The sequence below is a fragment of the Furipterus horrens genome, unplaced genomic scaffold, assembly GCF_987537825.1.
Source record: "Furipterus horrens unplaced genomic scaffold, mFurHor1.1.pri manual_scaffold_5, whole genome shotgun sequence".
In the NCBI taxonomy this organism is placed as follows: domain Eukaryota; kingdom Metazoa; phylum Chordata; class Mammalia; order Chiroptera; family Furipteridae; genus Furipterus; species Furipterus horrens.
In genome coordinates this window covers 200,176,284-200,461,621 of record NW_028327175.1, presented here as the reverse complement: position 1 = coordinate 200,461,621, position 285,338 = coordinate 200,176,284, and the positions used below count along the sequence as shown (strand labels likewise).

The 285,338-nt window shown below is 46.6% G+C and overlaps 6 protein-coding genes, 1 long non-coding RNA gene and 2 pseudogenes across 11 annotated transcripts; 6 read left to right on the top strand and 3 right to left on the bottom strand.

Moving 5' to 3' along the window:
• Positions 1-10,942: 10,942 nt before the first annotated feature.
• Positions 10,943-29,201, bottom strand: TIAL1 (TIA1 cytotoxic granule associated RNA binding protein like 1). Of its 2 annotated transcripts, none has more exons than XM_090278779.1 (12): positions 28,714-29,201; positions 22,705-22,801; positions 17,911-18,060; positions 17,621-17,675; positions 17,379-17,466; positions 15,394-15,469; positions 14,126-14,234; positions 13,724-13,819; positions 13,529-13,613; positions 12,900-13,023; positions 12,433-12,572; positions 10,943-11,323 (listed from the first exon to the last, which is right to left on the bottom strand). In XM_090278779.1, exons 1-12 carry the CDS (start codon positions 28,743-28,745, stop codon positions 11,194-11,196), a joined length of 1,182 nt encoding a protein of 393 aa, XP_090134905.1. In that variant the 5' UTR covers positions 28,746-29,201; the 3' UTR covers positions 10,943-11,193. The 2 variants fall into 2 exon arrangements, with proteins under 2 accessions (XP_090134905.1, XP_090134906.1); XM_090278780.1 differs by having other exon boundaries at positions 17,911-18,009; positions 28,714-29,200.
• A 33,461-nt stretch (positions 29,202-62,662) lies between these two features.
• BAG3 (BAG cochaperone 3) lies at positions 62,663-83,702 on the top strand. Of its 2 annotated transcripts, none has more exons than XM_090278776.1 (4): positions 62,663-63,220; positions 77,913-78,227; positions 79,540-79,944; positions 82,756-83,702. In XM_090278776.1, the coding sequence occupies exons 1-4, from the start codon at positions 63,035-63,037 to the stop codon at positions 83,563-83,565; spliced, it is 1,716 nt and encodes a 571-aa protein (XP_090134902.1). In that variant the 5' UTR covers positions 62,663-63,034; the 3' UTR covers positions 83,566-83,702. The 2 variants fall into 2 exon arrangements, with proteins under 2 accessions (XP_090134902.1, XP_090134903.1); XM_090278777.1 differs by having other exon boundaries at positions 62,900-63,220; positions 82,759-83,702.
• An 11,099-nt stretch (positions 83,703-94,801) lies between these two features.
• Positions 94,802-94,900, top strand: LOC150010780 (U6 spliceosomal RNA; annotated as a pseudogene).
• A 5,606-nt stretch (positions 94,901-100,506) lies between these two features.
• LOC150010779 (large ribosomal subunit protein eL29-like) lies at positions 100,507-101,403 on the top strand. Its single transcript, XM_090279587.1, has one exon. It carries the CDS (start codon positions 100,550-100,552, stop codon positions 101,282-101,284), a length of 735 nt encoding a protein of 244 aa, XP_090135713.1. The 5' UTR covers positions 100,507-100,549; the 3' UTR covers positions 101,285-101,403.
• A 6,229-nt stretch (positions 101,404-107,632) lies between these two features.
• Positions 107,633-118,376, bottom strand: LOC150010778 (uncharacterized). The gene is made up of 2 exons (XR_016511423.1): positions 118,236-118,376; positions 107,633-107,907 (listed from the first exon to the last, which is right to left on the bottom strand). It is a non-coding gene; the product is annotated as an uncharacterized LOC150010778 (long non-coding RNA).
• An 862-nt stretch (positions 118,377-119,238) lies between these two features.
• INPP5F (inositol polyphosphate-5-phosphatase F) lies at positions 119,239-189,589 on the top strand. Of its 3 annotated transcripts, XM_090278773.1 has the most exons (20): positions 119,250-119,392; positions 135,836-135,916; positions 147,932-148,068; positions 153,881-154,009; positions 154,210-154,377; positions 154,476-154,532; positions 156,577-156,775; positions 157,307-157,486; positions 158,341-158,408; positions 162,779-162,903; positions 163,670-163,747; positions 164,648-164,768; positions 166,479-166,607; positions 171,695-171,812; positions 175,377-175,575; positions 184,629-184,700; positions 185,719-185,792; positions 186,226-186,354; positions 186,904-186,991; positions 188,160-189,589. In XM_090278773.1, the coding sequence occupies exons 1-20, from the start codon at positions 119,296-119,298 to the stop codon at positions 189,316-189,318; spliced, it is 3,408 nt and encodes a 1,135-aa protein (XP_090134899.1). In that variant the 5' UTR covers positions 119,250-119,295; the 3' UTR covers positions 189,319-189,589. The 3 variants fall into 3 exon arrangements, with proteins under 3 accessions (XP_090134901.1, XP_090134899.1, XP_090134900.1); XM_090278775.1 differs by lacking the exon at positions 186,904-186,991 and having other exon boundaries at positions 119,239-119,392; positions 188,160-188,308; XM_090278774.1 differs by lacking the exon at positions 184,629-184,700.
• On the top strand, positions 182,637-183,037 carry LOC150010777 (vacuolar ATPase assembly integral membrane protein Vma21 pseudogene; annotated as a pseudogene).
• Positions 189,590-191,896: 2,307 nt separating the features above from the next.
• Positions 191,897-219,783, bottom strand: MCMBP (minichromosome maintenance complex binding protein). Its single transcript, XM_090278772.1, has 16 exons — positions 219,467-219,783; positions 209,215-209,300; positions 208,473-208,613; positions 208,304-208,345; positions 207,552-207,653; positions 204,056-204,200; positions 203,308-203,459; positions 201,848-201,948; positions 201,220-201,392; positions 200,829-200,952; positions 199,802-199,919; positions 198,506-198,671; positions 197,426-197,559; positions 196,079-196,243; positions 193,164-193,252; positions 191,897-192,780 (listed from the first exon to the last, which is right to left on the bottom strand). The coding sequence occupies exons 1-16, from the start codon at positions 219,522-219,524 to the stop codon at positions 192,654-192,656; spliced, it is 1,923 nt and encodes a 640-aa protein (XP_090134898.1). The 5' UTR covers positions 219,525-219,783; the 3' UTR covers positions 191,897-192,653.
• Positions 219,784-233,947: 14,164 nt separating this feature from the next.
• Positions 233,948-263,105, top strand: SEC23IP (SEC23 interacting protein). The gene is made up of 19 exons (XM_090278771.1): positions 233,948-234,196; positions 237,882-238,405; positions 239,239-239,461; positions 240,763-240,956; positions 241,854-241,943; positions 243,287-243,407; positions 244,551-244,640; positions 245,714-245,855; positions 247,072-247,280; positions 247,856-247,974; positions 248,290-248,442; positions 249,834-249,929; positions 254,063-254,260; positions 255,967-256,122; positions 256,510-256,612; positions 258,332-258,517; positions 259,181-259,343; positions 260,078-260,179; positions 262,967-263,105. The coding sequence occupies exons 1-18, from the start codon at positions 234,031-234,033 to the stop codon at positions 260,157-260,159; spliced, it is 3,015 nt and encodes a 1,004-aa protein (XP_090134897.1). The 5' UTR covers positions 233,948-234,030; the 3' UTR covers positions 260,160-260,179; positions 262,967-263,105.
• Positions 263,106-285,338: the final 22,233 nt, after the last annotated feature.

The window sequence follows — 285,338 nt, the reverse complement described above, 5'->3', positions numbered from 1 at the left end:
TCAAGGACCACAAAAAAGAGGGCAATAGAAGTCTAACTGGGGATGCCTAAGTTGGACGTGGGGATGAGGCAGTCAGGAAGACTTTGATGAAAATAATAGCATGGGAGATGGTGGCGAAAGAGCTCTCTAGATTAAGAAGGCACATGCAAGGGCCCTGAGGTGGGAAAGCACAGGCAAAATGTCTGGAGCCTGCTATCAAAGAGGGAGACGGGGAATAGGCTAGAGGTGGAGACGCACCCCCCGATGTGCAGAGCTATATAAAAGCCGTGTAAGACCCGGGGTTTTATGTTCAATGCCATGGGGCTACTGAGGCATTGGGGGGCAAGGTGTAAGGGAACACCCTCTCGGATCTATTAAGTGAATAAAGAAAGACACAGCGTGGTGTATATGACATGCTATCAGTTCTCAGAAAAAGGGAGGCTGTTCCCATATGAATGGGTATCTCTGGGAATATACAGGACACTGCTTAACGCTGATGCCTCTTCAGATGGAAAAAGACAGCGAGGGGAGATGAGTGGGAGGAACAACTGTTTTAATTGCATGTCTTTTTTATCTTTTGAATTACGCATCATGCTTAAGAATTACCTGTATACCAGCACATTAAAGCCCCTCTGGGTGTGGCACAGACAAGATTAGAAGGGTTGAGAGCCGAGGTAAGGCTTAGATAAGGGAAGAGTTAAATGACAGACTGACAATAGCTACTGCTGACAACGGGGGGTCCCTGGAGTTTTCATGAGCGGCATCCCAGGCGCGAATGACGCAGCTGTTCTGGGAAAGCGCTGGGCAGCCTCTGCGAAGGCTGATCAGGCACACGCCCTGTAACTGGGAATGGCATCCCGAGGCACACACTCCACAGAAAAGTGTATCTATGTTCCCCAAAACATTTCTAAAAATTCATTACAGCACTATACATACGTAACTCCCAGTGGAAACCCAAGCATTTAAGGAAGAGTAGAAAGGATGTATTTTGGCACATTCGCACAATATACTGCTGTTCAGAAACTTAGCTGTATGCAACAGGAAGCTCAGTTATCAGATACAAAGGAAGCTTGCCCCGGCTGGTGTGGCTCAGTGGGTTGAGTGCCAGCCTTCGAACCGAAAGGTTGTCTGTTCGATTCCCAGTCAGGGCACATGCCTGGGTTGCGGGCCATGTTCCCAGTTTGGGCATATGAGAGGCAACGGATCAATGTTTCTCTCCATTTCTTCCCTTCTCTCTAAAAATAAATAAATAAAACCTTAAAATATGTATATAAAACAACCAACTCCACTAAAAACAAAGAATATACAGGGGTGGGCAAAAATAGGTTTACATGGAAGTTTATTCTTGTATTACTTATTTGTATTAAAATTGTGGACTTACTTCTGCCCAGCCCTGTGTAATGCTGAATTCCACATTTATGTAGCTGAAACATACACAAACTAATCTAGGGTCATGGAAATCAGGCAAGTGGTTATCTTACAGGGAGACTGAAGGTTAGAGACTAGAAAAGGGCACGAAGCTCTCTGGGGTGCCAGCAATGTCCTGGTTCCCGATCTTGGTTCCACGGCATGAATGTGTCCCATTTTGTGCCGCTGTTAATGTAATGAGAACAGTTTGTGAGACATCCACGTAACCTTGGCAGCCAAGAAGAGTGGAGACTGGAATGCGCATGCACGAACAACGGCGACGTCACTGTACTAGTCAGCGGGGGCGGCAGATGCTGTTGAGTGAGTGTGTGTGCTGTGTGGCCGTCACATTCAAAACAACTGAGTGAGCAGAGCAAGAAATCTGCATCGGATTTTGCATTAAGCTTGAAACTACTCAGATGATGCAGAGGCCACAGCTGTGGGCACCTGGTGATCGGCAGCTCCATCATGACACGCTCACTCACGCGTCACGTCTCGTGCAACTTTTTGGCAAAATACCCAATCACCCAGGTGACTCAGCCCCCCTACAGCCCAGGCTTGGTGCCCTGCGACTTCTGGCTTCTCCCAAAAGTAAAATCAGCTTTGAAAGGGAAGAGATTTCAGACTGTCGATGAGATTCTGAAAATATGATGGAGCAGCTGATGGCAACTGGAACTGTGTGAGGTCCCAAGGCGCCTACTTGGAAGGGAACTGAGGCGTCATTGTCCTGTGTACCGTGTTTCTTGTATCTTCTTCAATGAATGTTTCTAGCTTTCATATTACATACCTTCTGCACAGACCTTGTATGTGTACTTTTCTGTGTCATGTTCTAAGTTTTTTAACTCTATGGACAGGTAGAAAGCTACTGCAATAGTACAGATGAAAGGTGGTAGTGCAAACCAGAGAAAGAACGGGGAGCAGGTGAAGACAAGAGCTACTAAGTGACATGTTTGGGGGTTTTGTTGTTTCTGCTTTTGCAGCCCAGTAAGTCGAATAAAGTCATCACAAAATTTAATATCAAAACAAGGCATTTGCTTGAAAGAGACAATCAAGGTTGAGTAAGGTTATAAATACCTAAGAGTAAATGCAAGTGATTTCCAGATACATTAGATTTAAAACCTTTGCATTTGACAAGGACAACACAACGAGGTTCAGGGTACACTTAAGATCCAACCAAACTAAGAATAAAGATCATAAGGCCTTCAGTCAACATTTACCATTTCACAGAAAGGCAAAGCGCACGTTAAGTAACACAGTTTTAATTGTGCACTCCCGTGGCAGAGACCATGCCATGAAAGACCAACAGTTCAAATGACCATCCAGGGCTACAAGTCTTTCCTAAGTTGTCTTATTCTCATCTAAACAACTAAGCAAGCTCCCTCTCTCCGCAGCAGTTTCAGTAAACATGCTGAAGCAGACCTCGGATGTCTGTGTGCTATAAATACACACGCCACTTCAGGAATCTGAACTGTCACTTCCCATGGCTATTTCCAAGCTGTCTGTTACACTCAGATGCTGCCTGTCCAGGAACCCAGTTCTGCCTTGCCAGTCGCTCCTCTTCCTAAAAATCAACCCTCCCCAAACTAGCCAGCACCACAGTCCACTATCACCCACATTCTTTTTAAAAAAAAAAAATTTTTTTTCTTTTACTTATTTTTAGAGAGAAGAGAAGGGAGGGAGAAAGAGGGAGAGAAACATCGATGTGTGGTTGCCTCTTGCACGCCCCCAACTGGGGACCTGGCCCGCAACCCAGGCCTGTGCCCCGACTGGGAATCGAACCGGCGACCCTTGGTTCGCAGGCCGGCGCTCAGTCCACTGAGCCACCCCAGCCAGGCACCCACATTCTTGAAGAGTACAGTGCAGGGCTCCCACGGTTCCTACGGTGTGCCCAGATACATCACCGCCTGGCGTAGGTCCTCATTCCCTCGGCAAGGTGCTTGACAAACTATACTGCGTAGCAGTTACAGAGACCGCGAACTCCAAAAAGCTCGCGTTTCAGGAAAATGTGTGACCACGGCCCTCAGGCTTGCCAAGAGCTAGAAGAGGGAGAAAGGAAGTCCTACCAATGAGCTTTATTTCAGGTTACCTTCGACCACAACGGAAGAGCCTCGGAATCTGCACTTTAACAAGCACGCAGTTGACTGTGATCAGATTCTACTCAAGCAGAGCAGCGACCGGTCTTGTTTCCCTGGGGAGACTAGGATACACACCTGCCTTTCCCTTTCTCAATCGCATTCAAGCATTCGACTCACTGATCAGATACAGTACACGTGCCAGGCACTGCTGACCCAAGCCCTAAGGTTTGTGGAGCTACCAAACCAAGTCCCTGCCCCATGGAGTTTACGTTCTGATGGAGGGAGACTGGCATAACCCAAGACATAAAGTAGTAAAGCAACCTGGGAATGAGGCCATCCATTAAAAAAAAACAAAACAGATCCCTGGTTTTTATAAACTAAATGTGGACTTTGACAGACACACTGATTGCACCATTTTACTGAAAATGCTCAAAGACAGTATTTTAAAAGAGCACCATTTGCCCAACATTCTAATACACAAGTAGATACACTAATAAAAACACACCTTAAGGAACCTGAATAAAAATGATCCAGGCCTAGTTGGGACAACTGTAATAGCATAATCAATAAATATAATTAAAAAATAAAATAAATAAAATTTTTTTAAGTGATCAGGGCCTGTAAGTAAGACAAAGATGTTGGTAATATTTTATTTTCAAAAACTCAGTAAGTCTCCTAGTCTTCCTGATAAAATGTACGGTCTTAACTAAGCCATATCCTAACATATATCCCAGCCAAAGGAAATTAGCTAAAAATCCTTCTGCAAAAAGAACTATAATTTATTAAGTGGGCAATCTCAATTTTGTTGAGACTTGAATTAACTTTATTTTTGTGAACAAAGGTAATCATATAAGTCATATTCAATTCATACATTGAACAATTCAATGCATAACCATGTAAATGAACTATAAAAATCTGAAATTTATAGACTTCCGGCCAAGATGAAGGTGTAGACAGACACGCTGTGTTTCCCTCCACAACTAAGAAGGAACACAACTACCTCAAAACTAGAGACAACCAGAAGTTCCAGAAAATCAAGTTGCATGGAAGTCCAACAAACAAAAATATAAAGAAAAAATACTCATCCAGACAGGCAGGAGGGGCGGAGAGGACCCGGTGTGGTGGCGGCAGCAGCGGCAGGTCAGCTGAAAGCAGTCACACGTTTTAAAAAGTCGGGAGGGACACCTGGGGAGTGTTCCCAGCTCCTCAACAGACCTCGCAGCTCACGGTCCCAGCGCCAGGGAAAATCAAGCCTCATTGCTTCTGACTGTGCAGACCAGTGGGAGTTGGGGTGGAGGCATAAACTGCCTGTCTCAGCAGAGTCTGCTTGTTTAAAGGGCCCTCACGGTCCTAGAACGTCCGCAGAGCCACCCACTCTGGGGACGATGGCCAGGGAAGCAGCTACAGAGGCGCCAGTCCGGTGCAGAAGTGGGAGAAGTGCCTGGAAAAGGGGCGAGTGCTGGGCAGGCGGCATTGTTCCCTCTCGGACCCTCCCCCACACACAGCGCCACAACGTGGTGAAACGGGTCGCCCTGTACTGACAAATACCTAAGGCTCCGCCCCTTACAACATAACAGGTGCGACAGCTCTACCTAAGACAGAGGCAAACACACACAGGAGCCTGTCAGATGAGGAGACAGAGAAGTATGGCCCAAAAGGGGGAACGGATCAGGGTTCCAGTGGGAGCACTAAGAGACGAGGAGACAGCCAACCTAACAGATGCAGAGTTCAAAACACGGGTGATAAAGATGCTCACAGACTTGACACCACGCTTGAGTACGGCAAACACATAAGGGAAGAAGTGAAGGCTATGCTAAGTGAAATGAAGGAAAACCCACACAAAACCAATGGTGAAGGGAAGGAAACCGGGGTTCAAATCAATGATTTGGAAACATAAGGAAGAAAAACACAGCCAACCAGTGCAGAATGAGGAAACAAGAATTGAAAAAACTGAGCAACACTTCCCAAATTTTGTGAAGGTCTGGGAAGCACGGAGGGTCCTGGGCGAGCTGAACCCAGAGGGGACCACACCAGGACGCATCATGACTGAGATGCCAAAGGTGAAAGGTAAAGAGAGTCCTGGGCCCCGGCTGGTATGGCTCAGGGGACTGAGCACTGGCCTACAAACCAAAGGGTCACCAGTTTGATTCCTGGTTGGGGCACAGGCCTGGGTTGTGGGCCAGGTCCCCAGTTTGGGGCGCTCTAGAGGCAACCACACACTGATGTTTCTCTTCCTTCCCCTCTAAAATAAACGAATGAATGAAAACCTTTAAAAAAAACAAAATAAAATACTATTTAAAAAAAAAGAGAGAGTGTCCTGGGTGCAGCAAGAGAGAGGCGGAGAGTTGCCTGCAGGGGGGTGCCTATCGGACTATCAGCTGACTTCTCAGAGAGCACTTTGCAGGCAGGAAGGGACTGGCAAGCAGTATTCAATGTGATGAAAGGCAACCTGCAACCAGGATTCCTCTATCCAGGAAGGCTATCATTTGGAATGGAAGGGCAGATGAAGTGCTTCCCAGACAAGGTAAAGCTAAAGGAGTTCATCATCACCAAGCCATTATTATATGAAATGTCAATGGGACTTAAGAAAAAGATCAAAACTATGAACACTAAAATGACAACAAACTCACAACTATCAACAACTGAATCTAAAAAATAAAAACAAAACCCAGCTAAGCAAACCAGAATAGGAACAGAATCATAGGTGTGGGGATCATTTGGAGGGTTATCAGCTGGGAGGGGGTAGGGGAGAAATGGGGAATGGTGCAGGGACTAAGAAGCATAATCGGTTGGTACAAAAGAGACAGGGGGAAGTTAAGAATAGTATAAAAAATAGAGAAGCCAAAGAACTTATATGCACGACTCGATATGAACTAAGGGGGGTGAAATTGCCGGAGGGAAGGGGGGTACTGGGCAGAGGGGGGGAAAGGGGGAAAATTGGAACTACTGTAACAATATAATCAATAAAATATACTTAAAAAAAAAAAATCTGTCCAGAAGGTCTTGGACTTCTCTTCATTGGTATAACAAAACCCAAGGGAAAAAAGATATAGAAACAGAAAGCAAACAAAAAATAATCACCGTTGGGCAAGTACGGGGTAGAGCAAAATGTGGTTTACCTTTAAAAACGCAATTCTGCAGGACCACCTGATAACCAGGCTCTCTGCAAACCCTCGTCAGATGCAAAGAATGAAGCCGAGTCAAAACAGGAGGTCCACCGGCAAGCTAAGCCCCGCTGCACAATCAGCCAGGGGACAGAGACTCCTTTTCAGCGTACAATCATCCTGGCTTTCCTGTAACACCCATCCAATCTGCTTGTTTTATTCATGTCTCGTGAACTGCCCAAGCTGATTTCAAGACACTGACATCAGATGTGGATCACTTTTCCAAAGGAACGTCTCAGAGAAGCAATGGTTAAATTAAAAGAAAAAAGGGGAAAAAATGAGCAATTAGGAATAAAGTTAAAATTTAGCTTATATATTACAACTGAGTTGGAATATGAAGGAAATCATTTATTCTTGTTTAAGAACCAAACTACGAATGCTGTGTGGATTAACCTCTCTTCCCTCGAACAAAAGCCGAACTTGACCAAAGGGTCAATTGCTTTTTGTGGCTCCTCCCTTTCTTTGCCTAAGATAAATACTATGTATTTTCCTCCTTCTCTATATCCTGAATAGAAATTAAACTTCCTTCACATTTAGGCAACTCTAAAATCAAGTCATTCTTGCCCCTAAGAAATATTTACACAAAGCACCTTGTGGATTAGTTTCCAACCTAACCGCATTGTCAAAACAGACCCAATCTCAGTAGCCCTGGTTCCATATTAACATGGCACTTAAATACCACACTAACACAATTGAGAATAATACTTTTAAAAAAGATTTTACTTACTTTTAGAGGGAAAGGGAGAAAAAGAGGGAGAGAAAAATCGATCAGTTGCCTCTCGCACTCCCCAACTGGGGATCTGGTGCACGACCCAAGCATGTGCCCTGACTGGGAATCGAACTGGTGATCTATCAGTTTGCAGGCTGGCACTCAATCTACTCAGCCACACAAGCAAGGGCAGGAATAATACATTTCTTAGTCACAATTACATTATTTCCTTGTTTAAAAATAGCATAAATAGCAATCTAATTCGTCTTAACCTATATAACCTATCTGAGCACAATTAAGTAGGACGCTTTATTACTTACAAGCGCAGAATTTCTATTTAATAAAACCTGCTCATTTGGTCCACTTAAGGCTCACGTAAACTAGGGAAGATCTAAGTCATTCTTTCATCTTCCCAATGCATACTAAAAATGCGAATTCAATGTTTAATATATTAAGTGGAAGACCAAATGCTAACTTTTAATTAATAGGTAAGATTTAATTTGGGCATACTTACCAGGGAAGTGTCTAGATGACTTACTGAATTCTTAAAAGGTTTCTGTTGAATGAAGTATTTACCCACTACCAAGGACCAACCGAGACGTGGTAAAATAATGGTTCCCATCATTTGTGGGCTCAATAAATTGAGATTTTTACTATATTAATATTCAACAAAGCACACATTTTCAGAATATAATTTTCTACTGCTCCATACCCAGAAATTAAATTGTACTTCAACAAAGCTAATGAACTTTATTTTTAAATACAGGTTTTATCGTTTCATTATTTTTAGAGAAGGGAAGGTGGGGGAGAGGGAGAGAGACCCTGGCCGCCTCACACACGTCGCCACCCAGCGACCTGGCCCCAAACCCAGTGCTTGACCAGAACCAAGCCTGCGACCTTTCACTCTATGGGTTGACACCCAACCCACTGAGCCACACTGGTCAGGGGCTAACTAAGCTCACGGGCTTGTGACACTTCTGTGGAACGCAGAAGGAGGTCCTGAGTTATGCGTACCCCACATACCTCCTAATGACACCGCTTATTTCATGGCAGCCGAGAAGGAACAATGACGTAAAAATGACAATCAGAAAAGGCCACTTATCATATAGTCTCGTCTTTATTGAAAGACTTCAACTATGTTTTACAGCTTTGGCTTACGCTGGCCAGTCATTTCAGCCCCTCCCTGCCAGCAGACATAAAAATCAAGTGGGAATGAGGGGGGGGGGGGGGGGACGACGACGACACACTAGTGGAGAGATGGCAGTCAAAAACGCATCCCCAAAACCAATCTCAAAATAATCACAAAATAAGACATTTCCTGCATGCCAGAGAGTCTCTGCCACTGTTTTTAATGTGTGGAAAAGGCAATGATTGCTGGGCTTACATCACATCAAGACAGCACTGACTTCACTTAGTCACGAGTCTGTTACCTTGACAGTTGTGTTCCAAACTGGGGCATTTCGGAAAGGAAAAAGGACTCACGGACGTGGACCAGTGTGGTGACTGCAGGGGGAGGGGGGTCTAGGGGACTAAATGGTAATGGAAAAAATGCAAAAATAAAAAGAAAGAAAGAAAGAAAGAAAGAAAATGGTGCATTTCGTTTGGATAAGTAGCTTTACATTTTTTAAAAAAACATTTACTAGGAAATAACCTCCATTAACGGATCATGAAATCTTGTTCTCTTTCAGGTTAAGACAAAGGACACTTCAATCATGTTTACTATGGCAATACAGTTAGTCCTTATAATTTTATTAATTCATAGAATATACAGCTAGGAAAACACTGTAGTTGTATTTAGCTGTTATTGCAATAAGCTACTTAATTTACTGACAGACCAAAAAAAGGCAAACTGAGAATTTAATAGGCTTTTATCAATATATTAAAAAAAGTCTTTAATTGTTCAAGTTTCACATATATTCAAGAAATTTTTAACTAGGAGGCATAATTGATATAATTTGAGTGTTCTCCTTATAAAATATAGCCTTCCCACAACATCCCCCAAAGACGCTCCCCATGACAAAAGCAATCAGGGTAAACTTGGTAACAGAAGAGTGTAACAGGTGCCTACTGCGATTAAAGCTCTGGCGCCATAAAAACTGGCCCAAAGGAGGACTTCAGACTTCGTTCATGTTTAGGTTTGATACCACTTGGCTATACTTCTAAACGGAAGAAGGAAAATACCAAAACTATCGTGGCTACCAATTTATAAAAACAGTCGTCATTTCAAAGCTAACTGTGAGATTTCAAATTCTAGTGTCTGTGGGCATTCGCTGCAACTTATCCCTTAACTGTAAGGTGTTTCTCATTTTGGAGCCCACGCCTCAAAACATGTCAAAGACACTGCCTACCCGATTGCACCCCCTGGCTGTCAGAACTCAAACACACAGCGTTTTCTTTTACATTCCTATTACGATAAAAATTTGAGGCCGATTTTATCCACAGAGCCTGAAAAATCCCTCGGAGGCAAAGCCCAGCCTCACCGACCCACCCACACCGCCCGGCCTCTGTGCGGGCTTGTCATCCCACGCACACTGCCCACGCAAGGTAACCATTTCATTAAAAATAAAAGTCACAACTCTGTGTACTAGTTAAGCAGAATATCCAATTATAAATTGGTACAATGAACGGTCTAATATTTTAGCAATCTTATTTAAAAAATTCTAGGGCAAAATATATCTAATTTTAAAAAACACCCCAAGATTTTTAAAAAACACTTGTATTATACAATTCATAGGAACCTTGAAATGGTTTACAAGGTTTTAATCAAGGTATTTACATACCAAGTGATGTAAAGCAAAGAAAAAAAAAAAATCAAAGAAAAAATCTAACTCTTCCAATGACATTTTAAAATGTACTAATACATCAAAGATTTGTATGAAATTAAAATTAAGGCTTTTTCTGTATAGTAATTTGTATAATTTTAATTTTACATAATAGCCAACCTTGGAAATGTCAGTCTTAAACATTCTTACCAATCCATTGCATTCAATGCAGTGGGTGTGTTGAGTGTTACTTAAAATAATTACATTGCTACTTCTATGTTGAAGCATGCTTTTTAAACACTGGAGTTAATATTTACAATGTATACCATTTAAACTTCATGTAAAAGCACAAGTATGAATGTCTGACTTCAATACAAACACCATACTTGGAATCTTCCCCCAAAATGAAATGTGATTTACTAGTTTTAATAATCAATACTTCTTAAAGTCTTAAAAATACGTTTTAATGTGGACCACCAATATTTGCCCAAGTAACTCAGACAATGCTGTTCTTTATTTAGGCGCAACATTTCTGTATCAGCCTCGCTTCCGTTTCTTTAAGCATAAAGGGTTTCCTCCAAAGCAACTCCAAAACCATGCATTTCTTCTTAACAGCATATTTTTTGTCTGCTGACGTCAAACGCGGTCCGCCTCAGGTAGGGGAGGGGAATACCAAGGTTCAGGATGAACTTATATGTGATTCCCAGTTGTTCACGATCCTCCCTTTTTTCGCTCTTTTAAAAACAGTGAGTTAAAATACTGACCAGCAAGATAAAAATGGAATTGTATCTATTAATCAAAATGTATCACCCATTTCTCCTATTATATCAAAATTTGTAGTCAGAATTGTCTTTATTGACTTTATTTTAGTTTTTGTACACAAAGAAAAATCATGTTCATATCCATCATGAACAAAAACTTAAAAAGGCAAAACTAGAAGACATGTGTCCTTCACCAAAGCAAAGCTGTGCTAAAGGTTCCAAACATTTCAATTTTTAAAATAAATACTTTCATGTTCCGATGTCTCCTTCCATGTCTTCAGAGTGTCACAGGAAACTGAAGCTACCGTGAATCACCATTCTGTTCAGAGTCCCAGCTCACTGTGTTTGGTAACTTGCCATTCCGTATCCAGCCTGGTTAGGAGGAGGTATTACGGGGGGGGGAGGGGCTTGTCCTTGGGGGGGCTGAGCACCGAATCCGCCCATCCAAGCAGCAGAAGGCGATTGACTTGGAAAGGAAAAAAAAAAACCTTCAGCAAACACAAAGGAAAAACTACCTATACATTTATACGAAAATCAGGCAGAGCCAAGTCGTAGAATAGACAAGATATCAACAAACCCACAACAAAGAGCAAAAAGAATGATACACAGTCGTGTATGGAGAATATACATTACAATATCAGTCCTAAATTTTTGTTAATAACAACTTAACACAATGAATTCTCTGAAGAGTATCTCAAAACTAATTTTTTAAAAATGACAAAATGATTCAACACATCATCTACTTATATACTGCAAACGGTATATAAAATTACAAGAAATTTTTAAAACACAGTTCCATGTTAGAAAAAGGAAGAAGAAACGAGTGAAAATAAAGGTCTGGGTTGGCCTAGAAGGGATAAAAGTACAAGGGACCAGCCCATTCTATCAAGAAAGAAAAAAAAAGCTATTTAAAAACTTATTTATTTATTTTTACAGAGAAGGGGGGGGAGAGAGAGAGAGAGAGAGAGAGAGAGAGAGAGAGAGAGAGAGAGAGAGAGAGAGAGAGAGAGAAGGGGAGACAGGGGGAGGGAGAGAGGGGGAGAGAGAGATCTATTTGTTGTTTCGCTTATTCATGCATCATTGGCTGATTCTTGTACGTGTCCTGTCTGGGCACCAAACCCGCAACCTCGGCGATATCGGGACGATGCTCTAACCAACTGAGCTACCTGCCAGGGAAGCAAGCTACTTTTTTTTTATCAGATAAATCTCTGAGACTTCTCACACAAGCCAAGAGACAAAATCACTGAATTTCTGAGCCCATCTAGACAAACATCTGTTCCATGCAAAAAGAAACAAGTAGATAAAACAGTACATTGGAGATGTAAATCAAATTCTACCAGCTGCTTAGTGAGGCAGGAGGACACACCAAATGCTACCCCAACCTCCCGTCTCACCTAGGTAATAAGAAATAAATTTTTAGTATCATAAATCAGTTCTCAGAAGGTTTCTAAAATGCTTATAATTCCAAATAGTTCAATGTATTTAAGTGAAATAGACTCTCCCTAGGAAAACACCCTCTTGTATCTCTCTTGCCAGAACCGTATCCGTTTCTACAGCGGAGACACCCGAACTTACTCTACTCCGAATCCCTGCTGGTTCCACGGCTGCCCGTAGACCCCGTAGGGCGGGACCTGCCACCCGTTGGCCATGTACTGTCCGTACTGCTGCGGGTTTCCATAAACCTGGCTCCACTGGCCCCACTGGCTGTAGTCGACCTAGGAACAAGCAGATTGCTGTTTCAGGGAACAAGCAAGAACACAGCATTTGAAGAAAGTGGGAGACAAGGAAGAGAAAAACTAAGTAAGCACCCTTATGTGAATAGGACTCTGTTATTTATCATTGTCTAAGTTTATTGGGGTGGTGACACCTGCGAAGAGAAAGTATTAAGATTCAGTTAATACCACAAAATAACACTTTTGAAATAGCATTAAAAAAATTAACTGAAAGCAGATATTTGCCTTATTTTTTTTGTTTCACAGTCTCTAAAGCCTTTATGTAGATATATAAGAAACCTTAAAAAGTGCTATGAAAAATCGAATTACCTGCTGGAAGTTTTTAGTCATATCAGGAGATTCTTTACCCCAATAGCATTTAACAACATGTCCTTCGATTGTAGTACCATTCACTGACACAATGGCATGGGCCGCACTTTCATGGGTTGAAAATCTAAGAGGGAAAAAAAAGAAAACACCTTTTTCCCCCCATTTCTTGGTAATGATTTTTTTTTAAAGATTTTATTTATTTATTATTTTGAGAGAGAGGGGAAGGGAGGGAGAAAGAGAAGGAGAGAAACATCACTGTGTGGTTGCCTCTCGCACACTCCCAGGTGGGGACCTGACTGAAGACCTGGCCCGCAACCCAGGCCTGTGCCCTGACTGGGAATTGAACTGGTGACCCTTTGGTTCACAGGCTGGCGCTCAACCCTCTGAGTCACTCCAGCTGGGGCTGTCTTTTTTTTTTTTTTAAGAACTTAACAGTAAATAATACAGACCCTCATTAGTTTACAAGCATCGCCTTGGTACTGGTACCCTAGCGCACAGTGTGTAGGTAGGTTACAATTCGACACTGCGAAGAAGTACTGTGACAAACTCTGATACCTGGGGGCTCAAGTAATATAACTGACGGGAACGGATCGGGTATTGGGACGACAACATTACAAGTAGAATTTTACCTGACAAATGAATAGCCCTTCTCTGGAAAAACTCTTATTTCCATGATTTGTCCAAATGGTGAGAACGTTTGTCTCATAAGCTGATCTGAAAACCAGAAGCATAGAAAAGACTGCTCAAGCCCCACGTTTATCACGGAACTGGCGCTAACGGTGACGAGGCCCCACAAAGCGGGGTGAGAAGACCGGGCACCGTACCTGTTAACCCGGAAGCGATCCCCCCGCAGTACACCGTACAGTTCTTTGGACTTGACTGGTTTACTACGTCTTCAAATCTCAACTGCTTAGTGTTATCTACATGCACAGAGAAAACAAAAATGTTGATAGCTGTAGTGTGTTATAAAACTAATACATTTTATTAAGGTATGCCCCATTTGGGGGGAAATCTAATTCTTTTTCCTGCTGCTATGATTTCCCTACAATATCAGCTGGTTCACAGCTCCAAGTACACTTATATCAAAGCCCAATCCTTTTCAGACAATTATATTCAAGATGAAATGAGCTGGCAATGCTAATAAAACTTTTAAGAAACTTCAGACTATACTAACGCATGATTTTGTGAAGTAGCCATAATTGTAATGTACAGTAGACATATCTTACTTTCTTGTGTACTTTTAGGGGCGGGTGGTTTGCGCGTGGCCCAGTTGGTTCTGATCTGACGCCCGCCCAACCACTGACCTCCCATATGCACAATTGCATTTTCTGCGTCCTAGGGAGGAAAAAAGAGAAAGAAAGAGCTCTTACAAACAGAAACTAGAGGTTTATAGCCCCAGTAAGATGAAACACAACGCTGGCACTGCTGGACCAGTAAGTCTTATCAGTAAATGAATTTACTAGGCATCCCACATAACTGAATAAGTATCACAAGAAAATTATTTAAATCAAGTGATTCATGAGAGCTATTATTATTTATAGATTTCAAAATACCAGGAGAGCGGTTAAGCGTCAAGGAAAGTTATCGTCAGTCAAATGTGCGAGAAAAAAAATCACAATCTCACTGATTACAAAACAAAAGGAACACAGAAATTCCTTTAAGAATTCTGTTTTTCAAATATCTTAATTTGATGGGTGATTTATAATATAACTTTTACTGAAGAACATATAAAAACTCTAATGTCATGGTCTAAATTACCTATCCCCAAAAATGTCCATTCTAGTGCAATGGCTTGTAACTATAATACAGATTAAAAGCTCATTTTAAAACAGAAGACTTCTACATTGCTGGAGAATGCTACACAATGGCTGCCAATAAAAAATGAGTTTAGATTCTCAGAATTTGAATTTTCAATAAATCTAAGCAAAGAAAAATGTACGACTCCTGCCCTTTATCTTACTGCTTCAATAAAATGCAAGTAATTGAAGTTGCTGAAACGGTTCTGAAATACTAATACCAAAGGCCTCTTTACTATCTGATGTTCTAGTTAGTGCAAATGCTTAGATATTTTGGTATCTCTCAAATACATGCGAAAAGCAAAACGAATTGCTTCAATTTTCATTTACGTAACGTGCTCCAGGCCTTAATATGCCAGCTACAAAAGTATGAATAATAATTAAAAGTTAAAACTGAGATTTTCACGGTTAAGGCTAAGTATAACTCCGTCCAAATTCTGAGACTGCCTCGTCTGCCCTGAGCTTTACTTCTGTCACGTCTTACCTCCACCAGTGCACAAACGCAGCTTTGATACCCTTCCTTATAACCAGCTAGTTATTTCCAAGCTTATGGGAAAAGAATGAATTATACTCTATTACTAAAACACAAAAAACTACATAAAAGCTGTGTTTGTAGTTAACATCTAAGAATATTCAAGTTTCAGGTTATTTAATGATTAAATTTTGTGTTCAATTTAAATTGAGTTGAAAGAACGTACCAGTTTGTTATAAAAAGATACAAAACCATAGCCTTTGGATTTTCCAGTTGCCATGTCTTTAACTACTCGGGCATCCCTGTGAAAAGAAGCACAGCTAAATGAGGGAAGTAAGAGTTATTCTCAAAATAAAAACTAAAAGGAACCACACACACTGTATTGTGAGCATTTTTTAAATAAAATTTCAGTTAGCCCTATTTAACTACAGCCATTCCTGAACTCTCCCTAACGCTTCTTTACCTGTTAGAAAAAAGCAGTAGGACAAAAACATGTAATAAACATGCAACCTAATCAAATAGCCTGTGCTTTCTAAACTAAATGCTCAAATCTGAAGATTAATAGGAACAATAGTTTCCTTTTCTAATACTCTACTGGCTAGTGTCCTCTAAGGTTTACTGATTCTATAAATTACTGTAACAATACTAACTACTTCACCATGCAATCTCTAAATAGTTAAATGTCTTCTGCCTAGTGATACAAAATATATGAAATATTAAAAAATTGAAAAAGAGGAAAAAATAGGAATTAAAAAGGCATACATGGCCTGTTAACAGATTTCTTTATTTTTCTTGGTCAATTCTCTATCATCATTTTGGAGTTTGGGCAGCTGTAAATTTTGAAAAATTGACATTTTCAGAAATTTAAGAAAGGAGAATAAAAAACTAACAACAATGCTAAGCACACCAGTACGAAAACAACAAATTTACACAGAAATTTTAGTGAGTAAGTTAAAATGATTGGAAATATAGAACTCCACTGAATATAGAATGTTAAAATGTAAATACTAAAATATGTATATATAAATAATGTATAATAAGAATAAATAGAAATGAGAAAAAAAATCTACAACTGAGTTCCAGTGTGCACAGTTCCTTGCAGTTAGCCTTCAAGATCCTGTCCATTCTTATGAGCAATTCTGCAAAATAACCAGAATGCTATTACTTTTAATTGTGACTTGGACTTTAAAAAAACTGCAGGTCTCAGGTATAAATAAAGATTGAAAAACAGCAACCTGTATTATTTTTTATATTGACTTTTAAAACAGTACTACTTACCACATTTAAAGATTAAAAAGCAAAGCAAATATCAAAACAGAAAATTAAGAATTAAATCTTTCAAATAAATTAAATCTATGGAACAACAAATTGTATACAGAAGAACATTGTTGTTCTTAGGTGAAATATAGTCCTGTGAAGTAATACTAGAACATTTAATTTACATCTACAGGAAATACATAAAATAAGCAGATCTTAATCAAAAAGGTAAATTAGAATAAACATTTTACAGAATTGTAACCACTTAATTTTCCAATATATCTGATCGAGTAGCATACAGTGAAATTTGAGCATAAATTTTGTTAAAAATCAAACCACATTTGGGCCCAAACTAGCAGAATAAAATATCACTTACAAAAAAAAAAAAAAAAAAAAAACCCCAGACACAAACTAGTAATTAATCCCAAATTTATGGCTCAGGCATTGAAACATTTTAATACTATATAGTACTACTTTTCAGCTAAAATAGTAAAACACATTTATCATTATAATTAAACATATACATTTCCAACTTAACCACAATATACCCAAGAATTTATCTACTCCCCGCAACTTATAAAAAGTTTAATACACAATATAAATCACATTTATTTTTGGTTAACCCATTATTTTTAACCACCAAATATTTGAAACATTTGACAAAAAGTTGGACTTCATAATAGGTTTTACCACCCAAACATCTGCTTTAAAGATAACAAACAGAATCACTTAAAAAATTTAAACATATTATTCAGAGGATTAGATAAAAACAAGACCCCAAAACAGTAAAATGACATTAACATTTTCAACAACATCTACTAATCAAAAATACCAAAACAAACAAACAAAAAAAAATCACACTAAGTAGGGAAAGAAAAACTTAATTCTGATACAAGTTAATCATGTACAATTTTGCCTATCACTATTGAGTTTAACATTAATTATGATACTTACGATATTTTACCGAAGGGGGCAAATGCTGATTTGATATCTTCTGTTGTAATTTCTGGACTCAAATCCCCAACAAACACATGGAAGTGATCTGAAATTAAAGCGTTCGGTAATGAAATCCTCAAGGAGTCAGCCGCTAACCCTGTAACAGGCAACGCTACGGGAAGGAAGACGCCGCTTAAGCTGTGGCGTTGCCACGGGAATTTCAGAACTCTCCCACAATAAAAGGCAGCAGGGGTACTTACTGGAAGTATCTTTTTTCTGGCTACTTGGTGTTGTTGCCCAGTTTACTTTGACCTCCTAAAATAAAGATTATATTTAGTGCAATTATTAGGCATGTCATTAAAACACACACACTTCCCACTTTAAATCATTTATCAAGCAGGACAATCTTTACAAGAGCACTAAGCTGGATAAAGCAAAGCCATCGCTCAGCAGAGCTGAGTATTCATTGAAAAACTCGCTAAGGAAGAATGCCAACTAATGTGACACGCAAACACACACACCCCTTAGGTGCCGCCACCCATGGTCTTACCTTTCCCAAAATTTTTCTCCCATTCATAGCAGCTAGTGCAGCAGCTGCATCTCTGTGCTCATAAAACTCCACAAAGCAATATGGGTCATTGCTTGTATGCTGCAAAACAGAAAATCCGACAGAAGAGTTGACCCTTCTGCTATCGGGCTGCTGAGAAGAAAACCCAGGAAAAAACATTACTGATAGCTAGGAATGTACAGATGAGATTGCATAAGCTCAAGAAAGCCTAACACTCTACAGGTAAGGTTCACGGCGAGGCCTGACTTTGCGTCTCAGGCTGCCGCTGCGCCCAACAGAACTACCAAAGCAGCACACAAGCGTGGCCATCAGTATTAAGTCAAAACACAGGGTTCTGGTGAAGTACGATAAATAGAAAATAGAAGTTTATATTACATCAAACAAAACCTCAGGTCCCGAGTTGATGGATGAGGACTACTTCCTTACCACTGCTCTTCTCTCCCAACATTATTTCCAAAAGGGTGAATTCTATTTATGCATCATAATCCTTCATTAATTGTAGGCCATGACTATAAAAAATACAGAAATGAACCAACTTTACAAACTTCACTCCTGACTAGCACTACATATGATGAGACAAGATCATGTATTTTTTATAGGTAAGAAAGGAATGAGAATAAAAATTGAAAAAGTTCAGATAACAAACTATTGAAATGAATTCCCTATCTTCCAAAATATTCTAATGTACTGAAGACTCTACATACTTTTGAATTAGGTCTTCAAAGACCAGGAAAACACACCAGCGATCAAGAAAAAAATTTCTAAAAATGTCTTTGAATAAAATATTTCAGGACAAAGCTACTATTTTATATCACAAAAACACTGCTAAGAAACCTTTATTAAATATATTCTACAACATTATGCGTGACAGCAATTGGCAAATATTTATAAAGACGATGAGAAAGCATGCTACCATTACGGCAACTCGATCACCTAAAAACCTAAGTGGAAGTGAATTTTATAAAACTGCAGCCTATATTAAAGAGCCACACAACGGTACAAATACGTATTTTTTACATAAGGTTAAAAACATTCATCGTGGTTCAGGTAAAATGCTCTAAAAAATACTTAAAATGTGAAATTCTAGTTGCAGTTACAAAAGATAAAAATACCAGATAAAATAAAGATCTTTTTAAACAACCACTGTTTTTCACTCCAGGAGAGTTTTAGAAGAAAAACCCAAACTAAGACGGATAAATGGAACGATAGTGGCGAAGCAGCCAGAGGCCTTGCCTTGAGGGGGAAGGAAAGCAGGACCCCTGGTACAGACAGGGAAGCCCCGGGCCCACCCAAAGTCTCCTGTCACACCCCACGGAGCGCTGTGCTTACTGACTTAGCGGAAGAAAAGGAGGGCGAGGCTCCAAGTAGAAGCTACACCTGCAGTCCTCTTGTAAAAAAGCTAATACTGACGAGTAACATTCACTGAAGAAAGGGTTTTCAAGGCAAATAACCTAAAGCTGGGCTAGGCAATCTTCCCTTTCTCCCTACCTTTTCTGCCTGCGCTCTCTAAGGAAAGCACTGATAATTACGGCAAACCCTGCGAGAGCCCCGGGTAGGTCGACAACACGACGCTTCGGGAACCCAGTCTGTTCGTGCACACCACCCCAAGTTTCTCCAAGCAGCAGCAGGCCAGACCCAACGGGACGCACGGGCACGCACGCCCGTCTGCAGAACGCACATCACATCGTGCGTCCCATCTGAGGCCCGCTGACCTGTCACACCCCAGCGGGCAGGCGTGTTAGAGTTTTAAATCTGCCTGAGACGGGATAATATACATTTATTACAGTATGCAGGGAAAAGCTAGAATCTAAAATAAACAACGCCTGAAGGAAAACCACCATAAAGTTCAGGGGAAGAAAGGTCTTTCGTGGGCTGAAACGAAACGCAGGACAGGAAAAGAGATGCCTGGACAGCCCTGCCGGGGTGCATGCCCCCGGGAGCTTCCCGCCTGCAGCGCCGCCAAGGGACACTGAAAGTCGCCCGCCCTTATTACTGCTTTCACCAATTTTTGTTGGATGACATAAAGGGCAGGACAGAGAAATATGAGACCTTACAAATAAATATGTACAAGTTCAGGTGTGGGAGCTGTAGAATATGGATAAATTTTGAAAATTCATTTCGAATGCCTCTACCCCTCAAATGGCTATACACGCAGGTTTTAAAAACACACACACGCACACATTCAATCTCTATGAAACGTTTCACAAAAAATTTCTGGCGACTCTCCCCGGTTTCTTACGCCCCTTCTCTCCTAAACTTACTCCAGTCCCAGTCGGCTTCCAACCCAATGAAGCCACTCACACTTCACGCTGGAGTCACCACCGACCTCTCTGCCACCTCTGTGACCCCTTTTCTGTCCCAGCAGAATTCACGCCAGTTCACAACTCCCCGACCCCCCTTAGATTCCAGTGCACGCTCTCGGTTTTGTGTCTCCTCCCGGGGGAGGCACCGAGGCTCCGGCCCCCCGCCCCGCCCAGCACCCCCTCTGATCTCCGAGCTGGCGGCCCTCTAGCCCGCGGCCTCACACGCCACTGCCGGCCGCTGTCCTCAGCACTGGCCTTCCGGCGTCCCCAGCGGCCTTAGCCCGCTGCCCACGGCAACGCGCACCCCGCGGTCCGCCGCACACCTTAAACTCAGCACCGCCACACCAAGCTCCTGACTCCACACTCCTCCCTCGGTCATGCCCGTTTTAGCAAACGAACAGCGTTACCACCCACCCAACTGCACAAACAAGAACCTTGGGGCCATTCCTGACGTCTTCTTCTCCACACGTCCCACAGCCGATCGAGTCCTATGGTTCCTACCTCCAAAACACATCCCGAGTCTGTAAAGCTCTGTTCCTAAGGCTGCCACTCTAGAGGACAAGGCCACACCGCCTCTTACTTAGGCTCGTGAGGCAAACCCTTCCTTCGGCTCCTGCCCGTACAATGCACTCTCCAGTCCTTCTTCAAACAGAGGAACTTAAAAACACAAAGCAGAACGCATTACCCTGCTTAAAACCCCACCGCAACCAGAGTAAAATCCAGCCTCTCTCAAGGACTGTACTGTCCTATGTCATTCCCAGCCCTGCCTGCCCACCTCTTTCGACTCAAGTCCCAACACCTGTCCCCACTCACCAGACTTCAGCTATTCTGGTTTTGATTCTAGCAACACATCAAGTTCATTACCGACTCAAGACTTTTGTATTTGCTGTGCCCTATGCTTCCAGCTCTTCCCATAGATGGTATCATTTCGTTATTCCTGTGTCAGCTCAAAGAGGTGACATCTCCCCTCGCCACCGGGGCCACACAGCACCAACCCCCCAATCACCATCACACAACTGCCTGATTCTCTTCAGAGTCCCAGCTTTGAATATTGCCCAGCACAAGACAAATTTTAGTTAATAAAAAAAACGAATGAATGCATCATCAGAGACAGGAAGGAGAGAAAAGGTAATATACCCGAACAGACGCACGATCACCATCAGGAAAGAAGGCCAGTGTGCTTTACAGGTTTCCAACACCTCCCCTCTGTCTCAGGATACAACACAGACTCCTCGGCACGGCTTCTGGCCCCACCAAAGACTCCTGTGTCATCTCCCACACCTCTATGACCACTCGATACCACTGGAAACTCCAAGCCTGCTATAATTTCTGTCCTCCCCACTCTCTCACGGGCATTTCCACTCTGTCTATCAGAACAGATCAACATTCCTCTCTACCTGGAATCCCTTCCTCCTCAAATTCCTTTCTAGAAAGCTTCTATTACAATCTTTTCAGTTTCAGCCTAGACACTGACTCCTCTAAAAAGCCCCTCCACACCTCAGACTGTACTGGGACCAATGGGCTCCCACAGCACTTGAATTTGCTTACATAGCATTTATTATCCTATATCATTAGTGCCTGCGAACTCCTCTGTCTCCCTCATTAGACTGTAAAACTCTGTGGGGCTAGAAACTGTCTTATTCACCACTGTATCCCTAGCACTTACCCTAATACTCAGCACACAGTAAATGGTCCAAAAAAATGTGTCAAATAAACAAAAAGGAAGACGGAATAAACTGAAACACAAGTCACTGGATACTGTCAGAGTCCTAACCACGAAAGTTTAAAAAGTCATTTTCTGCCCCGTCTGGTGTGGCTCGGTAGACAGAGTGCTGGCCTGCGAACCAAAGGGTCACCAGTTCGATTCCCAGTCAGGGCACATGCCTGGGTTGCAGGCCAGGTCCCTGGTTAGGGGTGCACGAAAGGCAATCAATCACACATTGATGTTTCTCTGCCTTTCTTTATCCCTCCTTTCCCCTCTCTCTAAAATTAAACAAATAAAATCTTTTTTTTTTTAAGTAGTTTTCTTTGGGAAAAAAGGGAAACAAAATTATTACACTAGCAATTTAAATTCCTATCTACAACAGGCTGCTCAGTCATTAGTATTTACTAAAAACGCACAAGATGGATAGAGTTGCACTGAGCATATACTAACCCAATGTTCTTTTATACACACCAATTCCTGAACTTCAAATGTATACTACCTGAATCGGTAACATTCTTGCTGAACTGTATGAAAAGTCATCTAGTTTTTCAACACTCTGAGATAAGATGTCCTCGCAAATAAAACTCCATTCCAAACCTAGTCTGTCAGCCAGATCAAAGCAGAAAGTCAACACAACAAACACAAATCTCTCCATCAGAATAACTTGAGGCTTAAAAAGTTATTTTAAAATGACACTAATCAACTTATGTATCTCAAAATGTTACACATCATGCCAACTGTCAGCACATGGAGCTGGGAAGATCTTACCTCTGTTATCATTTTACAGCTTTTACAGGGTCCAATCTGACTGAATAATTGAAGTATAAGGACTTCTGTCACATCTCTGGAGAGGTTACCTACGTATCTGGACAAGAAGAAGAAAAAAAAAATCAGCAATTTTCTTTCAGCTCTGGCTCTAATGTATTATCATTTAACTCATCACCTTTTAGTTCACTGTAACTTCCTCTGTCTTCAATAAAAGTTTTCCAATTAAGCCTGATCCTATGGACGTAAAATTCATCCTTACTTAGCCCACTAAATTATTCTTCGACCATGGAAGTCCCAGTTCAAAACACTTTATAAATAACAAATCAATGTAACCTTGCATACCAAAAACATACTATTTTCTCATCTTATTTTTTAGAAAAAACAAACAAAAATTTAAACCAGTCTCAACTGTAATTTCTAGGTGTTACACACAATTCAGAATAATGTAGCTCAAAAAAAATAAAAGTATAACACATACACACAAAACGATTCATCGAAAACACCAATTATTAGCTATAAAGGGCTATAACCTGAGTCTGCCTTAGACCTCCAACCAAAGTACATAAATAAAATTGTTACTGACGTTATGCCTGGTTTCAGAAGAGCAGGGTAAAGAAATAAAATTTCCTAGCCTAAAATACATCAGAATCAAAATACACATTTATGTAGATAAAGCAAATATAAAGACTTCTTTAAAACTCAGAAAATTTAAGACAAATAAAGGTATTTTTCTGACTATGCATATATAAAGAATTGAGATTGTTTTTTAAATTATAAATTGAACATATATATTTTGTATAAGAAATTCAAAACCCAGATACATTTTAAAAAGAGGGAGAAGGAGAAAAAAAAAGACCACCCAGAGATGACCGCCTTGGTTTCTTTTGTAGCATAGATGTATTTTAATTTAGCTTTCTTAATTCTCAGACTTATAATTTTTAAGTCTTAGGTACTTTGTATAATCCCTAAAATCTGCCTGTTATGAACCTCATCGAGCCAACAAATACTTGTAAAAATTAACAGTTTCTTCTGGAAAGTAAACGGACATAAATTTTTATTTTCCTAATATATAACATCTCGACACTTAGTACTGAGACCAAAATAAGCTTTGCATCATCTATTACCATATTAAATACATAACTGCTTTAAGACGAAACACTTTCAAAAAACAGACTGAGAAAAAGGTAAGGCTGTGTGTAATAAAAAACTTAAGTGATTAGGAATGAAGAGCAACTTCCCAGCTCAGCTAAGAATCTCAGTGCAACGGGCGCTGAGACTTCTCGTTTACGTGCTCCAGAGCGGACCCGCAGGCCCTACGCTACTTCAACAGCAGACTGAACTCGTGACGACTGCTTTGGGCCCGCCCGTGCCACCCTTCCTTTACAATTAGAGTGGAACGGACCCATCGGTGGGCCATGCAGTGACACACTTTTCCAGCAGCAGCGAACGGTTACAGGATGGTGAGCTAGCCAGACAACTGCCTGGCCCTTTTTAACTCACTGGGGTTTGTGAGCAAGGATGCATGGCATAATTTCTTTTTCATACAAGGTGGCCCTATCTGAGAGGACAACGAAGAAGGGACCCTGATCTCCTAAGTGTTACACTCATCTAACCTAAAGTGCCAGTTAGCTCATTTTTAAAAGAACTGACGTGGATAAAACTAATTTTCAGAAATTGACACTACCCAGTAACAAAGTTCAAGCAGAATGACCGTTATGATACAACAAATTTTAAATAGTCTTAAATTTGCATTACTGTTTAAAACATTGATCTGCTCAGGAAAAACTGCATGGGCATTAATTACTTTCCATACGTAACAGTCACAATTAAAGCTGTTGGTGTTTGATATGATTTTTATTTCAAGTCAACCTATTTCCAATCAGTTATAGATTCTGAAGAATTTCTAGAGGCACATTTAAATATATTAACTTACATTTCAAGTACCGATGCCAAAGAGCAAAACGTTAATCTGAGTTTAGAATGGTATGAAATGCTTATAGAAAAATCTAATTTTAAGGTTTCCTATTTTTCAAATATCTCTACTAAAAGTTCTGTGGTAAAGCAGCAAACTTCTTTCCGCTCTGCTTATGAAGCAGTCAACATATTCTACAGTTCCAAGTGTTTAAAAATAAAGTTTTGACTTGAAGAACATGTATAAAATAACAGAAAGCAAGTGGCTCAAAGTTTTGTATTGAGAGGTCAATTCAAAGAGCAAACATTTAGGAAATTCCGAAAAGATTTTTAACTCAAGGGAATAAAAAGAAGGCGTACCTTGGGTCTATTTTGTCTTCTAAGAGCAGGAACTGTAGGAACTAAAGCATTAGAAGTGGAAAATGATGCCTGCATCCCTAACATCAGGGTTAAAGCCCAACCCGAGACGAGACACTTGGCAGCCTCGCAGCAGACAAAGCTCACACTGCCAAACCCCTTCTTACGTCCCACTAGGCAGAATTTTAAGTTAAGGACATTGTGCCTTTCAGATAAAAGACAAATCGCACTTTTTCACTATTGAATGTGCTCTCATTCTGGAAAGAGTAGCCCTACCAGGGCTGAAATTACCAGCACTTTTACAAAACATATTACAGCCAAATTTCCATAAAAAGTAACACTTTTGTTTTTGTTCTTGACAGGTTCATATAGAGGAGATTTTGCAAAAACACCCTTCAGTGGGCCGCTAATGAATCAATCAATCTGTCAATATTTCATTTTAAGTAGGAGGCAAGGTGCAGGAGGGACAAGTGAACTGACCAACTAGATAAGGAATATATTTACACACATACACATACATTTTAAAGAAACAGAGAATTAGAATTAAGTTGAATGAAGAGCTTAATTGCAGCCACAATACAGCCAAATCTATGGTATAGTCAATTTTATAATGGGATTTAATAGTATTTTCTTCTGCTCTTGCCTTTAGCTATTTAGTTTATACTCTGAACCACTGGTTTATGTCCTCCTTTTGGCTGAGTTATCAGGCAGAACAGCCTCAAAGACGGCACTGCACAGCGTGGTATGATCCCAGGTCCACAGCTCCTACTCGTCTGGTGCATCAGAGAGATGAAGCAAGCAAGCTACAGCAGAACGCCATTGTAATGTCATGTTCTGTTATAGATTCGGAGGTGCCATGGCTCAAATCACTGCACTCAAAGCCACCCACGACACGTCTGAAACCTGGGTCCTACAAGGCAGGTGTCAGGCGGTCGGTCCACTTACATGGCATGACCTTTTGTGTTTGCTTTTCCAGATCGCAAGTTACCCAATACATAGTACCCCAATATAATGTCAAATAAAAATGGAGAGCATCAGAAAACAGACCTTTAAACAACTCTATGAAAAACTTTAGGCTCAACATCAAAGCAATTCTATACCACTTTAAATACCATCAAATAAATTAGTAATATGGTAGGAAATGAATATTTAAAGACCTACCTAGGCTATAAACACCATATTGTTTTCTGATGATAGAACCATATGTCTTAGCTTGTGTGTGTCTGCAGGAAAAAAACCTCACTAGTAACACACAGGCAGTTTAAGGAACAGTTTAAGATAAGCTTTGTTAAGAGTACATTCTTTTTAACACATACTAGCCACTTGAAATACTAATCCATAGTTCCAATGTAAAATAAAAGGAGCTCAATAAGTAATAAACAAAATAAAACCCTTACTAGGCATCAACCTCTAAGGTCACGTTCAAAGTTTTCATTAATTACTTGTATCTAATGAATTCTGAGAAATATGTAAAATAAACACTTAAAAAACTACTATGAATTATTTAATTAAAATCTGACCCCAAAAAATCCCAATTGTGAAAGATCTGCTTTTACCTCAAATTTTTACATTTGAAGGTTTTTAATATATATGCATATATATATAAATATATATATATATAATCAGTCATTTTTTTAAACTGGACTTAATGAAAAGCATAATCATGGTAAAATATTGGAATACCTCTTATTTTCCAGGCAGGGTAAGACCTAGGAAGATGGAGCAGCCTTTGTCTAAAAAGAACAGCCCTCCCCTGGGGAGAGGGGAGGAGGGAGCGGGCGGCAGAAGAGCGAGCGGGAGGGACACAGGTGCTCCAAGCCCAAGACGCGTCCCTTCTCAGGGGTACGCGCGCCACGCTCTCAGACAACTGTAAACACAGACAACTTAAGTGTGTTTCCGAAAAGACAGCAGGAAACTGGAGGTAGGAAATGAGTGTAGAAGTAACGGACCAAGAAGCTAGCCCGCCAGTTTGTTGGGGACCAAGGTGCGACGGAGAAGACAGGGCAGAAGCAAGGGGCAGCTGAGGTGTGTGAGGGACAAGTGCTGAAACAGCACGCACTCGGCGCGGCCGGAGCGAGACCTGTCCTCGCGGGACACGCGCCGCGCGCGCTTACCGTTACTCAGGAGCTACTATGATGCAATGACGATGTCACTTTCAGACACAATGTAATTGTAGCTTCTTTCGGTAACTTGTATCTCCGTTTGGTAACCTGTATCTTTTCTAAACGCACGCTGGCGGGGCCCTAACCGGCCTCCCCAGCCCCCACGCAGGTGCGCCTTGCTAACTAAATACCCAGCTTCGGCGTCGGACGTTAAAGCACAAATTTCAAGTCCGTCCCAATTCTCCTCTCTGGGAAAAGGAGGGCGAAATGGAAGACAGAACGAAGCAGATAAAAGTTTCACTAAGCAGGCTTTTCATTCAAGCAGCCGAAGGGCTTAAGTTGGCCTCCGAGTCTCAGAACGGGAGGGCAAATACCTCCGTGAAACAGAGCCGTGGGAATGAAAAAGGCCAAGCCCCCCGCCCCCCAACAAAACAGAACAAAACGAAACAAAGCAAAAACCCGGACCCATAGCGAACAGGTGCCCACTTCACTGAGCGGCCTCTCCCTTGGGAGCACCGAGGACAGGAGCGGCGAGCTGGCCAGGCTGCCCGGGTCCCCACCCTCCCGCATCTGTCCCCCCAAAGCCGCCTCCCCGGCCACCAGCAGCGCCGGACGGACTATGACCCCGACGCCGGGCAGAGGCCAGAGAAAACAGAGCGGAGAGGGGACGCCTCGTGCTGGGTGGAGGGGGATGAGCCGAGCTTCAAACGCCCGGTTAGAAGGAATCGCGGGCTGAAAACGAACCACCAGCGCAGGGAACAGGAGGGGCGCGCCGGGCGGCCGGGACAGGCCCGCGGGCGCCGCGTCCTCGCGCTTCCTTACGGAGGGAACTCGGTGAGCGGCCGGGGACGAGCCTCATTCATTCGACCGGGCTGCGGGGAAAAGGCCGCAGCGAAGCCCGAAGAGAAGGCGCCCCGAAGACACCCCGCGGGTCGTGGGCAGAAAGGCACCCCCTGACCCCGCTCTAACGGGCCCGACACGCGGCCGGAGTAGAAAGCGGGGCCCCGCAAGGGCAGAAGCGGTGTCATTACTGGTCAGCCCGGCGCGCGGGGCGGTCCGCGCGGGGACGGGGGCTCCCTCTGCACTTGGAAAGCAGCGGGCGCCGGGGCGCGCGTCGGACAGCGGGGCGGGGGCGCGCGGGGGCCCGAGCAGCGGGCCAGGGGCTCGCGCCGCCCCAGACCGTGCGGCTGCCCCGGGGAGCGAAGAGCCCGGAGCGGCTGCAGCGGGGGTCCGTCCCCCGGGGTTCGCGGGGGGGATGCGGCTCCGGCCCCACCCCCACCGGGCCCTGCCCCCGCGGGGACGGCTCCCGGCCCGGCCCGAGGCCCCCGGAGCAGAGCGGGACCTCTCCCGGGCCTGACAGCTCCGGCTGTGCAGACGCCCGGCCGAGGGACAGCGCGCAGGGAAGGGCGCGAGGGAAAAAGGCCGGAGCGAGCGCCGGGCCCCAGGAAGTGGCCGTGGGGGGTGGGGGGGCTTCCTTCCCGGGAAAACGGGGCACAGGAGGAATGCACTCCGCGTCCGCGCCGCCCCGGCCCCGGAGCCGCCGGAAGTCCCGGCCCGGCCCCGCTCTCCTGCGCCCTCCCGCAGCGTCCCGCGGCGCGCGGGCCGCTGGGCGCCGGGCACCCTCCTTTCGGGTACTCACAGAGTCCGGGGCTGCCCGTCGTCTTCCATCATGGTGGGTGCGACGGAGTGATCCCGGGACAAGGGGGAGAGGGCAGGGTTGGGGAGGGGAGGGGGCGGGGAGGAAGGGGAGGGGAGCTCCGGGCACCAGCCGGGCGCAGAGGAAAAGGCACCGAACCCTGCTCTCGGGCTCTCTCCCCCCAGCCTGCTCCGGACACTGCGCTCCAACCCGGAGGAGCAGGCGGAGGAGGAGGATGAACAAAATGGCTGCCGCCACCAGCCAGGCAGGAAACGGGGCAGGGCGCAGGCGCGGCCCGCCGGGTCACTGCTTCGGCTAGCCGACGGCCTACGGAGGGGGACAGCTTAATGAGAAGAAAAACGGGCCCCTGAGGAAACCCTGCATCCGGTTACGAGCGCTCACGTCGTCACTGTGCGCCTCCTGGCCGGCCGAAGCCGAGCCGGCTCGAGGAGAGAAACCAGACAACCCCCGGGCAGCTGAAGCCTGGGAATTGTGGTCCTGGAAATGAGGGACACGCTCCTCCACAAGCCTTCTGGGAACTGTAGTCCAAAGGAAGCGGCGGAGGTCCGCGCCCGGGGGCGCGAAGGAGAGACTTCTGGGTAGTGTAGTCCTGCGTGAGGACGTGCGGCGACCAGGAAGTCGGCGTGTTGGGAGGGGAGCCGAGGAATAAAGGCGATGCTAAAAGGCGCGGAAACGAGGTGGGAAGAAACGCTGTCCCGAACGGGAACTACGAAACCCAGAGTGCCTGCCGCTGGGGGCCGCCCGCGGCCTGCTGCGGGCATTGTAAGGCTCTTCAATTGGCTCAACCTGAGCTGCTGCTCCGCCTCCTTCCGGCCCGGAGAGCGGTTTCTTCAACTGCGGCTCGGGTGGCACTCTGGCTCCGCATGGCGTCCGAGCCGGCGGCTCTGCAGGGCCCTCTGTTGATCAGAACGCCTGGCCTGTGGTCCTCAACTGCCGCCCCGCGCGGCGGGCCGGGAACGAGCCCCTCGGGCTTCCGCAGGGCCGGCCGCAGGCTCTGGGCGCGCCTTCCTGCGAGCAGACGCTCCCCGCCGCGGGAGCTTGCTCTGTGGAGCGCCGTGCAGGCTCCAGGGCGTCCGCATCCATCCTCATCCCACTGGGGACGGGCGTAAGAAGAGCGTTAAAATGACTTAACGAGGCAGGGTGAGGGGCCGTGGTAGTACCCTCCTGCCCCCTTATTTAATTTTCAGAGTAAAAAAAAAGCCTCTGGGCAGAGGCGCGCGCAGACGCCGGGTCGTGTTCGTGCTGCCCTGTCGTGTGGCCGCAGTGAAGTGTCGCTGGAACACGTGGGAAGCCGGGTGCAGGCTGGCTCTGTGGCCGCGCGGAGTCCGATTTTCTCCGCGCGGTTCCCCGGACGCGCTGTCTCCGCCGCCCCCGCCGCACGCGTCTGTAGGAGAACGTTAGTGAGTTCGCAGCCGCGCGTGTAACCTAACGAGAGGCGGCGGTGAGGTCCGGCGTCTGGTCCCGGGCTTCGGGGCCGCTGTGCCGTCCGCGGTGCGCCCCTGGGCCCGCCGAACCTTAGTTCTGGAGGAGCCCACAGTGCGGCGAAAGCGTTGTGATGGCAGCACGGGGGGAGGGTGGGTTTCTGCATGGGAGGCTTCGAAGGGACCCTGGCAAGGGAGTGGAGCCCCGTTAAGTCAGTGGGAGCAACAGAGGGGCACAGAGGCCGAGACTCGTGGCTAAACTGTGATTTGTTTGTTTGTTTGTTCCCGGACGGAGGAGTGGGGGAGGCGTGCCGTAGGGGTCTTGAGAGCTAAGAGAGGAGGGCAGGGATTTGTGAAGGGTTTATATCGAGCTGGTGAGTTTGGGCTTTGCTGTACAGGCAATGAGGAGCTACTCAAAGGTTTTCGTTTTTGGTTTGTTTTTTTTTTGGACCTAGGTATAGAACTGCACTTATCATAATCCAATTTATCATCGGTCCATGCCTGCCTCAGTGTGTTAGTTTCCTATTGCTGCTACCACAAACTTAGTGACTTACAACAGCAGTGTATTATCTTACAGTTCTGGAGATCAGAAGTCTGAAGTCAGTTTCGCTGGGCTGAAGTCAAGGTGTTGGCAGGGCTGGTTCCTTCTGAAGTTTAGAACAAAATAGGTTCTTTGCCTCTTTCAGCTTCTAGAGGCGGCCTGCATGCCTTAGCATTTGGCTCCTTCCTCCATCTTCAAAAACAGCAGCATATTCTTTCCTCCCTGAGCTCTGCTTCTGGCCTTCCATCTCTTTCTGACGGATAATCCTGCCTCTTTGCCTTACAGGGAAGGACCGTTTATTTGTTTATTTATTTATGTGTTTTCTAAATGGATTTGTTGGAGTGACATTGCTTCACAAAACCATACAGGCTTTGGTTTTTTTTTTTTAAGGTTGCATTTATTTGTTTTTAGAGGGGAAAGGATGGAGAAAGAGGGAGAGAAACATCCATCGGTTGCCTCTCATACCCCCAAATGGGAACCTGGTCTGCAACCCAGGCGTGTGCCTGGACTGGGAATCAAACCGGTGACCTTTTGATTTGCAGGACTATGCCCAGCCCACTGAGCCACACAAGTCAGGGCTGCTTTTGCTTTATTTTTTTTTTTTATTTTTTTATTTTTAATTCATTGATTCTTGTATATGTCTTGACCAGGGATCGAACCCACAACCTTGCATTATCAGGGTGATGTTTTAATCAGCTGAGCTACTCAGCCAGGGCTGAATTGTTTTTGATGTAATAAAAAGAATATGCCCACTACACACCTATTAAAATGGCTAAAATCCAAAACAGTGACACCAAATGCTGGTGAGGATGTGAAGAAACGGGCGTTCATTCATTGCTGGTGGGAGTACAGAACGGTGCAGCTACTCTGGAAGCCATGTAGGCAGTTTCTTACAAAGCTACACATAGCTCTGATGTATTTACCCAAGTGAGTTAAAAACTTAGGTTCTCATGCAGACCTGCACATGAATTATTACAGCAGCTTTATTCATAAAAATTGGGAGCAACCAAGATATCTTTCCATAAGCGAACGGCTAAACTAGTACATCCAAACAACGGAATGGTATTCAGTGACAGGAAGAAATGAGCTGTCTAGCTACAAAAAGAGGCGGAGGGCTCTTAACTGCTACTGCTAAGTGGAAGAAGCTAGTCTCCAAAGGCTGCACACTGTGTGATTCCCACTGTGTGACCCTCGGGGAAGGCAAAGCTGTGGAGTAAAAAGATGACTGGTTGCCAGGGGCAGTAGGACGGCTGAGCAGCAGAAGCACAGGGCATTTCTTACAGTGATGAAACTATTCTGTATGATCCTATAATGGTGGGTCCTAATGTAAACTAGGGACTCTCATTAACAATATATGGCTGTTGGGTCATCAGCTGCAACAAGTGTAGCAGGTAAATGATACAGTAACAATGGGGGGGAAACTCTGCTGGTGGGGAGAATGTATATTGAAACTTTGTAATTTCTGCCCTCTTGTGTCAACCTAAAACTACTCTAAGACATAAAGTCTGTTACAAAGGGAAAATGTCTTTGTATCTTTTTTGAAACGTCTTTTTTTTTAACCTACTGTAACGAGGGTAACGATTCAGCCATATTTTATGTGTGTGATTCATTCACTTTCACTATTGTATGATACAATACTGCGTGAACATGGCAGACTTTGTCTGATTTCTCACTGATGGGCATTCAAGTTGCTTCCAAGTCTTTAGAACTGTGAACAGTGCTGCTGGGAAAGTTCTTGCTCGTGTCTCCTGTTAGAGATGCGTAAGAGCTTTCTTTGGTCCGCTTAGGTGCCTACCTAAAAGTAGAATTGTTCAGTCACAGGGTATGTGAATATCCAGTTTTAAAAGATAAGATCAAACATATTTTTCCAAAGTAGACACATGGATCTGCATTCCCATTAGCATTGTGTAGGAGGGCGTATGAAAGGATCCACATCCTCTTAAGCACGTGCTTTTGCCAGACATTATCAATCAAAGTGTTAGCTCAGTGTGGTCTTAATTTGTATTTACCTAATCAATAAGATTGAGCATTTCTTGCCCAGGCTGGTGTGGCTCAGTGGATTCAGTGCCAGCCTACAGACTGGGGGGTCGCCAGTTCGGTTCCAGGTCGGGGCACATGCCTGGGTTGCAGGCCGGGCCAGGCCTCCGGTCAGGGCATGTGAGAGGTGACCACACATTGATGTTTCTCTCCCTCTCTTCCTCTCTCCCTGCCCCCCTCTCTAAAAATATATAAATTTTTTTAATTGAGCATTTCTTCATATTTTACTAGCCATATGTGTTTCTTCTTCTAAAAAAAAAAATACCTTTTGCTTATTTTTCTATTAGGTTTTATGTGCTTGTAGATTCAAAGGAATTTTTAATGCTAGTCCTTTCTCAGGTATATTGCAAAAACCTCCTGTTTGTAACTTGTCTCTTTTTAAATGCCTTTAATGAACAAAAGTCTTAATTTCGAAGTGGTCAAATCCAGTGTGTGTGTGTGTGTGTGTGTCTTTAAGAACTGTTTTCCACCCTGGCTGCTGTGGCTCAGTGGATTGAGTGCTGCTGGCCTGAGAACCCAAAGGTCACCAGTTTGCTTCCCAGTCAGGGCACAGGCCTGGGTTGTGGGCCAGGTCCCCAGCTGGGGGCGTGCGAGAGGCAGCCAATCGGTGTGTGTCTCACACATCAGTATTTCTCCCCCTCTGTCCCTTCCTTCCCTTTTCTCTTAAAATAAATAAAGTCTTTTTTTAAAACAAAGAACAATTTTCCTTTCTCAAGATCTAAGTTACACACCCTAAGAGATACCCATAGAGTCTCCCAAAAGTTTTAAACCTTAGCATTTGACCTTGAACCCATTAATCTGCATGGAGTTAAATTTTGGATACGTGCAGAGTAGGGTTCCAATTTTATGTTTTTCGACACAGAGCCATTGTTTTTTAAGCTGTTTATTGAACCGCTCCACCCAACAGTTCCCAATTACTCTGACACGCTCCTGTCATTGTGCGGTTTGGCTCCTCTGGGAAGGTACCAACCAAGCTGGCATTGAAGGTGCACGGAGGAGAGAGGAGGAAGCAAGAATGCCCACAACACAGGCTGGTTGCTTGTGAACAGAGAGAAGGGAGGAAGGAAGATTTGCTAGGAATTGCCTCGGACTTGGGGCAGCGCCGAGAAAGCCTTGGTTAGGCCACTGGGGAGCCCCAGAGCAGAGACTGCCCCTGAAGGGGGTCCCACGTCAGGCAGAAATGGCCCCACTCTAGTGCCCCTGCGGTCTCGGTCGCTGCCTGGAAGCAACCCTGGGGGAGAGCGTGGTCTGCGAGAATGCGACAGTGGGTATAAAGTCGCCGTCTTCTGACCTGGAGAAGACCTGGAGGCTGTCCGGTCACTGTACCCCTTGTGCCGGTTCTCTCGGAGGGAGGTCTGATCAGGACACCGTTGTGGTCACCAGAGGCGCATACCGGAGTTTTATATCGGCACAGCTTTGTTTCGGGGCTCTCTATTCTATTCCACGGGCCAAATTTTCTGTCCCTGTGCCGGCTCAAAACTGGATCTTCGTAAGTGGGTCCTGGTAGGTTAGTCTCCTCCTTCCGGCTCTTCTTTAGACATGTCTTTATCTATTCCTGGTCCTTAACTCCCCCATACGTATTCGGAGGTTTTCAGCAGGGGAGTATATCAGAGCTGTATTGTGGCAGGCTTCCCCTGGCTGGTTTGGCTCAGTGGATTGAGCGTCGGCCTGCGAGCTAAGTGTCGCTGGTTCGATCTTCCAGTCAGGGCACATCAGAGAAGGAAAACTCTGACTCCAAAAAACCTCCGCTGCCTTGCGGCATACCTCTTCAGGGGAAAGGCTAAGGGAGTAAACCCCGACAGAAAATCCGGAGCCGGAGTCCCTAAGGCGGTTTGACGTTGTAGTCAACACCGGCAACTCCTGCGGCGCACCTGAAGCCAAGCTGTATTGACTCCGTCTTTCCCTTGGACCCTTCAGCTGCGAAGAGAGGGGGGGTCTGCTGCATGGGCAACAGCAGACCCTCCATATCACCCTGCCCAGGCTCTGTAGCTTCAGCTTCACTGGAGAGGACACTCCAGCGTCATTGCAAGATGTCGATTCAACACGGGAGGAGACAGATACCGTGTCACTCCCGAGTCGGACTAAACAGCCATTCTCGGCGATGCAGATAGACTCTTAAGAAGCTACACCATCGTCTCTCGAGACGGATGGCTGCCGACGATTGTAGCAGGCTTACTCAGGCAGTTGTATGGATTATCGCAGGAATGAAGGATTTAGAGCTCTGGGGCATAATTTCAATAGTCTGAGCAAGAGATAAGGACACACAGGTTGAGTGGATTTAGCCGGTAGCCACGGGGAAGACAGTTTGAATACAAAATCACAGGAAGGAAGCGGGGTGGGAGAAAGGGAAAACATAACTCCCAGGTTTATGGCTTGGTCTGCTCGGGCTGTGGGGCTTTTCACTGAGTTGGGAGATACAGGAAGAACAGGTTTGGTTTTTTGTTTTTAAGATTTTATTTATTTATTTTTAGAGAGAGGGGACGGGAGGAAGAAAAGGAGAGGAACATCTATCCGTTGCCTCTCGTATGCCCCCAACTGGGTACCTGGCCTGCAACCCAGGCATGTGCCTTGACTGGGAATCAAACCAGCGACCTTTCGGTTCTCGGTCCAGCACTCAATCCACTGAGCCACACCAGCCATGGCAGGAAAACCAGGTTTTAGGGAAAGTGAGTTTGGTTTTGTACTTGCAAATTCTCTTTCTTGGTAGATACATGTTGATATAGATGACATAGATGTCTGTATGCATGTGTGTATATGTCCTGCTGGGTCTGTTTCTCTGGAGGACTCTAGTACATTTCACAAATGTCCTTAAACTTCTGAATGGATAAACGAACAAGTACACCATCCGAACAATGGAAGAGCACTTAGCATTGAAACAGAATGGGGTAGGCATGCAACACAGGCATGAATCTCAAAGGCACTGTGCTAAGCGAGAGGAACCAGGCTCAGAAGGCTACAGACTGCATCGCTCCATCGATATAAAACTCTGAAAGAGGCAGAGCTATAGGGACAGAAGATAGCTCAGTGGTTGCTAAGGCTGAGGGCAGACTGTGTGCGGAGAACTGGTTTTGCTTGATCTTGTGAGGAACATGACTGTGTGCAAGCTATACCTTCCTAAAAGCATTCGAAAACATGACTAGGAGGCAACCATGTGAAGAAACTGTTATTGAAAAGAAACTGTATGGTAACACAAAAAGTGCCTACTTAAATATATTAATGAGACATAGAGATTGCGAGTAATTATGCAATTTAGTAAGGAATTTAATTAAGATATGTATCCTACATAAGTTAAACATGCTTTGATTTTTTAAATTTAAATATTATTATTTAAGACATTTTTATTAAAAAGCCCACCAATAAGTGAAGACTGATAAAAACAACCAAAAATCCATGTCGTTGCGTATGTCTGTAGTTGGTTTTTACTGCCGTATAATATTCCGTTACGTTACCATTGCAATTCCTTCTTTTATTAGCATGTATTTTATGCTGTGATGAATAGTGTTGCTATGAATATTAAATAAAGTATTATTCAACAAAGTAGTTGTCTTTTTCCTGAAAATCTTCCACTGTCCCCATTGCCTAAAGCATAAAACCAAATCTGCATCAGTAAATTGTCCTGGGCCCTGGCTTCCGTCCGGAGTTAGCCAATGTGGAGCGCTGGTTGGGTTTGCCGGATAAAATACAGAACACCCAGTTAACGTCTGACTGTCAGATAAACAGCAATGTTTTTCAGCCTAAGTATTTCCCATCTAACCTAGCAACCCTCACACCAGCAGGAAGGGAGGAAGGGAAAGAGGATCGTGTCCCCCCTCCCCCCGCGTCCTGCCTGCTGAGCGCCGCAGTGGGCTGGCAGCAAATGAGAACTGTGACAAGTGGGCCGCAGCCCACCTGGTTCTGGCCGCTGGCCCCTCTCCTCGCTCCATCGGGCCTAAAGGTGGTAGTTCGCCTCTCCCAGCTCGTGCTAGTACCAGGGTATGTACCAGCTCCTCGCTGTTAGTGAACCCTGCCCACACTTCTGTACACAGCTCCTTGATTCAGTTCTTTTCTGCTCTCCACTTGCTAGGCGTTGTCTGCGGCCTGCTGCCTGGAGATCAGGCTGTTCCCAGCCCGGGGACACAGAATACCTAGACCTTTCGTTTCTCGCCACACCCTCCGCAATTTGTGCGCTTACAGCTCCGGGGAGGGCCAGAGTGCAGGGCATCTCTCAGGCCCCACGTATGGGACCCGGTTAAGCCCCTCTGAGTCTTTCTCTCCTGCTAGCTGGGCAGGAAAACAAAAAACCACCTGTTCCCAGGACCTCATCCCTTCCTCTGCTTCGCACCTCTGGCGTGAGCTCCGTGCTCCGAACCCTCCAGATCCTGAGTCTCCGAGGCCCCAGGAAGCCTGTTCTTGCTCAGTAAGCCCAGCTCTCAAAATTGAAATGGGTGGCTGTCTTTGTGAACGTTTGAAAAGTCCGCCTAGAGCTCAGCGAACGTCTAGGACAGGCCTGGCCCCCGACGCACACACTGCCCCCATGGATGAGCGCTGACGGGCAGTCAGAAAATACAGGGACAGAATAAAATCTTAGTTACCTCCCAATTTTATCCCACTGCACGGCACCCAGTATAGTGAATTCAGTGCAATTCTGCTCAAAAACAGGAGCTAGTAGTAACAGAAAGGGATCCCTTATTGCACGTCTCGTCTGTGCCGAGCCCTGGGCAAACAGCGCTGGTCCTTAACAGGCCTGCCGGGCAGCGGCTGAGCTTTGGTTCCCGTTCCCACCTTCTGCTGTGCCGTGCCAGGACTCGGGGTCTGCAAGCCGCGTCTCTCCTTGGTCAGCTGCCCAACACGGGGCCTCTAGGGGGGATTTGGAAGGCAGAGGCGGAGAGAAGGGACTTGCTCCTTCCTACTTGTTTGCTGATCCCCTCAGAGTAGCACGTGGTTCCCGTTTCCAACCTCTTCGCGTTCCGGGCACAGCCGGGCGCCGCCCACTCTGCAGAGGTCCGAGCTCCATGAGCCCTCCTGTGAGCTCCCGGGAGCTGGCAGCCCCGCCCTCTAACCTTGGGCTTCCTGTGATTGATCTGATACACCAGTGGCCCTTGAACCAGGCACCATGAAGTCCGCGCCCTCGTGCAGCCGCCTCCACTGTGACTTGGGCTAGGCAGGTGACCTCCGATGGCCGAGAGGGCGTCGGCAAACAGGCAAGCAGCGGCTGGATGAGCACCTGTGCATTGGGACTTGCTCTCTTGGACAGTTGCTGCCACCACCCCCTGAGGGAGCCCGGGTTAGTTTGCTTGAGGACGAAAGGCTCAGAGAGAGAGGCCAACGCACCCAGATGCCGCAGCGGACCTTCCCGCTGTACTGCAGCGTGGAGGAGCCCAGGTGAGGGCAGCGGGCCACCTGCGCGGCCAGCCCAGAGGACGTTAAACCTCCATGCTTTGGGGTGACTTGTATTGCAGCAAGGAGACTGAGTTCTGATCATCCCAACCTCTTCCACCAAAAGGGTGGTAGCTGCCCATTTTATTCGTTCATTCCTCCGATGCGTGTTTAACCAACGTAATTTCTGTTTGCCTAAGTGGACCCTGGCTGTTACAGCATTATTATACCCGGTTTACAGATGAGAAGACTGAGGCTCACAGAGATTAACATTGCGAAGGTCACTAGTAATAAGGGCCCCAGGCTGACTCCAGAGCCCTTGCCATCCTTCATGTTCACATTACTAATCTAAAGCAGTAGCTAATTCCGCTATATAATAAACAGCGTGCTGTAGATTACGATGATGACAACACTTTGAAGTCGAAGGGGTTCAGAACGTTTAACATCCTGAAGGCTCCAGCTGGTGGGCCGGCAGGGGGAGCTCTGTCCCTAAGGAGCTGTCACCCCGCAGGGAATAAGGCTAACAATGACTGTCTTGATCAAAAAGGACTGGGCAAGCAAGCGCTCCATCATAGGAGACTGTAGTCTCCTTGAACAGAAGGGAAAGGAACCGATGTGACATGAATTAAGCCCCAGAAATTGTGTCAACTTAAATATTAGTAACGGGAAAGGCCCTGTTTGGAGCATATAGTCCACCAGGAGAAGGAATCCAGGATCCCTTCCTGCCCTCCTGCCACCCAAGCCTGATTCCGCCCTGATGTTAGCAGGACTTTCTCTGGAGGGGGCCACCTTTGCCAGTGGGCAGAGTCACTGGGTAAAAGGGACCTTGGGCCCTGGTGTGCCTCTCTTTCCTGCATCCCTTCCTGTAAAATGGGAACAGGAGGAAGAAAGGGCAGGCCTGCTCCCTGCATATTTGACCGCCTGCCTCTACCTCCTCCCTCCCTCTTCAGCCTGCACCAAGCCTTGCCCTTGGCTCTGGGTGCTTCCTCGCTCTTGTCCTCTGGGAGCATCCTGGCTTTCCCTCCCATCGCAGCAGCAAAACCTGAGATTCAAGGGTGAGCTCTGGGGTAGTAAATCCTAGACCTCAGAACCTGTATGCAGGTCTCCCAGTTCAACTATCACTGGGAAAAGGAGCAGCAGCGCCTGTCCAGCCCAGCCTGCCTCCTCTCCCGGCGCCAGCGTTGGGAGACAGCAGTCGGTGGTACGTTGGCCTCCCCGTTACGTGTCTTGGCCTCCTTGGAACTAGGTCCAGGAAGAAGTGATAGGCCAAAGGGAGAATCCGGGTATTCCTGACCTAAGAATTAGTGCATTGCCTACCCTGGGTATCCGTCTACGTGAGAGATCCTCCTTCAGAGGTCACTTTAACTGGGCTGTCTTTTATATTTCAAGTACTAATTTATCATAAGTGTATTTGTTCTTTACTTGCCCTGGCTGGTTTAGCTCAGTGGATTGAGCGTTGGCCTGCGAGCTAAGTGTCGCTGGTTCGATCTTCCAGTCAGGGCACATCAGAGAAGGAAAACTCTGACTCCAAAAAACCTCCGCTGCCTTGCGGCATACCTCTTCAGGGGAAAGGCTAAGGGAGTAAACCCCGACAGAAAATCCGGAGCCGGAGTCCCTAAGGCGGTTTGACGTTGTAGTCAACACCGGCAACTCCTGCGGCGCACCTGAACCCAAGCTGTATCGACTCCGTCTTTCCCTTGGACCCTTCAGCTGTGAAGAGAGGGGGGGTCTGCTGCATGGGCAACAGCAGACCCTCCATATTACCCTGCCCAGGCTCTGTAGCTTCAGCGTCATCGCAAGATGTCGATTCAACACGGGAGGAGACAGATACCATGTCACTCCCGAGTCGGACTGCACAGCCATTCTTGGCGGTGCAGATAGACTCTGAAGAAGCTACACCATCGTCTCTCGAGACGGACGGCTGCCGACGACGACGATTTGTTCTTTAATTATCGGGTTGGCCAAAAACTCTGGATGGTTTTTTCCATAAAATAGCACACTCATTTTCAATAACTTTAGTGATTTAGATATTTTGAGTATGTCGGCTATTTCTCAATGTCTCGATTTGATCGCTATCAACTTCAACTGGTCTATCAGACCATGGAGCATTGTCGAGCAAGAAATCTCCTGCACAAAACTTTGTGAACCACTTTTGACATGTTCTATCAGTCACAGCACCTTCATCATACGCTGCACAAACCTTTTGTTGCGTTTCAGTTGCGTGTTTACCTTTCTTGAAATAATAAAGCGTAATATGTCAAAATGTTGCATATTTTCTTCCATCTTCAATATTAAAATAGCTACACAAAAATTTACCAATTTTGATAAGTTTTTTTTAATCCACACTGATATGACAGTTGTCACAATACAATTTAACAAAATTGTTTGAATGAAATTAAAGACAGCTGAGCACTGTTAGAGCCATCTTATAGAAAAAAGCAGACGAACTTTTTGGTCAACCCAATAATACATTGACACTTTTTGATAATTCAGGCCCTCAACTTGGATTTGTCTTACTGTTTCCTCAAAATACATGCAGGCTAAATATTTTTGGTAGAAATACTGTACATAGGTGATGCTCTGTCCTCAATACATCCCGTCAGAAGCTACATGGTATTGGATTGTCCCATTATTGGTCATGTTAAGTGCGATCACTTGGTGAAACTGATGTCCACCAGATTTCTCCTCTGGAAAGATACCTTTTACCTTTTGTACTTAATAAGTAATCTATGAGATAATAATCTGAGTCATTGTAAATGTCCTTTTTCCCAACATTGCTTTACCAGTGGTTTTAGCACCTACTGATGATTCTTGCCCTTCTGCTCCCAGTATTGGATTTGCAGTAATACCCTTTTATTCCCAGTGATTAGCCATAAGGCAATCAAAAAGCTGGTTCTCATATTTCATCTTCATTCTTCAGTTTATTCTCAGCATCTTGAAGATACTGTCCATTCTTTTCCGGCTTCCATTATTGGTAATGAGAAGTCTCCTTTCCTACATTCCAAGGGGACCCAGAGCTTGGCAGAGAGCTGCCACTCCGGCCCAAACCAGCTCCCAACCATCCAGCCTACCATCAGAATTTAAATTGCCCCAGGAGCCAAAGGTAGTTGAAATGCACAGCTAGCAACAAGTGACCTCCATAAACTGGACTCCCTGTTGCTCATGGTATGAACTCTGGTTTCAGGCATTACCACTTCAATTAAGATTCACACACTTCAAAATACCTCTAAACAGCGGGACACTGGTTGAATTCAAGGTGCCAGGAAACCAAATAGAAAAATCATAGTAAAACCACTAGCCCTTCTATATTGTAGTAAAAGCTTGAACAAACAATTGTTACACCTTTAACATTCTGTTCTGTTCCAAATTAATCTGGAGTAAGTATAGTAACATGCTCTGTTTTTAACGGCTCCATTAGGGATGTATGTCCAGTCTGGTCCACAGTGCTCTTTTAAAAAAAATTTTTTTTAAATCTTTTCTTTTTATTTATTTTTTTAGAGAGCGGGGAAGGGAGGAAAGAGAGATACATCGACCTGGCAACTCTCGCATGCCCCCAGCTGGGGATCTGGCCCGCAACCCAGGCAAGTGCCCTGACCAAGAATCAAACTGGTGACCTTTCAGTTCTCAGGCCGGCGCTCAGTCCACTGAGTCACACCAGCCAGGGCTGTCATGCTCTTGATTTGAGGTTCTAATTTGCCTCTCAGCAGCGCTGTTGGTACACAATGAGGGTCAAGTTTATAAGCTTTGCGAATGTTGAAAAAGGTGTTTGAGATATTCAAATGGATGCATATATTTTTTAATGTAAAACCTCTGAACAAAAGTGTAATGATATGTTTTAAATGTCTCCTTTGGTCATATGATTGTGGTAAAGCATTCAATGAAAGACTGCCCCGTTATTGAAAAGCATGTGGGCGTCAGTATGCATTAATATGGAAACATCCGAGGTTATCGTTAACTGAAAACAGTAAGTTGCAGAGTATTAAGTATAGCATCTCTCTGTGTGCATGTGTGTGCGTGTGTGTATTTTCTTGTAAGCATGGAATATTTCTGGAGAAAGACTGTACGTCATCTCCGGAAGTAGAAGGGCTATGATGATAATCACTGACATGTCAGATGCTGCTCTATGCCCAGCGAGGGACCGAGCATTTTTCAAATGCCTTCATTTAATCTGCACAATCAGCCTTGGAGGAAGGTATTGTCTCTCGTGTACATACTAGGACGCTGAAGCCAGGAGAGAGAAAATAACTCAGCCTCAGGGTCCTGTATTATTTGAGATGTTTTGTTTTGTTTTTTAAACTTGAATCTGCATTACTTTTATCATAAGAAACAAACTTCATTCATAATTTAAAGTCATTCCCTCTTAGATTTGGAAACTGAGAGGGATGGTGGAAACGTTTAGCCCCAACCAGTGAATACAAACCCTGGTCGCATCCCTTCTAGCCAGGTGGCCTTTTTCTGTCAGCCTTGTGTGGAGAAGGGGGTCAGGAGCTGCCGGAGCCAGAAACAGAGCTCAGCAGAAGCAGGGGCGCAGGAAGGAGGAGAAGCTGATGGGAGGCGCTCCGGTTTCCTAAGCATGTGATTACCAATGAGCTGACCCCACTGCCCACCGTGGTGACGTTAAAGGAGGCTTTTCTTTTATTGTTTTAATATTTTATTTATTTTCAGAGAGAGGAGAATGGGAGGGAGAAAGCGGGAGAGAAACATCGGTTGGTTGCCTCTCACAAGCCCCCAACTGGGGGACTTGGCCTGCAACCCAGGCATATGACCTGACCAGGAACTGAACCAGTGACTTTTTGGTTCACAGGCCGGTGCTCAGTCTGCTGAGCCACACCAGCCAGGGCTAAAGGAGGCCTTTCAACGGAAGGGTAGCACTGTCCCACGAGGAGCGTGAATAATTCAAGATTAGCTACCGGCTGCAGCCTCTTACCCAGGCACCTGCATAAAACCCATTATAATTCAACACTCGTGCTGATGCCAGACCTCACGCTAACACGTCATCGGACACCCCCAATAGCCCGTGCGCACCATCATCACCATATGAACAGCAAAGAATCTGGCACTTTGTGAAAGTCAGTAACTGAAGTCCCACAGCAAACTGCAAAGTCGGGACTTGAACTCAGGTCTGTCTGCTCCTGTTAACTCCCGCACTGGCGTTCCCACGGGTGAGCTGATGGCAGCCAGGCATGCAGGTTTCACATGTTCGGCCCTCCCTTACCACACATCCTTCACCCAAACTGAGCACACAGACGAATGCAGAAGCGCCAGGCTCTGTCTGCTGCCCGTCCTCCGCCCTGAAGCGCCGTTGAGCCAAGGGAGTCTGCTATCAGATCGCCCTGTGGCCACCTGCCTAGTGGCCTCTGAAACTGCCCTGATTCCTGTTCCTGTGGCCCACAGCCCAGACCTTTCTGTACTGATTTCTGTGTCCTGAGGTTTCCCCCTCTTCCCTGGGCTCTGGGGCCTCAGACCAATGCCGAACCCTAATTCTAACACTTAGGCTCCATTGCACCCTAAAATAGAGCTTGAAAATGTGAGGGCCTGGCCTGGGCGCGTCTTGGGAGGGCGCATCACGGCCTCCATCTCCTGCCCTAGAAATCTGGTGTCTTGAAAACTTGTTCCTGGGTCAGTTCCTAGAGAACTTCCTGATGCTAAAAATGATAGTGATGGGCAAACGTGTACCCAGCTAGTCCCTGTCTTGCACTTGAATATGGGGGGCTGCCTGGAGTTGCATGCATGTGCGCGCACACACACACACACACACACACACACACTGTTTCAGACCTTGGGCCTCAGCTTGCTTCCGCCTGAAATGCCCTTCCCCCCGCTCCGTACACGGCTGACTGTTACTTAATCCTGGAGATTCAGCTCCGGTATCAATCACATCCTCCGCCCCAAGCGGGGCCAAAGCTTTCACGGCACCGGCCTATCTCATAGAAACGTGTCTCCCGCTTTGGACTGCGAGTCTTTAAGGGCAGGGCCCATGGTTGGGGCCCCTGGCGTCACTCAGAGTCTCACCTGATGCCCGGCGCGTCCACAGGTGCTCAGAGCAGGTGTGTTGCTTTCTAGTGTTTGTGTCACAACAAGGCCCCGCTGTGCGGGCTCGGCCCGTAGGTGCCAGGGCTTACAAGATTGCCACTTAGCTGAGGTTCATCTGCAAAAGGCTGTTACCGAAACAGCTTCCAGGAAGGAAAAAGTGCTTGTAGAATCTAATTTCTGAGCTTGTGGCCTGGATCCTTCCAGCTAATCACAGGAAGTGGTGGGAGCACTAATGCTCCCAGATGGGTCTGTTTGCCAGGCCGAGAAACTTTTAATTCCCTGTCTGGCCCCCGAATGGCATTCACTTTGGAGGAAAATAGAAAAATGGGCTAGTACTGCCAGCTAGACTCAATTGTATTTCTCTTAAAAATGTTTTGTTTTGTTTTGTTTTTCCTAACAATGGTGGAGGGGGTAGATGGGCCTGCCCATTGTAATCTGGCATTGTTGGTGGGTGGGGGGCTTTGCTGTTCAGGAGACAAGGTGCAACTGTCACTGATTTTAAAACTTCAGAAGAATTTTGAGTGGTCAGTCTTTAGCAGCGTCACACGGACCTGAGTGGCGGGAGCATTCAGGGAGGGAGGAGAGCTCTGAATTCGTCCTCTTCTGAGGGTAAAGATGGTGCATGTGGTCAAATGGCAGCAAGAAGAATAGCTCACATTTCCTGAGCCCCTGGCTTCTTGCCGAGTATTATGCTAAAAGCTTGATCTCCCTTCCGTCCTGGGATCCAGTGAGTCTTTAAGGTGGACATTAAAAGTATCCCCATTTACAGCTGAGGAAGGAACCAAGGTTCAAAGGGTGACTTGTCCACGGGGGGCAAGCCTCCTGCTGCTTTGCAAACACTTTCGCAACTTTAAACAAATTTGGGAACTCTGGGGCAATGCAACCAGCCCTGCCTCGGGGTGACCACCCTGTCCTATGTCCTGAGAGTTCAAGCGCCTCCGACTGGGGGCTCCCCAGGCCGTAGGGCAGAGGCCCCCGTTTGCCCCTCGTGCTCCAGAGAGAGCAAAGCACCAAACTCAGTAACTAAATGAGAGACCAGCCAGCCGCCTTCGGTTGTAAGTGCGGTGAGCAACCAGCGGGAGGACTAGAGCGCTCTGAAGCCCTGGGAATGGCCCTGGCATGGACGGGTTTCCGGGCCTGCAGGAGCACCTCCCCCACAAATGCTAGAGAGACTGCAAGGAGGGGAAGAGCCCCCCTCTGTCAATCAGGAACGCCAGCCCCTGATGCTGGCGCCAGGAGAGAGCCCCGGCCCCCTCCCGCCCCCGAGCTCAGCTGTGACTCATCCCCCGCCCCAGCCCCAGCCCGGCTTGTGCTGCATGTGGAGCTCCGTAATTAGTTAATGAACTATCTGAATGACATTTCTCTAGTCACTCGCCCAGCCTCATCCTCGGGGTGCTAATAGTATTTGAGGTTATTTAAAAACATTAATGTATCCAAATAGAGTTTACGTCAGCAGACAGCACGATTAGTAACCCTGCTACCCCCGGTGGAGCTCGGCGGCGGTGCTATAAGCCGCCTGGTGAGTCCTGCAAGACCGGTGCTGGACAGTGAACCCCCTCCCCCGACCTGGGCAGGCTTCTCTGCCAGGAACAACCAAACCTCCAAGAGGGGAGGTCGTGACAGCCACTCGTGGCCAGACTCCTGCTGACCTGGGTTCAGAACAGGCTGTTTTCAGAGGAGAGTCTTCTCCACTAACTGGATCAGCGCCGTCTGATGTGAACTACGTCTTTTTTGTCTTTACAAGAAAATACAGACACGAACCTTGGTCTGCCTTCCCTTACCGCCATTTCTGGAGATATTTGCAGGATACAGTTCCACGCACGGGTGTGGCTTACTGGACATCTCCAACCCCCCGTTTCCTTGTCTGTCAGTGGGGATCATTGTGGCAACAGTAACGAGAGGTGACATCTCGGTGCCCGCCATAGGCACTGCTCCAAGCGCTTTACCTGAATTGCTGCCAACGGTCTCAGGGAACGGTTGGAGCACACTGATGCTCTCCATGACACACCATTAGTCGGAACTGTAACGAGGTACTGTTATTCTTCTCTCTTCTCATGTCAGGAAACCGAGTCACAGAGAGGGTAACTGCTCTAAGATCACTTCCCCACCAGTAATGGCGCCAGGATCCAAATCCAGGAGACTGAGTCTAGAACCTACGCACTCACCGCGGTGCGCTCTGGTTTCTTCATAAGACTGTGCGGATTCAGTGAGGTGCCCTCAATAAGTATTTCCTGGGTGCCAAGTACTGCTCCAGGTGTTTGACTTAAGGACAAAGCCCTGCCCTCGTGGGTGTCCCATTCTAGAAGGAATATTATCCATTTACCGCCTTTAATACATCATTCAGGACAAGGCCAGAGCTCCGTTACAGTTGTCAGAGCTTTAGAAGTTTCTACGGAGTATTTTAGTTATTTATATGCATGGTTTGTTTGTTTTTAAGATTTTAATTATTTATTTTTAGAGAGAGGGGAAGGGAGGGAGAGAAACATAGATTGGTTGTGTCTCCCATGCCCCCAACTGGGGACCTGGCCTGCAACATAGGCACGTGCCTTGACAGGGAGGAGAATCGGGGATCTCTGGGTTCCTAAAGGCCTGTGCTCAATGCGCTGAGCCACACCTGCCAGGGCCTTGTGCATGTTTTAGCGCTCCTACTAGATTGTAAACTCCTGGAAGGCAAGATGAATTTCTCCTTCTTTTCGATGTCTTCTAACTCCTTATACACGGTAGGAAGTCAGTAAATACTTGTTGAATAAGAAAACCCATTGATCTTGTGTACATGAAAGAATTATTAAAAGTGCTTAATCCATGTGTCAATGCAGATGTTCTGAATGAAAGTCCATCTATAGCTGTAAGTATATCTGAGATACAGAATTGTGTGTCAGTTGCTAAGAGGATCACATGACATGTACATGAAAAGCTCTTTGGAAACTGTAACACATCAGACATATGCCATGTGTTATATGTTTTGCAGAGAGAGAGGGAGGTTCCCCCTCTTCTATGCTTCCAGTGGAGCAGATGTAATCCCAGGACATGAGCTGCCCCCCGTGTGGGAATGGAGACCCACCAACCACACAAGGCAGCAGTGAGTGAACAGCAGGTATTTTCACACAAGCCAACACGGGGGATTTTTATTGTAAAGGGACGAAAAGGTGTATTAGTCATCTATTGTGGCGTGACTTAGTACCCCAAAATTTAGCGGCTTAGAGCAGTAGAAAACATCATCCCACACAGTTTCCGTGGGTCAGGAAGGTGGGAGCAGCTTAGCTGGGTGGTTTTGGCCCAGTGTTTCATGCAGTCAACATGTCAGCCAGGTCTGCAGTCATCCGAAGTCTTGCCTGGGGCCCGAAGAGCCACACCGCAGGTGACTCACTCACAAGTTGGCTGGAGGGCTCCGCTCCTTCCCATACGGGCCTCTCCACGAGGCTGCTTGAGTGTCTTTCACAGCATGGTGATTGGCTGCCCACTCTGTGAGCCATTCAAGAGACAAAGCAGAATCTGCAACATCCTTTATGTTCTATCTTGGAAGTCATGCACCATCTCCTCTGCAAATCCTGTGAGTCGTATGAGTCAGCCTTACTCGGTGCGGGAGTGGGAGTACCCACATCACCCACACAGAGCGAGTAGCTGGAGGCGACGATCATGGGCCTTGGGGGCTGGCCACCCCAAAGGGGAACAGGGGCTCAGAAACCAAGAACAGTGGCCACAGTCCAGCCAGGCCTCTGAGAGGGTATTCTAGAGCCAAGGCAGTTCCGGGTGCTTAGGTGGCAGGCATTCTTAAGTCTTCATCCCTGTTCTGTCCTCTTCATGTGACTCAGCCACCTCCCTCCTGTCTTCTTCTGCCAGTTCTTTCTATGATTCTTACCTCATGTCCCCAAAGCAGAGCCTGATGGCTCCGTTCATTTTTTCCCCCAGGTCATCACAGGTCACATGCTGGCCTATGGGTTGGCTTCCTGGGATCCACTGCTAGCTCAGACATTGGGGGAGGCAAGGTTCACACGGTCTAAAACATCGATGCCCTAGCACAGGGCTATGGTCAGGACAGTCTTGCGAAGATGAGATAGTGGGCAGGACAGAACTCAAGGGCCGTAGCCCACCCAGCGTAGCTGCTGCTCACCAGATCTGTACTGGACTGAGGGCCACAGGTGGACAAAAGAAAGAAAAAAGAAGGCAAATAAGCTGATCCCTGGCCTTTCTGTTTAGAGAGAAAGACACCCAAAACCAAATAATTACAATTTATGTATAATAAGTCTATACTAGAAGCAGCTGGACGGCTGGGCAAAACTGCTTAAGAAGACTTCTACTAGGGTCTTGAAGAATGAGAGAGAGAGAGGACCTGGGTGGAGAGAAGGGACAATGACATTTCCAACAGGAAGGAACCCACCCTGGCTATCTGGGGGGAAGGGGTGGTGCTGTGGTGGGACAGGAGGGCAGGGTGGATGGGAGAAAAGCTGGCAAGGTTGCCTGGGGTGACGCCATGATGGTATTGGCAGGCTCAGTGAAGGACTTGGGCTCTTCGGAGAGCAGTGGATCTTAAACAGGAATGAGAACCCAGCCCAAAGGCAACCCTGGGAGGGGGGCCAAGTCCATCCTTCCCCTTCAGGTCCTAGTTCAAAGGGGCCATGTGATTAGAGGCAAGCTGTGTATGTAGTCTCTGTGACAGAAAGCCATCCATTCTTCTGAGGAATTAATGACTGCTCCTTCACTGTTTCCTTTCATAACAATCCCTACAAACAATTCCTCTGGCATCTAAATTAAGCAAAGCTTTATTCAGCAGCAAGAAGGCACATTTGCATAATGAAAGGATTTATTCATTATTTAAAATAAATATTTTAAAAAGTTATCCCAATTTTTCTACCTTTATCCCCTCTGCTGGGTACCACCATTCGCTCCAGCAATCCCTCTCTTAGTTCATGTCCATGGGTCGTGCATATAAGTTCAGCAACTCCATTTCCTATACTGTTCTTAACTTCCCCCTGTCTATTTTGTACCAACCGATTTGTGCTTCTTAGTCCCTGCGCCTTTTTCCCTGATTCTCCCCCTCCCCCCTCCTTGCTGATAACTCTGCATATGATCCCCATATCTATGATTCTGTTCCTGTTCTGGTTGTTTGCTTAGTTTGTTTTTTAGATTCAGTTGCTGATAGTTGTGAATTTCTTGCCATTTCATTGTTCATAGTTTTGATCTTCTTTTTCTTAAATAAGTCCCTTTAACATTTCATATAATAATGGCTTGGTGATAATGAGCTCCTTTAGCTTTACCTTGTCTGGGAAGCACTTCATCTGCCCTTCCATTCTAAATGATAGCTTTGCTGGACAGGGTAGTCTTAGTTATAGGTCCTTGCTTTTCATCACTTTAAATACTTCTTGCCAGTTCCTTCTAGCCTGCAAAACTTCTTTTCAGAAATCAGCTGATAGTCTTATGGAAACTTCTTTGTAGGTAACTCTTTTTTTCTCTTGCTGCTTTTTCTCTCTTTATCTTTATCCTTTGGCATTTTAATTATGATGTGTCATGGTGTGGTCCTCTTTGGGTCCAACTTGTTTGGGACTCTCTGTTCTTCTTGGACTTGTATGTCTATTTCCTTTGCCAAATTAAGGAAGTTTTCTTTCATTATTTCTTCAAATAAGTTTTCACTTTCTTGTTCTTCTCCTTCTGGCATCCCTATGATTCGGATGTTGGTACATTTGGAGATGTCCCAACTATCCTTGTTTTCTTTAATTCTTTTCCTTCTTGCTGTCCTGGTTGAATGCGTATTTCTTCCTTATGTTCCAAATTGTTGATCTGAATCTTGGCATCATCCCCTCCACTGTTGGTTCCCTGTAGATTTTTCTTTATTCCACTTAATGTAACCTTAATTTTTTCCTGGGTCTTTTTTATACTGTTGCCATACTTAATGAATTCTTTGAGCATCCTGATAACCAACATTTTGAACTCTGCACCTGTTAGGTGGTTATCTCCATTTCATTTAGTTCTTTTTCTGGGGTTTTGTTCTGTTCTTTCATTTGGGCCATATTTCTTTGTCACCTCAATTTGGCAGCCTCCCTGCGTTTGTTTCTGTGTGTTGGGTAGGGCTGCTCTGACTCCCTCTCTTAGTAGCGTGTCCTATTGTAGAAGAGGCACCTGTAGGTTGTGTGAGGCAGAGCCTTAGGTAATCACTGTGGTGGGGAAACCTGCTTCACCACTTTGTGGCTTTGTGTTGGGGGAGGGCTTGGAGAGGGGACAGTACTGCTGCCTGGCTTCTGGAGTTTTGTCTGGCACTTGCCCTGTTTCCAGTCACTTCACTTACTCTCCATATGTGACTGGTGCCCTTCCAGCTGTTGCCCTGGTGCTGAATCCCAGAGAGGGTGGGTCTGCGGAAGTTCTAAGTCAGTGCAGGCTCTTTAAGCGGAGTCTCCTGAAAATCTAGCAGTTTCTTCTGCCACCCAACTGCTACTGGTTTTTACAGCCAGAAGTTCCGGGGCTTCATCTTCCTGGTGCTGGAACCCGGGGCTGTGTGGTCTGGCCTGAGGCTGGGATCTTCCACTCCCGAGGTGTCCCTCCTGATTTTTAATCACCACACCTGAATGAGGGACTGCCCATTCTCCTACCCCTCCTACCCGTCTGCATGAATGCGGCTTCTTTAAATCCTTGGTCGTCAGACTTCCATACAGCTCGATTTTCGGACAGTTCTGGGTGTTATTTGTTTTGAGGTCTGGTTGTAATTTTTCTGTAGTTGTGCGAAGAGGCAAAGAGTGTTTACCTGTGCCTCCATCTTGACTAGAGGTTCGTATACTGAAAGGATTTATTTGGGAATCTAACAAAAGTTTCCCTCTGGCTTCCTCATCAAATAACCTATCCCCCTGCAAACAACCTCCCAACCAATTCAGAAAATAATGTCTGGACGAGAAACCTTTTTAGAAGTCCAGGCCTTACCAATAAACAACTCAAGATTCCTGCGTTCGTGAGCAAAACCCAGGTATGCTGGTTGCAGGTTTTGTTACTGAAATGTCCTAAGGCCGGTCGCATGTCCCACAGACTGCCTTTGCAGAGTGATTTAAGGGGCCAGACAAGCACCCGAGCTTTCCTTGAGAGAAACGGTTGCTTTGGTGAAGCCTGGCCTCGGGTAGGGGGACCACAATGTCGCAGAGACCCTGGAAGCTGCATGTTCTTCTGCAGCCAGCCCGCCTGGGCTCATCTCCGGGCTCTGACACTTCCAACTGTGTGTCCTTAGGTAAGTTCCTTGAGTTCTGTGTACCTTGGCTTCTTGTCCGTGAAATAGGGACTTAGTCTGTTCAGGCTGCTGTAATACAATCGTACAGGCTGGGTAGGTTATAATCAACAGAAATTTATTTCTCACGGATCTGGAGGCCAAAGTCCAAGATCAAGTTCTGGTGGAAGCCCCCTTCCTGTTTAAAGGCAGGTAACTTCTCACGTCCTTATAAGGTGGGAGGCATTAGGGGCCTCTCCAGAGCCTCCTTTATAAAGGCACTAATCCCACCCATGAGGGCTCCACCTTTGCGATTTGAGCACTTCCCAAAGGCACCACCTCCTAATACCATCACCTTGGGGCAGGGGAGTTTTCAACATATGAATTTGGGGTCGGAGGGAACGCAAACATTCAAACAGATCATAGCAGGGATAACACTAACATCTCCTTCTTAGAGTTCTTGTGATGATTAAGTGAATCAATCCTCATAGAAGATGAGGTAGAAAGCTCCATAGAAGTGTTTGCTGTTATTATTATTATTACTTTAGTGTCAATTAATTGATTTGTAACTTTTCTCTGACTGAGATGTACCTGCAACAGATTTTCATTTTGAGTTACTGGCCCCAATCATAATAAATGGACTACGCACCTCGTTGGACTGAGATCATGCAGGTGCATGCTTTTCCCGGCTTTCGAATGCACCTTTACCAGACCGGTGTCGTGGGCCCGGAATACTGTACGGATTCCCAGGGCCCAACAGGTTATAAACACGGTGAAGGCAAATACCACCTGTCCCAGTTTAGTCTTGGTATCTTGTAGCCAATCAACAGCATGACATGGCTATGGGTAATCAATAGGTTTTGAGTAAAATTAATCTGGGAAACAGAGGAACCTTGGAAAATCGTAACAGGTTTTTCCCACGTGCAAGTGGGTTAAACTGTAGCCTCTGCCCTGGAAGTACAGCCCTAAAGAAGGTGAAGGATGGCCAGATACAGACTCATTGGATGAAATGCTTGATTTACACGTGAGTTTAGAATTTTAAAACACATTTTCAAACAAGGGTATGTTTTATATGTTGTTTGTGTACTTCAAACTTATTAACTTAGAAATCTAAATCTGAACAAAGTGAAGGGTGCTAATTACTCCTCTTTATTTACCGAGAACAATGCTTCCTCTTGTTAGTGAAAAGTGAGGAAAACGAAACCAGTTTTGCCATCAGCATGAATAGCTGCTGCCCAGTTGAAGAATGTGATCTGTAAACGCAGACAACAGCCCCCCAAATCATTCGTCTAGGGTGGCCAAGTTTCCAGAAGGATCTGAGAAAAGAAGTGAAAAGGGCCCCTCAAATTTCACAGCCCATTTTGTATACGATGGAAATGGGTCCATAGACGCGCGCCGAGAGGCTTGTTTGCTACGGCCCTGGGAGGGGAAAGGAGGGTGTGTGTTCTAGCACCGCAGCAACCACGAAAGACCCCGCATCCAGCAGCCCAGGGGTGGCCCAGAGCCACAGAAGCTGAGAAAAGCTTTGAATACAGAAGACTTTCCCTAACCAGCTAGACACTCCAGAAAGCAAGGAAACCAAGTGTCTGTCTACCTGACCTTTGCATTTCGGTCCCTAACAGACAAGAAGTAAATGCTCAATAAATATGCTGGTTGAACAGCAAGGAACGATCTGGTCACGTGGCGTTGGTAATGTATTACATTTTCCAGTTGACAGTGATTTAACATTATTTTATTCACATCTGATCTCTGGGCAATGGGACTAAAGATATTCTGTTTTCTATTTTTCTGCATTGGCTGAATTGTTTATGAGCATTTTTTTTTTTTTTTTTTGAGATGCAGTGTAATAAAATTATTTCCCCTTGGGCAAAAAGTAATTCTCCTAACCATCATCATCAATTTCTTGACCCCTTTTGAAACAAGGTAGGGAATCAATTATGCCATAGATTACAGTTCCACAGGAGGAAGAAGTAGATTTAATCATCCCACAAATATTTATGAAACACTCACTTATCGCTCTAGGTAGGCATGAGGCATACATGCTCAAAAAATACCAGTTTGTGGCCTAAGAGGGAGACAGGCTTCGAACACATACTCCCACTAAGGAGTGTACAGTTGCAGCTGTGACAGCCACGTGGGAAGGCGACACACTTCATCCTGCTGTTTCCCCTCCCAGAGGCCTTTTCTCCTTACGCTGCCTGTTCATCATACCTGCCCTCGCTTCAGAATCCTGCTCAAGTCGCTAGTTCCTGCTTAAGGCCTCCCTGACTGCTGAGGCCCTCACTTCCTCCCTCCTTCCAGCATGTCCATCGCCCTGTGCTAAGTCACAGGCTGCCTTGGAGACCGTGCCGCTCACCGTAGCTGTTTTAGTCAGCGAGAGAGACAGATTAAGGAATTGCCTCATGCAGTTATGGAGGGGCAAGTCCAAAATCTGCCGGGTAGGCCAGCACGCTGGGGATCCAGGGAAGAGTTGCAGTCTGGGTCCAAAGGCAGTCTGCTGGTGAGAGCCCTCTTGCTCATGGGGTGCAGTCTTTGTTTTATTACGGCCTTCAGCTGATTGGATGAGGCCCACCCACATTAGGGAGGGCAATCTGCTGTACTCAAAGTCCTCCAATTTAAACCTTAATCTCGTTGGAAAAAGTCTTCACAGAAACATCTAGAACAGTGGTTCTCAACCTTCCTAATGCCGCGACCCTTTAATACGGCTCCTCATGCTGTGGCGACCCCCCAACCATAACATTATTTTCGTTGCTACTTCATAACTGTCATTTTGCTACTGTTATGAATCGTCATGTAAACATCTGATATGCGGGATGTATTTTCATTGTTACAAATTGAACATAATTAAAGCACAGTGATGAATCACAGAAACAGTATGTAATTATACATGTCTTTTCTGATGGTCTTGGGTGACCCCTGTGAAAGGGTCATTCGACCCCCAAAGGGGTTGCGCCCCACAGGGTAAGAACTGCTGATCCAGAATAAGGTTTCACTGAATATCTGAGCATCATGGCCAAGTTGACACAGAAAATTAACCCTCACAGGAGTCTTAACACCCTAATTAGGATCTACCATCTTGGAAGGCACAGGTCAGCTCTTCCACGTCTAAACCTTCCCACATGCTGAATTCAGGAATTATTGTCAGGAAGTGTTTAATAGATCCCCAAAAGAGTGGAGGAATAGAACAGCAGGACTCGACAGAGCCCCCCTGGAAGCCACCTCCGGAAGCAACAGAGGAGATGTGACCAACATCCGCCTAGTCCCCAGAGTGCCAGACACATGGCAGCAGAAACACCAAACGCGTAACCCTGATTCTTTCTCTTCCGCAAACAACTCTTCAGTCATACTCCGTCATACCATTCGGGGTAATCACAGGTTTAGACAGAAATGTCTGTGCATTTAGTTTGAATCCAGCACAGCCTTAGCCTGGGAAGAAAAGACAAAAGAACAACACGATTGCATGTTGTGGCCTAGGAAGGAATTTCTGCCCCCGGCCTGTAACCATCTTCTTATGACCTATACCCGTATGTATACCTGTTTCAACCTTTCTCTTCCTCCCAATGCCATTAATAATTCATGAAACAAGCTCTGCCCTCTTATCTGCCCCCTGCCCCCAATCAAGCGCCCAGGCTCAGAGGAGGGCCTTGGTGCTTTCTCAGCCAATCCACAGTCTCAAACCTGCAATTCTAAACCCAGAATCTAATTCCTAGGCTTCCCCTAAATTCCAAAGCAGGCTGTTGCTTAGGCAGGAGGATGAGGCAGGCGTGGGCCAGAAATCTCAAGCAACTGGAGAGGTGGTAGGTCCTGAGGCCATATTTCAGGGTCAGTCTCATCTGCAAGTGCCCCGCAATGATCGGGTACCCTCTTTGATTCCCTCTTCTGCAGCTGTGAAATCCTTGTCATTCTTCCTCCCTCAGCCCCAGTAGAAAAATGGGCGAGGGATAGGTACAGACTGTTCAAAACTGCGGAGTTCCAAATGTCTCTGAAGCCCATGAGAAGATGCTCAGTTATGCTCATCGTAGCAGGAATGCAAGTTCAAAGTACAAGGGGAATGTATCGGCTTGGCGAAGACCAGACGTTGGCTAACAGGAGGCCGGAGGGGCTGTGGGGAGGCGCGCCGGGAACACTGCTAGGGCGAGGCCAGCCTTCTCTGACCTCCTCCGGGAGCAATTTGGCAAAATCTCTCAGATGTTAAACTGCACTAGTTCAATGACCAAGCACTTCCCCGTCCAGGTATTAACAGAGGTACTCCTACATTCATGCAGAATGTCATGTGCCCGAGGATGTACATTGTGGTGTTGTTTGTAATAGCGTAAGACCAGACGGCTACTAACGGGGGACCAGTTAAATTTTGGACTCTTTCACAGCCACTCAAAGGAATAAGGAAGGTCTGTGTGGACTGACGTGGAAAATCTCACAGGGGTATTGTTCAGTGACAAGGGTCAGGAGGATGCCGGCGCATACGGTGTGCTAGCATCTGTGAGTGAAGAGTGAGCACATATATGTTGGCAAATGCATGGAGGAACCTGGAATCATGCCCAGTAACCTGGGGATGCTGGATGCCTCTAGAGCAGGGACCTGGGAGGCTTCCGAGCATCACAGGGGAGACTTATTTTTAACTGAGTACCTATTATGGGTTGAAGTATGACCCATAAAAATTCATATGTTGAAATCCTAACCCTCAACATCTCAGAATGGGACCTTAGTTGGAAATAGGGTCATTGCAGATGTAGTCAGTTAAGATGAGGTCACAGACGAGTATTGTGGGTCCCTGAACCATGATGACATGTCCCTTTATACCAAGGGGAATTGGGACACAGTGAGGACACTGTGTGAAGATGAAGGCAGAGATCGAAGTGATTCTCAGCAACCCACTAGAAGCAGGAGACAGGCACGGAGCACGTTTCCCCCTGGCAGTCCTTAGAAGGTACCAACCCCGCAGACACCTTGACCTTGAGACAGCAAATTCCTATTTCTCTAGACTAACCAGTTTCTGCTGTTTTAGTACAGCAGCCCTAGCAGATTGATCCAGCACCCTTTGGTGTCTTTTGAATTCTGTATTATGCACCTGCATTACCAATTAAAACATTTTTCAACTCACATGTCCAATCCTCCCTGAAGCTTTCCAGATTGAACAGGTTTGGTGGCTCTGATTCTGAGAACGTTTTATCTCTGCAACGGCTTTTACTAGGATGGAATATAATTTAACTCTTCACAGGGCTTTTGTCTCCACAAAAGGGGCCAAGCCACGTATATTTCCTTCATCCTTAGAGTCCTCAAGCCTCGCCCTCAGATTTTTGCTGGAGCAAATGAATATGGATTACTAACATTTTTTACTCCCTTCCTATAGTTCTATCACTACTTATTGATTTGGGGCTTACTAAGCTATCAGTTGATTTGTATTTAGTCTGAGTGGCATGACTGAAACCTGACCTTAAGATTTGGGGGATAGATGGAAGGAAAAAAGACATCATTTAAATACACATTTAAGAGTTTAATTTCAAATGAATTGAGTTGAGCATTTGGTACTTTACAGGGGAGATAGTTCCTTAAACAGAAAGAGGGTTGGTCTTCTGCCTGGTAAGGAGAGGAGGAATCAAGAAAGTCTTCTTCTCTGAGCTACTGTGCTTGATGAAGAATAAATGGAAGAATCTGTCAGTCATGCTCCAAAGGGTGGTTCCTGCTATGGATTATAGAAGTGACATTTGTGTTGGGCAATAAAGATGGATAGGCTGCTCTATTTTTTTCCAGGGCTGCCTTAACAAAGGACCACAAACTGGGGGTCTTAAAACATCAGGAATTTGTCTTCTCAAGTACTGGAGGCCAGAATTTGGAACTCAAGGCATCAGCAGGGCTGGGTTCTGCTGGGAGAACTTAGGAGAGGATCCATTCTGCTCTCTTCTATCTCCTGGTGTTTGCTGGCAACCCTTGGCTTGTAGACACATCAATCTCTGCCTCTGCCGTCACATGGCATTCTCCCGGTGTGTGTGACTCTGTGTCCAAATTTTCCTCTTCTCATAAGGACACCAGTCATTGGATTAGGACCCAACCTAATCTAGTCTGACATCATCTTAACGAGATTCCATCTGCAAAGTAAGGTCACATTCTGAGATTCCAGGTAGATATAAGTTTGGGAGGAATGTTATTCAACGCATTACTGTTGCTGAGCTGGAACTCACTGACGACTGAGAAGCAGCAAAGGGCAAGGGAGTACTTAACCCTGTAGTTAAGTACAGGCTGTGGAATCAGATAGACGTGGTTTCTAATCCTGGTTCTACCTGCTGGTCAGCCATGTGAACTTGGGCAAGTTACTCAACAGCTCCAAGCCTGTTTTCTCATCTGTGCAAAGGGCTTAATGCTGGGCTGAAATAAGCAAGATCAGGTCCTGACATACTTAGCCCAGGGCCTGCTTTATTTATTTTTATTTGATAGCTTTTCATGCTGTTGTTTCCAGAGGCGCAGGAGGCGGCTTCCAGAGGGTCCGTCGAGTCTTGCTATTCTATTCCTCCGCTCTTTCGGGGATTTATTAACATCTCCTGACAGTAATTCCCCATTACCACTGCACCTGCCATTTTTTCAGGAGAATGTAGGCAGTTAAATAGCAAAACTGGATAGTTTATGATTAAAGGCCCCGAGGTGTGGTACAAGATGTACCTGCCACAGGAGGTCAGAGAGCACAAGGTGGGTGGACTTCAACTTTTAATAATAAACAGATGCAAAGTTGGGGCTATACTCTGAAACTCTGCAGCTAAGCTGTATTCATTTCTGTCTCACCCCCCCCCCAGGGTGTGTTTCTAGAGTTTATCATTGAGGCTTCTATAGCATAACCAGACCAGATATCTCCTACTTCCCTCCCTGCTGTGACAGCCACTGCTAAGCCCGCTCTCTCCCAATGCACTTGACCATCAGGACATTAGAGAGAGGCCACAGGGTCCATTCAGGCGGACCTGGCCTCCCACTGTCTGGGCTGCCCGCAGTGGGAAGGTCCCCTCGGGAAGGCTTGGCTAGTGACGCTGTGCATGGCCATGTGTGTTGATCTCTGATGACATCCCGGAGACAAACCAGAACGACTTGGGCTGATCGTCCTTTTGCACAGGTCGGGGAGGACTGGCCGCTCTCCTACACCAGCCCACGTGTTCCACTAGAAATGGACCCAGTCATGCCCAGACTGCACTCTTTGGCGTGACATTCTCTTTGAGAGCTCACCATTGTCGCTGGGCCTGAGGCCCCTCCCTGTGACCTGCACTGGGGCAGCCAGGCCCGCCGACGTCACTGGGAGGGCTGACCGCCCCCTTCCGCAGGACCCGCAGCTGCGCTGTTTCCTAGACACTGAGAAAAATTACATGCACACAGCTTTGTTTCTGAGTTGTAGCTTTTTAAATGTTTCCCTTGGTGGCCAGTAGACTACGTCCATTGATTCACTTATTATATATACATACATACATTTTAGACAGGGAGGGGAAGGGAGGGAGGCAGGGAGGGGGAGAAACATCACTGTGAGAGAAAAAACACCCGTCGGTTGCCTCCTGCACACACCCCGACCAGGGAATGAATGAACCCGCAACCCAGGCATGTGCTGTGCCCGCAAGTCCAACCTGCAACCTTTCCCTTTGTGGCACGACGCCCAACCCGCCGAGCCACACCAGGCAGGGCGATTCATAGATTATGTTTACCGAGCGCCTGAATTCAAACCCCACCTCTACGAACCACGAGTTTTGGGACACTGAGCAAGTTACCGAACGGCTCTAGACCTGAATCGTTCCGTCTGTAAAGGGGGAAGTACACTAATTCCCACCCCTAAGGCTGCTGGCTAACGGGATCGTTCCAGGTCTGGGTCCTCGGGAAGCAGCGCGTGGGACAGGAGTGAGCAAGCAGGACTTTGGGAGGGAATTCTAACAGCGAAGCCAGCGAAAGGGAAAGGGGGGGCCAGAATGGGGAGAGCGGGGAGTCGCGAAGACACCAGCAGCCAACCCTAGAGGGCGCCCTGGAGCTGGGACAGCAAGGGACCCGCTTGCTCCCAGCGGGACCTAAAAGGCAGGGCCGTTGTGCCCCTCAGCAGGCGAGTCAGGGGTGCAGGTGGGCAGTGTTCTTCAACAGAGCCGACCCCCAAAGGCCGGCTGAGAGTCGTCTCCCCACAGCGCTTCCAGCGTCGGAGAGAACACGTCCTTCGTTGCTGGAAGGGGATCACAGCCTCCACCACGAAGATTAAATGAGATATTCCACACAAAGCCCATAACCCAGTCGTTGGCATGCAGGAAGTGCTTAATAAATGGTAGCCATTATGATTATTGTTGTTGTTATAACTTATTTTCCAGGCACTGTGCCAGAGGCTGGGGACACCGTGGCGATCAAGGTTCTTCTCCTGTCCTCAAGAGACTCTGTCTATAAGCTCATCAGACCTTCAAACGAGCAATTGCAAGGCCGTACACTGGATAGGGTGGCCCAGGATCTGTATGGAAGCATCAAGAACGGATAGATGACCCGGACTGGGAGGGTGAAGGAGAATAACGCTGAAGGCGATGCCCGGAGAGGAAGAGGAGGCAGCCAGGCCCAGGCAGTGGGCGGCGCGGCCGGGCAGCAGGGGGGGCGGGGGGGGGGCAGTGTGTGCAGAGAGAAAGCGGGGTGCTGCATTGTGGGAAACAAGCAGACAGTGACTCCCAAACCAGTACAAAAGCAGCAATAACCAAGGGCAGATGTAATTAAAGGGTCTCTGAGAGGGGAGTTGACAGCATTAGCATATCTACAAATCACAACAGGGGCATTTAGATGATCGCCTTAGATTGTAACACCGGAGTAACCAGTAATGGAGAAACGGGGGAGAAGGAGAGGGGAGGGGAGTGAGTCACCTTCACTTTAGGGCGGGGCACTTTACTATAAAACCAGCCATCTTTGTCTGCTCGGGGCGCACATTCTCCTGGCTGGCGGTGCGCCCGGCTCTGCAGACTCGTGAATAAACGCCTCGCTTTACTGCTCACGTCCTGTGTCCCGGTTTTTATTGTGAGCGTTTCTCACATGCATGATCCAGTTCAGCAGGCCCAGCACGGAGCATGTACCAGGGAGAGGGGAGGAAGGGTCTTGTGCACACCGGGCCAAGGACCGTGGACTTGGATATGGAGAGGGCAAGAGGGAGCCCTGAAAGCATTCTAACCAGCGAAAGGACAGTGCCCGTTTGTGCTTGAAAACATCACTCAGCTGCCCCGTCGGCAATGAATCGGACCCGGACAAGATTAGAGGCTGTTGCCAGGTCCAGATGAGAGATAAAGGTGACCTGGACAGGGCAGGAGGCACTGAAGGAAGAGAGAGCTCAGCGTCAAACAATATTGAGGGAGTGGAATCTACAGACGTGGTAGTCATCGGGTGGTACGAGGAAAACAAAGACCCAGGGTCGTGTTTAAGTTTCTGACCTGCGGAAAACGGACTTCAGAAGGCTGGTATCTTAGTCCAGTCAGGCTGCTGTAACAGTCCGATTGGGACAAGGAACAACAGAAATTTTCTTCTCACAGTCCTGGAGGCTGGGAAGTCCAGAGTCAAGGCCCCTGCGGATCTGGTGTCTTCAGAGGTCTCCACATGCCAGTTCATAGACGGCTGTCTTCTCACTCTGTCCTCACACAGTAGAAGCGGCAAGGCAGCTCTCCGAGGTCTTTTTTTATAGGGCCTTTGCTTCCATGACCTAATCACTTCCTAATAGCATCACATTGGGGAATGAATGGGTTTCAACATAGGAATTTTGAGGGGGCACAAACACGCAGTCTATTGCACTTGAGAAACGAGTGTCCTAAGAACGAGAGAGAGAAAGGGAAAAAAAACAAAACACCCCACTAGAGACGGACAGACATGCTCCTCCTTATTCAGCATGGCTCGGTGGAGCTTCTTCCAGCCAGCTCTCCAAGGCCTATGGCTACATGTTAGACACATTTGAAGCTCCTGGGGGAGTAGACTCTCAGAATCTCAGAAGCAGCTATATTAGTCCCAGAGGAACCTGCTTCCTCCCTGCTTTTGTCTGAGGCAACAGGGCGGGGGAACCCAGCAAAGAATGCTCTCAGTGTTGTAGTCTGATGGAAAGCAAAGAGGATAGAAATAAAATGTTCGCTTTGGATTCAATCTTTGGTAAACATCAGTATTTATTGAGTATGGATTCTGGGCCCAGCCCTGTGTTCAGGGATTTAGATTTAAGGAAGAACAAGATAGATACCCGTGAACTTGAGGGTCCACCTCCTTCAAGAGTAATACTCTTTATGGTAAAGTATTGCACTGGCATTTGGGTTTATACATCAGTCTCTTGTGGGTTTGGTGACCGGAGTCTGTCACTGGGGCTTGACCATCTGTGTACTTCTGCAAAACTGAGCTTTTGGACTTCAGAGCTGATGAACAGACCCGTGTAAGTGGGAATCATGCACTGGAAATGGCTGGCGGGCCTCTCTAGCATTTGCCCCAAAAGGAGTAATTTGCCGGCTGGGAGAGACAAGAGGTGCTGTCTCTGAGGCGTGCAGCGTAGTCTCCGGCTCTGAGTTAGAAAATTGAGCCCAATATCAGTCCAAGGCAACTTCTCAAAATATTTTTGGGGCCGGGCAGGAGTCTGCATGCCTAAGGATCGAAGATGGGATCTCCCAAACATTCTCCCTCGGAGGGCACATCCCCCTCCCCCAGAGGAAGCGGGCGCTTGGTTGAGGTTACAAATGCAACCACCGCTGAATCAACCAAACACAACATTTCATTTCAGTTTGGCCCTCACTTCCCAAATGCAGGGCAAGATTTAAGATAGCAAGAATCAACCTCTACCATAAAAAGGACCCAAACCCAAAAGAATGTGACTTCTCTTACAGTCGTTTGCTGCAACGATGTTTCTATATTTGAGATACAAGGTTCAGGTGTGTAAAACCACGTGCCCATGCAATGTTTCCATCTCTGTAGGTTTCTAAAGGAAAGCAGGTGAATTTCCATTCGCCCTCCCATTTTCTCCCTGGGACTTTAGCGTCAGATCCACGCTCCAGAGCCCGTAAGAAAAAAACAAGTGATGAAAACGTAACCGAGAGACGCCAGGACTCCGCGCATCAGCAGAAGAGGGAGCAGAAGGGAGTAGGGGCTGGGCGAAACTTTCGTTTCAACGCGGCGTCTTTAAAGGCTGACGACTTTGTTTTTACGCGAAGGAACCGCGGCGGGCCGCCCGCGCACGGACTCCGGTCCCGGGAATGCCCGCGCGGCTCCGGGAAGAGGAAGCGTCTGCACACCGAAACCGGCCTGGGGCGCACACACGACGCCCGCGACTGCAGGCCGGCCCCGCGGGTGCGCCCCCACCCCCGGCAGCCGCGGGGGGCGGGGGCAGGCGCGCGAGGGGGGAGGGGCGGCCCGGCCGAGGCCCCGCCCCGCCGGGCCACGATTATAGCCGATGACTCAGGGCGGAGCTGCGCTTCCAAAGCGCGCCGCCGCCAACTTCTCTGGATGGGACCAGAAGTTTCTAGCTGGCCAGTTGCTGCCTCCCTTTATCTCCTCCTTTCCCCGCTGGCAGCGCCGAGGCTATTTCCAGACGCTTCCACCCCTCTCGGGCCACGTCACCCCCTCCTTTAATTCATAAAGGTCCCCGGCGCCGGCTTCCCGGACACGTCGGCGGCGAGCTCGGCTCTTGGTCCTGCCGCGGCCCGCGAGCGACTCGGCGCCTTGAGGCCCCGCACCCCGTGACCCGGCACCCCGCGACCCCGCAGCCCGCCGGCCTCCCCTCCGGGCCGACTCCGACCCAGCATGAGCGCTGCCACCCACTCGCCCATGGTGCAGAGGGCGTCCGGCAACGGCGCCGGCGACCGCGACCCCCTGCCCCCCGGCTGGGAGATCAAGATCGACCCGCAGACCGGCTGGCCCTTCTTCGTGGATCACAACAGCCGCACCACGACGTGGAACGACCCGCGCGTGCCCTCCGAGGGCCCTAAGGTGAGCCACCCCCCCCACCTCGACGGCGACCGGCGGGGCAGGGCGCGGGGTGGGGGAGGCGCCGGACTGGGCCGGACTGGGCCGGGCTGCGGGGACGCGAGGCGCCGGGTGTCTGCAGCACCCCGCGCCCCAGCCCCGGAGGCCGGTGAAGGCCACCTGGGGCGCACGGACCTCCGGGCGGCGGCAGCTCCTGGGGGGTCGGCCTGCTGCGCCCCTACGAGACCCCTCCCCGGACCCGCCCTTGGCGAGTGGGAGGCACCGGGGATGGCTGGCCTCCCTGGGCCGCAGGGGGTTTCTGGAGGTCGGCCGGGAAGCGCGACCCGTGCGGTGGCGCCAGGTCCCATACACCGGGCCGGGTGGCCGGAGCTGGCCCGGCTCCGCGAGGGGCCGCCGGCCTGGTCAGCACCCGAGGCCCGGGCCAGGCCTTGTCGAAGCCCGGCTTCTCGGGGGCAGATCCGGCTTTCGCTCCGCGGAGCGCGCTGTGGCCGGCGGCAGGGGGCCCCTGGCGAGCTTGGGCGGGGGTCTCAGGAGTTTCCCCCCCACGGTTCCTCTGCTTGTTGGTTCAGGGGTACCTTGACTTGACTCTCCTGTCTCGGGCAGGGTGACTCGGGAGACTGATGCAAATACATTCCTTTTTTTTTCTTTCCTTATATTTGGAATTAAAAGTGTATTGTTTGAAACTGTTTCCAGTGGGAATCCATTCTAGCATGACTTGTTCAAAACAAGATGCCCTTCTCCCAGGCAATTTCTGAACCAAAGATGTGAGACCGTCTTATAGTTGGCTGTTGCCTTAAGACATTGCCTCACACTGGCGAGAGAGAGAAAATTTTTAAAATGGCATACATTCCCTTCCTTGTGATGGTGTTAAAACGTCTGGGATTTGTTTTTAATACGCAAATAACTGAGTAGTAATCCTTTTGTGGATACAGGAGAAGCGTGCTTCCTTTACGTAGATGTCGGGATATATACTTAACCCTTAGGGACATGAGATCTGCAAATAAAAATGTGGAATGAGTCCACTAATTTTAAAGATTATAAATAACTGTACGGTTACTGCAATTTCCCGTAGATTGGAGCTTTTTCAAAAGGAAGTCTACTTAAAGGTAGCTGTTAACGCTGTCCTGGCAAAATGAAAATAAAAGCTGGAAATAGGCCCTGGCCGGGTCGCTCAGTTGGTTAGAGCATCCTCCTCATACACCAAGGTTGCAGGGTTCCATCCCAGGTCAGGGCACACGCAAAAAGCAACTAATGAATGCATAAATAAATAACTGTTCTTTCTCTCTCTCAAATCAATTTTTTAAAAAGGCTGTAAAGAACAAGTAAATTGTTTTGGAAACATAAACAGTCATAAAATTAAAAATGGTTATTATTTTAGCCCTGGCTGTTGTGGCTCAGTGGATTGAATGCCGGCCTGCAAATCAAAGAGTCGTTGGTTTGATTCCCAGCCAGGACACATGCCTGGGTTGTGGGCCAGGTAACCAGTTAGGGGTGCACAAGGGGCAACCACATATTGATGTTTCCCTCTCTTTCTCCCTCCCTTCACCTCTCTCTAAAAATAAAATTTTTAAAAAATTTTAATGGTTATTATTTTAGAAGATTTATATTATCTACCTTTATTTTATGAACTTTTTTCTTTAAACTATTGATAAAACTCCGGTGCCCAGTGGTGAGACATTGAACATTCAGCAGCTTACATTTATAAGAAATTAATTGTATATTTCTGAAAATTAGTGCAAGCAGTTGTAATTAGTACGAGGCATAATTATACCTTTGTGTGTGTGTCTGTTCAGCCCATTAATGGGTGAAACTAATGCTCATTTCAAACCGCCCTGTTACTGTAATCTGTATGGATGTGGATCTTTAGTGTGGTTTAAAAAAAAAAAGCACAGAATCATTTTGAGGCTTCCTTCCTATAGAGACAGGGACGGTCAGAATCTGCGGGCACCTTTCGTTGTGCGCAAAGGTCAGGTCTGAACGTACCTACTGGGAGTGCGTTAAAAGACCCAGACTGCCAGCACTTTGTTTTCAATATGAAACTCACCCGGCAAGTTTAGATCTTTGTGCGCCCATCCTGTGGATGGGTGAGGTTGCAGTTTTATAAAGGTGGAAATAAATAGACTGAATTACTATTATTCTCAACAAATACAAAATAAGAACTACTAAGTCAGAAAGCCGACGCTGAAGAAGTTCACTTGAAAACTCAATTAGAGATCTTTTTGCTGAGCCTCTTCATTATACTGAGAAAGAAACTCAGAGTTTGTGTATTTCCAAAGGTCACTCAGCTAGTTGTAATAGCCAAGAGAGAACCACACCAGAAAGTCCTAAAAAGAGGCAGTCGTATCTGTTAAGAAGGTAGAAGCATCTTGTATGTTTATGAAACTGTGACGTGTGTGGGCTGGAATCCTTGATTCATTTTGTGCCCTCCCAGACACCAAGGATTGGGTGGCTGCTTTCTGTGCTGTGATTACTTGGATGGTGATGGCCGGTTGTGATCAGTCGAGAAAAGAGTTCTTGATAACAAATGAATTACTTGAGATTTGTCAGAGCGGCACCAACACAGGAGGCAGAATTAATGTTCAGTTCATTAGCTCTTTGGGCTTCATGGCTTTCACACCTGTGTTTTGATATACACAGTATCTGAGTGACTAATTCAGTTTCACTGACATGAATTACATCCGACTCTGGACTAAGTACAATGAAACAATCCTTCAGTAGGACGTTATATCAGAAACCAGTTTCTTAAAGGACTGTTTTGGAGGACCTGACCCCAGAGGACCCTCCAGGCATCCTTATCTTCAAAGGAGACGCTGTCAGTCAATAAAGAGCTATTCACTAAGCTGGAATAACAGAGGAAGCCCCCTATGGGGGAAGATAACCTCCAGATGTTTACAGTTTAACCTTGTTGGCAAAGGAATGGCTTTCATTTGGTCTTACACTCAAGTCTTCTCACAACTGCTCCTCCCACATCCCCCTGGGGTAGTTCCCCCAGTTTTACAGAGGGGGCAAGTGAAAGCAAGCGTCTTGCCCTTGGGTGCAGAAGCGGGACTGCTGGAGGCCAAGATGTCGGGCTTTGTCCAGCTCCACTCTTAAGTGAACCTCCCACTCGTCGTCTTCAGGATATTGATTTTCTGCACACGTGGGCCTCCCACTGATCTCCTGGCAAGTTCATACCAGCCCAGGCCCCTTCCCTGGCAGACAGGGCGGCCTCGCTCTGGACTCAGGAGATGCACAGTTCCCTTGCGCCACTCCTCTGGGTTCTCCTCACTGAATAAACAGAGGCCAGCCACTTTGGAGTCTGTCACTGTATTGCTCCATCACCAACCCCCCTGGGACCAGAGGGAGGCCTTCCTCTCTCCAGGAGCAGGGTTTTCCTAGCTCACCAGCGTGGATTCCAAGCTTGGCAATCTCCGGGGAAGCCTTTTAAGAACACAGACGGCCAGCTGGGTTACCGGCTACCCGCCCCCGCCATCCCCGCCGCATGTTGAATCCATAGTGCTCAGGGTAGGGTCAGGAAATCTGTAACCCCAAAAAACTTCCCTGATGATTGTTGCATCTGCCAGGTTGGCATTTGGGAGTCATTGAGTGAGTGGCCATGATCTCCTTTGAGGAGAGGAAGGGTGACAGTTTGGGACTTAGATTTCAGTATGTCTCCGCCTGCGTGTAGGCCCTGGAATCCCTCACGGGGCACCTGCTGACCCTCTGACCTGCAGAGGCTTTGTCCGAGCTTCCATTTTCCTTCTGGTGAAACTCCCCGGTGCCTGGCTTCTGGGAGTGTGAACGTGGGGGCTGGTGTGGGGAAGGGTCAGACTCAGGGAGGTCCCCGGACCCTGCTGCACCCCAGGAAACAGTGAGCCAGTGTTTCCTTCCTGTCTCGCCCTCCCAGCAGAAGCTGGCCTTAATAATTTGACAGAGTAGAGAAACATCCTTTCAGAGGAAATCGGAAATGTTTTGAGTTACGACTGAAGGAGAGACACCCATGGATCCTTCAGGTTCAGAAGAGCCTCCTGGTTTTTCTTGGAGATGAGATCATTTTGCTCATTGAAGATCGATTGCAAGCTCTTGTGCTTCTTAGAAGGATCAGAGCAGCCAGGAAATGAGTGGCCATTCTCCTGCACGTTGCATTTACCGGGGAGCAACTTCCTTTGCAATTTATTGAACAGGGATTTGTTGGGGGCGGGGGGGTGCTGCCATGGATAAAGAGCACGGCTACACGCCTTTGAAGTCCAACTCGTCCGAGCCTGCCTGTTTCCCTCCGGTGAACAATGTGTGCTCGGCTAATGCAAGGACTGAGCGTCACTTGCTCCCTGCTTCGTCAAGCAGATTTGCCCTTTACGAGGCTAGTGTCAGCGCACGGCGACTGTGGCGGCGGCCGTTGACGTTAGCCAGGGTCGGGAAGGCTTAGCGGCTTGGTGCTGCCGGGCTGGCTGCGAGTCAGAGGCCTCCTTCGCCCCGCCCGCGGGGCTCGGCGAGCGCTGTCCTCCTTTCTGGAATGACACACAGTTGCCTTATATAAACCACTCTGCATGTTTATTATGTCCCTATTGATGGTTTAAAGTGATCTGATGCTTATCATCAAAAATAGGAAACCGCGCACAGCCCCAACCTGCCCGTTCTCCTTTGCATTTTTGCTGGGTTAGCATTGCTTTGAAATGTTTACCACACCTTACAGAGGAAAACTGGGGGCCGGAGACAACGGCCTTGCTTTGTTCAGACCCTCTGAGGACCCTCTGGTGCTGATGAAACCCGCAGAAACCTCTGGCCTACCTGCCTGGAATTCTCTCCAGCCCCTCCCGGCTTTCCAGTGCTCCTGAATTAAGTCCGCAGCGCAGGTCCCGCCTCTGCCTCGGCTCCCAGGCTCACAGCTGGACATCTGCAGCTCAGCTCCGCATCCCCTCCTTGGGCAGATGTGGAAGTTAATCTCCAGCCCTCCCTTGGGTTGCGCAACTGTGAGAGATACCTGGGGCTATTAAGTCTTCCCATGCGACTGTGAAGATTTGGGTGGGGGACGGCTTGGCACCTTTCAGGGAGCCAGGCAGTTTGCAGAAGCTTAACCAGGGAGCTGCTTTAGGAAGAAACGATACATTTTCGTCTGTCAACATATTTACATATACGTGCCAGACACTGGCGGGTGCTTTTACAAACGTTACCTCCTTCAGTCCTCAAAGCAGCTCTAAAATAAAACCATTCAGGTGCACCTTCTCCAAGAGACAACAGACGTGGAGAGGCGTGGGGCCGGCCTGAGGCCTGTCAGCCGTGGCAAAACAGAAAGGCTCTTGTGGCCAGACATGGACTCCCACCGGCTGCGGCCAGCAAGGGGTGACGGGCAGATCTGCCCCTGGCGGGCCTTCCCCACGTCCTTCACACTCAACGCTCGCCAGGCGTGGCCCCAGCGACAAACAGCCCGAGTGCGTATCTGCGCAGCTGCTGAGGGGCGTTGGCTCCCTGGGTCTGAGCTTGGGAGGTGGCCCAGGTCCTTCCTCGTGCGTCCCACCGAAGCGTCCCGCATGCCTGCTCTCTCTCTGCCATGGTGTAAGTGCCATAGGGGACCCTGAGGCCCCCTTTAATGCCATTGCCCACGAAGCATTGCCTCCATCTCTCGGGTTAGGAGTCAGGCTGTCCCTGCTCTGGGCTCCACATTAATTTGACTCTTTCCTCCAAAAGGCTGCCCTTTCTGCTTGCCCTGCAGTCACGTCCCTGTGGGCTGACAGTCCCAGAGGCAGAGTCTGCGCGTGTGTCAGCTCTCTGCCCCTCGGTGCCTGGCAAGGCGTACAAGCTCAGTAAAAATCGAATGGTCCCGTGGGGAGAAGAATAGCACACAGGCCCGGGCTCCGGAGCGGGCGGACTGCTTAGAGAGAAGAGGCCCTTCCAGAAGGGCAGTCGGTGTGTGTCCCAGGAAGCCCTGTGTCGGCTCCCAACGCCACGGTGTTGTCCTGGGCTCCCAGATGTCCCCAAGGAGCCCGTTCCTTTTCATGTCATTTCTGAATGGCCTTTTCTCCCTGGAAGGCGGACATTAGTATTGATTCCCTAGATTCCTTCTCATCAGTCTGGAGAAAGTCGTCTTTTGTCCCCACCGATGACACAATGTCTTGGAGCAGACCTGCCGGACAGGCCGGTCGCTGACACCAGCCAGACTCGCTCGCCCACAGCTGCACAGAGAGCCTCTCGGCGCCGTGGCAGGAGGTGGTTTTTTTATTTCCCCTTGTGGCTGACAGCAAGATCACACCCCGCAGAGCGGGCTGCTCCTTCCCTGTCCGCTCAGAGAAGTCCAGGCTTGCGGACTGCTCCCTGTCTGGGTCCAGAGCCTGTAAACGGCTCAGCTGCCCAGGAGCCCCCCGCACGGCACTGCAGCCCGGGTGATGGAGACGAGACTTTCCACTGCGAATTCCTTCGTGCCCTGCTGAAGAGCAGGTGTTTCCTATTTCAAAACAACTTCCTCAGTGTTCCTAAGCAGAAGGGTCATTTTCCCCGTTACTTTAGCTGCTTCTTGGGCACCGAGTGAACAGAAGGCCATGCATGTGCAGAAGGGAAGGCGGCCCCTTCATGTTTTGAACCTCCCAGCTCCCTCCCACTGATCCTAGTGTCGTCAGCAAGAGCGGCTCCGCTGCCCGGGCAGAGCCGTGGTGACTCACAAAGGGGCCGAGTGCCACACTCTCGGCCTCGCCTCCGCCGGGCAGTGACTCAGCACCCACGCCGGCTGCCTGGCCCAGAGCGCACTCGGACTGAATGTTCCAGGTCTGAGCCTCGGCCCAGCTCGGCCAGGCAAAAGGAAGTGTTAGTTCTTCTGCCGCGTTTTACCCCGGATGGTGAAGGATTTGAAGATGTTAGCCACAAACAGGGGACGGGTGTGGCAGGGACAGTGAAAAAGGGACACATCCTGGCCTTGGCGTCAAGTTCTGGAAATCTCAGATAAATCACTCACCCTCCTAGAGCCTCAGTCTCCCCTTCTGTAAAATGGGCAGCCAGTAGCACCCATGCCACACGGGGGGGGGGCGGCACATGCAGGTGACGAGTCAGGGCCTGGCCGGCTGGGCGGGTGCCATCCGTGGAAAGCCTCACAGCTTCCACTGAGAGGTAAGGGGAGTCACGGGTGGGCGCTGGGCTTCTGCGCGCAGTATGTTCTGCTTGGGCATGGGTCTGTCGGTTCCCAGGTAGACCAGAAGTCTCGTTTCTCAGACACAAGGCCTTGTCTTATCCCCTTGGGTCACTTTAACTGACTGTCCTTCCACTGGTGCTCAGGTATCCTCAGCACCTTTTCTGGAATGTTCTTGTGCCCCTTGTGAGAGGGTAGGTTATAGCTGGGCAGTACCTCGGGGATGCAGCACAGGGGTCCCAGCCCCGTCAGCCTGTAGACTCATTCCTGAGTCCCATCTCTGCACAGACCTAAGGACAGTGCCAGGCAGGACCTGGGTCCCCGGGCGGTGTTGGGGGAAAGTGAGTCACATTAACCGGGGACCGGACATCTGCACAGCTGTGCCGGACCCAGCTCCTAAGAAGCAGAAATGTCACCGTGCAGAAGGAGAAGGAGGGGCTTTCTCATTGTCACTGCCCTTTGCGGGGAGTGTGACTGGTAGGGAGGAATGCTTTGAGCAGCTGCTGTGGGTGAGGCGGAGAGCGCCCACAGGAATTCCCTCCAAGGCCGCCACTGGCAGTCAGAGGGGTTCTCTGAGCCGTGGTTGATGAATTACAGATTTGTTCTTTTGGGAAGCTGTGTTCTATACACAATGCGTGTCCAGGGAAGCCCTGTACCCTGAGGCCACCGAACCTTTGCGTGACTGGCTTCTAGCTGGTGGAAGAGCCGGTGGACTGATTAGTATATAACAAGTGCTTGAGAAACCCGTGAAAATGTACCAGGAGGAAGTCGCTTGATCTAACTTTAGACAGTGTGCTTCCTGGTGTGGAAATTTCAGGTACTTTTCCATCTGTGATTCGGGCTTTAGATGATTAAAGAAGGTGCTCCTATTTTCTTCTTTGTTTTCTGAAGAGAGCAGGTCAGTAGTTTTTGATTTCCCTGTAGCCATGAGTTAGGAGCTGGTAGTTTCCTGACTGGAGTTCTTGGCCTAGTTCCGCAGTAACTTCCCATGTGACCTTGGGCCACATCTACATGGAATCCTGGAGGAGGACTCCGGGGGTGGGGGGTGGGGGGTGGGGGAGGTGCTGACTCTGAGCCCCAAGCACTCCCTCCAGCAGGGGAAAACGCAGCTGTAGGTGCTGGGGCCTGGCCTGGAAATCACTCCCCTGGTGGGAGATGCACCGAGGATTTGGGGGGAGGACATCAGCCGATGTTCTGCTCCCAGGCAGATCCTCCTGTGCCCTAGCCTGGCTTGGGTGGGCCTTGGGCATGTGTGCAAGGGACCACAGTCCCTGCACGTGGGGTGTGGATTCTCAGCGGTGAGTTTGTCGGGAGGGCAGACACGTTCAGAGCAGCGGGCTGGAGGGGAGTTTAGGGCTCCTGCCCCGAGAGCTGTTTGTGGTCTTGTTTACTTCCGGGGTGTGAAACTTTAGATCTGGTTCTCAACAGAGAAGATGGCTTCCTTGCTCATCAGCGCTCTTACGACTCATGTAGGTGCTCCAAACCCTTAGCAGGCTCATTACCAGCTTGATGAGACCACCTGGGAATTAGGCTCTGCAAACAATAGGCCAAGGCCAACTGGGCCCATCAGTAACTGTGGAACGGGGAACGAGATTGTGTAGGGCTTGGCCCAGCTCCGAGTTTACAGAGACCTCCCTGGGCCTTCTCTCCTTTCCATCTTGCAAAAGTCCCTGGCAGGTGTGGGGATTTTTACAGCTGGGGATACTGAGTCTTTGGTAGCGAGGAGTCCCGTCTGAGGGCACACAGCGGGTGAGCTGCAGGGACGGATTAGGGCCCGGGGTGACCGCTTGAACATCTGGGCTCACACTGGTTTGTCCTGCGTGTTGGACACAGTTGTGACGGGAAGCACTGTTGCATGTTCGAAAAGTTTCCCCCAGTTGAAACACACAGGGACATCCATCTCTAACCCTAGGACAAAATGCATGGATTTCAATCATACATATTAGCTAAACCCTGCAGTCAGCTGTGACTGGTCTTCTTACAGAGTCTGTGGTCAGCGCAGACTCTCGTCTTAGCAGGAGCGCGGTGAGTGGACTTCGGTAGATGTGGCCTTGGCTTTTTATTCCCAATTTGCCTGTCATGTGCCCCAAACAGGGCTGAGCCACAGGAGAGACTTATCACCATCCAGCAGGAACTGAAGGAACTTTGAGTTTGGCTGTGGGCATGCAGATGACTATATATCAAATGGGCAATAATACTTAATTCATTTCTCTGGTCCGTAACACTCCCATGGAACATTTCGGTGGGATGCTGAAGCTCAGCTCTGTCTGTACTTTAGAGGGAAGCGTGTCTTATGCTTTGTTTCCTGCTGGAGAGAGGTGAGCCAGGCCACTTGATTTTGATCTTGGTCCTAGATACATGGGGATTTCCAGGAGTCTTGTTTCCCTCCCTCTTTTCTTCTTTTTAGAAGCTTTGGAGTGTCATTAATAAAAGTCAGCACCTGAACGGTGTGGAGGCTCTTCTGGCCTAAAAACCCAGTTGTTAGAATCTGTGTCCTCCTTCCGATTCCAGAGCTGTCGGCCAACTCCGGGGCAGCCCCCAGGGTTCCCTGGTTGCTGTCACCTTTGTTCTGACCACACTGGTGGGAGCTATGGTGTGTGTACCTTGGAGCTGAGGTTGGGGGCTTATAGTGAGGCCCCTTTTTAGGGTTCAGCGGTCGCTCTTTGTGCAGGGAACCGATGGTGGCTGGGTTGAGGCTGTCCCCAAAGCAACTAAGACCGGGCATATAGACACCTCAGCACCACAGTTGGCATATGCCTTGCAAGCACTCAGGAACAGCCATTCCTGCCCTGATTCTAAGGCAGGGGCCCTTCTCGGGCAGGGAAGGGGAGGCAGCAGCTTCCCCCTCTTCCTTTGGTTGGTAGGGGCACCCAGAGTTGCGGCAGTTAGGAGTGGTACACTTTCCTTTGTTTTCTGAGCTTCATGTAGACACTTAGAGCTAGAAGGGACCTTGGAGATGGGAGGCCATTGAGTGTCAGAGCTGAAACTTCACTGAGGTCAGTTCTCAGTAGGGTCCCGGCTGGCTGTCCCACACTTCCGTTGAATCAGACTTTGTTGGGACCGGGCTTAGCATCTGCATTGTTTTTGCACTTTCTGGGTGCTCCTGAAGCCCCTAGAGCCCGAGAACCACTGCTTTACAGGACACCGGGGCCTCTCTTTCATTCCACAGCCGAGGAAAGTAAGGTCCAGCGAGGGGATGTGAGCTGCTTGCGTCGCAGAGCCGGGATTTGGACCGAGTACAGTCTCCTCTGGGTCTCCTAGCTGTGCACTAGCACCCATATTGTGATTAAAAACAAGTACTGACATTCAGGCATGTTGTTACTAAGCACACAAGACGTGTATAAACCCGAGGGCTCACCCAAGCTCCCTGCCTGACCCCAGGCTTCTGTCATAATAACGTCTTGGACTCAGTAGGGCAAATTCTGGCTCCTCGGGGGTAACTTTTTCTGCTTTTTATCCTGGCTGGCTGATGGGGCGGTTTGCCTCAGGGCATGCCTCGGAGGATTTTAATGTGTGTGCAAACGAGGAAGGAGAATGAACCGATTTGTTTTATAAACCAATGCAGTGAGGTAAGCGGTGAAGCCAGGGAGCTGGCTATTTCCAAGTTGGGTTTGTACGTGTGTCTTCTTGTCTTTGGCCAAAGATAAGGGCAGTGGGCTGAGCTGCACGAGACAGTAATTCCTGTGATGTCCTCATTGCTCTTTAGGAAGCTACGGGCAGGTCATGATGTCAGGGTCAGCCCTTGTCTGCTTCATCACTGTCCCTGTCACAGGATCGTGCCCAGTCTCCATCACGCGATTGTGCCCACTTCCAGTCACGTGATCAGAGAGAAGGCCCCCCAAGGAGATAAGGCCCCCACTGAAACCAGAATGGGGCAGATGGTGAGTCTTCTGTGAAAACTTCTCCTATGACCCGTAGACTTCTTCTGGACTTGTGCTTGAGCTTGAGAACCATTCTTACGGGACTGAAGAGACAAATTCTAGTCATATTTTAAAACTTAATTAATTTATTTTTTTTAGAAGATTTTATTTATTTTTAGAGAGAGGGGAAGAGAGGGAGAGAAACATCAGTATGTGGTTGCCTCTCACACGCCCCCAACCGGGGACCTGACCCACAGCCCAGGCCTGTGCCCTGACTGGGAATCGAAACAGTGACCCTTTAGTTCGCAGGCTAACACTTAATTCACTGAGCCACACCAGCCATGGTAAAAACTTTTTTTATTTAAAAAAAATTATATCTTTTTCTAACGTTGACCGGGCCCTAATGAGAGAGTAGAAACACGAGAAGTTCGGCATCCACGTTCTGGTATAGACCTTGTTGTAGGTGCGAGTTTCATTTTTGGTTTAAATTACTCATCCACGGAGAGGTGTTGAGTTGTCTGTTCTGTAAAACTGATGTGGTTTCTTAGCGTGCCTAAAGCAGCGTTTTTCTAAAGAGACCCCCGCCCGTGTGCCAGGGCTGCCGCTGCCCTTGGGACTGGCGGCCCCGGGACTGCAGGAGGCGCACCAGCACGAGCCCCTGCCCGCCCCCTTCCTCCTGGGCCACCCCGCCTGTCGTGCTCTTGTCCCCGGCTTTGCCCTCACTTCCTCACGCTCATCCCTGAGTTCTCTTGTTTCCGCACGTGTCCGGTTTCTCTTTTCGACTCTTCCCGCCTCGGGGAGGTGTCTTGTCAGCACCTCTCAGGAGAGTGGGCCCGGGGCCTCACTTGCAGCTCAGCCCTCGGGGCCCCCAGCCTTCTTCAGCTCAGCACTCACCCGCCTTCACCTCGCTCCTGCCTGCAGTGACCACAGGCTCTCCTGCAGGGACCCCGGGCCGAATGTTGGCTCCCGACGAAGTCTCTGCCGAGTTTCTCCCCCACCCCCGACCCCTTCTCCCTCTTCCTTCCCTTTTCTGCAGCACCGAGTACAAAGTACGTTCAGTGAGACGCACAAAACGCACACCCCTGGCAGGCCGGCGCCGGTGCCTTCAGGATCCAGCCCCGTCTCGGGTTTCCAGGCCCTGGAAGGGGCTGAGCTGGAGGCGCAGTGAACGGCTGGCTGCGTGGGGTTGGTCGGCGGGTGGCCCTCGTCTGTGAACACCGACGGCGTGGTGGGCTGTGGCAGGGCACAAGCAAGGCGGGGGTTCCAGAGGAGTTCCTGGTTGGGGGGATCTGTACCTCGGTGTGCGCCCATCTGCCCCTGCCCAGGAAAACATAGAGTCCGTTTCTAGTCCCTCAGAAGGTTCTTTATTTTATTTTATTTTTTTAATAATTTGTTTGTTTCTTTTTAGAGAGATGGGAAAGGAAAGAGAGGGAGAGAAACATCACTGTGTGGTTGCCTCTTGTGCACCCCCAACTGGGGACCTGACGTGCAACCTAGTCATGTGTCCTGACTGGGAATCAAACCGGCGACACTTGGCTCGCAGGCCGGCGCTCAATCCACTGAGCCACAGCAGCCAGGGTCATCAAAAGGTTCTTGTAAGACCCTTCCCCGTCCTTACAGTTTCCTCTGGGGCAGCCACTATTCTGACTCCAGTCACCATTGAGTAACTTGGTCCTTCAGTTTCAATCCCTTCCGCACTTTGGGGTCTGAGTAGCATGATCACGTGCTCATTCAGGGAGGAAACTCACGTGTGTTTCGGCCTCCTGGGCATCCCTCTTTACTGCGCTCATAAAAGCTCACAGCAGTCCTGTGACGGCGGGGCTACTGCTGGCTCCATTTTCTGGATGAGGGGCATGCGCTTAGCTCATGGAGGTAAAGAGAATTACCCCCGAATTGTTCCCAACGGAGGTCAGGATGCACCTGCAGCCTATCTAAGAGCCCTGTCCTGGCTGGGAAAGCCTGCGTGTTTCCCCACCTTCAGGGCCGCCCGCACTTCCCAGGCGGTTCCGCTTCCCATTTGTTGGACGCAGCCGTGAGCTGTCCTGTGGGAGCCCCTAGTTGGCAGGGATCGTGCCGGCTGGTTTGGTCACCCCGTCGTGCCCAGCATCTCAGTAGCAGGACGTCCACCGGGAGGCGGACGGTCAGTGGCTGAGAGCCGGCTCACGGTTCAGCTCCGTGGAGTGTTCAGATGGCGCGAGGCTTCTGCGGTGGCCTGGGGACAGCGTGCCCCTGGGCAGCCCACAGAGACCTCCCAGGACTTGTCCAGGCCCTGGTCTGAGCCTGGAGGAAGGGTGCCCGGTGCGTGGATAAAACGCCCCGGCGGCGTGTTGGGGGCGAGCTCCCTTCCGGTGCCCGTCTCCCAGCAGGAACTCGGGTTTGGATGTGAGGCCTGGACCTGCTCCCTGCTCTTGGGTGACCTGACAGTTGAGCAGCCTAAACGAATGCGACGGGCCTGGGCACGTGGGTGTTCTAATCTGAGCGCGCCTGTGAGCCGGTGTCCCCAAGGACGCAGCGACACCCTTGGCCCTCCCGCGTGCTGGAGGCCCTCTGGGCGGGGGCTCCGAGGAGGGAAGCGGGCGGTGGGGTTGAAAGGGCTAAATGCCAGGGTCAGCCACCTGGTGCACACAGATGTACAAGCGTGGCAAAATTCTAGTGGTCCGCCACCCAAAATAGCGTACAGTCAGCCCTCAGCTTCCCTGAGTGGCCACCGGGTTTGTCAGTGGGAATGAGTTACATGCCCCGCAAGCTCCTGGAGCCTTGGCTCTTGGTGTCTGTTCACAGTTCAGAGATGCCTCCTTAAGTAGAGACCACGTTCCTTAAGAGTTGATCCCCCAGAGGGGTGTAAGGGACACAAATCCACAGCCCCCTCCTGTGTGAAAGGCCCGTCTCCTGCTCCAAAAGCCTGGGGCTCCCTGGCTTCTGCTGCCCAGCCTGTGTTTGGTGAGAAATGACATTGCCCAGCGAGCGACTGGCCAGCCCTGTCATCTGAAACAAGATCTCTCTCTGTGGTACATCTGGAACTTGGCCTTCTCAAGGGTCCCAAAATAGCCAGGCTGCTGAAGGGAGAACTTCAAGAGGGGACATGGAGGGATCCCAGCGGCCCCTCGCCAAGCGGGCTCTGTGGGCATCGGAAACGCAGCACGTTCAGTCCTGGGTTTGGGTCTCATCCTGCGCTGCTGCTGTGTTCCGTCATTATCTCCCTTTATTGCAGCCAGTTCGGAAAATATTCCAGAGGAGGCAGCCTCTCCCTGCTGCCTCTTCTCTGTAGAGATTGGGGCGAGCATGCCTCTGGGTCATTGGGCAACAGGAGGACCTTTGAGGAGGCAGAGAAGTTGGCCGTAATTTCGCGAGTTGGAATTCACTCCTCCCATCTCCCGATCTGGGTTCCTGAAGGTCTGGGAGATGGGCAGTGGCTCTCCCACATACCATGCGGCCTGGTTGTCACCCAGAAAAGAAACCCGTCCTGCCGGGGTGGGAGGTGGAGCCCTCTCTGCTCAGCAGATACCTTGGCTCTTCTGGTTTCCCTTGGTAACCTCTCGTTAAATTGCTGGCCAGATAGCAGCCTGTGGCCAAAGTGGGCGCAGCGGTGTCCTCTCCGTTCCGCCGCGCTGGCTGACGCTGGGCGGGGGGTGCGGTCCTGTACCCCTTGGGAAGGTGGCGACACTCAGCACCATGCTTTTTCCTCTCCGGAGGTGTTTCCTTCCCCGTGTCTAACCCTTCTGTGTTTCTCTTTTTGTTTTAGGAAACTCCTTCCTCTGCAAATGGCCCTTCCCGGGAAGGCCCCAGGCCTCTGTCCGCAAGGGAAGGCCCCACCGTGTACCCCCAGCTCCGACCAGGCTACATTCCCATTCCCGTCGTCCACGAGGGCAGCGAGAGCCGGCAGCCGCACCTGCTCTTCGCCTCCGCTCAGCCCGGGCCGCCGCGGTTCCGCACGGAGGCAGCCCAGAGGTCCCAGTCGCCTCTGCAGGGCGTGGCGGAAGCCACCCAGCCGGACAAGCAGAGTGGGCCGGCGGTCGCTGCGGTGGCAGCCCCGCCCCCAGCCTCCCACAAGCCTGAGGTAAGGAGAGGCCTGGCCCCTGGTAAAATTCAGGGCATCGGGGGTCACCCGGCAAAGACAGAGTGACGGCCCACAGTGTCTGCCAGGCTTTCACAGGTGTGTTTTTCAGGCGGGCGGGGATCATGGGTTTCTTTCTTTTTTTTTTTTTTTTTTTTTTTTTTTTTTTGGAGTTAAGGGATTGCAGCATCGGAGGACGAAGAGCTTGGTCCCAATGCACGAAGGGGACGTGTCACTGCTGGGATGACAGCCTGGCCTTCTGGCTCCTAATCGGATGCTCCTTACTCCCACCAGGCTTTCTGGTTCAGAAATACAGCAACGCTCTGCGTTAGTTTGCTAAGTTCTGTGCTCCCGGATAAGTGTTAGCTGCTTGGAGCGGTACTGATGTAAAAGCAAGACAGCTCAGCTGCCCTCGCAGGGTCCTGGAGCTCGGAAAGAGGCATCAGGAGGCCGATGTTTCATTACAGGGTTTTCAGCCCAGTGCCAGTACTTCAGTGTACAAATGTCGAAAGAATAGTTCTTAACCCGGCTCTTAGCTGGGATTGGAGGGCCAGCGGATGCCCATAGGGTTCCTGAGCGGAAGGCCCTCTTGGTTCTCCTGTCTGCAGACCGGCCTGCTGTGTCCACCGGCACCGTCCGGAGCAGAAGTTCCCACTCGCTGCCTGTGCCCGGGCCTGGGATGCCCCCCTGTTACGTTCAGATGCCCGGCTTCACTGTCCGCTTGGGGCAGAAAGTCACAAGGCGGAACCGTGGGAGGCTCTTAGCACTTTTTATAGAAGCAGTACTTATACTTATAATGTTTTTGTTGTAAAAATCAAATATGACACATCAGTCAGAAAAATCTTAACACATTTGAGCTAGCGGGACCCTTGGAAGCCAGCTGGAGAAAGGGCCTGGCCTTCCTCGGGCCACACAGGAGCAGCTCCCTGTGCCCAGCTGAGGACTGTGAACTAGCAGGGAAAGGGGGAAGGAAGAAGGAAGGGAAGATACAGGATGTTGAGCACTTCTTGTCTGTGGCACTTGCGCTGAGGCGCATACAGGTTATTCCAACTGCAGGGCCGCCCGCCGAGGCAGAGGGTACCCTGACTTGTAACGCAGACAAGCTCGGGAAGCTGCTGAGTTGGTGAGAATGTGAGCCCAGGCCTCTTGCCTGCAGAGCTCCCAGTCCTAACACTGTAGTTGGACAACAGAAAGGCTTACAGATGGGAGGTCCTGTTAAACCTGCTGCCCTGATTGGGCGCATCATGGAGACGGGGTGGAGTGCCAGGCAGAGGGTCCTTCCTGCGGCCTCACTGCTACCCGTGGTGTCTTGCAGCGATCCCAGTCTCCGGCTGCCTCGGACTGCTCATCCTCGTCCTCCTCGGCCAGCCTGCCCTCCTCCTCCGGCAGGAGCAGCCTGGGCAGTCACCAGCTGCCCCGGGGCTACATCCCCATTCCCGTGATACACGAGCAGAACGTGACCCGGCCGGCAGCCCAGCCCTCCTTCCACCAAGCCCAGAAGACCCACTACCCGGCCCAGCAGGGGGAGTACCAGACCCACCAGCCCGTGTTCCACAAGATCCAGGGTGATGACTGGGAGCCCCGGCCCCTGCGGGCAGGATCCCCGTTCCTGTCCCCTGTCCGGGGCGCGTCCAGCCGGGAGAGCTCTCCGGGCAGAAGCAGCACACCAGTGCCCTCCCCGTCGCCCCAGCGCGTGCACACCGTGGTTGACCGGCCTCAGGTATGAGAGTTGGTGTCGCCGGTCCGACTGTGGCAGCATCTCTTCGGGAGCAAGCAGCTCTGTGCAGGTGCTCCGGGTCCCCCGTCAGCCCCCCCTAGAATATGACACGTGTAACTGGAGGAAAGGATTTCCTGGAAGTGGCTGGTCGTGAGCAGAAGCGCAGGCCTAGGGCCGGCTGTAAGCGCCCAGGACTTCCCCCAGCGTGTGCTCACTTTTCAGGGCGGCCGCGTTAGGGCCCGGCCCCAGCCACCGCGGTGGGAAACAGCCGGGCAGGGTGCAGCGTCGCCCGCACACCCGGGGCCCCAGGCGTCTCCGCACCCGCCTCGGGGGGCCGTTCACGCCCCCTGCACGCCCCGGCCGCGGCCTCGCCTCCCGGCTCACAGGCCCCTGGCACCTTCCTCCCTGACACCCCTTCCCCACGCCGGAAGCCCGTCCTGTCACGCCTGCCTCCCTGCCTTTGCTCACGCTGAGCCCGCCGCCTCCGATGCCTTCACAGTCCAGTTCTCCCTGTCCTGCGGGGGACAAACCAGTCCGGCCCCCGGGAAGCCCACCCGCCTTTCTCACGGCGCCTCTGAGTCCCTTACAGTTCAGCCTGCGATGACTCTGTGCGTCTCGTAAATGTTCATTTTATCTCTTCCGCTCGGCCCTGAGCTTGACAACAGGGACCGGACCTTACGCCTTTCTCCTCCTCCGCAGTGGAGGACCACGCGGCCTGGCTGATGAGCCGGGTCAGTGGACGGGAGGACACTCCGGTCTGGTGGGAGTCCCGGGCCTGGGCCTGCTCCTCCTTAGTCGGGGGCGGGGGCATGGCTTCCTGGGGGCAGAGATCACGGAGCTTCAGCAGCTCATAACCCGGCCGCAGAGCAGCCTGTGGCCCTAGGTCCGTCCCCTCTCTGGCTGCGGCTTGCGCAGCTGGAAGAATTCTCTGCCACAGTCCTTAGAAGGACGTGGCCCCGTGTAAACAGCTGCAGGGTGTCTTTACTGCAGCCGTGACACTGTCCAGAGCCCTGCAACAGAGCGCCCTCCTCGTATTTATTTATTTCTAAGCTTTGTTGTTTGTAAATTAATTTCGACCTTAACAGAGGAGTTTTAAGAATCATGCAAAAAGTCCATCACAGCCGTCACCCGTAGTCACTGCTAACATTCTGCTCTGCTTGCTCTGCTGTCACTTCTCCCCGTGTGTGTTACCTGTGTGTTTCAGTCGTTTGGGACTGAGGGGCAGATATCGTGTCCCTTCCCCCTGACGTCTGCAGTAACTATTTTCCCGAGTGAAAGACCTTCTCATTCATAACCACAGCAGGCTTAACCAGATTCAGGAAATTGAACATCCTTACAACATTGTTATCTAATATAGACAGTCCATTTTCAAATTTCCTTTACAGCCGTGTCCCCTGTCCCGGGATCTGATCTAGGGTCACGAACGCCGCACTGAGGCCTCGTTTCTCTCTGGTCCGCTGCAGTCTAACACGGTTCCTCGGCAGCCCTTCTTTGCTCTCGTGACCTTGGCATTAAAGAGCATAGCCAGAAAGCTGCCCCTTCTGAGGTGTCTCTAAAATCACTTCTTACCTAGCCATTGTTCTAAAACCCAAAGAGGGGCGTGGGGCTGGTCGTGAGTGGTAAGGGCCAAAGCGGAGGACGTCCGGGCTGGCAGAGGAGATCTGGTGGGAAAGGAGGTTGCTGGCCTTCAGACAGCGAAGTGTCCACCGGGTCCTCACTCGGGCTCAGGAATCCCTGGAAAGAGGGGCCCATTTGCAGAGCTGGAGCCTTTCCGCCTCCTGTCTTTCCCAGACGTTTCCCATCAACAGTGAAACAGTATTTAACCCTCTTTCCCCTTCCCTTAAACCTCGTTTGTGGACGGCCTCCCTTTAAAGCTTGTTCAAAGCGCCTTTTTTGGAGGCTTGCAAGGATTTGAGCTAACTGAACATTACAGTGGAATTTGATATTTTAGATCGGGAATACTTTAGAAATGCTATCGTCCAATTCTTATTTCCCCGTTGATGAAATTGGGGTGTGTGAGATTTTTTAGGGGCTTTAGATATTCACCTAAATGTGGAAGAGCCAAGATATTTTGGTTTTAAGCATAGATCACTTTAAAAAATCTATGGCTCTGACTTACAGTCACATTGAATTAAAGAGCAGCTCAGTCTGTGCAGCCAGAAGTCAGTGCAGAGATACGCAGCCTAGTGCTAGCTCCCGCACAGATGTGCCAGCAGGATTCGTGCAAGGTTTACTATTTTGGGCATCTTACTTATCCTTGAAAAATATATCGGTCTGGGCAAAAACCACTGGACTGTCATAGGTTTTAAAAACAAATGTATTCTTTTCTGAATCTGGAGATGGGAAGATCACACCCTGAACAGAGAGACGGTCCACGCGGGGTAAGGAAGGGGACAGGTGGCAGTTATCCCCCACAGCTGCATCACCAGAGAGTCTGAGTCACTCAGGACTTTGCTTGGAGCTAAACTAGCTCAGCAATCAGCTTGAGTTAGGAGTAGTTTCATTTTTGAAAATTATTTTGGTTTTCTTTTTATTGCCGTAAGAATCCAGGGAGAGGTGTTGGTGACAGACCGATAGACCAGTGTGATGGCAGAAGCATGACACATGGTTTGGTGACACACACGATTAATACATTTTAATTTTGTAGCAGCTGTGACTGACTTTGAAAATCTCTGTACTGTTAGACTTCTTTTTAAAAAGCCATTCTTCTGTCTCTCAGTTTTCCTTCTAATCAGTATTGTACTAGCGCTGAACAACACCCCGTGACTCCCAGCCAGTTACTAAAAATACCTTTGTGTCCTTGCCTCTCCTCAGCAGCCCATGACCCATCGGGAATCTTCGCTTGGTCCCCATCCTGAAAGCAAACCAGGCCCAGCTGGACCGGATCTGCCTCCCGGACACATCCCAATTCAAGTGATCCGAAAGGAGGTGGATTCGCAACCTGCTTCCCAGAAGCCCCCACCGCCCTCTGAGAAGGTGGAAGTGAAGGTTCCCTCTGCTCCGGCCCCCAGCCCCTCTCCCAGCCCTGCCCCTTCTGCTGCCCCCTTGGCCCCTAAGAATGTGGCTACAGAAGTGAGGGCAGCCCCCAGCCCTGCCCCAGCAGAAGCTACACCCGCAAAACCAGGAGAAGCAGAGGCACCCCCGAAACACCCAGGTGTGCTGAAAGTGGAAGCCATCCTGGAGAAGGTGCAGGGGCTGGAACAAGCTGTGGACAGCTTCGAAGGTAAGAAGACAGACAAAAAGTACCTGATGATAGAAGAGTATCTGACCAAAGAGCTGCTGGCCCTGGATTCGGTGGACCCTGAAGGACGAGCTGATGTCCGTCAGGCCAGGAGAGATGGCGTCCGGAAGGTTCAGACCATCCTAGAAAAACTTGAACAGAAAGCAATAGATGTCCCAGGTCAAGTCCAGGTATATGAACTCCAACCCAGCTCCCTTGAAAGCGATCAGCCGCTGCAGGAAATCATGGGAGCCATGGCGATAGAAGACAGTAAGAAAGGTGCCGGAAACGGAGAAGATCCCCAAACTGAACCCCAGCAGCCAGAAGCCAAAGCAGCGGCCGCCCCAAACCCCGGCAGCACGACAGACACGGCGGGGCCCTCGGCGACGGCCGCGTCTCAGTAAGGGGCGGTCTCGGAGACTGGGCACTGACCATGTGCACGAGGGGTTCTAAGTTGCATGCACTTCAGGGACTCGAAATCAGTTCATAGCGCTTGGTACGCAGTAACCCGGGTGGAGGCGAAACAGGAAAGGGGCTGAAAGGAAAGCGACGCCTCTCTTCAGTGTCCTTACTCTGTGCGATGAAGACGTCGCTTGTTTCAGAAGTTTAACAACATCGCTTGTTGTTTTGGGGCCCTCTCTGCATGGGCACCACGTGTTAGCCATGGTTGTGAGCTGTCTTTCTGTAGCTCTCTGGACTGGAGGTTTTGGGGGGGGTAGATGAGAAGTCGATTTCCCATCCCATAAACATGAAACCCGTTTTCCAGAAATGTTGCCATTTTAACGAGATGATTTTCTTCATCTCATAGCTAAAATACCTAACTTTAGATAGAGTAAAATATGTAAGGAGCCATAGGAATATCTATATGTTGGATGACTTTAATGCTACATTTTAAAAAAAGAAAATAAAGTAATAATATGACTCAGTGTTTTTTCTGTGGTTTGTAAAACTTTGAAGACCGTGGCAGCACCAAGATGCTCTCTCACTGGCTTCAGTAAAAATAAACGGCACACGTGGGTACAAGCCTCCTCTGGGACGCGTGCCGTCTCTGCTGGCCCAGCTCATGAGAAAATGAGTCTTGGGTGTTTTTCAGTCTCGGATTACGCCGCAGCCCGGGCACACCGGGGGCTGAGACCTCAGGTAAGGGGGACGTGCGTGCCACGCCTCTTCAGACTGTCCCGGCCGAGGGGCGCCTCGGGAGCATCTCTGCCCAGCTGGCCTTAGGCAGGCACCAGCAGGTCTCACCGAATTGCTGAGGGGGTTCGGATGTGCGGTTCTCAGGACTGGCCAAGGCTGGCCAGAGTGTTCCTTGGAGTCCAGGTTCCGGGGGTTGGGAATGTGAGTTCTATAGAGTCTTGGGGTGATCTTCCTCTGACACTTCTGAGTCACCAGACCGGTTCAGAACCAGGTTTACTTTCCCGCATTCGATTCTTAGAAGCCACTGAGGTTAAGGATCAGGTGCGCTTTGAAGCCACTGGCTGGAAGAAGATCCTTTCCGTGCCAGTGTCTTCTAATGTCTCCCAGAATGTGGAGAGGTGCTAGATTTTTTTCTTAACTGCTTACCAAGTAAACCTGAAAATGAAAAGGAAGAGAAAGACGGGCCTGAGATACTGGGACCCCTGGGGAGCACACTGACCAAGGAGCCTCCGAGCTGAAGGCCTCATGACCGTATTGAGTTGAATGTTGGTGCCCCACTGACGGAGCTGCAGTGAGGTGCACACTGGAGGTGTACTTGCCACTCTTAGCTCTCTGACAAAGGTTGAAGTTATTCTCAAGGGAATCTGCCAGCATCATCCCTGGGTGAACTCCTTTGGGGATTGCTAACCCCAACGGCTAAAGACACTCCACTGATTCCAGACACTCAATCCTGTAAGCCGGGAGGGCAAGCTTGCTGGACTTTCTAAAATGAATCAAAGATAAAGAATGTGACCGTTTTCTTTTTCTGACTTGGGCGTCTATTCTCAATGGACCTCAGCATTGAGGCTTCTTGAGTGTTTACTGAATTAGGCTGGTGTTATTTTTGTCTCTAAATATCAGCAGGTAGCCCTTTAATGTAGTTAGAATAATTTTAATCCAAGTTAGATGGTACGTGGGTATCAGGGCCTGTGTTGGTGGTCGCTGGGCCTTGCGTGGGGGCAACAGGCTGGGAGGAGAGCCGGCTGCCAGGCTTGTACTAACGTAACTGTCTTGGCCCCTGTGTGAGTCAGGGGACTGATATCCACTGAGGGTCTCTCAGCATTGGGGTTTCGGCTTATTTCATCATCCCAGCGCCCTTTATGAGAACTAGTTTGGAGCACAGACTTGACTCAGAACTCCTGGGTTCAAGCCGTAGTTACATGCCACAGCTCTGGGACAGTGGAGAAGTCACATGGCCTTTCCCTTCCTGGCTTCTTCGGTTGTAAAATTGGTGGTGGGGGGGATAACTGAATGGATTCAGATAAGAAGCTTTGACACAAGTGCCTGGCAGAGGCAGTGTTTGAATCCAGGCCCACGAGACATTGAAGCCTTGTTAGCCCCGTGTTTTTAGCACCACCTGGGCTGCGGTGGCCAAGAGGGAGCGGGCTGTCTCAGAACCACTCACCTCTCCCTCCGTCAGGGCATTTATTTGTTTTCTATGAGGTGTCCAAATCCTATGAGGTCATTTCTGTCTCCCAGCGACGTGGAACTAGTATGTAATGGTGTCTATGGTGAAAATCACTTGGAGCCCCGATGCGGGCGGCCCAGACCCCTGGGTTTGGCGTCCGAGGCTTTCCAGAGCAACTCTCCTTCCTCCCTCAGCGTCCGCGTCCCTCCTCCGTGCCCCTCCTGACTTCGATGTCTGCGCTTGCACTCTGTACCCCCTTTTCTGGGTCTGGCCCAGCTTTTTGTGAAACGTCCCCTACTTGGGCCGTACCCCCCTCGGACTTGCCTTTCCCAGAACTCGGGCCAGCCCTGGGTCTGTTTGCCGGGGCCCAGTTTTCCAGCTGTAACATCGTTTGTCATTTCCTAAACAAGACCGGAAGCGCCCTGAGGGTGGTCCGCCGTGACAGCTCTCACCCCCACACGGTCCGGACCTGGGCGCATAGGCGCCCTGGACGGCCGGGAGGCCCTTCACGTCCCCTTGACCTGAGATTTTAATGGTGCCCAGGCTCAACCGACGTGTGTTCACAAAGAAGTATCGATAGTAGCCAACCAGAGTTGCGGGCCAGCTCTCCCACCACCTTTTCCTTGTCATCCCCAGCTGTGTAAGCTTGGGCACGTGTTTCCTCTCTCTGGGCCTTTGTCTCCCCATCTCGGAGACGTGGGTGTTGCCCGCAGCCCCTCGGGGTGGCCTGGATGATTCCGGTGAGCCCGCACTTCTCCCCGTCGTGGTCTCTGCTCTCTCTGTTCCCAGCCCAGCCAGGCAGAAAGGTCTCCGTCCTGGGCCGTGCATTCCTGCAACTCCCATGTGAGCGTGGCCACTTCGCCCTCTGTTCTGTAACACTAGACAAATGTAATCACACGCCAGGGGACAGGATCCAGGGTGGCGGTTATTTTGGGATGTGCAGGAGCCTGTGGGAAAATGCTGGAACATGTCTGAGTCACTCAGGCAAATACCTCTCTTCCCGTGTTCCAGCATGTTTTCAACTCCGAGGCGGCCCAGAACAAAGCTCAGGCCGGCGCGCACGCCCTCTGGGTTGCAGCGTGCCCTTCCTGAGCTGCACTTCCCGTCCCTGGGCTGTGCCTCCACCTCCTCTGAGCTCCGCTCAGGGGCGACGGCCAGGGCTGGACTCGTCCCTTGGAGGCCCTAAGCATGGAAACAAGGGTGGTTCCTCCCCCCCGTATGTAATATGAAAACAATAGTAGGCCACAAGGGAAGTGTCCGGATGATCTGAGTTTGCCATGTTATGCCCTCCATTACGATGGAAACATTAAACATCACATTCCTCCCGTTGTGTGTGCTCGGGCGTGCCTCTGCATTCCTGGTGCCCACTCGGGACCAGAGGGGCCAGGAAGGGCTGCTTCAGTCCCGGGCACCGTGCTGCGCAGGGCGAGGAGGGGCCAGGACCGGCGGCGTGAGCAGGGGGAGAAGCCAGCCCTTGTGCCGTCGCCTCCGGTGGAAGGGAGCGGGAGGCGGCCCTGGGTCACCTGCGTGGGTCCTCGGCAGACTTGGAGCCCAGACAATGAGGGCAGAGTTCCAGGTGCAACTGGAAGCCAGCCTGAAGCAGGTGAGGAGGGGACTGGGAAAAGCATTCCGGGTGGAGGGGTCTTTTCTAGAACATTCCCTTTCCTGTCCTTGTCACTCTAGCCAGAGCTTGGCCACGGTGGCCTGGGTCGGCCTACACGGAGGCTGTGCTTTCTCCACAGCCCTGTTGCTGAGGACGAAGGCCGCCTTCTCTTATCCCAGGGAATCCCATCGCGGGCCCCTGCCTTGTTCCTTTCCGCTTCCTCCCTGTCGGCTAACTGGCTCCTTCCTTCTCCTTCGCCTGCTGAAGTGCAGGCCAGGAAGGAACCTTTCTTGCTTGCGCCTCAGTTTACCGGCTTTACTACCAAACACGCAAAGAGCCAGCTGATGTCAGCCCTGGCGTCCCATGCACCAACCACACTGCCCCCTGCAGTCTGCCCCCACTCCCGTGGGCAAGGGCTGCAGTCACGGCAGGGCTCCTCCCAGGGCCCCTCCCACCACAGCTGCCCGGCTCACCCCCCTGCCCGCAGACTCGGAAACCGTGAGGACCCCCGGCTCCCTTCCTCAGCCCACGGCTCTTATCGCTGCGTGGTCAACTCGGCTAGGTGATCGTACCCAGCTACGTAATCCAGCCCTAGTCTAGGGGTCGCTGTGGAGGTGTTTGGTGGATGTGGTTGACATCCGTAATCTGACTTCAAATAAAGGCGGTGACCCTCGATATTGTGGGGGGGCCTCATCCAATCAGCTGAAGGCCTCACGAGCAAAGCAGGTTTCTCTGCAAAGAAGACTGACTGCAGCATCAGCTCCTGCCTCAGTTTCCAGCCCTCTGGCCTGATCTATAGATTTGCAACTTGCCTGTCCCCACAATTGCGTGAGCTAATTCCTTAAATCTTTTAAAACTACACACACACGTTCCTGTGGAGAACCCTGACTGATACATACTGCTTGCTCTCCCACGGGGTCATGGGCTTCCACTCCCCAGACCTCGTCACCTGCGGGTCTGTGTTTCTGGGACCCTCTTTCTGCTGAACACACACCTTATGTGCGTTGTTGCCGAAGGGCACACCGGAAGGGAACGTTGGCCTGGTGTTCTTCAGGGACCCAGGATTCCAGTCCCAGGGTTCCTTCAGCACCACGTCACTGCCGCAGCCCAAGCCGTCCATGGGTGCACAGAGGCCAGCAGGTGGAGGAGTGGCAGAGCCAGCTGTCACCGTGGGGGCGGGGCGGGGGGCACGCAGCTGCCGCTCAGCCCCAGCCAGTGGTTGCCGGGCGGGGTCCTGGGTCCAATGTTATAAACACTTGCCGGTTTTCAAGAGAAGCCAGAAGTCTGTTTTTGTGAAATCTCTCAATTTTTAAATATTTTTAAATGTTTAAAAACCCCCAGCAGGCCCCACAAAACCCGTCTGCAGGCCGGATTCGGCCCTCGGCTGCCAGTTGGCAAGTTCCAAATCCCGCTGTGCCGCGAATACCTGATTCCGTCTCCAGCCCTTCTGCCCTCCCCTCGGCCCTGGGCCTGGGACAGCGACCGTGGCCGGGGGTTCTTCAGCCCAGCTGCCCCTCACGGGGAGAGAAGGGGCCGCAGGGAGAGGGCCCCGGGCTCCCTGCTCCTACCCCCTCCGCCTTGCTGAACCCCTTTTTCACCATCCCACCCCACCCAAGCCTTCCATGCTCCCACTCCAGGACTGCCAGCAGCCCCGGTGGCGTCCGGTTCAGAGCTGGCCCCCCTTCGAGCGGCCCTGTCCTGGGGCTGCCGCCAGGTCCCCTCACGCACACTGACCGTCGGGTCACTTCGCCCTACCGGCCTGCCCGGAGCACAGGCGTTTGAACAAGGGCAGCGGTCGGTGGCCATCTGCGCTGTTGTCGGGCGGGCGGAGCCCCAACCTCGGCTTCCTCACTCGGGAACTAACTGCGCTCAGGCAGGCTCTTACCCTTTCTGAGCCTCCGTTTCTCCCTCACCGGTGAGAATAAATGTACCTAATTCCACACCCAGTGACACGTTTAATCCTGAGGACAGCTTGCCCACCCGGAGCACTGTGCCTACCAGCGTTCGTGCCACCGGACGACAAGGACAGAGGGGCCAAGGGACAGGTCCGCGGTGTCGGTCCTGCTCTCCAACCGCGAGACGGCACCTGGGCCGAGTCTGGGGAGGGCAGTGGCCCATCGCTCAGTTCCCCTCTCCCCGCCATCCCTATGCGTCTGCTTCCTGCTGCTCACGTCTGGATGACATCTTTGTACAGTGCGTTCTAGGTAGGGACTTCACAGTTGCAAAGGACACGGAACACGGAGATCCCCTCCCCCACCCCGCCCCTCAAAGGATCTCAAGCAACAGGGTTTAGGGCAAATATCTCTGAGGCCTGGAACCCAGGAAACACCCAGGCCAGGCCTTGAGGGGAGCAGAACTGAAGGGCAGCGCAGGAGCAGAGGGACCGTGTCTGCCGTTGGACTACACTGCCAGCTCTGCCTGCGGTCGCTCCGATCTTCTCGCCCACCGGTGATGAGGACCCAGGAATCAGGGCAGGGGGTGCGCTCAGGGGGGCACCCAGTTGGCAGTCTCTGGCCATCCCAGGGAAAACGACCTCCACAAAGGGAGAGCCAGAAGCAGCATGGTGTTGGGAGACACAAAGGAATATAGATGTGGGGGCTGTGGGAGCACACTGACCTTAGTACCCTGGCAGTTGGTACCTAACTATGGCAGTCACCCGTCAGGGTCCCTCATCATGATGTATGTGGAAGGGTACTGATTAAGAGAGAGAGTCCAGCCCTGGCTGGTGAGGCTTGGCAGAGGAGTGCCAGCCTGTGAACAGAGGGGTTGCCGGTTTGGTTCCCCATGAGAACACGTGCCTGGGTTGTGGGCCAGGTACCCTGATGGGGCTGTGAGGAGGGGATTGATCGATGTGTCTCTTGCACTCAATGTTTCTCTCCCTTTCTCCCTCCCTTCCCCTCTCTCTAAAAATTAATAAATATATATATATATTTTAAAGAGAGAGACAGTTCAATTGCAAGCCAAGATACAAAAAGGACACCCCTTTATCCATTTCTAAACAAAACGTAAGCCAATTCAGTCCTAGGTGGTGGCCGTCGGTGCTAGACAGGACAGACCCGAGGTGAGTGCATGCTCAGCCTCACAAAACCACACACATCTGCATGCCATTCTCCCATCGGGACTAGAAGGGGGTGACAGAATAGACAAACCCCCAGCACAAAGGCCCAGGTTGGGAATCAGTCACACGGAAAATCGCAGTGGACAAGTCCCAGGAATAGCTATAACGTGGTTCTCTGTGAGCCATAGATACTATTTTTTTTAAAAGATTTTATTTATTGTTTAGAGAGAGGGGAAGAGAGGGAAAGAAACATCGATGTGTATGCGAGAGCTACATAGATCAGTTGCCTCCTGCAGGCCCCCAACCGGGGACCTGGCCCACAACCCAGGCCTGTGTCTTGACTGGGAATCAAACTGATGACCCTTTGGCTCACAGGCCGGCACCCAGTCCACTGAGCCCCACCTGCTGGGGCGGCCATAGATCCTCACTTCCGATGATCAGCGCGGTGTAGGGGTGAACAGTGGCGTGATCTCTCGGGTCTGAAGGCTTGGGAGCTGATCCCTTGCACCCTGAAGGACCGGATGGGCTGCTTCTGGCTCATAGCTATGTGAGGCCGGGCTCCAGGAAGTCATAGAAGAGTCTTCAGAAAGGGTGGCAATTACACTGGTAGCAGGAAAATGACATAGTTTTCAAAGACCTCATCACCTACCTCCTCCTTCAGCCCCTCCCTAGAGGTATGGCTTCTGTGTACTCCCCACTTTGGCTTCCACGGACTCTCCGTGGTCACGTGGTCTCTTTACACACGGTCTCATGTGAATCTTAGTTTCCTCTTCTGCTCTTCACTGTTGCATTCTCTACATGCCTGTTTTTTTTAAACTTCAGCCTTACTGATATATAATTCACATACCATACAATTGATCGATGTAAAGCGTATCATTTAATGATTTTGAGTATATTTACGGAGTTGTGCAACCATAATCGCAATCAGTTTTAGAACATTTTCATCATCCCTAAAAAGAAACCCCATACTCATTAGCATTTACTCCACATTTTTCCCTCGCCCTCCTGCACCCCCAGCCCTTGGAAACCACTAATTCACTTTGTCTCTCTATCTTTGCCTGTTCTGGGTATTTCATGTAAATGGAATCATATAATACACAGTCCTTTGTTGACTGGCTTCTTTTACTTCGTGTAATGTTTTCAAGGCTCATCCGTGTTGTTGCCTGTATCAGGGCTTCACTCCTGTTTATTGCTGAATACACATAGAGTGTGTATGTATCATATTTTATTTACCCACTTATCAGTGTATGACATTTGGGTTGTTTCTACTTTTTGACTATTGCTGCTATGAATATTTGTGTACAATTTTTTCATGTGGACATATGTTTTCACTTTACTTGGTTGTGTACCTAGCAGTGGAATTGCTGGATCATATGGTAACTCTGTTTAACTTTTTGAGGATCTGCCAGACTGTCTTCCAAAGTGCACACCATTTTAAATTTCTTTTTTTTAAAGAGTTTATTTTTTATTTACTTTTAGAGAGGGGGAAGGGAAGAAGAAAGAGAAGGAGAGGAACATTAATCAGTTGCCTCTTGCACGCTACCAGCTGGGGACCTGGCCCACAACCCACGCATGTGCCCTGACTGGGAATCAAACTGGCGACCTTTTGGTTCACAGACCAGTGCTCAATCCACTGAGTCATACCAGCCAGGGCACCAGTTTACATTCTTACCAGTAGGATAGAAAGATCCCAATTTCTCCATATTTCATTTTCTATATGTCTTAGTTAAAATGTTTACGACCATCAATTTAACTGAAGCTCATCTTTTAGCGCCTGGTGGCATAGTTCACTGACTAGCTCATGGACTATGTCTGCCTTGGGCCAGTTTCTCACCCCCGGTTCAATCAGCTGGGGCCAGAGTGATGAAGCTGAGTAATGTGATTCCACACGTGACTACAAAATGCTCATCCTTCAGCGGAGCCTCTGAGGAAGAGACGAGGTCCGAACGTGATTCCCTGAAGGCAGAGAACTTGAGGGTGATACCAGCTTCATCCCAGGGCCTTGTGCACAAAGAGGGCAACAGACCAAAGAAAGATAATGGCATTGAACTTGGGGACTATAAATGAGACGAATTAGGAGAGCTTGTACTTAGTTTGATCTGCTTCAACCACATGCGGTCAGGTCTCTAACTTTCCAACTCATTCCCTGGAGCACCTGCACACCTGTACGGACAAGAAATCCCATGTCTCCATTTCAAGGCCTCTCCCTTCCGCCCTGAAATGTCCAGGAGCCTCAGGGACGCACTCACCCGGGTCAGTGGGAGTCACTCTCGCTGCAGGCGCTGGTGCAGGGAACAGGAAAAGCAGCTGTTCACCGCTGCTTCGAGGCACCCTCAGCGTTGCTGTTGACCACGGCCTCTCCTTGTTGAACGGACACTTGCTCTTTTTGCAGAGGCCTGGCCTGGGTCCCTACGGCCACCGCCGGGCGCCGCCTTCCACGCTCTCAGTTCCAAGCTCCCTAGGACCATCCCGACATGTCCAGCAGTTGGGTCCCGAGCTTCCTCCTCAGCCACACCCTGTTCAGAAAACAGCACATGGTCCCCACGTAGACTCAGCAGAGGCCCAAGGCCCAGGAATGGTGAACGCGGACCTTCCCAGGTCATCGGGTTGCAAACTCACACACCTGTTAGTACAGAGACCAACGGTTTACGTAGCGTGAAGAATACGGCTGCTGAGAGGCCTAGCAGGAGGCTGGGCAAGACACATTCTGCGAACAGAGGCGCCTGCAAACCCACGGCCTTCGTCAGGCGGCAAAACCAGAAGGCGCCCCGAGGAGCCTTCCACTCCGCTGCGCGCTGCCCTGTGACGTTCCCTTCCAGGTGATGCGAGGAGGTGTTTATCGTTCTAACAGCGCTCTTCTGAACACTTTCGCCTGAACAATCTTTTTTTTTTTTTAACAAGGTTACTTTATTTTATTTTACTATTTTATTTTATTTTTATTTATCTGTTTTTAGAGTGAGGGGAAAGGAGAAAGAGAGGGAGAGAAACATCACTGTGTGGGTGCCTCTCACGCGCCCCCAACTGGGGACCTGACGTGCAACCGAGTCATGTGCCCTGACTGGGAATCGAACCAGCGACACTTGGCTCGCAGGCCGACGCTCAATCCACTGAGCCACAGCAGCCAGGGCCGCCTGAATGATCTTAGCCAACTTTAACAGAACAGAGCCGAATACAGTCCACTAGTTTTCACTTGTGGACATTCGCCCTTGAACCTCCAGGCATGTGCTCCCTTGAATCCTCACTAAGCTCCTTGACCCCTCCCCAACCCACCCTCACACCCCCGTACCCCCCCCCCCCCACTCCCGGGGTCTCCAGTTCAGATCTCTTTCACAGAATTTTTCCTCAGGGACTTCGGTATTCTTTTTTGCCAAAAGATCCTTCATCTATCCCAAAAGGTTTTCCTGTCTTTGAACCTCAAAGAGAGAGAGGGCGGGGACCTGGAAACTTGGCCCCAGGAGGTGGCCTGACTGTCAGACAAGTTTATACTCCTTCTGCTGGGCAACCATGCACATCAAGAGGTATTAAGGGAGGGGCAGCCTCTATTAACTCTTTAAAAAAGCTTTATGCCCCTTTCCACCCAGGGCCACAAGTGCCTGCTTGCCCTACATGTTCAAACCTAAAAGAACCCACTCAGAGAATAATGAAAATCCTAAGATGACTCTGGGTCCACCCTTGGACCTAGAAGCAGCTGGAATAATGTAGAAATTCCTCTCAATAGGTGAATAGTTATATCAAAACATTTTGAGATAATTTTGATGAATTATTGGGTCACAAAGTTCTTTCAGACAAAAAGATCATTATTTCAAATACATTTTAAACCCTCAGGAATAAAAAATAGTAAAAATACGGTAATTCATCCATTTTGTTCATTATATTTCACCCTAATGATCAAGATACCAGAGAAAACGTAGTTTAAACATAGAGACATTCCATAATCATTTCATGAACAGTTTTAAGGATAAAGTTTCTTAGACTGACAAGGAGGAGAGAGGGAAGGAGGAGGTGGAGGGAAGGGAGGCAGGCAGGGAAGGATTCAAGGAGGAAGATAGGAAGGGAGGGGGGGGGGAATGAGTGGCTGAAACGATTGATTTTCAATAAACGTGATATTTCTTATAACACATTGGAAAGTTAAGTTCAAGATATTTCTTAGGCGCTAAGGGTTCACCAAAGCTATGGGCAGGTCTGAAGCCCCCAGGGGGATTAGTTTATGAGGATAAGGTTAAGGCCAGCAGTCCTTGGCCTTGGTGGCCCTGAAATCCTGGCTCTCCATTGCAGCAGCGTCAGTAACGCACTGTGTGTTTTAGCAAACCGCTTCCCCTTGGCTTCGTGAAATCCAGCTTTTGTTTGATTGTTAATTGAGGACTCAATCCCTCAAATTATTAAAACCTGAGGCGAGTGCTTGCTTCGGCAGCACCTATACCATACTGAAATTGGAACGATATAGCGAAGATTAGCAGGGATGACACACAAATTCGTGAAGTGTTCCATATTTAAAATAAATAAAATAAAATAAAGTCTGAGATGAGGGATTTCACCTTATTGACCAAAAGGGGGCGACTCCTGACTGTGCCTTCCATTTTTACCCCCCCCATCCCCCCAGCCCCAAGAATTCTTTCCCTGCTTCCTCAGGAAGTCATTCCTGTGAATTACAGGACCCATTTCAGAATGAATTACTTCTTTTATTATTTCTTATTTCATATTATATTATTGATGCACTAACAAAAACTAAGGCCTTATTTGAAAACCAAATAAAGGAAGCAAATGCAGGAGGTAGTGCCATGGAAGAGAGCCATGAATTCATTCACTCATTCCATGAATAAATGCCACATCCCTGTTTTCTATCATTGGGGAGATATGTGTATCAGGAATAAACTAATTCACAATCTGATTAGAATTTCCTTCTAATTATGGAAATTAAGGGTCTCTGTCCAGAGCCTAACTGCCTGTCAGAAACAAAAAGAAATCTTACCATCATCCAGAGCTTCAAATTATATCTATATTTCATACATGATGTCTAGTACCTAATAAATAACAGAGCTTCAAAATAGATTACAAAACTGACAGAAATAAAAAGAAATAGACAAATTCATGAGAAAAATTGACATAGTGGAGACATTTAAATTTTTTGATTTTTAGAGAGAGAGGAAGGGGGAGAGAGAGAGAGAGAAACATCGATTTGTTGTTCCATTTATTTATGCATTCACTGGTTGATTCTTGTATGTGCCCTGACTGGGGATTGAACCTACAACTTTGGCATATCGGGATGACACTCCAACCAACAGGGCCATCAGTGGAGCCATTTTAAAATAGAGCCAGGGTGATACTATTGTAATAAATATCTGGTATCAGATGCGTACTAGATTTATTGGGGTGATTGCTTCATCAGTTATATAAATGTCTAATCACTGGGGTGTACACCTGAAATGAATGTAATATTGTATGTCAACTAATTGAAAAAGAAAATTTATTTTTGTAATAGTTTTCTTTTTCATTTTTAAGGATCTTATTTATTTTTAGAGAGAGGGGTAGGGAGGGAGAAAGAGTGGAACAGAAACATCAATGTGTGGTTCCCTCTTGCATGCCCCCAACTGGGGACCTGGCCCACAACCCAGGCCTGTGCCCTGACTGGGAATTTGAACCGGTGACCCTGTGGTCCACAGGCCAGCACTCAATCCACTGAGCCACACCAGCCAGGGCCAAAAAATTATTTTAGAAAAGAAAATAAAATAGATCCAGAGGGAATTGCTTGCTCATATTGCCCCTTGAACCTTTGGAATATTTCGACTGGGCAAAATAACCTTTGCACTGGGACAAAGTAACATGTCCGACAAACAACTATTCATAAAGCTAACAGGAAGGCAGACACCCTGACAACAAGGACGAACGATTATGGACGTTCTTTAGAATCAGTAACCAGCCATGGATATAACGAAAGAGTAACTGAACTGGTTCACGCCTGTAGAAAGTTCTGCTGGCCATGTAATTACCTCCCTTTTCCTGTAACTCCATAAAATGTACCCTCCTCAGCTCTTCCACTTTTCTGGCTGCGTCCTTCCAGTTGTCCTGAGGGCTCCTCTTCCTCCACCTCTCCTTTCAGAGCGGGCCTTCTTCTGGGTCCGGATTAGCTTTCCTTCTCCAGAGTTCTTCCTCCCTTTCTCGTTCCTTTCCAGGCGCTCATTGTCCCACGCGGCCCCAACCACCGGCTCTGTGCTCATAGGTTCCAACTTTATATTATAATCTGCCCGGCCTCCTTGCGGACCCCTTCATCGACGGGACAGCTCTGCCTGGGTGGCCCAGAGGGACCTCAGAGTCACTGTGTGTAAATTTGGACTCACTGTTTCCTCCCTTGAACTTGCTCCTCTTCTGATGTTTTTTACTTCAGCATAGGATGCCACCTGCCTCCCCAACCCAGAAACCGGGCCTCATACTCAGTGACCGTCCCTGTCAACCAAACACCAAACATAAAAGAATTGAAAATAATTTCTTTATATACCAAATACCCAGTGTTTCACTTTCCAAGTATCTCTTAATCTTTTCTTTTTCCCTCCTGCCATTATCATCATTCCTGGGGTCATTCAAACAAGCCCCCTGAGTGGGCTTTTCACCTTCGGTTTTCCAACCACCCCCTCCCCCGTTCCCAGGTGCTCTTTTTCTTCCTCCTCTTTGAAAGACACGTCGTTTTCGTACTTTTATTTGTGCACAAAGACTCACACCGCTATAAAAGTGGAGGCTGGACTGCTTTGATATAAATATAAACTTCTGTTACTTTTAAGCTTTTTTAGGCAAAATTTTGTACGTGCATTAAGGCAAACAGACTATTATAATGGCCCTGTGTTGCCGTCCTTCCGGCCCCAGCAATCATCCACGCAGGCCAGGCTTGCCGCATCCCTATTCCAATCTATACCCCATCACATGATATTTTGAAGCATATCTCATATATCCTATCATTTCATTCACAGATATTAGTATTTAAGTCTAAAAGATAGATTTTTAAAATATGCCTAAAACAAATTGAAAATGATTTCTTAATATTATTAAATATCTATTTTTCAGATTTCTAACTTCCTCATAAATATCATGAGTTTTTAAAATTTAGGATCTAAATAAGATCTATACATTGTGATTGGTTGCTACATCTTTAAATGTCTTTTAATTTATTGGTTCTCCTTCTATCTCTTTATTTTCCTTGCATTTATTTGCTGAAAGTGAAAAAGAAACACATCGCCTGTTCTGTAGTTTGCCACAGTCTGGCTTTTGCTGATTGCATGCCCATGGTGTCATTTAACTAGACCCTCACTCAGTCTTCTGTATTTCCCATGTACTGGCATGGACTTCGAGAATGTGTTAGTCAGGTTGGGTTGCCGTGACAAAATACCATAGACTGAGTGGTTTAAACAGCAGAAATTTATTTCTCACAGTTCCAGAGGCTGGGAAGTCCAAGATCAGTTGCCAGCTTGGCTACATTCTATGAGAAGCCTTTTCCTGGCTTCCGGACAACTGACTTATTGCTGTGTCTTCACATGGTGGACGGAGAGCTCTGGTCTCTTCCTCTTCTTACAAAGACACGAATGCCATGATGGGCCCCCACCCTCATGACTTCATCTTAACTTAAGTATCTCTCCAAGGCCCCACCTCCAAATACCATCACATTGGAGGTTAGGGCTGCCACACAGGATTCTGGGGTCATACACATTCAGCCCATAACAAAGAATATTGGATTTTTTAAAAAACAAGTTGAATCATTGTATGAGACTCTTAATATAATGGGTCTTAGGTTCATTGGTTTTCCTTATCAGTTTAAACTTTCTAGAAAAGTGTTTCTAAATCCAATTATATCCTCCCCCTACTTAAAACCCATCAGCAATTCCCTTATTTTTCTTAGGCTAAAGTTCAAAGGAGTTATCTTGCAATTATTTCCTGGCCACTGTGATTGGCCCTGGGGAGCATGTGGCCCAATCTGGGTCAGTTGGAGCCCTTTACCCGGTTTTTCTGCTGGAGTTGCTGGAATTTTCTTTTTTTTTTTTTTTTTGCTGTGGAATGAGCCTATGTGAGGCTCAGAGGCGTTTCTCTGGAAGTTCTCTTGTTTTCATGAAAGGACTTCTGCTAGCACAGCAGTTCTTGAACCTGGCTGCACAACCGGAGAGATTTCGAAACAACACACAAGCCCAACAGAGAAGCCAGACGCAAAAAGCCACGTACTGTATGGTTTTATTTATGTGAAATGTTCAGTGTAGGCAAATTCAGAGTAAATTGGTGGTTGCCAGGGGCTAGGGATAAAGAGGAATGGGGAGTGATTGCTGATGAGTCTCAGGTTTCTCTTGGGGGATGATGAAAATGAGCTGGAATTAGATGTTGTCATAGTTGCACGACTTTGTGACTATACTAAAACCACTAAATTGTACGTGTTAAAAAGGTGCATTTTATGGTACGTGAAGTACATCTCAATTAAAAAATATATTCTATCCCAGACTCCCTCCAGACCAATTAACTTAAAATCTCTGTGGCTGGGACCCAGGCACTGACAATTTTGCAGAACTCCCCAGGTTATCCTACTGAGCAGCCGGGCTTGAGAACCACTGCTGGAGTCACGTGACTGCCTGGATGCCTGGTCTCCAGAACCATGAGAACCTTTTCACTTCTCCCCAAGAAGTGGAGAAACTGGGGAGAGAGGTTTTGTGTGCGTGCTCAAGTGGGTCTCTGTCTCTCACCCATTCTATGTCTCTCTTCTCTTTCTAGGCCAGTTCATCAGGGAAGGTATTAAGAAGCCCAGTTAATGGACTGAAATCCAGACATTGAAGTCCTAACCCCCAATGTAACTAACTGTGTTTGGGCATAGGGCCTTAAAGAGATCATTCAGGTTAAGTGAGGTAATAAAAATGGGGTCCTGTCCTCACAAGAAGAGAAAGAGACACCAGGGATGTGCTCACACAGAGCAAAGGCCGTGTAGAGGGCACAGAGGGAAGGCCGTCCTCTGCAAGCCAAGGAGAGAGGCCACAGAGGGATCCAAACCTGCTGGCACCTTGGGCTTGGACGTCCGGTCTCCAGAACCATGAGAAAAAAAGTTCCCGTTGTTCAAACCACCAGCCTTTGATATTTGTTATGGAACCCGACTAACACAGTCTCCAATCCGGTTGTTTCTGCAGCAGAGCAAGAGGTGGACAATCACATTTATAAATCGTGACAATTTTGTCTTGGCTTTTCTAATTGTCATACCTCCTTTTTTTTTAACCGACAGACCTCATTTTATGGAGCTGCACTTTAATGCACTTCACAGATATTGCTCTTGTGACAAATTGAAGGCAAAAAGATTGACTCGCATTATTGAGAAATTCGCATTGGGACAGTGGTCTGGAATCGAACCTGCAGTATCTCTGAGGTATTTCTATATTGTGTTATTGCATTATCTAGAACCTCCAGAAAAACGCTGAATAATGTCAGGAATAACAGACTTCCTTGTCCTCTTTCTTGACTTAACGAGACTGCCTCTAGTATTTCATGGATAAATATGTTTGCTTTTCATTTCCGAGTTCTGTCTCAATCCACTCAGGCTGCTAAAACAAAACAGCACAGACTAGACAGCTGCTAATCAATAAAGATTTGTTCCTCGCAGTTCTAGAGGCTGGAGCTCAGAGTGCCAGCGCAGCGGGGTGCGATCTTTCTTGTGGGTTGCAGACTTCTTGCATATCCTCACAGGATGGAAAGGGCTAGAGAACTTTCTAGAGCCTCTTTTATAAGGGCACTAGTCCCACTTGGGAGGGCCCCACCCTCATGATTTAAGCACTTCCCCAAAGCCCCGCCTACTGATCCGTTACCTTTGGGGGTTAGGATTTCCACACATGAATTTCGGGAGGACACAAACATTCAGACTGCAGCAGACACCTTTCTTCAGAGTAGTCGGCCTTCACACACGATGCTGACCTAGGAGCCTCTCCGTGGTTTTCTCCACGCGCTCACTCCGCGATGAACAAAATGAGCTGCAGCCTCCTTTCCAGACTCGCCGTTCGTTCCCGCTCCACGCCTTTGCATACCATTTCTTCCTCCCAGCAATGCCCTCTCCACCCCTCAAATGTTGGCGGCTTAAAAGGAACCAGATGATCTCTTCCGGTCCCACGCGCTTCGGGACTCGCGGGCTTGGGTGCAGAGATGGCCAAGTCCAAGAACCACACCACGCATAACCAGTCCCGAAAATGGCACAGAAACGGCATCAAGAAGCCCCGATCACAAAGATATGAATCTCTTAAGGGGGTAGACCCCAAGTTCCTCAGGAACATGCGCTTCGCCAAGAAGCACAACAAGAAAGGCCTGAAGAAGATGCTGGCCAACAACGCCAAGGCCATGAGCGCACGTGCTGAGGCTATCAAGGCCCTGGTGAAGCCCAAGGAGGTCAAGCCCAATATCCCGAAGGGTGGCAGCCGCAAGCTCAGCCGACTTGCTTACATCGCTCACCCAAAGCTTGGGAAACGGGCTCATGCCCGCATCGCCAAGGGTCTCCGGCTCTGCCGGCCAAAGGCCACGGATCCAGCCAAACTCCAGGCTCCAACCAAGCCCCAGACTCAGGTCAAGTCCCAGGGTCAGGCCAAGGCCCTGGCTCAGGCCAAGACTAAGGCTCAGGCCAAGGCTAAGGCTCAGGCTCAGACCAAGTCCCAGGCTCAGGCCAAGTCCCAGGCTCAGGCCAAGGCTAAGGCTAAGGCTAAGGCTCAGGCCAAGCCCCAGGCTCAGGCCAAGCCCCAGGCTCAGGCCAAGTCCCAGGCTCAGGCCAAGCCGCAGGCTCAGGCCAAGCCCCAGGCTCAGGCCAAGCCCCAGGTTGCAGCCCCAGCTCGGGCTCCAGCTCAGTCTCAGGCTCCCAAAGGAGCCCCGGCCCCTGCGAAGGCTCCATAGTAGAGGCCTCTGTCTGCCAGTACGAGGACAGAAGGACTGGTGTGTCCCCCTGGGCTGCTGTCTGCATGGGGCTGGTGTCCTGTGGTGCTTGTGCAAATAAACCTGAGGCAGGAAAAAAAAAAAAAAAAAAAGGAACCAGATGAAATGTTAATTCCTCTTTAGACTTGAGATATAGGAAAGGCGAATCCTACCTCTCTTCGCATTCGGGAGAATGTCAGCGGAACCGAGCGCATTCCCCGTCTCCTCTTCCTTTAATCGCTCCCTTCCACGGAGGAGCCGGACGGTCTGCTTGACCGCTCTCACCAGTGGGTGGTGTGGTCAGAAAGGCAGGGTCTCAGGTCCCACCCTTCTTTCACTTCCCAAGTTCAGATTTGGGTGGTTAACACCCCCTTACGGGCCACCCTCCTGGAGGAGGGGTAAGCAGTGATCTGTTAATGCCTCCACCGTGACTGGATGGGTAGGTCCAGTGACCCTTGTCTTGTGGGTCCTGACCCACTCATTTCAGTGCAGAGAGAGGATGACCCCATCTCCCTTGGACCTAGGTGTGGCCCAGGTTCAAATCCAGCTTTTACTGGAGCTTTGCAGGAAGGTCGGTTTTTGGTTTCCCGTGTGACTGGAGATCCTTGGACATCTGTTGGTGTGCATCCTGGAGTGGGGGTGACTGTTACTGACTCACTGGGCGCTCTCATCAGATATTTGCCTGATAAATGGCTGAACTGATTGAGTACTCCAGCTTTTCCCTCTAGTTATCACTACTGGTTACTGAATACTTTCCGTGGGCCAGACACTATAATCTCACTGCATCTTCCCCAAAACCTTATCAAATATGTATCATTATTTCCATTTTACAGAAGAGGAAATCCTATATATCACTATCATATTAACGATCCCAAAGCAAGTCTCTGCTTTAACAAGTAGCAGCCCCCCATCCCTCTCAAAATCTGTCCCCAGTCTCCGGTCAGCCTGAAACCAGAAAAGCCAGCGTTCGTGCTGACTGTCACTACCAGAACCAATAAGCAGAGACAGGGATTGAATCTTTACGGGCACCTTATCCAGCTGGTTGATGATCAGAGAAGATGGGGCTGGGGTGGGGGGTTATGTACCCTAACAGACCATCTTAAATTCCATCTTAAAGTGACCCTTTTTATAAGGAGAAGAAAAGTGTGGGTAAGGGGTTTGAAATTCAGGGGAAAAGTCAATCAGATAAAAAGATGCAGCGTTCTTTCATCTGTGTCCTGGGCGGTGGTTTATCTGCGTCCTGGGCAGTAGTCTTTATCTATGTCCTGCATGGTTGACAGGTGGTCACCTCACCCTGAGGCACAGTGGCTCAGATGCCATCTTGATTGCTTGCCGTCCTCCTGAGGCACAAAGATGGGACTGCTTGTGGTCACTTAGAATCAAGGTGGGTCATACTGATGGGGGACTCAAATGTTGGAAAAGTTTTAGTTTCAGGTAATAGCTGATAAACTTAGTAATCAACATATGTAAAAAGCTATTGCTTCGGGAAGTGAAGTTAATTATAAAGTTATATATATATATATATATATATATATATATATATATATATATATATTGTTTTCAAAATATAAGCAATTATGCCCTGGTCAGGTGACTCAGTTGGTTGGAGTGTTGTCCTGTGCACTAAAAAGTTGTGGGTTCGATTCTCTCTTACACTGATCTCTCTCTCTCCCCACTTTCCTCTCTCTCTAAAATCCATAAGCATATCTTTGGATGAGGATTTAAAAAACTATATATCTGCAATTATGTGCATAGATTCCTCTCTCTCCCTATTCAATACTATATGAAATTTCTCCACCTTGCTTTTTAAATTTTCTTTTTTTTTTTATTATGGCAAAATATACATAACAAAGTTTACCATCTTAATCATTTTTTAAAACAGATTTTATTTATTTATTTTTAGAGAGAGAAGGGAGAGAGAAAGAGCAGGGAGAAGCATCACTGTGTGGTTGCCTCTGTTTCACCCCAAACCGGGGACCTGGCCCACAACCCAGGCCTGTGCCCTGACTGGGAATCGAACCAGCAATGTTCACAGGCCTGCACTCAGTCCATTGAGCCACACCAGCCATTTTAAGGGTACACCTCAGTAGCATTAAGAACATTCACAATGTTGTGCGACCATTATCCCCATTACCTCCAGAACGTCTTTCGTCTTCCCAAACTGAAACGCTGTTCCTGTTAAATCTATACTAACTTCTCATTCCCCCCTCCCCTCCAACCCTTGGCAACTACTCTTCTACCTTCCGGCTCTCTGAGTTTGACTAGTCTAAGTACTTCATCTAAGTGGAATCATACAATATATGTCTTTTTGTGGCTGACTTCTGTCATTTAGGGAGAGTCATTCGTAAATGCTTCAGCCCTGAAGCAACGCATGTTGTGGTCCACTGGCTAGATCTAGTCGCATGGCCCCGAGTGAATTGCAGAGGAGGCCGGGAAAATATAGAGGAGCACATGGAAAATTCCTGAGTTCCATGAAACACTGGGTCTCCACGAGACACAGCCATGTCACATGATACATTCTCTTTTTTGCTTAAGCTACCATATGTGAGTGCTGTTCCTTGTAACCGAAGAATTCAGATCATACCCTTTCTATACACACGTCTCAACATCTGCTCTATGGAGGAAGCTGAAAACTGGGAATATTTCTGTTCTGCTTTTCAAAGTTAGAACGACAGGGTGCTGGCCTTAAAAGAACCCTGAATCCAGAGTCGAGGCAATCTTGTCATTTAACTTTATGTAGACCACACATCTATTTCAATCAGCATTTAGGGGACAAAGTGCACCAGGCAGTAAGGATGCCTCAAAGGGGACTGTGGGGACACAGCATCGAATAAAATTTGGTCTCATTCTAGTTTATGGAGAACGTCTTTCCTCTGTTGATTATACTTACTTGTGTGACCTATGACCTAAATGTTGGTTATTATTAGATTGTGCTCATGAGGGAAATGTATGAGTAAACCATGAGTATGTTTTTGAGTGTATAATTTCACTTCCTTTTTCTTCACACTTTTACTATTGGTTATACTGCATCAAAATTTCCCCTTTTTTTTCCTTTTTCTCCCCCCTGTATTCTCTCTTTTTTTGTAAAGTTAAACAATAAGGAGGCCACATTTCTCAAACTTTTATGAAATCCTTTACCCAGGAATGACTCCTCAAAAATCTTAAGGACCAGAATAACTTTTCTAAATCTGCACTTGATGCTCCCAAGCCTATGATGTGACATTATGGCACAGCATAAGGGATCAGCAAGCTTTGTGGGGATATAAAAATATTTATATGAATGTAGACTTAGATACAAAAAGGGAATCAGTTCTATGTCTAGGTAATCAAGACACCTGGGATCTCGTGCTGGGTCCTCCCACAAATTAACTGCATCATTTTGAGCAAACTCCTTAAATTTCCTAGATTTTAGCCCAAAGATGGAGAAGGCAGTTTAAATAATCCAGAACAGTAATGGAGTAACATAAAACAAGGTGGAAGTGAGAAAATGGAAGGTTAAATGTTTTCTTGAAATTGCATGGCTAAATCACTTGAAATTTTATTTTTAAGCCTGAAGAGAAAAGAAGAAATCTGGTTATTTACATTTCTCTTGCATGAAGATGAAATCTTCAGGACCTAGTATGACTTGCCTCTCTAGGATTTAGCAATGCTGAGGGGAAAAAAAACAGCTGACATCTAGTAGTTACTTTGAGCTATCAGCTTGTTAAAGCTAGTACACAGTCGTTTCTGAGTAAATAAATGCTTTTTAGGGAGAAGGCGGACAAAAACATTGTAGGGTACAAGGAGACAATGCGGGGTCACCCATGAATGAATCACTCACGTTCATCAGTCCTTCCCCAGACTCAGAACGGATGACTGCATTTCATGATTTTCGATCAGCCTCCCAACAAAGTACTCTGCAGATAGGGAGAACAATGGGTAGCCCCGGGCCACCTGACTCTCATGACAACTGCCCCTTGTTGTAGGGTGATGTATGAATGGCTTATTCTGATTCAACATGGCACCCACAGAAAGAGCAGCCCTCAACAAACTATTGCTTGGTACGAGGGAAGAAAGGGAGGTTCTCTTCCAGGACTTTCCTGCCTCATTCTGTCTCCTCTCTCGTCCCAGATGTCTTGCTATTGGGGTCAGAAGCAGGGCACATCTCTCTGTAGCTTTAGCCTCTTAGGGCCTCTGAGACCTTGGCAAGTTCCTGCTCGCTGCCTCTCATCTTCCACATCCCTAATGGGGACGATCGGGTACATATATTAAGTAGACTGATGGCGCCTGCCACAGAATCTTAGGCAGAAGGGAAGCTCAAAAATGTTAACTATTCCTATTGCACATTCTTCTTTCTCTATAAAGTGGAATTATTTAGGGCAGACCGTTTCATTTTGGAAGACGTTTCCTCTGAAAAACAGTTACCGGCTTTACAGGTAGGAATATGAAAATTCTGTAATGGAAAAGTCACATACGATGTCATAGATAGATTCTGTGGAATAATAAGTTTCAAGTCATAGACTCTGGAATCTTAGAGATGGGAAAAGCTCCCGGAGGGCTTATTTAGAAAAAGGTCCTGGGCTAATTCACCAGTAACCATGGTGCTGTCTCCCTTTTCGCCTGTAGAGACGTGGCCCTTGGTGGTTTTGAGTACTTCTACCCCTAGGAAGCAGTCATCCTGTTCTTAACCAGATTGTTGTGAGTTGAACTGAACCCCTTCCAAAGATATGTTCAAGTCTTAACCCCCAGTAGCTGTGAATATGACCTTAATGGAAATAGGGTCTTTCCAGAGGTAGCCAAGTGAAGATGAGGTCGCACTGGAGCACCAATCCAATGGCCGGGGTCTTTGTAAGAGGAAGAAAGTCTGGGCACAGACGCAGAGGGAGGACACCGTGTGACACGGGAGGCGGACATTAGAGTGACGTTTCTACAAGCCAAGGAATGCCAAGCATTGCTAGCAACCAGCAGGAGCTGGAAGAGGCAAGGAAGGATTGTCCCTAGAGCCTTCAGAGTCAACATGGCCTTGTCAACATCTGGATTTTGGATTTCTAGCCTTCAGACCGCGAGAGAACAAATTTCTGCTGTTTTAAGCCACCGTGCGTGTGGTAATTTGTCGTGGCAGCCCTGGGAAACTAACGTGCTCACCAAATGACTGCATTTCTTTGTGCCCTCTGTTATTTAACCTGTAAAATAGGACTCATTCTTTCTCTTAACATCTTGGAGATCTCTGATGGAACTTTTAATATAATTATTAATATGCAGTATTTCTATATTCCAATAACCCCTACTTGGATTGGGGACGCTTTCTGGTGCTGAGTTTGTAAGCTCCTAGGAAAAGGTGGACACTTCCTCGCTGTGAGTCCTCTCCTGTGCTGCTCCGTCGGGGCCGGAGACCCTGCGGGGAAACCCGGGCACCTCGAGACCGTCTGTAAGTGCTGCAGACACTTCCTGCCGCCTCGGAACAAAGACGTGTCTTATGAGCTTTTTGAGCTTGATAGAGGCTGCTGTGGAAAATCAGAGGTGGCATTTTCTTCCCCTGCCCCCCACCGTTTTTTGTTTTTAAACTGACTTTCCCTTCCTCAGAACTTGTTATTCATATCTTTTAAGATATCATCTCCTTGGTACCTGACAATAATTCTTGTTCTGTTGTCACTGGTGAGTCCACACTGAGGCAAAGGTGACATTTTCCCAGCCTATCAGGAACTCAGCTACTTATTTCAATCCTTTCATAGACTTGTAGCACAGAAGGATATTTTGGTTGAATATAGTCCCTTAACTCATCAGATTAGAGATGCATCCCTGCCACTGTGGGTTTTATTTTTTTCTTTCTCTTCCTTCCTTTCTTTCTTTCTTTCTTTCTTTCTTTCTTTCTTTCTTTCTTTCTTTCTTTCTTTCTTTCTTCCTTCTTTCTTCCTTCCTTCCTTCCTTCTTTCTTTCTTCCTTCTTCCTTCCTTCCTTCCTTCCTTCCTTCTTTCTTTCTTCCTTCTTCCTTCCTTCCTTCCTTCCTTCCTTCCTTCCTTCTTTCTTTCTTCCTTCTTCCTTCCTTCCTTCCTTCCTTCCTTCTTTCTTCCTTCTTCCTTCCTTCCTTCCTTCCTTCCTTCCTTCCTTCCTTCCTTCCTTCTTTCCTTCTTTCTTTCTTTCTTCTTTCTTTCTGAAAGGGGTTAGGGGTAAGAGGGAAACTCCCGGTCCAACTCGAGGGCCCATAGGAGCAGGGGACGGGGGAGGGGGAGGGAGGGGGAATGTGGGGTGGAGACTCCCAGTCGCCCAGAAGGGCCCGTAGGAATTGCCTCCTCTGTTTTCTGTTTTTTTTTTAACTATATGAAATTGATATAAACTCTGTTGACCTCATGGTTTTGTTTTGGTTTTTTACTTCACTACTACAGTGAGTCACATCGAACTTGGAGCTGACATAAGCTGATGACCTGAAAAAGGACCCATCGCTTAATTACATCATCGTTAGTGATAAGCTCTCTGGTCTCATACTTTTTAACTCCAAAGAAGGTTCTGTTCTGCCTGTTGAATGAGGAATCCTCTGGCCTGGTGCTAGGGGTAGTTTTTCATGCTTCATTTCTGGCTTCAGTGTTGACTGTTCTCTAGAGCATCGCCAATGTTCTTTTTCCTCAAGCCTTAAAAAAAACAAAACAAAAGAATAACTATTTGGTTTTATATTTCTATAAACACAATGTTGTGGCTCTCATACTGTCTCTAAAACTTAGGCTTTTTTGTTGCCCATTTTTCACCTTTTTTCTGTGTTTTAAGAAGAAGACACTTTTTTTTTTCACATTAGATGTTGGTTGTTCTTAAGGTTTCTATGGTTTTTTTAAAAACCTGTGATTATTCTCAGTTATCTTGCTCATTCAGACTCATGGTGCTATTTTTAGCACATAGCATACCTCACACCTGTTGCTTTAGATTAGATTAATAATGGAACTAAATTTCCTGACTCTGTTTTTTCCATTTTCTCAGCTCACAAAATATTTGCAATGTCTCTAAAATGATCATTTTTAATAGGTACACTCATTTATCCAAGAGTTTTGTAGAGTATATCAATTACAGGTGGATTATTGCAAGTCTAGTTTATATGTGTCTATGTTATTTACTTATTTATTTAATCCCAGTGAAGGATAAGCTTAGAGAGAGGAAGGGAGATAGAAGGAGAGAGAGAGAGTGAGAGAGAGAGAGAGAGAGAGAGAGAGAGATCCATGGAAGAGAAACATCCATTGGTTGTGTTCTGTATGTGCCCAAACCAGGGATCGAACCTGCATCCTAGGTTTGTGCCCTGACCTGGAATTGAACCTGCAGTCTTTCGGTGTCTGGGCTTCAACCAACTGTGCCACTCAGACGGGGCTCTGTGTTATTTTATGTATTTCACATTGTGCTTAGCAAAAAGATTCCACATTTTGTAGGGTGATTGGATGGTCCCCAAGGATGGGTAGGGGATGATGGGAATGAGTGAGGAGAGCAGGCAAGCTGAAGATGAGACCTTTGGCGGTTGTTATGGGATGAAATGTATCTCCCCTAAGTTCTCATGTTGAAATCCTCAAACTGTGTCTATATCTAGAGATGAGGCCTTTAAAGAGGTAATTAATGGAAAATAAGGTCATGTGAGTGGTCCTGAGTCCCACGTGACTGGTGTTCTTATAAGGAGAGGAAATTAGGACACACACAGCACGTGACAGAGAGACAATCATGGGAGGGCACAGCAAGAAGGTAGCCAATTGCAAGCCAAGAAGGGAGGCCTCACAAGAAATCAACCCTGACGAGACCTTGATCTTGGGCTTCCAGCCTCCAGAACTGTGAGGAAATAAATTTCTGGTCAGTGGCACTTTGTTATGGCAGCTTGAGATGCTCCTTCAGCTGGGGATGGGCCACAAACCCTCACCTACTGTGGCGCTTGGCTTGAAGGGCAGTGGGAGGGGCATGGAGGAGAAGGAGTGGCAGAGCCATCGATTTGGACATCAGCTTGGTACCACTCTGAGTATGTCATCATGTATAGGCTGGCTGGCAGAGATGAAACCCTTTTTGAGTGTGGAGAAGAGGACGCAGTGCGGGGGTGACAACACACACTCCTTACACAGAGAGATGGCTGCAGATATTCACATGACAATTGCGTGGTTCCCATCATCCTTGATTCCCTGATGGCTGATGTACATTTCCTTAAGAGCAAATAAAACTCTTTAGAAACAGAATGAAACCAAACAATTAATTTGTATGGGCTTCTATTATTCTCTCTATGGCTTTTTATCTGAGTGGCATGAAGAATTGGTGCATTAAAAGGGGCTGTCCGTCTCTTCCCACCTTTACCAGGCCAAACACGTATAGAATTATAACAGGAGTTGTATTAGTTTCCTACGTGACTTAAAACAACACATTTTTGTTCTCTTATGCCTCTGGAGCTCAGAAGCCCAAAATCAGCCTCTCTGAGCCAAACAAAATCAAGGTGTCGGCAAGGCCCTGCTCCCCTCGGAGGCCTTGACAGGATCAATCCCTTGCCTCTTCCAGATTCTGGTGCCTGCTGGCATTCCTTGGCTTGTGGCCATGCCATTTCCATCTTCAAGGCCAGCATCTTCAAATCTTTCTCTGCTCTGTTTTCTCTATGTGTGTGAGATCTCCCTCAGCCTCCTTTATAAGGACACACACGATTGCGTTTAGAGCCCACCTAGGTTATCCAGGACAAGAAACTTAATCACATCTCAAGATCCCTAATTATATTTGCAAAGACTCCTTTCCCATATGTGGTAATATTTGCAAGTTCCAGGGATTAGGACCTGGTATCTCGGAAGGCTATCGCCCAGCTGGCTACAGGGTTTTAGACTGTGCTTTTATTGACATGTCAGATAATCACCCTAAAGCGGTCCGGTAACAGGGCTGGAAGCTTTGCCTTCCTCTGACTCTTCCTCATGCCATTCAGGGTGAGGGTAGGGTGGGGCCTTCAGAGAATGTTCTCAATGGACACTACCTGCTTCCTCAGTTTGATCTCTCTAGGTTTTGAATGTCTGTCTCCTGCCCCCCTGTAATCCCTGTCCCAGTCTGATGACTCCCAGTCCCTATTTTGAAAATCCCAACCCTTCCAACAGACTGGGACCCGTCCTTATCTCCCCAAGTGTTTACTACTCCAGGCTTCAGCCTGATGTTACTGAGATGGCTCTGGAGTGTGTGTGTGTGTGTGTGTGTGTGTGTGTGTGTGTGTGTGTGTGTGGTGAGAGTGAGCCTGGATTCCTACAAACTGGGGAGGACTGGGGTGCCTTTCTTGCTTCCCGGGCAAGCACACCTCACCACACGGAGCGTTACATTTCTTTCCAAGAAAACCTAGTCTAATAGTACATGATGAAAACACTCTTCCTATCAGTAGCACTTTTGAATCCACTCCGGAATAGCTATAACTCTAGCGTTATTGAATCAAAGAATTCCCCCTAGCTCCATGTTCGCTCTCAGGGCTCCAGACAGGGAGTCCTCTCTCTGAGTTATTTGGGATGAATGGGGTGCTCCTTGAACACACTGTTCCTGATCTCTGAATTTATCCCTCGATAGGAGTGAGTGTGTAGGGGGTGTGTGTGTGTGTGTGTGTGTGTGTGTGTATTCATCCAGCTATATGACTGTTAACTAATTAGAAAATTGGAGAGAAGCAGAAAGTATATCTGAGTTTAGAAAGAGGGAAGGGACTAAAATGATATGAGAGAATGATCAAGGAAGGAAGGACATATTAAGAGAAGACAAAGAGCAGGCCCCCAACCCCCCAATTCTCCTGGAATGTAGTACAGAACACTCTTTTATGCTAGTGTTGGGAGCAAGATTTGTGGCACCTGAAGCTTTTTAAAACATGGAGGGTCCCCTTTAGAACGAAGAATACAAAATAAGGAGCACAGAATGAAGTGTATGGCTTTGGATGAAATTGGAAAGTCCTGGGGCTTAATCTTCATTAGCTGCAGGGCAAATCCTCCATCAAGACTAACCTCCTCCTTCTAGCTGCATGATTAATATCTCTCATGCCTATCTCCCAGTGATGTGCTTCCAGGTCAAAACATTTGAATCATATATATGTTAGGAATCTAAAATATAGACCTGGCTGGTGTGGCTTAGTAGATTGAGCACTGGCCTGTGAACTGAAAGGCAGTGGTTCAATTCCCAGTCAGGGCATATGCCTGGGTTGCAGGCCAGGTCCCTGGCTGGGGGCGTGCGAGAGGCAACCACACAGTGATGTTTCTCTCCCTCTCATTCTCCCTCCCTTCCCCTCTCTCTGAAAGTAAATAAAATCTTAATATATATATATATATAAACTATTTAATGCCAGGAATCTATAATTATAATATATATAATGTTAGGAATTTAACCCTGGCTGGTTTGGCTCAGTGGATTGAGCGTCGGCCTGCAAGCTAAGTGTCGCTGGTTCGATCTTCCAGTCAGGGCACATCAGAGAAGGAAAACTCTGACTCCAAAAAACCTCCGCTGCCTTGCGGCATACCTCTTCAGGGGAAAGGCTAAGGGAGTAAACCCCGACAGAAAATCCGGAGCCGGAGTCCCTAAGGCGGTTTGACGCTGTAGTCAACACCGGCAACTCCTGCGGCGCACCTGAAACCAAGCTGTATTGACTCCGTCTTTCCCTTGGACCCTTCAGCTGCGAAGAGAGGGGGGGTCTGCTGCATGGGCCACAGCAAACCCTCCATATCACCCTGCCCAGGCTCTGTAGCTTCAGCTTCACTGGAGAGGACACTCCAGCGTCATCGCAAGATGTTGATTCAACACAGGAGGAGACAGATACCGTGTCACTCCCGAGTTGGACTGCACAGCCAGTGTCACTCCCGAGTTGGACTGCACAGCCATTCTCGGCGGGGCAGATAGACTCTTAAGAAGCTACACCATCGTCTCTCGAGACGGACGGCTGCCGACGAATGTTAGGAATTTGTTAACTAATCTGAAATCTAGAAAGGAAAACATCACACATAAAGCAGATTTAAAAAATCGTAAAATAACATTTCTATAACACTTTATAGTTCAAAACACCCTTGCAAAGTCTTAACTTCATTTAATCCTAACAAGAACCTTGTGAAGAAATTTTATATTTTATCCCCATTTTAGTTAAGGGAGACTAACTGTGGAGAGTTGAAAGATTTGCCCAAGCACGGAAGGCTTAGATTAAGACAGGAAGCGGGCGGGACCCAGGGTTTGACACTCGCCAGTGTCAACTGTGGGCAAACACATCTCCTTGCAAGGGGCGGGGCCGGGTCAGGCAGGGAGAACAAGAGGAGAGAGGTCACCCAAATTGCCTGTCTCTCCACATTGGCCCTTCCTACCCGTCTCTCTCCATCCCGTTGGATTTCTGGGCTCCTAGCCTGCCAGGCAGAACAGTCAGTAGTTTGCTCCAAATAGAACAGGTCAGTGGAAAACAAGGTACTTTTGTTGACACTTTGGGGAATGCCTACTGTTCGGTTTGTGCCCAGAGGAAGGGAGGAGTAGGTGGACCAGTTCAAAGCCTTTATTGAAGGATGCTCACGCAGGCGGGCTAAGTCCGAGCAGACTACAGCAGCCAGGGAAGGGGTGCGGGACTTTTAAGGGCACAGAACAGACCCCCAGCGGGGCTGAGTCACCCTGGTGGGCAGCTCCAGAGTCCCGGATGTAGGTGAAACAACAGTGCCCTCTGGTTAGGGATAGTTGCTGTGGGAACAGAAAGCCCAGATTTATGGCCCTTGCTCCTGGGAACTGCTCAGGGGGAGAGACGAGGTCTCAGCAGGGTGCTGGCAGCCATGCCTCAGTTGCCTCTGACAATAGGGACCTTCGTGATCGGGTACCTGACCGCTGACGGATCCCCCCTTTGTTTCAGCACAGGTGTTGGCTCAGGGCCTGTGAGACTGCAGGTCACGGGTCCCAAGAGCACAGTGACCACTGACCGTAGCCTGTTTTGCAAATCCTGACACGGGTGGCAGGTTTCGGGGTGGGCAACATGGGGTCCTCTGGTCCTAACCCCTACAGATCCAGAGCTGTCTCTTTCTGCAGGCGGTTACCTGTCCCCAGGCCAGACACTCAGATTCCAATCATGAAATCACGAGGGGAGAAAAGTCCAGACACTAGTCTGGGAACTTTGAATGTAAGGGCCTGAAATAAAATTGTTTACAAGCCACATTTTTTTCCCCACTCAAAATGAAAACAGTTCCACTGAGTTCCAGGGGAGAGATGAGGCCCCTACGGGAGCGCTGGGATGGACTTGTCCCCTTTCCTCCGCAGCTGGAGAGCTTGGTGGCTTACCCTCCTGCCCTTTCTCCCCTCCGCACCCCTGTTCCAAGGAAGGCCCGGCCTCCCCAGGGGAAGGAGCCCTAGAGGTCAGCTTTCACAGCGAAGAGTGGAAATAAAGAAAGGAGTCTGGGGAGCAGTTTGGCCAGGAGAGGCATGGGAGTCTACATACTGTCTGAGTGCAGTGGTGAGAAGAAATAAGATTAAAAGGAAAAACCAACAACAAAAATACACCTTCTGGAGGGCTTTGTAGTATTGGGAAAATACGCACAACGGGCCTTCCATTTTCTCAAATTATTTTTAATTGTATGGAGTGGATCTTTTAAACATTTCAGCGTTGCCCTAGACTGAACCCTTTGGGCTGCAGCTTTATAAGCACCTCCTCTACAACCTAGAACCCCTACCTGATTAAATCATAGAACAGCAATGAGAAAAACCAGGAGAAATGATGCATAATTTGCAGGCAATTTAAATTTTAGTATCTCAGTATCTCACTGTATTCAAGAAGCAGCAACAGCACCCCAATTCTAAAATTAGAGCGAGGGCGACATTTTAAAAATGTATTTGCCACTTTTGTAGCTGGTCTCTGGTTGCCCACCGTGAGCCTTATTAGAAACACTGTTTGGAGCCCTGGCTGGTGCGGCTCAGTGGACTGAGTGCCTGCCTGAGAACCAAAAGGTCCCTGGTTCGATTCCTAGCCAAGACAGATGCCTGGGTTGTGGGCCAGGTCCCCAGTTGGGGGCATAGGAGAGGCAACCCATCAATGTATCTCTCTAACGCACCGACATTTCCTCCACTCTTTCGCCCTTCCTTCCCTTCTCTCTGAAAATAAATAAATATATTTTAACAAACAAACAAACAAAACCCCCACCATGTGGAGACGGCAGATCACATCCCACTCTTCACCCTCTCCCACCTACGTTCCCCCACTCCCTTTGCGAATCCAAACACCCTTCCCCCAACACACACCCCTCGCCGTGCTTCCTTGGGTTCACTGAAGAGTTGCTGTAAAACTGAGAGAAAGGATGGAGCAGTGTTAGGAAAAACCTAACCCTATTTTTTCCTTGGAACTAAGGGCTCCTTTTGCAAAATGGTGAAACACTGCGGTTTTATTTTTCTTTCTTTCTTATTTATTTTTAAAAAATTTATTTCATTGTATTTTTTCCCATTACCACTTACACCCCTATACCCTCTTCTTTATTTTTCTTTAATCAGGAGAAGAAACAATGGGTTTAAAATCTGATTTTTCCAAGGAGGTAAATACCGAGTTCCTATAGGAGTACTTCTGTCCCTCTTGTTTTCTGGTGCAGCACAAAGCATTCCTTGAAAATTTTCTAATGTGGTTATCTAACAGGACGCATTTTGACCATTGTTATTGATTTGCGATGGTACAGACCCCAGAAGGCCATCAGCCGGAGAATTATAATTGGCAGAGGAAGAACAGGCCACAGCCAATCCTGCGGTTTAAAAAAGGTACTAAAGGAAACTCTCTCTCCCACACATTCCACTTAGAAGAGTACACAGTGCAGAAAGATGGCTTATGTGCGTACCTACACCTCACTCTGACGGCATTTCAGGGGTTAGGGTTTCCAGTCAAGATGGTGGCACGGGTAAACGTGGCTCACCTCCTTGCACAACTGCATCGAAACGACAACTAAACTCTAGAACAACCATCATTCAGAACCATCAGAAATCAAGCTGAATAGAAGTCCTACAGCTACAGAATTAAGGAAGAAACCATCATGAGACTGGTAAAAGGGGCAGAAATGCGGAATGCGTTGGTCCCAAACCCACGTGTGGTGAATAAAGATTGGGAGGAATATCTCAGGAGCGAGGGGTCCCACCCCCACACCAGGCCCCCCCAGCCCAGGGTTCCAGAGCCAGGAAGGTAAGTCCCCACAACTTCTGGCTGCAGCAACCAGCAGGGACTGAGGCTGTGAACGACAGAAAGTGCTGGAATCCGAGGCAGTTCCTCTTAAAGGGCCTGCACACAGACTTACTCAGACTTGCTCCCTCTGAGCTCCAGCATTGGGGCAGCAGACTGAAAGGCATCAGAGACGCACGGGAAGGAACTGAATTGTCTGTCCCCAGAGTGAGAGCTGTGGTTCCTCCCAGACAGAAGAGCTTATAGAGGCCTTTGCGTCTTTTATGAGTCCTCTCTGAACAGAGCCACAGAGCAGGGAGGTGGGTGCCATATATGAGACTCCATCAACCTATCACTGTTTGCCCCACCCTGGTGATTCCCTGAGGCCTGGCCCCACCCAACTTTTGGGCCCACCCAAGTTGTTTCCAGTGGCTTTTCCATACAAATGGCTTGTCATGGCCCAGGCTCCAGATTTTCTTAAATTCTCTCAAGCAAGCAGTATCAGGCTCCAGCAAGCCCTGTGCCTACCTGTCCCTAAGCTGCCCCAGGCTCAGCACGGGCGGCAGCAGCCTTGGTGCACAGCTGGGCCTCATCTGGGCACCTCCGAGCCCAGCACAAGCAGCCGCTGCCTACATACTGCTTTGTAGCTTATGCTGTGCGGCCCTGGACAGAGCGCAGGGGTGGCTGACCTTGCACATGCCAACAGCAATCAAGGCTCAACTTCAACAGGAGGGAGTACCCAGCTCACACAGTGGGTGCACCTTGAGTACCCAGCTTAGGTAACAGGGGAGGCTGGGCCACTGGACCCTACAGGACACCTGCTACATGAGGCCACACCACCAAGCCTGGGAAATATAGCAGCTCTACCTAATACATAGGAACAAACACAGGGAGGCTGCCAAAATGAGGAGACAGAGAAACATGGCCCAAATGAAAGAACAGAACAAAACTCCAAAAAAATAACTAAACAAGATGGAGACACGCAATCTACGAGATGCAGAGCTCTGACACTGGTTATAAGGATGTTCATTGAACTTAGTGAGGACCCCAACAGCATAAAAAAAAATCCAGTCGGAAATGAAGGATACAGTAATGGAAATAAAGAACAATTTATGGTAGGGTGGGTGAAACCGAGAGTCAAACCAACAATTTGGACTATAAGGAAGGAAAAAACAGCCAATCAGAACAGCAAGAAGAAAAAAGAATTAAAAAAAAATGAAGATAGTGTAAGGAGCCTCTGAGACAACTTCAAGCATACCAACATTCTCATCATGGGAGTGCTGGAAGGAGAACAGACAGAGCAAGAAATTGAAAACCTATTTGAAAAAATAATGACAGAAAACGTCCCTAACTTGGTGAAATAGACATACAAGTCCAAGAAGTGCAGGGAGTCCCAGACAAGATGGATGCGAAGAGGCCCACTCCAAGACACATCCTAATAAAAATGCCAAAGGTTAAAGAAAGAATCCTAAAAGCATCAAGAAAAAAGCAGTTAGTTACCTACAAGGGAGCTCCCATATAACTATCAGCTGATTTCTCAAAAGAAACTTTGCAGGCCTAAAGGGACTGGCAAGAAATATTTAAAGAGATGAAAAGCAAGGACCTACAGCCAAGATTACTCTACCCAGCAAAGCTAATATTTAGAAGCAAAGGACAGATAAGAGCTTCCCAGTCAAGAAGAAGCTAAAGGAGTTCATCACCACCAAACCAGTATTATATGAAATGTTAAAGGGTCTTCTTTAAGAAGAAGAAAAAAACAAAAATATGAACAATAATATGGCAATAAATACACATCTATCAATAATTGATTCTAAAAAACAAAATAAACAAGCAGAACAGAAACAAAATCACAGATACAGAGAATGTTCTGACGGCTGCCGGATGGGAGGGGGTCAGGGGTGGGTGGGTGAAAAGGTGAAGGGATTAAAAAGTACACATTGGTGGTTACAGAACAGCCGTGGGATGTGAAAGTACCGTATAGGAAATGCAGTAGCCAAAGAACATATATGCATGACCCATGGGTATGGACAATGACGCGGGCATTGCCTGAGGGAGTGTGCGTGGGGGGTCCAAGTGGAAGGGGACAAAGGGGAAAAAATTTGGACACCCATAATAGTATAAACAATAAGAATTTTTTAAAAAGGTGTTAGGAAATCTCAAAAATATTAAGCAATATATGAAGAATAAAAACAACTAGGCCTGGGACTCCTGGCTTGTCAAGGCAAGTTTCTAGATCCTTAGGTAATAAGTTACCTAAACATATCTTTTTGGTTGTAGTGGAAGAATGAGTTTTACACACACACACATACGCATGTGCAAGACTAGTATTTATTTAAATAAAACCGATTCCATGGCATTTACTGTCATCTGGTAATAACGTAAGGATGATCAAAGCACTATGAAGAGATGTTTAAGAACTATACCCCCCCAAAGGACACCTAAAAAACACAACCTGAGATGCCTTCTCAGCAATTCCTCCCTTCATTAGCCCTTTCTAGTTGGAGACACTTTGGAGCAGAATAATATTGTCTGACCCGGTTGTTTTCTTGACTTTGTTTTAGAATGAATCTCTTTTGCATCATCTAAGACTCATTTATAAAACTAGCAGTGGAATTAAAGGTCGTTTAATTCAACCACCATCTGAGCTCAAAAGACCCTCCCCAAAGCATCCAGGTAGACCACACCTGGCCCTCGGCCTGGCCCTGGGCCCGACTCAGCTCGGCTAAACGCAGGGCTTCCTCTTCGCGGGAGTTCTCCAGCTACCCTGCCTTGCCAGACTAGAGCCCCTCCGCGTCCTTAATTAACTCATTTGACGAAGTCTTCTCAGGCCCGTCCGACTCAGTTAGGGACCCGCTAGCTTCTGACCTTGGCTCCTTCCTGCCGGCCACTTGGAGCCCCGCGCTCCGGACAGTTGCGTGCGTTCTGCTGTCACATGTCGCGTGCTTTCCGCTGTCACCTGCGCCCCGCCGACCCGCGCTTACGGAGCGCCTGCTGCTGGCCGCGGCCCGCGGGCTCGAAGAGCAAACGGCACAGCGAGACAGCCCGGCGCCCGCAGAGCCTGGCGGGACCAGCCCCCACCCAGCCGCACCCCAGCCCCGAGGCTCGTCGGGTCGTGCGGGAAGCCGGGGCCTCTGGGACCAGTGGGTTTCGAGCCGGAGTTAGGAAGCCGGCCTGGCTTTTCTCGGGGCTGGTGAAAGGGACGAATAACACGCTGGCAAGGCGGGGAGGGAGGCCCATGGAGTGGGCTTCTGCTCCGAAGGCCACAAGGAGGGAAGGCGGCCAGCCCGGCTCAGCCGGGACCCGGTTCTGCCGGCGTCGCCACAGGCGGGAAGGCCAGCCGGCCCGGAGGGAGGAGCTGGGGGAAGAAATCCAGGGAAGGCTGGAGGAGACGAGGGCGGCGGGAACCGGCAGATGGGAGCGGAGACGGGAAAGAGGCGCGGGGCGGGAGAAGCCAGGCACGGGGAGGAGCCTGGGAGAAGTCGGGGGCGGGGCCATGCGGGGGAGGAGCCTGGGAGAAGTCGGGGCGGGGCCACTCGGGGGAGGAGCCTGGGGCGGTTGGGGGCGGGGCCATGCGAGGAGGAGCCTGAGAGAAGTCGGGGTGGCAGGGTCATTCGGGGGGAGGAGCCTGAGAGAAGTCGGGGGCGGGGCCATCCGGGGGAGGAGCCGAGGAAGGAGCCGGGCGGAGCCGGACCAGGGGAGGAGCCGAGGCGCGGGAGAGGCCTCTCAGGCCGCTGCTGCTGCTCGTCGCCGCCGGCCGCCGCCTCCGGGGCGCGTTCTCTCGCGGGTCCCGCCGCCCGGGCGCTCCCTCAGCCGCCGTTCCCGGGGGGCGCAGGCTCCGGCGGCCCCGGCTGACGAGAACGCTCCGCGCGCCGCCGCCGCGGCCCGGGCCCGGGGGCCGCCGCCTCCCTCAGCGCCCCGGGCCGGCATGGAGCTCTTCCAAGCCAAGGACCACTACATCCTGCAGCGGGGCGAGCGCGCGCTGTGGTGCAGCCGCCGCGATGGCGGCCTCCAGCTCCGACCCGGTGAGGCTGGCGGCGCGGGGTCACCCTGGGCCCGGCGCGGCGCGGAGGGGCGGGCGGCCGGCGCGGAGGGGGCGCACGGGGTGTCATAGTTCCCGGGCCGAGGGGCGCTCGCCTCGCCGCCGCCCCGGCGCGGGGACAAAGGGCCGACGGCCGCGCCGAGGCCGGCTCTGCTCCCCCGGCCCGGGCGGCCTCGTCCAGCCCAGCGGCCCCGGACGCGTGCCTCGCCGCGGGCTCCGGGTTCGAGTCCCGCGCTGGCCGGAGGCGCCCGGGCGCCCACACCTGTTTCGGGGCGCCCTGCGCGCCCGCGCCTAAAGCGCCTTTGCTCCGCTCGCAGGGTCCCGGCCGCACCGCGCCGGCGGGGGCGCCTCTCGCTGCTTCCGCGTGGCTCGGCGGGGGCCGGGGGCCGGGGGGCGGGGGGCGGCCCGCGGGCGGAAGTCGGCGGCGGGGGGGGAGGCCGCGGCCCCGGCCCGCGGAGCCCACGGTCCCCTTCGGGCCGAGGGCACAGCTCGGGGAGGAAACCGCGCCCCCCCGTTTCCGCGGCGGTCACCCCGACGGACGAGCTGCGAGGTGCGAGCGGACGAGGAGGAAAAGCCCGCAGGGCCCTCGCGTCCCGGCGGTCGCCGCCCCCAGGCCGGGCCCGAGCGGGGCGTTCCCGGTCCCGCCGCCGCGTCTTCCCGGGAGGGGCCGGCGCGCGGGGACAGAGCGGGGCGCCCGCGGCCGCGGAGGGGGCGGCGCTGGCCGCCCCGGGGGACCCGGAGCAGCGGGGGGCTAGTGGTTCCCGTCGCCGGGCGCGTGCTCTTGCCCTGACGTCCGACTCCCTGTCTTCGGTCGGGGGCGCCCGGGGGCGGCGCCGGGCGGTGCGGGGACAGAGGCGGCGGCGGACCGGCCGCTGGGGGCGCGTCCCCGCCGGTGCCTTTCTCCGCGCCGCCCGGCCCCCGCCCCCCGCCCCCCAGGTGCGGAGCCCCCCCTGCCCCGACCCGGGGGACAGGACGCCGGCCGGTGCCCCGTCGCCTCCGCTGTGAAACGGGGTCGCGCTGTGCAGTGAAAGGGGGTTCAAAGCCGCGCCCACGGGCCCGGCGCGCGTCCTGGAGGACGGGGGTCGCCCGGGCTTGTCCCCTGAAGCCCGCGGAGGGCGTCTGCGTCGTCGCCGTCCCCGGGGCGGGGAGCCCAGGCTGTGCGGGGCGGCCTGCGCTGCGCGGGCCCCTCGCCGCTCTCCCGGAGCCCCTAGACCCGACGGGGCGGGAGCAGGGCCCGGTCGCAGGGGTCCCCTGAGCAGGAGGGGGCTGGGGGGACCCCACCTCTGCGCGAGGGGCTCGGACGCCCACCGGCCTGCGGACCCTGCGCCCAGGCCACATCCGACGGCGCGTGGGAACCTCGTCTCCCCACAGGACGTGGCCGGAGTGCCGGCCTTCACATCTAGCTCCCCGGGGGTGTAGCCGGCGCAGGCCCGAGTGGCCCGAGAGCCGAGAGGGAGGAGCAGGCCGTTCTCCGTCGGAAGTGGCGGCCCGCTCTGGTCCTCGGGGTTCAGGCTGGGCCGCCCCGGGCAGCACCCCTGCGCCTTAGCGAGCGGCCCGCCCGGCGCGCACGCACTGCAGACCCGCTCCGAGGGGTGGCTGGTGACGGTGGCGTTTTAACGGGATAAGCTTCTGCGGTCGCCTTCCGTAGACTCTGTTACAACTCCCTTCGTTTTCAAAAGTATATTATTTCATTGATTATGCTGCTACGGCTGTCCCAGTTTTCCCCCTTTGCTCCCCTCCACCCAGCACCCCCTTCCCTCCAGCAATTCCCCCCTCAGTTCATGTCCTTGGGTCGTGCATGTAAGTTCTCTGGCTTCACCCTTCCCTATATTATTCTTAACTACCCCCCGTCTGTTCTGCACCAACTGATTATGCTCCTCAGTCCCTGCACCATTTCCCCATTTCTCCCCCCCCCCCCCCCAGCTGATAGCCCTCCAGGTGGTCCCCACACCTGTGATTCTGTTCTTCTTCTGGTTGTTTGCCCAGTGTGTTTTTGTTTTTGCTTCTATTTTTTAGATTCAGTTGTCGATCGTAGTGGAAAATTCTCGTCATTTTATCAGACCTTTTGTCTCTGCTTGTGGTCAGTTTTGCTCTTATTTCTAATGAAAGCATTTAAAATCTTTCCTTATTTCCAGTTGTCTATTCAGCTGAATAGGCTAGTGACCCAGTTCTTTTCTTTCCCAAAGGGCGGTGTTATAAGACCAAAAAGCCTGTGGGCATTGTGGTTATGTGTATAGTTACTGAACAACCTGAACGCAGACCTTCCTTTTTCTCAGAGGCATCAGAAGAATCAGCTTTGATATTAAAGGTTAAAGTGACCATTTCCTTATCCGGGAATGTTGGTTACTCTCAGCCTCTTTTCCTGCCGAGTTTATTCTGGAGGACCCAGCTCGGCTGTCACCCCCACCTGGGCCCGCCCTGACCGGCGTCCCTGGGCAGTATCATGGTCGCCATAAACGCATTCCTGTGTTTCGAGGTGCTTTATACACTTAGTACACACTCTGACTGTCGTCCTTCCTGAGTCTCATGGTAAGAGTTTCCGTACTTTTTCCTCGGGACAGTGCGTTTCCCAAGGTGAGGACTGGGCTTGACTCATTCATCTTGGTGTCTCAGGGCTCTGGAGGGCCTAGGACACAGAAGGCGTTTCCGGGTGAGCTGAGCTGAATTAAGTTTAAGTCCCAGTTTTCTCTCGGTAATATCATTGCCATAAAAATAGGATGGAGTGTTATGCCTATTACTCATTTTAGGCCTGTTTTGAACATCTCTTAATTGGGGTGGAAAATCTCTATACAGCAGTGTAAAGAAAGGTGCATTTCTCTGATTTCGCATCACCTTAAAAAACAAACAAACAAACGAAAACCCCCCACAAAACTTTGGTCCTGACCTGTGCGGCTCAGTTGGTTGGGGGTCATCCTGCAAAGCGAGATGTTGCTGCCGATTCAAATCCCTGCCAGGGAACATGCCTGGGTTGCAGGTTCGGTTCCTGGTCAGGGCATGTACAGGAGGAGGCAATCAATCAATGTTTCTCTCTCTCTCTCAAATCAGTTAAAAAAAAAAAAAAAATTAAGACCTGGGTGCTATGGCTCAGGACATTGAGTGCTGGCCTACGAACCAAAGTGTCACAGGTTCGATTCCCAGGCAGGGCACATGCCTGGGTTGTGGGCCACGTCCCCAGTTGGGGGTGCACAAGAGGCAACCACACATTGATGTTTCTCTCCCTCTCTTTGTCCCTCCCTTCCCCTCTCTCTCAAAATAAATAAACAAGATCTTTAAACAAAAATTTAAAAAGTCTTTTATATTCTTTATTCTTTAACATTATTCTTTTTCCTATTTTTTTCTTCTGGTTAAACAGCTGAGAGTATTGCTATTTTTCTAATGTTTTTATTTTTTTAAGTGTAGTGAGTAGTCTGTAGCATTGCTTTGTGATGGATGCTTATGTCTATTGCAAGGTGACCACTACAGGAAAATGTTTAGGTTGTTTTAATTTCTACCAGGGAAAATGTTAAAACACCGTGTGAACATTCAATAATCTCTTGAGAGTGGAGTTTTACTATCTGAGAGTAAGGATTGTACAATAATTTAAAGACTTTAAAAGGAATACAATATAGTGTTCTGTTGGGAAAGGGTAATATGGTCTTAGCTCTTCAGTTTTAAAACTATTTCTACCAGTCCTTGTGCATTTGTCTGATATAATGGCGTTTTATAATTTACTACTATTGTCTCATTGTTTGGAGACTGAGTGACCATGCAAATATGGTAAGGCATCTGACACACACATAACATTCATAAGCCTAGAAACTAGGGGGCAAGAGAGAGGATCCTCTAAATGATGAATACCAATGTTTTTTTGGAGGGGTACTAGCTATCAATTAGAATTCACAGAAACATAAAAAAGTGTTTCTATTCTTCTTAGAGTTATTTTTTGATAATGAAATTATTTTTAGTCTTATCATATGAAGTTAACTTTTTTTGAGTAAGAAATTATAGTTGTGGAATTGAAATTTACATAAAAAGTTTCTGTCTCTTCAGGATCTATTTTATGAAGTACATTCAGCATATTTAGAGTTTTGGTATTTACTTTGAAAAAAAAGATTTTGAACTTTAAAAAAAAAGTGTTTGCCAAAGAATCACAGATTACCATTACAAAATATAATAGGGCATTTTAATTTAAAAGTTAATTATTAAACATATTGTAAAAATCTTTGTCCTTGTCGTTGTTAACTAACCAGGTTTTTGTCTAGTGTATTTACCCTTCAGTTTCTTTAAAATGGCTTACCAATTTTTATACCCTGAACTAGTTTTTACCCCATATTTTATATTTCTAATAGGCTAGCGGTTGGATTGAACAGGTCTGTATGTTTATTTTTATAAATATTTATTTTTATGCATGCGTGGAAAGACTCATCTTTCCAAAGTTTTTTTCTTCCTGGGGAAAAAAAAAGAAAGGAAGGAAGGAAGAAAGATAGGGTCTTTCTAAGGGAACAGATGACACTTTTTGGAATCAGGTTTTATAGATTGAGGGAAGTTTTTGAACGTATTTTGTTGTCTACATTGTTAACTGAGATTCATAGCAGTTAATAACAACTTTTATTTATTGAGCATTTTTTGAACCAGACACTGTATTTTATCCCCATAAACCTCAGGGGGAGGGTTTTATTACTCTACTTATTTTACAGGTGAGGAGGCCGAGTCACAAAGAGGTAATTAATTTGTTCAAATTCACGGAATAAGAGGGAGAGAGACGGACTTCAATTCAATGTGTGACTCCAAAGCCATATTTCCCTCAATATTGACAAAAAATGTTTTATAAGCCTTTCTACCTTCTTGACTATGAAATTATAGGATTTATATTTTTATGGATAATACTGAAATGTATCTTTAGCTATTATAATCGTTATAGTATAGCCTAGATAGAGAAAAATAGCCTCTCCTGTGTCAAAAGCACACACACTGAGGGAGGACCTTTATAGAAGGAAAAGGCTGATAATGGGACCACTGGTTGGTTCTTTGACCCAACATCAAGCCTGACTTCTTGCAAAATTAGTTTATATAGCCACAGGGAATGTTGTTATGTAATAGATTGCCTAGTTGTTATTCCAGTTACGGTCAGTTTATCAGGTTTCTCTTCTTAAGTTTTTAGAACATCTGCAGTTTGGAAAGGGAATAGATACAGGGCAGATCTCCGTGCAGAAACACTGATACGTATGGGACGGGCCCTCTCTCAGCCTGTGGCGAGCAACCTGAAGCCTTCGGCAGCCCAGCTTTGCAGGAGCCCTGGGTCCCGTTTCACAGGCATCTTTCCAGAGCGTGTAAAGCAGGGAGGGAGTGGTTGAGAAAGTCTCCAGGGGACTGCCTTCAAAGAGGGGAAGGGCTTCTGTACAATCACTGGTTCCTAGACGCTGACAGCCTGGCCCTTCGGGAGCCCGGCTGCCTTGGTGCTGCTCGGGGATGCCCCGCAGGACGGCTGCCCCTGGCCCCACCTGCCCAGCCTGCCTCAGCCAGAGCAAGGAGGGGAAGGTGTAGACTCCTCGCCATGCCCCTCGCTCCCTGCCCGCAGCCGGCCTTCTGTAAGAGCTGTGTGGGATGAACTGAAGTAGCACTAGTCTCTGGTCGACCCTCTTCGAGCAGCAAAGAGGTTGTTGGGAGGCTTACATGGAGACTAGAACAGGCTAGAACGCTGCCTCTCTTGCTAAAAAAAAAATGTGCTCATTTCTCATTTTATTCAGGAAGGTGGGGAACCGAACTTCTAAGTCTGAGATTCAATGAATTTGCTCTCTTTTCAATGAAAGTAAATGAGACCCAGAGACATTTTAATTTTTCTTGAACTGGACCTTATGCAAAAGAGAAAAAAAAAGTTGTTTGTTGGTGATTTTGGTCCCTGTGATTTATGACAAAATGAGCTGTTGTATTTGCAGATGAATACTAGACTGTTGGAAAAATCAGTCTAGTTTGGCTGTGCTATTTATTGTTTTAGTGAATTCTCAAAGCCATAGTCTAACCTTCGTGGTTTTCTTTTTTAAGGTTTTATTTATTTTTTAGAGAGAGGGGAAGAGGGGAGAAAGAAAGGGAAAGAAACATCAATATGCAAGATACATTGGTTGCCTCTCCCACGCCCCCAACTGGGAAACCGGGACCTCAACGCAGGCCTGTGCCCTGATTGGGAATCAAACCAGTAAACTTCTTTGTTCGCAGGCTGGCGCTCAATCCACTGAGCCACACCGGCCAGGGGATTTAAATGTTAGATCTTTATAAGCTGTATTACTATCTCTCTGTGTATCTTTTTGTTAACTGCTCTATTCCTATTCATACACGTTTAAAAACACCACCTTTTAAAATCTAGCCTTGCAAACACAAATCTTGAGAAGTAGCAGCAATGTCATAGAACCTGTAACAAATAATTAATTACTCCTTAGCTGGTGTAAGTAATAATCATTGTGTGTCAACTGACCATAACGGAACTGAAAAGAACATTTGAACTAGATTATGTTTAACAAAATAGAGAAATTTTTAAAATTATTACTTGCTATTGAGAATCTTGAATAATTATGTATAAATAGTATTTTAAAAGTGAAGATAAACACTGAACATTTAGTATTGTAGTACTATGACAACACATACTGATAGTATCTTAATTAAACCCCATGCTCTGTTAGAATGACTCACTTTCTGGTTGCTGTGAGACCCTTAAAGGAACTGCCCATTCAGAAAAGGCATCCACTCCTGCCTGCTTTCCTTGGTCAGGCCGGCTGAATGAAACACAGATTGGTGTTCGGTCAGTGTTCCTTGGTGTTTTTTCTTTTAAGTTACATTTTAACTTCAGGTTCTTTCAAGTTAAACCTTGCATTTTTTCCACTTGACAGTGGGATATCTAAAAGTACATTGACTTTCTTTATAAATCTTATTCTTCGAATCAGCTTTTCATTTACAATGAACTCAAATTCCAGTTTCTGCAATGGTCAGTATATAAAATTGGAAGGCGTCATACCATCTAACTGAAATGTTAGGAAATTTTAACCATGCCATATGCTTTTACTTTTAGTAGTTTGCATGTATAATAACGATACTTCATGGTACCATTACACGTTGCTTTAATGGCAGATAGAAACGTTTTTCTCCCCTCCAGATAACAGCTGGGAAGGGCAGACCTGAGTTCAGCACAGTCATAGGGTGCCAGTCTCCCTCCCTCTGAGCAGTTGTGCTCTGGACAAAGGATTTGTCTCTCCTTCTCTAGTAGCTATTGCATTTATTCCCCTTTGCACCTTTCAAAAATTCCCCTTCTCAAAACAGCAGCCCCAGCTCCCTCCCCTTCTAACTAATTTAGTATTCTAGTTCTTTCTCCTTCCAAATATATTAAAGCTGAATTTCTGTGTAGTCATTTATTTATTCTTTGAGCAAACATTGAAGACCTGTCTGCTGGGCGTTGTGCCAAAGTGAAAGGTGGTTAAAGCACCGTCTGCCCTGCCAAGGATGTGGTCCAATAGGGAAAGACAGGCACCAGAGTCTGGAGTGACAGATACTGTGACAGAGCTAGAAGACAGAGTTCTCTGGGAGATCTGAACTGGGTCTTAAAGTTTGAGGTCTCAGTGGGTTTTTTTTTCCCCAAGATGGTAAAAGTCTATTTTTTTCCTCATAAAGAAAATGGGAAGAAAGGTGCTCTTTTATTTGATTCTGTGAAGTTTCTTCCAGTGTAAGTGGTCTGATTGTTTTTCTCTCTGAGTGGGAAGCCCTGGAAGAAACAGGCTCTATGCACTTGTGGGCTCTTATGGACTTTTTTTTTTTTTGTCTTGCCAGAAATAACTCTTTGTATACTCAGTGCCTTCATTTTAATTGGTACTCAAAACAGCAAAACAAAACAAGTTTCTGAGGATGAATAGTGCCTTACCGGCTAGACTGAAATAGTGCAGGCTCTTCCACTCTTGGTCCTTGTTTGATCCACCAGCAGTTCTTCATTTGATCTGACGGTGGGTTGGAAGGCGAAACTTCTTGTTGGTGAGGACGTACGGTGGCAGAAGGACTCTGCAGACAGTCCTAGATGGAAGAGAGTAAGTCAGTTGTGAACAAAGTTTTCGGGGAAAGCTAGGAAATTATTTAAGCACCAGCAGGGAGAAAGGTTGCACTTCTTTAATGATGGAAGAACCAATTTTATGTATCTTGGTTTAAGAGCTCTAAAATGATGAAAGGAAACTACCAATTATTAGCTCAGTTGTGCTCTGATTTGACTCTCAGAATCCTGTTTCTGAAAGCTCTATCAAAGGACGGTTCTGGGGAGAGCAGAACGGGGGAGAGATGTTTCAACACACTGCTGTTTCTTGAGCGGTGCATTATGAGTTTATTACCCAAAGATTTATCTAATCCTTGTTTTGAGCTGGTTATATTTTCAGCCTCTTTAGGTAATGCATTTGGAAAGTTGTGACTTAAGCTGTACTCCCCTTCACTTATTCTCAACCTATGTCTTTTAAACATGTGTCTCCTGTATTTTACATGTATCCATTAGGTTTTTCCAGGACCTAATAACATAATTTGACTTTTCATGAAAGCCTCTTCTTTAGTTGTCCTCTGTTCTTTTTTTGAGTTGCATTGGGTCTTTCTTGAAATGCGACTGTTACGACTTTCTACTTCAGATAGAGAATCAACAACTTTTAGTGTAGGGAGTTTAAAAACCAATTTCTGATATCCTTCATGATCATCATCAAAACTTTGTGACCTCTTTCCTGCTGTTATCAGATGCCTGATTTCATAGAAGAGTCAAGATATTCTTTTTAAAAGGATTTTATTTGTTTTTAGAGAGAAGGGAAGGGAGGGAGCAAAGCATTGATCAGCTGCCTCCCACACCTCCCCACGCAGGGACCTGGCCTGCAGCCCGTGCGTGGGCCCTGACTGGGAATGGAGCCGGCGACCCTTCGGTTTGCAGGCTGGGGTTCAGTGTACTCAGCCACACCAGCCAGGGGTAGATAGTCCTAAAATTCCCTTCCTAGATAGAATCTCTTATCTTTTAAGTATTTTAGGGTTATGTTTTGAAATATATTTCTTTATACGAGCTTAGACCAGTTTTTATACCAGCTCACTATATTATCAGATCTTTATGCAGTTTATGGTACTTTATTTATAAGAGTTTAAAGTTGTACACGGCACAGGTATCATCTTTGGGTCAAACTGATAGGATAAAGCTAACCCTACTCATGCAAGTCCCACCCGGTGACCTATAATCACTTAGACTAGTACATAGTTCGCCCTCAACCGAGGTTTCCCTTTCCTCAACTGCAGTTACTCGCAGTCAACTGAAGTCTGAAAATATTAAATAGAAAATTCCAAAAATAATTTCTGAGTTGTAAATTGTGCGCTGTTCTGAGTAGTGTGATGGACTCTCGCACTGCCCTGCCCCTCAGTCACTGAGTAGCTGTCTGTTGATCAGATGGACTGTCGGGAGCTCAGGCAGTGCTTACGCTTAAGTAAACCTTAGTTTACTCAGTAATGGCCGCCAGGCGCAGGGGTAGTGATGCTGGCCATTCAGATATGCCAAAGAGACTGTAAATTGCTTTCTTTAAGTGAAAAGGTAAAAAATTCTTTACTTAATAAGGAACAAAAAACTCACGCTGAGATTGCTAAGATCTATGATAAGAATGAATTTTCCACCCACGAAAATTCCAGATTTGTAAACTGAACTATCTGTATGTATGTACAGGAAAAAATGAAATATAGGGTTCTGTACGATCTGCAGTTTCAAGCATCCACTGCCCACCCCCCCACCAATAAGGGGAGACTACTATAATTCTCAGCCTGGCTGTACATTAGAGTCACCTGGAGGAGCTTTACAAAATACCTGTGTCAGGGCCCCACCCTGACCCACTGAGTCAGACTCTCTGGGTTGGGGGGGGGGGGCACAGGCATCAGTATTTTTTATAAAGCCCCCAGATGATGATCCTGAGCAGCCAGAATGAGCAGCCATTGAGTTGGTGTTCACGCTGGGAAATCACCAGCTGCTAGAACTTCTGAATTGGATTAGCTTTTTAACTTGCTGAATGCCAGAAAATCATCACCATGAGAGTGTTCCAAAAAACGTGTATCAAATTTTGCGTTTTTACGATGGCCCCTAAATCAGATTATTCCTTTCTCTGTTTTCCCAGCCTAATTGAATTCTGAGAGCTGAAGCATGGATTAGCTAACAATTGGAACTTTCAGTTCCTCATTTTAGAACCGTTTTCCTCATCTGTTTGGCTTTAGTGATTGTCTTTTCAGATCAGTAATATCCATTGTCTTTAGCAGGAAATGAAACTTGGGTCTGATTATTTATGTGTACCCTGGAACCCTTTTTTCTTTTTTTTTTTTTAAGACGAGTGAAACTGCCCATAAACTTCAGCAGCTGTGAAAAACCCAGGGTTGCTCTTGGGCTGAGGGAGTGTCGTCACTCTGGGCTCTTGGAATGAATGACTCATACTCTGCAGGCACACAGTATTTAATCACTTTCTGTGTACCAGGAAGAGGAGGGCATGTGAAAATAGAAGCCATGTACTGCCAAATGAATCTGGGAATGTTGACCTAATGGGTCAAACAATTGAGCTTATGACAAAATACTTATGTTTTTTGGCTTATGTTGCTTTAATTATTTCACTAATTAAAAATTGTCATTACTTGTAAAATGCTTTGTAATGTGTAAGCAACTCAACTCTTACTAGATAACTTTGATAATGCTAAATTTGAAAACCTATTTGCAAACTTCAAGTTTCTCTTTTGAGTTTGTATGCTACATTGGAATATACTTTTTGAAGGAAAGATTTGAAAGCAATATCCTTGTTGGAGCAAATGAATTACATGGCTGTTCTTTGTGGAAAACTAGTGTAAGCCCACTGGCCGTTTTCTTTGCCGTTCCCAGGCAGTCTGCCTCCAGAGTAGCCATGAATATTGGTGACAGAGTGTCTGTTACAGAGTGTGTTTAAGACATATGCTTAGGCTAATAACACTTCTACATCCTATACTGACCACTAAACCAACTCTTTCTACTTCCTGAATGAAGAGTAACAGATTAAAATACACGCACACATATTTGGAAGGGTCTGTCTGTTGTGTACCAGGCACTGTACTGGGCAGCAGAGTCACAGCAGTTCAGAAAGACACCCTGAGCCTTCTTGTGCCAGTTACGTTGCTTACTTAGGTCTGCCTCTGTTGTCTTGTGTCGCTTGTCTTTATATTGGTATGAGAAACCATGGGTACCAACTAGGGATTTTAAGATTGTTTCTTTGAATTTTTAGTTAAGTCTTTCATTGTGAGAAATCACATGCTCATCACTTAGTATATTTTTTGAAAGATAAATGCTTTTATTAAAAGTGCTTGTAGAATAAAGATTCCTGTTTTAGGGCTTCCTTTAAAAATGATAACAATTTAACGTGTTAGTCCTATTAAAAGCCAGTGAAGCCTCAGCTGGTGTGGCTCAGTGGATTGAACACTGGCCTGCGAATGGAAGGATTGTCAGTTCGATTCCCAGTTGGGGCACATGCCTGGGTTGTGGGCCAGGTCCTCAGCTGGAGGCGTGCGAGAGGCAACTGATTGATGTTTCCCTCACACATGGATGTTTGTCTCCCTCTTTTCGCAATAAATAAGACAAACAAAAAAGTCAACGAAAATAAGCAATTGGTAGGAGAAATACAACTTCCGATTTGTGCTTTTATGCTTACTTTTACTCATGTATTTATTCATTTGCCTCAATAACTATTGAATGAATGCCTGCTAGGCCACAGGTGTACAGTGGTAAACAAAATAGAAATAGAATTAAATGAATTGATAGAGGGGTTGAGACTTAAGTCTGTCTTTTAATTGGTTAGTTGAAACTTTGTATTTATTATAATTATTAATAAGAGTTATTTCTACCTTTTATTCTTGTTTTCCGTATATTGTGCTTTTGTTCGTTTATTTTTCTATCACCTTTTCCTGTCTTCCATTGAATATCTCCAATTTTTATCAGATTGCTGATTGAAAGTTACACACGCTAGTTATATTCTTCTGTGGTTCCTCAAGACTTAAAACCCAGTATTTATTTTCACACACATAACTAAAATTTACCAATATCCATGTCTTTTACCCAAGCATAATTTTACCTCCATTTTGCTTCTACTTCTAGATACTCTCTCTCCCCCTCCCCCGCTTCCTCCACCTCCCCTGGAGGGTTTAAAGGAGAAGAGGAAGCTGGCAGTCATGCTTGGTTTGCCATTTGGATCTGAACTGGGTTGCTGGGACTGAGACTGGATGTCTAGTTTTGAGCTCCATCAGAGCTGCAGATCTCTGTTTCATATTATGAGGAAACAATTTTAGGGACCTATCTAATACTGAGATTTTCATAAAACATTTATTACTCCGAGGAGGCTTTTAGGAATTATGGCCTTACTGTAAGACTTAATAAGTCAAAAACACCAAAGTTTTTTTTTTTTTTTTTTTTAAAGCCATGTGTAGATCCTTGAAATAAAACTATGAAGAGATTTACTGAGTGGTAGGAACCTGGAATTTTAAATGCAAATACATTTCCAAACTTGAGTTCAAAGTTATTGAACATTTAATAAAATTCTCTCATTTAACCTTAATAAAAACCCTATAAATGAGTGAAATTCCCACTCACAAAAGAGGGAACAGGAGCTGAGAGGTTCAGAGACTGGAGTAGAGCTAGGACTGTAGCTGGGACACCGGACGCAGGCTGCGCCCACATCACGCCCGCATCTCTAGACTCTGCTCAGGCTTCCAGGTCCTCAGTCAGCTCCCGGCTGCCCCTGTGCCCGCGCTTGTCTGGATGTCTGCTTCAGGCCTGCCCTCTCTTGTCCGTCCTCTACACATGGGCCCCGAGGTTCAATCTCAAACACAAATCTGCCGTGTCCGGAGGAGATAGCTCCTGAAGTCACCATATGTTGTCCTTCTGAGTTAGTCCCTGTGTAGTTCTTCTGCCTCGTTCTCGCAGCTCCCTGCCTTTTACCTTAGGGTGCCGCAGAACCCAGCTGTCTGGAGTCCTCATTGCATTAAGTACATATTTGAGTGCCTGCTGTGTGTTAAGTAGCCTGCTAGATATGGGCTGACAAGAGCTTCTTTAATGTTCGTGATGGAGCCCGATTGGGGGTGGGTAGGTCTTGACCCTGGGCAAGGATAGTGGCAGTGGCATGGAGAAGTGAAACATTCATCAGGTATTGAAGGGTTCAAATCAGTAGGACTGAGTGAATAAGAAGCATTTCGCTGGGCAGAGGAGGGCAAAGGGGGGAAAATCGGGACAACTATAATAGAATAAACAAGAAGAAAAGAGAAGCATCTTGGATGTTGTCCACGTCCTGCTTGTGCAGCTGGAATGATGGTGGTGAACTGAGAGTCCCATACAAAATAAAACGAGAGCATTATACTTGAGAACGTTTGGTGGGGAAATTGGTGGCGTCAGACGTTTGTTAGAAAGAGGCCTAGTCTGAGAGTGGGAAAGGCGTCTTTATTTTGACAAGCTGTGTAGTATCGGACAGACACTTTACCGCCGCCAGCACTGGCGTCTTTATTTGAAATAGATCAGATGACTTTGACTTTTCTACTCTATAAGTAGTAAACCCTTCTAACATGATTCACAGCAAATTTTCTGACTTCAACTTGCCTCTCCATTCTGTACCACACGTTCATTTGCCCACTCACTAGATCTGAACAAGCTTCCGGTTCTTGATGAGCTTCCTGCTCAGTCAGGGAGACAGCAAGTCAGTAATTAGGTGCATTAAGGCAAAATAAGGTGCTGTGCTGGAAATAGGTTCAGGGGGGGTCGCAAAAGCGGTCCTGATCAGGTGTGCTGGGTGGGGGCAGGGGTGAGCGTGTCGGGGAGCACCAGTGACCCTCGTTCTGAGTTTGGAATGAACAGCAGGCAGAAGTGGGAGGGGAGCAGCGTTCCATGCCCACCCTGTGCATTCTTCTGGGTGGCTGAAGGAAGACCAGGGTGCTGGGGGCGGGGCGTCAAGAGGGGCGTGGACAGGACCAGCCCATGCAGGGCCTCGGCCTCACAAGCCTGTCGAAGGAATTTGGACCTCATTTCTAAAGCTGTGGGGCGTAGAAGTAATAAAAGTGGATTAGCAAGTTTCACATTTCTCCCTTTTTATGCTTAATGTTTATTTCCTTTACAATATTAATGGTAGACAAGCTAGACTTTTTGGGGCAAAAAACATTATTTGAAATAAAGGCACTTATTATAACATCCTGATAAACAGAGCAGTTTACCAGGAAGATATAGTAATCTTGAATTTATATATGCCTAACAACATAGTTGTAAAAACATAAAGCAAAATTTAAGCAAAAATGGAAAAAACAAAGCATGAAATTAAAAAAAAAAACAAAAACACCCCACTGTCAAAATGTGTTAGGTTAAGCAGTCAAAAAAGTTAGCAAATACATAGAGGAGTTGAACAGAATAATCCACAGTGTTGATATAATGAGCCCTAGCCCGGCAGTTAGAGTGTGTTCAAGCGTCTGAGGCCTATAATAAGAAATACTATTACAGTCATGACTTGGTAAACAAGTATGTATGTACCAGAAACAAAAATTTCATGAAATGTTTACCCTTACATGGTACAATTTTTCTGTTTTTGTTTTGCTTTTTTCTTTTTCCCTGAAAACACTTAAGTTAACAATATACATGCTTTTGAAGCACACAAAGAACATTTACAAATTGACTTTCTGGATTCCCTTCACCACACCAAGCCTCTGCTGCCCCTCCGTTCTCCCTGTCCTTCCCCTCACTAAAGCAAAGATCTACTATTTTTACTGAGTCAAGGCCATCCAATACGTCCACTTGCTTCTCTTCTCCATTTCTATATTTAGCCTTTCATCTTTGCTTCCAACTTAGAAAAAAAGTGCTATCCTTCCATTTCAAAGGTTAACTTCTACACCTGTACTTCTAATATCATCTTCTGTTTTGTTTTTTCTCTCGTTTAATAGTTCTGGTTCTTACATTTGGACAGTTCTCTTTGATCATCACACCATGAATTCAGTCTTAATGGGTTTAACTGGTTCTCTTTCTGAACCTCAGAGATTATCAGTGACTACTATTTTTAGTCTTTATTCCACAAAACTTGGTTATCGTTCTTGTTTTTTCTAGTTTTCTTAAGTTAAAAATTTATTTTCTTGAATGGCTGATGTATTCACATGGTTCAGAATACCAAAGATGCAGAAGGGTCTTGAGTTAGAAGGTTCTTCCCCACCTTTTCTCCCCACTACTGTATTCCCGGTCCTTTCTGTGCCTTCTTGGTCTTCTCGTCATGCAGACCTGGCTTTGAATCTCAGCTCTGCCTTTGAGCTGTTGTATGATATGGCCATGCGACTTTTCTAAGGCTCCATTTCCCCATCTGTGAAATGGGACTTCTACTACTTAACTCACAGATTTGTCAGGATTCGAAATGATACTATCTATAAGAGCCTTCTAAAAAATCAGTTTCTTAGTTTACTGTAATTCTTGCAATAAAAACAGAAGTCAAGTTTTTTGCCTCTTATTGAATATATTATCAATAACAAAGATATTCAAGATACAATAGACAAAACTCAAAAGAATTTGGAGACTAAACAAAATCTATAATTACCCCTTATGTACAGATTGATTATAAATTTCACTGAAATATTTTAAAATTATTACCATTAGTTTTAATTTTCTTCCAGTAGAAATATTGTTTTCATTCTTTTCCAGTTATTGAACTACCATTAATGTTACCTTTATGCCTGTGTATATAACAGCCTCTTGTAACCTGGATTCCACAAGAGAATTAAGCCCCAATGTCCCCAGGCACCCACTGTGTGTAGTGGATTAACTTCTCTCTGCATCTAGAATGGCATCAGTCATGTGCCGTTCTCAGGGGAATTGAGAAAACAGCCACCCAGATCATTGCCTGTTCTGGGGCTGAGGTGAGGAGCCCTGATCGGGACGCCTGGCACACAGTAGTCACTCAGTAAATGGAAGCAGTTCCTATGACTTTTTACTCTAGAAGTCCCGTAAAAGAGCACCGGCTTTCCGGATTTCTTTGCTCGGTGCAAGCTTATTTGGGAAAGGACCTTTCCCAGACTGTGACCCAGCAAGTGGACATCCCTGTGGCGGTTGTGCAGGCCTTGACTTTGGAATCGGGACTGGCTCTGGCTGTCGGGCTGCAAACAGCTGCTGTCTTCGCGGGGTTGCGGCGCACCAGCCTCTTCCGTCCACTGCAGGGCGCCAGAGCACTGTCTGCCGTCTGGGCAGCGGTTCAGGACGGCGGTTCTCTCCCCGGACTGTCATGGCAGGAACCTTATCAGGCCTTGGGTTTAATGCTTTTTCAAAAATCGCTTGCCAGCAATGTATGCAGTTCTGGGTGTTTATAGCTACTCTGTTTGGACACTGCTCATTTTTTAATGTACTGTTTTAATTTGTTTTCTGATGAATATTTTCTTATGACTGCTTCTTATTTTATTTTAGCTACTGATCTACTTCTTGCCTGGAATCCCATTTGTTTGGGTTTGGTAGAAGGTGTTATTGGGAAAATCCAGCTTCATTCAGGTATGTTTCCGTGAATTCCTTAAACTTGTCAAATTTAATGTGGCGTTCTATGATGTTTTCTTCTTTGAGGATACATGTAGGTTCTGTTATGGCTCTGATTCCTTTGCCTTAATTATGGGTCTCACCAGAGTAGGTATATTTCCTTATAAGTTTCATGAAATAAAAATAAAACTTTAGAGAAAGAGAGGCATAATATTACAATCCTTTCTTCCTCTTTAAAAAAATATCAGATGCTACCATGTGTCAGGAATTATGCTAGTTGGTAGAACACAGTAGTGAGCAAAACCCGACCCTCGTGGATCGTACAGTTTGAGAGAAGACAGACATCAGTAAATAGTCACTGACATGAATGTATAATCATTTGATAAATGGTGGTAGGTGCTCTGGTGGAAAGGTATCCCAAGTGCACCGATTTCAAGGGAGAGGGTAGTGGGAATAAGGCTGGAGAGGTAGGCGGGTGGCAGACCACGCCTGCTGGCTTTGGGTCAGCTGCCCATTCCTGGTACAATCAACTCTGGGCAGGGAGGAGTATGGGTCTCTTAGTATGGAGGGTGGTCCTTTCCAGGAGCCCGATCGGGGGCATGCAAATTGACATAAGGTCTAGATCATTCACCAGACCCTGTCTTGGAAGGACAGGCACCTGTGCCCTGGGTTTCAAGATAATTTTGTTTGTGAGAAAATAGATGTTATATAGGCAGGTCCTAAAAAGTCCTGAAAAAGACTAAATGAAATAGTTTAAGCATTAAATTTAAGTAACTTTTTCCTGTGGTATCAATTTTAATATGAGTTATGAGCTATTGGAGGCTTTACCATTATTGCAGTGTAACTGTGAGTATAAAGTGTGCCCCTTTTTACTGTAAAATAAAATAATTGAGTATTTGCGAGCTAGGTTGATTTCTGGATACTATAAAGCACGTATTTTTGGAGGCAATCTAATTTTCCCTTGTTAGTTTTTTTGGTTGTTTTTTAAAATCTGTTTTTGTTATGAATTATATTTTAGGTACAAAAGCTGTTTATTACAGATATATGGTATAGGTTATTCTAAAACAAACACATATATCTACCACCAGCTTTAGAAATGAAACATGATCAGTGTCTTTAGAACCCTCACTGTGCCTTTCTCTAAGTATATCCTGCTTTCTTCCCTTCAAGAGAGTCTGCTGTTTAAAATTTTATATTTACTTCCTTGATTTTCATCATTGCTTTTATTACATATGTATCCCTAAACAGTATATTGCTAAGGATTGTAGTTGGGGGATTTTTTTACAGGTGATATTTTGCTGTTCATGTTCTTTCACTTTTTTTCCCTACTCAGCTTTATATTTTTTTAATTTACTCATGTTGGTGTATGAAACATCATTCCTTGTTTACAGTATTGTACGGATATATCATCAGCTGTCCTTTTTCCTGTCGCTGAGTGAGTGCTTTCTTTCCCTTTCTTTTCTCCTCCTTCTCCTTCCTCTCCTTCCTTTGTTATTAGAAATAATACTGTACAAGCATTGTTGTATATTCTACCTTTGATAGTTTTTAACATTCTTTCAGTACAGTGGAGAAAAACATTAAGACATTGTGTAACCATGGTAAGTATTTTAGTAACTCTCCTACCTGTCCACATTTACATACATATATTTTTAATTCATTTATATGCTGACAAGATAATTTCACAGCTGAGTGTTCTGAACTAAAATTCATTTTCTATTGTTTAAATGAAGTGTATGAAACTTTTGAGTTATTTTTCTTCAATTTGAGTCACATCTTGGAGCAGTGAATAAATCACTGAAATCAATCAAAAGACCTGGAGTCAAGCTTTATTTATTAGCTTTGAGATATAAGGGAAGTTACTTAACATCCTTTTTATGTATCCGTTGCTTTGTGACAAACCACCCCAAGAGTTAATGCCTTAAAATAACAGTTTATAATATCTCATGAGTCCATGGATTGACCAAGGCCCCTCTGCTCTCCCATCCTGTTGGCTGGGGTCATTACTATGGCAGCCTGGAGCTGGTCGCTCAGTTTTCCTTCCTTTGGTGTCTCCTTCCATGTTGTCTCATCTCACACGGGCCTTCTCTCTCCTGGATACCTGTCCTTCAGGGTGGTGGCTAGGGGACAAGTCCCAATGTAAAAGGGCTTATCAAGCATCTGCTTGTGTTTCTAGGTTTGCTAATATCCCATTGGCCGAAGGAAGTCACATGGCCAAGCCCAGAGTCACTGCGGGAGGGGATGTCACAAGGGACAGCTGGCTCATTGGGGCCACAATGTCCCTGAACTTCTACTTTGTAAGCAGTAAAACAAGAGTAAAAATAACTGCCCTCTTTTTTCCCTAAAATATTATCAGAGTCCAATGAGATAGCATACCTGAAGATGTTTAATAAATTATAAATCACTATTTTATCAAGATTCTTTTGGTTGCAAATACAAACCTGTCAGCTTATGCAAAACAAAGCGAAAAAAAAAGTAGTAAGGAACCCAAGGACCCAAAACCAGAAAGTGCGCATTGGAGGGTCCACGATCCCTTTTTTCTGGGTCAGGTGGTTTCTGGGCACCGCTTCTCCCTGCGCCTTGCCCCTTCCCACCTGGCTCTCTCCGCGCCTGCGCAGGCAGGACAGTCTTCGCCCTCAGACCAGCCGGCCCTGCGGTCCGTGTGGACCGATGAGCTGTCAGGGGCTGAGCCGTGGGTCTAGTTCAGGCCCCAGGACAGAGGCTCTTTGGCCCCTGGGCAAGGGCCTTCCCTGGTCACAGCGCTCAGACATCGTCCGGAAGTGCACTCCCCTGGGCAGGAGGGGCGGCCAGAGCCGCACGGCCTGCGCTTGGCGGACAAGCCACGAGTCGCCTCCTTCACGGGGTCCCTGGTGCTGTGAAAGCATGGCCGTCCCGGCGGTCCCCGGCTATGTGTCCCCTTCTCGCAGCACCTGCCTTTCTCTGGAACGGAAAACAAAAGCACGTGGTGGGTGGCCAGTCCGGTCCGTGCTGTGTAGCATAGTTGTAGAGGGGAGCTGAGGACTAGCGCGAACTGGGAAGAGGAAATATTTTAGACAGGAATGGTGGGCAGGGAAGTGTTCCAGTTTTTCCCGTTCCTAGTCTCTGCCTTTCTTTTTCTTGTCGCAGCAGCCTTATGGTTTGGCTGTTAACAGAGGGAGTGGGGAAGCAACCAAGGGAAACCTTTTCTGGGCCCCTGCTGCCCTCCATCCCCGGGGAGAGCCGCGGCCCCGCCGTGTGCGTGTGCGTGTGCGTGTGCATGTCTTCCCACCCCGGCGCCTCGCCTTCGAGCACTCATCTTCCTCTCCTTGCCTTCCCTGCCTTCGTTCCCTGGCCCCGGGGATGCCTCCTCCCTTCTCCGCACTCCGTTAAGGGTCTTGCTCTGGCCATACCGTCAGCTCGGCCATGGGCCGCGTGCTCCAGGTGTGCGTTGGAACCGAGGTGACCGCTGCAGCCATGTTTTCCCGTGGGGGCATCTTACCTGCTGGGGGTGTAGGAGGAGGCGAATGAAACATGTGTGCTTAAAACTTTTCACCCTCCTACTTACTCTCTACATATTAATGCATGATATTTTGTTCTTGCCTGATGAGATGGGAGCAGGAATTTATTTGAACAGATGTTACTGACAGTCTTAAAACGGTGTGGGCGAGCCATGCCGAGGTTCGTGACTGTCACCGAACTCTGAGCCCTGGGAGAGTAAGCGGGCATGACTTAGGAGCTGCATTCGTTGGCTCAGACTGCCATGGCAGAGTTCTGCAAAGTGGGAGGCTTGAACAACAGAAATTTGTTTTGTCCCAATTCTGGAGGCTTGAAGTCTGAGGTCAAGGTGTCATGAGGGTTGGTTTCTTCTGAGGCCTCTTCTTGGCTTGTAGATGACCATGCTCTCTCTGTGCCTTCACATTACATTATCTTCTCTCTGTGTCTGCATCAAAATTTCCTCTTAAAAGGACACTGGTCATAATTGATTAGGGTCTACTGTAATGATCTCATTTAAACTTAATTACCTCTTAAAGATCTTCTTTCTTTTTTCCAAATACAAGCAAAATTTAATTTTTATTTTATTGTATTCTCAGTTCCTTAATTTTTTTAAAGTATATTTTATTGCTTATGCTGTTACAGTTGTCCCAATTTTTCCCACTTTTCCCCCCTCTGCCTGGTACTCCCCTTCCCTCCAGGAACCCCCATCCCTTAGTTCATGTCCATCGGTCATGCATATAAGTTTTTTGGCTTCTTCATTTCCTATACTAGTTAACATCCCCATGTCTATTGTACCCACCAATTATACTTCTTAATCCTTGTACCATTTCCCCATTTCTCCCCCTTCCCCCTCCCAGCTGATAGGCCTCCAAATGATCCCCATACCTATGGTTCTGTTCCTGTTCTGGATGTTTACTTAGTTTGTTTTTGTTTTTATTTTTTAGATTCAGTTGTTGATAGTTGTGAGTTTCTTGTCATTTTAATGTTCATAGTTCTGATCCTCTTTTTCTCAAATAAGTCCCTTTAACATTTCATATAGTAATGGCTTGGTGATGATGGACTCCTTTAGCTTTACCTTGTCTGGGAAGCACTTCATCTGCCCTTCCATTTTAAATGATAGCTTCGCTGGATAGAGTAATCCTGGTTGTAGGTCCTTGCTTTTCATCACTTTGAATATTTCCTGCCATCCCCTTCTTGCCTGCAAAGTTTCTTTGAGAAATTAGCTGATAGTCTTATGGGATCTCCTTTGTAGTAATTCTCTTCTTCTTCTTCTTCTCCTTCTTCTCTCTTCTCTCACTCTTTTTTTTTGCTGCTTTTAGGATTCTCTCTTTATCTTTAACCTTTGGCCTTTTAATTATGATGTGTCTTGGTGTGGTCCTGTTTGGGTCCAACTTGTTTGGGACTTTCTGTGCTTCCTGGACTTGTATGTCTATTTCCTTCACCAAATTAGGGAGGCTTTCTTTCATAATTTTTTCAAATAACTTTTCAATTTCTTGCTCTTCCTCTTCTCCTTCTAGCATTCCTATGATTTGGATGTTGGCACTTTTGGTGATGTCCCAGAGTCTTCTTATTCTCTCTTCATTTTTTATGCATACTTATTTCTTCTTGCTGTCTTGGTTGAATGCGTATTTCTTCCTTATGTTCCAAATTGTTGATTTGAACCCCGGCTTCCTTTCCTTCACTGTTGGTTCCCTGTGGATTTTTCTTTATTTCAGTTAGTGTAGCCTTTATTTCTTCCCTTATGCTTTTGCTATATTCTATGAATTCTATGAGAATCCTAATCACCAGTGTTTTGAACTCTGCATCTGATAGGTTGGCTGTAGTTCTCTTTCTGGGGTTTTGTTCTGTTCTTTCATTTGGGCCATATTTCTTTGTCTCCTCAATTTGGCAGCAGCCTCCCTGTGTTTGTTTCTGTGTATTAGGCAGAGCTGCTTTGACTCACTGTCTTAGCGCATCTGTTACGTTGTATGGGGTGAAGCCTTAGGTATTAGCCAGGACGGGGCAACCCACTTCACCTCTTTGTGGCTCTGTATGTAGGGGAGGGGTTAGAGAGGGGACAGTGCTGCTGTCTGGCTGCTGGAGGCTTGCTTGGTCCCATTTCCAGTCACTTCACCCCTTGCCCGTACATGACTGGCACCCTTCTAGCTATTGTCCTGGTGGTGGTTCCTAGAGTGGGTGGGTTTACGTACATTCTAGGGCGGTGAGGATCGTTTAAACAGACTGTCCTGAGAAACTGGCAGTTACGTCTGCTGCTCCAGTCCCCACTGGTTTTTACAGTGAGAAATTATGGGGATTTATCTTCCCCGCGCTGGAACTGTGGGCTATCTCTGACAACTTGAATATGTCTGACTTTGGTTTGATCAGTTAGGATTTATTAATATGAGGGACAGGAAGTAGAAGGGACATGTAATGTGCTAACTAGATGAAAGAACATTAAAGCTTCATGAAAAATCAACATTGTTTTATTCCTGTGGTGTCCAGGAGGAAGTAAGAATGAAAGTCAAATTCTTACCACAATTGTAGTTACACATTTATTTTTTGTTTTCTTTTTTGTCTGTCTCCCTTTTGGAGGATGAGCTACAAGACTGGAGCTGTGTTTGTTTTGCTCACTGCTGTATCCCCCTGTACAGAGGCTATTCAGAAATACTCAGCAAATATTTAACAAGTGTTTATGGAGTGCCTACCATGAGCCAAGGCCTGCACTCAGTGCTGGGGCTGCAGAGTGAACAAAACTCAAAGCTTCCAGAATCACGGGCTTGAATGCAAGGGATAAACATGAGTTTCCTGACTACACAGTTCTATCATTAGACTTAAGCTGCTGAGGAGGAATGTGGGTGGTTGTGAGGCACATGGCAGAGGGGCCTGCCCGGCGGGGCTGGGGGTCCTGCATGGGAGGCATCCCTGAGGAAGTGATGTCTGGCAATTGAGGCCTGAAAAGTGAGTAAGACCCCCTTTGAGGGGCAGGGAGTGTGAGGAGACAGGAGTCTTGGCAGAGTAAGGAGCTGCGCACAAGGCCCACCTGACTGATGTGTTTCCTCTCTGTTTTCTGTGCAGTGTTGGGGAGATAGCTGTGTCTTCGCGCAGCTCTCCGTGAAAGATTGCTTTAGGCTGAGACTTTAAATGGATATCAAAAGCTCTTTATATTGAGATCAGTTTTGAAGATTGAGGCAAGCATAAGCTCTGTTGGGGTAAGAAATATCTGAATATAAAAAGCAAAAGTTTAGCCCCGGCTGGTGTGGCTCAGTGGATTGAATGCTGGCCTGCAAACCAAAGGTCACCGGTTCAATTCCCAGTCAGGGCACAGGCCTGGGTTGTGGGTCAGGTCCCCAGTTGGGGGCATGGGGGAGGCAACCACACATTGATGTTCCCCTCTCTCTCTTTCTCCCTCCCTTCCCCTCTCTCTAAAAATAAAAAAAAATAAAAAAATAAAAAGAAAGCAAAAGTTTATATTCCATGATATATTCAGAAATGGTTTGAAGAGAAAATTGTCAGGAATCTTGATTAATTTGGCAATAGAGGCTCTTGATTTAGAAATTAAGGGAATTACCACACGTCGCATTGAACAGCCACAGACACAGGTCACGCAGATGGCTCTCATTCATTAAAGCAGCGCTCGCCCTCTGCTGCTTTTCTCCGCTTTGGACGCGGGGACGAGGTCTCGGTCATTAAAGTGGTGAAGTGCACTATGCCCGAGGTGTAAGGGTGTGGCTTTAGCCTGCTGCTCTCTGCGGAGACCTTGCTATGACACTAGGGACGCGAACTATTTTATATAGTTCAGTGGTGAATGAATGGAGCGGCACTAACATTGCTTTATACTCTCCTAAACACGCACTAGGTAACCCCACCCCTCAAGGACACTGGCGGGAAGGGCCGAGGAGCCTGGCAGGGCCCCCGCAGCGCTCTTAGCCTCTGCTGGAGATGTGGTTCTTGGGGCATGCCTTTACATGTCGCTTCTGTTTACATACGAGCCTCATTGCCTGTGGACAGTTGCATCACAGCAGCAATAGATTGTTTTATTGTCCGCTGGCAACTCACATCAGTAATCACCTGTAAGGACTGTGACGGCAGTGCACGGCTCTCAGTCTCCTAAAGTCACTGAGTGCGCACTTACTTCCAACAGGTGGGTGTTACGGTACATGAAGTCGTCATGACATATGGTATGTGAAGCTATAGAAACATTTAAGTCAGAAGACAGCCTTTGTTGTGGCCTGTTGTCAATATTTCTGATTTTATCTTGAAATAATTAAATACATCTATGTTTTGGTAACTGATAGGTGATTTTTTAAAAATGTCTTATTGGTTATGCTGTTACGGTTGTCCCAATTTCTTTTCCCCTTGCTGCCCTCTGCCCAGCACCCCCGTCCCTCCAGCGGTCCCGCCCCCTCAGTCCATTTCCGTGGGTCGTAGGTATAAGTTTTCTCTACGCCTCCCTGTTTATTCTGCACCCTCCTACTGTGCTTCTTAGTCCCTGCACCATTTCCCTCCTCTTCCCTTCTTCCCCCTCCCAGCTGACACCCCTCCAAATGCTCCCCCTACCTATGACTCTGTTCCCACTCTGGCTGTCTGCTTAGTTTGTTTTTGTTTTTATTTTTTAGCTTCTGTTGTTGATAGTTGTGAGTTTGTTGTCATTTTAATGTTCATAGTTTCGATCTTCTTTTTCTTAAATAAGCCCCTTTAACATTGCGTAGCATAATGACTTGGTGGTGATGAACTCCTTCAGCTTTACCTTGTCTGGGAAGCACTTCATCTGCCCTTTCATTCTAAATGATAACTTTGCTGGATAGAGTGATCTTGGTTGTAGGGCCTTGCTTTTCATCACCTTGAATACTTCTTACCAGTCCCTTCTTGCCTGCAAAGGTTCTTTTGAGAAATCAGCTGATAGTCTTATAGGCACTTCTTTGTAGGTAACTCTCTGCTTTTCTCTTGCTGCTTTTAAGATTCTCTCTTTATCCTTAACCTTTGGCATTTTGATTATGATGTGTCATGGTGTGGTTCTCCCTGGGTCTAGTTTGTTTGGGACTCTCTGTGCTTCCTGGACTTGTATGTCTATTTCCTTCCCCAAATCAGGGAAGTTTTTCTTCATTATTTTTTTACATAATTTTTCAATTTTTTGCTCTTCCTCTTCTCCTTCTGGCACCCCTGTGGTTCAGATGTTGGCATGTTTAAACCTATCCCAGAGGCTTCTAAGCCTCTCCTTAGTTTTTAATATTCTTGTTTCCTCCTTCTTTACTGGTTGACTGTTTATTTCTTCCTTATGTTCCAACTCATTGATTTAAACCCTGGTTTCTTTTCCTTCACCATTGGTTTTGTGTGAATTTTCTTTCATTTCACTTAGTATAGCCTTCATTTCTTCTCTATCATGGTACATTTTTTTCTGTCAAGTCTGTGAGCATCTATATCACCAGAACTTTGAACTCTGCATCTGTTAGGTTGGCTATCTCCTCGTCACTTAGCTCTCCCACTGGAACCTTCATCTGTTCCCGTTTTTGGGCCGTACTTCTCTGTCTCCTCATCCTGACAGGCTCCTGTGTTTGTTTGCCTCTGTGCTTTAGGTAGAGCTATTGCACCTGTTACGTTGTAAGGGGCAGAGCCTTAGGGATTCGACAGTACAGGGTGACCCGTTTCACCACGTTGTGGCGTTGTGTTGTGGGGGAGGAGGGAGGAGTCTGAGAGGGAACAATGCCGCTTGCTCAGCACTTTCCCCTTTTCCAGGCACCTCTCCCACTTCGTATGGGACTGGCACCCCTCTAACTGTTGCCCTGGTTGTCGTTCCCAGAGTGGGTGAGTCTGCGGACGTTCTAGGCCCGTGGGGGCCCTTTAAACAAGCGGACTCTGCTGAGACTGGCAGTTTCTGCCTCCACCCCAACCCCCACTGGTCTGCACAGTCAGAAGCAATGAGGCTTGGTTTTCCCTGGTGCTGGGACCGTGAGTTGAGTTGTGCAGTCTGGTCAGGAGCTGGGAATGCTCCCCAGGTGTCCCTTCCTACTTTTTTTAATGTGTGACTGTAGTGTTGCTTATGATTTCAGATGCTGAAATAAATCCGGCAGGCAGGATTATTGGACTGTGGCTCGCTCTGACCATCAGCGGAGAGCGGGAAGCCTCATCCTCTTTTTATTAGGATTTCAAAAGCTACCAGAACAGGGGGTGTGACATTCCAGCCAACAACAGGAGAATTTTACAAGTGAAAGAATTCTTACAGTAGCATTAATATGTAAAATACAGCCAGGGTAACTCCTGGTTTAGCTAGCACCTATCAAGGAAGCAAGGCAGACACACTAATCCTCAAGGCCAGCTCCATTTTAAGACTTCATTAACAAGGAAGCAGATGGAGTACCCCACAGAACCTGTTTTACCCAGGATTCCAGACTCAGTGGCCTCGACAGCCTAAAGCTGAAGGCGGAGGAGACAAGAGTTGCTCATCATGTCCTGAGTCATGGGATGCCACCTGGGTGGAGGGGCATGAGAATGCCCCTACCCAGAGATCTGTCTTCCTGCAACATGTGACTGCACTTTCAGCTGACCTGCTGCTGCTGCCACCACCACACTGCGTCCTCTCCGCCCCGACTCCGCCCCTCCTTCCTGTGTGGATGAGCATTTCTTCTTTATATCTTTGTTTGCTGGACTTCCATGCAGTCTGATTTTCTGGAACTTCTGGTTGTCTCTAGTTTTGAGGTGGTTGTGTTCCTTCTTAGCTGTGGAGGGAGATGCAGCATGTCTGTGTTGGCCTCCATCTTGGCTGGAAGTCCTATTTCTTTTTTCTTTACCAACACATGTCCCTCCTCTGACATACCTGATGCAAGTGCAGTCGCCTTTGGGGGACCTCGAGGCATAATCTGCAGAAGCCCTTCAGGAATTTAAATATTTACATTTGAATATTACGTTACACAGGACTTTGGAGTGTATACTGTCCACCTCGTTTAGTATTTGTTGGCATGTGGATGTAATTATAAATCCGGTGCTGGCTTCTCCATTCGCAGTCGCCTCTGAGTGTGAGAGCAGCAGGTGCTCTCTCCCTCACCATTTCCCGGTTCCAGGAGAAGGGGGCCTGTGAGAGGTGAAGGGGGTGCTTTGTCGTCAGCAAATAGTCCGCAGTATGGGGCAGGCTGAAAGAGGTAACCAGATGAGAGTCATTAGCAAGCCAACCTTCTCTTTTTGTTTGTACCTTTGGTCATAACATGAATGTTTATAAAGAGGCACAGAGAAACTGCAAAGTGTCCAAAAGAGCAGTTGACTTTCAATATTGGCAATACCAGAGTTTTTGTGGGAAAGAGAGGCCTTTTGGTTTCCCTAGTGAACTTATATATGGGGTAAAACTTCTATTTGGAAGTTAATATATTTATATTTTGGTATTATATCATTAGATGGTTTATGGAAAGACATTTGTTACATTTGATTATGCACATTGTGTTTGTCATAGCTCTAATTTATTAAGACTACAATTCATGATAATATAAAATTAATTCAAAGTAATAAATTGCAGCAAGGAGGCTTAAACTTGGAAGAGGGCTCCTAATGTTGGTTTATTTGGTCAGCTGCCAACACTCTTAATTGTTCCATGCAAAATAGAAATTACTTCTGGGAGGTTAAGAGACCTGTGGTAAGGATTTCTTTTTATTCAACAGAATGCATTGACATTCAACAGTCTATTATGCTTCATGTGCTTTACTTATATGTGCTAGGTTTATTGTGTATTAGGTGCTTGGTAACCTTGATTCATGCCTTCCCAGTACATGATAGGTCCTCAGTTAATGTTTAATGATAATGAATAATGCAATGGCCTCTAAAAGCCTTGAAACTTTGGAGTAGATTTCCACCCTGCTTTATAAAGAATTATGAAACACATCCAGACTTTTGCATTTTATGGAAGGCCTAAAGCACATCTTCAAAACCCTATTCCTAAAATGAGAGTTAATTGATATTTGGAGGAAAAAGCAGGGGAAATTGAAATACTTTATTTTTCTACAATAAGAAATTCCTGAACCACTATTTTAATTATTTTTATTTTTGGTGTTAATTAGGTAGTACAGTACTTTTTTTTAAGTATATAACCTTATAAACTGAAAAATTGTTTTTGTGTGTGGTCTTTCATAGACTATTTCTCATTTAATTAAAAATCATTTGTGAGAAGTACAACATGCATTGGAAAGATAACTATTGGGTCCCTGGGTATTTTCTTCTTTCTCTCTTGTATTTATTAGAAATTTCTTGCCCTGGCTAGATGGTTCATTTGGTTTAAAGCATCAATACTCCTGTTACAGGGGAGACCTGAGTCAGGGTCCACCACCCTCCACCCAGCTTGTTCCTTGGTTCTTGTCTTGATTGCAAGACACAAATTCAAGCGAGGCACAGCGTGTGTAGTGGAAATGAGAGAGCAAGTTTATTTATGAAATATACAAGTACAAAGCTGCAGGCAGGTACCCGGCTAGTCTGAATGCCCACGATGGAGGAAATAAAGTTTGTTAGGAAGTTTATTAGTAAACTGGTAAACATTATTTACCTTCAGCTTCCCAGGACAGTAGCCCTTTATAGATACTAGACATTAATGTGACTCTTCTCTTTCAGATCTTCCATGGTGGCTTATTTTAATTCGGCAGAAAGCGCTGGTGGGCAAACTTCCAGGAGACCATGAAGTCTGTAAAGTTACTAAAATTGCTGTGCTATCACTTTCTGAAATGGAACCTCAGGATCTTGAACTAGAGGTAAGGTACCATCTGAGGAAATTTTATGGAAACTCGATATAAATGTAATAGTAATTACGAGGATTTGGTTTGACAGACTAGAATCACACAGTTTTAGAGATAGATAATATCTTTAAAATAATTTAATCTTATGGTTTTCAAACTTCGTTTTAGGAGTGGAACCTTAGTTTCAAAATCTGTGAAATCCAGTGTAGGAGGCACATGGAAGCAGAGGTGCTTTGGTTGAGGGGGAGATGGAGGAGTGGGGATCTGCTGTGAACATTAGTGTGCACGTTTTTGGTGGGCATTTCTTTCCTTTTCTCTTGGGTATATACCTAGGGATGAAATTACTGGGTCATATGGTAACTCTTATGTTTAATCTTTTGAGGAACTGCCACACTTTTTCAAAATAGTGTGCTATTAAAAAAAAAAGTTCTCTACAAGGGTATGAAGAATCCATGGGGTTCAAATAACTGAGAACATAGATATTCTTTCTTTTGGGAAAGAAAAAAACTCCTTTAAAGCTTTATAGGCTTATGTTTCATGTCTGCATATCGTATTTGCTGTATCTCATTGCCTTAATAGATAACTGCATCATTTTCCATGTTTAGTTTCCCATTAGGCATCGGTTTAAAATTTTAGCTCCAGATGGACATAGATAGATACCAACTTTTAAAGTAAAATCATTTATTTTTATTTCCTTAAACGGCAGCAGCCACATCAGCTCTTAATCTTGATTGTGAAATGTAAGTTGCTGGAATAATTGAAGAACCAGGGGAGCACCGTGGGGTCTGTGGTCGTGGTTTTCTCTTGGGGATCGTGCGTGTCAGCGCTGCGATAAGGGCCGGCGCACACCCTGCACAGAGCTGGCTGAGCCTCTGGAAAAGGGGAAGTGATCCCGCTGTCAGCACGACGTGTTGTAATCCCAGGAACTCTGTCTAAACAAAGCGTTTTAGGACTGAAAAGGATCCCAAGTAGTTTTCTCTGTCCATATTTTATGGTAGGACTTAATTTAATCTTTAAAAAAAGAGTGGTCTATACTTTCTTTTCTAAAGGTAACTGTATAGAAGATTCTCAAATAGTCATTGAAAATGTTTACGTTCAAAATAATTTTGAATTTCTATTAGAAAAATCAGTCTAAAAGGTAGAGATGGACCTCTGGAGAAGATGGTGTAGTGAGTTTGTGCTTTGCTGTATGCATCACAATGCTTCTCTGAAACCTTTGGGGCCATATTTGTCTTAGAATTCAAGTTTTTTCTGTGTGTGTGGGGGGGCTTATTGGGAAGGTTATTCCATGCATTTTATATATGCTCTGTGAGTCTAGGGTGTTACTCCACAATAAAACACATTAATATTTTTTAAAGAATCATATGGATATGCATGCTAAGGGAGGTAAATGATGACATTAACAGCCTCATATCAGTTTAGGGTACCTGTTGGCATATTGTAAGTGAGTTGTAACAAACTTAAAATATCAACTTTCCGATTTGAGAATTTTTTGGATTTTGGAGTTGTTGATAAGGAAGGAAGTTGGGGGGTATTGAGCATATATCAACTGTTCCAAACCCAGAAGAGGACAGATGAAAAAAAGAAAAAGGAAAACAAGACATTGCTAGGCCTGGAGAGAAGAAGTATCTTCATGGACCATAAACACCACAGTAGTTTGAACTGAGGCCATAGGCCTCCTGGGCCCTGGACCCAGAAGCAGGCAGTGGCAGGTGGAGGTTTGTCCCCTCCACAGTAAAGAGAACTAATGGGCTTCGTGTGGGGTGGAGGCCTGAAGCCACATTCAGTGCTCGAAGCCTGGTGCTGGAGTGGGACTCCCCAGCCCATGAAAGGAGGCTGTTAGGTCATCTGCACTAAGTGGGATAGTTGTCCCCAAAGAATTGTGTCTGTTAAGCCAGTATCACTTGTTTTGAGAAATACTGGTCTGGGCAAAAGGTAAGGACCTGAATTAACACAACAGCAGTCAGCGACAATTTGAGAAACAGATGTTGATCCGTTTTGGGGATGCTGAATTTGAGGGACTGGTGTGTCAATAGCAGGGAGATGTTATATATTTGGGTCTTGAGTGCAGAGCAAAAGATAGGAGTTAGACATCTGAAGTTCAACAGAGGGGTAGTTAAAATGAGCAGAGGATGAAATTTTCTAGATAGCTTGAAGAACAGGAAGAGGGCTAAAGATAGAACATGGGGAACCACCACCCTCTCTAGAGACGGAAAAGGATGCCAGCAAAGGAGACTGAGAAGAAACAGTCAGATGTGGGGAAGAACCCAGAGAGACTGGTGTCATGGGGACCAGAGGAAGAGATGGCAGGGAGGGACCATTCCTAGAGAAGAGGATTAGCCTTTTCAGACCAAAGAGGTCCTTGCTTCGCTCTGCCTGCGCAGGTGCCTTGGGCCTTCCCCCTGACCTAGCCCAGCAAGACCACAGGCCTCACAACTCCAGTGACTCTGACACTGTTTGCACCCTGCGGATTCACCAAGGCGGTTCCACGGTTGAGGAGTGGATTTTAGAAAGATTCTGGTGAACGTGAACAATGGTAAAAGCTGGTAGGAAGGGGGCTAATAGGTTGGGAAGAGTAGAAGGGCTGAATGACGGGGTGAGGGCCTGATCCTAGGGGGCAAACAGGGAAACTAGCCTTGGAAAAAACAACTCCCACCCTCCTCGGAGTGAGGAACGTGTGGGCGCAGCCTGGGTGTGCTGTTACAAGGTTATTGTAGGGTAGCTAGACCTTCAGAGTCGTCTTTGATACATCCCTAGGGGGCAATTTGCTGGCTTGAATGCTCTTTAAGGATAACTGTGTCTCACGAATGCATACTACCCTGCTTTAAGTATTACAATTACAATAATCTCTAGGTTTGGGGCATGTTTTTAAGTTTTTTTAAAGTGTTATGAATATAACTAGATAATTATTAACATTCTATTAAAAATTGCTGACCAGCAGTTGCTGTGCACCACAAGCAGCAGAGGCCGCAGTAGGGGACTAACAGGGAGAGTGAGTACCTTTTTATAACTGCTTCTGTGCCGCCCTGGTGAGCCTACACTGAGAAGGTGGGGGCATGTGTAGTATGTCCCCCGAGAAGGGGAGTGATCGTTTTCCCCAGACTACTTACATGTCCGTGTGTGAATCCGGAGGTTGCCACTTAGGTTTGTAGCAGCAAAGCCCATTCATTCATTTAACAAACACTCAACGGAGATCTCTTGTACCTGATACTGCTAAGACACTGAGTCACGTGTCTAAGAGATAGGAGTCCACAGAACAATGATTGCTGCAATTATGGGGCTTACATTACCAGGAGGGATCAGACAATAAACATCAGTATAATAATTACATTAGGTCATGTGTTTGAAGGTAGTGAACGGTATGGTAAATAAAAGGGGAGCACAGTGAGGACGGTGGGGGCAGTGCCCTGGGGCGGAGATGGGGGTGCGCCCTCCGGGCAGAGAGGACAGCTGAACTCGGTCCAGCGGTGGAAGCGTGCCTGACACCGTGAGGACAGCCGGAGGCCAGGCCGACGGCGTGGAGTACCTAAGCGAGGGGAGCGGACGGGACGGAGACCGGGGCCGTGGAGGGACGACGGGGGTCCAGTGCCGGCCGCGGTGAGCTCGAGACGGCCGGTGGGAGTCCAGGCGGAGCTGCCGGGAGCTGGGAGGCTAGAATTTGCGGAGAGAGCCGGGCTGGAAGCGTGCCTTCGGCGGGGAGGGACTGGGCTACAGATGCTGTCTGAGTCCACGCGACGGCATGAGACCCCTGAGTCAGTGCAGGTTAGAGGAGGGGGCTGACAGCTGAACCTTGGGTTGCCGAGACCTTAAAAAGTCAAAAGGGTGGAAAGGAGCCAGCAGGACATAGCGCGACCAGTGGGAGGCAAGTGAAGACAGTGCATCAGAGAGGGTGAGGGAGGAATGAGGTGTCAGAGCTCCTGGGGGGTAAGGGAAGGACTAAGAACCCACTGTTGGGTGTAGGCACATGGAGGTCCTTGGTCGCACTGAAGAGAGCAGCTTAGGCGGAAGGGGGGCGGGCAAAGCCAAGCTGGAACGGGCTGTGGGGAGAGAATGGGAGAAGGGGGATCGGAGGCACTGAGGGGTACAGAGGAACAGGACACTCGCTGGCGGAGGAGGAGACTTCACGTGACCGTGTCCGAGGGGAGAGGTACCGGTGTGTTTGCAGTTGGTGGGGACGACGCAGCAGAGAACGGGGCAGGAGAGAACGGACGTAGTGGGCGTCCTCTGAGTTCCCTCCTTCCCCATCAACTCAGGGTCTTGTTGGTGTTGCTTATTTGGAGGGAAGGAAAGTTAGCTCGGTGTTGGCAGTAGGACTATGAATCTTTTTAACATCTTTAGTTCCCTTGTCTTTTTATTTTATTTTATTTTATTTTATTTTTTATTTTTAGAGAGAGGAGAAGGGAGAGATGGGGTGGGGGAGAGAAACACCCCCACGTGAGAGAAACATGGGTCTGTTGCCTCTTGCACACCCCCAGCTGGGGGCCAGGCACCTGCTCTGACTGGGTTTCTAACTGAACTGGTGACCTTTGGGTCCTCGGCCTGCTGAGCCACACCGGCCAGGGCGGTGCCCTTGTCTGTAATAGTAGGCAGGAGCAGTGTAAAGTTGTAATCATGTCGTGAAAGCCATGTGAATAGAGGTGTTTGTTAGCTTTAATTTTGAAAAGGCGTAAAATCGATAAGCTTCCGTTACATCTGAAAACTTGGTCCAGTTATCAGTCTCCACTTCCAGTTTTTCTCCCAGCTTTATTTGGGTATAATTGACAAAATTGTTGACTTCCAAATTTGATACAACAGGGACCGTCCTCCTCTTTAAAAAATTATAATCAAAGCTTGAGCTAGCTTTTGTTCTCATGCTGCTTCTTTCATCCTGTGTATCTAGTAACAATTATTTTGTAATAAGCAGTAATAACTGTCAGTTCATAATAGGAGTCTACCACTTGGTGTAGGAATAAAACTAGTATGATAAAAAAAATGAAATTAGTCTCCATCTAGCTAATTGAATTCTTATGTACCTTTCTGAATATTTGCTTTGTATGCTGAGCCACAGTAATTATATGTAAAACACTTGACTGTAGCCAGGTAGCTGTCTTTAGAGCCTCTGTGCCCTTCTCTGGTCTTAGTACGTCCCCATCCTCTTCCTCACCTTTGCCAGGTGGCCCGCACAGAGCCTCTGTGCCCTTCTCTGGTCTTAGTACGTCCCCATCCTCTTCCTCACCTTTGCCAGGTGGCCCGCACATTTCTCTACTGCTTCTTCAAATTTAACTTCAGGACCCAAACAGCATGTTTGTTGTTGACTTTGTTAGTGTATGAGGGTAGGAGGAGAGGAAGTGGTTGAAATGCCCAGCTTTTAAGAGTCCCAGTGGAGCAGATTGTTGACGTCTTCTAAACCAGAACACTCAGTTAATGAGCGTGACCGAATATTTAGCACAGATAGCTGTCAGGCAATTCCCCTGACACACAGAAAATGTGTACTTCGCAATAGATTGAATTTTAGATGCCAACTTTTAAAGCATTAATTAACCTCAACTGGAACATTTTATTTTTCAGTTACATTAACTAATTATGATTCTAACCTGAATTTTCCACCCCTAAGTCCTAAGTATGTCCTGTCCTGTGTGCTTTGCTTATTGTCTACGGCAGCTTCATAGTCACTGAGAGCACAGCTGGGTTTTCTGGTATCAGTCGTCTACTTCGTCATTTTTATAACTCTCAGGGTTTACTTTTAACCACAGGGCATGAGCAGTGGCATCTACTTCTAAACATACTGGAACATTTAATAAGCAGGTTTTGATGATAACGCGTTCTTTCTCTCTCCCTAATTATTTAGCTCTGTAAGAAACATCATTTTGGACTTAACAAGCCAGAGAAGATCATGCCATCTCCTGATGACTCAAAGTTTCTACTGAAGACCTTTACACATATTAAATCCAATGTGTCTGCTCCTAATAAAAAGAAAGTAAGCATTTAATTGTTAAGAGCTTGGAGTTCATCTTTGATTCGTTTTAAATTGAAGGGTAATTTTCTTGCCAGTAAACTTATTTTCAAACCACTTGTCATATTCCAGCACTGTCTCTGCATGTCCTTAGGAAGGTGTGTTTTATCCACATAATGCTTTACACTTGATTCCTGCAGTGATAGTAGATTCACTTTTTACAGGTCAAGGAAAGTAAAGAAAAGGAGAGGTTGGAAAGAAGATTACTTGAGGAGTTGCTGAAAATGTTCATGGACTCGGAATCCTTTTATTATAGCTTGACCTATGACTTGACCAATTCAGTGCAGAGGCAAAGCACTGGGGAGAGGGACCCCCGGCCCCTTTGGCAGAAGGTACCTCTCACGGTTCAGAGCAATTTATGGACTCATTCAGCTTTATAGGAAAACTGAAACAACAGGTTTCTGAACTCCTTATTGTCTACCTTTTCCAGGTTGATGACCGCTTTTTTTGGAATAAATATATGATACAAGATCTTACTGAGATTGGTGTGAGTAGTTGTTTCTAAAATATTCAAAGATTGTTAAAGTTAAGCAAATATTTTAAAATTGTATTAAAATAAATATAACATCTCGCTGTAATGTTTTCCCCTATAGAATGGGAATTGTTTAACGAGGTAAAACCATTTGGTATTTTAAGGCAGTTTATAATTCCACTGCATAGCCATGGGCCTGTCTTAGCAGGTGCCCACAGGTTAGTAGTAATTTAAGGCCGGGGAACTAATGTCCTCAGAGCTCCTATGGAAGAGCATTTTGTTTACCCACTGGAAATGCTGAAGCCGAGTTGTGCTTGAATAATACCAAGTCATTTAACTTTACTATTTCTTCATCTGGGAATTATAGTAGACAAATCTCTACGGACATTCCATTACTGCCAGTGTTTGACTCAGGGAAGACAGGGACTATGATGAGGCTATTGCATGAGGGTCCTTCCGAGTGGTGATGACGTTCTTCCTTTACTCTGTCACATATGTTGGAGAATTAGGACTGTCCAAGGACAGCTAATTCATTTATTCAGTCAGTCTGGTGTTAGTGGAAGGCCTGCTGTGTGCCAGTTATTGTTTTGGACACAAAGTGGGCAAATAGTTGATTAGGGTCATGTATTGTCTTTTTCGTAAACTTTCAAAAATTTCACATCTTTTTTCTTCTGCTTGTCTCCTTTGGTGGGGATTAGTATAAATTGATTTTGACTCTCTAGCGGTGCCTGCACATCTATCATGTCCCATCAAGAATGAGGCATGAAAATGTTCTTACTTTTCTTTAGGACGCTGAAACTGCAGCCACCGAAACTCGGGCAGGGGATTAGCGAGAAGGGTGTCTGTAACGAGTATTTGTCCTGTTTGCCGACATACTGAGTTCTCTTATGTTTTACAGAGTTTGGGGCAGACATTTTGCATTACCATTTAAAACCGATGACTTGCAATAAAGGTGGCATTTGGCAACATACATTTCTCTGTTCCTGTCAAGAGTTTTGCATTCATTGCTAGATAAAAAAAAACAAAAACAAATAATGGGAATGGTGATAAGAATAATGAATGCAGGTAGATAGACCCTTCAGTATTTTCGATGACCTTTCTAAGGTCCTATCTGAAGGCTCCATAAAACAAAACTGAGCTAGGACCTGGAGTGTGTGGTCACGGAGGAAGAGGTGGACTGGAGAATGATGCCGAGTTACAGCTAGAGAGCATTACAGGGACAGGAAAGAGAGGGACTGAGAACAACTCTCCGAAGAGCTTTCTATTCTGTACTGTCCCTGCGTGCAGTCAGCTGAGAAATGTGAGTATTCTTAGTCCGAAGGACCTAGAGCAGGAAATCTAACTTTAATTGATACTCTCCTAATTATGTTAGATCACATTTTAAAATAAGATATTTATGGAAAGGAATTTTGGGTTTATTTACTATGTTTCACTTGGCAAAGCACGTTTTTATTCTGTACTGGAAAATAGAGTAGACCTGTGAGTGTCATAATAAAGTGATCAGAGCTGATTGTATTTTATTAAAGGCAAAATACAATTGGAAATTGAAAATCAGTCTTTAAGTTTAGTTTTCCTATACTAACAGGAATAATCATAATCTTGGCATTTGTTAAATAGTTACTATAAGCAGGCACTATGCCAAACACTTTTTACATTTTCCTCATTAATCTTCACAGCAGCCACAGTGTGGGGTAACAGTTTTCTTGTTTTTCAAAGCAGACCGTCCAGGCACTGGTGAGGTGCAGGGACTCACCTGGCTGCGTTAGTAAGTGGTGGAGCTTGAATGTGTACTCCGGCTGTCTGGCTTCTGTCCTCTGGTCCCTCTCAGGCAGCTCTTTTTCGAATTATCCTTATAAAAAAAAAAAATGAAAGGCTCTCTGCTCCACCCCTCTTCCTCCTTCCATTTCTTTGTGTTCTCCATTAAGCAGAGAATGTGATTAAAGACTAGAAGGTTTCGGCTTCTAATAAACTGATAAATATGTTTTGGCTACTGTTTGGGTTTAAGGAAGTGGCAGTGCTGGACAGCCCAGAAACAACATGATGTCCCTGTTGTTTCCAGACCCCAGAGGTGGACTTCTGGATTATCCCCATTATCCAAGGTTTTGTGCAGATTGAAGAACTTGTGGTTAATTACAGCGAATCATCTGATGATGAGAAAAGCAGCCCAGAGACCCCACCTCAGGAGTCCACCTGTGTAGATGACATTCACCCACGATTTCTAGTGGCTCTCATTTCGCGTCGCAGTCGGCACAGAGCGGGTGAGTGGCTGTAATAGTGTGCAAACCAAATCCAAGCAAGAATGGAAAATTTCTGCGGGTGTTGAAATGCTGGTGACAATATGGATTTGGAAACACAGTGGGTTTCAAAGTGCTCAGTGACTCTGATGTGATTAGGGACAAATTATTGGAGAGAGGCGAATGGGGGAGAGTTAACAAAAGGTGAAAGAAAGGAAATGTATTTAGAAAGAAGAAAGTCTCCTGGGATGTTCTAAAATATCATTGTTCCCACTGCCGGGCTGCATCACAGTAACAAATCCTGCCTGTGCGCCAGCTAACACCTCTGGGAAAAGCCTTCCTTCAGTGCGCAGGCCCCGCTGTCTTAGCTTCACCTGTAAGAAACAGTGGTGCATACAGGTAGGATTTGGGGTGAGCTGACACAGGTTTGCCTAGCAGTTGCACGGCAGAGCCTCAAGGCCACCTGAACGAGGTAGATTTGGTGAAGGAGCATAATCTAGTCAGACTAAGTTTTTAGAAAATGTTGCTGTTTTCTACTTTATTTATTTTTTTAAGGAATGCGCTATAAACGAAGAGGAGTGGATAAAAATGGAAATGTTGCAAATTATGTGGAGACTGAGCAGCTAATTCACGTCCATAACCATACCTTGTCGTTTATTCAAACACGAGGCTCTGTGCCTGTCTTTTGGAGCCAGGTTGGGTATCGTTATAATCCACGACCTCGGCTGGACAAGAGTAAGCATGTCAGTTGTTTGTTTTGCAAATGATGATTTCAGACAGATATTTTAAAAAGTATTAGATACTTTATAGATTTGGATTTGCTTTGCCAGATACTTCATTCAGAACAATAATTCGTGCAGTGAAATTTAGTAGAAAGTGATATAAACACAAGAATAATGATTGTTGACAATTTAAGTAATTTAACAATAAAAAATTCCCCCAAAATAGAGCAAAACAGCTTATTTCAAATTTTAAATTGTTTCTTTGAAGAATACTTTATTGGATGTTTAATTTTAGAAAAGGACAAAGGAAGCCACTATTTACAGCAGCAGGAAATATCTTAAGATGGCATCTATAAGATAAGATGCCTTTACTAAAATGCCTCCTATGAAATGTTTTAATTATTGAGTATTTAATTTCTTTCAGTATTTTAACTTTAACATTGGAATGGGTAAGTCATGTCAATCTAATTAGATTACTGAATGAGGTTAATTTTTTAAATTGTTTACAGAATATTTTTTTCTCAAAACTTTATATTCCTGAGAATTTGGTAAAACTTCGATTTTTAATATCCTTGACTTAGAGGAGTTTTTATTCTTTTATTATAAACCATATGAAACCTTTCCTGACAAGTAAGCTGGCTATACAAATAATATAATTTCACGGTTTGTACTTTATGTTTCGATTTAGTCTAATTGGAAAAAAATCTGAGATCTTCGGCTTAGCATTTCATTTTAAAATATTGGTTTTAGAAAATCTTAGTTACATTTGGGCTGTCAATAAATTATTTAAAAGTAAAGATGGAATAGAGACGAATTTCTGTCTTAAACATGGAAAGGAAAAATAGATTTTGTATCACTTCTTTGTAGGTGAAAACGAAACTGTTCCCTATTTCTGTGCCCACTTCGAAGAACAACTGAAAATTTACAAAAAACAGGTGGGCTTTGATCAGTAGTAGTAAATATTTCTTTATATTTAGAAATGATTGTGTATCTGTTTCTTCAAATTTCACAAAAATAACAATGTACTGTTCGTAATCAAGCAATGTGGCATTTTTGATGAAGTTGAAGAACGCATATAAGCTAAGAGTATTCTTGATATATTTTTAAGAAATATCATTGTCAGCTACTTTAGGCCATTTTTAGATAAGAGATCAGTCTACTGTCAATTAGGATGATTTAAGAAGTATCTAGAGTAAGACATAAAAGGCATCTTTCAGTACCACCCAACTTGTTCTGCTTCTTGGAGATAACAATTTGATATGTATCTTTCAGTATCTTTTTCTCTGCCTACTTTTCTCATATATTCTGCACTCCTGTAGGAATGTGACGTTTAAACCAAAATTAGATGAAAACTGTTAGGTGAAATACAAGTTTGATACGGTGACCAGATTTCAGATACAAGATTGAGCTACAATAGTCAGTAACTCTTATCCATTGACAGTGACCAGCCAGAATGTGTAATGCCATGAGATACATTTTTCTAACAGCAACAAAAATAAAATAGAAGAAATAACCTAAAATGTAATAAATGTACAAAAAAGGTATGGTGGGGGGGTGGTTGGGAGGAGTTACTGAAGAACGCAGAAAAAAATCTGAATAAATGGAGAGAAAATACCATGTTCCTAGAAGGAAAGACTTAATATTGAATAGATTTCAGTTCTTCTAAGATTAATATATAAATTTTGTGCAATCCCAAAGGAAGTCCCAGCAGGGAAATATAAAACAAACTCCCTGACTGAAAATAAACTATGAAGTTTGATAATAAGAGACGGAGGCAGACATAGGAGGAAATGAGAACCCTTACACATTGCTAGAGGGAGCATAAGTTGTTGGTGCAGCCATTTTGAATGGTATTATCAATCAAAATAAAGTATGCTGTTGTTAACCCAGTAAATTTGCTTCTGGTACCTATCCTACCTACCATATACAAAAATCAGTTCTATATGGGTATGGATTTAAATGTGTTAAGTTAAACAAAAACCTTTTCGAGGAAAATATAGAACATCTTTTTGACCTTGGGTCTTAAACTGAACTTAGAAAACCACTAAACCATTAATGAAAAAGATTGATAAAATTAACCTTACTAAATTTTAAATTTCTAGGAGATTTTTATTTCTTGAAACTTTATCATAAATATTAAATACTATTACAGATGGTATAAATATTACTTATTAAAACTTTATTAAAATGAAATAAGGCTTTAAAAGCACCAACTATAATGAAAAATTGATAAATTTGACTTTACTAAAATAACTTTTGATTATTAAAAGGTACCAACAAGAGAATGGAAATGAAATTCTCAGGGTGGGAGTATACTATCTAGAGTATATAAAAACTATAAATCCATAAAAAAGGTGTACAATCCAAAAGAAAATTAGACAAAAGATTTGAACGTACTCTTTACAGAAAAGGTTATCCAAAAGGCCATTAAACGTAGAAAAGGTGCTCCACTTCATTAATCGTCAGGGAAATGCAAACTAAAAGCACCATACAAATGTACCAGAATGGCTAAAATAAAAATGTTCGGAAATACCAAGTTTTGTCAAGGATGTGGAACGACCGGAATTCTAATACAAAATTTAAAAAATGTCCCTGAGAGAAATATGTGTTCAGCAGGGAGGCATGCATAAGAACATTGATTGGAGTACAGAACATCCTAATTGTTCATTAGGAAGTCAGTGGATAAATTATGACACATCTGTTCAATACAAATGCTTAATCATGAGAAGGTAGATGTGAGTAGTAATAACATGGAAGGATCTTAAAATCACATCCATCACAGAGTGGGAAAAGAAAACTGTAATAGCATATCGTATGTTACTTCTTAAAAAATTCCACAAAACAGAATCACGTTGTTTATATACATATGTACTTCTCTTACATATATGTACTCACACATATGGCATGCTTGTTTGTACAGAAGTGCATTTATGTGGATTGAAAGGGCACACCAAATATTAACAGGAGTTACCTCTAGGGAAGACTGTGGGACTGGGTTATGGTCAGAGGATTTGACTTTTATCTATGTTTCAGTTTTTACAATGTGAATTAATTCATGTATTAGCAATAGATTTAATTATAAGTAGCATTACAAAGAATAGATCACAATTTGCATCCCACACATATTCATAAAAATTGAAGCAATTCTGAGGTGTGTGAAGGAAGCAGAAGAAAAATTCCTCATCACCCTTGTTCCTGCTCCCTGTTGACTTTCAAGAGCTGTTCGTATACATCAGTTTTACAGGAATGTATATTGATCAGACTTCCTCATTTCTTTCTGTACCCCAACAATGTGTGCTTACCTACCCTCCTCCTTGGGTAATTGCTCTCTGGGAGGGGGGCCCACGGGGGGTCTGGCTCAGTCATGGTGGCACCCTGAGGGCCTGTGTCTCTCCGTTGGCAGTGAGGCTGGGTATGAGGGGCGGTCTGCTGGGAGCCTTCTGGGGAAGATCTCCTGCTCTCCTAGAAAGAGACACAGGAACCACCAGCCCTTCTGTGGTTGCTGTACCCGGATTTGCTGTGGTGCCGCATGAGGGACGGACCAGTGCGCTGCGGACGGCGGCGCACAAAGATGGGAAGAACTGGCATCTGTAACCACTGAATTAAGCAATTTTCGAACCACGCAGTCTCCAGACCTTTTGATCTGAGATTTGAGTCAGTGACTTGTCATTTGCAGCAAAACACATCTTGACACATCATGTGTACACATCCAAATTTAAGTCAAAAGCGGGTTGTACCACATACGCCTGTCTGCGGCTGTGCTCACTTAGCATCTCATGGCTGTGCGACCTCTTCTCCACTGATGGGCCTTTAAGGTGTAGCTCTTTGCTCTTATAAAAAAGTTCTCCAGACGACCTCTTTTATATATTCTGTATGTTTGATAGAATACATTCTAGAAGGGAAATGGCTGGGTCAAGCTGTCTGTAGGCATAGAGACCCACCACTCTGTGGCCCCCCGAAGGTCACACCAGTTTACGCGCTCAGCAGATGGAAGCCAGCGCTGGTTTCCCATCCATTTACATTGTTGTCTACGTTTAGCATTCAGGTTTTGCCTGTGGGTAGGAGAGACTAGTTTTCTGTTTTAGAATTTGTATTTCTCGGAGTATTAACAAAGTTGTAGTTTTGTGCTTATTGCCTATTTGTGTATTATCTCTTGTGAATATCCTCTGTATCCTTTACCCATTTTTTATTACTGAATTTATATTACTGGTTTTTGTGTTACAGGCATATTTCCCTAGGTAGTTCTTTTTGTTTTTGTTTTTTAATCTTTGGTTTTATTGTCATTTGTTATACAGAGGTTTTAAATTTTTATGTTGCCACATCTGTTCATCTTTTGCTTTATGCCCTCTGTTTTTATGTTATGCCTAGCAGGCCATGTTCTATATTACAGTTATGGAAACATCATCCCGAATCGTGTTTTAGATTTTTTTTTTTTATAACTTAAAGAAAAAATATTTAGGTCCTTAATATATCTAGAATTTATTTTGTGTCTAATGAGATGTAGGGAGCTAAAGTAAGTTTTTCCTCCCTATGTAGATAATTATCCCAGTACCATTTACAGAATAGCCCTTTTTTATTTTTTCAGAGGAATATTGTTATTATATCTTAGATTTCTCAATGTACATGAACTTGTTCCCAGGCCGTCTGTCCTATTCTGTTGAGTCACTTACTTCTGCCCTAGTACCTCAGTTTTAATTGCTATGAATTTAGAGTGTGTTTTGCTCTTCAATGGGACTAAGTCCTCCTTTATTATTATTTGATCAAATTTTTTTCACATATTTACTACTGCAGATAAACTTTCGAATTAACTTGTCAAGTCCATAGAAAGATCCTGATCGATTTTTGATTAGGATTGTTCAGTATATAGATTAATTTGGGGAAACCTGACATCTTTACAGTATTGCCATCTAGCACCATGGTATGTCTCTTCATTTATTCAGGCTTTGTTTTATGTATCTCAGCAAAGATATATAGCATCTAATATGTAGGTCTTGTATATTTCCTTCAGAAGTATTCTAGATACTTTAAAGATTCACTATTATGAAGGACTTTGTTTTCATTATGTATTCTCTAGTTGGTTATTGGAGATGTATAATGTATAAAAAACAGTTCATGCCATTGATGTAATCAGTTCTCTTAAACCTAGATGTAACAAACAAAAATTAATTTTAGAGGAAAAAATTGATGCTTGAGGGGTTTGATTCCTAAGCATAGCTATAAAATATTTCTAAAACATAATTCTAAATAAGTCACATTATGATTCTAACATCTGATTAAACTGAATTTTCCCCCCTTATTCTCATAGGTTATTATTAACTTGGTAGACCAGGCAGGAAGAGAGAAAATTATCGGGGATGCCTACCTAAAGCAGGTGTTGCTCTTTAACAACGCACAGCTTACTTATGTTTCGTTTGACTTCCATGAGCACTGGTAAGATGGCTTCCTGGGATGGGTTTGATCAGTTCCAGTGACGATGGTGGATGCTGCCACAGTTTCTCTTTATCGGGCAGAAAGGTTTCTTCTCATTGTTGGAAAGGGAAGGAGTATCATTTGATTACTTTGTTTTAATTTTCATATGGATTTTGTTTTGCCTCAAGTTTTAACTTAATTGTTTCTGAAATATTTATAGTCCTTCTGTTCCAGAATAACATGGAGACTTAGAGTTCCATTTTTCTTTATCATTCAAGTAAAGAATCTCTGGAGCTTTACTTTTCTGCTTGAGTTGCGGCCTGGCAGTAGTAATAGAGTCTCCTTACTTAACAAAAACCGTCCTGCTGGCTCATTTTTATACTCTATTAGTAACACTTCTTTCCCTATGGATAAAACTTCACTAGAATTTACTCCAGGAAATCAACCATTAGTGAACCATTTTGATGGTAACTTTAACTTGTATGTATTCTGAAAGCAAGGGTCTTTTTTCATGATCCTGGCTTTAACATGAGTTCATTTACCTAACTATTGAAAATTTGGTGGAGAGAGAATCTTTTGATATCTTTATGTTTCAGTATTTTTTTAAGTATATTGTCTTCCATAATGCAGATTAGCTATAAGCATTTATATAATTGCCTATATGATTTGTAATTGTGTTAACCTCATGTACTTATAGTAATAATTTTCCAATCTACCTTAAATATTATATCTTAAATTTAAAAAAACTGATATTAAAGATTTTTCTTTCTGTTGGCTTGCATTTTAGCCGAGGAATGAAGTTTGAGAATGTTCAAACACTGACAGATGCCATTTATGACATTATTCTCGACATGAAGTGGTGTTGGTACGTATTTCTTATTTCATAAGAAGTCAGTGTGACAAACTCTTGGTCTGTGAAATCATGTATATTTGTTTAGTCCCAGTAAGCATTAAAATAATAGCAGCAAGCTGAGAAAGCATTTTTGTTTTTCTTGTATTACTTCCCAATTCCTGTTCTTTTTAAGAAAGCATTAGTCATTAGGCATTGTTAGCTTAGAACACGGAGGGGGTGACTGGTTGGGCCAAGTAGAGTGAAATGCCCTGTGACTATTCTTTAATCTTTCTAATGCTTCATAGTCTAATTTTCTCTTTCTCTTCTTTCTTGCCATTCCTCACGTGGAAGGAAGGCTTAGAGGCATTTAAAATTATCAGAGGACAATGATTCTCAGACTAGAGGAGGGAGAGGCAGGAAGAAGAAACTGGCTTAAAGGACTGAAGAGAACTTTCGATTAGACTTGATGGTCGGGGGTGGCCAGAGAAATTAGATGAGCAAGGCACGCTGCATGACCACTCAGTGGGTGGTAAAGTGGGTGGGCCTTTCAAGCTCGTTCAGATGTATTTCTATCTGGAATCAAAAGGGAGGGACAGGGTAGTGGTTTAACGTGCCTTTTGGCTTTAGATACACAGGAAAACATCACTTGGGGTTGTGTGGTCTGCTTAGTAGTTGTGTGACCTGAGGCAAGGGACTCTTCCTGCACCTCATTTTTTTTTTTTCAAAATGGGGATAGTAATATCTCTCTTGTCGAATTATTGTGTGATTTAACAGTGTCTACAAAGAACTCGGTAATGCCTGCCATGTGATATTCCAAACAAACTGATAACCAGTACTACTGTTCTTGTTGTTACGCTTTAAAGAACTGTGGTTTTTGAAAGACATGTTAAAGGGTTTCATATTGTGACATAATCCCATACTGTTTCTGAAAAGGGTTGATGAAGCTGGGGTAATATGTAAACAAGACGGGATTTTCCGCGTTAATTGCATGGACTGCCTCGATCGCACCAACGTGGTCCAAGCGGCCATCGCACGAGCGGTCATGGAACAGCAGGTAACTTGGTGTCTGTTGGATTGTAAATATTCATTTTTAATGTTTTTCAGTTGTGAACAAATAACTAAAATCTTTGTTCATTAGAACATTTATGGCATACAAACATCCTTGTTGCATTAAACCTGGAAGGCACAATTTCCACTAGAAATAACTGGAATCCAGTGGCATTTTCTTAAGTGCTCATTTCAAAAATGTGAGGCCCTACATTTTAAAATTTATAGGGTGGTACCGTATTGTCATTTACCTTTTTTCTTATCCGTAAACCCTCCCTTCTGTATTTGGAGCTGGGTTTGTACATTTCATTCGTGCTCAGCTGGCCGGCTCTGGGTCAGGCCCTGCCAATGGCAGGACTAACAGAAGATCATGAGGCTAGAGGAGGAAAGAGAGACAAGCTTCATCACTTGCGTTAATTCCTGTGAGCGGTGCTGTCGCTGGGGCCGTTGGTTCCTTCGGCACCACAGAACCAGCCTCTTGCCTCTATGCCCCGGCAGGTGGCAACTGCTTCCTGTGCCCATGATGTCTATTACCCATGTTCCCTTTTAGATCCTTTGGCCCTCAACATCTGCGTAATGAATTCCCAAGGTGGGAATTCCTAGCATGGTTTCTAGGTGTTTTTTGTTTTTTGTTTTGGTGATAGAACCTAGTGACTATCCTCTGAGGATATGAGTCTGTTCCTTCTAATGTCTCATCGAAGCAGTCAGGCTTTTGAGTCTAAGCCCTGGCTCTTCCACATACTAGGTGTTGGCCCCACGCAAAGAACTTTACCTCTCCAGTCTTCTGTCTCCTTATCTTTAAAATGGACTCATAGGCATCCTGGCTGGGTGGCTCCATTGGTTGGAGTGTCATCCTGTACACCAAAAGGTTGCCGGTTTGAATCCCAGTCAGGGCACATACCTGGCTTATGGGTTCAGTCCCAGGTTGGGGCACATACAGAAGGCAACCAATCCATGTTGCTCTCTCACTCTCTTTCTCTCTCTCTAAAAAATCAATACACATATCATTGTGTGAGGATTAAAAAAAATTTTATAAAATAAAATAAAATGCAGTAATAAGCATATTGATTGCGTAGGATTGTTAGGATGCGTAAATGAGATAATACTTAAAAAATCTCTTGGAACCCTAGCCCTGGCACATAGTTAATATTTATTGGGCAATTAGTGTTCTGCTACTATTAATATTGCTGTTTCAGTGTCCTTAAAAAATATTTTATTTACTTTATTTTTAGAGAGAGGGGAAGGGAGGGAGAAAAGAGAGGGAGAGAAACATCAGTGTGCAAGAAAAACTCCAATTGGTTGCCTTTCACACGCACCCCAACTGGAGACCAGGCCACAACCCAGGCATGTGCTCTGACTGGGAATCGAACTGGTGACCTTTCCCTTTGTAGGACAACTGCCAATCAACTGAGCTGCACCAGACAGGGCTCAGTGTGCTTTTCCGATCAAATTTGAAACAAAGACAAAATATAATATGAGTATGACATTAAAAATTATAACAAAACACCATAAATATTTCATTCTATTTTTTCACCTGTAGCAATTCATTAAGTTATTTCTCATGTGGTGCTTTCTTTTGAAAAAGTCTGAAAACACCGTTTCTTGTATTTAAGGGTCCTAAATTGTACATGAACATTATTCCTTGTTCTGCAATGTAAATTTTATGCTATGGTGTCCTGGTTTATATGTAATTAATCCGCCAATATGTTAACTTTAGCTGAAAAAATTAGGCGTGATGCCCCCAGAGCAGCCACTGCCGGTGAAATGCAGTCGGATCTACCAGATAATGTGGGCCAACAACGGCGACTCCATTAGCAGGCAGTACGCGGGGACCGCCGCTCTCAAGGTAAAGACCTGCAGCGGGCACTGTGGGTCGTTCTGTGGGGCATGGAGTGTGCCTTCAAGCCGGCCTTGGTTCTGAGAGGAAGGCGTGTGTGCCACAGGTGGTAGCCGACTCCTTTCTGGGCTGTTTGGCTAAGGCCGGGGGCCAGGTGACTCAAGCAGGTCACCCATTAGATTAAAGGGACGGATGGGGTTGGGTGGATCCTGTTGTCTCAGGAGGGTGCTGGTCTGCTGCTGCTTTATGGGGGTGGAGGCCCAGTGTTGCTGGATCTTCCGACTTCTCAAGGGAGTTAGGAAATCTGGAATTGTATATGAACTACTTGGTTTTTAAATTTTATATAGGCAAAACAAAACATGTCTGTTGAGGGAGTTTGTCCCCAGTATGAGAAGTTGCCTCCTAAATTTGTATCCCAATTCTACCTCTTACTAACTGTTACCTTGGGCAAGTCACTTAACCTCTCTCTTAACAGGAGAATACATACCGTTCAGAAGTGCACATGGAACATTTCCCAGGATGGATCATATATTAAGCCATAAAACAAACCTCAACATGTTCAAGAAGACAGAAATTGTATCAGGGTTTGTTTTTTTTTCCCAACAGTGGTGTGAAATTAGAAATCAATAACAGGAAGAAAGTCGGGAAATTCACAAATATGTGGAAATGAAAGATAAAAGAAGAAGTCAAAAGGGAAATTAAAAATATCTTGAAATAGCCCTGGCTGATGTGGCTCAGTGGATTGAGCGCCAGCCTGCAGACCAAAAGGTTGCCGGTTCAATTCCCGGTCAGGGCACAGGCCTGGATTGCAGGCCAGGTCCCCAGTTGGGGGACATGTGAGAGGCAACTGATAATGTGAGAGGCAACCGATCGATGTTTCTTTTGCACATTATTGTTTCTCTCCTTCTCTTACTTCTCTTCTCCTTTCCCCTCTATCTAAAAATAAGTAAATAAAATCGTAAAAGAAGTGGAAGCACAATATAGTATACCAAAACTTATGGGATGCAGCAAAAGCAGTTCTAAGAGGAAAGTGTATAGCTAGAAATATACCTATATTAAGAAAAAACTCAGACAACCTAACACCTTAAATAACTAGGAAAAGAAGAAGAAACTAAGCCCAAAGTTAGCAGAAGGAAGGAAATAATAAATATTACAGCAGAAGTATGAAATAGTGAATAGTAAAACAAAAGATTAATAAAACTAAGTTTATTTTTTCTTTATAATCAACAAACCTTTAGGTAGGCTAACCAGGAAAAACAGAGAAGACTCAAAATTATAAATGCAAGAGACATTATAACTGATACCACAGAAATACATAGGACTGTGAGACTGTGTTGGCAATTATATGCCAACAAATTGGACAATTTAGAAGAAAAAGATAAATTCCTAGAAACAATGCAACCTACCAAGATTAAGTCATGAAGAAACAGAAAATCTGAGCAGACCAGTGAGTAAGAAGATTGAAATCATTAAGCAAAAACCTCTCAACAATGAAAGGCCCAGAACCACATGGTTCCACTAGTGAATTTCAACAAACATTTAAAGAATTACAGTATTCCCTCGCTTATCGTGGGTATTACGTTCCAGACCCCCCACGAAGTAGAAATCTTACATTTATTCTACACCCTTAAACCTATGTAACTTTAACAACACACGTATACAGCACCGCAAAATCCCGCGATATAGCAAAAAATCTGCGATAAATAATTAAATATAATATTTTTTAAAATTCCTCAATATAATAAGGCCACGATTAGTGAACCGCAGTATAGAGAGGGACTACTGTAATGCCAATGCTTCTCAAATTCTTCAAAAAATTAGAAGAGGATGGAACACTCCCAAACTCATTTTATGAGGTCCTGATACCAAAGCCAGATAAGAACAATACAAGGAAATAAAACTACAGGCCAATATCCCTGATGAATATGGATGCAAAAATTCTCAAAAAATATGAACAAACCAAATTTAACAGGATTACACACCATAATCAAGTGGCATTTATTTCTGGGATGCAAGGGTGGTTCAGCATATGCAAATCAATAAATGTGACATCCTACAGTAGTAGAATGAAAGATTAAAATAATATAATCATCTTGATGCAGAAAAAGCATTGACAAAATTCAGCATCTTTTTGTGATTAAAAACTCTCAACAAATTGGGAATGGAAGGAATGTACCTTAACATAATAGAGATCATATGTGACAAACTGACAGCTAACATTATATTCAATGGAGTTAAAAGCTTTTCTTTTAAGATCAGTAACAAGACCAGGGTGCCCACTCTCACCACTCCTATTCATCATAGTTGGTACTGGAAACTAGCCAGAAAAATCAGGAAGGGGAAATTTGTTTATAGATGACATGATGTTAGACATAGAAAAATCCTAAAAAGGTGCTTCACTGGAAAACTGTTAGAACTAATGAATGAGTCAGTAAAGTTGCAGAATACAAAATCAACATACAAAAAAATCAGTGGTGCTTCTCTACACTAACAACAAACTGTCTGATAAAAAGAAATAAAACAATCCCATTTATAATAGCATTGAAAACAATGAAGTTAACCCAGAAAGTGAAAGATCTGTACACTGAAAACCATAAGCCATTGATGAAAGAACTTGAGGGTCTTCTTTATTTTCCAAATAAATGGAAAGATATCATGATCATGTGTCAGAAAAATTAATATTGTTAAAATGTTTATACTACCTAAAGCCATCTATAGATTCAGTGCAATCCCTATTAAAGTTCTAGTGGCATTTTTCAAAGAAATAGAAGAAAGGGATCATAATGTTTGTACGGGACTATGAGACCCGTAATAGCAAAAGAGATTGAGAAAGAAGAACAGAGCTATAGTAACCAAACCATACTGCAAAGCCATAGTCATCAAAATAGTGTGGCACTGGCTTAAAAACAGACACATAGACCAATGGCATCAAACTAAAAGCTTAGGAATAAACCTACACATATGAGGGGGGACCCCCCAAAAAACAATTATCTTTTGGAGGGCGGGATCCTTATAGTTCAGACATCCCCCACTAGGTGAGTGTTTTAGGAACCCATCAGTATCAGTGAAACTAGCCAGCGTTGTCGCGAGAGGCTGCTTTTGGCTTCAGTGAATTTTGTTTTGAAGATTCAACGCATTTGCCATTTCATCATGAGTGACTTACGCTTGTACTTGCCCACACTGCACTGAGTGTTCAGCAGGTTTTGACCCAAAACAGCAAGACCCCCATGCCCCACCCTCCCTATTCACCCGATCTTGCCCTGAGCGACTTTGTTTTGTTTCCTCTTTCCTGGGATGAAAACAGTCTCAAAGGGAAACATTTTGTTGATGTGAAAGAGGTGAAACACAAAATGACAGAAGCATTAAAAGGCATCAAAACCAGGAGTTCAAAAACTGTTTTGAGCAGTGGAAGAAACATCTTGATAGGTGTATTAAATCAAATGGAGCATGCTTTGAGGGTGACTGAAATTTAAACATTTAAGAATAAATACACAGTTTTTTATAAATAAATTCTGGGGTTTTTTGAGTCCCCCTTCACATAAAGTCAACAACTGTTGTACAACTAGTAAAGTGTGTTATAAGATGAATAAATTCTGGGGATAATATTTGGCAAGGGAGTCAGCAATACTCAGTGGGGGAAGGATAGTCTATTCAATAAATAGTGCTGAGAAAATGGGATATCCACATGCAAAAGATTAAATTGCACCTGTCATACAAATTTAACTCAAAATGGGTTAAAGGCTTAAATGTAAGACCTGAAACTTTATAGTTTACTCCTATAATAAAACAGAGAAAATGCTCCATGACATTGGTCTTGGCAATGATTTTTTGGATGTGATTCCAAGAACATGAGCAAGAAAAGTAAAAGTAAGTGGTAAGGACTACATCAGACAAAAGTTTCTGCATAGCAAGAAAAAACAAACAAAAACCAAGTGAAAAGACAGCCTGTGATATAGGAATTGGAGAAAATGTTTGCAAACCATGTATCTGATAAGGAGTTAATAATATCTACAGTATATAAGAAACTCATACTACTCAAAAAATAATTTAAGGATAGGTAAAGGACCTAAACAGACATTTTTCCAATGAAAATATACAAATGGTCAACAGGTACATGCAGAAGTGCTCAACATCAGTAATCATCAGGGAAATGCACATCAAAATTACAGTGAGATGTCACTTCATACGTGTAAGAATGGCTGTTATCAAAAGGCAAGAGATAAATGTTCACAAGGATGTGGAGAAAAGGTAGCCCTTGTATTGGGTTGACCAAAAAGTCTGTGTGGTTTTTCCATAAAATAAGACTCCATTTTTCCTTTTCACCAATAACTTTATTGATTTGGATATTATGAGTATGTCGCCTATCTCCTGCATGGTGTAACGTTGGTTGTTCTCAATGTCTCGATTTGATTGCTGTCAATTTCAGCTGGTCTACACTACCATGAAGCATCATCCAGTGAAAAATATATATATATTTATACACATATATCAAGTGATCATGTGGTACACCTGGAATTTACATAATACTACTTGTCACTCCGATCTCAAAGCTGGGAAAAAAGAACTATTTTTTCTTGGAAATTCTTTGGACTCAGCATTCATGACTTTTCTGCAATAGATAACTTATTTAATTACTATTTCCAGTGAATGACTTAACTAATTGGCAAGATCTTCCAAAACTGTCAGGTTTAGGACAGGTCTGTGTCTGCGATTGCCTTAGATGGAAATCGTGGCGCTGAGATGGGGAAAAACAGACTCTGCTTTCCTTGCCCTAAGTTTAAGTCCCTGTTTCTCTAAGGACTTGCTCTGGCACCTTTGTTGTGAAGAGTTTTGACCAGTAAATTCTCAAAATTCTATATATTGCAAAGAATGACTTGACTTTAAAGCATTATCTAGTTGAAAACTTGCTACAAATAGCATGTTTAATTATTTGACATGCTTGGGTCAGAGCCAAATACTAGTAGATATTTTAATTTAACTACATTGTTTGGAAATTATAAAAGCCTAAAGAATTCCATCTTGAATTAAAAGCCCATATTGATGTTGGGAACATTCTTGTGTTTAAATAAATTGTCAGTATCACTTTTCCTTCACAGGGTGACTTCACAAGGACTGGAGAAAGGAAGTTAGCAGGAGTTATGAAAGATGGTGTTAACTCAGCAAATAGGTATTACCTGAACCGATTTAAGGATGCTTACAGGCAAGCCGTCATAGGTAAGGGATGTAAAAACCTTTCTTAATTAAGATTCCGTCTTCCTTCTGTGACTGTCTTACAGAAACCAATTTTATTAACATAGTTAACATGTTTTATAATATTCTTGAGATTTTCTATTAAGCATCTTAATGAATATAATTCAAAATTTTAGCACATTAGGATTTGACAAATTTTTTAGGCTGGAGCAACACATGAAACCACCAATTTTCATACATATTTGTCAGTTTTCTGTTCATGTAACAGAAGGCCGAGTTGAGACCCCTGGTGTATGGAATAGGGACCCTAAAACCTCATTAACTGAAAACTCCATATTCTATTTGTTTTCCATTAGTCAAGGCTGAGAGATGCAACAAGGTGATTTTCTTTCTTTCCATGATATTTATCATGTGTTCTTGCTGTAGACAAATACCATCCTTTCTTCCCATTGGTGTAATTTAACAGGATATTAGGGTATCTGATTTAGAGGTTATACTAACCAATTCTGTTTTTAAAAAATATATTATAGCTCTGGCTGACGTGGCTCAGTGGATTGAGCACTGGTCTGTGAGCCAAAGGGTGGCCAGTTCAATTCCCAGTCAGGGCATATGCCTGGGTTGCGGACCAGATTCCCAGTTGGGGACATGCGAGAGGCGACCACACATTGATGTTTCTTTCCCTCTATCTCCCTCCCTTCCCCTCTCTCTAAAATTAAATAATTTATATATATATATATATATATGTATTTTTTTTTAATTGCTTACGCAGTTATAGTTGTACCAATTTTTCCCCCATTGTCCCCCTCTGCCCGGTATATCCGTCCCCTCTAGCAATCCTCTCACACTTAGTTCATGTCCATGGGTCATGCATATAAGTTCTTTGGCATCTCCATTTCCTATACTGTTACTAACATCCCCGTGTCTATATTATACCTATCAATTATGCTTCTTAGTCCCTGCACCATTTCCCCATTTCTCCCCCTTCCTCCTCCCAGCTGATAACCCTCTAAAGGATCTCCATACCAATGATTCTGTTTCTGTTCTGGTTGTTTGCTTACTTTGTTGTTTTCTTTTCTTTTCTTTCTTTTTTTTTTTTTTTAGGTTTAGTTATTGATAGTTGTGCGTTTGTTGTCATTTTAATGTTCATAGTTACGATCTACCCTGGCTGGTTTGGCTCAGTGGATTGAGCGTCGGCCTGCGAGCTAAGTGTCGCTGGTTCGATCTTCCAGTCAGGGCACATCAGAGAAGGAAAACTCTGACTCCAAAAAACCTCCGCTGCCTTGCGGCATACCTCTTCAGGGGAAAGGCTAAGGGAGTAAACCCCGACAGAAAATCCGGAGCCGGAGTCCCTAAGGCGGTTTGACGTTGTAGTCAACACCGGCAACTCCTGCGGCGCACCTGAAGCCAAGCTGTATTGACTCCGTCTTTCCCTTGGACCCTTCAGCTGCGAAGAGAGGGGGGGTCTGCTGCATGGGCAACAGCAGACCCTCCATATCACCCTGCCCAGGCTCTGTAGCTTCAGCTTCACTGGAGAGGACACTCCAGCGTCATCGCAAGATGTCGATTCAACACGGGAGGAGACAGATACCATGTCACTCCCGAGTCGGACTGCACAGCCATTCTCGGCGGTGCAGATAGACTCTTAAGAAGCTACACCATCGTCTCTAGAGACGGACGGCTGCCGACGAGTTACGATCTTTTTTTTCTTAAATAAGCCCCTTTAAAATTTAATATACTAATGGCTTGGTGATAATGAACTCCTCTAGCTTTACTTTGTCTGGGAAGCACTTCGCCTGCTCTTCCATTCTAACTGGTAGTTTTGCTGGATAGAGTAGTCTTGGTTGTAGGTCCTTGCTTTTCATTACTTTGAATACTTCTTGCCAGCCCCTTCTTCCTGCAAAGTGTCTTTTGAGAAATCAGCTGATAGTCTTATAGGAACCCTTTTGGAGGTAACTCTGTACTTTTCTTTTGCTGCTTTTAAGATTCTCTATCTTTAACCTCTGGCCTTTTAATTATGATGGTGTCTTGGTGTGGTCCTGTTTGGGGTCAGACTTGTTTGGGACTCTCTGTGCTTGCTGGACTTGTATGTCTATTTCCTTCACCAGATTAGGGAAGTTTTCCCTCATTATTTTTCAAATAAGTTTTCAGTTTCTTGTTCTTCCTCTTCTCCTTCTGGCACCCTATGATTCAGATGTTGGTACGTTTAAAGTTGTCCCAGAGGTTCCTAAGCCCTTCCTTGTTTTTTTACATTCTTGTTTCTTGCTGTTCTGGTTGAATGTTTATTTCTTCCTTTTGTTCCAAATTGTTTATTTGAATCTCGCCTTACCCTCTCCACTGTTGGTTCCCTGTGTATTTTTTATTTCACTTAGTGTAGCCTTCATTTCTTTCCTTATGCTTTTGCTATACCCAGTGAGTTTTCTGAGCATCCATATCACCAGTGTTTTGAACTCTGCATCTGATAGGTTGGCTATCTCCATTTCATTTAGTTCTTTTTCTGGGTTTTGTTCTGTTTTATCATTTGGGTCATATTTCTTTGCCTCCTCGACTTGGCAGCCTCCCTGTGCTTAATTATTTTTTAGAAGAGCAAGTGAAGGCTAGATTGCCCGGTATAATTCATGCCTTGGCATGTTTTAAATTTAATTTTCATTAAAATATTACCTTATGGGATTAAAATAATATAGAATATTCTGGATTAGGTCCAGATGTAACACTTTATGCTATGGTGTCTGAGAATATTTTATAAATCCTACTTTTTAACCTAGTATTTATCATACATGAAATAGTAGGTCCTAGACACAGGCCAGTTGGGAATTTGAGAAGTCTGCTATAAGGAAATTTGGGTCACTTGCTGTGTGTGCTGCCTGGAAAACTGGATGTTAGCTATTTATTAAAGGAAAAATAAGATACCTTCTTTCTGTTGGTTGATCTAGTGACTCAGTTATGTCCTTGAGGACTCAGGTTCTGTCCCTGTCTGCGTTCCACCACCCATAGCATCAGCTTCTCCTAATCCTCAAGCCGGATCTCTTTAAGGCTGAGACAGAGAAGCCAGTAGCAGCTGGGCTATTGCTCCCCCTTGTAGGGCCCGTGGTGGCAGACCTCTCTCAGAAGCCCACTCCAGTCTCACTGTCCCTGACCCCTGAAGGAAATGGGGCTGTAGTGATTTGTTACAGCTGAGCCACATGCCACACTGGGGAGAAGTTAGCTTGTCTATTCAGAGCCTTTGCCCATTTTTAAATGGGCTTATTTGTCTTTTTACTGAGTTTTCGGAATTCTTTATATTCTGGGTATAAGTCTCTTATCAGGTGATTTGTAAATATTATTTCCAATTCTGTGGGTTGTTTTTTCACTATCATGTTATTAATTTTAATGATGTTCAATTTGTTTCTTTTCTCTTTTGTTGTTTGTGATTTTAGTGTCCTATTCAAAAAATAAAAAAGAAAGAAAACATGCCTCATCCAAGATCTCTAAAGATTTACACCTATGTCTTCTTATAAGAGTTCAATAATTTTAGGTCTTCATTATCTTTTGTTTTTTAAAAATGTATTAGTAAACTAAGATGATGATAGATATTAACATTTTCTACTCTAGACTTGATGCAAGGCATCCCAGTGACAGAAGACCTTTATTCCATATTTAACAAGGAGAAGGAGCATGAAGCTTTGCATAAGGAGAATCAGAGAGGCCACCAGGAACTTATCAGCCAGCTCTTACAAAGTTACATGAAGTTACTGCTGCCTGATAATGAAAAGTTCCACGGGGGCTGGGCCCTCATTGACTGCGACCCCAGGTGAGTTGGAGTGGTGTCCTGGTAACGAACATGCTTAAATTTCTGATGTTGTGAAGTTTCCACAATTAACAGAACTCCCCCCCAAAGCTGTGAGCATGGATGTGTCGTGCATGGCAGTTTTCTCCTGTGGAGCTGGGACTGAGGCAGCCTGAGGCACTCGCCTTCCTTCAGAATTAGGGGGCACTGAAAGCTCAGTAACAGGAAATATTTTAATGTACTATTTGATATAAAAAGTTGTGAAACTATGATTTGCAGCAGGCTGCATGGGTTTCCCTTCTCAGCATCTGGGTTTATTGTGTTAACGCACATAGTGCAGCAGGAGGTACAGTGATTCTAGTTACTTTGGTTGGTTGTGAAGTGGTCCTGGCCTTTCTTAAAATACATAGGCCACCTAACGCTTTTTTTTTCAAAAGCAAAACCATCCTATTATAATCTCCATTCTGTGAATTCGAGACATTTCAGGTAATTCTAGACCAAGCTCTGAGAATAAAAGGCTCTATTTAGATTTTTGTCTATTACATTTATTGTATGTTAAATAATAGTTTATTTATTTATTTATTTTTAGAGAAAGGGGGAGGGAGAAAGAGAGGGAGAGAAACATGAATGTGGGAGCGAGACATCGAGCGGTTGCCTCCAGCACGTGCCCCGACTGGCACAAGCCCGCAACCCAGGCCTGTGCCCTGACCGGGAATCCAACAGGCGACCCTTCTGCTTTGTAGCAAAACGCTCCTAAGCCACACCAGCCAGGGCTGCATTTATTGTATTTTTAATAAAAGGGACGTAAAACAAGCTAGAAAGAACAATTAAATGCCAAGTATTATTTACAAATATTAAAAAGAAATTTTAAATTATTGACTGTAGGTTCATAGGGAAACTTTCCGTAACTTTATGATTTCATGGATTATTTCATTTTGGTAGTCAGTACTGTATGTATGGATGCAATTTGCTGATTCTTAAAATAAGAGATGAGGTTTTTCTTACACACAATTTAGCAGACAATTTCTGTGCTCTTACAAGCCATTTGGTAAAAAAAAAATTTAATGCATGTACCTTGGTTTTTGTTTTTGTTTTTTCAAATAGCAGACCAACTGAGTCCAGCACCAAAAAACAGCAGATAATACTTTTAATTCCCATTCAGAAATAAGTGCAGATATCATGCCTGCATTTTGCTTATGTTTTAACTTTGCACTTCCATTTTTTAAAAGCGGTGTGATTGTCAATGCCATTTTCCTTAGATCAAGTATTTTTATTTCTACTTTGGAGATAAGTGAAATAGGGAAAGACCAAAATGGTTTCTGTCTAAAGCTGACCATTTTGTATGGTCACATTACATCTGACTTCATTTCCAGTTCTGTAAGTCATTCTTTTTTTAAGATTTTATTTATTTTCAGAGATGGAAGGGAGGGAGAAAGAGAGGGAGAGAAACATCACTGTGCGGTGGCCTCTCACATGCCCCCAACTGGGGACCGGGCCCACAACCCAGGCAGGTGCCTGACTGGGAATCGAACCGGCAACCCCTTGGTTCACAGGCCGGTGCTCAATCCACTGAGCCACCCCAGCCAGGGCTAGTTCTGTAATTCTTGTGTAAAGTTGGTACCCTGGGTTAGGAGTAGAAAAAATGTAAAGCTTATGTAGCTATGTTAAAGTTTACAACAAAATTTTAGTATGTACACTTGTTAAAAGTCAGTAGAGGTCTGGCATTTAAGAAAAAGATACATGAAAACACTCAAAACTTCTTTCTGGCAACCAGCCTCGCTGTCACAACAGAAATTAATGGTACTCTATTATATGAAAATAATGCTGAAACAGGCTAGGCTAGGATCAGGTGTTTCACGAAATCCGTGTTGGGTAGTTAGATTCCTAAACCTCATAATAATTCTCAGCTACCAAATGCCAACTTCAGTATTAAAATTGAGCTTCAGTTTCCTCTCGTTTTCATGAACTTGATGAAACACCCCCCGCCCCCATATTTCGACTTCCACCCCTCTCGTAATGCCCAGTAATTGCCCTCCTCAGTTCTCTTAATCTTAATAAAATTTGGCTTTCTGATAACAGGGAGCTACTGATTATCTTCTGATCATCTTTGGTTAAAGCTCCTGATGAAGAATAACATATCCATAACACGTGCTAGACAGGAAGTGTCACTCCGTCCTTCCCTTTGCTGGTTGGCTCTATCTGGGCTGTACGGTGATGAGCACATTTCAGAAAAGGAGAGCCCACTCCTCCTTCACCGCAAGTTAAGCTTTCAAATTCCAGTGCACTATCAGGGTTTCAGTCGGTGGTGCTACCCACATGTTACCAATGTCTCTTCCCAAATGGTCTCCCGTTTCATAATGGACATGAAACTGCTGCATGCTTCCGTTGCTGTGCCCTTGAGTTCATTTCGTCCTGTACCTCTTGTTGCCTTGTCTGTAGGTCTTAACTTGGCCCCAGAGCTTTTGTGTATCTAGTGGTCATACTGAGGAATGAGTGACCTCTGCATGCTCATTAAACACCAAGATCTGCATTGACCCGTGTGGCTCAGCTGGTTGGACGTTACCGCGCAAAGCAAAGGGTCTCCTGTTCAGTTCCTGGTCAGGGCACAGGCCTGGGTTGCGGATTCGGCCCCTGGTGGGGGATAGTGTGCAGCAACCAATCAATGTTTCTCACAGTGATGTTTCTCTCCCTCTCTTTCTCTCTCCCTTCCTCTCTCTCTCTAAGGCTAAATAAATAAAATTTAAAACAAAAATCAAGACCCTTAAAAATAGAGGACACTATTCCCTTTTTTAAAAAAGACAAAAAGCCACCAAGATCCTTCATGCATGTAGCTCTGCTACAGTGGGTCTCAGCCTGAGCTTTCTGCTGAGTTTCTCTTTTAGTTCCTTTTTTGCTTCTTGTTCTATTTCTTAAGTCTTTATTTAACAATATTTTTTAAAGTATATTTTATTGATTATGTTACAATTGTCCCGGTTTTTTCCCTTTGCTCCCCTCCGCCCAGTACCCCACTTCCCACCAGCAATCACAACCCCCCACCCTCCCGCCCCATGTAAGTTCTTTGGCCTCTCCGTGTCCTATACTATTCTTAGCATCCCTCTGGCTATTTTTTGTACCAACCAATTATGCATCTTAATCCCTGCACCATTTCCCCATTTCTCCCCCTTCCCCCTTCCAACTGATAACCCTCCAAATGATCCCCATATCTATGATTCAGTTCCTATGCTGTTTGTTTGCTTAGTTTTTTTTTTTTTTTTTTTTTTCCCCGATTCAGTTGTTGGGAGTTGGGAGTTTGTTATTTTAACGTTCATAGTTTTGATCTTCTTTTTCCTAAATAAGCCCCTTTAACATTTCATATAATAACTTAGTGATGGTGAACTCCCTTAGCTTTACCTTGTCTGGGAAGCACTTCATCTGCCCTTCCATTCCAAATGATAGCCTTGCTGGATAGGGTAATCTTGGATGTAAGTCCTTGCTTTTCATCACTTTGAATACTTCTTGCCAGCCCCTTCTTCCTGCAAAGTTTCTTTTGAGAAATCAACTGCCAGTCTTATAGGCACCCCTTTGTAGGAAACTCTCTGCTTTTCTCTTGCTGCTTTTAAGATTCTCTCTTTATCTTTCACCTTTGGCATTTTAATTATGACATGTCTTGGTGTGGTCCTCTTTGGGGTCAGACTTGTTTGGGACTCTGTGTGCTTGCTGGACTTGTATGTCTATTTCCTTCACCAGATTAGGGAAGTTTTCCCTCATTATTTTTTCACATAAGTTTTCAGTTTCTTGTTCTTCCTCTTCTCCTTCTGGCACCCTATGATTCAGATGTTGGTACGTTTAAAGTTGTCCCAGAGGTTCCTGAGCCTCTCCTCGTTTTCTTTAATTCTTGTTTCTTCTTGCTGTTCTGGTTGAATGTTTATTTCTTCCTTATATTCCAAACCATTGATTTGAACCCCAGCTTCCTTCCCTTCACCATTGGTTTTGTGTGGATTTTCCTTTGTTTCACTTAGCATAGCCTTCAATTCTTCCCTTATGTTTTTGTTGTACTCAAGCGTGGTGTCAAGTCTGTGAGCATCCTTATCACCAGTGTTTTGAACTCTGCAACTCTGTGTCTGTTAGGTTGGCTAACTCCTCATTGCTTAGTTCTCCCACTGGAACCTTGATCTATGCTCCTTCTTTTTGGCCACACTTCTCTGTCTCCTCAAGTTGACAGGCTCCTGTGTTTGCGTCTGTGTCTTAGGTAGAGCTGTTGCACCTGTTATATTGTAAGGGGCAGATCTTTAGGTGTTTGTCAGTTTGGGGCAACCTATTCAGCACCTTGTGGCAATGTATGTAGGGGAGGGGTCAGAGAGGGAACAATGCCACCTGCTCTGTGCTCGCCCCTTTTCCAGGCACTTCATCAGCTTCCCATATGGACTGGTGCCCTTCTAGCTGTTGCCCTGGTGGTGGGTGGGTTTGCAGGCATTCTATGACCATGGGGACCTCTAAAGAAATGGACTCTGCTGAATGTCTGGCAGTTTCCTCCATCGCTCCAGCCCTCACTGGTTTTTAGTCAGAAGCAATGAGGCTTTATTTTCCCCGGTGCTGGAGCTGTGAGTTGCGCAGCCTGGTCTGGGGCTGGGATCGCCTCCCAGGTGTCCCTCAGGACTTTTATAATGTGTGGCTGCCCTTTCTGATGGTGACCACAGCCACTGCCTTGCTGCTGCTGCCACCCCCACACCACGTTCTCTCTGCCCGGCTCCGCCCCTCCTTCCTGTCCAGATGAATATTGCTTCTTTATACCTTTGTTTGTTGGACTTCCATACAGCTCAATTTTCTGGTAGTTCTGGGTGTTTGTGGTTTTGAGGTAGATGTAATCCTTTTGGTTGCGGAAGGAGGTGAAGCGTGTCTCCCTATGCCTCCATCTCTTCCGTAAGCAAGATTCTTTGCTCTAAATCTTCGGTTGTGGCCTCTGGCAAAGTCTCGTCATTTCCAGTTTGTTGTTGGAGTTCTTGAACCTCTCTGCTTCAGATGTCACCGCAAGAAGTTTTTGTTTTCTAATTCATTCTTGAATGAGCTATTGCTACGTTTGGTTGTGAGAGCATCTCGCTGCCTATTTTACTTGCCAAAGCACTGTCACCGCTGCTGTTCTCATCCTCATCTTACTCCTTGTGGTCAGTGTTGGAAAAGTAGGCCTATAGAAGCAGAGTCAGAGATTCTGCAGATTGTCCCCTCGGCCCAGGTCTCATTGGCTGAGGTGCTGCCTTCCCTGTCTCGTTGGTGCTAACATGTAAGCCAGTGCCTGGTGGGGAGCAGTTCTCCGTGTCAGGGCTTCGGTGCAGACACTGACTTGGCCCCTAGGAGACATGGGCAGGGAGCTCCACGGCTTCCTGTGACGACAGGATTGCTAGAGGGAATGCTGGATTGCGGCCAGGGAGGCCTCCGCCTTGTGGGATTTGACTGTGCCTGCTCCTTGGTGACAGGTACATACAGACTGCTCAGGTCGGAGGCTCTCCACTCTGGTTTTGGGAGGGTGTCCTCTAAGCTTGGCCACACCGGAAGTGTGTCTGACAGTGGCTGACGTGTTAGCTGCTCGGGCATTTGGGTTGCTTTCACCTCTGCTGTGACTCGTGATGCCGTGAACACGTTTTTGTTTGAGCGCCTATTTTTCTTTTGGATATAAACCCAGGAGTGCAAATTGCTGCGTCATGCATAATTCTAGGTTTAACTTTTGAGAAACCACCGAACTGTTTTCCACAGTGGCTTCACCATTGTACATTCGCACTAGTAATGTACGAGGGTTTCAGTTCTTCGTGTCCTCACCATCACGTCTTATTTTCCATTTTTTAACGATCAAGTCTAGTGGGTGTGAAGTGGTATCATTGTGGTTTTGATGTGTTTCCATAGTGACAAATGATATTGAGACTTTTTTCTTCTGCTTTTGGCTACTTATTTTCCTTAGAAAAATTTGTTTAAATCCTTTTCCCATTTTAAAAATTGGGTTGTGTGTCTTGTTGTTTAGTTGGGCCATGTTTTCGTAAATTAAGTTTTACAGGGACCAGGGCTGGGATTTCGGGGGGGCAGGTGAGAAAGGGTTGTACAAGTGTAGTCAGATCCTGTCTTTCTAAAAAAAGTGTTGATGCTTTGTTCATCACATTTTTGCATTAGTTTATATATTTTTAAATATTGCATTAAAAACGGCCACGATGGCTGGGGGCGGGGTTTGCACCCCCTTAAATACTGCACCAGAGACCCGTGCCTCAGTCGCCCCGCTCTGGGCACGACCCCAGTTAAATATCTGCAGAAGTGACGGCAAGCTGTGGACGAATGGCCCGACGCCGGGCCGCAGGAACGGCTGCCGCTGCCTTTTCTGAACGCCCCGGCCCCCCCCCCCCCCCCCGGAGCTGCCCCCCTCGGGGCGCGCCCAGTGCCCGCTGCCGCCCCGGGCCCTGTGCTCTTCCAGCCCCGAGCACAGCCCGGACCCCGCAGCCCCGCCGCGGCCCCCGCCCGCCCCCCCCCCCCCCGACGCTCCCCCGTTGCGGCACGAAGAGCCGGCCTCGGCGACAGCCGATGGGCGCACCGCGGGCGGGAGGGGGCCTCCCACGGGAAAGGGGACCGGCCGGCCGCCCCCGTGTCCCGCGCAGGACCGCTCGTTATTCTGCCCAGCGCGTTCTCCACGCCGAGAGTCGGCGGCCCCCTCCCCTCCGCCGGGTGAAGTGGCGTGGCGGGGCCACGGGGCTCGTGGGCACGGGACACCGCGGGGGCCGGTGCCCGAGCCCGGTGACGCAGGCCGCCTGCCGCGTCCCTCCGAGCCGTGGGCGAGCCGCGCCCCGAGGCGCCCGTGACCTCTCGCGGGGTTGGGTGGGGGTGCAGGACCTGCGGCCCCTCGGCGCCCCGCCCCCCGCAGCTGGGCTCCGTGCCCCGGGGTCCCGGGGGGCCGGGGGCGGCCGCACCTGCGCACTGGCCTCGTGCCGCAGCGGAAGTGGGCGGCCCGTGACGTGGGCGGGCGGGGCCCGGCACTTGCCGCAGTCGCCGCGGCCGCCGCAGTTGCCGCAGTCGGTGCTGGCGCGAGCTTGGCTGCGGGCCGCTGCCGCGGAGCTCGACTCGGGGACGGACGGACGCACGGACGCAGGGACGGACGCGATGCCGCGCTCCCACAGGCCCCCGCCCAGCGCCCAGCGGGCCGCCGGCAAGGCCGCCGAGCCCAAGCCCGAGGGCTGCAGCCTGGCGACCACCTTAAAGATCTTCCTCCTCTTTGCGGGGCTCATGGTTAAGGTCCCCGTGGGGCTGTATTTCTCGTGTAAATTACTGCTTTTCCAGAGCCTGCTGCTGATGTCCCCCGACGACAGCGGCTTCTACGCGACCATTGTCGCGGTGGTCGGGCTGCACGTGGTGCTGTCCGTTTTCGTGTTCGTTGTGTGGAAGGAGGGCCTGACCGACTGGTGGGAGAGCAAGAACGAGTAGAGCGGCTCCCGGGGCTGCGGGCGCGGGGGGCGGGGGGTCCTTTTCTTTCTCGTGGGGCAGCGCTTTGTGTTCGTCTTCGGGGCGGGGCGGGAGGGAGACTCGGGGTCCGCCGCTGCTGAACCTTCAGTCAAATGTGGGTGGGGGGAGGGCTGCCTTTTCCTCGACTGCCTGTTACGTGGTGTGCCAAGTGTTCCGTGTTTTTTTTTAAGGACATGATGTTTTTTGACTGAGGATCACGTCTGACTGATGTAAATATTCACGCCAAAGTAGGGACTAGGCTTAGGTGACACTAATTAGTAGTAGAACATTTTTCATGCTGAGATAAGTGTTGTGACGCAGTTTTTGCGGCTTGACCCCAGCAACCGTCTGCACACGGCACGTGAGTACCGATGCGCCCCGGGGCCGTCCTGTCTCCGGGGGGCGGCCGGGCTGTTGGCTTCTGTCGGCTTCCCCTCCGTCGGTTAGTCAGTGCTCACGCTTCCTGGCATCTTACTCGTTGTATTTTGGGGTGTATTTCGTTAGGTGAAAACTGAGAATTTGTTATTTTAGATCAAGACTGTTGGAATACACTGCAGCGAGGTCTCGCTCATGTAAAATGCCGCAGTTTGAGCCTCTGGTAAAATTTTCTCTGCAGCGCCGGTTAAACAGTGACCTCATTCTGACGCAGACGAAATACGTGGCTCGAATTCAGTCTACAGATGATTTTGTCCCTACTGTTCCCCATTTGTTTTTCAGTAGCATTTTGATAGATCTTGGCAAATAGGTATGGAATTCTGAAGCAGAATTACCCATTCTTATGGTGGAATTTTGAGATTTATATAAGAATGCAGATTAATTTCTATCTTTTTGGAAAAGGTGTTAATGTTAGGTGAATATTAAAGGGTCTATTTGAGTACAGATTCTCCCTGTTAATCTATTATTTTTAGATTTTATACATTGACTATTTCCTTGTAATCTTAAAAAGATGGGTATTTTACTGTAGTTTTGGCTTGGTGATTTATCAACACTCATCTAGTGTCTAACCTTTATTTTGATATTTGATTTTAGAGTGGAGGTAAATATGGCCAAATGGACTTAGAATAAGGAAATGTTTGCTGTTCCTTGAAAGCCAAGTAAATTAATCTATGATAAAAAAATGCAGAGTAGCTTGGGCTTGGTTCCATTTTTGCACATGTTGTATTTATGTAAAGTTCTTTCAGAGGCTGCGCTCTACACGAGTGTAAGAAAACCCTTATGTGCAGTGTCATTTCAAAGCTTAGGTCATGTGAGATAATCTAAACTATATTTTCCTTCTCAACTTCATGTTTTTCTTTCTAATTCCCCCCTTTGCCACTGTCCAATCTCTCCCCCCCCCGCTGCCCCCAGTTATCCACACACCCCCCCCACCTCTGTGAGAAGGGACCTCTCTTCAGCTCTAGTTCTTCCTTCCACCCCATCCCCCAAACTGGATTCCTTCTTCTGTTCTTTAAATTTCCAGATGGATAGATGGTACACATTTAATTTCAGAGGTAGGACACGATGATTATTTGATTTTGATCCCCTGCCCCCCTGAATCTTTTATTATAAGTGGCTCTCCTTTAAAAATAAGCTTGGCAAAAATGTAGATGAAAATGAAATACTTAATTGCTTGTGTCACGTTTGTTTAGCCTCATTGATGCTACTCACAGAGATGTGGACGTGCTGTTACTGCTTTCTAACTCTGCCTACTACGTTGCCTAGTAAGTCGCTTATTGGTTTAAAAGCTTTTCATTGTGTTTTTAACTCTGAGTAAATTTTCATTTTAGGAAATTAAGAATCTGGATTTATTACATATTTTAAGAAATGGCATTGAACCCCTTTATCTTACATAACTGTTACTTCACTCAGACTTCCTTTAATTAATTTGAAAATGTTAATAGTTAATCAGTGTGTTTATGTATCCTCTTTTAGCATTCAGTATGATTTCCTACATGTCTCTCAAGGTTTGATGTGTAGCACATACTTTTTATTGTTAATGACCATGTAGCATTGTTTTTATTACTATGCCATAGTTACATGTTTCCCCGTTGTTAGGCATTAAAATAATTTTTTTTTTCTATTGTGAATGATACAGACAGCTGTCTTTGTGCAGATAATATTGCATGTGTATTTGTGTATGCACACACATGCACACATGGCACTTCATAGGTTATTTTGGTTACATCACTTGGTTACAGTAATGAGTGATGTGGTTTATTGCCAGAGAAGGCCACTAGCAAAAATACAAGTACTTCCTCTTAGCCTTGCCTTTCCCTAATATTTACTTTCTTCTCTGGCCTTGTGTAAAATGTCATTTTTTAGTCACTGGCCCACGTGCCAGTGGCATTGATCACATGGACTTTTCCTTCTTGACTTGGATGTGATTTATCTGCTGTATTATTCACAAATACATAGGTTCAGTATATATTTCTCTGTATTTTTTGCCTTTTTAGGTTTTTAGATTTGTTGGGTTTTGTTTTGTAAAAGTTTTTATAAAACTGAAATTATTTTTCCTGTGAATTGATCTCTTTTAATGTAAGATCTATAAACTGATTTTCCTTTAGCTATTAATTATGTATATGTTAATCTCATTCCTTCTAGTTTTTAAAATATTTATGTTTATAGGTATTGCACTATGGAAGACTTTAACTGCATAGTAGTTGCTACTATTATACCTCAGCTGACAAGACAAATATGCTTTTGATTTTAATCCTCTTTTTAATCTTTCCCTTTATCTAGTTACGATGATGAAGCTGACAAAGTAAGCCAGTATCAACGACTAAGTCTAGAAGACCTGGAAAAAATAGAAATAGGTAAATTTTAAGATACTGACCAAGTCGTAGAAAGCAAATACTGTTTCTCCCAAGAGTAGGTCACATTATTTATGCAACCGGTGTAACATCTTATTAAAACCAGAAGGGGGTCTTCCCAGTAGTCTGTTTTTTAGGACTCGCTTCTAGTCTTTAGAGATTAGTGATAGATATAATCGAATAATAACTTTATTATTACTTATCTTGTGAAGATTAACCCAGGGATCAAGAAAGTTTAAATATTTGAGACTGAAGAAGAGTTTTGATTTATAATCTCATCAAATTGTCACAATAAGTTGTATTTTGTATGTTTTTACTTAAGATTATGAAGAAAAATGTGCTAAATATCTAATGGATGAATGTGTTGGTCTTTTTAAGATTTAGGAGAAAGGAAACATTATGTGAGAGACTTACGCATTTTCATTTGGGTCCTCAGGTCTGGAACCCACTCTTTTTGGTAAGCCGAAGTTCTCCTGCATGCGGCTGCACTACCGGCACAAAGCGGCAGGGGGCTATTTCCACACGCTGAGAGCCGTGGTGCGCAGTCCGGAAGAGGACGGGAAAGGTAATGAGGGATGAAATTACTGGGTGATAGCTTTTTATCTGCTCTTATAAGCCCAAGTGGAATTGGGGGCAGTACATACCGTTACCAACTAAATGATCCAGAGAAATAGCTTTGTGATTTGAGAACTTTGTTCTCAGCAATGCACGGAGATTATTTGAACTGATGAGGTAATTTGGGGCAAGGGGATCAATAATGGGAATTGTATGTGTGTGGCCATATGGGTGCTGGGCTTCTCCCGCCACATATGCCTCACGTGACTAGTAGTAGTCAGGGACCGTGTCTGTCTGGTGCGCAGCTATCACCTCGGCATCCAGCACTTTAATTCCAACTGATCCAGTTCCTTTGCTCTTTAGTTACTCTTCTGTTAAAATTGGTTTTAGATTACTTAATTAGTGGGGGGCGTAACGAATCCGTAGCAGCTTTCTATAAATTGAAGCAAATAAATTTGTATTTAGAAGATCACAGATTTCACTTAGGGTTCTGAGTTAGAACTGCTATTCTTTAGTATGTTTTTGGAGAAAGTGGCAAGCAGCTCTATTTGGGTTTCAGATACCCTTCAGTGCATCGCAGAAATGCTGCAGATCACCAAACAAGCCATGGGATTAGACGTACCTATAATCGAGAAAAAACTGGAGAGGTGAGTATGCTACTTCGATTTTCTCTCAAGAATAAAGACATTATTATCCAAAGTCTTACTTCTTTAAAAATATGTGCACACATGTGGCGTATCACAATATGGTAATGAGTTGGTATTTAGAGAGGGAAATCTCAAATTTCTGTGGATCAAGAAGTAAAACTTTTTGTTAAAATTATGGCTGCAAGTGATATGTTTTTAAACTCAAAACATACTCAAGAGGGGGAGCACTCAAATTTAAGTAACTTTGTAGAGAAAATAGCCAGTATGTTTTAAACACTAGGTGTTTTTAATAGAATTGTTTCAGTAGTTTTTACTGTTGTAATTTTTATGAAATAGTCTCATGACCAGTGATCCTGCGTGGCCAGCAAGAGTCAAATGTCTGAGACACGTGTGGTGAACTGTATGTATAGCTGTTACGAGAGATGCTAAAGAAGGAACCACTTGGTTATATGTCCCAAATCCTTTAAAATAAGTTCAGATGATCCATAGGAAACATCAGGAAACAAAATTCTTCCTCCCCCACCTCCTCTTGAATTCAGCCCGTTTGGAGTGTGTTAGATAGCGTTGGTTATGGTGCCAGAGTCCTGTTTATAGTCGGACTTGCCTTTGCCAGTTTAGAGTGGATGTGCAGCCTTTCAAGTGTGATTAGCCTGAGTTTTGGGTGTGGGGTTTTTTGCTTTTGTTTTTTTGAGAAATATTTATTCTCAGAATATACAAAAACATGGGGTGAGGCATCTATGGGAGGCTTCCCTCACTTCCTCCTCTTCTCTGAACGCCTAGGAGAACACAGTTAAAGGGAATATGCCATAGCAAACAGTGATCAGCTCTGAAGACCAAAAGTTTGGTCCGAAAGAACTCTGTGAACACAATTAACCCAGTTACCAGGAAGTGTCACCGAGTTGGAGTAAGATATTGCAGACGTGGTAGTGTTCCCACAGGGTGGGCTCTTCGTGGCACCTGTGGCCTGTTTGAGGCAGATGAGGACAGAGCACATGTGGGAGATGTCTCTGGCCTGCTTGCTGGACTTAAGTCACACAGCCAGGCCACCTGTTCCCACTCAGTGCCTGGAGACAACTCACCAATGTCATTTACAAAGGCTTCTGCTGCCCTCTTGTAAAATGCTACCCATTAACTGTGCAATTAACTTCTTTTCTCGTCTAATCTGTAGGAAGAGCAGTAAACCTCATGAAGACATCATTGGCATCAGATCTCAAAACCAAGGCTCTCTGGCCCAGGGAAAAAAATTTTTAATGAGCAAATTTTCATCTCTGAATCAAAAAGTGAAACAGACCAAATCCAATGTAAATATTGGCAATCTACGAAGGCTAGGAAACTTTGCAAAACCTGAAATGAAAGTAAATTTTCTAAAACCAAACTTAAAGGTAAACCTTTGGAAATCAGATAGTAGTCTTGAAACCGTGGAAAACACAAGTGTGATGGATAATAAAGTCCAGGCCGAGTCTGATGGGGAGATGTCTTCAGATAATGACTCCTATCACTCTGATGAATTCCTTACAAATTCCAAGTCTGATGAAGACAGGCAGCTAGGTAATTCTCTAGAGAACATAGGCCCAATAGACTATGTTCTTCCCAGTTGCGGTATTATTGCTTCAGCACCTCGATTAGGCAGCCGCTCCCAGTCTATTAGCAGCACCGATATTAGCATTCATGCTCCTTCAGAGATTACCATCGCTGCTCACAGAAGTGAGCTTGGGAGAGGCTGGGAGTCTCCTTTGAAAAAAAGCCCTTCTGCTGATCATATACACACACTGACAGGCTTTGCCAAGCCTGTGGATATTTACTGCCACAGATTTGTACAAGACGCACAAAACAAAATGACCCAACTACTAGAAACCAGATCTGTTCCTCAGCAGGCTCGAGAGGAAGGAAATGGAACGACCAATCACGTTTCTAATGAGGAAACCCCATCTGCAGCAGCGGAACAGATACCTGCCCGACCGTCTCAGCTAGACGTGTCTTTCTCTGGAACAGGCCCCCAGTTTCTGTCTGTCGAACCAGCGCATTCGGTCGCATCTCAGAAGACCCCCGGCTCTGGGTCCAGCGTGCTTGAACTCGAGGCAGGGCTTCGCGTAACCCCGTCTCCCCCCGAGAGCAGCGGCAGCAGGGCAGTGTCTCCCTTCGCAAAGATCCGGAGCTCCATGGCCCAGGTGGCTAACATCACCCAAGCCGGGCTAACGCAGGGGATCAGCTTCGCGGTGGCAAGGGTTCAGAAGAGCCCTGCAGAGCCGGAAGTGCTTAATGAAGTCCAGCAGAATGAACTTAAAAATATGTTTACACAGTGCCAGACACGAATAATTCAGATTTAGTTTTTAGCCACAAAGGCTCCTGTGGCTTTTACTTAATCCTCACCCCCCCACGCCCACCCCCACGCCCCAGAAAGTTTCACATATTAGGCTGTTTTAACCTGCACTGACTTTGAATCTAGGGATCATAAATTCTGTCTGTTGGGAAAGGTTCTCCAAGGAGATCGCCAAATTTGAGTCAGGACAACGGAAGCGTGTCGTCCTACACTGTGCAGGCCTGAGTAGCGTATACACTACAGAGCAGTTCGTCTCTCGGAAGGGAATTCAGGAAGAGAGTACTCCGGGGCATAACCTGACTCTTCGGAGTGGGTGCAGTGGGGGGGTTGAGTGTGAGGCAGACACACAGGATGGTCATGGGTGCGCTTGGGGGATTAGCATTTTTTATAATCTGTTTTCCTTTGTTCATTTCTGTGTATTACCTCAAGTTAAATACATTTAGTTTTTAGTTGAAAAGTTACTAATATGGAGAAGCATTTGAATATTTTAAAAAAGCTGGTTTTGTTTTGATGGCTTAACCTTCTCTGTGAAGAATTGAGTGTTATTGGCATATAGTCAAGAAAGTCTGCCCATTTGATCCTAACTTCCCCATATTCTAGGCAAATTTTAAGTTTTCTGCCACCTTGTACACCCCAAAGTCTTGGAGCATTAAGACGTGTCAGTCAAAACCTGAGACATGAGATGTGAATACCAGCAGGTATTTGCTGTTTTCAGGTAAGAATGTACAGTTGCTGGATATTGGAAATTCTTAAAAGTCTTCAAAACTTTTTGTAGGGGCCGTTCCTTAACATTTTCACGTAGACTATTACACAGCGGGAACTTAGTTGGAGCGCAGTCGTGTGAAAAGTGGTTTTATGGCCCGAACCGTGAGCACATGGAAACGGCTCTGCTGTAAGCCCGTGTGCTAGGGAAGCTGCCCTCCTGATTCCAAACGAGGGTTGGTTTGTCTCGTGTCTTTAGAGCCTTACTCTGTTGCAGTGATTCTCAGCTAAACATTATGTCTGTTGTAACTTCGATAAGTATTTCTACTTTTGTTATTTATTAGTGGTATCTTTGTGTATGTGTGAAGTGTCAAACCTTGTGACTATTTAAAAATAAAGTACCATTGTAATTTAAAATGACAGTGTGAGTATTCCTTGGATAACATTTTAAAGATAAGGGTTTGATTTTTGAATCAGATTAAAGACTTCACAAGTAAGTTTCCTATAACGAAACACTTGGTGCCGGTCTTTCCAAGTATTTTACTTTTTGAAGTGTTCTCATGACTTTAAAAATGAAATGGGTCACAGACTATCAAATGTTAAAATCCAAACACAAAGTTTTATCCTGTTCTTTACCAACTTGTCTTGAAAATATTAACTGTCCCACAGTACGAGAAAACACAAAGTCGTGATAAAAGTGTGTTTTAAGTTCCACAGAAATGAGTTCCAAAGATTTTTGAAAACTAAAGTTAAGAAAGCGATGTTTAATTCCAATTCGGGTAACATGTATTCAGTTTGCTGGTGACTGAGGTAGCAGGAACATCACATTAGATCGACGACGTTAATGTCCACGTGTGAAGCCAGGGAGGAAAGGGTTTCTGAAGCCTGGATCTCTCTCTCCTCTTATGTCCTCGGGTGGGACTTGAGTACGAGGACAGTGTGCTGTGCCACCAACAGGCCACAGGGTCTCATCTACACAGATCCCATGGGATCAGTTTTTCTTTGAAAGAAGGGTGTTCCTTTCAAGGGAACTTTTCTGTAGGACCAAGCCACTTACGTCCTTCTCTTTGGTAAATTACAATTCACACTGGCACAGCAAACACACAGGAACTAATCTACTCTGTTGAAGTTTATTCCCACAAATAAAGTTGAGGTTTCACTGCTAAAAGTTTAAGGGAGGTCTAGTCTACCAGTTATAAAAATGAAAACCAGTCCAGAATACTAAATATAAATAATTATTTACATTAGTTTATAAAAAATATAATGGAGTTTTGGAAAAGTGAAATAACTAGTAATTTTCACGTTAGTTTGTTAGGCATAATAAGTTCCTTGATTGTCAAAGCTGACTGTTTCCTTGGTTAGCAGCGTCAGTTTAGGGCTGGTGGGGGTGGAATGGAAGGAACCATTTAACTGAACTCTCAGGTTTCCAACTAGGTAAGTTACTGACCGAAGGGAATGAATCTTTATATACACCCACTGACTGTTTCAGTGATGTTCTAACTTCCAAACATTCTGGATTCCATCATTACACTGCATTAATTCCCTTCCTAGCTACGAATGATATTTTTGTTCACTTAAAGACTTACATTAAAACTAACTGGGGAAAACCCTACTTACAGTTTTTATCAGGGCATTCTGGACTAGCAGAAGTTAGTTGATCCAGTAAAGTTCAAAATCTAATACAAGCATCAAAGCAACTAAATGACATTAGGAAAAGAATTTAATACCTTTTTACTAAAGAAGGCATTTTCAAAAGGTTAATTATTTTGCTCTCTTCATATTTGGGCAAAACACTTAATAGGGCACAATTTGCTTAAGTGAATCCCATAAAACGGTGGCCCTCAAAATGCACTGGGGTGACGAGAAAAATAAGGACAATGGAGTATTTTTTCAAAAAGCTAACATTTATTTCATTTAAAGGACTATCTCATTTTGAGATTTTCCTCTTATGAAAAAAATAATGGTGATAATACAATGATTTCTTTCAGGTAACTTGGCAAAATAAATTGGCAACCACGTCCATCTCAAAATTTTGGGAAACATCACTGGTCCGTGAACTCCAAAAGTATGGGAACCACGGCCACATTAAAGACAAGTTCTGCAGGTTAACAACTGTTAAGTAGAAAAAAGCTTGTGGTCAAATGTTTTGAAAATCGTGAAATTCTGTAGTATCGTTTCCCAAACATTTGACCACTAAACAACATTCAGATCCACTGTTAACTGGAAAGACGTAAAAATTTTAAGTAAACAATTCCTGACTTTGGAATTGCCACACAGTTTTCTTCAAACGAAGCTGATGCTAGCGTGTTAACAGAGTCTGGCCTGTGACTTAGCTGAAGCTAAGGAAATGGTATAATTAACAACATCTTATCAATATTAAACTTTTAATATCAAATACATTTTTGTACATTGTTACTAATTTATATAATTATAAAACAAACTCCAAAAGCTCCATAAAATCAGCAAGGTAAAAGCCCTTACTGAATATGATATAAACTTCAGATGTCACCAGGCTTGATTTCAGGAAAAGTCATTGGTTTTTGATACAAATTATCTACAAAACAATGTGGTATAAATGGCATTTGAGTTGTACAGTATGTGGCTACAGTTTGCCCGTCACACTCTCACGGGTGTCAGGTGTTACAGCTCATTCCCGTTCATGTACCTCAGCTGCTGGAGCCGCGTTCTTCTCAAAGACTCCAGCTGCTTGGCCCGCAGCCACCGCTCCCGTGACAGTGTTGTCTGACCAGCACTGAGAGACAGAAACCTGCGTTGACAGAGAGGAACGATTTAAGTCTGGACCTAGGATAATGCCTTGTTCCTTCGTTTTTAAAACCTAGGGACGCTGGCTTAGGAGACAAGAGCTCTCACCGGGACACAAAAGCAAAAGCGGGCTTCTGCAGAGGAGCCTTCCAAGGCACGTCTGGGGGGTGACCCGCTCGCGTTCAGCTTAGAGAGGAAGCAGCATGCCCGGGGTACCCCGACGCGATCACTGGCCAAACAGTCCCACTTCGATGAACCCCTTCATGAGGTGTTTTTAAAAGAAGATCCTTTCTATTTTTAGAAGTCTACCTCAGTTACTACGAAGTAAATCAGGCGCTTTACTCGCGCCGTGGCTGAATCGATCACGTGTGGACAGGTAATACTCACCGAGCTACAATGAGCAGCTGGTGAAGATCATCAGCGGTGATGCTCTGAGGGTCGTTCTTGCGCATTTCCACAAAGTCGTCTTCAACTGCCTTTATCAGAAGAGTAAATGGACTTTAAAACCAGTCCTTAAGAGGAAGTGACATTTGCATGTAAGACGGAAAAGGAAAAGAACCAAGTCCTTTGACTGATGTGAAGCGCGGACGTGAGCCCTGCTTCTCAGGCAAATGAGACGACGGGTGTGAGGGTTACCAGACTTTCTGTGTGTAAACGCTACTGGGGAGGGTGTGCCAAACAAAGTCAAACGGACTCATCTGAGAAGACCAGGCGAACAGGTGTCGGCAATACGCAGGGCCGAAGAACCACATCAGTAAAAACGTCAGAGCAAAGAGCTGAAAACCCTCTCTCCACCACTAAAGGGGATTTGACCACTAGTAAAAATGATCAGAATCAGCTTCTTCAAAACTGTAGAAATCAACCAGATGCTGGCAGCAATCTGAAGAGCATTTACTGAAGAAAGGCAGTGAGAACACTGAGCCTGGAGGAACTTAAACTTGCCCTGTTCCCCACCCCCACCCCACCTCCCGAGCAGCCCTGAAATCGGACAGCCTAGCACCCATCAAAGAAGACTGTGCGGCCAAGAGTTATTATTTGACTTGTCTGGTGGTTCCCTGAAAGAATCAATTTGCAAGGCTGTCTATTTAACCGGCCTTGGAGCTTGCCCAGTGTGCACAGCCTCTTCCCCCAGGGCATTTATGAAAAAAAAAAAAAAAAAAAAAAAAAACACATCAGAAGCACTTACCTTGGCTGCCTGCGGCACCAACCAGATAATATTGGGGCAAAGAGCAGGCTAACCGGAAGCCTTAAGAGGAAAAATAGGGAATGAGGTGTCCGTGTGTGTGTGTGTGTGTGTGAGAGAGAGAGAGAGAGAGAGAGAAAAATAAACTGCCGGGAACTCAGAAGGCTGCATGCAGGCACAGGCTCGTGGCGAGCCCTACGCTCTCCCCGTGGAAGAACCGTGAGACTCCGCAGGCAGGAAGTGAGGGACGAGGGCAGGGTTGTAAACTGCACGGCTGGGGGGTGAAGGCTTGCCCCAATGGGGTACAGGGCCCCTTGGCTTAGACAGGAGACGTTCTGCCTCCAGGCATTTAAGGAAATTACATTTCTATGCAGTCACTGATGACGAAGCTAACAGAGCGGAGACTTCACTGCCACATCCAACAAAGAACACAAAATATAGTTACTTCAGAAAAGTCATACAACAGCAAACCCTAGGGAGGGGGAACAATCTCAACAAAGTTGCCACATTATATTGTTTAAATTGTCTGGTTTTCAACACAAAAATTAGGAGACATACAGAGACAAGAATGTATAACCCATTCGCTGGACAACGAGAAGTCAATAGAAACTGACTTACTAGAGACAGACTTCCAATCAGCCATTCTAAGTATATTCAGAGGACTACGGGAAGCCATTGTAAGTAACTAAAAGACTACGTGAGGATGATGTTTCACCCAATAGAGAATATCAATAGATAGAAATTATTTTAAAAACAAACAGAAATTCTAAAGTTGAAAGTACAACTGAAATTTTAAAAAATCCACCAGGCATGCTAACAACAGGTCTGAGTCACCAGAAGGAAGTCAGCAAACTTCCAGTCAGGGCACCTGAGATGATCCAGTCTGTGGGACGGATGAGGAATGGAAACAGAAGCTCAGTCAGGCGTGCCAACCTACACGCAGGGGAGTGGCAGAGGGAAGGAGAGGAACAGGGGAGGAAACAATTTTAAAGCAGCAATGGCCAAAACTTACCAAATTTCTTGACAACTCCCCCAAAATGTGCATTAATCTGCACATCCAAGAAGTTCAATTCCAAGTCGGAAAACTCAACAGCAATCCATGCCTAGACACATCAGAGTTAAACCACCAAAAGCCAAAGAGAGAATCTTGAGAGGACAAAAGACTCGTGTACAAAAAAATCCCCTCATCAAAAACAATAGAGGCCAGAAGATGGTTGGAGGACATTTTTAAGACAAGATTTATTTTTAGAGAGAGGGAGAAAGAGGAGAGAAATAGCGATCAGCTGCCTCTCACACACCCCAACAGGGGACCTGGTCTGCAAGCCAGGCATGTGCCCTGACTGGGAATCGAACTGGCAACCTTTCGGTTTGCGGGATGATGCTCAACCCACTGAGCCACACGGGTGAGGAGGACTAGGAGGACAGTCTTGGCAAAGGTATATAGCCTTTTAAATCAAGACTTCTAGGTCCAGCAAAAAACTAGTCTTCAAAAGTGAAGGAGAAATTAAGACATTTCTGAATAAGCAAAACCTTAAGAAACTTTGTCACAAGCCGATCTGCCCTACAGGAAACACTGAAGAGAGTCCTTCAGGCTGGAACAAAGAACACTGCGACGTAACCGGGTCCGCACGGAGGTCGCCGGTAGAGGGAACTGCACACGTAATGGAAAAAGCAGCGTAAGTGTCTGTCTTTGTAACTTTTTTCCTCTGATTGAAAGACAGCTGTATAAAGCAATAATTACAAACGCTGATGGACACGCATGTATAAAGATGTAATCTGTATGACAGGAAAGCACAGAGGAAAGGAAGAGGAATGAAACTGTAAAGGGGCAAAGACTTTGGATACTATTGTGATTAAACTGACATTAACCCCAAATAGATGGTTATAGTTAAGATGGTTAATTGTAGCCCCAGGGCAAATACTTAGAAAAAAAATTATAAAAGACATAGAAATTACAACTATATATACAAAAATCTATTTCAAACAAGAGGAACAGAGGAATAAAAGTCCTAAGACAAAGAAAATGAATGGCAAAATCACCTTCTCGGCAACTGCCATGAATGTAAGTTGGTTAAACACTTCGCTGAGCCCCAGGAAACGCTCTGTCCGCCCCGCGTACCTTGGTGATCTCGTCGGAGATGCTGTAGTCCAGGAACCGCAGGAGCGTCAGGTACACGCGGAACTTGTCCAGCACGGAGGGCAGCACGGCCGACAGCAGGCTGCTCACGTGCTCCTCCATGTTGGGCGGGATGAGCTGGGGCTGCAGGTGGACCTGGCAGTCTGCCTGAGAAGAGGAAGCGGCCGGTGTTTGCCGGCGTCCCCGTCAGTCAGCTGCAGGCGGACGGGACTAATCGGACTATTGACTGTCGGGGGCGGTCACTGTTTCACATTAGTTTACGTGCGCTATGCCTGCGCCTCAGCTATAATTAGGAAACAGCCTTTTCTTGGTTACTTGGGTTGTCTCCACAGTATCAGCAAACACACAAAAGGGGAGCCAGCCTCGACACAGCGGCTCACTCGGATGTTCAGCCCTGGCTGGCGTGGCTCAGTGACCGCGTGCTGGGCTGCAGACGAAGGGTCGCCGGCTCGACTCCCGGTCAGGGCACAGGCCTGGGCTGCGGGCCGGGTCCCCGACTGGGGGTGCGCACACGATGCCGTTTCTCTCCCTCTCTCCCTTCCCCCCTCGCTAAAACTAATTAGGTTTTTTAAAAGATTTAAAGTGCTTTAGGTGTTTCCTTAACAGTGAAATATGCATTCTCTTATCTCATCACACTCCCCACAGAAAACTTACCAAACGGCCCTTTCATGCTCATCCCCAGTGTTCTCATGAAGGACAGGGGAGCCCTGCCGCACAGACACTCGGTGCCCGTTAAACAACTGAGCCTACTTCTCATCATTACAAGCTCTGTCAGCGCGGCGGGTGGCGCTCAGTGGGCTGAGCGCCGGCCTGGGAACCGGAAGGTCGCCGGTTGATCCCCTGTCAGGGCACAGGCCTGGGTTGCGGGCCAGGTCCCCATTTGGGGGCGTGCGAGAGGCAACCACACACTGATGATTCTCTCCTCTTTCTCCCTCCCTTCCCTTCTAAATATAAATGATAAAATCTTTAAAAAAAAAGGAATTGCCAGCCCTCCTGGTGATTGCAGCGATCATTTCCCCATAAAGCATAAAGATAATTATCAGGGCGTTTAGGAGCACTTTGAAAGGGTCTCTAAAATGGCTCTCACGTAAGACTGGCAGAAAACGGAACAGAGGCAGCAAGGACAAAGGTCCGGATGTGAAGCAATTACAGGCAACTTCCACCTCCTGTGCCCAGACGTGGGCGTTAATCCGTTCCCTTATTAATGATCAGCAGCTGGAGTTATGAAACCAGTTTCACTTGCTAATAAGCAGTAGCCAAGAGAAAAAACCAAAAGTACAGGTATCTTTCCCATATAACCTCCCTCCACTTAGAAAGGACTCATCGCACCGGCAGCAGCGACCTGCCCTCCGACGTGATCAGAACATTGATGTTGCAGGGGAATTCCATCTGGTGGTAACTGAAGTCATAGTCCACCTTCTGCCAGGTGATTAGGTTGTTCAGGGCCGTCACGTTATGGACACCTAGGAAAGCAAGAGGAGGACTTTTCAGTCGTCCCGTCGTAATCACCTGAACAAGTCAGATCTGCTGACACTGAGGATAAGACATGAGGTTTCTGCTTCTTTAAAACCGTGTGTGAGACACTGTCCAATTCACCACGCTAAGTGTTCGTTCAGCAATGGGCGCCCCGCACAGCATTTGTCAAGCCAGACAGATGTATTTGTGGGGCAAAGAGCCCCCGCCCCGCCCCAAATCTAGAGTAGTATCAGTATGCAATTGGGCAAAACCCAGGTTCCCAATTAAGCATGCTTACTCTCTACGGGGTGTGTTTAAGAGGACTAAAACAACATGGTAAAGCCCAAACTATTCATCCACGGAGACAAGGTTACCGAATTCCACTGAGATGCTACTCATTTTTCGCCAGGTGTGGCCCCGGGCCACTGTTTAATTGGGCCTTTTCCTCCTGAACGTGCCACCAGCGTGGTGTCCTCTCATTTGAGCACAGATGACGCTGCCTGCTTCCTTATAATTGTATAATGTTCCCTCAACTGGGATTAGTTCAGCCCATCGAATCTGCTTTGTTTTTCAGTCTTTGGGAAAAAAATTTTTTTAAATTTTTCACACAGAGTGGTAAAAAAGTGTTTTACTAGATCTTTTCTGCGCCTTCTTTTGAGGTAAGATATGACTAAAGGCAAAACCTTGTCCCTTTCCAGACTTAGAAAAGCTATGGCCCACTTCCTTCTCCTGTCCCCGCACCAGTGTGACGAGACTGTGACAGAGCGCCGATGCCCACAATCTGCAGCACACCGCGCTTTAACTGAAGCCGCACGCACGCCCTCGCCTCCAGTGTGTCTGAGGCGCGCATCTGTCCTCGCTCACAGGTACCCCGTGGGGGCCGTCAGCAGACCCGGCTCGGGCAGCAGCTCAGGAAGGGGGGGGGGGGGGGGGGCCTGGCAGCCGCGTGCGCACCTGGGGCGTCGAGTTGGCCCTGCTCCAGGAGTGTCTCGTCGATGACGAGCGACGTGTTGCTGGGCAGCTGCAGGAGCCCGCTGACCAGGCGGTTGGCCGCGTAGTCCTTGTGGGGGGTGAGCTTCAGACGGTTCATGTTCTCCACGGTCATCTGCAGGCGGAAGGACTGCAAAGGGACGTCCTTAGTGAGCAAGGGACCACGCTTCCTGTTCCAGGAAAACCTTCCCTTGGGACTAAATGCTGTGTTTCGTATGGGAAGATCTCGCTTCCTAGGAGAGTAGGCTCACGGCTTCTTGAGCTCTTTTAAGCAAAAACCCTATCTATTTCCTAAATCAGAATTTCACTGACATGAGCTGCTTTAGTCTCAACTGTCTATTCAGTATTTAAGAGTAACTGTTACCTTCCCAGTGGACGAGAAACAAACACCCAGAAGCTTAACTTCTTTAACTCACCACTGGGTAACAGAACAGAAACTAAAACGTTTATCTGCTCACCACGATGGGGAGAGAAACGCTTCACTGTCCCCTGCGCTCCCTGGATCTAAATCCTATCCACTCACCACAGGCCACTGCAGATCCCTGAGCACACTGTCCCAAGGAGACCCGAGGAGCAGAGCGCAGAGCCGTGGCTAGGCGCCCTGGCCTCAGAGCGCGCTCCCCACCCCCTCCCCCACTCCCCCCACCCCCCCACCCCCGGCCAGCCTTCACAGCACAATATCTGTGCAGCCCCCGTGTCCTTGACCCCTGCCCGGAGCCCGCCACCCCCGATGCCCCCGCTGTGCACTCCCCGCTCTAGCCTACACAGCAGTGCTGCGGGAACTGGGGTTGCTGAGATGTGCTGACAGAGAGACAAGGGACATTTTCAAAGTCAATGAAGATGGGAGGGGGCACATCACAGACACAGGCGCACCGCCCCCCAAGGAAGCAGAACCCGTCCAAGCCCCAGAGGGCTCCGAGCTCCGCATGAGCACGCCGCTCCTCTGCGTGGAAGCTACGTAAGGCCCTGAAGAGGCAGCTGCTCCGATGCACACACGCGAACCGGCACCAGCTGAGCGTACCGTTTTGTGAGAATAACTGTAATTGGGTTCGTTGTTACATTTACAGAAATTTCTGCTAAGGCGGCAGAAGTGCACGGTTCAGGGGTGTGTACATTTTAAATTACGGAGTTTGGCAGGCTCTGTTTCCCCGTAAAGACATCTATTAAATCTCAAAGTTAAATATTTGGGTTGACTGAAAAACACTTAGATGGACTTTAAAAGTGTGCTCAGCTTATAATACATATTTATATTGATCTTACTGCTGGAACAAGGTGCTGAATAATCCGATATAAGTGTTCTGTGAAGGTGCTGTTCCGTGGGCAGCCACTCAAGTTCACTGTAAATTTTCCTAGTGGAAGAATGTCTCTTCTTGTATATCTAGGGGGGAAAAAGGTAGCAACCAATAAGATACTCAGGTGACTTCCATTAGAAAACAAACATGGGAAAATCAACAGTGCCACTAAAACAGATTACTGCGATCAGCACTACAGTGTAGTGTAGGACAGAAAAACACTGGGGAAATCTAACCTTTAGAGAAATAGTACAGGTGTCTATAATAAAACACTGCGCAGCCACTGAAAAGTTCATCAAGAAGTAATCAACGCTGTGTCTGAACACAGCCTGACAGCGGTGTCCAATGAGCTCACAAAACCGAACACACAGAGGAAAAAAGAAACGCAGAACGATTTTCCTTACTAACCGGTGAATAATATTAACCAATAAATGTGAGCCAGGAGTTAAAAAAAAGCTCATCAAGACTTAGGGTGGCTATTAAGTACACAGTAAACGATAAGAGCACGCCATGCCCCTGCGCTCAGAGTAACAGACCCACACAGGAGCGTGCAGTGTCAGCGAAAGCGCCAGGAGCGTGACCTAGACGTGCTGACTGCGGTGACCCCTGGGCGGTGAGACCACGGACGGTCTCTCCTTTCCTCCCTGCGCCCCGGGAACCCACTGGAGGCGCCCCGTTCCTTTGCAAGCGGAACACACGGACCTGCAGCGCCGCGGAAGCAGGAGCGGCCACGCCGCCCGGCGGGCCCCGCTGCCGGGGAGACCGAGCGCCCGGGGGTGTGAGCAGGGAGCGCAGCAGGCAAAGGGGCGCCCGGCCCGTCTTACCCCTGGTCCTTTACCCCATGGTGGCGCCTCCGTTTAGAGACACCAAAACGCCCACTGTGAAGCTCGGAGGGGGTGTGGTCCGACCCCCGCTGCCCGAACGAAGGACCACGTGACGGGGAGCCCCGGCCCCATGGCCCGACCCCCCGGCCCCGGCGGGAAGGCGGCACTCACACGGTGGAGATGAGGTGCAGTATAAGGTACTCGGCGGCCAAGCTGTCCCCCAGCAGGGCGTGCGTGAGGAAGCCGAGGAGCTCTGCTCTCACTGGGGACAACTCCGACATGAAGCTTGAGACGACTGGAGAAGGAAGGGGAGACCAGGATGAACCCCCGTCCCTCTCACGCGTCTCAGGTCAGAAAGGTCACTGGGGGACAAGCGGGCCCGTGAGGCAGGGCACGACCAGTCGCGACTGGCCGAGGCCAGCCAACAGGAGGCCCCAACCTTACGAAGGAGAATTAACTGGAGGGCGACGGGCAGAGGAACAGTGACGACGCTGCCGGGCGGCTCCTGACACCCCGGGCCCCGCCACGACCCCGGCCGCGAGGCCGGCCCGCGCACACTCACAGGGCTTGCTCTCCTCGCGGCCGAGGCAGGCCGGCAGCAGGGGGTTGGTGTGCTGCAGCTTCTGGGCCAGAACCACGTGGATTCTGGGCACCAAGGACGCGGGGGGGCTGCGCACTCTGTGCTCCTCGGCTGCGTCTGCGCGCTCCATCGGGTCCAGGAGAAGACAGGCGTCCCTGCGGGGAGGGACAGGACTCCAGGTCACAGACGCGCCAGCCGTAGTGACGCGAAGAGTGTGCGTCTCTGAAAGAAGTGAAAACCCGAGCCGGGAACAGTTCTACCCGGACGGCTCCTTAAAAACCAGAACACAGCTCCTCCCGGGCCACCTCCCAGATGCAGGCCGGCTGGGTCACGGGACGCTATCACGTCCTTACTCCCTTCTTCCAGAAGAGTCACGATTTTATGCAGCGTGCTGTCACCGCGCTCACGGGGAGGCGGTGTGTCTATTTGTTAGGTTATTTCAAAACACAGAGACTCCTGAGCCATCAGCGGGGACAGCCGACATTACAGAATGTCTCAGAATCCTGGGTCTTTTCCACAGAAGCCCTCAGGTGTCTGCTTTCCAGTGTGCGGAAAATCCACGCATCTCTGTCCTCCTAACAGTTACCAAAGAAAGAGCCAGGAGACTCACCTTTCCTCATGGTTCAGCACGCTGAGCACAGGGTCCACGGAGAGGATGCCGTACAGCTCGAGGACGTCGTTCACTTTGAAGCAGTCCCAGTCTTCATACACCTAACAAGAGACCACGGGCCAACACGCTGTCAGGACTAAGGAACACCCAGAAAGCACACGACGTCAGTTTTGAAGCAAACGAATGACAATAATACCGCAGAATTTCAGATCAGGAAGTGGGCCTTAACACAGCTCCTTTATTTCATAAATCGAGACCAAGAGAGGTGAAGTGCCCGCTGAAGTCATGCTGCTGGGGAGCAAGTTAACAGCTGGGACGCAGGAGCCCTGACTCCAGCCCGACGTCCGGCACACGGCTCCCAGGACCAGGCTTTCCCCAAGTGCCGACAGTCAACTCAAACCAGAACAGGCACTACCTCAAAACCTATTAGACACACTAAGGGATGGGGAAACCCAGGACTGTTCACGTTGGACTTATTCACAAGCTATGCAACATTAAGAGGATAACACAAAACTGTAGACTGGCCGTGAGGTTTTTCACTGTAAAAACAAACTTTCAAAGCTGTCTGTCATGATGGTCTTTAATAAAGCCTCCTTGTATCAAGTGACACGCAGTGTAAGTGTGGCAGGAAAAATAATGGAATTCTGGTCTTCGCGTTACATGAAGTATCTCTTAAGTTAAAGCCACAGCAGATCAAAGCGGAAACTGTGAATGGTCATTTCTGAAACTTTATTACTTGTTCACCTACCATAATTAAAAAAGGAGGATAGCAAGATAAGAGAGCTAGTAATATTTTTTCTTGCATTTTAAATACAAACGAGAAACGGCTTTGGTAGAAGGAGGAGTGGGGAAGGTAGAGCAGGTATCGGAAACTTAGAAATAATACAGGGAGGGCGCAGGAACACGGACGTCCCCAGATGTCCACATCTTGACCCCTGGAATCTAAGAGTATGCTCCTTTATGAGCAGAAGTGACAGTGACCAGCAAAAACGAGGGCCCCAGAGGTAAGGAAATGGTCCTGGATTGTTTGGGTGGACGTCCCCCGATCACACTGGCCCTCAGAGCCGGAGCTTTTCTATCTCTGGAGGGAGAAGCGACTGAGGACAGCGGTCAGAGACGCACTGTCGCTGCTATGCAGCCGGAGGAAGGGGCCACAAGCCGAGCACAGTGGGTGCTTCCAGAGGCAGGAAAAGGCAAGACAAGCACCAACCCCCTCCCCTGGGGCCTTTGGAAGACATGCAGCCCCACTGACACCTTGGAGTCCCCCCAGGGAGATCCCCGTCAGACCGCGTGCGACCTGAAGCCTAGGAGGGGATGTGCTTTTGTCCTTTCAGCCACTGAGGCTGTGGTGACGTGTGAGAGCAGCCACAGGAAACTCACGCACACACGCTGAGTTTTCCGTTCTCGTCTCCGGGACACACGCGGCGCCCATGTCAGTGTCAGGGCGGCGCGCGGCTTACCTTCACAAGGCACGCGGGGCCCTTCTCGCCGGGCAGCGGGAAGTTCAGGTCGAAGGGCGAGGAGAGGTTCGGGGAGCTCAGCTGCTGCCCTGCGGAGGCTTCCGTCTCCAGCCGCTTCGGCTCGCCGCACCAGTGAAGGCCGCCAGCACACCCTGCATTCGAAGGAGAGCACTGTACTCGGCCACTTCCAAGGCCTTCTGGAGATGAAGAGCCTTCCCGAGAGGCCTTTCGAGTTTGCTCTAAATGCCTCTGGGCTCACACGCTTTGAAAGGCAATAACGCATCCTAGCAAAGCCCTCTGCCTGAGCCGGGTAGCCCAGTCGGTCAGAGCATGGCCCCCGTAGGCCAAGGGTGTGGGTTCGATCCCGGTCAGGGCCCATACAAGGAATGACCAATGATTGCATCTGTAAGTGGAACAACAAATCAACGTTTCTGTTTTCTTCTCCCCTCTCTCTACAATCAATCAGTAAATTTTTAAAAAATGGACCTAAAGAGAAAGGCCCCTTCCAGCCACGCACTGGAGACCCTTAAAAGCAGACAGCGGAGCAGCCCCTTCTCACCACATGACGCCTAAATGCGGAGGCCGACCGGAGAACGGCCAACCCTCTTGAAACTGCCTGTGAGGCTGATCACCGTGAGAGCAAGGCTGTCGCATCGCCACCAGCTCCCACATCCGAGCAACACCCCGCGACAGCGCGTTCCGACGGCACACCTAGCGCGCGCGCAGAGCGAGGCCGAAAGCAGCTCACCTGTCCGCCTGGCGCCCGCATGCTGCTCCTTCTGCTTGTGAGGCTGCAGGTCCATGTCCTCGTCGTCCTCGTAGCTCCTCTTGTGACGGCTGGGGGTGTATGACGTGGAGGGGCTGACCCGCGCCTGGTTGGCGTTCACATAGGCGTGCGACGGGGGGTTAAGGAAAGACCGCCACGAGCTAAGGGGCAGGCTGCTATGTTAACATACGACCAACAAATCACGGCTCGATCGTCAGCTTGCCTAAGATAAAAATGCGTTTTTACAAGAAGGCTGGACTCCCAGATTGGGTCACGAGAGGCCAACAGCTCAACCTCTGCCCCCGCCCTGCTGTAAAGAGCTATAGGGTGGACAGAAGACGGGGAGCAATGCCTTCCGGTCCCTGGACAACAGGGAGCATGAGGTTACGGTCCTCGAATGTGGAGCATTTCCCGGGTGAACCCCACTTCATCCCCAGCGCGCTTGGGGGCGTTTTCTAACCTGCAACCAAGGAGAAGTGAAGGCCCGACCCCTGCGGGGTAGAGGAACCACAGGGCACTGCCCAGGTCAACAGAAGCAACCAGAATTCGATGACGGCACTAGAGGGGAAGGAGCTCCCGCAGAAGACAGAAGAAGACCCAGAAATCCGCGCAGGTCCCATCTGGGTCTCTGGCAGAACACAAAGCTGTGGCAACTTAAGACAAGATTCCTTGAGGCCTCGCAGAGAGCAGTGGCCGGCCGGCCAGGTGCTCAGTGAGGTTCTGGAAGTCGTGCAACGCGGAGGACTCGGCCCTGCTGAGCATCCCCGGCCCTTAGGTGAGACCCAGAAACAGCGCATCGCATGGGTGAGAACTGTGTCCCAGACAGGGCTCCTCCAAACCCAGCTGACCAAACCCCAAACCAAGCCTTGAGAAGGTTACAGTGACCCATTTGAGTCACCTGCCCAGTAGGAGAAAATGCATCATTCCTGAAATGAAGACCAAACGGAAGTTACAATGTTTGCTACAATACTTACAATATTGTACCAGCATATAGTACTTCCAATACTGTATCAGCATATAATAACATAATATTAATTACATAGGAAGAAGCAGGAAAAGATGACCTATAACTAGGACTAAGAACAGTCAATAGAAAACAAACCCAGAGATGACCCAGATATTGGAATTAGCAAAGACATTAAAAAGCAATGATAAAATTTACCATTTTAAAAGAAGACAGATGAGTCATTCATGAGGCATCTTAGCACAGAAATGAAAGAGAACTAAATGAAAAATCTACAACTGAAAAATAAAATACCTGAAATGAGAAAACAAAAAACCAAAAAGGAACAGTCTCGGTCACCAGGAGGACAATAACAAGTAGTGGAATGATCATGTGACGGGTCCCAGAAAACAAGACAATGATAAGAAACTGTGACATAAAAATAGCTGAAGAAATAAAGACTGAAATCTGAGATAATGTCAACCCACAGATCCAAAAGCTCCAAAAACCCCAACAAGATAAAAACATGAAATCCACACCTGGGAACATCACAGTCAGCTGCTGAAAAGCACCGAGAGGCAGCGAGAGGAAAATCCATGCCCACACAGGGCAACAATGATAACATGAGGGCTAACCTTTCATCAAAAGACAATGGAACATATTCCATAAGACAATGGAATAAATAATACCATTTAAGTGCTGAAGAGGGAAAATACCTACCAATCAAGAATTCTATAGCCAATGAAAATATCCTTCAAAAGTAAAGGTAAACTAAAGAGATTTTTTAGTTAAACCAAAGCTAAGACAATTCATCACCAGATTCCAGATAAAAAACACGAGACAGAGAGAGCCGGAAATAGTAAATACGTACACAAAATATATGTATTTTTCTCATTTCTTAATTTATGTAAAAGACCACCGATTGTTCAAATCAACCATATAATATATCGTGGGCTCTCTTGTAAGGACAAGTGACTGTACTGCAACAATAGCACAAAGAACGGGAGGGGACGGGTCGACACAAAGTGTTAAGATCAAGGATCAAAGAAATCACAAGGGAAATCAGAAAATATCTTGAAATAAATGAGTGAAAAGAAATAAAACTTGCGGACTGCAACTAAAGCAGTGATTAGAGAGAAATTTATAGCCGTAAAAGCTAATGTTAGAAAAGGAGGAAGACTTGAAATTAATGATCTGAGAATCCACTTAGAGAAGCTGGAGAAAAGAACTAAAACCAAACTAGCAAGGGTAGAAATCAATGAAACAGAAAACAAAAATTAAAATGAAAAGCTAATTCTCTGACAAACGACGAGTAACACTGATCAAGAATAAAAGAGCCCTGGCCAGTGTCGCTCGGTTGGTTGGAATGTCATCCTGTAAGCTGAAAGGCCCTGGGTTCGACTCCCAATCAGGGCACAGACCTGGGTTGCCAGTTCAGTCCCCCCGCTGGGCCTCGTACAAGAGGCAACTGATCACCGCTTCTCTCCCCCCCTCTCCCCCCCTTCCCCTCCCTGTACAATCAATAAGCATATCCTTGGGTGAGGATAAAAATAAAAAAAGAATGAAGGAGAAAAGTCAGTTATACCATCGGAAATAAAAGAGATCACTGCTAGACATCCTCTGGGCATTAAAAAATATATATATGAAGAGCCCTCTGTTCTTCACAGACATTCAACAAGTACGATTGAAGGATTTTAAACAATTCCTAGAAAAATACAACTTATCCTAAGTGACACAAACAACTTTTTTAAAAGATGAATTGAAAATATTCTTACGAAGAAAATGCCAGGCCCTGAATGGGAAACCACCCAAATGCTCCCCAGTGGAGACAATCCATATAAACACACACCATCAGCAACAAAAGGAACGGACGACAGACAGACACGCACAGGGCGAAGCGCAGACGCGTTATGCTGAGCACACGACGTCAGACACAAGGCTCCGTCCTCTATGATTCCATTGACCTTCAAAAGCAAGTGAAACAAAGCTCGGGTGGAAACCCAGGACGGCGGCGGCGGGGGAGGGGCGCGGCGACCAGGGAAAGGTGAAGGGACTGCTCTGGCACGAGCCCTTCACTGTGACTGGGGTGTGAGCCGCCGAAGCGTGCCTCAAACCCCACGCGTTTCGGCATCTATAAACCACGCCTAAAAGTGCTGCCGACTGAAAAATTAAATTAGAAAATTAAACGGGGACGATGTTCCCACAACCCCTCTCAAAAGAACCAACATATTGCTCTCCCTTGAGAAAATCAGAGCTAGTTGTAATAAAAAACTCTTCTTACTTACTCATCACAGTGCTTTCTTTAAGTCTGCCTTAATCTTTGCGACAGGACTGCACTACCAGAATGTACCGTAATCCTGTAATTTCTCAGTGATGAACAGTGATTGCTTCACAGGTCTAATTTTCCCCCCCAGCTAGCTTCACTGGAGTAAAAACACTAAGTTTGTAAGAACTTAAAATCTAAATTATGGTCTTTTCAATTAAGAAGATAATCAGGAGCCATTTAACACATAAGAAGGTTCAGATAAAGGATATTTCTTTTACCCACACAGACTCTCCGGGCACTGGGACGCAATAGAAAGTCTGTCTCTCCAAAGTGGCAGTTCGTGGGGAGTTTAAATCCACTTCTTGCTGAGGCTGTGACACACACAAAATATTGTTTTTTAAATTTTGTTAAGAAAAAATTTTTTTTAATTAACCACATTTTCATGTTATTTAGAAAGCCATAGTAAATATTTCACATCAAGAGTTAACTGAATTAACAGGCAGCTACTAAACCCAAATTATCACTGTTTAGAAGAATACTAGCAGTTTTTAAAAATGCAGATACACCGTATTCTGCCTTCTTCCTTCTCCCATGTTGATGCGCACGAGAGCATCTATGGCTTCCTTTTATCAAAAAAGCTTAACTTTATTAAAACTTTTTTCTTCCCTGGAAAAGTGGGCAGATCTTGATCAAATTTAATTAAACAAGTGTCAAGCCCCAAGTTAATCTTCCACTTTCATTTTTAAAGAATTTACCATAATGTGTAATTTTTTTTAACCAAGTACATAGATCTCGGGAAAAGAAATAAATTATGTTGTCATTTATAATAGTCTACCTTCTAAGAGATTTTTAGAAGCCAAAAACATAACAGAAAGAAAATTAAGGCAAAAAATTTCACGTGACTTCTTAGAACTTATTTATACGCAAGATAAATGTTAGATCAATCAGAAGAAAGTAATAAATTCTCTGCTTAAGACAAAATTCTCATTAAAAACATTTTCTAGCTCTTCAGGATACATACCCCACACTCGGCTATATCTCTGTATTTTCCAAAATGAAGAACCTATAACCCAAACAAAGGAGAACAGTATTATAGCGATACATTTAATTCAAAACTACCATAACCCAAGAACAAAACTGATACCCCTGATTTATAAACAGAAAGTTCCACGGCAAAAAGCTACACATACACGTGCTCTTGTGTTCCGGTTAACCGTTTCATAGACTCCCATGTAATACTCAGGGTCGAACATGTCCTGAATCATGCAGCGGAACTTCACAAAACTGTTCGGTTTCAGATAATGAAGAGGAACCTCATTCAGTGACGGGACCTGGAAGGAAAACGAACACGTCAGTAGGTGTTCTGTCTATAAAACCTCAGGCTCACGCACACGCACAGACTTCAGACCCAGACCCGACCCGCAGCACACAGGCACGGAACTCAGCCCCGCCGGGAGCCGATGCTGCCAGGGGTCAACATAACTAACTGCGGGACCCACGTCCCTCCGAGCTCCTCCGAGGCTGTGCAACGACCGTAGGCTGCAATGGAAACAAAATGCTTCTCCTTCTGAGCACTTTCCCGGCAGCGGAAAGCCGCCGGCTGTGCTGAGCTCTTCTTTCGGAACGAGAACATGCCAATTCTTTTTAAATGAGTAATAATCGAAGCTCTCAGACACCGATTTGTTCTTAGACAGTGACACAGTCAGTTACTGCCACCTAGAGGCATCAACGCACAGACATTTAAGTGCTTGAACTTAAGCTTAAATCGCAAAAGAGACCAAAATCTTTTAGTGCATATCACTTAGAGCACTGAAGGCAGAAGGCAGTATACATTAACGTCTATGTTTTAAAATTACACGTGGATCACTACCCGCTGAAGGGGTGGGAAGGCAGCCTACCCCGCTCCCCCACGAAGGGCAATGATACACTCACCCATTTAGGAGCATTATTTTCCTTCAGCTTTTCCTTAAAATACTCGATCACCTTCTTCTCCCAGTCCGAATTAACTCCATTTTGGGCTGAAAGACAAACAGCCTTTTCAAAGGTAAAGCCACAGCACACGGCACCAGACCACCTCCAGGCGGGCGACAAGTCCCTGAGGCCGCGCACACCCACACGGCAACGAGCGCCCGCCCGCGGCGGCCCCCGCGGAACGGCAGGAGGCCCCCCCCACCCCTGCACAGCACCCCGCTCTTTGAGAACCCTGCCCCGTGGGCGCCTTTACCTTCACCACGACCCTGAGATGAAGAGCAGAGGTGCTTTTTCTTTAAAACTTTCCTTCGGAATAGCTTTTCCAAGAAGCCGCAGGCCCAGTGCGAAGAGCACCTGTGTCCCCGCCCCACGCGCTTTAGGACTTGCTCTCTGTCGCACGTGCTTTGCGGGGCCGTCTGTCATATACTTTGCACTCTAAGCACTGCGATGTGTTTCCTGACTGCAGGTTACCTCACACGGCCACAGCACCGTTCCCAACCTCGGGGTGCTAAAAAGTACTACGGTCTCCCGATTTAACCCGCTGCACCGTCCACGTCCCAACTTGTGCTCGCCGCGCTCCCCCGTCCGCCAGGGCCCTGCCCGCCACCTCGTGTTGCTCTCAGCCACCACGTACGTTTCCTGCGGACCGGTGCCTCGGTCTTCGTCTTTTCTGACATTCGTGCTCAGCATATCTATGGGCCCCAAAAGAAAGAGACGCTCCTCGCCTGGGGTGTGCCTGCGGCCTCCCTCGGGCGAACTGCAGACTCGTGTTATCGGCCAGATCGCTGGCGCACGCACCGCCGTGTTCCTGTAGCGTGTCATCCAGGGCCGAGGCGTCCGTCCTCCCCTCATGCGACGTTCAATGTGAGAACCCGGGCAAAGTGCTCCTGCTCGTCCGCTGTGTCGTTACAACTAAGGCGTCGGGGGGCGGCGGGGGAGGGGCGCTTCAAGACCAGGCAAGGGGTCTGCACAGATTTAGCACCCACGGGTGACACATGCACTGGCGACCGCAAAACGATGAGGAGGGTGTTTGTAACGTCACGTTACAGGTGAGAACACCACGGCCTGAGAAAGGAGGAGAACTGGCTACGGCCAGAGAGTAAGTGACAGAATGAGGAACACCTCTTATCGGCACCAGAGCCACCAAGCCGCAGGCTGGCCAGTCCTACCTCCGTTTGGATTTAAAGTCCTGCTACTACCACCCCCCGGGCAGGGCGGGCTTCCAGCCGCTTTTACTTAAAGGCCTACTTAAAGGCCGGTTCTAAAAAAGGGGTGTGTGGGGGGGGGTTGGTTCTGATTGCAACGAGTGTTAAATCTGCTGGTCTTTAACGCATGGTTCCCTGGCCCCTAGCATTAGCAGTCCGAGTAATTAAAAATGCATATTTCCAGCCCATCCCACACCTAGTGATTCATAAACTTCGGAGAACCACTGCCGCACTAGATGAGTGTCAATGCGTGATCACTGAGTGGGATTTTTTTAAAAAAAGGTAGGTATTTCTGCTTCTAGTCCAAATGGGTGTTTAAAGGAAAGACATATGCATGTGGCCCTGAGCGCCACGCTAACACAGCTGGGCGTGCACAAGCCACGTAACACGTGGTGAAGCGTCGTCAGAGTGGGAAGCGGTAAGCGACTTCTAAGTAACTAAATGGACACGAAACCAACATCCTTAGTGAAGGCCGGCTGCCCAGCATCTGACACTGCTGCGCAGTTAAAGGGCCGCCTGCGACAGTTCAAACAAACTAAAGATCACGCACACACCGACGGCCGTCCGTTATCTACGGAGCCTCCGTGTGCCGCACGCTCTGCCAGGCTCTCAAAGGACACTTAGAGTGGAAAGAACTTAAAGCAACGGTAAGTTCAAGTTTGGCGCTGGCTGGAAAAACAGCCAAAGGCAAAGGAAAACGGACGCAGGTCAGGCGTCTCCGAGAGGCCTCCGATGGAGGTGGCACTGAGCTGGGCCCCGGAAGGCGAGCGGGACAGGGACACGCCAATGCACACTCGGACCCGCGGCGTCCCGCCGGCGTGCTGTGAGTTTTTCTCTTTTAAAATGTGTCCGTGTGACATCATTCTTTTTAGTTCTTAAAGATTTTATTTATTTTTAGAGAGAGGGGAGGGAGAAGGAGAAGAAACAGCAGCTGGCTGCTTTCTCTTATGTGCCCTGAGAGGGGACCAAGCCCGCAGCCCAGGCCTGGGACCCGACTGGGAATCACACTGGGCCCTCTGGTTCGCAGGCCGGCGCTCAGTCCCCTGACCCACACCCGCCGGGGCTGGATACGAGTTGTGGACATTCGTCCAGAGCCTCAGAATGGACACCACCCAGAATGGACCCTAATGTAAACTACGAACTTGGGGTGATAATGATGTGTCAATGTAGGTTCATCGACCGCGACAAATGTACCGCTCTGGTGGGGGGGTGCTCATACTGGGGGAGGCTGTTCCTGTCGGGGGGCAGGGGGCGCGGTTATGTGGGAGACCTTCGTACCTTCTGCTCGTCTTTGCTGTCAACCTAAAACAGCTCCGAAACAGTAAGGTCTTCAAAGTCAGGGCAGGGGAACAGGGACAGAGGCTCAAACGGGGGTTAAATATATATATGTGTGTACATACGTATATTTTTTAGAATACTGGTTGTAAGTTATAACAAAGTAACATAGCAAATGTTTAATGAACTCTCAAGGCTCTGCCGGGCACTAGTCTAAGTACTTCAAATGCAGCATCTCATTTAATCCTTACGACAGGCCTATGACGTCTCCTATACCCATTTCACAGATAATAAAATTTTAATTCAAAAAAGATTAATTAAGTTGATATGTTTATACTCAGAAGTTAGAAGGAGGGGCCAAGCCGCGGCCCACTAACGAGGTGGTAGGAATGGTCTGCCCTAGCTGCTAGCAGTAAGGGGTGCATTTCCTGCAGAGAATTTAAAAATAATAAAGCCAAGGTAACACCATGTATCTGCAATTCTAAACCATGTCAGTGGCAAGACGCTCTTCCTTGGAAAGTCTTTGGTTGCTCTCAATCCTGAACAACTCCCTGTCGTTACTTCTGAGCTTTAACGCGTATGGAAGGCAACTCGGCACATTTTTACTGCTTCCTCTTTAACAAGCATCGCGTTCTGCGCCTGAGCTATCCCAGAGGATCATCCTCAGTGACGCCGCTGGGTCCCAACACAGACTCGGCTACGCGCGTCCGCTGGGACAGAAAAGCTCTCAGTGGTCCAGACGCTGGAAACTGGCTTGGGCACAGCTAGGGTTCCCCAACCCCTGGGGTACCCCCGAGCCCTAAATGTCCACTACACGTGTGCAGCCAACACCGCCACAGTGGTCGCAAAGGTGGAGAAACAGCTTGAGTTACATCGGTTCTGTATTTTATGAGACAACGTGGGAGCTTTGCATTTAATGTTTAAAAGAGCGAAATGCTGGAAAATTTTAGCTCCTATATGAAATAGTTTACTGAATTTCAATAGTAGCTTTAACAGCGAAATGCGTTCTTCTTAAACTGTTATCTGCTTTAAAACTAATCCAGAAAATGCGTCAGTAACATCAGTGGTACGATTTGATAAATGCCCGTGTCTTCTGCAGGTTTCCATTTTATTAGAATTCTCTTAGAAGTTACCAGATAATGCTTTACATAAAATATCATTATTTTGAACCATAACCAAAAGACCAAAACTCATACTATTAAGTCGTGATAAATATTACTGAGTAAAGAATTGCGCATTTTTGTCCAGCAGGTACTTGGGAGGTTATTCTTAATTCTAAGAATTAACTACAATTAAAACAAAATTACTCAAATCTGAAGTGTGATACCCACACCAATATGGAAGCACAGTGACACAGCAGAACTCAAATGACAAAAAACTCTGAACCGGGGGTGGGGTTGGGGGCGGTGATAAAGACAGCGAGGTCTGGGTTGATTCTGAAATAAGTAACTGCGTGTAGCTCCGATTCACGACCACTGCGGAAAATAACACAAGTCTGAAGCAGGAGGGTTACAAGTGTCCGGCCCAGGGCGCCAGGTGCCCGGGGAGGGCCCTGGAGTTAAGAAGTAGTCTGGCTCTAGGGTCTGTAACCTTCACTAGTCTCTATTATGAAAAGAACTTGATAAAAACACTACAGATTCAATGCAATCTGTATCAGAATGCTGTCTTTTTTGCTGAAATGGACAAATTCTAAATTCACATGGAAACGCAAGGGACTCCGAAGGGCCAGAACTACCCTGAAAAGGTACGAAGTTGGACTCATCCTTCCTCATTTCAAAACTTAACACAAAGCCCCAGTCATCAAGGCAACATGGTACCAGCAGAAGGCTAAGCATACACACCGATGGCATGGAATTGGGACTTCAGGAATCACAATACTTTTTTTAATCTACTGATTTTTGGGGGGTGGGGGGCAGAGGTGTCAAAACCATTCAGTGGGGCAGGAAGAGCCTCAGGGTGCTGCCGGGAACTTCTGAGTAGGTGAGCACTAGTGGGGAGCATGCCCCGGTGTCCTGAATGGACAAAAGGGGCCCTTCCAGACCCCGCCCTATGTGCTTCTTCATCTCGCTGGTTATCTGGATACTTCATGACACTTTTACCAAAGAACTATACACATGACCCACGGGCGTGAACAATGGTGGGGGCAGTTCCTGAGGGAGTGGGGGTCGCTGGGTGGGGGGGTGCAAAGGGGGAAAATCAGGGCAACTGGAATAACATAATCAGCAAAATATAATTTCAAGAAATGGTACTTTTGTAACAAACTGGTAAGTGTAAAAAATAAACCCCAAAGCAAACGGTGCCGAGACAACTGGATGTCCTGTGCAGAAGAACGAGTATGGACCCCTACCCCGTCCCAGGTACAGAAAGTAATCCAAAATGGACCAAAGACTCAAGTGCAAGAGCTAAAACTGCAAAAGTCTTAGGAAAAACACGGGCGTAAATCTTCTGCATCTGGCCTCTTGGCACGTCTTCGGCGTTTATCTGTGTCGCAGCGCGTATCGGCAGCGCCGGGCGCCTTTTCGTTACTTACGTACAGCAGCCTTCCACTCTTCGTCTAATACCGTCAGGTCTGCTGCGACCACGTGCAAGTTACTTAATGAGTGAAAAACTTATATGTACACACTACACCTTTTGCCCCGGCTGCCAATCTCTCCTTCTCTGAGAACGTGCCCCGCCCCCGCTGAGGCGTGGGCCTCAGTCACTAGTCAGGACCGTCACGCACAAGGGCAGGAGGGCACTGGGACTCCACGCAGGGCCAATCAGATTCTCCAGCCCTGGAATCGGGGACGAAACAGAAGGTGCTAACTGGTTGGGTGGAAACCAGGGGCAAATGAGCGTGGGAGCTGTGCGGAGCGGAGAGAAAGCTGCTCTGACTCCTGCTAGCTTTCCAGTTCCTGATCCGCTCAGTAGCCTCTCGAGATTCCAAGCCACCGACCCTCCTGCCTTTGGACTCTACGGCCTCAGAACAAATTCCTTTTTTTTCATGGCCTACCACGGACGAGATGGTAGGAGAAATCTAAGGCGGGCACTGACAGAAGGGGGCGAGTTGTCTGTTTAGGATCACGGTGACAATAAAAAATGCTGACTTTTAGTCAGTTTACTTTTTTCCTTCATTAAGATTTTATTTATTTTTAGAGAGAGGGAAAGAAACATCAATGTGTAGTTGCCTCTCATGCACCTGGCCCGCAACCCAGGCCTGTGCCCTGACTGGGAATGGAACTGGCGACTTTTTGGTTCACAGGCCAGCACTCAGTCCACTGAGCCCCACCCGCCAGGGGTAGTCAATTTTCTTACTGCTTTAAATTCTTTAAAGTACTAGGAAATACTTCCTGCTCGCCTCCACACACCAGTCTTTGTGCATGAGATACTCTAGTTCTAGTTCTGTTGGATACAACCAAAGTACCTTAAATATAACCAAAAATAATGATCTTGACCCAACCAACAATCTAAACAGAAAACAGTAAAAGAATCAGAGTTGATAAATATTCCTACTTCTGTAATTTACAGTGGTTATTAATTCAAGTTTTTAATTAATTCAAGAAAAGAACATTTCTTTTAAAGAAAAAATTATTTAAAAAAAAGAAATGTACAAGCCCTGGCTGCTGTGGCTCAGTGGATTGAGCATCGGCCTGCGAGCCAAGTGTCGCTGGTTTGATTCCCAGTCAGGGCACATTACTAGGTTGCATGCCAGGTCCCCAGTTGGGGGCATGAGTTAGAGGCAACCACACAGCGATAAAAAAAATAATAATAATAAAAAAATAAAATAAAATAAATGTACAGAACCATTTTCTTTTTTTTTAATTTAGGATTTCTGCCTTTGCTTAAGGAAAGCAGTTTAATATGGGTCACTAAATGAACCATCACTGGGGGACTGACTCATTAGCATTATGCAATGGAGTGCAATAGAGATCTGCTGAATGAAAGTATTCCTAAATCTTAAGCCTTCAACCTCAATGTCCTGCATATAAAATATTTTATATACATGAAATATTAAGGCACTTTATGAAGGCTTATAGAAAAAAACTCTATTGGGTGGGACAAAAAGTCAGGTTAGTCTTTTCTGTAGAATAAAGGACACATTTTCCATTTTCACCGATAACGACTGATTTGGAAATTTTGAGTATTGTCAGCTGTCTCCCACTATTGGTTTCCAGTGGGTAGAGGCCAGGGGGCTGCTAAATGTCTTCCAATGCATAACACAGCCCCACAGCAGAGAATCATTTGGCCAAAGTGACAACAGTACCAAGAAACTCAGCAAACCACTTTGGTCACGTTCAGTCAGTCACAGCACCTTCTCCATACGCTGCACAGATCTTGCGCATTTCAGGTGCATTTTTACCTTTCTTGAAATAGCAAAGCATAATACACTGAAAATGTGTATTTCCTTCCATCTTCAATATTAAAATGGCCATATAAAACTTCACCAATGTTGATAAGTTTTTTTTAAATGCACACTGATATGACAGCTGTCACAGTACAATCTAACAAAATGGTTTTATTTAAGACAACTAAGCACTACTGGAGCCATCACAGGGAAAAAACTAACTGAGATACTTGGCCAACCCAGTATATTAACAACTGCAACATGGCAGATACAAATTCAAAGTACAGATCAGCACACAAAGATCAATTATGACTCATCGTTAGGAGTGGCCATTTACAGAATTCCCAAGTTTCTTATCTGAGCCAAGAAGAATTAGGATCTGTAGTGAAAATAACTCATATGGGACATGATCACAAATTCTTTGAATCACTACAGGGTCTGCCAGAACCGTCCTAAGTTTGAGATTTGTGGTCACAAAACCATCCCAACTCATACCATTTATGATTTGGTTAACTAGTCTTTCCCACTGCTCCCAGTCAACAAATGTTACCAAGCGCTTTCGAAGCACAGGAGTATTATGGGCAATGAGGATATGCCTGTGAGTAAGGCAGCTACAGGCCAAGAATTCTCAGAGTCAAAATCCAGGTAAGGAACCCAAGAGACAAGTAATTTCGACAACGTGTTTTACGTGCTAATTTCCGGACACAGGATCCTGGAGCGACATGGAGCAGGGGTACTTAACTTAGGTTCCCAAAGGAAGAGTGGGAGTCAGCCAGGGAAGCGGAAGTGGGATGGGAAGGGGGCACCAGGCAAAGGAAACGTGCGATGCAGAATGCCTGGAGGCAAGATTCAAAGTCGGAGAAATGAAAGAGAGTTCAATGTGATGGGGTCTGAGCGCTAGATGGGATGGGACCAAGAAAGGCCTCATAACCCACAACAGTCGTGCGTTACTTTGGTATTGGGGGGGGGATTTAAAACAATTTCCTACTCAACTAAAGAGTCTAGAAGTTTAACACCTGACATACTTCTCACACAAACATACCCACAGAGCTGCTATTACAAAGGTATTCAATATATTCACAGTGACAGGAAAATATAGCAAAAATGTATATACTACACTTCAGAACAGCTTCTATAAAAAACCGTGACTACAAGACAATATTAGTTTCTTCTCTGTAAGGCACAACCTACATGGGAACAAGACATTCTTGGGGCAGGGGAAACGACATCAACAATTCACATTTTCTTTTCTTTTTTAAAAACATTTTATTTATTCATTTTTAAAGAGAGGAAGGGAGGGAGCGAGGAAGAGAAACATCCATAAACATGGGTGGTTGCCTCTCACATGCCCCCAACTGGGGACCTGGCCAGCAACCCAGGCATGTGCCCAGACTGGGAATCGAACTGGTGACCTTTCGGTTTGCAGCCACGCTCAATCCACTGAGTCACACCAGCCTGGGCTCTTTTCTTTTTTTTAAGGTTTGTTTTTTAGAGAGAAAGGGAAAGGGAGGGAGGAAGACAAGGAGAGAAATATCCACGTACAAGAAAAACATTGATCGATTGCCTCTCATTCGTGCCCCAACCGGGGACCTGGCCCACAACCCAGGCAGGTGCCCTGACCAGGAATCCCACCAGTGACCTTTCAGTTCCCAGGCTGGCGCTCAATCCACTGAGCCACGCCAGCCAGGCAGGGCAAGTCACAAAATTTTCAAACTACTGTAAAGCCAGTATTTTACATCCAAATTATAACCTTTCTGTACCCGGATGAAATGTGCCCCTTAGGGTCATCCACTTGGAAGACAAAACCTGACACAAATACATTCAAATCTCTATCAAATGCAAAGTCTTCTCATTTATCCAGCACACCTAGGGTATGGGGTTTTCTCACAAATAAAAATTTCTCAAGATCAGTAACTGGAACTTCACTCTTTAAGCACCAAAAGTTTATACTTTTGAAGGACTTTTTTCCCTACAAAGTATCTATGTATCTGCACCCTGGTAAAGCAAGTGTGCAATTTAATCTTCACAACGTATCATGGGGACATCAGTTACGGTTCCAGTATTCATTATAAATATCAGTTACTAGGATTTAGTGGTCAGATATTTGTCTCTTCCTCAAAGCACTTTTGGTGGGTATATAATGGTTTTTATTTTGGCTGGTTAAAAAAAAAACGTATATATATACAGGCCCCAGCTAGGTAGCTCAGGGGCTTGGAGCGTCGTCCCGATACACTGAGGCTGCAGGTTCAATCCCCGGTCAGCGCACACAGGAGAAACTAATGACCGCATCAACACGGGGAACAAATCAATGCACCGCTCTAAAATCAAGCAATAAAAATAAAATGAATTTAAACACACTCGCACAGTTTTTCATCTTTTCTTTATCGGGCTGTCCGTGTTCACCGGCTGCCACGGGGAAGCCTAATCGGCTCCTGTCGTTTCAGCCTGGGAACTCCCGTAACTGCACTCGCTCACATTACAGGGAAAAGGACTCAAGAGTTGCCGAGTCCTCCCTCCAAGGAAGAGCACGCACACCTCACGCCGTCAGTCTGGGCTCCTGGGGCCTCGACAGCCGCTCAGTGGGCGTCCCCACTAGCGATCGACGACGCCCTCCACGGGCCGAGGCCACCCCCCAGCTCCAAGCTGCTCGCCGGCGGGCCGGGCACGCCGGGGCAAACCCAGAGGCTCCCGGCCGACCGCGCCTGCCTCCGCTCCGACAGCTGCGGGGCCGTCGGGACGCCCCGCTAACCGCACACAAACGCACCCCGCTTCCCGGGCCCCCGCAGAGAAGTCGCACCAACGGCAACAGCCGCCGCGGAAACTGACGGAGCCGGCCTGCAGCCTCGCAAGCCCCTTCCAGGCAGGAGCCCGTCCGCGGAGTTCACCGCGCCGGGCTGCGCGGGCGCCCTCGCAGGGCAATCCGGCTGCTGCCCCGAGCCTCGGCCCGGGCGGCGGACGCGGGCAAGGGCGGCGCAGCCAACTTCTGCCCCGAGCCGGCCGCCGCTCCCCGGCGCACCGGAAGTTTTGAAATACCCTGCAGGCTCCCCAGGCGGAGCGCCTTCCCCGCGCCCGTCTCCGCGGGCCCGCCCCGGGGCTCGAGGACCGCTCCGGAGTCCCCGCGCGCGCGGGGCGCCGGCCCCCGGCGGAGCCAGGCAGGGGGCGCAGCCGTCAATCACGGCCGGCCGCCCGCTCCTCGCGGCGTAACCTTGGCCGCTCGCGGGTCGCGAATCCGGCAGGTGGGAGGCACCTGCGGCCCGGCCCGGGAAGGGGGTGTCCCCGCGCGGCCGGCGCAGGCCCCGGCGGGCCATCTGGGCCGCGGGAGCCCCCGGGAGAGCCCCGCGCGGGGCCCGGCGCCCCGGCTCCGCGAACTCGGCGGCCCGCCCGGCCCGCCCCCGGCGCCGCCGCTCACCGAAGAAGCCCTGCACGATCCCGAGCGGGTGGTTGAGCCAATCCTCCCCACACGGCATCTCGCCGCCCGGCGTCCCGCACCACGGCTCCTCCTCGGGGGCTCGGCCGCGCCGCGCCCGCGCCCTCCCACGCAGGGCGAGACTCGTGGCGCCGGCCGCCCAGCCTCCGGGAACTGCGGCAGCGGCCGCGGCAGCCCGGGAGGTGCGGGCGAGGGGAAGGCTGCGCGTACGGCTCCCCAGCCTCCACTTCGCACAATGGCGGGAAATAGGCGCCACCGACCGCGCTGCTTGCGACCTGGGTGGAGCTCGCGCGGGAGGGGCGGCGGGAGCGCGCGGCGCGGCCCCGTGCGCGAGGGGGCGGGGCGGACCGGCCGGCCCGGGGGCGGGGCGGGGCGGGGCCGCGCCGGCGCGGTACCGCGCCGCCATCTTGGAAGCGGGCAGAAGGACGGCATGTCGGCCTCGAGGCGGCTGTGGAGCGAGGAAGCTGGCGTCTCGGGCCGGGCATAACGCTGTGCTCTTTGACGCCGCATGCGAAAGGGAAGAAGAAACCCCCAAAGTCCGGTCTAGTCGTTCCTGGTGCGAGGTCTTGCTCAGGACGGAGGCCCCAGCAGCCCCAACGCACCGTCCCAACGGGACCTCAGAGTCATCTCGGGGCAGAAGCAAAGGGTGCGGCGACCTCTGGAGCCCGCCCCCTCCGCGTTCTTTTCTCCCGGTGGCGGCTTGTTTCCTGCGGCGCCGCGCCCGGGACCCTGTGCGGTGACTTCCTGAGCCGGATAGAGCCTCTCCCACTGCGGGAGGCCTGCATGTAGCGGGGGGGCCCTGGGAGCCCCAGGCAGCGGCACCAGACCCTCGTGGGGGGCCGGCTCCTGGCAGGGGAAGCGCGCGGGGCTGCGTCCGCCTGGCAGCGGGGGACAGCGGCTCCGGCGGGGCTCCTGCAGGCTGTGGGCACCAGGCCCGCCTCGGAGTGAAGGAGGCGGCGTCACACCCCAAAGAGCAAACCCGTGGGAACCCTTTAGTGAGGAGATCTGGGAAACCCCCAATTCAGTGTGTTTTTGCTAAGCCTGCAACGTGCCCGCGGAAACTCCGGCCTCATCGGCCGAGCGCAGAACACAGCGCGCGTGGGCAGGAGCGCCCGCGTGGCGGCCAGAGAGTGGGGAGAGGAAAGACGAGAGCGGAACTCGGAGTGGCGGCCGCCTTACGGCGAGGGGGCGGCGTCCTCTGTATTTCTCATTGCGGGTTAATTAATGGGCATCCCGGCGTAGACAGCACATTTGGCTCTCGGGAGTTTGGGGGAGCTGGGTTCTCGCTCATTCGTTTGTGTAGCAGAGGGCTGCCAAGTCCCTGGTGTTAAATGCAGAAATTCCCTGCTTTAGCTTCGTGGCCGGTAACAGGCAAATGACAGTTGGGGACCTCTGAGCAATGTGGGTTTGAACTGCTTGGGCCGCTTTGACTCGGACTTTTTTGTTTTTCCCCCAATCAATACCCAGTTGGCCCTCCGTATCCCTGGGTTTTGCATCCTCGTGTTCAGACAGCCGTGGATGGAGCTGACCCGGCAGGCAGGCAGAGAGGCAGGAGCAGAGGAGGAAGGAAAGCCAGGCCAGGTGTGGAAGGTCACCGGGGTGGAAAGCCCTGGCTACCGAGAAAGGGCGAAACTAGGCTGGGTCCTCGCCCACAGGGTGCCCTTTCCTTCCCTAGCATATCACTGGTCTTGGGGTTCAGACTCCCCCATGACCTTTCCTACTCCAGCATGTTGCTAGACACGCCCCACCCCCCACCCCCCGCCGTGGGGAACCCCCAGGAGGAACAAGGTGGCAGGGGAGTAGCCTTACACGACTCCCAACTCCCACGGCCACTCCATTAAGCACTGAGCTCTCAGGACAATGAGATTCCACGTGTAGCAACCTTAACAAATCCTCTGATGGGCTTTCCTCAGACCAGAGATGACACTTAGGCCCCAGTTGCGTTCCAGCTCTGGGCCCAGAAAAGCAGCAGAACCAGGAGCAAAGCCACGGCCGACACCAGGGCCAGATGTAATGACTAACGACCCCACCTCCTGTCCCCAGCACTCTATATACTCAGTAGAGGTCTTGACCCTGAAAGGGCGCGCCTGGAAAAGCTAATAAGTATTCTATTGAGATCCTCCCCGGGGAGCCCCCCACCCCTCTGACATCCTGCCTTTAGAGAGGAGATTAAGAACTCTCAGGACAAAGGATCTGGTTCACACTTCCCCTGGAGCATGTCTGTGCCTTTCCCTCCTCCTCCTCCTCCTCCCGCGGGCGCGTTTGCTCTGCCTTTCTTTCCCCTGCGCTCCCATGGCCCTCCATTTAGTTCTGTAACTTGTTTCCTGAGCCCACACAGCCCAGCTGGCTCATCTTTTCTACCTCTTACTTTCTAAATAACCTTCCTCTTATAACTTGAGTTCCTTGGCTCTGAATTCTTTCTTTGCTGAACTCAAGTTCCAAGGTTGCCGAACTGAAGTCTGGTAACAGCCTGGTGCCGTTTCACTGCTAACGGAACAGTGTTTTCAATCTGGTTGGAAATCTGCAATACCGAGGGCCAGCTGTATGCGCCGTTCTATGCCGTCTTACACGAGGGACTTGAGCACCTGTGGATTTTAGTGTGGTGTGCGTAGGGTCCAGGAACCAAGTCCCCACAGGTGCCGTGGGACAGCTGAAGTTTTAAGAGAATCAAAAATTATATGCAGCCCTGGCCTGGTAGCTCAGTTGGTTAGAGCATTGTCCCCTTACACCAAGGTTCGGGGTTTGATCCCCACTCAGGGCACATACAAGAATCAACCAATAACTCTGGCTGGTGTGGCTCAGTTGGTTGGAACACCATCCCATACACCAAAAGGCTGGGGCTCCCATCCCTGGTTGGGGTACATCTGGGAGGCAACCAATCAATATTTCTCACATTGATCTTTTTCTCTCCCTCTTTCTCTAAAGTCAATAAACAATTAAAATAATTAAAGAATCAACCAATGAATATACAAATAAGTGGAACAACAAATCAATGTTTTCTATTTCTCCCTCTCTAAGTCAATTTTTAAAAAAGTTATACACAGATTTTCAGCTGTGCGGCGATCGGCACCCCCTAATCCTCTCAATGTCCAAGAGTCAACTGTTAAAGTAGGACATGAAAATGTCTGCTTTTAAATCATAATTTCAGATTTGCTTTTGATAAATTACAGCTGGAACAAACTCAGCAGTGGGTGGGAACGCTTCATCTTTGGGTTTCTACCTCTGTAGAATATTTAGTGATTAATAAATAATGGTTTATAGAGTTGTACACTTCAAACCTGTATGGGTTTCTTGACCAATGTCACCCCAATAAATTAATTAAAAAGATAAAAATAAAAATAGTTGCCCAGGTTTCACTTAAAGAGACATTGTGATCCTTATGAAATATAATTATTTTATAATGTGACTAACGTCACCCTCTAATTTTTCTGGGGCAAAATGTTTTCGTATCACTAATAAGTAGTTATAAAAATCTAAAAGGCCAAGGGAGGGTGCAAGAGGTTACATCTCTTTGGCAAAGTTTTTTTTTTGCCCACCACTAGTAATCACACTTAGGCCTCCACCCCAAGTCTGCATTTTTATGGCTGGCCTTAAGTAACCCTGTTTACAAATAATTACCTAGGGTATTGGAAATACTGACGTGAATAAAAAAAGAGACCATCCTTGCCCTCATGGAATGTACAGTCCAGTGAGAGTCTTATTGATGGGGGACTCAAATGTTGAAAAGTTTTAGTTTCAGGTAACAGCTAATAAGCTTAGTAATTAATGGATCTAAAAAGCTATCATTTCAGGAACTGGAGGCAGGACCCACCCTGACTCCCAGAGACCATAAGCAGTCCCACCTGTGTGCTCAGGACTGTAAGGGATCTGAGCCATTGTACTCTGGGGTGAGATGACCGCGCCCCAGGACGCAAAGACCACAGCCCAGGGCACAAGGACCACCACCCAGATGAAAGAACGCTGCAGCTTTTATCTGATTAACCTTTTCCCTGAATTCCAAACTCCTTACCTACACTTTTCTTCTCCTTATAAAAAGGGCCCATTTATAATGGAATTTAAGACGGTCTGTTAGGGTACAAACCGGCTGTCATCTCAGATCCACGACCATTTGAATAAAGCGCCCATACAGATTCAATCCCTGTGTCTGCTTATTGGGTCTGGTAGCTATAAGGCAGCATGAACACCGGCTTTTCTGGTTTTATTATTACTAAATAATTATTCATTTATACCTATGACAGGTGCCAGGTGAGAAAAAGTGAAGTTCTGTCAGAGGGATGAACAGCTCCATCTACTCCTGTTGTCCCTGAATGCCTTCAAAAATTCGCTTCAAATGTCACTGCTGCCACCAAATCTGCTAAAGAACAAAAATGGAACTGAGTACATTTGATGATGCAGTTGTCTTTATTGAAAAATTCATGAACTGGGCAGTGTTCTCTTTAGTAAAGGGAGAGGTGCTCCCAGGAGCTGTATAAACGGAAGGTTTTTATGGGCAGGGGAATATGACAGGGAAGTCATTAGCAAAAGAAACAAGATTGTTTCAGGCAAGGTCACCTACCTTTTGGAAGAAGGCTGCAGGTCTTAGCAGGCAGATTACCTCGCTAGTGTTGACCGGGACATTCCAGACTGACTGTTTAAGGTCACATTCCTGAAAGGAGTGGAAATTGCAGCATTGTGACTCCACCTTGGGCCTGTTTCTTTTTTTTTTAACAAAAACATATTTTCTGTATCCCACAAAGGAAGACTCAGTTCATTCCTTTATTTTGGTGGGTCATCTCCTCCACAGGCTTTATTGGGTGATAAATAGCTTGGGAACTGAATTCCTTTCCATTGGACCTCTTTTTATCCTTTTGGAACTTTTAGGGATCATTTCCTCCCTTGGTCTGGGGCGTGTCTGTTTTCACTTACTGTGCTCGATACTCAACTCCTTTTTATTTTTAATCCTCACCCAAGGATATATTTATTGATTTTAGAGAGAAAGGAAGGAAGGGAAGGGGAGAGAGAAAGAGAGACAAAAACGTCCATCAGTTGCCTCCCCTGAGCAGCACAACCTTTTTGGTGGACAAGATGATATTTCAACCAACTGAGCCACCTGGCCTGGACTCAGATCTTTAAATCTGCAAACTTGTATCCTTCATTGCTGGAATTTTTGTTTTTTCCTTTGATGATTCCCTCCCCTGCATTTTCTCTGTCCCTATTCTTAGCAGAACTCTTAATATTCAGGTACGGGATTTCCTTACCTAGCGCTCTAATTGTCTTACGTTTGTCTCCTAGATTTCATGCTGGTCTTTTTGCTTTACTTTTTGGGAATTTTCTTATACTTACCTTTCTTTGATTATTCTTATATTTATCTTTTATTTTATTTTTTAAATAAATCTTATTCCCTTTATTCTCTTCCAACTAATCAGCAGGACCACTGGTGACACAGGACTGTCACTGACACACACCACCCACAGGTGAGACCTCCCCAGTCCGGGGGCTGTTGGGTAGGATAGGTCGGGAACTAAGGCAGGGAGGAGGTGGGAGACATGTCTCACCCATGAACTCGGCAGCCTTGAGCCTGGTCTCATAAGATTGCCAGGTGTTCTTGAAACCGGAAAAGCCGGTGTTCGCGCTTCCTGTCATCTACCAGGCCCAATGAGCAGAGACCCAGGGATTGAATCTTTATGGGCACCTTATTCAGATGGCCTGTGATCTGCAAAGACAGTGTGTTTCTACCCTAACAGACCGTCTCAGATTCCATTATATGATAAATGGGCCCTTTTTATAAGGAGAAGAAAAGTGCAGGTAAGGAGTTTGGAATTCAGGGAAAAGGTTAATCAGATAAAAGCGACAGCATTCTTTCTTCTGTGTCCTGGGCGGGGGTGGTCTTTGTGTTCCGGTCTTTGTGTCCCAGCCATTGTGTCCAGGTCATTGGTCTTTGTGTCCTGAGCAGTGGTCACCTCACCCTGGGGCACAGTGGCTCAGATACCATTCTGATTGCTTGCCGTCCTCCTGAGGCACAAAGATGGTTTCCTGGAGTCAAGGTGGGTCCTGCCTCCAGTTCCTGAAACAATAGCTTTTTACACACATTGATTACTGGGCTTATTAGCTCTTGCCTGAAACTAAAATTTTCCAACATTTGAGTCCCCCATCCTTCTGAAAAGCACAAGCAGGGATAGCGCAGGAGGAGGGGCGGGGTCCTTGAGACTGTGCTGGGAAAGGGGGCCTCTGACAATTTCACTAAGACCAAGAGCCTTACCTAGCTGAGAGAGAAAGAAAGGCTTGGTAGCTGTACCTCATTCCCAAGGTTTAGAAGGAGAAGAAGGAGGGGTACCTAGAAGCTGACTAAAATATATAACCCCTGAACCCCAATAGTTAGCACTTAGATTAGCTGAGTGCCCCCTTGCAGCCTTGGCTCAAGTGTAGAGAACAAACTTACTAACAACTGTATTTTCTCTGTACATGGGGCATTCAGACTAGCCGGGTGCCTGGTCGCAGCTTTGTGCTCCTATGTGTTTTGTAAATAAACTTGCTGTCTCATTTCCACTACATGTGTTGTCTCTCGCTTGAATTTGTCTCTTGCCAGCGAGGCAAGAACCTAGGAACAAGCCATGGGGGTGGGGGGCGAGCAGCCCCTGACTTGAGTCTTATAAGGTTTAAAGAAGCCAGTGACTCTCACACCAGCAGGAGATAATTAACAGATGAATCATGGAAAAGGGGCGAGGAAATGACATTTCGCAGCTTCTCACACAAACCTCTGGGATCAAAAGGAGGAAGATTGTCGTCACCAAACACAGAGAAATGGGAAGAGGTAGCTGGATAACTTTGCAAGTAAGTTGGAGATAGACCTATAACCAGATTACCCATAGTTAATCACACCCTGAGTTAATCGGGTTAGATTGTGGACCCAGATTAATCAGTGATGGAGAAATGAGGGAGAAGGAGAGGAAAAGGGAGCTAATTGCGTTAGGGAGGGGGAGCCATTCACATTCGTATAAAACCCGTTTTCTTTGTCTACTTCGTGCACGCATGCCCCTGGCTGGCGGTGCACCCGACTCTGCAGACCCGTGAATAAGCGCCTCGCTGAGTCCTGTGTCCCAGAGTTTATTGTGGGCATTTCTCACAGTCTCTCCTCAGTAACAGAGGTATTGACTTTAGTTTGTTACCTGAATTTCTTTTTTTTTTTTTTAATTTTTATTATACATTCACTTAATTCAGGAGGAATGGAGACAAAATTTTGTTTTAAGATTTTATTTATTTACTTTTGGCAAGAGGGGAAGGGAGGGAGAAAGGAAAGGAGAGAAACAGCAATGTGCAAGAGGTACTTTCATCCATTTCCTCTCATGCCCCCAACTGGGGACGCCCTGACTGGGAATCGAACCTGGGACCCTTTTGTTTGCAGGCCGGCACTCAATCCACTGAGCCATACCAGCCAGGGCTGAATTTCTGAATTTTTTTCTTAAGAATTTTTTTTTTTTTTTTGGTCTTCACCTGAGGACATGCTTGTAAATGATAGAGAAAGGGAGGTATGGTGGGGAGAGAGAGAGAGAGAGAGAAACACCGATGTGAGAGAGAAACATTGATCGGATTCTGGGAATTGAACTTTGACCTTTTGGTTTATGAGACAATGGAATGCTACCCCCGACTGAGCCACATTGGCCAGGGCTCTTTTCTTTTTTTAATGTACCCTGATGCTATTCTTGGTTGCTGATTCTCTTATCCCTCTGAAGGTATTATTCATAGATATTTTAATGTTTTGCTTTTATGTGTAGGGTGTTCTAAGTTGCCCTTTTCTGTTCCTTTGAGTGTCTTGTTTTCATCTCTTTCATGTTAGAAGATCCCAAATAAGTGGTGATCATATTTAAAATGTGGGGACAAAAAAGGTGATCGGGAGTTCAGAGCATATAAATAGGCCTTGGTGGGGTTTTGTTGTTTTTTATTTAGTTTATTGAGTTTATTGTCATACGAATATTTCATAGAAACAGAATGTAGCAAGCAAGGTCAGGGTAATGGGGAACAATTTTAAAACGTAGGTTTGACCCTGGTCGGGGAACTCCATTGGTTGGAGCATCATCCTGATATGTCAGGGTGGTGGGTTTGATCCCCCGTCAGGACACATACGGGAGACGACCAACAGATGCAGAAATAAACAGAGCAATGGCTCAATGTCTCTCTCTCTCTCAAATAAAAAAATAAAAAAATTAACACCAGTACAACATGTAGGTTTGCACAGGCTGCTCTGTTTACACGTGGGGACAGGCTTTTCCAACACCAGGCTCAGCAGCTGCACTGGTCTGACGCCCCTCTGCAGACTCAGCCCTGGTGTGCTTGGTGCGACACACGGGGCAGCAGAAGCAGCGGCTCTCTGGGGCAGGAAGTGCGTTTGTACTGTTTGCATTTTCAGGAGCAGAGCAAATAAAAGGGTAGGAGCCACCTAGAAGGAACATTTGGGGTTCACGCTGAGCTGAGGTGAGATCAGAGGTGCAAAGCAGCTGGTGAAGAAGGACCTGGGCTAGTGGAAGGCGTGTTCTGGCGTGTTGTGAGCCTAATTATGGGGTGATCTGGCTGGGCCGTCTTACTGGGAAACCCCGCTTTCTGTATCTCTTCTGGTCCCCTGACCCAAAGAAGATTCTTCTAATATCCTCCTGCCTAGAGGCGGAAGACCTGGCGACTTAGCGTTTTTGTAGAGAAGTTGGGCTGGGCGTGGGAGAAATTGTTTTATTGTTCAGAATGTACATATTTGCTTACTCTTCCTTTTGTTTTGCCCTCTCCAGAAGGGAAAATTTACAGTCTTCTTCCAAGAGGGGACTGGTTCGTATTCTAATTACTCAAATCAGGGAGGGACCTAGCTGCTTCTTAAATAGTTTTAACTAATCCTAATAATAGGACCTCTTTTCCCCTTCTACCACTTCCAGAAGCGCCTGAGGCTATCAGGTCCTAAACCTTTTGGTGATTCTGCGGCATCAGTAAAACTGCCTTTGAGCCCTGGCTGGTATGGCTTAGATTGAGTGCCAACCTATGAACCAAAAGGTTGCCAATTCGATTCCCAGTCAGATCACATGGCTGGGTTGCCAGCTAGGCCCCCGGTTGGGGGTGTGCAAGAGGCAACTGATCGGTGTATCTCTCGCACATCGATGTCTCTCTCCATCTCTTTCTCCCTCCCTTCCCCTCTCTCTAAAAATAAAGAAATAAAATATTTAAAAAAAATTGCCAACTTCTGGCCAAGATGGAGGTGTAGGTAAGACATGCTTCACCACCCTCCACAACAAGAAGAAGTACAACTACCTTAAAACTAAAAACAACCAAAACTACTAGAAAATTGAACTGCATGGAAGTCCGATAAAGAGATAAAGAAGAAATACGCATCCTGACAGGTAGGAGGGGCGGAGAAGGGGCGGAGAGGACGCGGTGTGGCAGTGGTGATGGTGGTGGTGGCAGCGGCAGCAGCAGCAAGGCAGTGGCTGTGGCCAGCCAGCAGAAAGCGCAGTCACACATTATAAAAGTCAAGAGGGACACCTGGGAGGTGATCCCAGGCCCAGACCAGGCCATGCAGCTCATAGCTCCAGTGCCGGGGGAAATAAAGTCTCATTGCTTCTGGCTGTGAAAACCAGTGGGGGTTGGGGTGGTGAAAGAAACTGCTGGACTCTCAGCAGAATCCACTTGTTTAAAGGGCCCCCACAGTCCTAGAACATCTGCAAACCCACCCACTCTGGGAACCACAACCAGGGCAACAGCTAGAGAGGCGCCAGTCCCCTACGGGAAGTGGGAGAAGTGGAAAAGGGGCAAGTGATGAGCAAGCAGCATTATTCCTTCTCAGGCCCCTCCCCCACATACAGCGCCACATCATGGTGCGATGGGTTGCCCAGCACTGATGAATACCTAAGGCTCTGCCCCTTACAATGTAACAGCTGCGACAGTTCTACCTAAGACACAGAGGCAAACACAGGAGGTGGTCAAGTTGAGGAGATAGAGAAGTATGACCCAAAAGAGGGAGCAGATCAAGGTTCCAGTGGGAGAACTAAGTGATGAAGAGTTAGCCAACCTAACAGGTGAAGAGCTCAAAACATTGGTGATAATGATGCTCATAGACTTGACAGACATGTTTGAATATGGCAAACACACAAAGGAAGAAGGAAGCCCATGCTAAGTGAAACAAAGGAAAATCCACATGAAACCAATGGTGAAGGGAAGGAAGCCAGGGTTCAAATCAATGAATTGGAACATATGGAAGAAAAAACAGTCACCCAGTACAGAATGAGGAAACAAGAATTGAAAAAAATTAGGAGAGGATTAGGAACCTCTGGGACAACTTTAAATATATCAACATCTGAAATATAGGGGTGCCAGAAGGAGAAGAGGAAGAGCAAGAAATCATAAACTGATGTGAAAAAATAGTGAAGGAAAACTTCCCTAATTTGGTCAAGGAAATAGACATAAAAGTCCAGCAAGTACAGAGAGTCCCAAACAAGCTAGACCCAAAGAGGACCACACCAAGACACATCATAATTAAAATGCCAAAGGATAAAGATAAAGAGAGAATCTTAAAAGAAGCAGGAGAAAAGTTACCTTCAAAGGGATTCCTATAACACTATCAGCTGATTTCTTAAAAGAAACTTTGCAGACAAGAAGGGATTGGCAAGAAGGATTCAATGTGATGAAAAGCAAGGACCTACAACCAGGATTACTCTATCCAGCAAAGCTATCATTTAGAATGGAAGGTCAGATGAAGTGCCTCCCAGACACGGTAAGGCTAAAGGAGTTCATCGTCACCAAGCCCTTATTATATGAAATGTTAAAGGGATTTCTTTAAGAAAAAGAATAAGATCAAAACTATGACATTAAAATGACAACAAACTTATAACTATCAACAACAGAGTCTAAAAAATAAAAACAAACTAAGTAAACAACCAGAATAGGAACAGAATCATAGGTGTGGGATCATTTGGAGGGCTATCAGCTGGGAGGGGGAGGGGAAGAAATGGGGAAATGGAGCAGGGACTAAGAAGCATAATTGGTAGGTACAAAACAAGACAGGGGGATATTAAGAATAGTAGAGGACAGAGAGGGCCAAAGAACATAAAGGCAGGAGCCATGGACATGAAGTAAGGAGGCTGGGACTGCTGGAGGGAGAGGGGATACTGGGTGGAGGGGAGCAAAGGGGAAAAAATTGGGACAGTTGTAACAGCATAATCAATAAAATATAATAATAAAAAAAGAGCTGCCCAAGCATCTATGGCAGGCTGTGCACTGTTTAGATATGAATCTAGAGAATCAATAATAAATAATAAATGCTAAAAAAATATTGCCTTTGAGCGTTCCCCATTACTGGTTTTCGAAATCACCTAGTACTTGTCCATTTTTTTGAGGCCTTCCAAAATGTTGCTGTAGCATCCTTTCCTATTCTCCTTATCCTTACGGGTTTATGCTTAAACTAAACAAACCCATTTGTGTTTCCTACAGTTTCAGGAGGAAGAAAATAAGGATACATCTATTCAATCTACTGACGCTCCCCGGGAAGCACTCCTATTTCTGTTCGTTCCTCCTGCCACTCTGGTCTGAGCCGCGGCCATTGCCCAGCCGGCCCAGCGCAGCAGCCGGCCAACCGCTCATCCTGCTCCCAGGTGTGCGCTTTTCTGTCTTTTACACTGAAGTCAGAGCGGACTTCCTACAAAGCCAATATTATCATCTCTCCGCCCTCCTCTACCCCCCTTTGGATTCCCTTCTCTTTTTAACAGTAAGGCCCTGCCTGTATCATCTGGCCTTGATCTGTTAGCGGTGAAGTGGCACCAGGATGCTACTGGCCACCGGGCCTCGGTTCGGCAACCTTGGTACTTGAGTTCTGGCGAAGAGGGAATTCAGAATCAAGACTGAAACACAGGCAAAGGTATATTTAGAAAGTCACGGAGGTAGAAAAAGTGAGCCAGCTGGGCTCCATGGGCTCAGGAAACGAGTTACAGAAGCAAAAGAAGAGACCCTTGGGACTTGGGAGGAAGAAAGCAGGTGCACAGGCGCCTGGCAGGAGGTTAGGGGGAAATGCTTGGGCGTGGGGAAAAGAGAAGGGGGAGGGGAGAGCGTGCTGGGTCCTCAGTCCTGAGGGTTTTATCCTCTCTAAAGGTGGGGCGCTTAGGGGCGGTCCCAGAGGAGGATCTTAATGGAACATTCATCAGCTTTCCGGCTGTGTCCTTTCAGGGTGGTGAGTGATCTCCACGGACTGGTCAGCGCCCTAGGGGGTCATCAGCCATCACACCTGGTCCTGATGTCCGCCATGGCGTCCTCTGTCTGTCCTTGCTGCTTTTCTGGGCCTGGAGCTTAAATGCAGCTGAGGCCTAGGTGTTAACTCTAGTTCAACCAAAACTCTGTCTCTGGGGTCGACAGAGCCGAGGCTTTGTTCCTAAGATTGTTTAATGCTGGTCAGAACCTCATTGTCTCCAGGGCTTAATGCTTAAGGGAGTGGTCGTGCCAGGGCTTGTATGGGACTCTATGAGGCTGTTCTCCGGCCAGCCTGTCCCTCCTCTAATGGGTCCAGCGACTAGCGACATGCCGAGGGAGGAAAAGTCAGACGAGGGTCAGAACTGCACAGCCAGTGCTATGCTAGGGGAGGAAAGGTCACCCCAGGGGCAAGGTCCAGCTCTATAATTGTCTGTTGCCAGGCACCCGGGGCTGTCCGCCCTGGTGACCTTCCGTACCTGGTCTATTGTTCCTCCTCTGCTCGGCCCTAACTGCCCCTACAGATCCACTTTCCGTCTCAGCGCCCAGCTTTCTCCCACCTGCTCCCTGAGCCCCAGCCATACTCTAACCTGATTTCTCTTAACACCCAAATGGGCGTCTCAGAGTATTTCTCAAGTACTATCTGTTACTGCTTCCTCCAAGCCCCCCTCTCCAAGCTTTTCCTGTTGATTTCTACTAATTGTCTTTAGGTGTCGACTTTGATTTTGCTTTTTCAGGGAAGCCTTTTATGTCACTCAAGACTAGGTAGGTCCTTTGTTGACAGTCTGATTCTCTGAAATATTTGTTATCGCTCCCCATTGAAGGGTTATACCTCCCTCTCTTGATGGGAAATTCTACACTATAACTTTCATCACACTTGAATTTATTGTTATTATGTGTATAGTTATTTTATTGTTAACTTATTAAGTGTCTGCCTTTCTGACAGACAAAACAGTCTCCAAGGAGGAAGAGTCCTGTCTTACACACGATGGTACCCCTAGGGTTCAGTGTACTGCCTTGCCCACCCGTACTGATGACAAAGACTCTCTCTTTGGCCCAACTCCAGCATGGCTTCCACCAGTTTAAGGCCATGTGCCTAAGCTGACCCGTTCCCTGTAAAATGCCTGCGTGAGAAAGCCGGACGCTGTGAGAATTGACGGCTTGTTCCAGCCAAAACCCGATGATAGGCATACAGCCCCCTGAACCCCTTATTAAAGCAGTTACTGTATAAAGCTTGCAATTACAAAGCCTCTCTCGTCCCCTTTGAGACACGACTCTTTCACCACCCAGAGCCTCCCAGGGACCAGAGCTGTGTCCGCCCAGCCCGGCGTGTGCCTCGCTCTGCCTTGCGCCACCGCCCGTCACACAGCGGGAGGCCCCTGCGCCCCGCAGACGAGCGCCCCTAACAAACGCCGGTGTCGCCCTGTCCGCCGTCACGCAGGCTCTCAGAAGCCGCCGGCCTTCTGTTGTGGGGACGTGTCGTCCACGACGTTCCTCTTCCCCGTTTCAGCAGTTAACCACGGAATGAAAGCGACCGTTGCTGCTCTCACCAGGGCCCGGCGTGGTGTTTCCGGCCGACAGGAAACACGCTAAGCGGTCGGTGGGTTAAGCGACGAACAGGCGCTGCGTGCGTGTGAACGGCTGAGGGGAGGTGCCATCATCTCAAAGCTGCGGCTGCTGTTTCCCCAAAGCTTCCTCTGAGGCCCCTTCATGTCCCTCTTCCACTCTTCGCGAAGCTGCTTGCCTGTTACTTTCTCTTCCACAATTTCTCTGAAAAAACAAAAAGACAATTAGCGCCATCATAATACCCATGGTGCATTTTGAGAATGAACTAGTCGGATAATCGTAGATACAGGGAGCTATTTAAAAAGCCCCACCCCTAATGTTTTTAATTACCTGGTTTCTCTTTCACACGGTTTTCTCCCCGATCCCGCGGGCTGCAGTCTGCCGCCGGCTCCTGCCCGCTTCCCTGTCGCTCCCAGATCCTCGTCAGTTACACGCTCCCGGCAGTCCCTTTAGAAAGCCCGGAGCGCCCCCTGCTCTCCGCGACCCTAAGCGTGAACCTGGGCCTCGATTCAGAAGCTGCAGGGCGGCGGCCCCAGCCGCCGAGCCCTCCTCCGGCCTAGCCTCTGCCGTGGAGGACGGTGTCACGTGCTCGGACTCGGGCCTGAAGCCGGCGCCGCCATATTAACTCATGGCGGCCCCCAGCTCCGGGCAGGAAGAGGGCCCCGGGCCCGCCGGCCGGACTTCCGGCCCTTGTGCGCAAGTGCGGAAGTGTGCTGGCCCCGACGGTGACTGGCTTCCGGCCGGGGGTGCCGTACCGGCTTCCCGGAGACGTGGACGGGCGGGGGGCCGCAGCCATGGCTGAGAGGAAACCTAACGGCGGGGGCGCCGCCTCCAGCGCCTCGGCGAGCACGAATTTACTCTTCTCGTCCTCGGCCACGGAGTTCAGCTTCCATGTGCCCTTCATCCCCGTCACCCAGGCCGCCGCCGCCGCCTCGGCCTCCCTGCTTCTGCCCGGCGGTGGTGAGGAGACGGGGGTCTGGGGGGGGCGGGGTGACGACGGTCGGACTGCAGGCGCTCCTGCCCCGTCCCGACCCTCGCGGTAGTGGCGGCGCGTCCGCGGCCACCTCGGGGCGGCCTGGAGGCGGGGTCCGGCCGCCAGGCTCGCTCTGCTCGGCGTTCAAGGACCCCGTCGGCGTGCGGGGCACCTCCGCGCCGGCACCGCCGGCCTCTGCCGAGCGCTTCCTGGGGCGCCCGGCGCTTCCAGGGCAGGCGGACGGCGAGGCAGGGCTCCCCCTGCCCGGGCGCAGCGGGGTGTCGCCTGGGGTAGGCGTGTCCTGTTGGCGAAGCGGGGCTTCCCCGTGCCGTCCTCTTTGCAGACGGGGCGCCGCTCCCGCCAGGGGTCCGCCCTGCGCCCGCAGGCCCCGCCGCTCTGCGCCCCGCACCTCCCCGCCCGGAGTTGCAGTTTCGCAGGGAGGTGGCTTTGTGCGGCCGCGCGGCGCAACCCGGGGGCGGTGTCGGGGGGCGCGCACCCCGCTCGGGGGCCTCGGTGCTGGGGTCCGTTTGCGGGCGGCCTGGGCGGGGCAGCGGGAAGTGGCTTCCTTTCCGTAAGGCCCGGAGCACGGGGCCTGCGCACAGTGTCGTGGACGTGCGTGCCGCCGGCCTTGCGCGGCCCTCCGGGCTGGGGCATCGTGAAGTTGGCTCTTAACTTGTTTACCTTTTATTAAAAAAGAACATTTTATTTACTTCTAGATAGCGGGGGAGGGAGGGAGAGAGGGGGAGCAGAGCATCCACGTGTGGTCGCCTCTCGCAGACCCCCGGCCGGGACCCGGCCCGCAGCCCCGGCACGTGCCCCGCCTGGGAGTCGAACCGGCGACCTTGCGGTCCGCACGCCGTCAGGCCACGGAGCCACACCAGCCGGGGCTTGTTACCTGTTCATTTCTGGGGCGTTTACCCCCCACTGCGTAGTTTACCGGGGCTGGGGACTGAGCAGGGCGGTTGGAGCGAAGGGCGGCCCGGGGCAGGCGGGCGCGCAGCCGGTGCTCGTCAATCAGCACGTGACCACCCGTGACCACTCGTGACGTGCGCGCGTGTTTGTCCGCCCCGTCCCTCTAGAACGTGGGCCCCGCGAGCGCAGGGTTCGTGCCTAGAACGCTACCTGGTGCGCTGGGGGCCGGTTCTCCGTAGGAAGGACGGGCGCCGGGAACAGTCCGGCTCGTTTTGACGGCGTGACTGGGGGGCCGCTCGGTCGGAGCAGATGCCGCGGGGGCTGCGGGGCTCGGGGAGGCCGCCCGCGGCCCTCGCGTCATCCCTGCCTCCCAGGCGTCTGGCTGCGCCCGCCTTCGTGCTGCGCAGTGTTTGCGGTGTGAGCGTGTCACGGCCCGTTAATGCCACATGTTTCCATTGTCGGGCGCGCGAGAACTGTCCCTGCTGTGAAAGCTGGTCTCTTGGGCATACCTTATTTAGTCGCGAGAAAGCCAGTATTTTTTTAGGGCTAAAATTCTGTACAAGTATTTTCCCGTCTCTGAAAAGGCTTTGATCGCCAGAAGCCCGTTCAGGAAATTTCCAGAGCCAGAGGAAGCAGCGGTCAATATCGTCTCGGGGAAGGAGGTCGCCCGTCCACAGGCAGCGATGTCATCCATTCCGCGTCGTGGGCGGAGCAGCTTCTGTGTGCCAGGCCCTTTCCCTCGGTCTGGGAGACAGCAGGCGGCATCGCCCCCCGCGGGTGCACCGTGTGCGTGTGCACGCGCCCCTGTGTGAGCAGCGTGGTGCGGGCGCGTAGGGCGAGAGCGGGACGGACAGGCTGCTGTGAGCGCCACGGGCGTCCCTGGGGCCTCGGGGCCTCCCAGAGGAGGGGTGCCTGAGCTCGGTGTAGGGGGTACAGGAGTTGGGGAGTCCGGAGAGCCGGGCGCTTTCTGAGATCGCTCGGGGGTAAGGCTGGCTGTCGCGGGGGCGGTCGCCTGGCAGCCACCGTGGCTCAGACAGAAGCGGATGGCCTGCTAGCCTGGTCAGACGCGCTGGGCAGGGAGAGGGGAACGGGGAGGTTTCAGGGTACACAGCTGTTGGGGCTTGGTGACTCACTGGTGGCCAGGCCGTGTACTCTGAGCACAGCGACGCCTTCTCCAAGCTCACTTGTGGCCTCCGGGTCTAGTTGCAGTGCCTGGCACTTCATGGGCATTTTGTACATGTTTCCCGAATGAGGGTCTGAGTGATTAAATGGCGGGTATGAGCGAGAAGGGGGTTCTGAGAGAGGAGGTGTCTGCTTTGAGTGGCTGGGTGGGTGTTGTGACTGTAAGATGGTAAGGGGACAGTGAGGGTGACAAGCTCGTTTCCGGCTCACTGAGCTGGAGTGGGGGTGGCCGAGCCTGCGCAGGTGTCGGAGAGGCAGCTGGAAAGCAGGTCTGGGACTGGAGGGGACAGCCTCGTCTGGGACAGGGGTGGGGGCGTCACAGGCGTGCGGGTAGGTGCCCATTGAAGTTGTGGGTCTTGATGTGAAGTGTGTCCACATGTATTCAGGAGGTGCCCCTGAGGGGCGGCTGGCTCACGCTGAGACCAGTATTTCCTGTGTAATTGGTGCTAATCCAGAAAAAAAGCTGCTTGGGTGAGTTTGATCCCCTGGCGGTGGTAAAGGATGAAAGACGCGCCACAGAGGCTCTCTTCCTTCTCTCCCGAGCTTGTAGTTGCTGAGGGACGGAAGGCAGGTGTTCGAGTGGGGTTACCTGGCCGGGAAGGCAGGGCGGGGACCGGAAATACATCAGGAAGGAAGAATGATACCGGCAGACAAAGGCCCTTGTGCAGGAGGCGCTGTTTTATTTTTAGTTACAAAGAAACAGCCTAGAAGCGTATTTTGAATACTAAGTTGATGAAACAGCGGGAGCAACCTAGAAGCTCAGGCCAGAATCTGCGAGCGCGGTGGCCTCCTTCAGCGGGCCTTGGCCGGGCCAAAGGCGGAGACTTGGCGGGCCCGTGTGCTGGTGCGGGCCCCTCTGCCATGCTCTGCGCCTTCGCGGGCTGGAAACGAGAGGGAAAAATGAGGGGGCGCGGAGTGCACGTGTCGGCAAGCCGGGGGCTCAGGAAGGTCCGGGAAGGAAGAGCGGGCTGGGCTTTGGAGGCCACGTCGAGGAGAAATGCTTTGCTTTTACAGCTTGGTAGCAGAGTAGAAGTTAAATAGTTTAGTGCTGACAATTCCCACAGCGAAGAAATAATATATAACTACTTATATTATCTAAAAAGTATGGAGAGGTATGGACCAAATAATTGTTAATGTGATTGTCTCTGGAAGGTGGGCTTAGGAAGTATAATTTTTCTTCTTTTTTATTTATTTTCTTTAAAATTTTTTTAAATTTATTTTTAGAGAGAGAAAGGAGACAGAGAGAGAGAGAGAAATAACGATTTGTTGTTCACTTATGTATACATTTATTGGTTGATTCTTGTATGGGCCCTGACTGGGGATTGAACCCGCAACCTTGGTGTATCGGGACGATATTCTAACCAACTGAGCTACCACGCCAGAGTGTTTTTGTTGTTTCTTATTGATATTTTTTAGTTTTTCATTTCAAGGAGAAGTTTTCAAAGAAAAAGAAAAGTTTCTCATGTTTTTCCTGTAATGCAGAAATGAAAGCTTGAGCAACCAAGTACGAGTTATAAGAGCCAGATCTCCAGAATGCTGTCATACCGTTGAAACCCTGTGCTCTCCTGTCCTTTGCAGAGGACTCCACAGATGTCGGGGAGGAGGACAGCTTCCTTGGTCAGACTGCTGCGCACACGTCCGCCCCGCAGACATTCAGCTACTTCCCTCAGGTGTCCAGCAGCAGCGACCCGTTCGGGAACATCGGACAGTCGCCGCTGATGACCGCAGCGGCCCCAGCTGGCCAGTCAGCGTTCCCCAGGCCCCCAGCTGCCGCTCCGTTTACCTCCGGGTCCCAGGAGGTGTTCCCGTCGTCCATTTCGAAGGCTCAGTATGGTGCTCCAGCTTCCTCACAGATGGGAGCAAACACTTATTTGCCTTCTCAGCCAGGTGGCCTCCCTCCTTCAAATTTTGGGAGCCCCCCCCACGGAGTGCCCCAACAAGGCTACAACCCCTATCGCCACACCCCTGTGAGCAGCAGAGCTAACCCGTACATTACGCCGCCGCAGCTGCAGCCGTGCCAGAGCCCAGGCCCTCCCACCCAGCCTCCGGCCTCCGGACCCCCCGTGCACATGTACCAGGCGCCCCCAGGGTCTTTGCCGCCGGTAGGAGACGTGTGTTCGCATGCGGATGAGTCATTTAACTTTTACCCTCTCTCAGCACAGTGCTTGTTATACTCAGTGTGATGACATTATTTTCAGCGGGTGTTCTTTGTAAGCTGTGTGCTTTGCTTTCTTACCGGGAAAAAAGAGCATTCAAAAGAACACCTGAAAAGAGTAGGTACAGGCTTTGTTTCTGTTTTTAAAAACTATGTGCAAACATATTTTAAAGGTGGCTCATTGAATGGTTCACATTTTAGTTTGTCTTATCTGTATTGATTTTAATGAGTTAATCTGTGCTAAAATTTCCAGATTTTAGTGGAAGATACCAATAACAAATGGGATTGAAAGACCAGTGAGAGTCAAAGCAATTATTATCTTAACAGACTGAAAACCTCTCAGTTTTTAATTATACAATTTAATCAAGATACTCAGGTACAGGGACTAAAATGTATTACTCCAGTGATTTCTTTTATTTATACTTGCGGAATTTGGATCTAGACAGTTAACTGTCTCAGAAGAGTAATGGAATAACATTTGCATTATGAATTTTATGTAATTCCCTTATGCTTTTTTCCCATCTGATATCCAGCTGGCTTCCAAAGGGAAATCAACTAAATCAAAAAAGGGGAAAAATTAAAAGAAAGAAGAACCCAACCCAGAGTGGCAGAGATAGCAGTATTATAACAGTGTAACCTAACTTGACTCTTTGGTATAAGGAATGGGTTTTATTTAATTTAAATCATACTGATACACAGACTCCTGATAATGGGTCTGAGGCACACACAAGACCGTTCCTTAGAGCAAGCCCGATGGTCTGAACTTTTCTGTCCCCTCAGATTCCTCCTTCAGCGCAGCCGGGGCTGTCCTCTCCAACACAGCAGCAGGCGCTGGCTAGACCTGCGGGTCCCACTGTGCAAGTGCCACCCCCTTTTGTACTGCAAAACCAGTATGAGCCTGTTCAGCCACACTGGTTTTACTGCAAGGAGATAGAATACAAGCAAGTGTGGATGCCTTTCAGCGTGTTTGACTCTCAGAACCTTGAAGAAGTCTATAACTCAGGTGAGCGCTCCCCACGCACCGTGGATCTGTCTGCCTGGTTTCAGGGAGGAAGGAGTGAAGGGTATTTATCCGTGGCTGGCTTTTGTGAGTGACTCGCTCCTGAGTCCCTGCAGGTCACACCACGCTTCGCGGTTTGCGGTGGGGATTTTGCTCTGAGTCCTGAGTTATTGGAGCACGTTACGGGGAGAAGAGTGTAGTGCAGGGATTTTAAGTCAGAAGTAGAGCAGTCCATGTAGTCTAGGTGTCCGTTTTCTTATTTCCCTTAGTCATTGGTAGCTGTAGGGTGTTTATAAAGCATTTTTCAGGGAAATTTTAGTTTTTAAGATACTGTGAAAAAGAAGTGTTCGTGGGGAGGTGAGTTTTGGAATGCCGTGACTGCATCTTTTGAAATAGTGCAGAGGGGTGTGCAAAGTCAGGCTCTTAGAAGTCTCGGAGAGCAGGAGTATGTTTCTTTGTGGATTCTGATGGCATTTTTCATGGAACTTATAAATGACCTAGTAATAGTCTTCAGAAATATACTTCATGAGTATTGCGGCTGTAAAAAAATTACCTGTTATTTGTATTATTTTATGATCATGATTTAAAAAATTTTGCCCTGGCTGTTTCTTTACTTACGAAGAATCATGCTCTGGCCAGTGCGGCTCCGTTGGTTGAATGTCGTCCCGCAAAACGAAGGGTTGCCGGTTTGATTCCCATTCAGGGCACAGGCCTGGTCCCTGGTCGGGCACGTGTGAGAGGCAGCCAGTCAGCGTTTGCCCCACACGTCAGTGTCTCTCTCACAGATCGATGTTTCTCTCCCTCTTTTTCCTTAGCCCCCCCCCTTCTATAATGAATACATAAAAACCTTTAAAAAAAGAATCGGGGGAAAAAGTGGGACAACTGTAATAGAAAAACAGTAAATTAAAACAAAAGAATCATAATTTTGATCAGCACAGATTAATCTTAAGTGTTTTATGATAAAAATGATCTTAGCCCTGGCTGGTGTGGCTCAGTGGACGGAGTGCTGGGCAGCGAACCCAAAAGGTCGCTGGTTCAACTCCCAGTCAGGGCACAGGCCTGGATTTCAGGCCAGGTCCCCAGCTGGGGGTGTGCGAGGGGTCAGTGTCTCTCTTGCACATCGATGTTTCTCTCCCTCTCTTTCTCCTTTCCTTCTCTTCTCTCTAAAAATAAGTAAACAAACTCTTTAAAAAGATGAGCTTAGTTCTTTGTCTTTAAGGATGGGTTAGTCACTGTATTCATTATTTATTTCCTTTAAACACGCCTCGTGATTGCCGGGTTAAAATGTGGCCTTCGTGCTGCAGTGCAGCCAGACCCCGAGAGCGTGGTCCTCGGCACGGACGGCGGGCGCTACGACGTCCAGCTCTATGACCGAACGCGGAGGGCTGTGTACTGGGAAGAGGAGCCGGCGGAAGTGAGGCGCTGCACTTGGTTTTACAAAGGGGACACGGACAGCAAGTTTGTTCCCTATTCCGAGGAGTTCAGTGAGAAACTAGAGGTGCGTGGGCTTTATTCCTTTATGCTTCCGTTTAAAAAGCGTCGGCCCTGTGTACATTGGAGCTCCCAGGGGGCAGACTTGGTTTATAAGAGAGCTTATCTTGATCCCGTGCACAGTGAAGATCTTTGGTGTCAGAAAGTTGGAGGCGGGAGTGAACCGCAGCTCTGCCTTCGCTGCTTACCAGCGTGTAATCTCGTGCAGCTGTGAGCTTAAAAGTCATCTAGGGTTTGAACTGGGTCTTCCCCAGAAAGGTATGTTGACATCCTAGCCTCCAGTAGCTCAAAATGTGACTTTGTTTGCAAATGAGGTCATTGCACATAAAATTATTTAAGATGAGATTATAGTGGAGTAGAGTGGGCGCCTCTGATCCCATATTACTGGTATCCTTTTAAGAAGACAACACATTAAGACAGGCATAGGGAGAACTTTGTGTGAAAATAGAAGATTGGAATGATGCCCCTGTAAGCCAAGGGACACTAAAGATTGTTGGCAGAGCACCAGGAGGTAGGGAGTGGCTAGGAAGGAGGTCCTTGTAGGTTTCAGGGGAATGTGGCCCTCCTGCCACCTCTACGTCAGACTTACGGCCTCCAGGACTGAGAGGATAAACTTCTGTTGTTTTAAGCCACTCAGTTTGTGGTGCTTTGTTATGGCAGCTCTAGGAAATTAATCGACTGTCTAAAGCTTGATTTTTGCCTCTATGTAATGTGGATAATATTGTTTGTAAGTGATTGAGAATAATTAATTACATGAGGTAATATATGTAAAGTGGTAAGGAGGGTAGCCAGTTGGTACATGAGCTCTGCTGTTACTGTTATTACAATCACAGTTACAACTTCTTCCCACTTTTCCTCTTGCATTATAGATTTATAATGAGTGTGTGTTGTTTCCATATTGTAGGCGGAATATAAAAAAGCTGTAACCACAAATCAGTGGCACCGCAGATTAGAGTTTGCAAGTGGAGAGACAATTGTGATGCACAACCCAAAGGTAATGTTTTTTAAGATATTAAAGATATTAAGATATTTAAGATATTAAAGTTTTTGGGTTCATCTAAAAAATTATTTTGCTGAATGTGTTAGATAAATTTATTTTTATTTATTTTTATTAATTTCTGCAGTAGGGATATATTTATAACAAGTGCATTGCTTTTAAGGTTATAGTTCACATCGATCATAGAAACAAATATTTAAATTTGGCTCATGGAGTTTCTGCTTTGGCAGCATGTTAGCGGAAGCTTAGTGTGCAGCATAGGAGTTGCTGATACGTTTTTGCACTTGGTCAGGGGTCAGCTGGCTTTTTCTGTAAAGGGCAAGAGAGTAAATACTTACGGCTTTTTATGCCACACGGTCTTTGTTGCAACTGTCAGTTCTGCCCTGGTAGCCCGAAAGCTGCTGTAGACAGTGGGCATGGCTGTTTTTAATAAAAACTTCATTTGTTGAAACCAGTTGAGGGCCAGTTTGGTGTACAGGCCCTAGTTTGCCCACCCTGCCCTTGATGATGGCTTGCTTCAGCCTTTGAGATGTAAAATGTTTTTCCTCTTTGTATTGTTTTTCGACACTTTTTATTATTTTTAAGGCACTGCTTAGTGCTGCTCACATTTTTTTATTTACCCTTCTTAATCTCTGAGCGGCAGGCTCTTCCCTTGCGGTCAGACTTGCCTCCCTGGGCCATGCCTTAGATGCAGTGGGGTAATTTGTGCAAAAGCGTCTCGCATAGTGCTTGGCCTACAGTTGCTCAGAGCACAGGCTGTTCACTTGTTACAGGAAGGTATAAAGTAATCTGTATTCTAAAGTAACCACCTCTGAAGTCCTTATTGATATTAAAATAAATAAAAATAGCCCTGGCCGGATGGCTCAGTTGGTTGGAGTGTTGTCCCATACACCAGAACGTTGTATTTTCATATGACATCAGGTTTAATTTAATACGGTTGGATTTAACAGAATATATGTCTTCCTAAAAAGTGGTGAGCCAATCACTTTTTGGCAATGAAAATGCAGTTGCCAAATAGACTCCTATTAGAGGTTACTTTCCCTTAATTTCTTATGTGTAAACTTGGATGTTTGTATTACATTTCTAAATCAAAGTGTATTACTTCTGATTTAGTTGTTTTATTTTCCAACATTAGCATTGGAAATAATGGTATCGATATGCTTAGTTTTAATGGTTAATGAACACTAGCAGTTGGTTTTGGGGGAACAGTAGTAGTACTTGGTGCATAAATAATCCATTCTATGAAGTAGTTCATTACGTATTCAAATACATTACTTAGCCTGCAGCGGGAATGAACTTGGTAGTGAGATCTGTCATAATCCTTCTGTCGTCCCCTGAAGGTTATTGTTCAGTTCCAGCCTTCATCAGTGCCCGATGAGTGGGGGACCACCCAAGATGGACAGACAAGGCCCAGGGTCGTAAAGCGTGGAATTGACGACAGCCTCGATGAAATTCCTGACGGTGTGTGTAATTTGTTAAGGACCAGTGTCATTTCTAGACGTCTTTATTTTGGCATTCTTTTTTAGAAAGAGGGCAAAAAGAAACATTTACTAGGATTACCTGCCATTATATGCAGGAATCAGCCAGGTTGGCACATATCTTTTAAAAAGTTTTATTACCTTTTTATGTTTATTTTTACATTTGGAATTCTGTGAAGATACACAGTCATGTGATGTAGATTCTGAGATACAGATTGTTGTAAAGAAATACTTTGCCGGTTGACTCTCGGCTTTAGGCTGTGATTTTGGGCTTGTTTTGTCGTGCCTCAGTTCCTTTTTCTTACTCTGGTGCCAGCCCGGCAAATGTTTTCTGTAAAGGCCAAGTAAATACTTTAGGCTTTGCAGGCCCTCTGGGTTCTGCTGCATCTGTTCACCTCTGCTGTTGCAGTGTGGATGTGTCTACAGGCTGTGTAAGCAAATGGGCATCGCTGTGTTTCAATAAAACTTTATTTACAAAAACAGGCAGTGAGTAGGATTTGGACCATGAGCCATGGTTTGCTGACCACTGCCCCAGTGTTTGTCCTTTGGTTTCTCCAATTATACCATTTGAAGTAATGGATTTTATTTTGACAATTACATACCCTGTATTTGTTTTATTGTCTTGTGAAGTTACAAAAGGAATATACTCAGGTTATGAACCTGAATAAAATAGTAAAATAGTAGATTTAACTTGGAGATGTTCCTTTATAGAGTGTGTATGAATCTAACAAATTATAGAAAAGGATTTGGGGAAAATATTTTAAAGTTTTATATTGGCAAATTGCTTCTCCACATGGGGGTTAGTGCCCTGTGGAGTTCTGAACAAATCACAAGGTTACGGAGCCTCTGTAGGTACAGAACTGCTGGTCATCATGTGCTGATAACTTCCGGGACCAGAGACGGCCTGCTGCCTCCTCTCCTTGGCCAGCTCGCTGTTATTTGCCAAGACAGACTGAGTTTTGTTCTTCTCATTTGGTAGGGGGTAATGCAGCTTATTAGGTTGGAAGGGTCATGAATTTCTTTGGGAAGTTTGTGGTGACAAAAGGGATATTTAGAGTATTGCTGTTGCATTAACAAAACCCAAACAAGTTTCCAGCTTATATGTGTGCGTGTGCTTCTTTCATAGGGGAAATGCCTCAGGTGGACCATCTGGTGTTCATGGTACATGGCATTGGCCCTGTGTGTGACTTGCGCTTTAGAAGCATCATTGAGTGTGGTAAGTGTCAGTCGTTTTACTTCATGGAATGATTTGAGAACTAATAGAGGGACTTTTAAATGTTCATTTTTAAAATAGCTTCCAGCTGAGGGACTACAAGAGAAGATTTAAGTGATCACTGTGAGTATTAGTTTGTATTTGATTTGTTCTTATGACTTCTATAACTCGTAAAAATCTAGACTGTGAAGAATTAGATGGGATCTTTGAAATAATTTAGCCTTTCTTAGAGCCTCTACTTGACCACTTCCAGCAACTAGGAACATGCATGTTGAACTGACAGATAGTGAATTAGTTATGAGAGCTTGTTTAACAGAGGTGTGAATATGCCTGGTTTACAGAGAGTTTTGAAGTTTTATTTTTATGTCTATTTATTGAATACTTATATGTGCCAAACACCTTATATGTGTTGTTTCATTTTATGTATATATTTATTTATATACTTATTTATTTTTATCCTCACCCAAGGACATGCTTATAGATTTTAGAGAGAGGGGGGAAGGGAGAGAAAGAGGGGGGGAGAGAAACACCAATGTGAGAGAGGAACATTGATTGGTTGCCTCTTGTGTGCCCTGACTGGGCACGGAAATTGCAACCCAGGCCTGTGCCCTGACTGGGAATTGAACCCACAACCTTTTGGTTCACAGGATGATGCCCAACCAACTGAGCCACACTGGCCAGGGCTGTATTGTATCATTTAACCCTCACAATAAAGCCTTGGGATATGGGTGTGTCCCTGTTGTCCCCACTGTTAGGTGAGGGGCTGAGGCCCAGAGGGCTGATTTAACCTTCCCCATGTCATGGTCTGTATGTTCTGGAGCAAAGGTGGTTTGATTCCCGAGTCTGTACCCATAGAGCCATGCTGCCTGGATGTGGTAGTTAGATTAATGTTTTTCGGTCACTTGACCTCTAAAATAACAAAAAGTTTAAAAGAACTTCCTAAACATTAGGTTTTATTATTATTTTTCTTGAAAAATTCATGTTACAAAAAATACTGACATAGTTGAGAAAATTCCTGTCAAGCTAGGAGATCTTAATTAATTTAATTTGATGTTTTTCCTGATTTTTTTTTTAAGTGGATGATTTTAGGGTGGTTTCTCTCAAATTGCTGCAGACGCATTTCAAGAAAGCTTTAGAAGATGGGAAAATAAGCAGAGTGGAGTTCCTCCCCGTCCACTGGCACAGCGCGCTGGGCGGGGAGGCCACAGGCGTCGACAGGTTTGTGGGTTTTGGTAACTTGTTTTTCACATCATTCAAACTTAGATTCAAAATTTAAACCATAACATGACATAGTTTATTATGGCTTCCACACATGTATATTTTTTTAACAAATGTATTTTTTAATTTTAAGTTTATGCTTGCTCTGACATATGATTAAATATTGGTTATCTTTATATGCTACCTTTCTGTGTGTAAATATTTAAGGGAACCTAGGGAGCTTAACCTGGTTTTAAAACCCTGATGTACAGTGGTTAGCTGGGCAGCTGTCCTGCACGCTGTGGGCTGTTGAGCAGCGTCTCTGGCCTCCGCCCACTAGATGACAGTGGCACGTTCCTTCCCACAGCGTGACAGCCCAGATGTCTGTAGTCGTTGCCAGGTGTACTCTGGGTGGACAGCTGCTCCCGATTGGGACTCGCTGATTTAGATTACTGTTTCTCAGTGCAGGCTCTTGGGCAGGACGGTTCTTGGTCATGTTAGGTTGTCGCGTGTGTCCTGTACACCATTTAGTACCCATAGTCTGAATGCCACTAAGCGCCCATAGCACTTACCAGGCATGGTGACAACTAGAAATGCCCCCACTCAATTTTGAATGTTCCTAATCGAGAACCACAGATTTAGGTAATTTTTCTTTTAAGTTTAGGTAATATTTATGCTATAGAACACAGGGCTAATATCTAGATTTTGATAAATGTTGTAATGCTTCAGGGCACAAGGTTTAATAAAACTGTTGCTGCAAACAGCATTCTAGTCATTCTGGGCCCTGTTTTGGGGTATTTTCTTTTTTCTGTGGGTGTTCTTGGACTTTGCTATGGCCCCTCTCAAATCAGGAACGATTTTCATTCCCTTAAGCTCCGCTCTTCCTGCTACTTCCTCTGTTGTCCTTTCCACCCACGGTTTTTGTCCTGTGTCTTGATTTCCAATAAATTGGAAGACAGATGAAACAGTAGGCTTTCTTTAAAGATAAAAATCTTTTCATAGGCCTTATTTTGTATGATAACTTTTCAGAGAATCCCAAAATTCATGGTACAGTTAAAGGCACAAACAATAACTTTTTTTGCTGTATCTTTATAATAACTCTGTCTACAAAATCAGCTCATAATTAGTCTGGGATATTTTTACTCAGCATATTTTCAGGATTCAAAATCTAAGCTTTAAAAAATTCATAAGGTTAAGGTAGCTACTGACAATATCCTTTTTTTCCCTTTCTGAACAGGAACATTAAGAAGATCACTTTACCAAGTGTCGGTCGGTTTCGTCACTTTACCAATGAAACCTTGCTGGATGTTCTGTTCTACAGCAGCCCCACCTACTGTCAGAAGATTGTGGAAAAAGTGGGGATGGAGATAAACCGCCTGCATGCACTCTTTATGAGTCGGAACCCAGACTTCAAAGGGGGGATCTCTGTTGCTGGTCACAGTTTAGGTAAAACTGTCAAATACCCACATTTTAAACAAAACACTCCTTTAAAAAAAAAAAGGGTTTTATTTATTTATTTTTAGAGGGAGGGAGAAAGAGAGGGAAAGAAACATCAGTGTGTGATTGCCTTTTACACGCCCCCAACTGGGGACCTGGCCTACAACCCGGGCATGTGCCCTGACTGGGAATCGAACCTGTGACCCTTTGCTTCACAGGCTGGCACTGAGTCCACTGAGCCACAGCAGCCAGGGCTAAATAGTTCTTGAGTCATCGCTGCTTTCAGTGTGGATACGTTGTTAGTGCAAGATTTAGAATAATAGATTTTGAATTTAATAAAGGGTAGAAGTGAATGCTTTGAGTTTACATTCTGCTTTTGCTATTCACTTTTCATGTTACCTATGAATGCTTTATATTTTAATTTATTCTGTGTGGTAAAACAAGAATACTGATGATCAGATCTTGATTAACATCTAACTTGTGTATGACTTCTGCCTAGGGACTTGGAGAAAAAGTAGGAGATGTAATTTAGTGTTATAAAAAGCACCGAGGACGTTATAAAGCAAAATGCTTCTTTTCCTTAGGTTCTTTAATATTGTTTGACATCCTGTGTAATCAGAAAGATCTGACTGTATCAGAGTCTCCAAGGCCTTTTGCTGTTGCTAATGGAGCTGTGAAGCAGCCGTGTTTTCAGGAGAAGCAGGTATGGCCCAGGTAACATCTAGATCGGAGTTGGAGCGAACAGTTTTCCAAAATCTGAGCTGTTTGTATATCAGGATACACGGAGGTCTACAAGTGTAATGGAACCATATAGTTCGTTGTTACCGTAAGAAATGGGAGCACGAGAGAAGTATGAAATTTATATGCTTTTTCAGAATATATAAAACTTTGGATGACAAACTACCAAAAATTATGATATATGTATAGAGCAGAATGATTTTAGAGTTTTGGTAGATCGGGATACATTTTATGGGAGTTTTTCTGAGCTTTGTAATGTTTCCCCACTTTTTTTTAAAAGGTGTCTGAGGAGCCAAAGGTGACCTTGGATGAGTCTTGTGACCTTGATGTTGAAAATGAAGAAGTCCTCACTTTGCAAGAAACTCTGGCAGCACTTAGCCTTTCTGAATATGTTAGCACTTTTGAAAATGAAAAGATCGATATGGAATCTCTGGTACTGATGATAGTTTGATTCATTTTTGTTTAAAATTGTTTTTCCTGTGTATAAATTAAAATTTAATAATGATTTAAACAGTTTTATCATCTTACAGTACATTTCAGATATGGCAGAGACTTAAATGTTTAAAAAGCTGAAAAACACTAGAGAATTAAAAAAAAAAAAAATTTGAGATTTTTCTAAGTGTGATAAAAAACCCAGAAGCCGTACAAGAAAAAAACGTTGCATAGCAGGAGATGCCATAAACGACATCTGAAGGCCAGTGACAGATTAGGGAGAATACTTGGGACACACATTATATACAAATGGCCTATCTCCTTATTATTCAAAGCTTCTACACCTTAGTTACACAAAGATATCAACACAGTAGGAAAATAGGCCAAGAATAAGAACAGGATGTACAGAAAAGAAAGTAACACGGATTCCTATAAAAACTCAGAAATGCAAATGAAAAGTGCAAGGAGATTTATTTAGTTTTTAACTTATCAGTTTGGCAAAAATAAAGAGTTTGATAATACAGCGCGAGAGAAAATAAGTTTACAGTTGTGAGTATGTGAAATGCAGAGCTTATTTTTGTATTATTATTAATTATTGTCTTATTTTCCATATGAACAACTGTAAGCCCAGTCTTGCCCACTCTGTACTGTGTGGCTAAGAGGACGGGGAGTAGGCGCGGTTACATGTTGTTGTAAGAGTGTAAATCTCTCTGGAGGGCAGGTTGGCGGCATCTTTTAAAACATAAAATGGGCCCCTTGTCCCAGCGCATTCACTGCCCGGAATATTTCCTGCGGAGAAGCAGCCACAAGAATATGCACAGGATACTGCCCTGTCCATACCAGCAAACCCTTGGAACCCCCTTCTGCGTCCGCTCGTGGGGCCCCAGTGAGGTGTTTATGGGGCATCTGTGTAATGGCGTGCCCCGCACCTGTTGAATGAATGAGGCCGTGTCAGAGATCTGGTGAGAAATGATCTCTTAGGCGTGTTACGTGAAAAGACCAGACATTCAGTACACGCACACACACGGAAAAGCATGCAGATGCTGTGTATGTGTAAGATGTCTCTTGAAGGAGAGCAAACTGCCATCAGCTGCTGCTGGGAGCTGGGTTGGGTGGCTGGGGCGGGACCTCAGGGGAGAGACTTCAAAGCTTCAGCTTGAATTTTGTGCAATATGCATGCTTTTTCTGTTAAAAAGTTAATACAGTGATTTGGATGCAGAGGGCCTACATTTTATAGCCTAAATCCATGACTTAAAAACTTAAAAAAAAAAAACTTCTAAAAAAAGTGATTCGCTCTTAGATTGCTTTAGCTGTGTAGTTTCTTTTTATAATCTTTTCCATTTCAGTCCTGTCAGTAGACTGATGAATGTGCTCGTTTGTTTTCTCTTAAAGCTGATGTGCACAGTCGATGACCTGAAGGACATGGGCATACCCCTGGGACCCAGGAAGAAGATCGCTAACTTTGTGAAACATAAAGCGCTCAAACTGGTAAGATTCGTCTCTGCCCCCCAAAGAAAACAAAACTGACCTGGGACTAGTTTGTTTGTATTGTGGAAGTTTTCGTTAACACCGTCACGGTTAGCCTGGCTCGCGTGTCCTTCCCCGGGACCCCATTACGGAGTTGGTGGGAGCTCAGACTTGGAGTCAGAACTGGATTTAAATTCCAGCTGAGGTAACTAACCACCTCGTTTCCTTGGGTCTGAGAATTCCCTGGACAACGGACTTTTAATATGTAAAATGGGAATTTCCCAGTGCAAAAACGGAGTAAATCCTGAACCAATGGACGAGTTGGGTACCCCAATTCCTAGTTCAACCACTTACTGACTACATGGTCACGAGCGATTTGCTTACCTTTTCTGATCCTTGGTTTCCTTCATTCCTAAAATGGGAGTGATAATACCTTCCTTTTAGGGTTGGAGTGAGGACAGAGGACGAGGTAATGCATGTGGAGATCAACACCCAATAAATGTTAGCTCCTTTTCTCCCCTCCCATTCCTCCTCACCTTCTAAAGATACTAACAGCTCATTAATAGTAACCAAAAAGCAAACATTCTTAACAATGCAAAAGAAAGCAACAGTAGCAACAATTAAAAAGCAACAATTTAAAGAAGAAAACAAGTGGGAAAAACTCACTTGTTTATTTAATTTTCAATTTTGAAGTTGATTTTACAGAGATTTAAAAAAATAGAAAAATTAGATAGCACTGTGGGTGGTGGTTTTATTGTTCTTGTTATTGGCGTGGTCTTCGTCCGTCTCTGAACTTCTGTGCTGCTTTTGTTTGTGTTACTTCCTTGAAGCGTAACGTGCCACTTTAATACGACTGCAGTCGCAGGGCTGATGTGTTGTGACTAGGTTAAGCAGTTGAGTGAGTCAGCATTTTATAAATCCGTCTTCTGAGTCAGGCATAGCGCTCAGGTCTTGGGATGTGGAGGGGGACTGAGGATGTCGTGTCCAGTGAAAGGAGGGATTTGACCGCAAATGACGACCCGTCAGTCCTGTATCAGGGTGCTGGCCTTGCTGTCAGAGTTAGGCGGGGGTGGCGGGCGGTTCTGGCCAGTGGGGAAGGGGCTGGCGTGGGTAAGAGAAGGCTTCCCCAAGACGCTGGTGCTTGGGCTGGACGGAGGGGCAGGATCCGGGGACTGGGCCTTCTAGGCACACGGCCTGCAGCTGGGACTGAAGGTGAGCGGAGAGTGGGTAGGGCAGAGGGTCCTGCAGACCCCAAGGGCAGGGGTGGGAGTTTGGCTCTTCTCTTGTGAGGGAGTGGTTCTCACACTTGTTCTTGTGGCCGCGAAAGTCACGGTGCCTTTAACCAAACCATGAAGTGCTGACCTGCTTGTTCTCTTACCAGTTACAGCTCAGCGCCAAATCGTCTGTTCAGTCTGCATCTTAATGTTCACTTTAGAAATTTTAAAATTTAAAAATATGTGCTATAAATTTATTATAAAATTTTAGCCATGAGCAGATGTGTCTATAGTAAGTACATTTTTAAGCATATTGACTCCTTCCTGGTTTCTCCACGTCTCCATGTGCACAGCAGTGAAGCACAAGCCTGTGAAAGCAAAGACCAGAAACGAGAAGCTGTTTTCAGGCCCCACAGCACGTCCTTGACTTCATTCTGTAATAGAAGGAAAAACAGCAGGGAAGTGTTTCACAGCCTTGGAAAAACTGTGGAAGGAGTCTTGTTTGTACACTGTAGTTGCTTGGATATATGAATTAGGGCATTATAAGAATATTTTGTAAGGCGTAGAAGTCTATAAAATAATCTTAGTTTTTTAATTCAGAAGTGATTGCCTTTGGATGAACCATGACATTTTCTCAGCCCTGTTGGTATTGATTACTCTTCATTTTTTCATAGATAACAAGGTGCTGCCAGGTCAGTGATTAGATCATATGATGTGTCCTATTGATTTAATGCAAATGAAATAATGAGACCAAAATTAGCCAATTATTTTATAACATGGACATCAAGTACTTGTAGTTGGAGTGCTTTTCCCCCTTTGTAAACTGTCTTAGTGATTTCCGTTTGGAGAGGGTTAGTTTTTAGTGTTGGGCATGTCGACAGTGAAGTACGTGTATTCGTCATCGGCAGCCGTCCGTCTCGAGAGACGATGGTGTAGCTTCTTAAAAGTCTATCTGCACCGCCGAGAATGGCTGTGCAGTCCAACTCGGGAGTGACACGGTATCTGTCTCCTCCCGTGTTGAGTCGACATCTTGCGATGACGCTGGAGTGTCCTCTCCAGTGAAGCTGAAGCTACAGAGCCTGGGCGGGGTGATATGGAGGGTCTACTGTTGCCCATGCAGCAGACCCCCCCCCTCTCTTCGCAGCTGAAGGGTCCAAGGGAAAGACGGAGTCAATACAGCTTGGCTTCAGGTGCGCCGCAGGAGTTGCCGGTGTTGACTACGACGTCGAACCGCCTTAGGGACTCCGGCTCCGGATTTTCTGTCGGGGTTTACTCCCTTAGCCTTTCCCCTGAAGAGGTATGCCGCAAGGCAGCGGAGGTTTTTTGGAGTCAGAGTTTTCCTTCTCTGATGTGCCCTGACTGGAAGATCGAACCAGCGACACTTAGCTCGCAGGCCGACGCTCAATCCACTGAGCCAAACCAGCCAGGGACAGTACGTGTATTGCTTTTATAGTTATTGCATGAGTCTGGGGGAAACAGAACAGTGGCAGTAGGACAGTTTATGACCCGTTCAGCAGCCCCGTTAGCGGTTTAGGTAAGTTCTAGGACTGTAACGGGAGGGGCTTCTGAAGGAGAAAGCAAATTTAAACCGAAGAACCCTGGACACGTTCTTCATTTTGAGTTTTAGGGTTAATCTTGTGCTGCCTTCAAAGGGCAGAGAGATAAACCTTCCAGAGCATTCATGGTGGAATCAGTTCTAAGCTGGCTGGCAGAGTTTTTTTTTCTCAATTGCCCGTTGACTTAACCAGTTGGACTCCCTGATTTCCTAGTGTTTGGGACTCATTGACGGATAAGACCAATTTGGCCAACTGGTTTGTTGCGGCGCTGTCCGTGACTGTTTAAACAGAGACCCACGCTGTCATTCGCAGCCTGGGGACTGAGGGCCACTGGGGCCCGGGCTAGTGGGGGGTGGACAAGTCCAGTCAGGACAGCTGTTCCCGCCCCCTGGCATTGTCGCTGCTGTATCGGGGGGTGGTGCCAAACCAGCGTGAGTGGGTTTCCGCTCACTGTTAGATACACCCGTTCCATGATGCGCCCAGTGCTTTCGTTCGCTTGTTGAAATATGGAAATAAATTGATTTTAAGTATTTGTGGCGGGAAGTTTTGACAATTTTTGCACCTTTGTAATCACAACCTAAAGCACGAAGTAGAACTTCCCTGTCGCGCGTGCGTCTTCCTAGCCGACGCCTCCCGCCGTGTGACAGCAGTTCTGATTTCTGCCCCCCTGAGGCTCTCCCCGTTCTGCAGGAGGGGACGGACACTGTGTGGGTACCTCTGGGCCCGGCTGCTCTTACTCAAAGCGTTTTTCCTGAGGTTCGCCGAACTGCTGAATGGTTGCTGTTCATCACTTTTTATTTCCGCGTGGTTGTTCCGTGGTGTGAGCGTGCCACAGTGTGCGTGTGCATTCCTCCCCACGGGCTTGGAGGGAACTCGGTGGTGGCTCCGTGCACACGTCGTGCTGAGTGGAGACATTTCTGCTCAGTTACACACGTCTTTGTAGGAGTATGTATTTTAAAACTGTATAGTACTTCTAAACTATTCGTCTAAAGTTTAGATCTTAAAGAAAATGGCAATTTTAAACTTTATTAAAATTTTTATTAAGACTTTTTATTATTAACACTTTAAATTATATAGGAAAGTACCACAAATAGTATAATGATAATCAATATTTAGATTGAATTGTAGCTGTTCTGCCATTTTTTCATTGCATCTTAATCTTTTTTCTTAAGAAATTTGAAGTAATTATAGACATAATGGCATTTCTTTAGAAAATATTTAGCATGCATCTCTGTAAAGATATTTCTCTAATGCCACAATGTCATTACTGTGCCTGAGAAATGACAAATCCTTCCTCAGTATTGAGACAGCATGTATCGTGGTGGCAGCTCATAAATGAACCTTTTCCCTCAAGGTTATGTTATGAAATTTTGGGATTTCACAGGAACAGAAAAAAGCAGCCTCAGAAAAGAAGGCGGTGATGGCGGCTTCGACAAAAGGACAAGAGGAAAGTGCTCAGAAGCCCAAAGAAGCGGCTTCCTTGCCCTCGGAGTCCACTGAGGCCAAGAGGAGACTTCCGCTTGGCGCTTACGTTTCTTCTGTGCGTGTCAATTATGAGTCTTTTGAAGTCGGCACCGGACAGGTAAGCTCACACGTCACTGGGGCTGCGTATTTTATGTTGGAATCACATGTCTTTATTCGTATCATATGTCTTTAAGTTCTTCAAATATTTATTCAACATTTATGGGAGGGGTAGAGAGAACTGATTTTAATAAAATTTGTACACTTCCTTTATAATGTTCAAAATAAGGGGTTGAATACATCATCTAACTTTTGAAACTGTCTTTATTTCAGGTTTTCACCACGCAGTTGTATAGCATTATTCTCTCACAGCCGCTGGCGACAGAAGGGGCCGTAGTTAGAAAATTATGCTCAGAATATCCTTAAATTCCTGTGAGAGACGCTTGCTGTAGTCACTCAGTTTATGTGTGTTTAGTACTTACAGTTCTTTCCTTAAGGAAAGATTGCTTTAAAAATCTATCAAGTTTTGCTTTAAAAATCAAGTTTTAAAATACGACTGGAGCCCTGGCTGGTGTGGCTCAGTGGATTGAGCACCGGCTGTGAACCGGAAGCTCGCCGGTTCGATTCCCAGTCAGGGCACAGGCCTGGGCTGTGGGCCAGATCCCTGGGTGGGCGCGTGCGAGCGGCAACTGACTGATGCTTCTCTCACACGTGGAGGGTTCTCTCCCTCCCTTCCCATCTCTTGAAAATAAAATCTTAAACAAAAAAAGTAGGTTTACAGTTGTAATAAATGATACAAAAATTATTAATTATAATACAATAATAAGTGGTTTCCTGTACTCACAACTGTAAAACCTACTTTTAAAAAAGTTACAAAAAGGGAACAACAGAAATTTGTCGTGTCGCAGCTCCGGAGGCTGGAGGGGTCCGAGCGAAGCGTCAGCAGGGCCTCTCCCAGCTTCTGGTGCTTTGCCACGTGTTCCTTTTCACGTGGCGTCCTCCCCGTGTCTTGTCGCCAGCTCGCCTCTGCGCTTCTGCCTCTGTCCAGGAGTCTCCTTTTTATTATAGTACCAATTGCATTGGGTAGAGCCCACCCTGACGACTTTATTTTAACTTGACTAGAGCTATTTCCAAATGAGGGCCGAAGTGCTGATACACACCTTCTTTGGGGAGGACACATAACTTTGAGCATATGAGATATTTCCATTTTTTCAGTCTTCTAAGTGACCCACTGGTGAACAGTTTGAAACCAGGTTTTCTGCGCGCAGTCTTTATTTCAGTTAAGTACAAGAAGGTTAGGTGGGCCAAAGGGAAATGTGGGCGGTTACTGCCACTTGCCGCCTGAAAGGCTGTGGCGGTCTGTCCTCCCCCGGGCAGTCTGTACAACGGCCGCCCTCCCCGGCTTCCTCACGAGTGCAGACAGCCTCCGCTTGCGAAGGCTCCGCTCTGTGATGGTTCGGAGGTGACAGCCGCGTAGCAGCAGCTGCACGTGGACTTTCCCAGGCTAGTGCTGTGCGGCGGGGCTCCTGTGGCGCTGGGCAGGGGCCGGGAGCGCGGCTTCCAGGCAGCCCTGCGGTCTCAGCGGCGCACAGCCAGCGCGTTCGGTAGTTTCACGTAAATGACGTGGGACAGTCAGCACCTTATCATACGGTAGGCTTTGCGTCGGACGATTTTCTCAGCTGTAGGCTAAGGCAAGTGTTCCGAGCATGTTGAAGGTAGGCCGCGCTAAGCGATGATGTTCTACAGTAAATGCATTTTTCACTTAAGAAATTTTCAACTTACTATCATTGGAACGATCCTCTTTCATTGCTCTTTGGTTCTTTCTAGGTGTCTGTTGTTCACAGCCCATTAGACTTTGAACCAGAGATTTTCTTTGCCTTGGGATCTCCAATTGGTATGTTGCTCACTATTCGTGGAGTGGACCGGATAGATGAGAACTACAGGCTTCCTACCTGTAAAGGATTCTTCAATATTTATCATCCGGTGAGTGAAGTGAATATTAGCTCCCTGTTCTGAAGAAGATGAAGAACCTGTGCCTTCTATCGAATAGATCCTCAGATTCTTATCTCTTGGGAGTTAACACTGATCAGGGTTTTGTACAACTCAGCGCTCTGTACTGACAGATACAGTACGATATGTTCCACTGAACTTTCCTACCAAAAAGCTTTTGTTCAGGGAAATAATTCTGTTGCTTTGTTTGCAAAGTAATTTTACCCACAAACTTGAAAGTAGTCTTATAATTACCAATATTTGAATAGGTGTGAAAAAAAAAATCAAAATATCTGGTTTGCCATTTTTTTTTTCACCCAGCTGAGGTATATAACTCAAAAATAAGTAGCTTTTCATAAATTTTAATTCTTCTGTTTACAGCTTGATCCAGTGGCATACAGACTAGAACCTATGATTGTTCCAGATCTGGACCTGAAAGCTGTTCTCATTCCACATCACAAAGGCAGAAAAAGGCTTCATTTAGGTAAAAAGCAAATATTATAAAACTTGTTTCCTTCTCCTCGTTTTTATGTCTGCCATTTGTAATTACACAAAATTTAGTGCTAAGTTCTTGCTTACAAAATTAATGTTAAGTGCCTACTGTGTTTAGAACTTGTTTACTGAGTATTTGGAAGCGCTGTAAAGTAGGTTCTGAATGACTTCCTTCTCCTTGATGGCTTTATCCTTGATAACATTCTAATTGCTGAGACATTTAGGAACGGGGGGAAGATGGTGATAAAGCGATGCAAGGCACACGAGGTCTGTCCAGGAAGTCTCCAGCCATGTACTAGGAAAAACAAGGACATTTATTGGAGAAGATACAAGAAACACTGTACACAGGACAGTGACGCCTCAGTCCACTTTAAAGCAGGCACCTTGGGACCTCACACAGGTCTCCCACTCACATCAGCTGTCCTGTCGTATTTTCCTGAATGTCATCGCTGGTCTGAAATCTCTTCCCTTTCAAAGGTGATTTAGTTTTGGGAGAAGCCAGAAGTCCCAGGGCAGCAAATCTGGGCTGTAGGGGGGCTGAGTCACCGGGGTGACTTGAGGTTTCACCAAAAGCTGCATGAGACGTGATGCATGAGCAGGTGTGTTGTCGTGATGAAGCTGCCGGTCACCAGCTGCCCACAGGGGCGGCCTCTGAGTCATCCAAGTAGTTTCCGCAGAGAAATGTTCACGCTTAACCCAAAATGTGACGCAGGCTCGCTGCTCTACTCAGCGCTCGGTCACTCTGAATGCAACGGCCACGCAGCACATACGCTGACCAGTACAGTGAGGTCGTCACTGTTCACACACACGCACTCCAGTCCACCCTCCTTGGCTGCCAGGCTACATCGGTGTCATGCAAACCATTCTGGACAGACCTCATAGATTTTGATAGAATTTGGTTAAAATTTTGGGAATTGGGAAGCAGAGTAACATTTGAACTGACCAGACCATCAAGAAATAAGTTCTATGCGCTTCAAGTCAAGTGGGCTTTTATTTCCTTGCTAACTAGACAGACTTTTCCTTTTTAAAAAATTCACTAAATATGTGGGATTGATAATAATTCTAAGTGGGGTTTAAGTTTTTCTTATGTCTGTTAATGGTATATATTATTTATCCACAATTTAAATAGAAGGAAAATGATCATGTCCTTTTCCTTTTGTGCATGTGTGTGCTTTTAAAAAATATTTAACTTTTTTGCAGTTCAAATGAGAAATTTGATACTCAAAGACCTTGATTTCAAATAGGAATTATTAGACCAAAGTAGAGAAGGTAAAGGTGTAGGAGTTTCTTAATTTTTAAATTAGAAGTTTAAATAGTGCTTTTCACATTTTCAAAATCATTTCACTGTTACAGATTAGGAAAAGTCATGTTTTAAATTTTGCAGGTCTACTTTTTAACTTACAGTAAGAAAAAAATCACATGCATGAGTTTAATTGCATCTCTATAGTATTGAACTCCTTTTTTTGGAGAGAGGAAATTTATAGGTTTTGGTTGGATCAAGTGTAGTCATTACAGAAATGACAGGGATAAGGCCTCAAAACATTTTAACATGTTGGAGGTTTTTGGTTGAGATACTCCATGTACATGACATTTAAGAGAGCACTAAGTAGTTTCACCTGCTTGAGAATCATATTAACTTTTGTTTTAATTTTTGTGGTGCAGAATTTGACCCTCTGATTAATAACTTGATGTGTTGTCTCAATCTCTTTAGAGTTGAAAGAAAGCCTCTCTCGTATGGGCTCTGATCTGAAGCAGGGTTTTATTAGCTCCCTGAGGAGTGCGTGGCAGACGCTAAATGAGTTTGCTCGCGCTCATACCTCTTCAGCTCAGCTGCAGGAAGAATTGGAGAAGGTAGCCCATCAGATCAAAGAAGAAGAGGAGAAGCAGGTCGTCGAAGGTAAGTTTGATACTTGAGGCCTTTTCCAGTTGTTCCAGGTGTTATTTGTGAATGTAACACATAAATAATTTAATGATGCGTTTCCTCTAGTCTTATTTTGTTAAAATGTAAAGGCTCTTCCTATGAAGGAAAATCTTTGACGATAAACTGTACTTCAGAATGTGTCATCCTTTTTACTAGGTTTCTGCCTGGGAGTTGCTGAGTTTTTTTACTCTGTGATGTTAAATTTTACTGAGCTTCCTAAGGCCAGAGTGTAATAACAGAGTCGAGAAGCAAGTTTGTATTCAGGCGGTTGAAAGACCCACTCTGAGAACTTACCTTTTCTGATACTGTAGTTTAACTGTCGTCACGGACGTCACTGCAGTCTTAGATCACTGTGCCATCTGTCTCTGAGTTTTTCAGATTCTAATTCTATTTATTTTCTTTCTACAATGCTCTCTCCCCCCTTTTCTTCAAAACCCCTGTCAGCTCCGTGGCTCTTTCTCCTCTCTGTGGGGTACCCAGCCCCTCTTCCCCTGGCCCTTCGGAGGAACGGGAAGTGAGCCTGGTAGTCCCCAGGCTGCTCCGTGTCAGGCAGCGTTGTCCCTGAGCCCAGTGAGGCAGCTATACCCAAAGGAGAACGATTCAGTGGCTGACTTTGATATTAAATGGTTTAAATTCCAGCAGAAAAGATTGTTGAAAGTCCGGACTTTTCCAAGGATGAGGACTACTTAGGAAAGGTCGGACTGCTGAATGGAGGCCGCCGAATCGACTACGTCCTTCAGGAAAAGCCCATAGAGAGTTTCAATGAATATATTTTTGCCCTCCAGAGCCATTTATGCTATTGGTGAGTATTTCCATCTCTGATAACATTCGCGCGGCCTCGAGGTACCCGCACAGGAAGCAGGTTTAGCTTTAGTGAGACTCTGCTGCCGATTTACCACGTGATGGAGCATTAATTGGAACACGCAGCGGTTCAAACCCAGTGTCTTCCTTATTCAGTTGGGTTTCTCACAAGATGGCAGCATGTCATCTGCCTTTGACCCCAGGCCTGTGATACTCGCACACCGTGTTTGCAGGGATGCCTTTCACAGGATGGGCGTGATGGGGGCGGGGCTTAGAAAAGCCCTCTTCCGTTTGTTTCCTCTCGCCAAGGACAATTGCAGTGTGGTGGTTTTGGAGCCAAGGGGTATCCATCCAATTTTTTTGTTTTAAAAGATTTTATTTACTTAGTTTTAGAGAGAGGGGAAGGGAGGGAGAAAGAGAGGGAGAGAAACATCAATGTGTGGTTGCCTCTTGAGCACCCCTAACCGGGACCTGGCCTGCAACCCAGGCATGTGCCCTGACTGGGAATTGAACCAGCGACCCTTTGGTTTGCAGGCTGGTGCTCAAGCCACAGAGTGACAGCAGCCAGGACAGTATCCATCCAATTTTTAAGGACAGCTTTGAGATTACACTATTTTATTTTCATTTGCCCTTTGTAGGTGGAGCTGAATAGAACAAAAGCCTCATTTTCCACCTTTATGCATACAGATTAATTCCTACTAATTGTCTGTTAAGTGAATGTGCTTTTTTTTATAGGGAATCGGAAGATACGGCCCTGTTATTACTTAAGGAAATTTATCGAACGATGAACGTTAGTCCAGAACAGCCCCAGCACTGATCGGACGTCAGTTTCACTGTGAGTTTATCCTTATTGCGTGTGTACATTCTGAGTGTTTCATTCTGAAGTGGATCGTAACTTTTCACTCTGTTTCCTCTGAGTGCTTTTTATTAAAACATTTAGACAGTAAAGGAAGGGAATTAATGAACAATTTACGTTTCTGACTGGTTTCAATCTTCTATTTCTGCATAGAATTTGAGTTCTTTTAATTTCAGTTTCTTTTAAAAATAGATTCTCAGGAATGTCAGCTAGGAATTTCTTTGGTTGAGGTAACAGAACCTTGGTCAAAACACCTTAAACAAAGAGAGGTTTACTTTACTTCTGGTGCAGGAAGGTGCATTTGTTGACCATGCCAACAGGTGCCCAGTTGGATATGTCTTTTCACCTGCACGTGGGTTCTTCCTGCCTCACGGTTGCTGGGTGGCTGCCATAGTTCCAGACATCGTATCTACATTCAAGGCATAAATAAGGGTAAAAGGGCAGTATTGGCTCTCCCTGTCCCTTTTAATTAGCTAATTAGGAAAGCAAAATCATGTCCAAAAATTTACTCATGTCTGTTGACTAAGCCTGTGGCACATGTCACATGTCTCCCCAAATCCTAAACTGCAGGAAAGATTGTAAAAGTGATGTTTTAAGCATCTCCAGTCTTACCAGAGGGAAGGAATAGAGAAGGGGATTAAACATGTGGTGAGCACACCTGCCAGTCGCCCACGCACTGTATTCCTGGCTCTCCTCCCGGGACACCGCTTTTCCTTACTAGATTATGCACCACTTCAAAATATAGGTAATGTGTTTTGTAATATGTCAGGAATCGTAAAGCCTTTGAAGGAATACAACACAAACTGGTGCATTCTAATTTACGGAAATCAAAAGTAGTGCCTGTCACTTTTTTATGTCTAATAATAAATGGTAACTTCAGCCCCCGCCTTCTCGCTTGGGAGAGGCAGCCACAGCCAGTAAAATTTGCCGAGGGAAGTGCCCCTGTGCACACGAAAGCAAGCCTGTGTGCACTCCGAGACAGGAGCCTCGTCTGCTGTGACGTCCTCCGGCAGCTCGTCGCCGGCCCCGCTCCGTATCAGCTGGTGTCAGCCTTTCTCGTTCTCTGATGCTCACCGAGTAAGGCACTGTGTGGCTGTGTCTCATTTTAATTAGTCACTTTCTGGTTAATGGACATTTAGATAATTTTCTAATATATGTTAAGGAGTCTTAGTACAGTAGGCGAGAGGTTTGAAAAGCCATTTTATAATCAGACTCTTGATAGAGGCTCATCAATGTTACCACTTCTGATACTACAGGCATAAGCTAAATGTAATGTTAGAAGCCACCACAGTCTGTAACCACCCATCCGCTTATCCGCGCACCCACCCACTTCTTACCGGTCCCCCCGCCGGCCGTGCACCTGTCCACCGTTTGATGGACGCTATACGAGGCAGCAGGCACTGTTCTGGGCCCCGGGGCTCCCAGCAGCGGACCGACCACACAGTCTCTGCCCTCAGGGGCCTTCTTCCCTTTGGGGGAGGACAGACAGTGAGTACATAGTTGGGTTGTGTCGGACGGTAAAAAGCAGCGCAGTAGGATAAGGGCGGGAGGCGGTGCCTTTGTGTAGAGGGCGGCAAATGACTCTCCGAACTGATAAAAGTGTCATCTGAGCACGTGCCAGGTGGATATCTGCGGGAAGATGGCACTTCAGGGAGAGAGAAGAGCATGCCATAACATACGAGCTGTCTCATTCTTTTTACTGGTAGTGTTCCAGTGACCGCCACACTAATTTGTGTGACCTGTTTCTCGCTGATTGGTACTTAGGTCATTCTCAGCTTTTACTGGTACGAACGGTGCTTCAGTGATGGTGGTGTTTAATGGTCACATTGTATTCCATCTCACTGTTTTACTGACTGAAATACAGTGCTGGGTGTTTAGATGATTTTCCTGCTTTCACTCTTATAAATAATTCTGACATGTGTCGCACATACATTTCTGACTATTTGAGTGGGATAAAGTCCTTAGAAGCAGCTTCGTAGATTTAAGCATATTGCACTTTTTGAAAGGCGTTTTCACTTATACTTATTGGTAAATGGTATTTCATAAAGGTTGGCTCAGTTTTTGTATCTGCCACCAATATATGTGCTAGTTTTTTTGCTCCCCTGCCCACACTGAGTATAATTGTTTTTTAAAACTTCCCTACGTTGATGGAAATTATTATATCATTGTTTTATTTTACATTTTCATTACTAGTGAAGTCGAGCCTTTTTGGTGTATTTGGCTGTTTGTGTTTATTGTTTCGTCAGCTGCCTATTCTTGACCTTTGCCCATTTTTCTGGAGATGTGGGGGAGGGTGCTTTTGTTTCTTACTGGTTTATAATTGTGATATTTGAGGATAGTTACCTTTTGCCATTGCAGATGTATTTTTTTCCAGTTTGACACTTGCCATTTATTTTTGCTTATGCTTTGGATGTTTTGGGGGGTGGGGGTGGAGAGCATGGTTTTAAAATATGTAGGCTGATCTTTTAAGATGATTGTGTAATTATATTTATTTTCTTAAGTTCTTAAATGGTGTTTTCATTGGACTTTATAGTTAGAAGAATATGGTTTAGAGAGGGATTTTAATTTTTTCTTAAATAATCTTTTTTGTGCCATATTTGGAATAATTACCTTTTTTTCATTGGTTCGATGCTTTTATAACATGCTGTTTAATATTTTTTAGCATATGCCCAATACCTGTTTTCTAGTCTTTCTGTATCTCTTTATTGACTTATTTATCTGTCTACCATATGTCACTGACTTCAAATTATATCTTTTCCACATTTTAGAATCCTTAAAATTGGAATGCATCTTAACGTCAGCCGTTGCCTGGATGAACGCTGCGCTCTTCCCCGCGTGGTTTGATTTCCTCCCGCCTGCCACTGGGGGGCACTACGTGCCTGAGTCTGCTTGAGCTCGTTTCTCTGAGGTTTTCTGTTTTCTGGACTGTGCTGATGGTGCGAATGCAGACCACAAACGTTGCAGGCAGGACGGGGTGAGTGTGCAGTTCAGGGACGAAGAAGTTTCCTCCCCTCTTCCTGTAGCTGAGGAGGAGGTGTCATCCTTTTTTTGGGAAGGTTATTTTTTTACCCTTCATCCAGGATGTAGCCATTCGACGGCCTCTCTTTTTGGGAAGGTTTCTGTCTCCTTTTAGAGGCCCTAGCCTGGGCATCCTTTCTTCGCATGGGATATAAAATAATGGTGCATTAGATTCATTGAAATAGGGTTTTTTCATTGTAACTTTATAGTCTTTACTATCCGGCAGTGCAAGTTAGCAGTATATGATAGTCTTGGCGATTATTCCAAATGAATTTTGAAATGATTTAAGTTCCCCAACAGTCTCTTTCCACAAAAGGAACAAAACTAAACTATATAGTTCTGGGATTTAATATTTCCTAATATGAAAAAGTAAGAATCTTTCATTTCACACTGAATTTGTTCACTGGTTGTTTTATTTCTTCTTATACGTGTAAGATTTAAGTTCCTAATACTGTCCTAATACTATAAAGTAAGTAATTTAAAATATTAATGATTCTTCCATACAAGGTTCATTCAAGCAGAGCTCAATTTGGCTGAATTCTTTTATGTTCATCCCATTTATTCCTTTTGAGACTTGTTCTTCGAAGAGCCCCAGCTAAACCTGTCAGACTTTTACTTTCTTTCTTTCTTTCTTTTTTTTTTTCACTGTGTGGTTGCCTCTCACTCGTGCCCCTAACTGGGGACCTGACGTGCAACCTAGTCATGTGCCCTGACTGGGAATCAAACCAGCGACACTTGGCTTGCAGGCCGATGCTCAATCCACTGAGCCACGCAGCCAGGGCCCACTTTTACTTTCTATACTCACTGTGTTATAAAGATTGTCACGCTAGCTAATCGGACGGCACGCTCCTGGCTGGCCCTCGGGCCCCCCCCTCGCCCCCCAGGGCCTGAGGACTTGTGCTCACGGCATCAGTGCTTGGGGGCACCTCCTGGTGTGCTCGGGAACGCTGAGCGCCGGAAAGCACGTTCTGTTGGTTCTGGAAGGAACAGCAGTGCCTCGTGATCCTGTTATCCTGTAAGCTTAGGAAGTCCACCAGGGACGCTGTTTCTTTTAAAGACTTCCTCGTCTTTCCAGAAAGTCACAGTGTAAGTACATTGCTGAGAAAATCCTCAGAGGACATTCCCAGTTTGCTCCTGATGGGTCACAGAAAAGTGGCGCATTGACAGTCGCTCAGATGTAATTCTCAGATGTGGGGATTCATGTAAAAGACCTGCAGGGGACTCCTACGGGCCCATGAGGAGCACCGGGAGTCCCCAGTCCCCGTGCCCCACTCCCCGTGCTCCTGCGGGCCCTTGAGTTGGTCCAGGAGCTGCCTCTCCCCCCACCCCCCCGCCCCCCCCCTTCCCTCAATAAACCCATTGCCTAATCACCCCCCCAAAAAAATAAAAAAAATAAAAAAGACCTGCAGGACAGACGGACAGTGGGAACAGCACCACATTTTGACAGCATAGATGAGAAGGTGTAATTACCAAAATGAGCAGTTAGAGATTCCTCAGATCAGCGGGTTGTCCAGCCGTCCAGGGAACGTGTGACGTCAGTGAAGAGAGGTTTGCGGCACGCAGATGGTGGCTTCTGCTTCTCAAACACCTCTTGTCAGCGGGCTGTTACATTTGCATTTTTTAAATGTAGTATGTTCATTTATTCGAATATGTATTTCTTGAGAAACTATAGAAATAGCTTTTTAAAAAAGTTTATGTCCTACTTTAAAATGTGAATTGTACTGAGCTGCTTTCATGTGGGGTCATATGTGTTTGTTAAGGGGCAGTAACCAAGATCACATATATTCCAAGTTGAATCCGAGTTTCTTATGAAGCCCTTCGAGCTGTTGCTGGGAGCATAGCTGTGGAAGGGGGTGCAGAGTTGCCCTGGGACGCTCTCCCAGCGCGTCCCTGCCCCCCGGAGAGGGGCACCCCTGCCGCTAGGAGACGGGCGCGGGAGAGCGTCCCGTTCTGTTCTGTGGGGTGGCCGTGCGGTCACCTCGTCACTGCAGTTCCAGTTAATGTGAGAACCCAAGTAGAGGTCCTGTGGGCTTTTTTTGCTTTGTATTAATTAATTTCACTTATACCGAAGTGTTTGAAAGTATGACATGTGTTGCTTCTAGACCGTGAATCTACTTCAGGAAAAGGCTGTCTTGTAATTCTTCATTTTGTTTTCCTATAACTTTACCTTAACTATTTCCCTACTACCACATGGGATGCTGGTTTTTCTTCTTTTGTTATTCAGTAGAAACATTTTACACTGTTTACATAGTTCTCATGGAACATAGAATTTTTTGAAAATAACATATACACATTTTTGTGTATATATTCTAATGAGTCTGAATAAAACAGTAACATCAATGCATTTTTTTAAAGCAGCAAATGTCTGTTTCTCTTGTCTTCCTTAAAAGTATTCCTGTGAACTCAGCTTGTATTTCCTTTTCATTGTGAGCACATGCCATACATGGTTAACAGTGGAATGGGGACAGTAGGACTTCAGAGCTGCAGCTGGCCCCGGACAACACGTGGCCGGCGTGCCTCGGGCGTGGCTGACGTGCCACTGAGTGGCTTCCTCAGGCTGCTGGTGACGCGCCTGGCTGGCTGCAGTGTCCCTGACCCCCTTCTGCCTTCAGTTCTCCGTGCCAGTGCTGCTGCGCTTCTTTTATGTCCCACTCGATTTCCCCAGACTGGTGACATTCAGAAAAATGAGGGTTATGTATGTATATTTTAATAAAATATGTGATTTTTCAAATTAAAACTGGTGTTGTCTGCACTATTCAGCCTGTCTTCTGAGTACTGGGCAGAGGAAAAGGAATCCTAGAAGCAGTGTCCATGGAGGAAGTATGTGCCAGCCGAGTTTCAGGGAATCCTGTGATCTTATTTAACACCGAGAAAACATAAAACAGAATTTTTTGGTGACTGCCTGTGATACTTATATCACTCTTCAATTTCCTACAAAAACCAAACCAACAGTAGGTCCCCTGAGGGCAGAGTCTCTATAGGCGTATTGTTTACTGTTGTAACCACCATGCTTAGCAGTCTTGTCACAGAGTAAGGCACTTTCCAAATATTTGTTGAATAAAAATTTTGAAAACGAAAATATCATTTAACACTTGGACGAGATCTTGGAAGACCATTTATACCAGTGATTTGCAAACTTCTAAAAAGCAGCAAAACTCACTTTCAAATGAAAACTTGCCCCAAATTTCAATATATAAACCAGAGGAGAGTGTAGCTGCTGAGGAAAGCTCACCTCCTTCCCCCCTTCCCTTTTCCCCAGGAATAGCTCATCCTCTCCTGGAACCAGCCACTAATCTTAAGTTAGTGCCCTCATTTTCCCCAGATGAGGGGAGTCCAGTTCCTAGTTATTCTGGTTTCATATGAACAGTTCGGGACAAACATTAAAATGTCAGTGCCCAGAACTGAAAGTCAGAGTCATCATAAAGCTAATGAGGGTGACAGCCAAGGCCGGGTGTGTAATGTGGTATAAAACGAGAGGAAACTACACTCCCCGGCTGACAGACCCACACATTTCGCGAATCCCAAAGCCACAGTGTGATTATAATAAATGAAAACTACACAACTTCTCTTTGAGTTTTGAGGTAAGTACGCCATCTGTCCAGAAAAATCCAACCGCTCTTAATATAAGGAGAATGGTATGCGTAACATCGATGTAACCTGGCAGACAAGGAGAGTGGAGTGGAATGCGTGTGTGTGAACAGTGATGACCTCACTGTACTAGTCAGCGGGGGCAGCAGATGCCGTTGAGTGAGTGTGTGTACTGTGTGGCTGTCGCATTCAAAATGACCGAGCAGAGCACCGAATCTACATCAAATTTTGTGTTAAGCTTGAACATTTCTCTGCGGAAACTACTTGGACGATTCAGAGGCCGCAGCTGTGGGCACCTGGTGGCTGGCAGCTTCCTCACGACAACACGTCCACTCAGCGTCACGTCTCGTGCAGAGTTTTTGGTGAAACATCAAGTCACCTAGGTGACTCAGTCCCCCTACAGCCCAGATTTGCTGCCCTGTGACTCAAATCATCTTTGAAAGGGAAGAGATTTCAGACCATCGGTGAGATTTAGGAAAATATGATGGGGCAGCTGATGGTGACTGGGAGACCTGTGTGAGGTCCTAAGGTGCCTACTTTGAAGGGGACTGAGGTGTCATTGTCCTCTGTACCGTGTTTCTTGTATCTTCAATAAATGTCTATCATGTTACATGGCTGGATACCTTCTGGACAGACCATGTAGTTATTGGAAAGGTGTGATCTATATAGAGCCTTGGAAATGAAGTTGAGAGTAGATGCCACATCTCGGCAGGGATGATCGTACATTCTCAGTAATAACTCACAACATAGGTTCTGACTAAGTAGAGCCCTGATCCAGCAAACCCAGGATGACTGGCCTGTAGATGAGATGACCATTGTTTCAGTTTTTTATGACTTGAGGCGTCTAACTACCTTAGTGTTTGCTGTACCACAGTGTTTACCAAGCAACACTGGGGGTTTCCCACGGAGATTTGGCCACCCGGGAAGAGGGTGCATTGAACTGCAGACACTGAGTATTTGGTTTCTTTCAAGTTACAGTTCTCGTTGCAACTGAACAAGTTGGCATTCTGGCCGGGGATGAGTCAGTTCCCCAGGCCTGGGTCCTCGGAGGGGAACGGGCAGGACTCAGTGCCTCTACCAGCAGAGGTGCTGACGGGGGATTCCTGCTGTTGCCCGTCTCCCTGCAGAGCGTTGGATGGACTGTCAGCTGACGGCTCATTGACATTTCTGTGCTTCCAACAGGTATCATCCTTGTCCTGGTGTTCCACCTCTAACTCGAGCCTACCAAACACTGATCGCACACTGAAGGACTCCGGTGCCCACCTGGTTTTATGTGTGTTCAAGCTCTGCCTCTTCACTGTGGGTCCTTGTGAGGATCTCCCATGCCCAACCCCCGCAAGGTGCTTCTTGTCAGTTTCCTGTCATGAAAGTCCTCAACCTCAGGGTGGTTGTGAGACAAATGAAAATAGGAGTAAAATGCTTGTAACGGCGCTGGGCTCCTAGTCAGGACTCCGGATGTTAGCTCATTCTCGGTGCTCAGGTTCAGGGAGGCCCCGGTCACGGCACTTCCTGCCCTCCCGGGCCTGTGCTTCGGCCAGGGCGTTTCTTTTTTCTATTCGCAGCTGAGACAAAAAAGAGGCTGAGTGTCTGCTTCAGAGGTGTACGTGTTTGCGGGGTGTGGGGTGTGGAAGGCCTGGGGAAAGTGCAGGTCACTGCAAAGGGAGGTGAGCTGTGGAACCAGCGGGGTGGGGCGTTCCCCGATTCTCTGAGCTCATTTTAGGATAGAACGCGTGTTATTCCTTCCTAATTTCTGCCCTCGTTTCTCCTTGATTTTTATTTTCCTGCTTTAAAATATCAACCCCATTGGAGAACAAACGTGTTGGCCCCGGAGAATGCTTTAAAAAATGATGTAATGTTGTTAGCACTAGTGGGCGCTCTTGAGACGATGCAGCCTCTTCTTGGCGGTGAAATGAGTTTGGTGTAGGGTACATCGTTTTTCATATTATAGTAAATTGTCACAATCTCTGTTCAGGGTATGAAATTGTGCGATGACCTATGAAACAGACCAGGGATGGTCAAGGACCCACCCGTTAGGTGGTAGGTCGGTGCTGCTGTTTGTTTAGCGGGTGAGCTGCAGTAGGGGTTCCTGGACAGGGGCAATTGCTCTACTCGGGGTGATCTTCTAAGAGACTTTATTATGGACATGTTCGCATACTCAGAATGTTACAGAGAAGGGTATAAGGAGTCCCCATGTGCCCTCCCCCGAGCTTCTGTGGTGGTGACGAGGTAACCTGAAAGGTAAGTAGTGGCAGCCGGGTGAGGAGGGCAGTGCTTTGAAGACACGCGGGAAGACGGGAGACGGGAAAGAGCACAGCGCATCGGGGCGACTGGAAGAAATTAAGTTGTTACACGTGAAATGCAAAAAACTGTGCGTATGCTGAGTGTGATTCTCATTAAAAGGGCTTTAAGGACCACATTTCTAGTGGTGGCTTTCTTACTGCAGCCACCTCATAGCGTTCCCTCCTGGTGAAAGCAGCAGTGTGGGAGGTTGGAGAGTCCTTGCTGCCAGCTAAGACGCGTCCCTTGCCTGCGCCTCTCAAAACCCACGCCCAGCTCTTTCTCCAAATACCCTTCGTCTCTTTCTAGGGTCTGCAGGGTGGGCAACAATAGCTTTACAGTTGTTTGTATGGAGAAAGACATTACCTAAAGGAAATTATAAGTAGGCATGTGAAGTATTATAATTAGAAGACAAATTATACAAATAAATAATACAATAATAAATAATAATACAATAATAAACTGCATACTCACAACTGTAAACCTACTTTTGCCCACTCCTGTATTTATTTGTTAGGAATTGCATAGCTGTTTTTTTAAAAGTATATTTTATTGATTATGTTTTTAGAGTTGTCCCAATTTTTTCCCTTTAGCTCCCCTCTGCCCGGTATCCCCCTTCCCTCCAGCAATCCTCCCCCACCCCCACTTAGTTCATGTCCATGGGTTGTGCATATAAGTTGTTTGGCTTCACCATTTCCTGTATTATTCTTGACTTCCCCCTGTCTGTTTTGTACCAACCAGTTATGCTTCTTAGTCCCTGCACCATTTCCCCATTTCTCCCCGCCCCCTCCCAGCTGATAACCCTCCCAATGATCCCCACACCTAGGATTCTGTTCCTGTTCTGGTTTGCTTCGTTGGATTTTGTTTTTATTTTTTAGATTTAGTTGTTGATAGTTGCGACTTTGTTGTCATTTTAATGTTCATAGTGTTGATCTTCTTTTTCTTAAATCCCATTGACATTTCATATAATAATGGCTTGGTGATGATAAACTCCTTTAGCTTTACCTTGTCTGGGAAGCACTTTATCTGCCCTTCCATTCTAAATGATAGCTTTGCTGGATAGAGTAATTTTGGTTGTAAATCCTTGCTTTTCATCACCTTGAATACTTCTTGCAAGTCCGTTCTTGCCTGCAAAGTTTCTTTTGAGAAATCAGCTGATAGCGTTATAGGCACCCCTTTGTAGGCAACTCTCCACTCCTCTCTTGCTGCTTTTAAGATTCTCTTTTTATCTTTAACCTTTGGCATTTTAATGATGATGTGTCTTGATTTGGTCCTCCTTGGGTCTAGCTTGTTTGGGACTCTGTGTGCTCCCGGGACTTGTATGTCTAGTTCCTTCGCCAAATTTGGGGAGTTTTCCTTTATTATTTTCTCACATAAGTTTTCAATTTCTTGCTCTTCCTCTTCTGGCACCCCTATGGTTTGGACGTTGGCACATTTGAAGTTATCCCAGAAATTCTTAAGCCTCTCCTCAATTTTTTCAATTCTTGTTTCCTCATTCTGTACTGGTTGACTCTTTTTTTCTTCCTTATGTTCCAAATCATTGATTTGAACCCCGGTTTCCTTCCCTTCACCATTGGTTTTGTGTGGGTTTTCCTTCTTTTTATTTAGCATAGCCTTCACTTCTTCCCTTATGTGTTTGCCATACTTAAGCATATCTGTCAAGCCTGTGAGCATCTTTATCAGCAGTGTTTTGAACTCTGTGTCTGTTAGGTTGGCTATCTCTTCGTCTGTTAGGCTATCTCCTCATCACTTAGCTCTCCTACTGGAACCTTGATTAGTTCCCCCTTTGGGCCATACGTCTCTGTCTCCTCATCTGACAGGCTCCTGTGTTTGTTTGCCTCCGTGTCTTAGGTAGAGCTGTCGCTCCTGTTATAAAGGGCGGAGCCTTAGGTATTTGTCAGCACAAGGTGACCTGTTTCACCAGTTGTGGCGCTGTGTGTGGGGGAGAGGTCTGAGAGGGAACAATGCCGCTTGCTCAGCACTTGCCCCTTTTCCAGGCACTTCTCCCACTTCTGTATGGGACTGGCACCTCTCTAGCTGTTGCCCTGGTCGTTGTTCCCAGAGTGGGTGGGTCTGTGGACGTTCTAGGACCATGAGGCCCTTTAAACAAGCGGACTCTGCTGAGAGACCGGCAGTTTCTGCCTCCACCCCAACCCCCACTGGTCTGCACAGTCAGAAGCAATGAGGCTTGATTTCCCCTGGCACTGGGACCGTGAGCTGTGTGGTCTGGTCAGGAGCTGGGAACGCTGGGAAAGTCCCTCCTGACTTTTTAAAATGTGTGACTGCACTTTCCGCCGGCCTGCCGCTGCCGCTGCTGCTGCTGCTGCCACCACCACACCGTATCCCCTTCACCCCAGCTCCGCCCCTCCTACTGTCTGGGTGAGTATTTCTTCTTTATATTTGTATTTGTTGGACTTCCACGCAGCTCGATTTTCTGGAACTTCTGGTTGTCTCTAGTCTGGAGGCAGTTGTGTTCCTTCTTAGCTGTGGAGGGAGGTGCAGCGTGTCTGTGTTGGCCTCCAGCGTGGCCGGAGGTCCCACGGCTGTTGTGAAGAGCACTTCTAACACCTGGAGAAACCTCGGGCGAGCCAGCTGCTGTGATTCTCTGAGTGTCACTCCTTAGGAGAAAGCTGGGGAGGCGGAACTCGCGTGCTGGCTGTCGGCTGTGTTTAGGCTCTGAGCAAACCTTAGCTCTTTGATGCAGCCTTTACAGAGGCCTGATGGAGATGGCTGATAGCCCCCCCCATTTCACAGGTGTGGGAGCCACGGCTTGTGGGGGCTAACCTTGTGGCCAGGGCCATGCAGTTAAGGGCAGGGCAGAATACGGTGCGTTTAAACCTCAAAAATAAAAACGGGGAGCCTCCACTATAGGTAGCAAGATGTCCCTTCAAACACTTGCAAATTGTCTCTTTTAAAAACACTTAGGCACTCACAAAACCCATTTTATTTCCTTTTTTCTCCTTCTCTTCCCCTCCGTTTCCAGGAAAAACATTTTGAAAGGATGCCTTTGAAAGAAAAGGGTACTTTTAGGAGACGTGGATTATAATTTGCATTGATTTTTGCCTGCAGTGTTCTTCCTCGTCATCTTCATGGTTCTTCTTCTTCTTGTTCTTCTTGTTCTTCTTCTCGTTCTTGTTCTTCTTTCGTCTTCTTCCTCTTCCTCTTCTTCCTCTTCTCCTTCCTCCTCTCCTTCCTCTTCTTCTCCTCCCCCTCTTCCTCCTCCTCCTCCTCCTTTTCTTGGCTCACGCTCTCCCCTTGGCAGAGGTGGTCATGAGCTTCATTGTAGTGATCTCCGTGCCAATGCAGGGGAGGAGGCGGGACAGGGACGACTGTCACCATCTTTACAGATGACAGACGGAGGTTCCCAGAGGAGACGTGACTTGTCGTAAGCAACTCAGAGGCGTGAACAGGGACGCTGGGGCTTGAACTCCGGTCTTCCCCCTCTAGTCCATCCTCTTATGTGCGGCCGTTTTGCTTGTGTGTGGAGGTATATTAGTTACCGATACAGTGCTGACGGCTCCGACAGGCCCGGAAGTCTGTAAATATAAAATAAGGCTTGTCGCTGTGCTGGATTAGAAAATTTTTTCAATGTGGAAAAATATAAATGAGAAAATGAAAAATCACACATATTCTAGCCTCATGACTTTGCATTGTTCCTTGCAAAACTGGATTACATTATTATGCTTGGAATTTATTTTTTATTTATAATTTCTTGAGCTTTTTAGGTGGTATTAAAAAGTCTTCTGTAAAATCAAGTCCATTTTTACTTAACCAGTCACCTACTTTTTGAGTTGGATTATTTCCAGATTCCAAATATGGACATATGTATACATACGAGTGTATGTATGTGTGTGTAAAAAGACAATGTCAGATAGATCAACCTCTTGATGAACCTCCTTTCAGAGAAAGCTTTGTGCACATTTGAATTAGGTTTCAAATTCAGTCACTGAACATGTAGGATTTTCCTGAGGTCAGATGAGATGAGGGGTTGCTAAGGAAATAAGTCTCTTTTCACTTGACTTTGAGTTTTTGTATCTGCTCTTTGAAGGCCAAGATCACCCTCAAGATTCTGTTCCCTGAAGGGCAGGGCAGTGTTGCTCTCTACCCAAACTGTGTGTTAAATGTGGATTTATATTCTCCGCGACTTAGCTAGCTAGGAGGGTGGTGTTTTAAAAATTTATTCTTCAGCCCCAAATTAATTCTAAAGAATCAAGCATTTTTTATTGTTCTATTACAGTTGTCTCAATTTTTCCTCTTTGCTCTCCCCCGTCCTGCCTACCCCCAAGAATCAAATTTTAAAAAAGTGAAACAGACAATTATGGGACATGTGCTTTGTACGAGGCTTCCTGTTAGAACACAGTGGCTTGAACACACCTACCGAGTCTGATTTGATCGGGAGGGCAATGTTTACCAAAAGGTGGTATTTTGTGTCTAAATCCACAAACTGGTTGGATCTGTGGGTGCCATTCACATGTGGCTTGCACATGCGCTCATGTAAACTTAATGATCCAGTTTTTTTGACTCTTCTGGAAAGGGCTTTTATTTCAGAAAGTTTTGAATTCCCTTGTTGAGGCTGTGTGTGTGATTTGTATTCGCTGGCTTTCACTCGGCTGCGTGGGTCTTCAGCACTTGGTCTGATTCATGGAGCTGGCGCGAGCCATATCTGGGATTCCCTGGGCGATATCTGCGGTGTTTCATTTATTTACTCTTCTCTAAAAATGAAATTTGCCCTTGACCTTAAAACTCTCATTTCAGAAAATATAGTTATTGGCTCTAGGTATTGTGTCCTTGCAAACCTGGGCATTCTCTCATTTACCTTCGAAAGACTCAAATCCCAGTCACACAGGGGAGCAGGGCAGAGGAGAGCCACGCAGCCCCTCAGCGCCGCCTCTCACCAGGTGGTCTTGTCTTCTAGAACACACTCGCCCCTTGTGGCTCCCCCAACCCCGGCCCAATTCTCAGTACCCATCGCATCACATTTTTAAAAAATTAATTAATTTATTTATAATCCTCACCTGGGGGATTTGTTCATTGATTTGGGAGAGAGAGGAAGAGGGGAGGTACTGAAATTGGTGCAGCCTTCACTTATAAGGTGGATTTCTGCTGGCAGGTAAATGACCCAGAGTATTCCATGTGTTGGGATAAAAATTAGTATGAGAACTGTATGGATTTATTCCTCTTTCCCATCCTGATGTAGAAGACTGCTGTTGCAGTTTTGAAGACCTGGGTTTGAATTCTAGCTCCACCACTTGGCCAGCTGTGTGACGTTGGGAAAGTTACTTAACATCTCTGAGCACTAGTGTCTTCGTGTGTAAAGTGGGGATAATTATGACAACCTCAGAGGGCGGTTTGGAGATTAAATGAGATAATGTATTTAAATGCGTATTACCACGTGGCCTGGAACACACTCGGTAATGTTAAATGTCATTATCATTCTTACCGTGTAGATGGCCCATGTGGGCAGATCATGTCTGCCTAACACGGTTTCTGTGAGGGCCAGGCGAAACACGTGTGCGAGAGAGCTTTGCAAATGTCACTGGACTTTTAGAGAAACGCCACTGTATGGGAGGAATTTGCTGTACACAACATGAGTGTATGTAGCGGGTGTGTGTGTCTAATGGACTGGACGTCTGGGCACGTGGAATAGAGAGGGGAGCACGAGAGAGCAGTTGGGTGTCATTACTGGGAGTTCGGGGCCATGCATCCCTGGGGCTCTTGTAAAAAGCTGAGGATTTGGGAAGACGCTAAGAGGGCAAGGAGAGAGATTCCTGCGGGGAGTGCAGCAGCCAGAGGCAGGGGCTGCGGTTTTCTGGAGCGCCCAGGAATCCGCCGGGATCCTCTCTCATGAAAGTGGGGCCTGGCCTGTCCCAGGGTGGGGGCCACAGCGTCAGGGCTCAGTGCCGAGGGGACGCAGAGGCTGTGCCCAGGGTTGAGGGTGGACAGGATGCGGGAAGGGTCTGTCCTAATGGCCTGGGCAAGGGAACTGGGTCCAAGCCAAAGTGGCAGCCTTGGGGTGGTGACGTGGGACAAATTGCCGGGGAGATTGGCTAGGAGACTGGGCCGAGAACAGTGACTGCCCTGGGTTGTGGTCCAGGGGGCACATTCCCATGGAATACAATGTACTGGGCCTGCCCGGCCACCTTGTCCCCTCCCCGCGTGCCACGCGGTGGCCTGTGCTCAGTAAGCCCGTGAGTCAGAGCGCCTTTTATGACGGCGCCTTTCACACCGGAATCCGTGCACTGCCCGCTGTGGTCAGCAGGCCCCGCGTGGGAGGGTCTGACTTTGTGTTTTCATTTTGGTGGTGATCTTAAAAACAACAACAAAAGAAAACAAGACAACGGGAGACATCCTGGGCGGACCCCAGGGTGCTGGAGCGTAAAGTAACCTCTGGGTTCAGACTGATTTGCTTCCAAATCCCAACTCGGGACAATCTGTTGAGCCTCACTCTTAAGAGCTTTTTTAGGTGTTGTTATAAAGATAATTAACAAAAGTTCAAAATATATGGGGGTAATTCAAGGTGTCTTAATCCATCCGGGCCGCCATAACAAACTACCACATTTCTGGGGGCTGGAGGTCCAAGATCCAGACACCGGCAGGCTGGGTGTCTGCTGGGGGCCCACCTCTGAGTTCTCAGACAGTGCCTTCCTGCTGTGTCCTCACACGGTGGAAGGGGTGTGGGGCCCTCTGAGGCCTCTCTCATAAGGGCACTGATCCCATTCATGAGGGCCCCACCCTCATGACCTAGTCACCTGCCAGTGGCCTTACCTCCTACTACCTAATCACACCGGGGATTAGGATTTAATGTGAATTTGAGGGGTAGGGGGACATATATGTTCAGTCCACTGCACTAGGTAAAAAGTAATTTTTCTTTTCAGCCCTGGCCAGTGTGGCTCAGTTGGTTGGGCATCATTCTGCAAAGCGAAAGGTTGCTGGTTCGATTCCCGGACAGGGCAAATCCCTGGGTGGAGGGTTTGGTCCAACTTGGGGCACATACGGAAGGCAACCAATCAGTGTTTCTCTCAAAGTGATGTTCCTCTCTCTTTCTAAAATCAAAATAAAATGTTTAAAAAGTGATTTTTTCTTCTTTCTCTATCCCCATCCCGCTGTGTGTGTTTTCCGTAGATCTCTACAGCGCTTCCTGAGTGTTCTGTCGTTTTGGTTGCTGCTGTGAATGGGATGATATTTAAAACCCAATTTCAAATTGGGTGTCGCTAGTACACGGACTGCATTGATTATTTTCCATTATTCTCACACCCACTCGCCTACACCTTGCTCATGTTAGTCCTAATAGTTTTCAGGTTTTTTTTTTTTTTTTTTAATTTTATTTGCTGAGCATCAGTTCTCTCATCTGCAAATCGCAGATAATGTTGACCTGGCTGAGCTTCAGTGGATTAAACGAGACAGAGTAGGAAGCCCAGCTCAGTGCCTCGCTCGGTGGGGGCTTGATTGATAGTAACCGCGCTCCACTACTATCATCTTCACGACACGGTCTTTCCTTCGCTGATCATGGAGAAATGGGTCACGGAGAAAACCGATTGGATCACGAAAGGGTCTGCTGACAGCTGCTTATCCAGAGAGACCGACATCCATCACGGGGCTGCCAATAGTTTTGTTTTTAACGCTAAGAAAACTGAAATGGTGGTGAAATACACATAACGTGAAACTGACCATCTTACCCGTCTGCGAGCGTCCGGCCCCGTCTCCGTCAGCACAGCCACACGACTGCGCATCTGTCACCGCCATGTGCCCCCGAACTCGGCGTCGTGCAAAAGTGAGACCCCGTTCCCACCAAACAGTGGCTCCCGTTCCCCCGGCCCCGGCCCCCACCGTTCCGTTCTCTGCGTCTGTGGGTTTGACTGCAGCAGGTGCCGCATACAAGCGGCATCGCACGGTGTTTGTCCCCGTGCGCCCGGCTAAGGTCCGCAGGGTTCGCCCATAGCAGGGCATTTACCAGAACTTCCTGCCTTGTAAGGCTGACTGGCGTTCCGCTGCATCGAAGGGCCACATTCTGCTTAGCTAGTCCCCTGGTCAGTGGACGCCGGGGTGGCCTGCGCCCCTTGGCTGTTGTCACTAACGCTGCTGTGGACACGGGTGACCCTGTGTCACTCTGAGTCCCTGCCTTCAGTGCTTTAAGGCGTATATGCCGACGAGTATGTGAGCGCTGTGGAGCACCGAGGACGGAGTTCCCGTGGGCCTTCCGTGGTGTGAGTACTCCTGTCTCCCCGGGGTCCCTCGCCTCCGGTGACGGACAGGGGGTCTGTCTCTGGTCGTGCGGCTGCCCGTTGGGCTGGTGAGGCCCCCGCGCGCGCGCTGTCTCGGCGCTCAGGGCCGCAGGGGGTGCGAGGCGCCTGTGAGCTTCGCTGCTCCTGTTCCCACTTTCAGGACTTCCCCAGATGCGCATTCTTCTATTTTATTGCCTAATTCCAACCGTCAAAATGACCCCGAACAGTGTGCAAACCGCCGTAAAGCATCGACATTTGGCTCCCAGGAAAATAAAAACGCAACAGGAAGGAACAGCAGCGGGAGAAAGAAAGACCGGGCAGCACTCAGAATGAAGTGCCTCGGCCCTTTTTCACGGGTCCCCACTGTTTAAACTCCGTGTTACTCCGCGCGGAGTCGTCTGTGCTGGCGGAGGGCTGCTGCCAACCAGGACATCTCCTGGAGAAGTGGGTCGGTAAGTCACAGGCCTGCGCAGCGTGGGGCGCTGTGCGGCTGTGCGGGGGAACCCTCAGCCTCTCCACGGAGAAAGAGCTGCCGGACATTTTCAGGGAGATAAAAAAGGCACAGTGCTGAGTAGGCTGGATAGTTTCTGTCCTCTGTGGGGAAAAGGGGGCCAGTGACAACGTCTATGTGTATGTGTGTGCGCGCACACACACGATACATTCTTATGCTTGCTTGTGTAAGTCTAATGAAACCCTGGAAAGATGCATAAGAAACCAGTATCAGCGGTTATATGCAGAGGTGGGAAGGAGACGTCCCCAGTATGACTTTACATATATGTTTTATTTTATTTTATTTTTGAGCCATGTGAATATATCACCTATTGTAAATAAAGAGAAAGGGCTTATATTTTCCCACCAACCTGATCAGAGGAGAAGCTCAAAATCTAAATTAAGTGGGTTTATAGGCAATAAACAATTGTACAGTTTATTGTAAGAAAAAAAAATGTTACAGGCTATTTAGGATTTATCTGTGGTCAAAAAAACCAAAAACTTGTTTTGATCCCAACCTTGGAGATGCCTGAAGAGAGATAGGGTGAGGGTGGGTGCTCAAAGCCTCACTCTGAAACTGACCCCGAGCTCTTTGGAGAGAGCCAGAGAAGTCGGGCAGGACAGGAAACCAGAGCCAGGGTGGACCAGGGCTGGGTGTCACCCAGGGCTCTTTCTCTTCCTCACGCTACCCTGGGTGAGCTGGCTGGCTGCAGGGAGGTGCTCCCCAGTGCAATGGCCGGCCTTAGGGACGGAGCCTTAGCGTGTGTGGCTAGACCAGAACTGGGCTGTTCACAACCGCACTATCTGCAGCCACTCATGACCAAGCAGGAGAGTGAACATACCGACAGATGAGTGCCCACCTCTATGTGGCCAGAGCTTCCATCACTGCCAGCCCAGAGGGTGCCCAGGCAGGAGTCGCTTGACCTTGGAAAGCCTAGGTATGTGCTCTCTGTCCCCACCCCCAAGTCACCTGGCGAAGCACAAGGTAGAGCCCTTTCTCTCTACCAGAGAACCACTCCTAGCCATGGGATAGGGTTCAGGGAACAATAATGAACGCAGGAGAACAATTAAGAGACATCCGAGGAGCAGGAGCCCCATGAAGGCAGGATGACTGCCACGTGTGACAGACTCGGGTGGGCTGGACAAGAGACCACCCAGCAACATGCTGGGAAAGGGAAGAGAGCAATCCACAGGGACACGCACCCTCTCTCTTCACCCTTGCTTTCTAATACCTTTAAGTGGGGTTATGTGAGGAAATGATCTTTGGACTCTAACCATGAAGGGAGATCCAAGAGAATGAACCAACCTCGAGTTTTCTCCTTTGGCCTTATTGTAATGGAAAGTAATCTCTCGTTTAAGTCATTTTATTTTATTTTAAAGTATATTTTATGATTATGTTGTTGCAATTGTTTCAATTATTTTTCCCCTTGCTCCCCCTCTGCCCAGTACCCCCTTCCCACCAGCAATCCCACCCTCTGAGTTCATGTCCATGGTCGTGCATATAAGTTCTTTGGCTTCACCCTTTCCTATATTATTCTTAACTTCCCCCTGTCTGTTTTGTACCAACCGATTATGCTTCTTAGTCCCTGCACCATTCCCCATTTCTCCCCCTTCCCTCTCCCCCCTCCCAGCTGATAACCCTCCAGATAATCCCCACACCCATGATTCTGTTCCTGTTCTGGTTGTTTGCTTAGTTGGATTTTTTTTTATTTTTTAGATTCAGTTGTTGATAGTTGTGAGTTTGTTGTCATTTTAATGTTCATAATTTTGATCTCTTTCTTAAGTAAATCCCTTTGACATTTCATATAATAATGGCTTGGTGATGATGAACTCCTTTAGCTTTACCTTGTCTGGGAAGCACTTCATCTGTCCTTCCATTCTAAATGATGGCTTTGCTGGATAGAGTAATCTTGGTTGTAAGTCCTTGATTTTCATCCCCTTGAATACTTCTTGCCAGTTTCTTGCCTGCAAAGTTCCTTTTGAGAAATCAGCTGATAGTCTTATAGGCACCCCTTTGTAGGAAACTCTGCTTTTCTCTTGCTGCTTTTAAGAGTCTCTCTTTATCTTTAACCTTTGGCATTTTAATTATGATGTGTCTTGGTGTGGTCTTCTTTGGGTCTAGCTTGTTTGGGACTCTTATGTGCTTCCTGGACTTGTATGTCTATTTCCTTTCTCAAATTTGGAGAGTTTTCCTTCATTATTGTCTCATAGAAATTTTCAATTTCTTGCTCTTCCTCTTCTCCTTCTGGCACCCCTATGGTTCAGATGTTGGCATGTCTAAAATTGTCCCAGATGTTTTAAGCCTCTCCTCATTTTTTTCAAATCTTGTTTCCTCTTTCTGTAATAATTATTTTTTTCTTCCTTATGTTCCAAATCATTGATTTGAACCTCAGTTTCCCCTCCTTCACCATTGGTTTTGTGTGGATTTTCCTTCATTTTATTTAGTACAGCCTTCACTTCTTCCCTTCCTTATGCATTTGCCATACTCAAGCATATTTGTCAAGTCCGTGAGCATCTTTATCACCCATGTTTTGAACTCTGTGTCTGTTAGGTTGGCTATCTCCTCGTCACCTAGTTCTCCCACTGGAATTTTGATCCACTCCCTCCTTTGGGCCATACCTCTCTGTCTCCTCATCTTGACAGGCTTCTGTGTGGGTTTGCCTCTGTGTCTTAGGTAGAGCTGTGGCTCCTGTTACGTTGTAAGGGATGGAGCCTTAGGTATTCGTCAGTACAGGGTGACCTGTTTCACCATGTTGTGGTGCTATATGTGGGGGAGGGGTCTGAGAGGGGTAAATGGTGCTTGCTCAGCACTTGCTCCTTTTCCAGGCACTTCTCCCACTTTGTATGGGACTGGTGCCTCTATAGCTGTTGCTCTGGCTATCATTACCAGAGTGGGTGGGTCTGCGGATGTTCTAGGACTGTGGGGGCCCTTTAAAGTAGAGGACTCTGATGAGAGATGGGCAGTTTCTACCTCTTCCCCAACCCCCACTGGTTTGTACAGTCACAGGCAATAAGTCTTTATTTTCCCTGGTGCTGGGACCATGAGCTGCGCGTTCTGGTCTGGAGCTGGGAACATTCCCCAGGTGTCCCTCTTGACTTTTTAAAATGTGTGACTGTGCTTTCTGCTGGCCTGCCGCCGTCGCCGCTCCTGCTGCCACCACACCTCATCCTCTCTGCCCCCACTCGGCGCCTCCTACCTGTCTGGATGAATATTTCTTCTTTATATCTTTGTTGGACTTCCATGCAGCTCGATTTTCTGGAACTTCTGGTTGTCTCTAGTTTTGAGGTAGTTGTATTCCTTCTTAGTTGTGGAGGGAGATGCAGTGTGTCTGTCTAGGTCTCCATCTTGGCCAGAAATACCTATTTAAGTCATTTTAGTTTGGTCATTGTATTACTTGTATCTAAAAGCATCCTAATTCAATATAATTTATGATATTAATAGGTGTGAAGAGAAACTTCACGATCATTTCAGTATTTCAACACGTAGTTTTTTTAAAAAGCACCTGCAAATGGTAGTAAAAAAACCATAGTTAATGTCATATGGAATATAACTACAACAGATAGAGGGAGGTGTTGGCCAACAGAGTGAAGTGAAGAGAAGAAGGAAGAGGCCTTGAAAAATATGACAACATCTGCTAGGCATCCCTCTATAGCTGTCTTTCTCTTCTTGTTCTGTGATGGAGTCTTAGAAATTTTGCTGAGGCCACAGCCACTTACAATAAAGGCTATATTTCTCTGCTTCCCTTGCAGCTAGGTTCTGGACAGTAGATTGTAAATAGGAGTTGTGCAGGCAACTTCGGAGGTGTTTCTTTTGTTTGCCCTGCTGCAGGGGGTGTGCATGTGATGCCAGGAGCAACATTGTAGAACATGAGGATGAGTGACACATTCTCAGGCCAGTGAGCTAGCCTGATGCCTAGGTGACTGCAGAGCCCTCCCACCCGACGGAAACCTTTATAGCCAAGTTGTGCACGAGAGAGAAATTTCTGTCTTTTTTAAGCCACTGTTATTTTGTGTCTCTCTTAGATGCAGCTGAATCTAAATCGTAACAAATATAGAGTTGAAGAGACAAAAGTATTCTTATTTTTAAATGGTATGGAACTTTATATAGTAAACCCATGAGTATAAATAGAGCATCAGAACTAATAAGAGAATTAAAGGTTCATCAAGGTTTGGGGTACAAAATAATTATTAACAGCAACTTCTACTCTAGAAATAACTTACAAAATGTAAAAAAGTAAACTCAGTTAAAACAGAAAGAAATTACAAGCCCCATAAACCTATAAATTCTTAAGGAATTAACAATAAAAAGTCTCAAGACTTTTATGAAGATAAATTTGAAACTTTTAAAGGATATAAAATAAGATGTAAATAAATGAAGAGCTATGGCTGGGATGACATTATAAATCTATTGATTTTCATGTAATCTATAAATTTGGTGCAATTAAGATTCCAAGAGTATTTTGGGAGGACTTATACAGATTAAGTAGACAGATAACGTTTCAAAAACAAGATTTTTGGGTGGAAAAAAGGAGCAAAGAAAGACTTATACGATGAGATATTAACATATATTATAGAACCAGGCATAAAAATGGGCCCAAATGGAACAGAAGAGCATCTAGAAATAAAGCATGTATATTTAGGAACTTGCTATTTTATAGAGATAGGGAAAAGACAGAATATTTGGTAAATAACCTTAGGAAAATTATGATCTGGATCCTCATCTCATTCTGTAATCATAAGTAAATTCCTGGTGGATTAAAGACCTAAATTTAAAGTTAAAACTTTAACATCATAGGAAAAAAAAAGTAGGTTAGTCTTTGCGATCTTGGGTGTGGAAGGATTTCTTAACAGGATTCTTGAAATATAGCCAATAAAGGAAAAACAGATTTGAGTACACTGAAAACAGACTTTTGGGGGGCTGCTGTTAAAAGGTGAGTGCCATTGTCTCAGTAAATGGGTAGATAACCGCTGGTAATAGATTTACAACATCTAAGACTGAAAAAAATTAGTTTTTGGAATGTAGAGAAAAAAAATCTAAAATTAGTATGAAAAAAAAAGAAACAAATGAGGAAAAAATAAAGTGAATTATATGAATAGGTAAATTATTGAAGGGGAAGCTGGAATGAGTGGTAAGTATATGAAGAGATGCTTGACCTCAATCAGAAAAATACACATTTAAGTCATAACAAGACCCTGTATATACCTGGTGGGGATCATGTCTCTCCCCTGTGTAAAGCCCTTCAGAGGCTCCCTATTTAGGAGATAAAAATGAACACATATATGGGCTGCATGATGGACCATGGACCCTACCTCTCTACTCTCCTTTCCTTCTTCATGTGGGATTAGCATTTTATTTTTAAGTGTATTTTATTAATTATGCTGTTACAGGCGTCTTAATTTTTTACCCTTTCTTCCCCTCCACCCAATACCCTCCTTCCCTCCAGCACCCCCCCCACCTTAGTTCATGTCCATGGGTCGTGTATGTTAGTTTTTTGGCTTCACCCTTTCCTATATTATTCTTAACGCCCCCTGTCTATTTTACACCAACCGATTATGCTTCTTAGTCCCTGAACCATTTCCCTATTTCTCCCCCTCCCCCTCCCAGCTGATAGCCCTCCAAGTGGTCCCCATACCTATGATTCTGTTCCTGTTCTGGTTTGCTTAGTTGGGTTTTGTTTTTGTCTTTATTTTTTAGATTCAGTTGTTGATAGTTGTTGTCATTTTAATGTTCATAGATTTGATCTTCTTTTTCTTAAATAAGCCTCTTTAACATTTCATGTAGTCATGGCTTGGTGATGATGAACTCCTTTAGCTTTACCTTGCCTGGGAAGCACTTTATCTGCCCTTCCATTCTAAATGATAGCTTTGCTGAATTGAGAAATCTTGGTTTTAGGTCCTTGCTTTGAATACTTTGAATACTTCTTGCCAGTCCCTTCTTGCCTGCAAAGTTTCTTTTGAGAAATCAACTGATAGTATTTTGGGAACTTCTTTGTAGGTAACTTTCTGCTTTTCTCTTGCCACCTTTAAGATTCTCTCTTTGCCATTTTAATTATGATGTGTCTTGGAGTGGGGCTTTCTGGGTTCATCTTGATTGTGACTCTCTGTGCTTCCTGAACTTGTGTGACTTTTTCCCTCACCCGCTTGGAGAAGTTTTCTGTCATTACTGTCAAACAGGTTTTCTATCTCTTACTCCTCTTCTTCTGGTATCCCTATGATACAAATATTATTATGCTTCATGTTGTCCTACAGCTGCCTTAAACTCACTCAGTCTCTTTTTTTTTTTCTTTTTCTCTTTTGCTCTGTCTGGGAGTTTTTTCTGTCTTGTTCTCCAGCTTGCTGATCCCATGCTCTGCTTCATCTGGCCTGCTTTTCATTCCTTCTGATGTATTCTTCATTTCCTCCTGGCTCCTAGCGGTAGCGTCTGCGTCCTCTTCCACGCTGGCGTGGTTCATAGTAAGGTCTTGTTGCTTCCGTGGAGTTCCGTGGAGTTCCCACCGAGCTCCTTGGGCATCCTTATAACCATTATTTTGAACTCAGTGTCTGATAGTTTGCTTGCCTAAATTTCATTTAGCACTATTTCTGGGGATGCCTCCTTTCCTTTCAATTGTGGGTGATTTGTCTCCCCGTTTTAGGGGGCTCTTCTTGTTTGTTTCTGCATATTGGATTGATCTGCTTGTCTCCCTGTCTCTGTGGGGTGACCTTCTGTGGTAGGAGACCCGTGGGACTCAGTGGTGCCGTCTCCTTGATCTGAATTTGATACTCTTGGGGTGCGCTTTATGCTGTTTATGTGGGCTCTCTGGTGGTAATCGGGTTTTGCTTGTTGTTGGGTTGTTCTTCGGTGGCTCCTTCCCTCCGGCTGGCTGTGAGAGTCACTCTGCCCCCCGCCTCTTACACGCTGCTGTACGGGTGCTGCCAGAACAAGACCAAACAACCCAGGACCCCCCCCCCAGAATAATATCCCCCCAACCACACTATCAACAGCAAATAAGCAAATGTTAATAAAGGTGTAAAGAGATTGAGATTATTATAAGAAAGGAAAAATGAATATGAGAGGGCTGACTGAAAGAAAAATGATTTTAACAGGACAGAAGGCGGAGAGATAATAAGAGTAGGGAATAGAAACAAGGTGAAGAAAGAAAGAAAAGAAAATTTATATCATAAATAAAAAAGGGAGGGAAGAAGGTGGAATGGAGTAAAGGAAGAGAAGTGTATAGTATTGTTTAAACAAAAATTTAAAAAATATAGTGAAAAATATAGAAACCAAATTGGAGAAAAATATCCATCACAGCTTTGTCAACAACACATGAGCAAGTATGAATCAGGTGGGATGGAAATAAGAAGGAAAGAAGAAAGGAAGAAAAGCTTATGAGAGGTCTAGAGGAGAGAAAAGTGTTTCTGAAAGGACAGAGGGAGAAGGAATATTAAGAGTGAGGAATGAAAAACAATCTAAGACAGGAAAAAATTAAAAATTAAAACACAAAAAAGAAAGGGCAGGAGGAAGACAAAATGGAGTAGAAGAGGGGAATGGTAAAATTTGAGATTTGAA

Bases quoted from the DNA above. Each gene is read 5' to 3' on its own strand.
- SEC23IP (XM_090278771.1), top strand. From the start codon at position 234,031: ATGGCTGAGAGGAAACCTAACGGCGGGGGCGCCGCCTCCAGCGCCTCG. The intron at 241,944-243,286 runs GTAATGTTTTTT...CGTCCCCTGAAG, and splicing joins TTGTGATGCACAACCCAAAG to GTTATTGTTCAGTTCCAGCC. The intron at 245,856-247,071 runs GTTTGTGGGTTT...CTTTCTGAACAG, and splicing joins GAGGCCACAGGCGTCGACAG to GAACATTAAGAAGATCACTT.
- TIAL1 (XM_090278779.1), bottom strand. From the start codon at position 28,745: ATGATGGAAGACGACGGGCAGCCCCGGACTCT. The intron at 18,061-22,704 runs GTAAGATCTTCC...TTTTCTTCTCAG, and splicing joins GCTGTAAAATGATAACAGAG to CAGCCCGATAGCAGAAGGGT. The intron at 14,235-15,393 runs GTACGTTCTTTC...TTTCCTCCCTAG, and splicing joins TATCTTTTTATAACAAACTG to GACGCAGAAAATGCAATTGT.
- MCMBP (XM_090278772.1), bottom strand. From the start codon at position 219,524: ATGCCGTGTGGGGAGGATTGGCTCAACCACCCGCTCGGGATCGTGCAG. The intron at 201,949-203,307 runs GTAAGCCGCGCG...GTCTCTTGTTAG, and splicing joins GCCCCGCGTGCCTTGTGAAG to GTGTATGAAGACTGGGACTG. The intron at 193,253-196,078 runs GTACGCGGGGCG...CTTCTGATAAAG, and splicing joins TCTCCGACGAGATCACCAAG to GCAGTTGAAGACGACTTTGT.
- BAG3 (XM_090278776.1), top strand. From the start codon at position 63,035: ATGAGCGCTGCCACCCACTCGCCCATGGTGCAGAGGGCGTCCGGCAAC. The intron at 63,221-77,912 runs GTGAGCCACCCC...TTTTTGTTTTAG, and splicing joins TGCCCTCCGAGGGCCCTAAG to GAAACTCCTTCCTCTGCAAA. The intron at 78,228-79,539 runs GTAAGGAGAGGC...GGTGTCTTGCAG, and splicing joins CAGCCTCCCACAAGCCTGAG to CGATCCCAGTCTCCGGCTGC.
- LOC150010779 (XM_090279587.1), top strand. From the start codon at position 100,550: ATGGCCAAGTCCAAGAACCACACCACGCATAACCAGTCCCGAAAATGG.
- INPP5F (XM_090278773.1), top strand. From the start codon at position 119,296: ATGGAGCTCTTCCAAGCCAAGGACCACTACATCCTGCAGCGGGGCGAG. The intron at 119,393-135,835 runs GTGAGGCTGGCG...ATTTTATTTTAG, and splicing joins CGGCCTCCAGCTCCGACCCG to CTACTGATCTACTTCTTGCC. The intron at 186,992-188,159 runs GTGAGTATGCTA...TCTAATCTGTAG, and splicing joins ATCGAGAAAAAACTGGAGAG to GAAGAGCAGTAAACCTCATG.